Raw genomic sequence first — 288,358 nt, 5'->3', positions numbered from 1 at the left:
ACACATACGGATACGGTAATTCCGGCATCCTCTTGCCACCCATGGCAACATAAACTAGCAGCGTTTCACTGTTATATAAATAGATTACTATCTATTCCATTATCACAAGAAAATTATAGATCTGAATTAAATACCATATATTATATTGCGGTTGCCAATGGGTATAGTAGGGGGATGGTGGATAATCTTATCCGTAAGAAGCGAAGTTTGATGGTGCGTGATCAATTGTATGCGGTACCAAGGGATGTGGTTCCTCCTAAGTATAGATCCAGTTTGACTTATCTCGGTCCTATTTCAGAGCGTATTGCTAAAACACTTCGCCGTCATAACATCAGCGTTGCCTTCAGAACAAACAATAATATTAAATCCATCTGTAACTGTAAAGAAAAAAGAGGTAGACATGAACAATCAGGCGTCTACAAAATTGTTTGTTCTGATTGCAATGGCGTTTACGTCGGTCAAACTGGGAGAAATTTTAATATTCGTTATCGCGAACATCTAGCCGCGTATACAAGTGGTCACGCAGACAAGTCAAATTTCGCTAAACATCTATTAGACGCGGGCCATAATGTGCCAAGTAACCATACGTATGAAATTTTACACACGGGTGAAAAGGGCTGTAGACTTAATATATTAGAACAACGGGAGATTATTAAGCATAATAACAACAGTAGGATTACACTGCTGAATGAACAAATTAATGTGTCCAGCTCTCCTTTACTTCATATTTTTACCAACAATCAGTAAACAGATGATTATTCGCAGATTTAATGCGAATAATTAATCTATAACCTTATTATCACACAACTGTCATCAGTTGTTTACATTTCATTGTGGAGGGGAGGGTTGGATATCATTATAAAAGGCATGCATTAGGTTGACAGCGTCACTTAGCGATTAACCGTCGTAGAGTCAACTTACCCTGATGATGCTCCGTTTTGGAGCGAAACACGTGTTGGTGGTGGTATGTATGGTGGTGTATATTTTTAATTTTTGCATCTGCATGCATCCTTTGAGGGAGGGAGGGTGGTACATACTGCATGGTTTAAAATATATACCATCATACATATTTGTAGCGGATTGTTGCGAAGTAGTTTTAATCTTAACTTAATAGCATGGATTTCCGCAAAGTAACGCCTGATACAATTAACTATCTAACATCAGCGAGCACGGCTGTACAGGCTAGACTTTACATTAGAATAACAAAATTGCATCGTATTGCTGTTCAAAATGTGTGGTTCAATCAGCAGTGTAAACATTATAATGTTATTCCTAACTATATTAATATCCGGTGTGGTACACGTAGTAGAGCGGCTAACATCGCCATTACTAAAGCTAAAAGTATTTGGTTAAACGAGGAGTCACGTCATTGGTTCACTGTTAGAGATAACCTCAAATTACATCTCAAATATCTCCATATGGAATTATCCTTTAAATTACATAACATAGAATTTGATCTATTGGATCATAAAGCTAGAGAGTTAGCCTCTCTAGAAGCTCATAATAGATACATAATCCAAAATAGAAAGTTACAGAAATTGAGGGAAAATCATGCTAACAGTGAGCCAATTGACGTTGAAAATAACCAGGCACCGCCCTCTTTTCATCCACGGGTCAAGAATTTGAGTAATGTCACGTTTCCAAATAGTGAAATAAATATTTTGAATAAGGGTTTGAAATATAACCTTTATCCACAATTATCTTCTAAATCATTAGAAAACTTGGCCGTGGATGCAGAGATGGCTGTTGTCATTAACAAAGGCGATAACATGACCAAATACTTGATTGCAGAGCAGATTAAGTCTGCGGTGCAGCCGAATCGGTCCATTGCCAATAATGAGGTTACTTTATTAAGATCAATAAAACATCGTATAGAAGAGAACAACTTAGTTCTTACAAAGGCCGACAAAGGTAACACCATTGTGGTAATGGATCGAGCTTCATACGTCGACAAGGTTAATAACATTATACAGGGCGAGGATTTCATCGGGTTAAATAGCGATCCAACCAATAAATACACAGCTCAGTTGAAGCGTGCTCTCAAAAGCACATCTTATATTTTTCCTAGACCACCAGATTCACTAATCCCGATGAATCCTCGCGCCCCTATTCTATATGGTTTGCCGAAAATTCACAAAGACAATATTCCAATACGTCCAGTCGTCTCATACATTGGGGCTCCAGCATATAATTTAGCTCGTCGGCTTAATTCAATTATCAAAAACAAGACATCTTTTTCTCCCAGGTTTGGTTTAAAAAATAGTCTCCATTTAGTAAGTAAAATTAAAGATTTAACTTTACCATATAGATCCAAATTAATTTCTTTAGATGTCGAAAATCTATTTACCAATGTCCCCCATTCTGAGTCCATAAATATACTATCCGACCTATTCGATAAATCAAAATTACACCCGGGGGAAAAAGATGATCTTATTAAACTCACTACCTTATGTATGAATCAAAATTATTTCAGATTTAATAATCAATTTTATTCACAACGCGAAGGTTTAGCAATGGGTTCTCCTTTGAGCCCATTGATGGCAGATATTTTTATGGATAATTACGAAAATAAGAATATTTTAAACCATCAACATATTTTATACTATTACAGATATGTTGACGATATAATTATATGCTGGACGGGGACCGACAGACAACTGGATATATTTGTTAATAAGTTAAATAAAATTCACCCTAAAATTAAATTTAAACTAGAAGTTGAGCAAAATTATTCTTTAAATTTTTTAGATCTTACAATTAGTAGAATCAACAATAAACATGTCTTTGGAATTTTCCGCAAACCGACACATACGGATACGGTAATTCCGGCATCCTCTTGCCACCCATGGCAACATAAACTAGCAGCGTTTCACTGTTATATAAATAGATTACTATCTATTCCATTATCACAAGAAAATTATAGATCTGAATTAAATACCATATATTATATTGCGGTTGCCAATGGGTATAGTAGGGGGATGGTGGATAATCTTATCCGTAAGAAGCGAAGTTTGATGGTGCGTGATCAATTGTATGCGGTACCAAGGGATGTGGTTCCTCCTAAGTATAGATCCAGTTTGACTTATCTCGGTCCTATTTCAGAGCGTATTGCTAAAACACTTCGCCGTCATAACATCAGCGTTGCCTTCAGAACAAACAATAATATTAAATCCATCTGTAACTGTAAAGAAAAAAGAGGTAGACATGAACAATCAGGCGTCTACAAAATTGTTTGTTCTGATTGCAATGGCGTTTACGTCGGTCAAACTGGGAGAAATTTTAATATTCGTTATCGCGAACATCTAGCCGCGTATACAAGTGGTCACGCAGACAAGTCAAATTTCGCTAAACATCTATTAGACGCGGGCCATAATGTGCCAAGTAACCATACGTATGAAATTTTACACACGGGTGAAAAGGGCTGTAGACTTAATATATTAGAACAACGGGAGATTATTAAGCATAATAACAACAGTAGGATTACACTGCTGAATGAACAAATTAATGTGTCCAGCTCTCCTTTACTTCATATTTTTACCAACAATCAGTAAACAGATGATTATTCGCAGATTTAATGCGAATAATTAATCTATAACCTTATTATCACACAACTGTCATCAGTTGTTTACATTTCATTGTGGAGGGGAGGGTTGGATATCATTATAAAAGGCATGCATTAGGTTGACAGCGTCACTTAGCGATTAACCGTCGTAGAGTCAACTTACCCTGATGATGCTCCGTTTTGGAGCGAAACACGTGTTGGTGGTGGTATGTATGGTGGTGTATATTTTTAATTTTTGCATCTGCATGCATCCTTTGAGGGAGGGAGGGTGGTACATACTGCATGGTTTAAAATATATACCATCATACATATTTGTAGCGGATTGTTGCGAAGTAGTTTTAATCTTAACTTAATAGCATGGATTTCCGCAAAGTAACGCCTGATACAATTAACTATCTAACATCAGCGAGCACGGCTGTACAGGCTAGACTTTACATTAGAATAACAAAATTGCATCGTATTGCTGTTCAAAATGTGTGGTTCAATCAGCAGTGTAAACATTATAATGTTATTCCTAACTATATTAATATCCGGTGTGGTACACGTAGTAGAGCGGCTAACATCGCCATTACTAAAGCTAAAAGTATTTGGTTAAACGAGGAGTCACGTCATTGGTTCACTGTTAGAGATAACCTCAAATTACATCTCAAATATCTCCATATGGAATTATCCTTTAAATTACATAACATAGAATTTGATCTATTGGATCATAAAGCTAGAGAGTTAGCCTCTCTAGAAGCTCATAATAGATACATAATCCAAAATAGAAAGTTACAGAAATTGAGGGAAAATCATGCTAACAGTGAGCCAATTGACGTTGAAAATAACCAGGCACCGCCCTCTTTTCATCCACGGGTCAAGAATTTGAGTAATGTCACGTTTCCAAATAGTGAAATAAATATTTTGAATAAGGGTTTGAAATATAACCTTTATCCACAATTATCTTCTAAATCATTAGAAAACTTGGCCGTGGATGCAGAGATGGCTGTTGTCATTAACAAAGGCGATAACATGACCAAATACTTGATTGCAGAGCAGATTAAGTCTGCGGTGCAGCCGAATCGGTCCATTGCCAATAATGAGGTTACTTTATTAAGATCAATAAAACATCGTATAGAAGAGAACAACTTAGTTCTTACAAAGGCCGACAAAGGTAACACCATTGTGGTAATGGATCGAGCTTCATACGTCGACAAGGTTAATAACATTATACAGGGCGAGGATTTCATCGGGTTAAATAGCGATCCAACCAATAAATACACAGCTCAGTTGAAGCGTGCTCTCAAAAGCACATCTTATATTTTTCCTAGACCACCAGATTCACTAATCCCGATGAATCCTCGCGCCCCTATTCTATATGGTTTGCCGAAAATTCACAAAGACAATATTCCAATACGTCCAGTCGTCTCATACATTGGGGCTCCAGCATATAATTTAGCTCGTCGGCTTAATTCAATTATCAAAAACAAGACATCTTTTTCTCCCAGGTTTGGTTTAAAAAATAGTCTCCATTTAGTAAGTAAAATTAAAGATTTAACTTTACCATATAGATCCAAATTAATTTCTTTAGATGTCGAAAATCTATTTACCAATGTCCCCCATTCTGAGTCCATAAATATACTATCCGACCTATTCGATAAATCAAAATTACACCCGGGGGAAAAAGATGATCTTATTAAACTCACTACCTTATGTATGAATCAAAATTATTTCAGATTTAATAATCAATTTTATTCACAACGCGAAGGTTTAGCAATGGGTTCTCCTTTGAGCCCATTGATGGCAGATATTTTTATGGATAATTACGAAAATAAGAATATTTTAAACCATCAACATATTTTATACTATTACAGATATGTTGACGATATAATTATATGCTGGACGGGGACCGACAGACAACTGGATATATTTGTTAATAAGTTAAATAAAATTCACCCTAAAATTAAATTTAAACTAGAAGTTGAGCAAAATTATTCTTTAAATTTTTTAGATCTTACAATTAGTAGAATCAACAATAAACATGTCTTTGGAATTTTCCGCAAACCGACACATACGGATACGGTAATTCCGGCATCCTCTTGCCACCCATGGCAACATAAACTAGCAGCGTTTCACTGTTATATAAATAGATTACTATCTATTCCATTATCACAAGAAAATTATAGATCTGAATTAAATACCATATATTATATTGCGGTTGCCAATGGGTATAGTAGGGGGATGGTGGATAATCTTATCCGTAAGAAGCGAAGTTTGATGGTGCGTGATCAATTGTATGCGGTACCAAGGGATGTGGTTCCTCCTAAGTATAGATCCAGTTTGACTTATCTCGGTCCTATTTCAGAGCGTATTGCTAAAACACTTCGCCGTCATAACATCAGCGTTGCCTTCAGAACAAACAATAATATTAAATCCATCTGTAACTGTAAAGAAAAAAGAGGTAGACATGAACAATCAGGCGTCTACAAAATTGTTTGTTCTGATTGCAATGGCGTTTACGTCGGTCAAACTGGGAGAAATTTTAATATTCGTTATCGCGAACATCTAGCCGCGTATACAAGTGGTCACGCAGACAAGTCAAATTTCGCTAAACATCTATTAGACGCGGGCCATAATGTGCCAAGTAACCATACGTATGAAATTTTACACACGGGTGAAAAGGGCTGTAGACTTAATATATTAGAACAACGGGAGATTATTAAGCATAATAACAACAGTAGGATTACACTGCTGAATGAACAAATTAATGTGTCCAGCTCTCCTTTACTTCATATTTTTACCAACAATCAGTAAACAGATGATTATTCGCAGATTTAATGCGAATAATTAATCTATAACCTTATTATCACACAACTGTCATCAGTTGTTTACATTTCATTGTGGAGGGGAGGGTTGGATATCATTATAAAAGGCATGCATTAGGTTGACAGCGTCACTTAGCGATTAACCGTCGTAGAGTCAACTTACCCTGATGATGCTCCGTTTTGGAGCGAAACACGTGTTGGTGGTGGTATGTATGGTGGTGTATATTTTTAATTTTTGCATCTGCATGCATCCTTTGAGGGAGGGAGGGTGGTACATACTGCATGGTTTAAAATATATACCATCATACATATTTGTAGCGGATTGTTGCGAAGTAGTTTTAATCTTAACTTAATACAAATTAAATACAATCGCATGCCCAGTCTCTTTAGATTTTGACTATTCTATGCCCCATTGCGAAGAATTCCTGTCTCAATTAGATAACACGGCTGATATACTAAATTCAGAACGCGAACCTCATACAATATTTCACGTCAATGATAAATCCAAAAATTTCTATTTTCTATTCACTAAAGTTCATCATTATGAACAGACGCAATTGACAGATGTTTATAATTTATTAATGAAACTAAGAAATATTCTAATCAAAAATTCAGACATTACAGATCTTGCACTTCCCGATTTCTCTGACCCCTTTTCTAAATTAGCTTATAGTAAAATTTACAACATGATTTCATATATATTCCACAATACTAATATTAAGATTAATATCTATAAAAATCAATTAATCTATCCTACTCCTGTAGAAATCCCTAAAATTCTTAAGGAAAACCATGATTCCGCAATTGCCGGTCACCCCGGATCACAAAGGATGTATAAACGGATTAAATCAAGCTACTACTGGAAAGGTATGCGCTCCGACATTGAAAACTATGTTAAAAAATGTAGGTTGTGTCAAATTAATAAACCGCTAAGAAAATCTAATAAAGCTCCAATGGAGATAACTTCTACCTCTACTAAACCGTTTGAACGCCTAGCGCTTGACGTCGTAGGTCCATTACCCGAAGCAGGTTTTCAAAATTTTAAATTTATTCTAACTCTACAAGATGACTTAACAAAATTCACTAATGCTTATCCAATGATTACAGCCACTAGCGAAGAAATAGCACGAAATCTGGTTCATTTCATGTCTCTATTCGGTTTCCCAAAAAATATTCTAACAGATCTAGGTACTTGCTTTACATCAGATTTATTTAAACAACTAACTGATATATTAAAAGTAAAAGCAAAATTTACTACCCCGTATCATCCCCAAACTAATGGTGCCCTTGAGCGCTCACATGCAACCTTGAAAGAATATCTAAAATCGTTTGTAAATGAAAACCAAAACGATTGGCACTGTTATCTATTTACAGCGATACTCGCTTATAATACTACTCCGCATTGTACAACCAATTATACCCCTCACGAACTATTATTCGGTTATAAACCCAGTATCCCTAGCTCCTTATATGAATCAGTAAGTAATACAACTTATCACGAATATATCCGTGCATTACAATATAGAATGCGTTTCAGTCGCGAAAAAGCTATTCAAAATATTATCAACAGTAAAGAAAAATCTAAACAATATTATGACATTAGTTCTCGTGAAACAACATATAAAGTAGGAGATATGGTATATCTAAAGCATCACCATAGACTTCGTAAAGCATTATCACCCATCTGGAAGGGTCCATATAAAATAATTAAAGTCCATAACAAACATAACGTGACCTTACAAATAGGCCGGAAAAAAATTAAATATCACACAAATGAAATTAAACCCGCTATATCTTAATTCAATCTAAAATAATATTATTAAATATTTTTATATTTAATTTAAAATAAAGATATATTATTTCATTATTTTTTTTATATTACTTTAATCATTATAATGTTTTGTTGTATTTATTATTGTAACACATCTTGAAAATAAAAACTTACAACATTTCTATTGCCATAAAAATTCAATCTGCCAACAATAAATTAACGTCTTTATTGCATATCATAAACGAAAAATCTATTAAAACATTCGCATTAATTCAACCTTCTAACTCATTTATTTCTCTAAGTGACGACAGGATGCATTATGCTTTGTCGGACACGTTAGATAAATGCAAAATTATTGATAGCAACCTTTCTATTTATGAACTAACTACAATTTATTCTTGTTTAATTAATTCAAACTGCGAGTCCAAAATTCTTACTGAGGTCTTCTTCGTCTTACGTCTTACTTTCGTTATCCTCTGAATGTAATTCTAAAATTTTATATGGCCAAATAGATATTTAGCAAAAATTTAAAAAATAATAAATGGATTTTCGTGCAGTCTATGCCAAATAAGCTTACCATTCGTTGTAATAATGATATTGTCAACCATTCTATTGTCGGCAAATCCTTCCAATTCCTATGTTCCTGTTATAAAATCTCCTTTAGATAAATTTTGATATAACAGCAGATGACTGTTGTAAAAGGGACTTATTTAATGAAAGTTTACCACATTTATCTCATCTCCTTAAGTAGAATAAATTTATATTCTTTAAAACATAATAATCGTCAGCTAAATAATTTAGAACAAGAATTAAATAATATAGAAAAGGAATCTCATTTTGTTAAATATGGCCCTTATTATTCTACATTCACCTGTATACTAATTGTATTCTTATTTTTGTACTTAGCCTATAAGATTTATAAATGTTTCAAAAACTAAAATAATAATTCCGGATGCTATATTCCAATTTTTAATCAATGCTATAACAAAGAGGCTCATAAAACTAAATCGAAGATATCAAACTCTGTTGAGATAAAAGAAATTACCAATTCCTCGGAGCCTGAAAACCTCTATACTTCAAATAACCTCTATACTTGAGTAACAACAAATATTTAATACATTTGTATTTAGTATTTAAAATTTAAATAATATTACTGAATTTTCTTATATACTGAAATGTTCTCTTGCTATTTACACTTATAACTACTTTTCATATTTTTTTCAATTATTTTCAACTACCTATCGAACTATTGTTAAAATGCTTTATTTAAATATGTATGTAATAAATTAAATACATATAAATGTCTCAAAATTATCGAATTAAGATTTAAATAATAATAAGTTAATGTGACTATTACTTAATTGTTTACTTATAATTAATGCAACGATAAATTAAACCTTTTCTTTATATTTTATAAGGATGAATCTCGATGTAAACCTCATTTTTCTTTTCCTTTAACTCCGCTTCAACCTTAAAAAGGATAAAGCTTCATTTAAGGGGGGAGATGTTATATTCAATATTCCTTAGCAATATACTGCCGACCTCATCATTCTTAATTACTATATAACGCCTTGCAACCATGTGGCCGGCAGTTGCACGTAATCCGCGTCCGCGAAACATTTAAGTTCAATAATATAAAAGAAAAGTGAGGGGATAATTTCTCTGTAGTTTTTAAAGACATTAAACCAGTAGTGACAGCAGACTGTGTTTTTTTTTAAAGACAATCAGGGGCTGCCGCGTAACAGAATGAAGGGCATTCACGGGGCATGCTAACTTAGTCTCAATATTTCAGAGATCTCTTACCCTTAGGAGGACTTTGAGCTTACTATTTTCTTAATTAGAACCAGTAAATAAAATATTTAGGAAGGTAAATATGAAGCTATTATTTGTAACGCTATCTGAAATTGTTCAGTAACATCTTAATAACAGGACCGTCCTAAGAAACCGTGAAGGTTGTGGCGGCTTTACTCAAAACGATAAGAAAATATGAATATGTCGTGTCCCAGTCACAGGTGTGACGTAACAGGTGGGTTCGTATATAACACCCGGCGTGTGTGATAGCCCGCCATTTTAGTTCAGCCTCCTTCAGAGCTAGTTTCGTAACGTTTACTTACTCTTTAACTTAATTATCGTCCAATTAGTGTTAGGAGCGATCTGTAATATTCCAAAAATATTCTCGATTTTTTTCGTAAGCAGAGTTTAAGAACACATAATGATTTATTTAAATTAGTGTCGTAACTGACTAGTGCGTTGTCAAATTTGAGCGGGAATTTTTTATCGGAAAAAATGTAGATTGAGCTAGATTTATGCATTATTATTGGACGATATATTTATCTACCCATTGATGTAATTTACTTTTCTCGACGTGTGATTGGTCACATGACGGTGGAACAAGGCTTCCATCATAACGAAGTAGCGAGATAAACATGTGATTCAAAATGGCCGCACATTTTCCAAAGGAAATTTTCTAGAGGAAGTTGTCTCTGGTGAATGCGGTAAGAATTTTTTTCTTTCTTATTTCATTAATTCTTATTTAAAACGGTACAAATTATGATAAATCACAGGAAGTTGTTTATTATTGAAATTTTTACGAGATAAATAATTATTATGGTAATTTTGACCTTAAATTGTAAAGTACAATGGCACGTTTTTATGTTTTATAACTTTCATTAAATTTCTTTGTTATTTCTAATTACAGAATAATGAATATTTATCTATATTTAGGATTATTACAAATTATATGAAATTGTAGTATGAATATAAGTAATTATAAAGAGTACACTATTATAATGACGCTTTAATTATTTTTGTGTACACGATTTTCATATTAAAATTGAGATAAAATGTAGGCAAGTAGATACACCTAGATAGAATTCGTACTTTTCTATGATAAAAAATCCTAAATCATTCCTTTACAGTGTTAAAAAGAGCAATTGCCACCTATTTTTATCTAAAATATGCTTTTAGGGCCATAACTATAATTTTGAAAATAATTATATGCATGGTAATTCCAAATGGCTTCCTTAATAAGCTTTCCTGACAATAACTTGAAGTATGTTAAATTTAATGCATCTCACGTTAATTATTTGGTATTTCAAAATTTATTCCAGAAACGCTTAATTTTTCATACAAAGCAAACTCTATTGTTATATATAGAATTCTCGTGGCACAATGTTAGTTACCGTACTCCTCCGAAACGGCTTTACCGATTTTCACTAAATTTAATATACATATTCAGTAGGTCTCAGAATCGGCTAATATCTATTTTTCATACCCATAAGTGATTGTTAACCCTTAACATTTTTTTATTTATATGGCAACGTTTGCTGGGTCAGGTAGTAAAATATAGATCTCAAACTTCTTGTATAAATGTTTATCATAAAGTTTATTTATACGTAATTAAGTACTTAAAATGAATTTGTAATCTTGTAAATTCATATGTATCTTCCTTCTCTATTGAACACCATTATTTTATTTATTTATTTATTTATTGCACCTCTATAAAAATAAAAAGATACAATAGGGCAAACTTAATGCCTGATGGCATTCTCTGCCAGTCAACCCTGGGTGGAAGGAGAGAATGGCGGCAGGTGTTAATTATATATACATAAAATAAAAATTTAAATAAAATAAAATATTTTAAAATATTTTATTACGGTTTTTGAGAATATAAGTGTGTCTTCAAAAAGTTAATATATTAATCGAGTAGTAATGAAGCAATTCTGCCCTTTTAAATATTTTCTAAGATAGTATATTTAATGTATCGTAAAATAGGAAACCTATACGTACCTAATATTTAAAGTTTTAACAGCGAGATAGATAATGAAGATAATTTTCTAGCTTAGATAAAATTACCATAACTTCTGTATGAATGAAGATACTGCGTGTATTTTTTAAATAAAAAAAATATTCTAGTCTATGGTTATCTTCTGCTCTAAGTTTTAAAAAGAAATAAATGGATTAATAATGTTACGGTTCAAAACTTTCCACTCATCATTTAAAAATGGAAAAATGTCGCATATACCTACCATACACAAAACCCCAATTAAAATAATCCGAACATAATTACGGCCGTCTAACCCTTCATCAAACATTTGCTCAAGAGTGCCTAACAGGTCACATTGGTACAAAGCAAATAAAAACCGTATCTAAGATTACCGCTTGCTGATAACGCTATCATAAATGGGACACTATTTAGTTAGTATAAGTTAGTTGACTTACTACACGGTTATTACATTTCGTTACGTTATTTACATTTAGAACGATATAAATGCTTTTAATAAGGGCCGATATGGTCCTTTAGCATCCAGCATTAGTTACTTTTCCGAAGCTAGATGCAGCGATCAAATACTACACTCTGCATCTTTGTTCTTTTTATATAACACAGGAGTAGGATGAGCATGGAGTCCACCTGATGATAAGTGGCTACTGCCGCCCATGGACATCTGTAATCAACCCCAGATAGAATTAGATTCCTACCTGAATTCGGCCACAGATGCGCCGCTATCCCTGACGACTAAGCTGCACGCCTCGGAAAAGTATGTCTCCCTTACCACACCCTTCAAACTGGAACATAGCAGCGCCTAACACTAGTGTTATTAGGTAGAAATAGGTGTGGTGGTCTCAGCTACTTTTGGACGCTTGATGCAGTAACTAAATGCGAAAAACGCAATGCAACATTAATTTAGTCGCTAATACGCATATTTTCAATACCAGAACGCAGCAGGTCGCCAAAACGTGATGCAGCATCGATTCAATCGCCAAAATACGAAGTGCCGATGCTAATAGCTAGGCTAGCTAGTCGGTTAGTGCTAATTCATCTCCGGTTGCGTTCCGTTGGAGATCCCGGAGTCCTCTACGTAGCGCCGAGGACGGCCACCGGGGGGGTTTTAGTGCGGTAAAAGTCCCACATAACCCCGTGTCGCTCCCACAGCACCGGGTACCTTTTGAAGGTTTCCCCCTCGTTAACAAAAAAAAAAAAATAGTGTTAATTCATAGTAACTCATAGTGAACAAAAAAACTGTGATGTCATAAAGAGTAGAATATTGACATATTCAGTCAGTTTTAACATCCCCACTAAACTTTCAGGCAACTTAAAAGCAAAGTAAGTGACGAATTACGAATGAGTTGCACCCGTATTCGAGAAAATATACGCTTATTTTTTGTTGCTCCAAATATGAGGTCAATAGCCTTGTTGCTTCTAAGGGCTAAGGAACGCCTCGCTCCATAAGTAGGATAACAGAAATAGTACAACTTAATACACAAGGTGTCCGTTTAGTGTGGGCAAAGTAGGAGTCTTACAAACAGAAAATACCTCTTGGTGATAACTAAATAAGTAAAACGACTTTTGAAACATTACTGAAACTGAAATGTTTCAATAAATGACTGAAAAGAACGGAGGAAAACAAAATTTTGAAAAAAACAAATCGAGCACCACATTATTTTTCTTTTTAACTTTTCTTAAAAATCAAGGTAATTTTTTTATGATTATAGATATGTATTAGGCTATACCTAGGTACGAAGGTGTAGGTGAAATTGTATAATGTCTCTAACTTACATAAGTTAAAATTATAGCAGTTGGAATATGGCTCACAAATGTGCACTTATTCCGGTAGTAAGTAGGGGAAAAGAAAATGAAGAATCATCCATCTAAAATGACAGTGGAAGAAAAATAACTAATATCCGTGAATTGTCGATAAAATTAAGCGTACTTTACACTAATAGATACTTCAAAAATACTAATTGTACACCTTGTATACAGTCAGAAACTCGTGTGCCGTAACCCTAATAATTTCGCAACCCATCTATAATATACACTAAAATATATGACCTAAGTTAACCATAAATCTATATTTGTCCTCGGTTGCGCAATCCAAAATGTGTCGAGGTACATTTTGTATAACAATACAATATTTTGTAACAATAAGCAGTGGTTTGAGCTCGCATAGTAATTGGTTTTGCACACCGTACTTCGTTTGACAATCGATTGGCTTAAATAAGGTTAACGAATGGCCGTGAGTAGAACAGAATTTCGCGTAAACAAACTTTAAGTAATTTGCGAGACTTGGCTACAATTTTTAAGAATCTCCACCAATTTTATAAGCATTTATGTAAGCTTTGTTCGTGTCTTTATGAGGCAAATCTTGCAATTGTATTTTAACCTATTTTACCTTTACTGATTAAGCTGAAAATTTGCATTGGTTTAGATGACAAGTTTTCTAAATAAGGTAAAGTCACCTAATGCCGAGGGGTTCTGAAATTGGCACCATATTCCGTGGTATTTACAAAAACGGCTTTTATAAACTATTTACCAACTCATTTTTAATAAAAGGTATGTTATTCAATAGATAATTTATCACTCTACTGTCATATGGCTATCGTAATAGTATTATGTGTATGTTTTTTTAAATAATCGCATAGTTTTGCATTTAAGCCTCCATCAAACGTGTGCTTCATACATTTTGGGCCTTTTGCACGTGAATGTCACGATTTCTCAAATAGTGATTTTTTCAATAAATTTGCATGTGTGTGATAGTGTTTCGATGAAAACATTATATTGATTATATATAGAATCGATAACATTTAAATATTGTGCTTATTTCTTAACAGATAAGAGTAAAAATAAGTTTAAAAATACAGCGGCATTAGGTGCCAAATATTTCGGGCTGTCCCTTAAACCGAGGTATACCACGGAATAGCAATTTCATAGACTTGTTTTTAATTTCAATTTTTGTAGTTGTTTTTATGAATAAGCACGTCTTGCTTCGAATTTGACAAATTTAATACTCAATTAATATCAAAATCATTTTCCGTGGTACTGCATTATACTGCATTACCTAATTATATAATGTCAAAGATGACCTATCTATGTACTTTCCTAATTTCTTCTATGGGACAACTAAGGAGAGAAAATGAAGTTCATCCAGATATGAATGTAATATTGAACAAGTATTGTATATTATTATGTACATATTTTAATAAAGCATCTTTCTGCCTATAAATTGTGTAAAAGTCTGTTATTATTTAATAATCGGAATTTGGAAACGTGATTTTTAGTTATGAAACGCTATTCCGATGTATATAAGTCGGAATTAGGTTATATGGGCACATTAATCCGCGGCATAACCATAAAATACTATACAGGGTGTTTAAAGTTTTCATCGGTTTTTAAGAAAATTTCTATTGTTTGTATCAGTAATTCGTTTAATCGTAATTAATGAAGAATTAACATTGTTATACGATTTTAATGGATATTTAAATAAGAACTAAAACATTTTACGACGTTTTCATTTGATTAAATTATTCAAAATGAAATAATTCTATAAACCTCAGGACGGTATTCCATCCAATTATTATTATTTATGATGTACGATAATAAACCTTAGTCAAGTACACAAAGAAGAATGTCCAAAATTGTATTGCAGATACACGAACTGACTGCAGTTTAAAAAAAAATACATGATATACATTAGTAAAATTAACCAATTAAGGAAAGATACTATACAATAGAAAAGAAAGATATATACTATAAAAAAGTTTTATTTCGGCAGCTTCCCTTTAATCATAGCTAAGAACACTTTTGATAAAGCTACTCTTTAACTAATAAAAAAAAATTCAATCGAAATTGAAACTAAATTCAATAAATAACATTTATTTTTATACACCATGTAGCAGTCGTTCTATCTCTTTCACTCCCTTATTTTGTATACTCGGAATTAGGAACCAAATACATCGGAATAAGGATTTTTACATCGGAATTAGGGTTTTCTGACTTGGTTAATATTTATTTTAAATACACATTTAAATCAATATTTAATCGTAAAATGTCGAGTCTATTTCAAGAGTACAGATACTAAAGCTTCTGATAAAATTATCTAATTCATTATTAAGCCGTAGCAAATGCTTAATATCTGACGCTCTTTCTAGTTTTGGTGAAAATACCGCGGAAATAGGTGACTTTACCTTAGTTTATTTATTAATAAATATTTAGTATAGTATATTTGAAGGTGGTAGAACCCTTTGTGGTCCAACTCCGGCGGTACCAACACCACACCTATGTCTGCCTGATAACAGCAGTGTTAAGCACTGCTGTGTCCTGGTATGAAGGGTGTGGTAAGGGAGACATACATTTTTGAGGCGTTCCAGCGTAGTCCTCAGGGGTAGCAGCGCATCTGTGGGCGACTTCAGGTAGGAATATCTAATCCTATCTGGGTTGCCTACAGAGGTCCAAGGGCGGCAGTAGCCACTTACCATCAGGTGGACTGCATCGTCTGCTACTCCTATATTATAAAAAAAGAACTGCCTTTATTTTCAAAGTTACAAGGCACCCTAGTTCAGTAACCTTTATCATTAATTTCTTACACCATATCAGTGTAACTATACTTCAAATGATCCGTTTGACTCTTTAGTCAAAATGTTTGATACCAAAGATATAACTACGATTAGATAGTGATGTGATAGACTTCACGATAACTATCGCACAAACTTCGATAGTAAATAAAAATGCGCATAGATTTGAAAGGTATAGTCCGCGCAAAACTGCTAGTCCGCTCTGATGTTGTTGCGAAGATTTTTCAAAGTTATGCGCGTTTTATAAACTAATTGTCACTTGCTTAAACGGTGAAGGAAAACATCGCGAGGAAACCTGAGATATCCTAAAAAAAAAGTTTTTAATGATATGTGAAATCTACCAATATGCACTTGGCTAGCGCAGTGGACTATGGCCTAATCCTTCTCATTCTGAGAGGAGACCCGTGCCCTGCAGTGGGACAGTAATGGGTTGATGATTATGATTAAATCTTGGAGACGTTATGAAGAGTTTACGACGACGCAGCTTATCTTGCACAGGCGTAGAAGCTGGAGCTTTGTAAATGGTTTAAGATCTCTCCACCAACAATGGCATAGTGGAGGTTAGCGAAAATAAAAGATCAACTAGTATCTAAAAAAAATCAACGGGTTGCATTCTGGGAGTGCCGGTAGAAGTGAAAACTTAACCTAACCTAAATAATAAAGTATAATAAATAAAAAATGAAACTGACACCCAGTGACATATTTTTTTTATGCTGACACCGGTTGACATCTTGACTTTTGCAGTTTGCGTTGCCGTCTTACGAATTTTCGATCAGGACACGTGATCCTGACGCGAGTTTAACATTTTTACCCATTACAGTGGACAACGCCTCTAAAGTAGTTTTCGCTTCAAAAAATCCACTTTACGCTAATTTTCCGGAATAATTCCTATACCTATTTATTTCGTGTGTCCAATAGTAATCCTTATGATTAACTACCGCTATTGTGATTTCAGATGCATATGAGAGTCATATTTCTTAAAATACTTGAATCATCATGTTAATATTTTACTGTACCGGTAGGCTTTTCTGCCATATGTAGCCTAGCCTAGTTCTTTAAACTCTAATACCATTTTGGCTCATCATCGTCAGCAACCATTACTGTCCCACTGCTGAGCATAGGTCTTCTGTCAGAATGAGAAGGATTAGGCCATAGTCCACCGCGCTGGACAAGTATACATTGGAAGACTTAACATACTTTTGATAACTTTTTTAAAGATCTCTCAGCAGGTTTTATATCGATGTTTTTGTTATTAATTTGTAACTTACATAACTTTTGAAAATCAGAGGTGCGTCTGGGAATCAAACCTAGGCTCCCCGTTTGAAAGACGGCGAATCAACCACTAAACTATTACTACAGTTTTTGACGGATTACCATAATACTTGGCATATCGAAATCTTTTTTTTATGAAAAAATGTTTTTACGCAATTCATTTTTAATCTATCTTACTTTAACCCATACGACCAGATACTAACCTAAGTCCTTATGAACGAAGCCGCGAACGTATACTAGTAAAGTTTATTTAAGTGAATCACCCATTCAAATCAGGTGTACAGGCTTTTTAAATATAAACCAAGTGCCTTAAGTTTCTTTTCATAGAGGTCATAACGTTATCAGCTGAATAAATAGTAAGCACGGTAGTTGGTACACAAGGAGAGACCATTTTGGATATTTAAATTCATGTTTTTCATATTTAAATTTATGTCTGCCCATATGTATAATTATTGAAGTTGAATATTTTTCATTTTTAATCCATTACTGGGAAAATAGACCTAAAAGTTTTTCGTTATGCTATTCTATATTTACATTTTTTAAAAGGTACTTATTCTAAGAGAAGACACGTGCCACGGCATTATTTTTATAATATAGGAATAGCATACGAGCAGTCTACTTGATGGTAAGTGGCTACTCCCGCCCATGGACATTTGTAATCAACCCCAGATAAGATTAAATTCCTACCTGAGGTCGGCTACAAATGCGCCGCTACCCCTGAGGACTGAGATAGAACGCCTCGGTAAAATATGTTCCGTACCCCGGACACACCCTTTAAACCGGAACACAGCAACACTTAACCACAGTATAAGGATCTATAAAGATACTGATAAAAAAAATACTGTAAAAATAACAAAATTGAAATGTCGAGAGAAGAGCACAACCTCAACGCTTCGCTTATGAGGCGTGAAAATACTGTATAGATATTTGTACCGTGGCTTAACACTGCTATTATTAGGCAGAAATAGGTGTGGCGGTGGTGCCCCCGGTGTCAAGCTTCTAAGTATATTTAGTACGAGGGTATAATCTAACTTTTCAAGTAGTTATCTACAAGTAAAACCGTCGTAATACTTAATGGTAGCACGACTTAACTACAATGTTTCAATTTTTTACCTTTGGTTAAATTTAACTGTCGTTTTGTCACGCACAGAGATAGATAACTTTGTAAGGGATAATAAAAATAATCTCTAGGAAATTGTGTATGGAATAAGTAAATGTAGAACTCTTGAGGTTAATATATATATATATTTTTGGTTGGTCATTACCGCCTATGATTGTCTGTAACTAACTCGATATCAGTTCTTATTGAAACCTTCTTATTGAACTCCTGACTAAGTCCTGTACCCTTACCATGAGTTTTTACGTTTTGACAAGTATGACTGTTTTGGTATTTGTTTACGTATTGGCAAATACTATTTCCAAGTTCTGACACAATCCGCTAGGGGCGCTGGATTGGAAATTATATGGGCAAATACGTAAACAAATACCAAAACAGTCATATTTTTCAAAACGTAAAAACTCATGGTTGGCCTGAAAATTAAGTCAGCCAGCATTCACTCCCTTCCACCGACTCTATACCATATAAATACATTGCTTGGAACAATCAATTAAGTTATGTTTTAAAAGGCTTAAAAATTAAATTACTAGTATTTTATCTTGAAATGGTATTTTTGTCTGATATAGGTATTTTACAATATAATTTTAAATTGGTGGCATGCAAAATGTAACATAGTAAATATGTTTTTTATTGTGGCTTCAGTAGATATTAGTAAAACAGTATTTATGCAAGCTTAGAAAACCTCAATACCGCGAATCAGGTTCGCAACGCCATCTGTTGTTCACTTAAAACCTTGTTCACCATTATTAAATCATAACTGTGTCGCACGAAGATTTAATAGAATGCACAAGAAACGAAGTTTCTTTCAAACGCAAATGTAGTAAGCGTTTGTCGTTTGAACAAATTGTTCTTCGGCGCCATTTGCATGTTCTTTGTTCCTATTGTTCCTAGCTGTTTGTTCTTAAGTACTTGTGATGCAAGTCGACCTATATTAATGTGGTATGCAGGCGTGACTACTTGGCTTCGTAAGTTTGAATTAGGTATTTTTGTGTTATTTTTAGCGGTATTCATTTATGTTACAGATAATAAACAACTAACAGATTATAAAAGTTGAGTAGAATAGATTGATAATAAATAATTTTACTTACGGGAACGTCGTACACTAAACAAGTATTGAAATGTTTTAAATTATTAAAATGATTCATTAACGTGACTGACTCGTAGGAAATGACAGCTAAAAGTTATGAGTTAATTTAAATACACAAATTACACAATTCATTGTGCAAACTACATTTTTTACTTCTTTCCTAAGACATATCAATATTATCAAGTATATATTAATTTATGTAGAGAAAATATACCTTCGAATTTTAAAGTCGTAGATCATTTATTTAAAAATGTCGTCCTTTTTGTAAGCTAGCAGTTTATAAAAAATATTTTTAAATATAGATGGTATGTACATATTATTTTGTACACGGAAAAGTGGGAACTCCTAAACCAAATTTATTTATTATAAAAATATAGGACATCTTGACTTCCTCTACAAAAAAATTAAGTTATAAAAAAAATCTAAATATGACATTAAATGTGACACCGATGTCAAAAGGTAACGGACAAGTTGATCAACAATTCGTCCAACAAGTTGACCAACGACCAATATGTTGTCAGTCAATATTGCGTACTGTAAGGTGAACTCTCCAATTATCGGGTAGAGTCTAATCGTGAGAACTGGGCGCTCACGCTCTCCTAATTTGATTGTCGGTGGCTCCAAGGCGAACGAAACCGTTATGTAGAGTATGTAGAGTTTGGCAGAGGGCAAAAGGAAACATTATCTCGCTGAGTAACGTCTCTACAGGTTAACAGCCTTGTAGCAAAGAATCCAGTACCCTTAGTATGAGTTTTTAAGTTTTTATATTCGTTTACGTATTTCCCATACATTTTCATTTAATGATCTGATACAGCCCGATAGGAGCGCTGATTGGAAATGTATGAGCAAATACGTAAACAAATACAAAAAACAGTCATTTTTATAAAAAAGTAAAAACTCATACGAAACTCATAAGAACTCAACATACAGATGTAAGTAAGAAAGTTTAAGGACCATCAAAAATATAAATACTATGCACAAAAGGGTATAAAATTTGTATTTGTAATATAAAATTTGTGTGGTCTGAAGTAGCTCCAGCTTCACATGCTTATTAGTTTAATTTGTTTTTTTTTTTAATGTTTATGAAAAGATGTTTGTATGAGGTTTCTTTCGCCGCTTCTTTTCCACCTTATGAAGTGGTGGTCGGTTAATGTATTGTCTAGCTGAGTTAATTTTGAATGGCAGGTTAAGGAAGAGACGGGCAGCGCTCGTCTAATTTGATTTGATTTGATAACAGAAGTGATAACCGCTGCTGTGTTCTGCTCTACGTACGGCACAGCAAGTACGTTCGGCAATTATACATTAACTTATTACTTAGGAACATCAACTCATCTGTGGCCGATCTTAGATAGGTCTTAAAACGTGTTTGGGATTAATAAGTGTCTATGGGCGGTAGTTGCCACTACAGTGCATTGCATTCTCGTTTTTGGCAAGTAAGTAATAAAATTAATTTATAAAAACTGCAACCATATAAACACGTTTAGATTTCTACTTGAGCTCGGGCGCAAAATTTAATCCTTACAACTAAGTAGGATCAATTCGTGTGCTCCCTCTTATAGCCTCTTTAGCTTCATACCTACTTCCCCTTATAGTCAGAATACAGTAGCGCTACACTGCATATAAAACACAAATAGGTGTGGCGGTGAGATCTTTACAGACAAATACAAATGGAACTTCCTTCCGAGGTATTCCCGGAGCGCTATGACATGGGGCTCTTCAAAAAAGGTGCAAAAAGAGCTCTCCTCCAAAGCCGGCGATGCATTGGCGACTCCACTGGTGTTGTAATTGTCTATAGGCGACGTTAACTACTTTCCATCAGGTAGCACGTCTGCTTTATCTACAGGTTCAAATATAAAAAAGACAAACCACGAAGGTTTCTACTTACATTATATCCAATACCTTTTTGCAAAACTAAATAATTTAAGTGATAATAGATACAATATCTATAGATATACGTAGATATATATAGATAATACAATGTCTTGTCATAGTGTAAATGACTAAAACATCTGTTTAACTGAATGATTTATTTTCAATTGTCTTTAAAACTATAGCCTCTTTGTGTTAATATTGTAAATGATGGAATGTTTAAGAATAAGATGATTTACGGACGTGGAAAATAAAATCTATTTACCTACTAGCTAGCTTGTGCTAGCGAGGTACGCGCAAATTATAGCATATATTACAAATTTAAGACCCTCCTTTTTTACGTGGTAGTAGAAAAGTATAACTCTTATCACACCCTGTAACCCAGAATACAGCAACGCTTAACACTGCTGTTATTAGGTAGAAATAGGTGTGGCGGTGGTTCGTCGGAGTCGAACCACAAAGGACCACCTTCATAAATACCATTGAATTTCTAATTGTTAGATACTTCTACGACTAATAAAAAAAAATGTGAGCCGTCACGGGACGCCTGGCAGATGTGAAACATCGACATTATTTTGTAAAAGTAATATGCAGAAAAGAACATATTGTGATAGGAACTAAATATGTCATAATGATAAAATAAAATATTACGATTTTTGATGTGAAACATCTATAGCCGCACGTAAAACCGATTTCTGGCGTGGCGACGCATGCCGTGCACGCATACGATGGTATATATATACAGTCTATATGCAGTAGTGTGTACGGTGTGACGACGCGTCGCCATGCGCAATCGACTGTGCGATTCTCTTCCACTCGATCTGGCTGAATAATAGTCATCGTTCTCTGGAAAAAAATCGTAATATTTTATTTTATCATGATGACATATTTAGTTCCTACCACAATATGTTCTTTTCTGCATATTACTTTTACAAAATAATGTCGATGTTTCACATCTGCCAGGCGTCCCGTGACGGCTCACATTTTTTTTTCCAGATTTTTTCATGACTATTTATTGAATTCGATTGCGCATGGCGACGCGTCGCCACACCGTACACACTACTGCATATAGACTGTAAATATATACGGCATGCGTCGCCACGCCAGAAATCGGTTTTACGTGCGGCTATAGATGTTTCACATCAAAAACATGAATTACATGTATGATGTACTAAGGTACATGAATTATAAAAGGGATATGAAAGTCGTGTTGCAATAACCTCAAATCAATTGGGAGCATAACATAACATGACATTAAAATACCTACCTTCTTTAAAACATACCTATGTTTTGTGAAAATGACAGTGTTATTTTCTTTTATAGTTAAACTTTGTAATAAGTTAATACCTAAAAAGTACGTACGAGTAGAATTATGTAACGAAAGTAATATTATTATCAGCAATAAGAAAGAAAAGCATTTTAGACGGCACGAGACGTGGACGAAATGCTGAAAGAAAAGTATTTAGACGGCACGAGTCGTGGACGACACGGGTTTGTGGCGACAAATCTTATAGTAAAAACTATAAGATTTGTATTTTATTTTGAGGTAGTTATAATAACGTATATTTAAATTATGTATAAATGAGTATTAGTTTATGATTTGCCTAGTTAAATACTATAAAATAGGTTCTATAAACAAATATAACACAATAGAGTTTTAAACTTAATAATATTATTTTATTTTTAAATGTTGCGTAAGTTTATTAAAGTCTATTTGACAGACTTTAATAATAGAATTTCGAAACTATAATCTTATATATAAAATTCTTGTGTCACAATGTTAGTTACCGTACTCCAAATTTTAGATGCATATTCAGTAGGTCTGAGAATAGGCTACTATCTATTTTTCATACCCCTAAGTGATAAGGGTTGTTCATCCTTAACATTTTTTTATTTATATGGCAACACAACGTTTGTCGGCTTAGCTAGTAATCTATAATATTTAATCTTTTAAACGAAAAAAACATTACTTCCATGCCAAGTTATTTTTCAATTATGTAAAAATGCCCTCATGCCACGATTTTTAAATCGTACGATGTAAATAAGCTTCGAAACGGTAATAGCATACGATTGTTATACAAATAGTGAGGGAAACCAATTGACACGTCTGAATGGGGACAGATGCTTTTGTTAATTAGAAATACTTAACTCTACATATGTAGAGTTGTCGTGGAACTGCATAAAAATATCTCTACATAACAACTAATGAGGTATAGTCCGCGTAAAACTGCTAGTCCGCTTTGAATACAGAAATGAATCGCGTCGCCATAGCAAATTGTATGACTACGCCTGCTCGCAACAAATTCAGAGCGGACTAGCAGATTGGTGCGGACTATAACTTGACAAAACCCAACTGACTGGACTTGACATCCTACTACTCTTTTAGCCAACAGCGGAGAGTAATGTTTTTTGAGCACGAAACAAATATAACCATTTTCAAACGTATGTATGTATGTACGTCTCGTTCTTTGTCACGCTCTACAGTCCAAACTGCTTGACGGATTTTAACATATGAGGTGTCGTTGGATTCGTCTAAATTGTTCGAGTAACAGAAGCTATTTAAAATCATTATTTTCTTTTTCAGTTAATTACATTTTTACCTATTTACACCTATTTCTACCTAATAACAGCAGTGTTAAGCGCTGCTGTGTTCCGTTTTGAAGGGTGTGGTAAGGGAGACAGACTTTTCCGAGGCGTTCTAGCTTTCTCCTTGGGGGTAGCGGCGCATCTGTGGCCGACCTCAGGTAGGAATATCTATTTATATCTGGGGTTGATTACAGATGTCCATGGGCGGCAATAACCACTTACCATCAGGTGAACTGCATGCTCGACTGCTACCCCGATATTATAAAAAAAAAACATTTTTATATGTAAACTAGCTGACCCGGTAAACATTGTGTTGCCATATAAATAATAAAAAAATGTTAAGGGTGAACAACCCTTATCACTTAGGGGTATGAAAAATAGATAGTAGCCGACTCTCAGACCTACTGAATATGCATATAAAATTTGGTGAAAATCGGTGACGCCTTTTCGGAGGAGTACGGTAACTAACATTGTGACACGAGAATTTTATATATAAGATAGTAGTGTAATAATTAAGTATGCAGTCCACTTGATATTAAGTGGCCACTGTCGCCTATGGATCATAATCTACAATGTAAAATGATTGAAATCCTATCTGAAATTGGATACAGAGCGGTGCTACTTTTGAGGACTAAGTTGGAATGCCTCCTGTACCTAAATGTGCCTACGTTATCACACCTTCCACCCTATAAAATGATATTAATTTATTTACTATTTACTTATATATAAATGTCTATAAAACTTTAAATTTAACATTAATCAAATTAGCATAACACAGTAATTCTGCTTAATAATGTTATTTTAAGGTAGAAATAAGGGTGACTGTGGTGCTTTTGGCGACTCCAAATCTTAGGAATCTACTTTCTCTGTTCAGGGTCTGGGTATTTGTGAAGTTGTGTGTGTGTCTATGACAATTAGACTCAATGAATGATGTGAGTGGACGAGGATAGAAAATATTAAATTTATATACATTATTTCAATTGGTATCTGGAGGTTTTTTTTAATCGTGTAGTTTGTATGTATATTTCTCTGTTTCTGCAAACTTACTAAAGGTCTATTTCTGTATTTTTCAGAGTAAAATGAAGCGCCTATAATCTGTTAATGAAGAGAGCTATCCGTCGACAGTATTGATAGTAAACACTGTCATGGAGTTGCTCTCTTTATGAACGGATGCTGGCTCTACGAAAGAAGAAACAAGAAATACATCAGACACATGACGAGAAACAAGGCACAAAGCACAACAAACAAGGCTCAAGAAACACGGCACATGGCACATGACAAAGCAAAGATGACTTAGAAAACAAGATTTAACGTGAGAAAGAAGAAGAAATAGTATTCGCAGTCAAATCGTAAGAAACACATGGTAGAAAATGAAACAAACGGGACTCAGGAAACGAAATACGAGAAATGAGAAACAACAAGAAACAATGCTCGCAGTGCTTCGTGTATTTCTGAAACAATAAGAAATAGCATTCGCGTATGTATGATTGTCTGAAATAAGCAGAAATAGAGATCGCAGCTGTCACTTGCTTTGAAGGATTTGGTAAGGTCATAATTTACTCGTATGAAACGTGTCGAAAAGTACTTAACAAGGTATACCTAATTAATTTTTAACAAGACAAGTATACAACTTATTTACCTACTGGTATTTCACTTTTTATATAGATAAAATTTTCAATTTTTATTCCTAACCATTCCAACTGCCTAGGCATTAAACCTAGGCAGTCCTAGACTTACGTCGTTTCAAGTTACGTCGAACAATGTTTTGGCACTATTCCTTAAGCATACGTCAATTGTTTCGATTTCCGGCATAGGGGAATAATAATGCCATCAAAAACGCCTGCCTGTCTAAAATTATGTCATAATTAGCTAACCTAACAACATCCTATGAAACCATATCAATATTAAAAACTTTTTATGATTTAAATAAGTACATTGACTTTTTTTTTTTTATAATATAAGAGTAGCAGACGGGCATGCAGTCCACCTGATGGTAAGTGGCTACTGCCGCCCATGGACATCTGTAATCAACCCCAGATTGATTGGATTAGGTATTCCTACCTAAGGTCGGCCACAGATGCGCCGCCACCCCTGAGGACTAAGCTGGAACGCCTCGGAAAAGCCTGTCTCCCCCCACACCCTTCAAACCGGAACACAGCAGCGCCCAACACCGCCGTTATTAGGCAGAAATAGGTGTGGGTGTGGCGGTGGTGCCGCCGGAGTCGAACCACAAAGGGTTCTACCACCTTCTACCCATAATTCACTTGTCGCGAGGTCAATATAATTATTTTAACTTAAGTACTTTTGATAATAAAGTATGTATATCCTTAGTTATAAATACAGTTGCTTTTTTCGAGGACTGCTTGTATTTTAAACGCGAAAATGAGTTAGTCCGTGTGTTTGCTACGGTTTCACGCCGATATATACGATTCCGGCGACATTTTTTTAGCTAATAACACTGTGTTTGGAGGTCCCTCAGGATAGGGGCCCCGGGGCTGACCGTCCCTTCCCCCCTCCCCGCACTTCGTCCACTACAGGTATTAATTACTCTAGAAAAATTCTTTGGTAGGTACTTTACCTAACATCTCACGAGATGATTCAGATAAGCAAAGCATGTCATAAAGATAATAATTAGCTAGATTGACGTTATCACGTCAAAGCAAACAGCGAACAAACGCACAAACATTTTAATATGTATTTGTATAATATATTATTTGCTTATACATGCGGTATTTCAGGTCTAGAATAATCCTATATATAAAATTCTCGTGTCACAATGTTAGTTACCGTTTCCTCCGAAACGGCTTTACCGATTTTCACCAAATATTATATGCATATTCAGTAGGTCTGAGAATTGGCTACTATCTTTTTTCATACCCATTTTTTTTTTTGAACGCGGAGAAATCCTCATGGATCCTCTGCCCGGGGGAGCAAAAGGGGTATGTCGGACTCTTACCGACTAAAACTCCGCGGCGTTCCTCTGGACGCTCGGTGCCGGGTCACGAGGAGCGTGAGCATTACATTCGCGGCCCGGCAACGTCGGCTGGCGCTGGTGTTCAAAAATCAAAATCAAAAACAAAAACATCTTTATTTGCCAAATAAGGTACAAAACTCTGGTTAAATCTGTCCTAAGATACAAAAATCCTCTTATTTTACCATTTCGGCGTGCAAATATGGTTATAAACTTAATTTTATGTTAACTTACTTTGTTTTGATCGTACAACACAATTAGTCACATTGGCGTGATTACACAATAATATCACATGTCAGTAAAAAATCAAAATAATAAAATAACGTTAACCGCCATGTTAACGCCAGCCACGTCCCGAGAGGGAGGGGCCCCTCTCATTGGTGTCCCTCATAAGATGAGCGTGCAGAACGCACACACGACATATCGAGCCCTTGACGCTGGAGTTGGATACCCCCGAATCCACCTCCGTAGGCTCATGGGACGGGGAAAGGGTGGCCTTCAGAAAAGCCGCTCTTTTTTTCATACCCCTAAGTGAAGGGTTGTTCACCCTTAACATTTTTTTATTTATATGGCAACACAACGTTTGCCGGGTCAGCTAGTAGATAGATATGTGACGCGTGGAACTACTTGGAAATTTGTAACTGACAGTACCCTTACTGAGTTTTTACGTTTTTACAAAAATGCCTGTTTTTATATTTGCTTACGTATTTCCCATACATGTCCTATCAGGAATCAGTTCTGATACAGTCCGCTAGGGGCGCTGATGGGAAATGTAATGCAAATACGTAAAAAAGTTGGATACCCCCGAATCCACCTCCGTAGGCTCATGGGACGGGGAAAGGGTGGCCTTCAGAAAAGCCGCTCTTTTTTTCATACCCCTAAGTGAAGGGTTGTTCACCCTTAACATTTTTTTATTTATATGGCAACACAACGTTTGCCGGGTCAGCTAGTAGATAGATATGTGACGCGTGGAACTACTTGGAAATTTGTAACTGACAGTACCCTTACTGAGTTTTTACGTTTTTACAAAAATGCCTGTTTTTATATTTGCTTACGTATTTCCCATACATGTCCTATCAGGAATCAGTTCTGATACAGTCCGCTAGGGGCGCTGATGGGAAATGTAATGCAAATACGTAAAAAAGTTGGATACCCCCGAATCCACCTCCGTAGGCTCATGGGACGGGGAAAGGGTGGCCTTCAGAAAAGCCGCTCTTTTTTTCATACCCCTAAGTGAAGGGTTGTTCACCCTTAACATTTTTTTATTTATATGGCAACACAACGTTTGCCGGGTCAGCTAGTAGATAGATATGTGACGCGTGGAACTACTTGGAAATTTGTAACTGACAGTACCCTTACTGAGTTTTTACGTTTTTACAAAAATGCCTGTTTTTATATTTGCTTACGTATTTCCCATACATGTCCTATCAGGAATCAGTTCTGATACAGTCCGCTAGGGGCGCTGATGGGAAATGTAATGCAAATACGTAAAAACGTATAAACTCATACTGTGGGTATAGTTAATAAAATGGATTCAATATTTCAACCAGCTTTTCGACGCGTGCACTCGTGGTCAATGACAATAGTAGTTTTATGTATGCCTCGGAAACAATACTATCCTTAGGATAAAACCTGTGTCCATTTCTGGACCCCTGACAACGTGTGTACCACACAAACAAACTCACATTCCCATTTATAATATTAGCTAGGATGCGAAGTAGTGATAACCTAGTAATTTGGAACTGGGCGTCTCACACTAAGAGGGCTGAGGTTAGAATACCAGGCACACGTCTGATTACTCTGATTTTAAGTGCGGATCTGTAATGCATTCTGTCCATTTAAGTTATTAAGTTAAAATTAAAACTACTTCGCAACAATCCACTACAAATATGTATGATGGTATTTATTTTAAACCATGCAGTATGTACCACCCTCCCTCCCGTGCAGATGCAAAATATTAAAAATATATACCACCATACATACTACCACCTACAATAATTATAAGTGGCTGCTGGTGCCCATGGACATCTGTAATCAACCTCAATTATAAATAAAATTTGATTCCTACCGGAGGACGAATGAAATGTCCCGACAAACTTTGACAACCACCCTTGAAAGCAGAACAGCAGCGCTTAACACTGCTGTTATTAGGCAGAAATAGGTGTGGCGGTGGAGCCTCTACCTTCAAAGTATTAGGTTATCTTCTCTATAGTGTCACTTTAAGATTTTGTTATCGAATAAATTCCCGCAGTGTAATGATCTAATTATGTGTTATCAAAATTATCTTTTTGTGTGAACAGTAAGAGCACACATTGCTTAACAAATATCTTAGCTGTGTACGCTCCTTATCACGCGATAAGAAGATCTTGTAGCTTTTGATATGCTGATAAGAAATAGGAACGTGTGAGAATTAAGCGGTGTGGTGCCGAAATGGAAATTGTTCTGGAATTATTATATTGATGCATAAACTTGAATCTTTCTTTACAGCAAAAAAAACTACATCAGCGTTTCTTAAACTGGGTGATATACCTAAATTTTATCTCTGATTTAATGAGCTCCACTCCTTGATTTTCTGGGTCCTTTCTGGTCCTCTTTCTTTGTTATTGATATTTATTTATTTTCTTTATTATTCGTGCACCTCCCGTTTATTTTCACAGCTTTGCTCAATATAGAATAGATAAAATAAATAAATAATGCCCCCTTAGGGGTAACTTACAAGGGCCAGTTAAGAATCTAAAGGACATATTATGTGGGGTTGTAAAGCGATTTAGACGCTATGAAGGCCGTTAGTCGGTGTACTAGCAGTATGTGCGCTATGACATGGGCTCTTTAAAAAATGGGCTCTGGTGTTGCAAATGTCCATAGGTGACGGTGACTGCTTTCCATCAGATAGCACGTCTACTTTATCGTTAGGTTCATCTATAAAAAAAATATATGAAGGTCGGCGATTTGTGAGGCCTTTTTCTCTAGCAGAAAAAAGACCTCCTTTTGCCTACTTAATCACTTAACCATAACAATACTTACAGGATTGTTTACCTCTCTGACCTGTGGGGGAGGTATAAAATAATTGATTCTAAAAGATGGCGATCTACGAAACAATTTTGACAACCTGCAGATCTACACTGGCAAGTGTTTTTTTACATTGAAGTAGCAGCTTGCAGTCTATCTTTTTTTTGTTATTTTTTTAATAATATAAGAGTAGCAGACGAGCATGCAGTCCACCTGATGGTAAATGACTACTGCCGCCCATGGACATCTGTAATCAACCCCAGATAGGCTTAGATATTCCTACCTGAGGTCGGCCACAGATGCGCCGCTACCCCTGAGGACTAAGCTGGAACGCCTCGGAAAAGTCTGTCTCCCTTACCTTAAACCGGAACACAGCAGCGCCTAACACTGCTTTTATTAGGCAGAAATAGGTGTGGCGGTGGTGCCGCTGGAGTCGAACCACAAAGGGTTCTACCACCTTCAAATCTGATGGTGAATGATTATTGCGACCCATGGACATCTGTGACCGACCGCGTATAGAACAGGTTTATCTAAAGCTGATCACAAACGTGTTGCTACTCCTGAGGACTAAGCTTCTCATATGTATCTAAGTCAGTAATCATTTACCCCATTCCATTGAATTGCAAGGACTGCTTCACTTATTTCCGACGTACTTTGGAACGGTGCGAATCAATTTATGAACACTTCCCATTTTTTACAAAACCAAAAAAATAAATGTTCAATGTATCAACAAGTTTCTTGTTTTATTTCCCATCTCTTCAAAACAATCATTACTTGCTGTACCTTCATAAAAGTCAATTATTCGTTTCTTACAATTTTAACAAAAAATACATGTTAATAATAAGACTACTGCAATATTCAACAATCTTAAAAAACGCAAGTTATATGTTATTAATAATCGGAATACTTTAGTTTAGTACTATTCAGCAATAGATGGCGCCATACGAGTCAGTTATCATCGTTATCATGTCAATACAAAGTTAAATGAAGTCGAATCAATGTTTGCATTTCAGAAATATCGAGTTATCTGTTCAAATATTAATTGCTAAGAAAATGGCTGCAACAAAATTATATAATTCAGATATTCCACAATAAGAACTTACAATAAAGTTACAGCAATATATTCGACGTATGTTGAATTTTTTGGAGGATGTCTTCGTTACAAAAATCATATTAACAAAATAAATTTAAAAATAGGACATGTTTTGTATATGAGTATTAATTGATGACGAATACCAAGTGACGAATTAATAAATGTTGATAGTAGGAACATAGATAATAGATATAGATTAGAATTTCCTTTAAACGCCGAGGGCCCTATTCTAAAAGTAAACGATAATTTCCATCATTTCCAAATATGTGGAAATCCTTATATAAATACAGGAGAGTTTAAGAATCTTAATCTAAGGATCTGAGAATAACTACAACCTCTAGAAAATGATAATACGCCACTTTCCACATCATAAAAATTACTGTAAATCAGAATATGCATAACGTGAAAACTAATATAATGAATTTGGATTCATCAGTGCTTCGTCGATGTAGATATTTTTACCTAGCTTTCCATTATTTATTATTGTGGCTTCTTCCGTTATACTTAAAACAAGTTAGAGTAAACCAGCGATTTAATAAACATTTTAAGGATTCTAATTTACAATTTACTGAAAATCCTTGGAGTAATTGGAGGATTTCAGGTTTAACAATAACTGTGTGGCTAAACTAGCAATTATCATTAAAATAAACTCTGACTGCTTAAAAATATAGCCTAAGCTTACCCCCAAGTTATGGGAGCTGGGCGTCGAGGAAATAATCGAAATAGTCTTTTGCGAACGAATTAATATGTTTATTTTAATTTTACACAACTTGTAACAAAAAATATATGATGTGATAGGTAGAGTCACTTTCCGCGATGGAGGTAAACTGTACCCATGGCGGACGGCTAACTGCACAAGCGTCGCGCCTCGTCAGCATTGGCCGTTCCGCGAAGACACGACGCAGCGTGAGCACGGTGTAGGGCTGTGCGATGCAGCCTTAACGTGTAGGGCTGCCCCTTACACGTAACTCCCACAATTAAGACGAATACTGACACCTCATTATGTGAAAATTCGTTGTCAAGCTGTGTGAGCTGTAAGGCACGCTAAAGGCATGCGATATTCACTCACTTGAAAAATATCCAATGACCACTTAATAAACGTCAATATTATCAAAGTGATAATTTCTATCAACCGATAACAGCCTATTATATTCAAATCAGTGCAAATGTCGCTACAAAATGGCTGAAAAGTTATTATTGTTTATTTGTTTTATTTCGTGTGTTTTGTCCGTTAAATGCAGTATATTGTGTGATGCAGGATTTTGTAGAGTGAGTTGTTTTGGTTACAGTATTAAATACTTTATCTAAGTTGTTTTCTTATCATAGGTAATTAGAGTAATAATCACATTTTATTAAACATCGTTGTCGTGTAAGTATTGTGTTATTGTTTCTGTAAAAAATTGGAAGTAGGAAGCATGCAGTCCTGATGTTAAGTGGGAGTGTATCTGCAATGGAAATCTGTTATGAACCCTAGTTAGGATTAAAGATCAATCTGAGGTCGGTTGTAGATGTGTTGCTATCTTTATAGACTAACGTGTTCTTACCACACCATTCATACCTGAACATAGTGAATATCTTAAAAATATTTTAATTAAAAAAATAAGACTGTGAAAATTCTTTTATTTTTTCATGGAACTTATTTGCAAATAAAATTTGACTTGATGTTATTCGATAGTGGACACACACAAATACTACCAAGTATACAAACCTCCAAAAGCTCAAAGAAAACTAAAAATATATATGTATTACTTGGATGTCAGTCTAGACGGGGATGGAATCCCGAACACTGCATATGCGTCACTTTACCCGCTAATATCACGATTATAATAAATTTATTTATGTGACGAGAACCACAACCACAACCAATGAAGGTGGTAGAACCCTTTGTGGTTCGACTCCGGCGGCACCACCGCCACACCTATTTCTACCTAATAACAGCAGTGTTAAGCGCTGCTGTGTTCCGGTTTGAAGGGTGTGGTAAGGGAGACAGACTATTACGAGGCGTTCCAGCTTAGTCCTCAGGGGTAGCGGCGCATCTGTGGCCGACCTCAGGTAGGGATATCTAATCCTATCTGGGGTTGATTACAGATGTCCATGGGCGGCAGCAGCCACTTACCATCACGTGGACTGCATGCTCGTCTGCTACCCTTATATTATATAAAAAGAAAAACAACCACGACGCCACCAAAACATAATTCCTTTTCCCCTCAGGAGTTCAGCTTCAAGCCAGGTTGCACATCACCGGCTGGGGAGTGCACCATCAACAATGCCACCCACACTGGGATGTGGCTACCATCGCCGACCATCTGCAACTGCTGTCCGTTCTGTTTGCCGTTTTTTGGTTCGTATTTACAGTTTTTACTGACTTAAATATATCGTCGTTGTAAACCTAGTTTTCTTTTTAGAGTTCCTTACCCAAATAGTAATAATTAACCAAATAATAACCAAATAATAAAATTAAAATAACTGTATTAAAATATGTTTTATGGTTCTTATTTGTATTTATTATAATATCAGTTATAGTAGTAAACGGATTGTAAAAATTTCAGTCAAATTTCTCCCTTACCTCATCAGGATCGTCAGGAATCAGGATTAACGATTTTCCTTGTGCGATTTTAGCGCTTATTTAGTTTTTAGTTTTTAAACTATAATTATTACTTATATATAAATAGGATTTGTAAATAAAATTCCATATAAGTATATTAAACTCTTAAATTACTAATATCCAATTAAACATCATTATTTTATGTTTACAGTAAGTGGAGCCCACTGCAGTGCAGGCGGCCCAGGCTTGGGTACTACAGTGGGCAGGTGTGGCCACGGATTGACTTGTGAAAGGGAAACACTACGATGCATCAGAAGTAAGTATCTTTTGCTGGCTGACCTTTGTTCCCTTTCTGGCCATAGATCTCGTCCCATCGCCGGGGAGGCGTGGTCCAATGTGGATTTGGAGAATGGTACTGGCTTTATTAGTTTCTTCATTAGAATCCCACAAACCCAATTTTACATGAGGAAACACTGCATATGTTCTCAGCCGCGAACGCGTTCTCAGGGCAGTGGAGAGGATATGCCGGACTCCCATTGACTAAAACGCTCGATTTTTCTTCAGTAATTTCTGATTAAAATTTGTCCTTATACGTTTCCTTGTACCTTTACCTATGATAGAGGGAGGCTTTTTGCTAATACAAGTAGATTGTAGATCTAGTAAGTACGACTTTTAACTGATATTCATAATTTCATAATAACACTTATTGATTATTTTAAATACGTCCTTTTAAAGTGTAACGACTTTTTGTTCCAGTAAACCTTCTAAGTTTAAACGACTTTTAGTTTTTTGAACTGAAAACTTTTTAGCGTCGTTGTGAACTTTTTGTTATGGTAAAAATGTTAAACTCGCGTCAGGACACGTGGCCTGATCGAAAATTCGTAAAACGGCAAAGCAAACTGCAAAAGTCAAGATGTAATGCGGTGTCAGCATAGAAAAAATATGTCAATGGGCGTCAGTTTCATTTTTTATTTATTATATTTTATTCTTCAGGTTAGGTTTACAAAGTTTGCACTTCTGGCACTCTCGGAGTGCAACCCGTTGATTTTTTTTATTTAAAACTTCTAAGTTTAAAAGACGTTTCGTTCCAGTGACCTCAAAGTGTCATTCAGCCCAGGACGACTATGATCGAAGACATAATAATGGGGAAGTCGGAGCCTTGGAACAGAGACCTTATTGTGATGGCAAGGGGAGATATGCAGCCTTCGACTGTGTGCCAGCACAATCGTAAGTATTACCCACAGTGGTATTACCATTTTATAATTATACCCCTATGGGACTACAGGGACAAAGTATAACCTACTTTGTCCCTGTAGTTCTGGGATCAGAATAGGACTACGGTATCCTCAGCCTGTCGTAGGAGGCGACTACGGTTGCGGGTGGCAAGAGTGGGAGCTCTAACCGCCCGGCTAGCGACCCCGGGAAGAATGATGGTATGTGTGACCTCATACCGTCGTGCGCTCCACAAGGAGTGGCGAGCTTCATAATCATCTGGGCGGAGCCCGACGGGGCAACGCGCTAAGAGGACTTCGGTTGCGTTCCTTTGGAGATCCCGGAGTCCTCTTTGCAGTGCGGTGAGTCCCACATAACCTGTCGACGCTCCTACGGCGTCGTTTGAAGGTTTCCCCCTCGTCAATAAAAAAAAAAACAAAAAAGATGTATAACCTACTTGTCATTGATTATACCTAATAACAAACTAACATATAATCCATGTAATGGTATAATAATCCTGTAATCCAGATAGTGGCAGTGGTGCCGCGTCAGTCGAAGCACGAAATGTTCTACCACCTTCCATCTTTTCTACCAGTTATTACGCATTGTTTAAGTATGCCTTACTATACCTACCATTAAAACCGGTATACACATAGAAAACTTAATAAAAAATTAAGTATAAATAGGTCGCTTAAGTTGATAACTTTTTCAGGTGGATTACAGAAAAATGTGAGTTTATAGCAATAAGATTTTAAAATTAATTCTTTCAGATGCTTTTGTCAGTCGGAAGAAGGTGAAAGAATATTTGGGGAAGTCGTCTTTGCCAGCTCAACGCAGAATATGCCTTGTGGTAAGACATTACATTTTTATCACGCTTTTATTAACTTGTCCTGTATTTATGTATGTATGTAAGTATGTATGTATGCAACGAAATCTTGCAACTGTATAACTTAAATATAATCTATTATCTATAATTATCTCTAATTACTTTCTTTAAGGTTGTTCCCGTTTCCACGATAACATACGAAAGTCGCTATCACCGGGGGTACCATTCCCTGTAGTAGGTCCACGGTGTACCATAGAGGGGAATTTCAACCCCGTGCAATGTGTCAATAGGACCTGTCATTGTGTGAACAGAATCACCGGTGTTGCCAGACCTGGCGGCATCAGGATTGATTTGGACAAAAAACCGATAACCGATCTCCCATGTTGTGAGTATTAAGGCTTGTTCGCACTACGTTTTAATAATATTAATGTAGAGATATATTTTTTTCAATTTTGGTTTAAAATAATTTGTAATTGGTGCTTCTTACTTGTTATTTACAAGTCGTGTATTGTTTTCACGAGTTACAGCTTAATTAATCATGAATGGAATGGAAATTTCAGAAAAAATAAGTTGTAATATTAAACCGTTTTTTTTTTTCAAAAAGAATATTAGTGTAATTTTTTAACCAATATTCTAATTTTTCTAATCTAGATGATCCCACAGTAGACCTTTTTCCCGAACAAAGTAGAGGTAAACCTCCTTACAATTACACTACCCCATGTCTTGAAGCTATGAGGGAGAAAATAGAGTTCATACAACAGAGTGAAAGAGAGGGTTTTATCATGGATTTCTTCAATGAAGTGGAGGAGTGCTGGCCTGATGGCACTTATGGTAGAGTCATGGAGACAAGAAACGATACGTATGTATTTTAAAACTTACTTTACTTATTATATTATATGCATACAGGGTAATTTATGTTTAAGATTTGTTTATACGTATACAACGAATAACACATACATAAGGCAGTGCAGGCTTTTAATAGTTGTTGTGCGTCATGGTTAGAATTGGGGCATTTTCAACACCTGTTTTTACCTAATTTTATATATAAAATTCTAGTGTAACAATGTTAGTTACCGTACTCCTCTGAAACGCATTACCGATTTTCACCAAATTTTATATGCATATTCAGTAAGACTGAGAATCGGCTACTATCTATTTTTCATACCCCTAAGTGATAAGGGTTGTTCACCCTTAACATTTTTTTTATTTATATGGCAGCACAACGTTTGCCGGGTCAGATAGTAACAATATAACATAGTAGTTTTAAGTGCTATTGTGTTGTAATATGGAAAATAACTCTTCTGTGAGGTATTCCAACCATGTAACAATAACTTTCCAACCGAGTCCTTATGTAGACCTCAAGCTTATATACTACTTATAATTTATAAAAAAAAACATTTAAGCCAATTACGACATTAAATACATACTAACTTTTCAATTGGAATAATATATGGATCTTGCCTTCGACCTTTTCATATTGAAAAAATTGTATTGATCCATGTATGTATTATTGAGGTTAAATTTAAATACCATTGATATTCGCCTACGATCTTTCATTTATTTTAAATTTCATAAATTATTTATTTTCAGGAAAGTTTGCATCGATCAAAGACGAACCCGGATAGGGGATTATGTAGCTGTAAGAAATACTCCAGAATATGACACGATGGATTGTAGTAAGATTTAAAATTATTTATCAATATAATATTTTAATAGTGTGGTTGGTTTTTGTTTGAAACAATCTCTAAAGGTGGGTACAGACTGGTGTAACGTAACAAGCAATGTAAAATGAAAGGAGCATTTCGTAAGTGTGGATGAAGCGAGCGATTGGAGCATGTATCCATTCGCATCTGTTTCTCTGTTCGCGCGCGTAGTGTGCATGGTTTGTGCGCAAAAGGCATCTGCACTATGTGAATTCTGTTACATTATGACACATTCTGTTACATTACAGCAGTCTGTACCCACCTTAATATCGATTTTAGATTTATGAATATGTTAGGAATATGCTTTTAATGAACACATAATAATAGTGTCTGTGATTTCAAAATGACAGGTTTTACTCAATGTATATGAAAGTATATACTTTACCTACTTATAACAAAAATCAATTATTATTTTTGTCGGTCTGGTTCAGCTAATTTTCATAACTGGCAGTTAGCTGTTACACTATAAAGACAAATTTTAGAAAAATAATTCGGATTCTGGTTAGTAAAAATTAGGATCATGAATCTTCCGAGTATGTATAGTCAGCGCCAAATTACAAGTCCGCTCTAAAGTTGTTGCGAACAGGTGTAGTCATACAATTTGCTATGGCGCGATTCATTTCTATATTCAGTGCGGACTAGCAGTTTTACGCGGATTATATATTATTATATACATTTTTAAACACAGTCAAAGAGGCGGATACCCGGTGAAGTTAATTATTTTCTCTTATGCTATTTATTATAATTCTAGAATGTGCTGTCACATCACAAATGCTGGGAGTATCACACGAAAAGCCAGTTTGCTGTAGGAATGGAAACTTCAGAAAAATACAATGCCGACGCGGCCAGTGTAGGTGTGTTGACTCCAACGGTAAACAGGTGGGAAGAGAGTCTGAAGATGTGACGAAACTGGCCTGTCATAGTGACGATTGGCAAGATTGTTGATTTTACAATTATAAGTTACAAAATCAAAACTGTATTTATTAAGCATTATGTATTATTAAATATCTTTGAATTACAAAATAGCGTTATGTTTTATTTTAAATTAAAACTAAGAGAAAATTAAAGGTATAGGATGGCAATTGATTATTAAATTATTTAGGTAATAATTATTAGGTAGGTATCAATTCATAAGATATACCTAACAGATTAAATAATATTATATATCATAAACGCACAGTAATATTTCTTTTATTAATTTGTTTGTACATATTTACAAGCAGCTGAGAAGATGCTAAGAAGCATTTTATACCAAAATTTAAGCGTATTTTAATTACTTTAATATTACAAAAATATAGTGACTAAAGTTTCAGGAAGCGTATATCGATACCTTAATTCGCAAATCAGTCAACTCCACTTTTTGTCAAAATATTTTTTTTATTTATTTTAATAGTAAATGGCGTTGAACGAAATATAAATAAATAAAAAAAACATTTTGACAAAAAGTGGAGTCGGCTGATTTGCAAATTAAGGATTCGACATAGCGTATAAGCGTATATAAGAGCCTTAACACTAAATAATAAAAAAAGCGATAATAATTCCATAGTCCTCAGACATCAGTTTCTCTGTCTGTCTGTTGTAAAACGCATTTTACTGAAAATTTAGATACAAAAAGATAAACCCCAATCCCCTCAAACCAAGGTGTTCTGTGCCTCCATCGCTCCATAGACGGGGACATACTGTTTTAACAGTAGATTTGGTGTTTTTTCTATGCTATTCCTGTTTTCCTAATTTATAATTCCCGGTTTCGTCCTCTATTTGACATACAAAAATTAGTTAGTTTTTCATTAATCATATACATGAGCAGTGTTGAAACTCCCGCTTAGGACAAAATTTTAAATAGGATGGCCTTTTATTTTTTTCTTGGACAAATAGTTTCATGCACACATTGATAGACATTTTTTGATATTGTTTAATTTTTTTGGCGTCTAAATATAATAAACTTTTAATAAAAATATATTTTTTTTAAGATGTACTTTAATCTTTTTAAAAAAAAAATATGTTCGGAAGGGCTGGCAACACCGACCGAATTTGACATCTGTCGGACTAACTAAAGCTGAACAAACGGATGGATTGTCAAGTTCAGTCGCGTCTTATTTGTTTCGGATTTTTATATCGATATTTTATATGAGATACTATACGTTATGAATATACCTGAGAATATGTGATTTACTGTGCTTAAGTGTTGACTATTTCGTAAAAATAATACCACGTTAAGTGCTTCCATAAAGACAACAGGTTATATGCCGATTCGTCATCAATTTGCATTGGCGGCTTGTAATGCGAAAGTTATTTTTGGATTTTAAAATCGGAACACCGGGCGCGATAACTGTTACAAGTTTATAATTAATTTGGGATTATTAATTAACTGTGTAACCGACTAACCAACGGAAACATGGGCTTGATCGTGTCAAGATTTCGCGTAAGTATAGAACAAATTTAGGTAGTACACATAAGTGAACCTTAGTCCTCAATTCATTAAAAAAAATAATGCTGTGTTTATTGTCTGAAAAAAATCGCGGCAAATTCAATTTATTATCTGTATATCTTCGCATCGTATTAAAAATAATGGCGCTGAAATTGCGTAGAAGTGGGTACTTGCAATTATTTCACATAATTTTCACGCCGGTCTAATTATTCCATATTTACTATAATTCCAAAGTTCTGACATAATTTTTAATACACCACACAAATTTAACAATGTGAATCGGTTTCAAGTAGTATTGAAGTACTGAGACATATGTTTTGTAACACAGCCAAAACTATTTCGAAATTCGTCAGTGAAATATATTTTTGGCGCCAATTCAAATGCAGTCTCTTGACCTATGATATCTAATGTAACACTTGTTCATAATTTATTACCTATCACAGTCAGTTTTGTCAGTAATATAGGTCACGATGGTATGACTTTTCAGTTATTTTTTCATATTATGCATGTCTAATATCATTAACTCTACACCTGAAATGTTTATTGTCTATCAGGCTATTGTTTTTATAAAAAAATAATAGAAATTAATTTATTATTAAAATCACTTTAAAGACTGTTGTGTAATATAATAAAATATTTGAGTGTGAACTTCACATGCTTTTAACATTTTAACTATTCACACATAGATTAGTAAAGATTACTTACTCCTAACAAGAAAATGTACCCAGTTTTGAGAATTGAAATAGTTGCGAAAATAAGTTTTGCCACGTCTCCATGCTCAAATGTCCCTAAAATATTTGAAATAATTATTTATTTATTATGTAAATTATGCAGTTTTAGCCATTTATTCGTAAATTTTCTCTAAAAATGTTTTTATTACTCAAGAATTCAAAAAAGAACTTACTAATAAGCCATTTGTGGCTTCATTCAATTTCAAGCCGGCGAAGTATCTTTACTAATCTATGTATTCACATAACAATAAACTAAACCTCAATAAAATAAAAATCCTGACTATACATAGGATATAAAGTAGTTATGAGTGAATTTGATTTAATAAGACATTATTGTGTCTACCTAAGTAACATTGGTAATATGAGAATAATCATTAATACATAAAAAAAAAATATAGTATCAGTGAACCACAGCTGTTTCTTGGTTAAAATAGTGTTGTAAATTTGGATGTACTAACAGTGACATGTAGCTTCCAACTTCATCATAGGTGGCAACAAATTATTTGTTTATTGGTGACTTGTATGTCGGTTTGTTAATATCTATTTAACAAAATGTAGATTTATTGGAGTATAAAAGGTAGTGAAGGATTATATTGTCTGGGTTAACATTTATTTTATGGCAGCACCAATGTTTTCTACTTCCTAGAAATAGTCTGTTGCACATTAAAAAATAAAGAACTCATTTTCTAACCTTATGTTACGAAACTTTCTTAAAAGATAATGCACATGCTTTTGTGCATGTTTAAGTTTTCCTTCATTCTTCAATTATATGTGTGGAACACTATTTTAATGCCACTATTTTAAGTGCCAACACTATTTTAATATTGATACACACCTATTTTTGAACAAAATTATATTTTTCCTTTTTTTGCATTTTAGCTTTGCACAGAAAAATTATAAATATGAAATAATGCCTTCAACTGTTACTTACATATCATGTATAATTCACTTTACTTTTCCCACAAATTAATACTCAAGACATTCAAATTTCAACTGTTACAGTATGTCCTTTCAGTTACCTTGATTTAATTTTATTACAAATTTTATGGTCAATTATTATATATTTTAAATAAAATGCTCAGCGGACCTAAATTATATGTAGCACAAGCTTATCATATAATTAGTAATCCTTTTTTAAAATGTGTTTATATTTCAAACAAGTGATAATTATGTACGTAAATATATCTGGTACCGCACTGAATATATTCAACTCAAAACTAACTATATTGATACTAATATAAAGCAGTTCTGTGATCAATCTTATTTGGTAACTGTCTGTGGGCAGTAGTGACTTTCAAAATAAGTGGGCTTCATGCATGTTTACTTCTCTCGTTATATAAAAAACTACATGTTGTCGCTTTTAGCCTTTGGTAGCAGCCTTTTACAGCATAGTTTTAAGGTTGATTGCAATGAAAACCTAATAAGAAAGAATTGGGTGAAACACAATACTGTACAGTCTCAAATAACTTCGTCCAATAACAATACTACAGCATTTATATTTTCAACTTTTGATTTAAAGTTTGAGTGAAAGACTTATTTTTATTGTGTAATAGTAGATTTTTTCCTAAAGATTTGTTTATCTATGATATGACGTGTCAAATAGAAAGATAACACAACACTTCAATCGTCTTCGAGAACATTCATATAGTCATTTATGTTTTTAACTGACTTCAAATAACTATAGTTTAAAAATTAAAAACCACACTAGAATTGCACAATAAAAATCGTTAATCCTGATTCCTGATGAGGAGAATGGGATAAAATTATTAAAATCGTGTATTGTCATCGGTTCTTCATAATTGAGTAATTTATATTTGATTATGATGATTTATTTTTTATTCAAAAGCTGGTGCTGATCTTTTAGTCTCATTTCAATTTGAGCGAGATCTAATGAGTAGTTTTTGAGTTATCACTTTACATTAAATCTTTTTGTTTATAAAATAATTACATATATACTAGTAGATTTTAGGTGCTAGATATTCAATCTCCTAATACGTTAACTATAGCTGTTATAGTACACAAGACAGAAAGAAATATAGAGATAAATTTGTTTATCCATTGCCAGCAAATAAATTTATGGAAGCACTGTTAAACGGTAAAAACTATATGCATTCAAGTAACCAAAGACAGACCATGTTGAAATCGTAAAATCGTGGTAAAGTTTACACATTCAAGAATTTCTAAAATACAGCTAATATAATAAATACTTACAAAATGTTAATTGCTATCATGCTGCATTTAGCTAACGTACAGTAACTTGCGTAAGCGCAGGGTAGTGCTTGTGCAAGTTACTGTGTGTACACGTACTTGATAACGCGGTGCTTCACGCCAGTTTAGTAAGTTCAGTGTCAAGTATCAAGTTTAGTACAAAAGTAATACTTCTATGTTCAAAATGAACATTAAGCCATCTACTATATTCACGAAATAACTGAGCTCCGCGCATCTGCAACTGTTATAATGGAGATGGTAAGGGAGCTCCCCTTCGTGTTTGCCGAAAAACCCCCTAGTGGAGCTCGCACTGTTGCACGCTCCAGGAGAGCGAACATTGGATACTATGTGGAGCAATTGCAGGAGCGTCTAGCGTAGAGGTTCGCGGACGTAGTGGATACCCGGCTTTAACTTTTAGAGTTGCATTGCTGGCCATATGCTCTTCTCAACTGGCGTTGCATTACCGATATTGCGCCTTCAAAATCAAAGGGTTTTCTGTTGTTTTAAGGTGACCAGTCAATTTGGCTGTGGGTGACCTGGCTTTTACGGTCTTCAAGGCAACGCTCAGAGGTCTCACTAGCGCAGTCCTTGCATGCAGTTTGTAGCTCCAAACACTAAAAAAAAAAACTATCTAACGTCATGAAAATACATTTTAATTCACGTATTCTAACTTGAGCAAGTTACTGGATATTTACATATTACAGACGTCATTGTCTGTGCAAAATAAATTAATTTCTATTGAATGTGACTTTCTAATTATGTGTAAATTTGTACGGCGAGAAATATATCGTTGGCACCGTTTATAAAAAATATAATGTATTGTAATTGTAAGCATATTTAAAAGGAAATCCATGATTAGATTTGTATTTTAACTTTTTTTTTTTGTTAACGAGGGGGAAACCTTCAAATGGTACCCGACGACGTGGGAGCGACGCCGATGCCGACTCCGACGCCGACGCGGACTTTTACCGCACTAAAACCCCCCCGGTAGCCGTCCTCAGCGCTTAGCGGAGAACTCCGGGATCTCCGATGGAACACAACCGGAGTCCTCCGAGCGCGATGCCCCTATTGGGCTCTGCCCTTGGGGGAGCAATTTACGCTCCTCCCGCACACCTGGTGTTTACGACGGCATGCGGCTACACACACCGCCGTCCTTCCCGGGGTTGCTTGTTGGACGGTTTGAGCTCCCACTCTTGCCGCCCGCAATCCCGGAAGCCCCCTTTTAGTCGCCTTTTACGACAGGCAGGGGATACCGTAGCCCTATTGTAGTCCCGGAACTACAGGGAAAAGATCTGTATTTTACCTACCTCAAATATTTAATGACAACGGGAGTATGTCGGTAGTCATAACAATGTGTCGGTAGTCATAACTATCTTCAATACATAAATTAAAACATAATTTATTTTAATACACCCATAACGGCATAATGTGCTAAGTTGTTAAATCATGCATATAGCTTAGAACACTTCGTCGACGATGCTGAAAATTAAAAAATTATAATCTACAATTTTTAAAGTTAATTTGAACGCGGAAGGGGTTTGAAAACTATTTTTTTTTAATCATATAGGGTTGCTACTGCATTATGCAAATCGGATCGCCTATAAAAACAGATTAATTCAATGCAGTTGTTGTTGAAAGGTACTTTTTTATTTTATTGGGTTTCGTTAATTTAACCTTGGCTACAGTAATATGTAAATCAGTATTCATAAAGTATTTCCATATTCTAGGTATTATTAAATGTTATTGCGACGTTTAATTGGCTTTTTTTCAGTAAGTGTGAATGTCTAATTAGATTGACATTAATAGTCATATTATTAAAATATCTGATTACGGTCTGTTCAGTCAATCTAGTCGGTTTATACTAGGGTTGTTGAATATGTACGCATATTATTTTGTACCATTTTTATTGGGTTTATTATAATATCAATTTTGTTCATATTTTAATGGGTTTTAAAAACTGTAAATAGTTCGAAAAATCGAATACTAATTAACTAATTACTTTTGATTTTGTGTGTTTAATATTGCACGGCTGAATTAATTTCGACGTGCTTACAACTCGAAAAATAATTGAATTTCATAGCGGTTTTATTATAGCGACTGTTGCCCAAAGTCATGCATTTTAATTTTTTTATTGATTAACACTAAAGTTCATCAATAGTTACCGATAAAAAATAACATGGCAATAAATGGGTATAGTCCGCGTAAAACTGCTAGTCCGTCCTGAATATAGAAATAAATCGCAACGCCATAGCAAATTGTATGACTACAACGCAACAACTTCAGAGCGGACTAGCAGTTTGGCGCAGACTAAACGTTGTCTTTACGTATTCGTAACTGCTAAATAGATTGTTAAATGTATGTATATATTTTTGCACAATATATTCTTGCTTACAAATTGGTAATCAAACATGGTTCAATCACAATCTTATGCTTATCTGTCTATCCTATATGGTTCAATCATGTGTTAACTGATGCGTCACCACACCTGCATGAAACAATGTCGATACATCTATAAGCACCTTGCGTCATAATTCTGGAACGCTCCACTGGTCACCGTATTGTTAATGTATGTATTATGTAATACATGTACGTTAAACCCGTGGTTCCGTTCGGGAATTATGAATATTCCTGTATTTTAATGGACTGTTTCTTTAGAATTAACTGGCTATGTCATGAGTTGAAAACTTTTTCTCACTGTCCAGTATACATACTTCCGCTCCCCTCTGCATTATTGTCAAGTACAAAACCATTTTCATTGATCCCCACGTGTAAAACAGCCTACAACTATGTACAGGTTAAGTTTAGTTGGAATCCGGATTACCGATTTCTATAAACTGTGTCTTAAAACTTTCCTCAATAATCTACCAAATACAAACTGAACTTTTCGATTTTCAGTGAATATTCCAAAGATTATAATATTAGAGATTATGTTCTAGCAAAAACATTTCTTTAAAATATTAGTAGGTTTAAATGTCGTTTGCCTGTCTGTGTTACATAGACTGAAACTTAAAACTGACAGTTGACAAGGAAAATATAATCACGTGTGTAAGTGATATAAATTATTGTAGTAACAATATACCAAAACCTAGCGTATACCAGGTAGTGCTAAGAATTATCCATGAAATCATCCATATAATATATATCCGGGAAAAAACATGAAATATCACAAGGGTCTATTAATTTTTCTTTAACCTACACGACACTTAAATGCTTTACGCTTAAACGTTTTCTACACTCACAGCCCCACAATAGGATTCCCTGTATCGTGGGTGCCATGGACACACACAAAGACAAATACACAAACACCCAGACCCAGAAACAGAAATCTAAATTCATCATTTAAAAATCTCTCCGGGATCGAACCCGGGACCATCAGCGCGTCAGAACGGCATGGTGACCGCTCCGCCACGCGGGTTATTAGAAATAGGTTTTTTTTAATAAACTTACGCAAGATTAGGGGGACAGAGGGTCGAGACAAATATTACTACTTTTCCCTAAGGAATGAAAAGGGAGACCCCCTTTTCATTCCAATATTACTATAATTTACTATTCATAGTTCAGAGACGCTGCAGATAAATTGTAAATAAACTTGATTATTTTCATTGGAATCAACATACCTAGCCATATATCGTTTATTGTACGCATTTACTTGTGGTATATAGATCGGATTAGTGCATTGTTTCTATTGTGTGGGCATTCAATAGGAATTGTTGTTCGTGAACTATTGTATATACCGTATTGTTATATTAATACTAGTGGGCCCAAACAGACGTTCTTGCCACAGAAAATTAGATCTCGACAGCTCCACTTATCTGGTTCAAATCCTCCTATCTTTCAACCCCAGATAGGATTAGTCCTACCAGAGGTCGGCGGTAGATGCGTTGTTCTTGAGGACTAAGCTGTCACACCTCGGAAACCTCCCTTACCACATCCGTTCATACTGAGACAGCACCGTTAAACAATGTTATTAGGCAGAAATAGGTATGGCGGTGGTGCTTCCGGAGACTAACTCCAGAGGGTTCGACCACATTGATGTTACTACCATTTGACTTTTAATTTAAATATGTATTTAAAGTTTAGAATCTGCACAAAATAAGATTTTACAAAAAAACTATGAAAACTAACTTAAAATTACTTGTATTATGTAAAGGTTACTATTAAATAGTAAATTAAAAAGGTGTATTCAAATTAAGAAATGTATGGTTTATGTTTCCGCCACTTGATGGCTCTTCTGTATTTTTCCGTGTGTCAATGTCTGTCGTGAAAATTTCTTTGTAACTTAATGTCGTACTATATTTAATAAAAACGTTTATAAAATGGAAGTCTTACTCAAATCATTTATCGTATATTAGAAAACGAATAGGTTATGTACCCAGGACGCTTTGAATAACGATTGGATGTGCGATATTGAGTAAAGAGCAATATATAAAGAAAAATACGTAAAAAAGTGGTGTAAGCATAATTGCAAAATGGAGGTCACAAATTCCATGAAAATCGAAAAGTTCGATGGTAGAAACTTTAAGCAATGGAAATTCCAGATTAATTGTGCTTTGCGGGCAAAAGGTTTGAATATAAATACTCCAAAACCATCAGAAGCTGCCGCACTAGTACAATGGAACAAAGACGACGGGATGGCTATGTTCATTTTGACATCGTCAATGGATCTGAATCAGATTTCTTTGATTGAGAATTGTGAGACAGCTAAAAGTGTGATGAATAAATTGGAAGCTGTTTATGAACATAAATCTGAATTCAACAAGATGATGGTCCATGAAAAATTTTACCAATATACTTATTGTTCAAGTGATACAATGGCACAACATGTCTCAAAGGTAGAAAGCTTAGCTAAAGATCTCAGAGAATGCGGTGAGAAGTTGAGTGATACGGCCGTTATGACTAAAATATTGAGCACATTACCGCCCACATATCGTTCATTGCGGCAAGCGTGGCTCTCGCTCGATTCAGATTGTCAAACTATCCAAAATTTGACATCGCGATTAATCGATGAAGAAGCGAGTCTAGTTACTGATACCAACAATGAGACAGCCTTAGTGACAACTAAGAAAAATCCAAGGCAAGTTAAACAATATGCGAAGCCAAAATATAGCACTCCAGATGATGCAAATAAACAAAGTCATAGATTTGTGTGTTACAACTGTAATAAAAGAGGACACTTTGCAAGAGACTGCAGAGCACCCAAGAAATCTGTTCATAAGAACCAAGAGCAAAATAATATGTTAGCATTTAGTGCGGAAAATGTTTCATATGTGAATGATAATGACATATGGATATTAGACAGCGGGGCATCAATGCATATGACATATAGACGTGAATTCTTTTGTGAATTAAATGAATATCTCAGTCATGATAAAAATAAAATAGTGAAGCTAGGAAACAAACAGAATATGAAAGTTTGTGGTGAAGGAACAATTTTAATTAAAAGAAAGGTAAAAGGACAATGGGAAGAAAGTATATTAGAAAATGTACTTTATGTGCCGGAGTTAAGGAAAAACTTATTCTCTGAAGGAGCAACGACCAGAAAAGGTTATGTAATATTGAAAAATAATAACAATGCTCTAATAATGAAGGATAATGTAGTGGTCATGTGTGCTTATCTGAAACAAAACAATCTTTATGAGTTGCAAGTGAAGACAGTTATTCAAGAAAGTTGTAATACGGTACAGTCAGATATCAAAATATGGCATGAGCGTTTAGGGCATTTGAACATTAATGAACTTCAGAAAATGAGCAAGTCTGGAGCAATTCCTATACCATTGACTGGAGACAATAACTTTATTTGTGGAGCGTGTCAGTATGGTAAACAAGCAAGGTTGCCGTTTCAGAAATCCAAAAGAGCCCAAGCCGAGGCAGGTGATATAGTATACAGTGATGTCTGTGGTCCCATAGAGGAGGCGTCAGTATCAGGAATGCGCTATTTTGTTTTATTTAAGGATGGAGCCACGAGTTATCGCCAAGTTTATTTTCTGAAGCACAAAACTGAAGTACTAGAATGTTTTATAAAATACAATGCCATAGTAAATAATAGATTTAAACACGATGTGCGCATCCTACATACAGATAATGGTCGTGAGTATGTAAACCATGATTTTAAGCATTTCTTAGAAAGAAAAGGGATAGAGCATGAATGTACTGCTCCTTATACACCACAGCAAAATGGTAGGGCTGAAAGAGAATTACGTACAATAATGGAAAGTGCAAGGTCTATGTTATACGCAAAAGATGTCCCTATGAATTTATGGGCTGAAGCTGTCAATTGTGCTGTCTACTTATTAAACAGAAGTTCATCTAGTCAAACAATTGATGTATCGCCATATGAACTGTGGTATAATGAAAAACCAAGTTTGAATCATGTAAGAATATTTGGTTCTATAGGATATGTCCATGTTCCTAAAGAAAAGAGAAAGAAATTAGATAAGAAAAGTTCTAAAATGATACTAGTAGGATATGATGAAGAAAATTACAGAATGTTTGATGAGAGTACAAAAAAGATAGCTGTATCAAGAGATGTAAAGTTTGATGAGCACAGTACCCTAAAGGAACCCAATAAAAATTATGTTAAGATACATGTTAATGGATGTGATATAGATAAACAGGTTCCGTTGTCTCCTCGAGAAAATTTAACAGATGAACCTGATAAAAATCAAATTTCATCAGACGAAAATATGGAGAGTGCTGATGATGAATATGATGTTACATATAATCCACCTCGGGATATTACTATAGAAGAATTTAGTAACATAAATCTAAGACCTCGTAGAAATAAAAATATGGAAGTAAATCTCACTGAAGTAGACATACCAGATACTTATGATGAGGCTGTTAATGGAAATAACAGAGAAAATTGGAGGAAAGCAATAGAAGAGGAGTTAAGATCGCACGAGGAAAACAATACTTGGACAATAACAGACAGAACAGAAAAGAAACCAATAACAAGCAAATGGGTATTCTGTCTTAAGAAAAATAAGAAAGGAGAAATAGAAAGGTACAAAGCTCGTCTGTGCGCCCGCGGTTTTACACAAGTGAAGGACATAGATTATAAAGAAACATTTTCGCCTACTACTAGGTATGACTCTATCAGATTGGTATTGAGTATAGCAGCAAGAGACAATTTAAATATAGAAAAGTTCGACGTTAAAACTGCTTTTCTGTATGGGGACCTGATGGAAGAAATTTATATGGAGATTCCACAAGGCATTAAGGTTGAGTCATCGAAAGTATGTAAGTTGAACAAATCTTTATACGGTCTTAAACAGTCTTCTCGATGTTGGAACAAAAAATTTACTCACTTTTTAACAACTTACGGTTTCAAATCATGCTATTCCGATAATTGTGTTTTTGTAGGATATTTTAATAACATTAAAGTTCTGTTGATTATATTTGTTGATGATGGATTATTATTGTCAAGTAATAAAGAAATTCTATCTGTAATATTAAAAGATTTAAGAAAGAATTTTGAAATAAAAGTATTGAGCTTTAGTAGTTTTGTTGGCATGGAAATAGAGAAAACACAAAACTGTATAACAATAAATCAAAAATGTTATATAGAAAGTATAATAAATAGGTTCAATATGTCTGAAGCTAAAAGTTGCACTACACCAGTAGATGTGAATGTACAGTTATCTAAAAATAATAATGAAGCTGTTATTAATTTTCCATATAGGGAAGCAGTGGGAGCACTGTTATTTTTGACTTCAGTGTCTAGGCCAGATATAGCTTATGCAGTAAATCTTGTAAGTAGATATGTGAGTAATCCAGGAGCTATACATGTAAATGCTGTAAAACGTATTATACGTTATTTAATTGGTACAATAAATATGTCTATTGTATATGGTACCAATACCGAGTTAGTTGGATACTCAGATTCTGACTTTGCAGGTGATTTAGACTCTAGAAGATCCACTACTGGATACATATTTTTAATGAATGGTGGTCCTGTCACTTGGAATAGCCGAAAGCAAAATACAGTAGCACTGTCAACGACAGAATCTGAGTACATGGCTGCTAGTGATGCTGCAAAAGAAATATTATGGCTAAAACAATTTTTAATTGATATAGGTGAACTGGAATGTCCTGTAACATTGTATGTAGATAATCAAAGTGCAATTAAATTAATACATAATCCAGTTTTTCATAAGAGAAGTAAGCACATTGATGTGAGATACAATTTTATTAGAGAAAAGGTTGAAAATAGGATAATTAATGTAAACTATGTTGAAAGTTCACATCAACTAGCAGATTTTCTTACAAAGGCCTTAACTGTTAACAAGTTTAAATGTATTAGAGATAGAGTATTAAGTACACCTTCTTAATTTAAGTGGGAGTATTAAATAGTAAATTAAAAAGGTGTATTCAAATTAAGAAATGTATGGTTTATGTTTCCGCCACTTGATGGCTCTTCTGTATTTTTCCGTGTGTCAATGTCTGTCGTGAAAATTTCTTTGTAACTTAATGTCGTACTATATTTAATAAAAACGTTTATAAAATGGAAGTCTTACTCAAATCATTTATCGTATATTAGAAAACGAATAGTTACATAATTAAAACCGCAACAAAACATTGACCGCTTCAATAATAATGAATATTTATTTCTGTAAGGTTAATAAGTAGGTAAGCCGTCTGTAGGTACTGCCGCACACAGAAAGTAACATCAATATAGGAAGATATGAAAATTTAAAACGTTGAAAAATTAGGTCGTTTCAGCAAACATAAAAATCTTCAGACGAGACGCAAGACCTATGTTAGCGCATACATATCTCAGCTTATATAGAATGCAGTATAGTTACTCGTAGAAAGAGGTTTTCAAACGTCTTTGAAAGTGCACGCCGCCCGTTGCAATCTAAACGGTACCTTATTACGTGCTAACAGATTATATTTTGGATGGATTATATCCAACAAAAGCGTACTGGACGAGTCACGCTCTAAATAGTCTATGTGGACTTTCTTATTTAATAAAAAATAACGGCGCGGCTCGAATTTTGACGGCTGTTTTAAAAATCATTATCATATTTCGCGGTTCGTTTTTATATGTAGCCTGTATGTAGATACGCGTCAATGCGTCAATCGTTGATGTAGTAACCAGATAGACTCTGAAAATAATATTTTTCTACTTAGATAAGAAAATAATATTTATTAAGCCCATAACTGGCTCCAACAAGCGCATTAATTAATATACCACAAAATAGTAGTAATTTTAATGTAGTTGATCTGTCACCACGTTTCTCTATAAGTATTTGCTGTGACAAGCGCTTTATATAGTGACATCAATGATAATCGTTGCAAGTACTTCCTTTTTCTATAATTGAGGACTAAGGATCAAAGTAGGTACTCATTTGACAATATACTTCTAACGAAAATTTGCTAGGCTTGCTGGAAATTTTATTAAAAAAAAATCACCTAAATTTTGGCATTAATATAATCGACACATGTACATCATATTTCAAAACAGCGCAAGAAAACCACATCGGAGATCCTCGAAGGCCTAGAAGGCAAGATAAAGGCGATCGAACAAGATGACCAATATAAAGAACAAACGCACAAACGCGTCCTCGGCTACGTGATGGCGTACTCTGTTGGATTGTACGTGCTGTTCGCGGTTCTCTACTACTACATGTACGTTGCGAGGGGGCAGCACTGGCTTCACTCGCTGCTGTATGCAACTCCACTGCTCGTGCTGCCTATTCTGTAAGTTACATTTGGTTTATCATGTCTTGTCTGTGATGTACAGTAATTTTATCAGTAAGCTCTTACTGCTCTTACAGGCGGCGACACAAGCGACACTCAGCAACGTTAGAGGTGCTTGTATATTATCCAAACATAAAAAGCATGTATGTACGCACGAAAGAAGGTATACTTCTTCCGTGTATACAATAAAAATATTAAAACTTTATGTCGCAAATCGAAAATGATGTCGCATGTCGAAAATGATGTCGCAACCCTTGCAGGGTTGCGACATCATTTTCATAAAATAAACCAAAATAAGTGTAACTTCGTAAATATTATATATTACATAATTTCGGAAATATTCCATCTGTTCTCTTCACCGGTCCGTACTCGCATATTAATATAAAAATATCTCTTTTTCCAGAGTATTATTCCTTCGGTCACTAATAACCTGGTATTACAATTGGAGGTTAAGCAAAAACAGGTTAAAATTGAGTAAAATGAGAGAAGAGAAGAAGAAAATACTAGAGGAAGTTATGAACACGGAAACTTATAAGGTAAGAATGAAGTTAAAGGGTGGTAGAACTAGTATAGTTCGATTAAGAGGTATGAGTTTTTTTTTATAATATAGGAGTAGCAGACGAGCATGCAGTCCACCTGATGGTAAGTGGCTACTGCCGCCCATGGGCATCTGTGGCCGACCTCAGGTAGGATTAGATATTCCTACCTGAGGTCGGCCACAGATGCGCCGCTACCCCTGAGGACTAAGCGGGAACGCCACGGAAAAGTCTGTCTCGGAAAAGAGGTATGAGTCTTATTCTATCTTAGTCTTGACTTATACATAGTCCTTAGGGGAGGTAACGCATCTGTGTTCGGCTTTCAATCCCAGATAAGATTAGAATCCTACTTGAGGTCCGTCACCCATGTGTTGCTACTGAGATAAAAGCTTGAAGGCCCCTCCTTACCGTACCCTTCAAATCAGAACACAGCAGCATTTCACACTGCTTTTATTAGGCAGAAATTGATGTGGTGGCGGTACCTCAGGCGTCGAACTACAAGTGTTCCTATTATCTTCATAATAAGTTTAATATCAATTTCAGGTCGCTAAGGAAATCTTGGACAAGTACGGCAGCCCAGAAGAACAATCGAAGGCCCTCAAGCCGTTCGTACCGACGCGGAACGTGCCCGGTAATGCGCCTAGCACGCCCGCCCCAGGTAGATAGTTCCCCGTGTCTAACATTACCCCACTGCCGGGCTACTAGGTAACGCAGGTCTACTCTTTAGTTATGTCCTCCGGTGTGTGTTTCCTCCGTTTACCGCTACTTTATTGGGGAGTGTCTTTTTTACCCTTTTAATATTTTGATAGTGTGTTTTTGATCACTCTTTCCACATATTTAAGCCCCCAACCCGGTTTGTAATTTTATCCCCCATTAAAATGTTTTGTTTCCCCGTTACATATTTTACCCTAAAAGTTTACCACTTATTTTTGGCAGTGCTTCCTTGTTCCCCTATTTAATTCTGATTTACTTATCACTGATGAATTTTATTTACCAGGTCTCTTCCCCTGTATTGCTTATTGCGTTTACCTCTTTTCTGCTAAAGTGAAATTCTCAATCTTATTTTACCCCATAATAATATAAAATGTTATATCACATTTCAGAAAATATTCTATTTAGTCTTCTGGAATTCTGGAAAAAATATTTTTTCTAAAAGGACTTAAATTTAGTTCACCAAACCTTTTTTTCGTCGATTCTGATTACGCCGCACGTATGAAAAAAGAGGCCTCCATTTTTAAACATTCCTTAATAAAGCTGTAGCTAACACACCCAAATCAGAATTGCACATCATTACAATGGTAGATTATATGAACGTCCCTTGCTGTAACCATCTTCGTGTATGACATTTTTGGAATAAATTTCATTTTAATTTCATTTATTTCAATTTCAATTTCGTGTAGCGACTTCCCGCTACTCGTCAAGAGATTGCACTGCTGAATCACGCTATCGAAGTTTTCTAAACATCTTGCAAATATACAAGCTCCGAACTGAGACTGTCGGAGTACGGCCGCTCCCCGGGCATGATCACCTAGCCAGACGGTAGATCTCGCTTTGCCAAAGTGTTGATCACGTCGGGGTGTCGCTATATTCATTTCGTTTCAATTTCACTTCAATTCCATTGCAATTTAAAATTAAATTAAATTAAATTTCAATCTCATTTCAATTTTATTTCATTTAATTACAGCAGTGCTAGCTATACTTCCTTCAAACGACTCATGTCTACCATAAAACTACCCTATCTTCTTATATTAACTGTTTCTTTTTCCAGCTACTCCAGGACAACTCCGTCAGAGACAGCTAGCGTTCCAGACCTCAACACCGATTGCCAACAACATGATGGTACCAGTCAACCCACCGAGTGCGGTCTACATTGGACCTAGGCTTAGAGTAAGTAGACTAGATTTATGTCTGCCTAATAACAGCTGTGTTAAGCGCTGCTGTGTTCTGGTTTGAAGGGTGTGGTAAGGGAGACATAGGAGTTGCAAACTAGCAAGCTGTCCACCTGATGGTGGCTACTGCTGTTATGGACATTTGTAATCAACCCCAGATACGATTAGATTCCTGGGATCGGCCAAAAGATGCGCCGCCATCCCTGACTAAGTTGAAATGCCTTGGATAAGTATGTATCAGTGGCACTCCCTTTAAACCAGGACACAGCATCGTTTAACACTGCTGTTATGAGGCAGAAATAAGTGTGACGGTGGTGCCGCCGGAGTTGATTACAAATGTCCATGTATGACAGTGACCACTTACTACCATGCTCGTTCATTTACCATCAGTTTGAAGGTGGAAAGAACCGTTTGTGGTTCGACTCCGGCGTCACCACTGCCACACCTATTTCTGCCTCATGACAGAAGTGTTGAGCGCTGCTGTGCTCTTGTTTCAAGGGTGTAGTTATCATACTTTTCCGAGGCATTTCAGCTTAGTCCTCAGGGGTAGCGGCGCATCTGTGGCCGAACTTAGGTAGGACTATTTAATCCCATCTGGGGTTGATTACAGATGTCCATGGGCGGTAGTAGCCACTTACCATCAGGTGGACTGCATCGTCTGCTACTCGTATATTATAAAAGAAAATCATCTCTTGTTCTAGTCAGACCAACTGCCCCGGCCACTGCCTGAGAGGAACCGTTCAGCGCTTGACAAGGTTGTGGACTACCTACTGAGAGATGGACCCAGCTTTCGTATGGCGCTGATATGCTCGGAGTGCTTCTCGCATAATGGTAAGAATTTTTATCATATTTAGGGTTCCGTGCCCTCTTGCACGTGTACACATTGATACACGCTCTCTTTTTTTATTAAATACGTCAAAGAATAACTTCTTATTGCGTTCTTAAGTACATAAATGCTTGTTTTATTTGTTTTGCACTTGATGTATTTTTTATGAATAAGCCTAGCAAGTGTTGCGTTGATAAGCAATCTGATTTTGCTTTTGCGATATTATTAAATGGTTTTTTCTAACATTTCTTTAAAATTTAGAGTTAGATTTAATCCTTATAGATGTAGTTACAAAAGGTTAATTTTGATTTACATTATTAACACGCTTTTATTAGCTTTGGTTGTATGTATATATGTATGTATGTACGTAACAGAGTAACGGAATCTTTGAACCCGATTTCTATCCACTTTGAACGTTCAGTTTAATTCAAAATTTTGAAAAAATATCAAAAACCGATGATAATACACGATTTTAATAATTTTGTACCATTGTCCATAAGTACAATGGTACAAAATTAGAATGGTAGAATATAATTTTCAATCTAGGAATCAATTGAGGAACAGTAAATAGTATAATTGTGGAAAAAGTGTGGGGTGCTTTTCGAAAACTGATTCCTAGATTGAAAATTATTTTCTACATTTTAGTTGATTTTATCATAAAAGCGTGTTTGTTAGTTTTTTGAACTATATTTATTTTATAAGTCAAATAATATGTCTTCTTGTAAAATTTAGTGATTTTTATGCGCCTCTGCTTTTACTTATTAACATTAACTTACGCGGTTTTTAATCGAAATGATATATTTACACTATAATAATTTAATTATAGTTTATTTTAATTTATTTATTTATAATTTATTTATTTATTTATCTATTTTATTTTATTTTTTTAATAGTTACGATACTCGGGACCCTTATCTTTCTAAATGCCCATGGTTAACTTTGCTCAGCTTTGAGTACTGTTTATATTGTACATATTTCTACCATATTTCCTTACTATCTTACTTAAAGTATGACTATTGCTTCATTATAGGTATACCTTTGTACACCCCTACCCTGAATCTCTTATTTTATATTTCTTGTGCAACAAGTAAATTGTTGCCTGGAAGAGATCGCTATTTTAGTGATAAGGCCGCCGATTGTACATTAGTTTATTTTTAAAATTTTATCCATCCTATACTTATCCATATGTCCCCAGGTATGGCGATAGCGGAGGAGTACGAGTACGTGTCATACGTTTGTGCGTACTGCGGCCGTATGAACCACGCTAAGAAACAGAAGCCCGCTGCACCGCCGCTGCAACCGAGAGCCCTTATGCCGGCCGCCACAGGTGAGGCCCTTAGCCTCTTTAGGGGTCATAAAGGTCTTTGAATTTTTTCTTATGTTCTTCTTTTTGTGTAATTTTTGAATTATTTTCTTTCTTTGAAAAGTTGTCTTATTGAGCCCTTACAGGTATTCGAAACCCTTATCGAGTCCAAGGAGGTCATTGAAAGCTTATCAAACATTTAGGAGTCTTTGAGTCGCTTATCGAACCCTTAAAAGTCTTTTAGTTGCTTATCGAGCCCTTAAAGGTCTTTCAAGTATTTGCCGAGGTCATTAGTACGAAGTTTATGTAGGTCATTTAGAACCTTATCGAGGTCTACGAGCTCTGAGATGCTTACCTAAATCTTACGAGTCTTCAAGATCCTTATAAGCCCTTGAAGAATTTCTAAGATCGTTATCGAATCCTCAGATATCGTTAAAACTTTTATCCTTGCATTTGGAACTTTTATCCAATCTTTAACACCTTTGAAGAACTTTTAACAACATCTTTGAAGGTGGTAGAACCGTTTGTGGTTCGACTCCGGTGGCACCACCGCCGCACCTATTTCTGCCTGATAACAGCAGTGTTGGGCGCTGCTGTGTTTCGGTTTGTATGGTGTGGTAAGGGAGACAGACTTTTCCGAGGCGTTCCAGCTTAGTCCTCAGGGGTAGCAGCGCATCTGTGGCCGACCTCAGGTAGGAATATCTATCCTATCTGAGGTTGATTACAGATGTCCATGGGCGGCAGGAGCCACTTACCATCAGGTGAACTGCATGCTCGTCTGCTACTCCTATATTATAAAAAAAAAAACCCTTACTGAGCCCTTTTTCTCATTACACACGTATACCTCCTAGAAAGGAGTAAGATGGATGACGGCATTTACCCGCAATCAATTGCAATTTCAAACTAATCAGATTTTTTTATTTATACATATTATATTGTTTTCAGGCAGCGGAGACGACTCATCCATTGCTAGTTCGGCTAGCGATAGCGAAGATGAGAAGAAAAGTGATCGACACGCATCCAAATCAGGCGGTAAGTGTAACTTATTTAGATACATAGATAGATTATTTATTTCAGGAACTTAAGCAACAACAACAAATTATAACACATAATAAACAGTGAAATCCAAAAATACACATATGGAAACACAAACTTAATTATGAACTTATTGACTAAATTTTCTTAGGAAATAAAATTATACAAAATATGAAAAAAAAACTGAAAATAATAAAGTAAATTAAAAATGTATATTATACTTATTTGGATCATTTGGGAAAAAAATAAAAATGGTTGGCTGAGATCGTCCAATTAACGTGTGCTACAAAGCTCAGAAGCACGCATGAAATTTAGCCACTAGCAGTCATCTATATAATAGAAGGTGGTAGGACCCTTTGTGTTTCGACTTTCGACTCCGGCGGCACCACCGTCACACCTATTTCTGGCTCATAACAGCAGTGATAAGCGCTGCATTGAAGGTGTGGTAAGGGAGACATATTATTTGCATATGTGGCCAACCTTAGGTAGGAATCTAATCTCATCTGGGGTTAATTACAGATTACCAAGGGTGGCGATAGCTACTTACCATCAGATAGACTGCATCTGTAGTAACTATCTAACGAACGGATATATCGAAATCTCAAAGATAAAAATAAATATCTATCTATAGTCCGATTCATAATTAGGTGTCCAAAATGAAAACAAAGGTGTTGTCCTATCAATGTAACCTATGTATTCATTCAATCACCCATTCATTCAATCATGACGTCACAGGTTCCGACGGAGAGCCCGATCGGCCCCCCTCTCCCGCAGAGGGATCCCCGAAGTCCGCCACAGATAAGAAAGAAGACTGAAACCACTGATAGCCGTCCTTAGCCTTACCCACTACGACACTAGATGGCGCTGGAGTTTACGCTGTACGTTACTAGATGGCGTTGTAAGTCTTGTTACGGTATTGAAGAACTTTTTTTTAAGTAAATTGTGTTTATAGATGGCGCTGCACTGCTGTGTCGATTTACGACGGTTGTTAATAATCAATCTATCGAATGTTTTTGTTAGCAAAGATCGATTTGATAATTTCTTCATAACTTGATTTGATAATTTTTTCATAACTTCATAACATTGTCAAATTTCAATATTTGATACATAAAAATTATAAAGTTTAATTAATAAGAACAGAGGATAGTAGACATTATTGAATTTCAATCTCTTGTAGGTAAAAATTGGATAGATTGAATATTAATAACAGATGTTAAATATGAGGCGATCTTAGTCCTCAGGCGTGGCAACGAATCTGTGATCGGCTTCAGGTAGAACCTGTTCTATAGGGAGTTGATTACTGATGACTCCAGTGACCACTTATAGTCCGCGCCAAACTGCTAGTCCGCTCTGAAGTTGTGAGCAGGTGTAGTCAAACAATTTGCTATGGCGACGCGATTCATTTCTATATTCAGAGCGGACTAGCAGTTTTACGCGGAGTATACCATCACACCTGCATGTTCATTTGATACTACAATAGAAAACAAAAAAATATAAAAAGCGCCATTTTTCATTACAATCTTTATTGAATCAAGATATGTATTTGAGATATACAAACTCCGACGTTACCTATCTTAGATAACTGATTTATTTGATGTCGATTGAAAATTTTCGAAAAATTCATAACGATATTTCCAAAAACGATTTAATTGGGTTCAAATATTAATTATTAAATGTATAGAACGGTCATAGAAATATTAAAAAAAAACGATAAAATAGGAGTTATGATTTGTTCACACATAAAACAAATATAAAAGTTATATGGAAGGGTCATAGTTAAAAGTCCCTTTTCCCAAAGGCATAAGGACGTTTATTTTATTCGATTTGTGGTCTAATACTGACCGCATAAAGTCAACTAATGTACGCTAAGAGTTTTCAAACGCTTTTGTTAAACTTGTATTTTTAAATAAAAAAAATATATTTACGACAATTTAAATGAATTGTCGTAAATATATCGAAGCTAAGTAGCTAAACGTCGTTCAATTGATAGCCTAGCCACTTTACTGAACGGTGTCGTTAAGTAACTTCCTGAATGATATTTAGCTATTCAACAAAACATTTGTGCGAATAACTTGGATAATTTAACTACTTGCCTAGTCAAATCATTTGAATTTAATTCCAATTTCTGCCACCTGGCGCATGCCACATCCACATTCACTGCCACATTCTGACGTATAGATAATAAATTATCTGGAATTCTTAATATGGCACCGGCAAGTAAGAATATAAAGCAAGTAAAAAGAAGAGTTGAAGGTGGTAGAACACTTTGTGGTTCGACTCCGGCGGCAACACCGCCACACCTATTTCTGCCTAGTAACAGCAGTGTTAGGCGCTACTGTGTTCCGGTTTGAAGGAGGTGGTAAGGGAGACAGACTTTTCCGAGGCGTTCCAGCTTAGTCCTCAGAGGCCGACCTCAGGTAGGAATATCTAATCCTATCTGGGGTTGATTACAGATGTCCATGGGCGGCAGTAGCCACTTACCATCAGGTGGGCTGCATGCTCGTCTACTACTTCTATATTATATAAAAAAAAGTAGTGATAATCTACTGGATAGAAACTCGGCGTCGCAGTCGTGAGGTCCGAGGTTCGAATTCTAGGCAGGTATCTCTGATTTTTTCAAGTAATCTTGCTTAAACGGCGAAGGAAAATACTAGTGACGAGATCTGTACGCTTGAAAGTCTTAAATAAGTTCTCATGTGTATGTAAAGTCTACCAATACGCACTTGGCTAGCGCGGTGGACTATGACCTAATCCTTTTCATTATGAGAGGAGACCCGTGCCCAGCAGTGAGACGGTAATGGGTTGACGACGAAGCAACAATATTGTTGATATTTGTCAGTTTGATTGCGTTTTATAAACTGGCTAGGCTCTTAATTGAACGGCTAAATAGTTACCTGCGAAATATATTTTGAATAAAAGATCTTCTTCAAACTGAGTTACGGACAATATATTATTTATTATTATGATTTTTGGCATATATAATAACCATCGGATTTCGACAAACCGTGAAATTTGGATACATATTACATTTTATATATTTTCTTTTTAAATTACTTGCGAAATATATTATTATTTATTTTATTTTACTAAATATTATAATAGTCATTCAATTTTAGTAAATTTAAGGTTTCAATAAGAATTGGGACATTAAATTTTCTTCAATATATAATCGTAAAATTAAATAGATAAATAGTTAAATTAAAATTGGGGAATTCAATTGAATTATAATTATATAAGTAAAAAATAATTAGTAAATTCTAAATTAAAATATGTATACTAGTTAGGGAATAATTAGGACATTGATAAATTAATTGGATAATTTGAATTAATATTGTTTTTGGAATGTAAAATAAAATTAGGTGATGCGAAATTTAAAATATTCGGTGAAATGTAAGTAGTTTTGGAAAAATAGTTCAAATTACAATTAGTGTTCAAATGACAAGTAGATCTGGTATATAATATATATTTACGTTATAATATTGATTTCAAAGTCATTGGAATAATAATAATGATTGAAGCAGTTTAAGTAATAATAATAATATGTGCCTTGGTAATTATTAATATATTATTAGCGTTAGGGACTTGTTTCACTGCGTACGAGTAGCGATTTAGCTTCAATTTTAATATTTATTTATGTAGTTGAACCTAACGATAAGACAGCTGGGCTACCTGATGGAAAGCAGTCACCGTCGTAGGGACATTTGCAACACCAGAGGAGTAGCCAATGCATCGCCGGCTTTGTATGAGAGCTCTTTTTGCACCTTTTTGAAGAGCCTCATGTCATAGCGCTCCGGGAATACCTCAATAGGAAGTTCATTCTACATCTTGCACGTTCGTGGCAAGAATGTAAAGTAATAGAGATGTTCTTTCCTACTTGTTTTAAGGTAGCAACGCATCTGTAGCCGATCTCGGGTATGATTATCTGAGTATCTACCCGTAATTGGGGATATCTAATATTATCTAGGTTTGATTATGGGTGTCCAAGGGGCGAAAGTAGCCACTTAACATCAGGCAGCTAGTCGTTTGCTTACTTTATTTAAAATATATATTTTGAGCTTCTTACTGTAAAACGTATATCTTCCCCATATATTTTCACATAATATCTCTTATTAAAAAGTAATATTTATTTTTTTTGTAATAATTACAAATGTTTGATTTTCTTTTTCCCAAAGCGACTAAATATTTTATCGTTCATCGTTTCTCGCGCGCAGTCGAACAAGTAACAAGCAATATTTGAACGTAGCATAACACAAAATATATTATAATAATTATGCATTATTTATAATGTAAATTAAATTATAACATAATTATATAATTATGCTATTTACTTTCACGCTTGCACGCGCGTATTTTGAAGTCTCGATCGCACATAAATATAAATAATTTAATATAAATTCATTTATTTTTATTTTATATTTTTGTTAAGATCACTTTAAGACCAGTTTTTGTATTCATATTAAATATTAATTAACATTTTAGATTGTAAATACAGTAAAATTTAAAATTGATTTTTTTAATTACTTTGAGGTCATATGCAAACACTTCGACGTCATATATTCGTATATAAAAATAATTAAAGAATATAATCATTCACTCATAAAAAACTGGTCTTAAAGTGATAACCTCTGAATCTTCAATAGTTTAAGTTTTAGGATTAACTATTACTTATAGTTTAATGTACACTGGCCCGCTACTTAATAACTTAAGTGAGTTTTTAATGGAAACACTGTTAATGTACTGAATACTGGACGTAAAGAGTTGGCAATACATACCAATATTTAAATATTTTTGACATACCTTCGATATCATATATGGAATTATTCCTAAGTAAATAATTATTATATTAAATGATGTGGTGGTAGAATCTTTCGTGGTTCAACATCACCATTACTTCTTTTAATAGCAGTCCTAAACGCTGCTGTGTTCTGTTTTGGAAAGGGTGTAAGGGAGATATACTTTTGCGTTTCAAATTAGTTGTCAGGAGTAAGAACGCTGATCTCAGGTAGGACACAAGTTTTATCTGGGGTTGATTGCTGATGTCCACGGGAGGCAGTTGTTATAATCAGACGGACTACATGTTCTTTTGCTTCATCTATTAATTTAGACATTTTAAGATGAAAAAATATATAATTTGGTTTATTTTGAACAAGGTTTGTATTGTCAACCCCTTAGGGTTCATTTATATCTATTGATTTTGTGTCTCAGAGCTGTGCCGTAACAGACAAAAAGTATTCTCCTTATAATGTGTATTGACTCATTTACACGTATATCTACTGTAACACACAAAGGTGGTAGAACTCTTTGTGGTTCGACTCCCCGCCACACCTATGTCTGCCTCATAACAGCAGTGTTAAGACACCGCTGCTGTGTTCTGGTTTGAAGATTGTTGTAACGCAGACATGCTTTTTCGAGGCATCCCCCCATAGACCTCAAGGATACCGCATCTGTGGTCGACCTCGGGTAGGACTCCGATCTTATCTGGGGTTGATTACAGATGTCCATGGGCGGCAGTAGCCACTTACGACCAGGTGGACATGCTCGTCTGCTACTCTAATATTATAAAAGAAAAAACATGACATCGGCCGTACCTGTTAAAATATTATATACTAGCTGACCCGGCAAACTTTGGACCGCCTCAAAATCTATTTATCAAATTTATTTCATATCATATAAAATATAGCCTATGTTACTCGTGGATAATGTAGCTTTCGAATGGTGAAAGATTTTTTAAAATCGGTCCAGTAGTTTTTGAGCCTATTCATTACAACCAAACAAACAAACAAAGTTTTCCTCTTTATAATATTAGTATAGACAAAAATATATTTTGTCTGATGACACGTTCAATGTCTTTAGATATAAATGAAGCCTTTATGTCCTATTTTTTAATAAAACTCATTTCATACATAGTTATAATTTGTTTTACGCGGCTATTAACTATTTAACTTAAGTTTAATAATAACATGTTCTAATTTATTTTAATTATTAAAACTTAATTTAATAGTGTTTTTTAAGCAATCGATTTTGTTCCTAACTCCTGTAATATGAATTTGAATATAATGAGTGTGGAAAGTATATTTTATTAAAATTCAGGTTGCAGGTTCTAGTCCCAGGCAGGTTCTGATTTTTCGAATTCTTTCGAGTTTCTTAAAAACGCAGATTCAGTAAGAAAGTATTTTTGAGAAATCGACCCCTAAGGGGAAAGTTTCTATGAGTATTTTTAATTAGTATATATACTTCCATACTCATTATTTTTTATGATTAGGGGTTATTTAATTATGACGTAAGCAGACTTTTAGTAACTATTATAAAAACAAAAAACCTGACTGCTTAAAAATATAGCCTATGTCACTCCCGCAATTTAGACGAATCCAACGACACCTCATATGTTGAAATCCGTCAACCGCTTGGGCTGCACCGCGTGCCAAAGTATGAGACATACATACGTACACACACACACACACACACACACACACACACACACATACATACTCTCGAAGAACATTACCCTCCGCTGTCGGGTGAATATTTTAAACACCCTCATCCCCTTTTAGAGCTTACGTAATATTTAAATTACCCCTAAGTATACATTATATATTTACACTTTGCTTAAAATATGATTCGCTGTATATTTTGTTTGTAACGATGTGCCAATTATTCGAAAAATATGTAATTATTGAATATCGATCGATACATATGTATTTATTTCGGTTATATATTAAATATTCTATGAATAATGTTTCGGTTGTAAATTTATATTATTGTGAACATAGATTTATGTCGAATGTTTATATGACATGAGAAAATGCGCGTACGCAAGTTAAAATTAATAACAGACCATGTTTGGATAACGCAGTCGTATTTTCTCAATATCGGAGTGTTAAAATAAAATGGTTTGAATTTAAGCATGTTTATTTATAAAACTTCAATTACTATTGAAAAGGTGGAAACTAATTATTTTTATATTGTGTTGAAAATATTCTAATTATATACAGAGTGGATTTACAATGGAGCGTGAATGGTCAAAATGTTCAGAAAATGCATTTCTAAATATCAAAATCAACCCCGGGAAGACTGAATATTTTCCATATATCTCATACTTTCCGATTTGTCCTTCCACGCTCAGTTGCAAAATTTACCTGTCTATGATTGGTACTAACTACTAAGGCAATATTTATCTCATAATTATCTATTTTAAATTCATGGTTATATTCTTAAACACAAAAAAACTAAAACAAACTAAAAAGACGTTATACTCAAAAGCTTTATCTAGTCAATTAATTTGTTAAAAACAAATGCATTTCTATCAATGTGTCTCATTAATACGACCACATCGAAATCGGTTAAGCCGCACAGACTAACAAATACTAACAAAAGTTGTTAATTTTGAATATTTGTGTTTTTTTACTCTATGGGCAGAATTGACAATTCAATCTGGTGTTGCCAGTGCGTGTTGGGAAAATAAGGAATTAACAAATATGGCAACGCAACCATTTATGCTGAATTTATTTAAAATAAAAAAAATTGGGTTTTAAAAATATTCTCATGAAGGATACGGCAACACTTGAATTGTAAATTTTGCTTTTAAATTTAAAACTAGTTTTCTTCTATTCCCTAGACATTCCTTCGAATTATTGTTTTCAAAACAACGAAAAACTGCACAAAATAGCCCATTACGTTTTAAATATTACAAAACTTTACTAGCAATGTGAGGGTTATACATATATTTATACGTTTCCACGTCATACACAGGCTCGACTTTAGAAAAGTTTGTTTCATGAATAGATACATCCTTTATTTTATTATTTTTCTCTTCTAAGACTTAACTCAATCACTTGAGAATATAGTTATAATTTCATCATTTTCAAGTTGTTACAAAAATTAGTAAAATTAAATTTTTAGTAGGTATAGTCCGCACCAAACCGCTAGTCCGCTCTGAAGTTGTTGCGAGCAGGTGTAGTCATACAATTTGCTATGGCGACGCGATTCATTTCTATATTCAGAGCGGACTAGCAGTTTTACGCGGACTATACATAAAATTAGTTTTTTCACGCGATCAATTATACTAGCTAGCTTCTTCCATTAATGACTGATAATAATTATGATTAATAATTGTAATTATACATAAACAACTTGAAATTGATGACAAGCATTTGGTTAGCGTTAGGTTATAAGGCGATTGTCGCATCGCTGAAGAGTGACGAAGAAAGAGTGAGAATAAATATGCGTCTGTCACGCGAGTCACAGGGACGGGGCGAGACTTGGTTGTGTATACAACGAATTTATTAACTACATTTATAAGGGACGTATTTTTTGAGAAATGACATCATCACTTGGCTTATCGAATCATGAATAAAATCCGTATTAATAATTATTTAAGCTGAAATGGAATAAAATTAACTTTAGATTGTAAAAAAACTACTGTTCAATTAATAATTTGACATTAGATTTTTTTTATAAAATTTTCATCCAATGTTTTTTAATATACGATTACAATTACAATACAATTTATGGCTTACTATTCAATGCTTAATTATAAATACTAATGTTGTTTTTATAAATGGCGATAAGTAAGTGATGAGTCTTATAGCATTTGTTTTGTGTAGCAAAATTTTGTAAAATATTCGGCGAAAGTTTTCGACCGTCGCTCGCTCGCGTTGGGACAATTGCCTAACTTTTCTTATATATTGTGTGGAAATTGAAATGGGTTAGTTCGAGAATAGTTTTAATGGTATTTAGTATACTTACGAAGAATCCTCAAAGTTGTAAATAATGTGAGGTGAAGAGAAAAGTGTTGTTGAATTTGTTATTTATTGCTTGTATCGTTTATTAGCTGTTTTATACTGGAACTAATAAACAATTACCCAGTTTGTGTTTTTATTATTTCTCCTTCTTTTTATATTTTTCAGTTTCGCCCTTTACTACGTAGATCATTTATTATACTGTGATCAGTCGTTGGATTGAGTAGACTTTAGCAAGGGCATCGCTGGCACGCCAGTAAGCCAAAGGCAAAATAATAGGAGAAAAATAATCGTAAAAATATATTACGACTTAATACGAACGTCGAAGACTTTTTTGAATCTTTAGAGACAGGGCCGGATTTAAGGGAGGGCAACCGGGGCAGCAGCCCCGGGGCCTCCACAAAAGAGGGGCCCCCACAATAGAGACGTCGGTTTTTTTTTAATTCCGACTAGTAAACACTAGTAAAAAAAATATATCTTTTCCTTTGATATTTTTTTTCGCTGTTTTACCTTTATCTACAGTACTTTGTACAAACATGAATACTAGAAGAATCTACCTGCGTTTCACAATAAAATATTTATTGAAAAATTCAACTGAAAAAAATGTTAATTTTATTCGGAAAATAATTTGGGGCCAGGGGGCCTCCACTCCTTTGTTGCCCCAAGGCCTCTAGACCTCTAAATCCGGCCTTATTTAGGGAGGCTGCAGCTTTTGTCTCTCCCCTTTGAGACGACTATCAATAATTAGCTGCAGCTTCTACTATGCTACATGAAGGATTGACACTTTTGCTGTGGATTCAAAATGGGAAAAGAACACAGACCTGTATTTGTTTTGTCTGTGAAAAGGAAACGTACATTTTAAACTGTAATTAAACGATGGAGTTAAATCGCATAAGTGTTAGTATAATCGTTTTTCGAAAAAAATAATCATAACTTTTTAACTTTGCGTGATTCTAAAGTAGACATTAAGTGACTCGTTTTAAATAAAATCGTTAAAATTGTTTAAGGCATAAATTTACAGTTATATTTTGTCATGTTATTTTGTTTTAAAACGCGGGCGAAGATGTGGGCACTGCTAGTTATCTTAATAATTTGATAATTCTTATTTTGGAAGTAATTTACTATCCTTCAACCGCTGATTTACGAGGTGATAAAATATTACGTAACTTATATGCTATTTATGATGGGCCTAATTTATTCTACTAGTGATAACGTTCTACTAAATAGTAGTATTTCAGAATTTACTTCATTTTTATCCTTACTAATATTATAAATCCGAAAGTAACTCTGTCTGTCTGTCTGGTTGTCTCTTCTTCACGCCTAAACCACTGAACCGATTTTAATGAAATTTTGTACAAAGATAGTCTGAGACCCGAGAAGGGACATAGGACAGTTTTTATCCCGGAAATCCCACGGGAACTAGGGATGGAGATCTAAGATCGATCGATTTTGGACGAAAAAAATCGATTATTTTAATCGATATTAGTAAGGATTATCGTATCGTATCGTAAACTATGCATTTGATCAAGTGATGTAATAACATTATCACATTATCTTTAGCAAAGTTATTGTCCATGAGCCCACGAAGGTTCCAGGGTTGGTTTTTTTTTTTTTAATAATATAAGAGTAGCAGACTAGCATGCAGTCCACCTGATGGTAAGTGGCTACTGTTGCCCATGGACATCTGTAATCAACCCCAGATAGGATTAGATATTCCTACCTGAGGTCGGCCACAGATGCGGCGCTACCCCTGAGGACTAAGCTGGAACGCCTCGGAAAAGTCTGTCTCCCTTACCACACCCTTCAAACCGGAACACAGCAGCGCTTAACACTGCTGTTATTAGGTAGAAATAGGTGTGGCGGTGGTGCCGCCGGAGTCGAACCACAAAGGGTTCTACCACCTGGTACGACCAATTTTCGCCAGATGGCGCCACTGTCGTTCCAATCAAGGTACGAATTTTCAGTTTTATGTATGTTAGTATGTCATATTATTTTCTTTTAAACGCGGGCGAAGCCGCGGGCAAAAACTAGTAATTATATAACTAGGTATTTTTTGCTGATAAAATTTTGAGCCACCACAAAAATATACACCTTCAAGAGTTATTTGAAAATGCACGAAGTTTCTAGACGAAACAGTTATGCCAATTTATCGCAATCTGTGCGAAAAAATGACATTGACAACAGGCATGTTCAAATTTCAAGATTTTCAAGACATTCCTAGCACGGTGTCTGATTTCGATTCGTTGGTTCATAATAATATTTAAACGAGAAGAATTATTGCGAATTAACGAAAGATAGTTTATCTCTCTCATGATCAATTAAAGCTAAATTACATCGATTAAGCTGCCACGCCTGCTAGTAATTGGAATTTATGAAGTTATTTAGTTAGTGTGTGCCGGGCATCGGTGGCTATTGGGTGTGTGGTGATAAGAATTTTTGTGATAATTGATAACAAATTACGTGTTTATTATGTCAGTGTTGAACAACTTCACCGTTTCGGTCGTGCAAGGATTGAAGCGTAAGTAATTATGTCTAATTGTTTAATAATTAAAGTTTTATGTTTACGTAAACGACAGCTAAAGTACCGTTAATTAATTCGAACTTTTTTCCACGTATTTGAATACGTAAATAAATAAAATGGTGAGTACAAATTAATTGGAAAAATAATCTTATTAATTTGTTTAATGAATGCTTTGTGATATGAAAGTAACCGGTTTTACAAACTGGTTTTATTGCATTGATAACTTTCAAGTATTTTGTGACTTGTTTACAATGACATTTTATACTAGACACGTTATACGCCCGCTAACTTAAGAGAAAACTTGAGCGAAACTGCTTTGATAGCACACATGCACGTTTTTTATTTTACTTACCTTTACTACATAGACAAATGTTCTATAAGGGACAGAGCTATTAGAACAATGTGATAAAAAAAGACAACTAGTGTTTGACCTTGCGTTTCAAGTCTACGCAAACGTAAATATTGACCATGGAATATAGTGACCAATGATTACTTCAGTCAAAACGGGACATCGATTTTTTTAAGTCAAATACTTTTTACTTGAAAAAATATAGTTAAATACTTAAAAACACGCTTTTATGATAAAATTAACTAAAAAGTAGAAAATAATTTTCAATCTATGAATCATTTAAGGAACAGTAAATAGTATAATTGTGGAAAAAATGTGGGGCGCTTTTTACAAAACTGGTAAATGGAGCACCCCATGTTTTTTTTCATAATTATACTATATACTGTTACTTAATTGACAATGGCAACGGTTCATTTCGGAGACAACGGCACGAAGCATCGGAAAAAGGGACTGTCCCGTTAAAAACGGGATGTATGGTGGCTATCCCATTGATTTGCATGCTTGTCAAAGACAATGAAATAATGGAACAGAAGGTAAAAAATGTCCAAAACTGTCGATAATAGTTTTAGTACGTCGTTTACGTAGAAATGTTATAGTACAGTTTAACTAAATAAATAATTATTAAATAAAAATATAATTTGAAAGAATGTATCTATACAGATGTATCGACTGGTTTAAAATATATGATTTAAAAATAGTTTATATTTATTATCATAGATTAGTAAATATTACTCATTCCTAACAAGAAATGTACCCAGTTTTGAGAATTGAAATAGTTCTGTAAAAAAGTTTTGCCACGTCTCCGTGCTAAAATGTCTCTAAAATATTTGAAATAATTATTTATTTATTATGTAAATTACGCAGTATTAGTTATTTATTCGTATATCTTCTCTAAAAATGTTTTTATTTGTCAAGAATTCAAAAAAAGAACTTACTATTAAGCCGTTTGTGGCTTATTTCAATTTCAAGGCGGCGAAGTATCTTTACTAATCTATGTTTATTATTATCAGTTTTATTTTACACACGACCATTAATTGCAAAGTTGTGTAAATTTTATAAATGTACTAGCTGACCCAGCAAACATTGTGTTGCCATATAAATAAAAAAAATGTTAAGGGTGAACAACCCTTATCACTTAAGAGATATGAAAAATAGATAGTAGCTAATTCTCAGACTTACTGAATATGCATATAAATTTTGGTGAAAATCAGTAAAGCCGTTTCGCAGGAGTAGGTACAGTAACTAACATTGTGACATGAGAATTTTATATATAAGATTCTAATTTTACCGTGGTCTTTTTGAGGATTAATTTCTGGCTATACAAAGATTATTTATTAAATTATGTTTAGGTTAAGGAAGAAATACGACCTTAATGATTGAAATATTTATTCAATTAAAGAAATTTTAAAATACCGTATACTATCCTATATAAATTTTATGGTAATATTTTTTATTATTTACCACAGGTATCGAAGGAAATTTAAAGATTAGGATACAGAATTTCCCATATATCGATTTTATTTTATTAAAATAAACCATAAAATGTTATATTTTGACTAAAAACACACTAATATAAAAATTAAGCAGTGGGATCTTAAACTATAACATACGACATATGAACATCGTCAGATTCAATAAAATGTCACTTCTGTTCTGTTGATCTATGACCATGCATTTTGCGTCTTTATCACTTTCATTGACAAAAACATACTTTGTCTCTTTCTGGTTACTCACGTAATCATGTCATCATCGAACACGAAAAATAAACGAAATTTAATAATTTCTCTTCATTTACGTGTGATAGGTGATTCCATGAAGTTTGTTTCTTTTTCGAGCATAATTTTTGCATTTACGCATTGCACAAGAAGGCATTTTGAGGCTTTAAATTCAAAATAATGACGTTCAACGTGTTCCGTGACATTCGTGTGTATTACTACGCCGCGCGAGAGCGACTGGACTTGGCTGAAGTCGTTTTACACCACTTGCCGTATTTTGTATGTTTCAAGTTTTGCCCGCTTGTGGCGGATCTTTATATTTATAGATCAATGCTTGTTTACCAACGTTTTGATTTGGTTTAGTGTGGACTTCGAGTTTTTTGTTTTGGTGCTTGTCATGTAAAAGTTAAAGGACAATAATTTATACTTTAGTAAGTACTGATGATAAACTAGCTTTACCCGCGGCTTCCCCCGCGGTCACACCTTTTTCATCCCTCAGGAACCATACTGTTTTGAGATACCTACCATATATCCTTTTCTGAATCCCTGACAATGTGTGTAGAAAAGTTCATGAAAGTTGGTTATGTACTTAAGGTGTGAAAGTGTTACAAACAAACAAACACACATTCACATGTATAATATTAGTTAGGATTAATAATCGAGTCTACATGTATACATCCATTATAAATAAATATATAATCGATCTATACAAAGGTTTCCTTTCGAAAGATCGACATTAAATAGTATAGAAATAGCCAATTTTCAAGTTTTGGTTGGCTAAATTAAGATAGATTGAATATTAGAAATGACACTACATGTTTTTACATACTTGCTCTGTAATCTATATTATTTCAAGTATAATGGTTTGTTTGTTTTTAATTTGGTCATGACTTTCCTCAAGAATATTTATTTAGAACCACAGATAATGTTATAAAAATAGCTGAGATAATGTTCCACTTTTTATCCAATCTTGAGAAAAAAGGCTTTGAACCTTGAAGTAAATGAATAGATTTAATTTTGGATTGGTTCGTTATAAAGAATAAATTGAGACTACTTTGATTTTAGAAAAAGATAGGGTTCTGTGTAAAAAATCTAAAACATGACCCACAAAATCTCTTGGATATTGACACTTTTAATGCAGGTGAAACCGCAGAGCACATTGTTCATTCATTGTTCATTCATAAGGCAATCTAATAGCTTGTCCATTAAGATTTTTATACTTGCTTTTGTAATACAAATCCATGACATTTTTTATATAATAAAGAAGTACCAATGAGCATGTACTCCACCTGATGGAAAGTGGCTACTGTTACTCATGGGCATGTGTTATCAACTTCAATTAATATAGAGTCTTACCTAAAGTTAGCCACAGATGCATTGGTAACCCTAAGAATACAGTAGCACTGAACACTGCTGTTATTAGACAGGCAAATATGTGACAATGGTGCCACAGGAGTAGATTCAAAAAGGGTTCTTTAAACTTTGAACTTAAAATATGATAGCAATAATAAGATTCTTATTTTAAGTAAAAGTAAAAGTTTTCATATACATATGTTATTGTATACATAACTTTAAAAGTTTAATAACATTTTGCAAACACCTATATAAACAATAATGTTCAAAACATATTATCCGACGTTTATTATTGTAAGAACACGTGTATGTACCAGAACATTCTTATTTACGATATAAATTGTATTGCATTTAAAATTACATGGTCATCCAAAAAGGAAAAATTACTTAAACTTTTCTATCATCTTTTATTATTATTTCTTTGCTGGGTACCGGTTGAATCTCAAAAAATACAGTATTAGGACTTAGTCCAACTCATTAGTTAAATATTTTTTGGTACATTTTACAGTTCTCTGAGAAGATTATCTATAGATAAGTTTTAAGCACCAAGCTATGACTAAAATTGGTGCTTAATACTTGGTCTTTCAATCTCAGGAGTATCGAAGTAAAAATCCCAGGCACTCACATCTAATTTATAAAAGTTATAAGTGTATTAGAAATAAATTAAATCTTATTTAAATTGTAAAGGAAATAGGGGGACATTATGGGGAAACTTATGAAACCAGGAGTTGTTAAAAATAAATTTTCAAGGGTATATGAAGTCTATCAATGTACACTTGTCCAGCACGATGGACTAAAGCCTAAATCCCTCACTTTAAGAGGACACCGTACCCGAAAAGTGTGACGGTAATGGGTTGATATTGATGTAGAACTAAGAAATTATGATAGCATATATTTTTATTTTTGACATTTACACACTTATTAGAAATTATTGTTCTTTTTTGTCGTTTTTTTCTTTTGTTTTATGTTTTTTTTTTGTCTTTTTCTATTATAATATTTCATTTGTGTTGCAATTATCCGAATAAATGTTTCTTTCTTTCTTTATTTCAAATTTTTTCCCAGTGTTTTTGAAGTTTTACTTCTCTTAGCAAAATCTTTCAACTTTACCAATCAAGTCTATATCTGGCTGTTTTATTTTATATTGTACAATAAACCTGACAGTTAATATCAATAATAATTAATTTAAGCACTAAAGACTAAAAAACTAAGCTGTTAACCTTGAGTACTAAGCACCCTACAATTAAGTGGATTTTAATATTACTGGGTTATCGCTGCTCTAATTACATTTTAATTACATTAATCTTTTAAATAATAGTGGCATTGTCAATGTAATTTTTTAAAGTTATAATTTTTTTGCACAGTAGAGAAAATAAAACACATGTATATACATATTTAGTGGGGGAAAATTGCAAGACGATGTAACACATAATTTATTTGCTTTTGATTATATCCAACGCCATCTAGTTTAAAATTAAATTATTCATATATCAAAACCCTTATTAATATATGAATATTTTTGATGTGTGTTCAAAGGTAGTAATGTGACACTTTTGAATGTAAATAAAAAAAATAAAATAACTGGTGTATATTAAAAAGTTAATTGGTATTGAAGTAAATATCTTGTGTATTTCTTATCGTATAGTGGTCATTTCTTTAGGTAAAATATGTTTGAATGCACAAAAATATATATATAATCACACCACAGAAGTACTTTTTACGTGCAAGTACACACATACTTCTAATTTTATTTTATCTATAAGCAGAAAAAAGATAAAATAGAGTCATAATCTTGCAAAAACTATTACTATTAAATTAATAAATTTATCTTATCAGTGTCATTTGCGAAATATTCTTCCGATATTGATAAGAATTGCTATTTGATAATAAAATAACTCATACCTTTGTTATTCGCAAATATCAAGGTCTCACGTTGTTTGTTTTGAGCAAATGTTTGTGCAAAAACAATGGTTGGATAATGTCTGCTTTCGACGCTCAAGTGTTGTAAAGTGTATGTGAAGGTTAGGTAAAGATAGAAAACACTTATCTTGAACATATGTTTCGTGTGCATTTTTTCCTTATTTCAATTTAATATATATAGCTTAATCTTTTAGTGCATGGAAAGTGTACGTATGGGCGCATCGTTATACGAAAACGATAGAATAAAGCTCGTTTGTTAACAGAACTTTTTTATTTTCTTTTCATTTGCTATGTTTCGATTTTCATTTTACGCTGTTTGTCCACCAACCACCGACACCGAGCCGATACCGATAATTAATGACGGCGCCGAAGTAGCGTACATACATTTATTATAGTCGCTTGTCCACCGAATGTCCGTCACCCGAGCACCGTCATCCCGGCCGCCGATATTCCGAATAAATCGGCGTGACCGCTAGGTCGGCACAGAGTTTTTAACGGGCCGATGGGTAATGTAAAACACATTGGAACTTGTCCATACACTGCCGTCACACGAGTGACAGCTGGAACAAAATAAACCGCCGATATTTGTCGCAGTGGACAAACTATTACCGTCACGACATAACTAATTAAAATCGGCCCGAATTAATCTTGTTCTCGGTATCGGCTCGGTGACAGTGCAGTGGACAAACGACCTTAGGGTAACAATAAGACCCTATAACTAAGTCCCCGCTGTCTGTCCGGTTGTCACAGGACTCTATCTCTTGAACCGTAATAGATAGACCCTTTAATGAAAATTTGATTTATACCGAACCTTCAGTGTTGGAGTTCAACACGCACATAACTTAAAAATAAAAGGCACGAGCGGTTCATACTTGTGTGGTAAGGGAGACATACTTTTCCGAGACATTCCAGCTTAGTCCTCTATGGTAGCGGCGCATCTGTGGTCGACCTCAGGTAGGAATATATTCTTAACTGGGCGGTTACTACCATCTCTTAAAACAGTATTATTTTAATCATACATTGAAATTTCGTACCACGACCTCGTTAAAGTTTGTTTTTATAATATTACAATCAGCAGTTTTCTATTATATCGATCCTTAATATTCATTCTTTTTAAGCAAAATATGACAACTTCAGTTGGTTTTATACAATGGAAAAGCTAAAAATGAATAAGGGTTTAAGTTTGTTCATCTTTGTATGACGGAACACAATGAAGACCGTGGTGCGAATGTGGTTTCGATGTCTCGTTTCGTCTCGGATAAGGAACAGACAAATTACTTATTCTTTTACATCACTCGGTAGGAATAAAACAAAACTGTTTTAAGCAGGTCGTGGTACGAAACAAAATAATGTTGATGCAATATTGAAATAAAACTTTCCTGAACTATGATGGTTTTTAAAAGATGGTGGTAGGCCCCCTGATGTTGATTAAAGATGTCCATGGGCGCCAGTAGCCACTTACTATCAGATAAACTGCATAGTCGTCTGCTACCCTTATAATAATATATAAAAATACTTAATAGTTCCTAGTAATGCTAGATTTAGTAAATAATATCACTAAACACTGTCTATATATGCTCTATTTTCTTATTTCATTACACTAGACATTACATTTATTTATAGTATATCCTTGGATCATTGCACACAATCATAACAATAATATGTAAACAGTATATTATTTACAAATAGTGCATACATGGAACTGAAGTGATCATGTCTGCTAATACTCGTATATGATAATTATATATTTCCTGTTTATTGGTTATGTAATAATTTTATTATTTTATATCATAGATAAGTATAGATATCTCACCGCCTTGTAATTGAAGGAAGCCATTAAATGGCTTAAACGGCTGATAATTCTGTCAGCCATTTAATGGCTGTCATGGTGTAATTTACGCGGAATAATGCCGACATACGCAGATAAGTGGTGCAAAAACACGAAATCGAAGAAAAAGTGCGGAGAAATATCGTTTCATACGTAAATGATTTAAAAACTATATTTATTAATATTTTTAAAACACGAAAATAGATGACAGTGACAATTTCAAGTGTCAAAATTTGGTTGCATTTTCTTGTTAGGAGTGAGTAATCTTTACTAATCTATGTTTTATATGTAAAAGCTGCATTTCGACCCCTCCTACGTATAATATCGTAACTGCAAAATTACATCTTTACAGGAGAGCGTTTCAAAGTTTCGAATAGGGTAAAATGCGAATAAATCTGCATTTTTTTCAGGTATGTCTATGAAATTTGGTATGTATATTTTATTTTATACGCTTTATAACGTTACTTATGTCGATAAAACACATTAAAATAAAGCAATTTATCCAATATAAACGAAAAGGTACTTTTGTGGGTTGCGATATTATATGTAGGAGGGGTAGATTTGACGATAAATGGGGCAGTGGGCATTTTTAACACGCTTTTATTAGCTTGGGTTGTATGTATGTATGTAGGTATGTATGGAAGTAACAAGTAATTTCAGCATTAAGTGCATTATTTAGGGTGCCGTGCCCAAAGGGTTAAAACGGAACCCTATTACTAAGACTTTGCTGGTTGTCCGTCTGTCACAGGGCTCTATCTCTCGAACCGTAATAAATAGACACTTTAGTTATCTTAACTATTATAAAGAGGAAAACTTAGTTTGTTTGTTTGATTCTAGTGAATAAGCTCAAAAATTACTGGACCGATTTTAAAATCGATCACCATTCGAAAGCTACATTATCCACGAGTAACATAGGCTATATTTTATATTATATGAAATATATTTGATAAATAGATTTTGAGGCGGTACAAAGTTTGCCGGTGAGCTAGTTTGAAATATAGAAGTATCAAACGAGCATGCAGTCCATGTGATGGTAAGCGGCTAATGACGTCCATCAGGTGGACTGCACTGACGACAAAATAGGAATGCCTTCAATATATCTCTCTTAACAAACCCTTCAAACCAACGCATAAGCGAAGGTGGTAGAACCCTTTGAGGTTCGACTCCGGCGGCACCACCGCCACACCCATTTCTGCCTCATAACAGCAGTGTTAGGCGCTGCTGTGTTCCGGTTTGAAGGGTGTGGTAAGGGAGACAGACTTTTACGAGGCGTTCCAGCTTAGTCCTCAGGGGTAGCGGCGCATCTGTGGTCGACCTCAGGTAGGAATATCTAATCCTATCTGGGGTTGATTACAGATGTCCATAGGCGGCAGTAGCCACTTACCATCAGGTGGACTGTATGTTAGTCTGCTACTTCTATATTATAAAAAAAATAAGCGCTTCACACTGTTGTCATCAGGGAAAAATAGGTGCGACCTATATACCCCGCTAGTCGCACATATAAGGGTCCTTTTTCTTGTATTCGATTTAAAAGCGGATTATTCTCTCGATCTTTACATAACAAAATCAACTTCCACAACATAAACAAAAAGTTTCCGATCGTAAACAATCGTTAACATTCCCAGATAACAAAGGATGCCGCTCCACAATTCATTTGTTTATCAACATGACACAATTTTACTGGTTACTGGCAGTTTCTACCGGGGTAATTATGAAAATAGTTTATCATTCCAACTGTGTTTTAATGATTCCAATGCATGAATAAGCTGCAATGTAATACTGCTTTGTTGGTGACCTCTTACTATTATACATATTGGTATATATTGGAATAACAGCAGTGTTAAACGCTCCCCTGTGTCCCCCTCCCATGTTTTCCCCTGAACGGTGTGGTAAGGGAGAAATATTTGTCCCAGGATTTCCAACTTAATCCTCGGGAGTAACAACTCTTCTATGGCCAACTTCAGGTAGGACAATAATCATATTTGGAGTTGATTACAGATGTTCATGGACGGTAGTGGCTGTGTACCGTCAAGTGTTTGAAGGTGGTAGAATCCTTTGTGGTTCGACTCCGGCGGCACCACCGCCACACCTATTTCTACCTAATAACAGCAGTGTTAGGCGCTGCTGTGTTCCGTTTTGAAGGTTGTGGTAACGGAGAGACTTTTCCGAGGCGTTCCAGCTTAGTCCTCAGGGGTAGCGGCGCACCTGTGGCCGACCTCAGGTAGGAATATCTAATCCTAGCTGGGGTTGATTACAGATGTCCATGGGCGGCAGTAGCCACTTACCATCAGGTGGACTGCATGCTCGTCTGCTACTCCTATCATATAAAAAAAAAACCTTGAACAAAATAAAGAACCACACCAAATTCTGCCGAATTGTGTTGTGTGGCAGCCTAAAACACTTTAAACAAAAAATTAGTCGTACTTTTTAAAAATTCTTCCAGTGGGATCCAAAATCAAACCGAATTTAAAAAACAATGCTTATTTACGTTTATAAAGTTACAGAATATAATAAGTTACAGAATAAATAAAATAATTAGTTAATTAAGGGCCGATTTGACCAACGTCGCTAACCATGGAACAAAGTTAACCATGGAATAAATCGACAGAGTAAAGTTATACAGGGATAGCAACTCTACTTTAAATTAAATGTGGGTGAAATCGACTCTAAGTTAATTAGTAGGTATGCATAAGGAAGGTATTTAATTGGGGTTTTATTTGGCTGGGAATTAAATAATTACGTAAATTCTCCGATCAACGAAATATTTATCTATTTCAAAACACCTCGTTGTTTACTTAACCCTTTGAACCCTTCGTAATACGATAATTAAAATGTTATTAACGGAGAACTTGGGTAATAGGTTTCATCACGTTCTCCTACGCCGTTATGAAAGTGATGTAAATATTTTGAAAAGTATTGGCTACAATCATTGTCACACGCTTTTTCTAGGCACGGGTTTTCCCTGAAACTGGGATTGGATTTTGCGCCTCTTGTAAGATTATCGGCCACAGATGTGCCGCTACCCCTGAGGACTAAGCTGGAACGCATCGGAAATTATGTCTCCCTTACCATTTTAAACAGCAGCGCTTAACATTGCTATTATTAGGCACAAAAAGATGTGGCAGTGGTATCGCCGGAGTCGAACCACAAAGGGTTCTATTAAACCTTCAATTTAAAGTTTGCGCCCCCTAAGACTTTTCAGTATTCTGTACCCAAAGGGAAAAACGGAACCTAATTACCAAGCTTCCGTCCGTCACATGGCTCTCTCTTGAATCCTAATAGATAGACAGTTCACATTTTCATAATGCATTTACTTCTATGGCTGCTGTGATAACAATTACTAAAATTAAAAACTTAAATACAATTTAGTAACTCTCCGTGTGCAAGATCGACTCGTGGTCATTTATTATATATTTTTCCCATTTTTCCTCGACTTATAAATATTTAATTAGTTTAATAAGTACCTAATAAGTATTTACTTAGTTTCTTTGCATTTCTTCCTCGACTCATTATAAAATTGACATAGTTCATGTTTTCTATGTAGGTCAGCAAAATGCGCTCTCTTGATGGTTGCAAATATTTTAACGAATCAAATCTGACGGCCTAATGGGCCCTCCGAAACATAAAAGCGCATGTAGCTTATATACTAATGTTCACCCATCCAACTATCGACCACGCCCAACGTTACTTAAATTTGTACATTGGTTGCCTTACGTAGTTTAAAATGCAAATATCTTCTAGAACATTCGAAAATCCCGCACCATCATTAGAAGGAAAACCAAACTTCAGGTCACTATGGTGCCTTCGGATAATAAATTCGAGATGTTCTTTTTATTCTTCAGCTTTTACCCAATTTTTCCACGAGTTGCATACATTTCCACTGTTATCGAGATACACTCTGCCCCAGTCTCGGGCACCGAAACCGCTCCGTTCCGGACTGTGACTATATTTAGAATTCCTTATCAGTGGAAAAATACGGCAACAGACGACACTTCTCGAAATTGTTGAGAAGGAAAAATAAATAATTGGTATATTTTTAATGCATCGACAAGTAACAAAATAAGTAATGTTCATAAAATTATTATGCTACTAGCTGACTCGGCAAACTTTGTATCGCTTCAAAAAGTTACTCGTGGATAATGTAGCTTTCGAATGGTGAAAGAATTTTTAAAATCGGTCCAGTAGTTTTTGAGCCTATTCATTGCAAACAAACAAACAAACAAACAAAGTTTTCCTCTTTATAATATTAGTAATAGATATGTTAATATTATGTATAAGGTGGTAGAGGTCTGTGGTTCGACTCCTGAGGCACCACCGCCTCAAATATTTCTGCCTAATACTAATAATAGCAGTGTTCAGCGTTGCTGTGTTCTGAAGGGTGTGGTAAGGAAGACTTACTTTTCCGACGTCTAACTTAGTCCTCAATGGTAACTATAGCAACGCATCTGCGGACATTCTCAGGTAGGAATCCTATTTGGGGTTGATTACAGATGTCCGTGGCTGACAGTAGCCACTTATCATCAAGTGGACTGCATGCTTGTCTGCTACTCTAATGCTAGGAGCATTTTTGTATTATAAAATCCGCTTATTTGTAGGCCTGAATTGACTTATAAAAACATATCAAAGTATGTATTATTTTAATAAAACAATAACAAAGTGCCTTCTGTTTAGTTAAAAGGGTAGATTGTGCAAATTTTATTTTTATCAACTTACGCAGTAGGTATTGCGCGTTTTTGTTATCGATTCACAAACAGCATAAGAATGTCTTATCTCATATTATTGTCCTAATGGCCTAGAAAATCGCTTATGCGCTGTAAGAGATGACACGCGTGCAATTTGTAAGAAGCTTTTGCGCGCTTTTCTTGTCGCGCGTGTATACACGTGCGGTCTGATCACATGCACGGATTAACTCGCTGAAGTCTTTTTGTGACATTTATCTGAGTGCATGAAACCATACAATGCAAGCGGCACGCGTGTGAGAAACTTAAGGACTCACGACAGGTAAATCGCCCTTTATTCAATCGAATTTCGCACGCAAGGATTATTCTACTTTTAAATTGCATCTACGAATAAGAGATTTTTCTTTTCACGCGTTTCTACGCCTGCTCGTGTCACACCCGCGCATGATTTTATTCGATGCAGTCTCTTCGTGACCCATGTATATACACAACATACGAAACGATAAGATGCAAGTGGCACGCATGCGACTAGGACGCACAAGCGAGAGTAAATACGCGCGACAGGAAAAGCTCCTATTAATCGAATTCCGCATGGAAAACAAGGGAATTTAAGTATAAAAACCTTTTCCTGTCGCACAGGTCTACGCCTAAATGTGCGTCTCACTCGCAAGCGTGAATTAATTCTGCATTTTATATGTATTTTCGCGACCGGCGTTTATGTGACACGCGTGACTCGAAATGCCACCCACTTAACAGTGGGGTTGGTCTATTTTGATACTTGTTCATTATATTATAATGTTTTAAATAACATTATATTATCATGAATAAATATTATAAATCCAGGGGACATTCGACCACCTGAGAATCTGCCCGGGCAAAGAGGGTATCCTCGAGACCCGAATTTCCTGCCCACCGCCCTTATGTTGACATTGCTGAAATATATGTGCGCCCGGAGGGTCCCAGTTAGCTAGACTCGAAATGCATCTATGAAATAATATAATACAAATGGTACAGATTACATTCGCACGTCTCAATTCACTTTTCAATAAAACAATGTCATTTTTTTGTATACTTTTTACTCCGAATTTCGCACATAAATATTAGCCTGAGCTGTTGATAATATAACTAAATCTGTAAATCTAAGCTAATGAACTTTAAAGGCACTTCCGAGCCGACCTCCTTAAGTGCGAATATTTGATAACAGTGCACTGATAACCATATATGATACTGGAATATCTGAACCTAAAAATATATCGGTTTACATCATCTGTTCCCAGAATAAGTGGCCTTGTCTTGAAGTTATTTAAATATTGACGTGCGTGTTTTTTTTGCGTTGCAGAAGTTGGGAATGGATGTGTAATTTATGTACTCGTATCATCCATTACACTAAAAACAAACTCGAATCGACTCGAAATTCTAGGTATGGAGAATTGAAAATGGTTGAATATTTTGTAGGTCGACTACAAAGGCACTACTGCCACACCTGTCTGCCTAATAAGCACTGTTAAGCACTGATGAGTTCTGGTTTGAAGGGTGTGATAAGGATAAGCTTGTAGTTAAGCAAAATGCTTAGAAAACTTCGATAGCGTGATGCAGCCTCTTGTGACGTCATCTATTGCAGACTTGCTTCAATTATTATATTATAATGCACTACCCTGTGTCTTAAGTTCTCAAGAAAATGAAATGTAATTAAACGGTACAGTCCCATAATTTATCTACCCGAGGAATTTAGTGAGGAGATTCAATATTACGTCGAGGAGAGGGGAAAAGTTACTAAACGATGGCTAAAGCCAACATAGTAATGTTTATTGCGGTTATGTAAATATTTTTTTTGATTGTTTATCTGTCGCCGGTAGAGTGATCTCACGTACATGACATAACACAAAGGATGGACAAGGGATGTTGAAAAATTGCCGAAATCAACCCACGTAATTAAAGGATTTTCCTTAAGTAATAGATATACACCTATTTATATGTTTAGCTATACCTATACCCCCGAGTAAAACTCTAGAACGAAAAAATGTGAGCCGTCACGGGACGCCTGGCAGATGTGAAACATCGACATTATTTTGTAAAAGTAATATGCAGAAAAGAACATATTGTGATAGGAACTAAATATGTCATAATGATAAAATAAAATATTACGATTGCGCATGGCGACGCGTCGCCACACCGTACACACTACTGCATATAGACTGTATATATATACCATCGTATAGCGTGGCGACGCAACGGCATGCGTCGCCACGCCAGAAATCGGTTTTACGTGCGGCTATAGTTTCACATCAAAAGGAACAACTTTCCAGCAATGAAACAGTAATGGAGTCGATGGTAACACATTTGTTTTCGTCAAATGGAATAATAAATTATCTCCATTCGTCTAGGATTTGTTAATTTATCTAAATTTCCGCATAGTTACTCTAAAGTCTATGTTATATCTTATTTAACGTCACACTTACGATAACTATTTCATAACTGTTAGGTAATCGGTCGATAAACTTCACACAAGGTTTTTTTAACCTATTAAACTACTAGCTATTGTGAATTTTTATCTATGATTTTATCATACGCATATTTTTTATTGATGTATGTTTTTTATTATTTTATGTTATATCAGCTTTAGATAGATAGAAGGTGGTAGAAACCTTTGTGGCTTAATTATTGGTTTATTTCTGCCTAATAGCAGCAGTGTTAGCGGTGTTTTCTGCTGTGTTCTGGTTTGAAGGGTATGGAGATATACTTTTCTGATAGAGTCTAGCTTAGTCCTCAGGATTAGTGGCGGGGATTATACCTAAGATTCGAAACAACCAACCTCAGGTATAGACTCCGTCAAACTGCTGGTCCGCTCTGAAGTTGCGAGCAGGTATAGTCATACAATTTGCTATGGCGACGCGATTCATTGATATATTCAGAGCGGAGTAGGACTTTCAGTTTTACGCGGACTATAGGAATCTAATCCTATCTGGGATGATAACAGATGTTCTTGGGCGGCAGTAGCTACCATCAGGTGGTGGTATATTATACAAAAAATGTTGTTTCCGCGGCAGTTTAAGTTATTTTCAGATGGACTCATCGCTCGATTAGTTATAAAACGAAAATAGGAGCTGATAGTATCATGTGGGCAGAATGATTTGGTAGATATCTTAATTGGTTGATATGACGTATACTATACATGCATCGTTACGATATGTGTGTGTTGCGTGTCTCTCAATAATTTGCGAGCTCAATATCTCTACAAGGTCGCACGTTTGTTGAACTTATCTATACTTATAATAAATCTGTAGAGAGGTCAATTCTGTACATGAAATATATTTCCAAAATAACTATCAGGGGGTGATTAGGGATCGATACTGCTGCCAAAAATGCAATCAGTAAAATTTTTGTTTGTCTGTCTGTCTGTCCGTCTGTCTGTCTGTCTGTATGTATAACCGCTATAGAAACAAAAACTACTCGACGGATTTTAACGAAACTTGGTACAATTATTTTTCATACTCCTGAGCTGGTTATAGTATACTTTTAATCACGCTACAATCAGTAGGAGCAGAGCAGTGAAGGGAAATGTTGGGAAAACGGGAGAAGTTACTCCATTTTTTAAGCTTCCGTCGCGTGTGCAACCTAAATAGTTAAAGCTACACAGAAATCATGTATGACGGAAATGTTCTCCTTAAAATTATATAAAACTTATTCCACGACAGCATATGTCTATCTTTTATGGTTGACTCACAATAACACGTGTAACTCCAGATAGCTTAGCAGTTCAAAGCTTTCTGATTATATTTGTCTACTTCTACGTTTATAACACTCTCAGTGATAAGGGTTGTTCACCCTTAACATGTTTTTATTTATATGGCAAAACACCGTTTGCCGGGTCAGGTAGTAAATAATAAATTTCTTTACGTTGAAAACTTACGGAGCGTTTTTATTAGCTGTTTTATTTTATAAAATAGTTTTTGTGTTTTGTGTGGTTGCGTATTCGCCACGGTTGCGGACGCGCCCGCAAACTCTGCGGAATACGGTAAGTCGGACGGAAAGATCGATCGCATGCCAAACCGTCACAAATTCGAACGTGTGGATGGAGCGTTTGACTTGTTCTGTGTAGGTTTAGAAGCTTGTAGCAAAGCTCCCAGCTTAGAGCTTTGGAGTTTGCGGTAAACGCCAAGCGTGCGGACGTGGTATTACAGCGGAAACAGCAGACAATCGCGTACGCAGCGGAAATTAATCGCGTCGTCATAACCGCAACTGTCACCGGTTTCACGTCCGCGGTGGCGGCGGAAGAAACACGCTCTGTAGTTCGTTACTGGAGAGTTATTATATAACAAGATTAAAGCATAAATATATAGCCTATATCATTGCAACAATTTAGACGAATCCAACGACACCCCTTATGTTAAAATCCGTCAAGCCGTTTAGGTTTCACGGCGCGCCAAAGAATTAAACATACATACATGCATACATACATAAATACGCTTGATATTATCCTCCCCAGTCAGGTAAAAAGGTGCTTCAGGAAAAATTGATTCCTCTAAAATGTGCCGCCCAAGACGTAGAGTCTTACTCAGCTTATTAGTAGATTTTATAGTAGTTAATCCGCCTTAAAATATAAAGAACCTTTGAAAAAGACAGACGCAATTCTATAACATGTCCTGTGAAACGAATAATAAATACTATATTAATTAGGTATTTTTTTATAATATAGGAGTAGCAGACGAGCATGCAGTCCACCTGGTGGTAAATGGCTATTGCCGCCCAAGGACATCTGTAATCAACCCCAGATAGGATTAGATATTCTTACCTGAGGTCGGCCACAGATGCGCTACCTCTGAAGACTAAGCTGGAACGCCTCGGAAAAGTATGTCTCCCTTACCACACCACTCAAACCGGAACACAGCCTAACACTGCTGTTATTAGGCAGAAATAGGTGTGGCGGTGGAGCCGCTGGAATCGAACCGCAAAGGGTTCTACTACCTTCAAGTCTATTAATAGTATATAGTAGTATATAAAAGACAGCACGTTTCTATAATATGTCCTGTGTAGCTCATAATACTATAATTAGGTATCAAAGATTACGCCAAATTGCTTAGTATGTAATTTCGTGATGTTCACGCCTTTTACTCATTAAAATGTGGCGTGATAAGGCTAATTACTTTATCGTAATTGAGCCCATAGTTCGGCGTTTACATGATATTATTGATTCTGATAGTTATGTTGACTTGTGACGTCATTTATTGGTTTGTCTAAGTCTAGGGTGATTTGCTGTTTTTTATCTGTCACAACAATAAGTGGTTGTAGTTTGGAATTTGGCCTTTAATTCTGGTAGTTCGAGGTTCGAGGTTCGAGTCTCAAGCATGAACAACGTAACTCTGATTTTTCAGTTATATACGTTATTAGAAATTTATTTTTAATTGCTATAACGGTGAAAGAAAACATGGTGAAGAAACCTGCATATTTGACATCTTTAAAAAAAAGTTTTCAAAGGTATGTGAAGTCTACCAATATAATATGCTTAACCTGACAAGGATCATCATTTGATTTGCCCTGCCTACTTTAAATTTTCAAATTTTGATCTTTGGTATATTTATTAGATTACAACGATTAATACTTTTTTGGTTGATTTACTATAAAATCGTGGCTTAGTTAAGCTAAGTTTTTTAATAATAATTTCGGCAAAGGGAGATCTCCTGCCGGTCTTGGTGATCATGCCCGAGTAGCGGCCTTGCTCCGACAGTCTCAGTTCGGAGCTTGTATATATACAAGATGTTGAGAAAACTTCGATAGTGTGATTCAGAATACTCGTAGCGCCATCTCTTGACGAGTAGTCGGAAGGCGCCACAATAATTTTAATTATTCGTTCCAGGGCTGCGCCAAAGTAAGGAGCTGTATGAGCGTCTACAGCAGGCCACGTCATCCAGGAAGCAACATGCCTCCAATGAACATCGACTTCAGATGGAGAAATGCCTCATCGTCTCCAAAGTCACCAGATATGAGTATGAGAAGTAAGTTTATGAAATTTAATGAAAGTATAACAAAAGAAAATGTATCTACAAAGAGTTGGTGAAAACCTTGTTGGTTCTATTGTGTATCTTAGCTCTATGTTTTTTTTATAATATAGGAGTAGCAGACTATAAATGCAGTCCACCTAATGATAAGTGGCTACTGCCGCCCCTGGACATCTGTAATCAACCTCAGATAGGATTAGCTATTCCTACCTGAGGTTGGCCACAGATGCGCCGCTATCCTTGAGGACTATGCTGGAACGCTTCGGAAAAGTACATACTTTTACTATTCTGGTTTGAAGGGTGTGGTAAGGGAGATGTCTCCTAGCAGCAACCCAGCAGCGTATAATATTGCTGTTGTGAGGCAGAAATAGGTGGGGTGGTGGTACCGCCGGAGTTAACTACAAAGTATAAACTACAAATAAATTTCTTTTTCATAAAAGTTTTACTTCTCTGTTTTCTATCTTTTCTTTTATTATCATTTCCTATAATTTATATTATTATGTAAATAATTCTAATAGCTTATTTTATGCGCAAATAATTAATAAATTAATATCTACCACTATGATATCTAAAACTGCGTTTTAAACATATGATCTGGAAAAACCGTTTCGTAAATCTAGTTATTCCCGATTTAAGTTCAAAAGGTTTAATAATAATCGGTTTAAAGTAATTTAGGTAGGTAATATATTTGTGTAATGTTACTTTAATAGCCTCAATTAATATCTAATTATACCTATACGTGATGTTCACATTAATTAAACTGTCGTTTATATTATTAATGGTATTTCCAAATGATTTATAAACATAACATATAGGTACCCATTTTGTTTTTATCTTGTTAGGTAAGCTTAAGGATCCCAATATATTTACGGTTAAAACTAGGTATAGTTATGCAATGTTCCGTATCACTAATTTTCATTTGTATTTATTTTTACTATTTGCTATTACCAATGGACACATATCTAGTAAACATTTGAACTGTCTTATCGAATCGTTCAATAGATAAAGTGAAAAATACCGAAAAACGGTCCTTGTAGGCGACCTGCATTTATTTTCAAGTTTTTTGTTAATGTTTAGTAGATAATCCTTCTTTATTTATTATTTAGCCTAACGATTAAGCAGATGGGCAATCTATTGGTCAGTTGTCGCAGCCTATGAACAATTGCAACACTAGAGGTGTCGGTAATGCAAACTTCTTGCTTAGCTGTCATCGTTATAAATTATTTTAAAAAATGTCAAGTGTCTATCTAATACAATTTAAGAGATAGAGCCCTGTTACAGACGGACAGCCAGCGGAAGCTTAGTAATAGGGTACCTTTTTGACCCACAGAATCTTATAACATTTGAGACACATTGCCGTGTGTTATTAAAATTACGAAAATTAAATTATTTGTCTTTTTTTTACGAGCATGTAGTTCACTTGATGGTAAGTGGCTACTAACGCCCATTGACGTCTGCAATCAACCCCAGATAGGATTAGATATTCCTACCTGAGGTCGGCCACAGATGCGCCGCTCCTCCTAAGGACTAAGCTGGAACGCCTCGCATATGTTATGAGTATGTCTCTCTTACCACACCCTTCAAACCATAACACAGCAGCGCTTAACACTGCTGTTATGAGGCAGAAATAGGTGTGGCGGTGGTGCCACTGGAATCGAACCAAGAATTATATGTATTTTTTTATTTTTCCAGACACAGCCACGACAACATCTCAGATGGGGAGTTGGAGACCATACTGCGCAAGCGAGGATCTGATTATGACTCCATGCTGCAGAACCATAAGGAACAGAAGGCCTTCGAGGAGAACGTCGCTAAGACCTTGAAGGAAATGGGGTTGAAGGTGGAGATGGCTAGTAGGTGAGGAAAGTCCTTATTTTATTGGATTCAAGTAAGAAACGCAACTGATAACAAGCTGTGCTTAGTTGTTAAGAAACTCGGCCTCTCGATCGAGGGGTCCGAGGTTCAAATCCCAGGTACGTACCTCTGATTTTTCAAAATTATGTGCGTATTAGAAATTAATTATCACTTGCTAAACGGTGAAGGAAAACATCGTGAGGAAACCTGCATACCTGAGAGATTTATAAAAAAAATCTCAAAGGTATGTGAAGTCTACCAATACGCACTTGGCCAGCGCGGTGGACTATGGCCTAATCCTTCTCATTATGCGAGGAGACCCGTGCCCAGCAGTGGGACAGTAATGGGTTCATGATGAAGAGTAAAGTTCTACTGGCTCTCAGACTAAGTTGGAACGTCTCTTCTAATTCACACTCACGTTTACTACAAGTTTGTTATACATTTATTCAGTTTAATAATAAATATGAAAATGAAATGAAATCAGTACACTCTACGTGGAAAGTTTTTTAAGTGTATTTTTATTTGACAACTTAAGATAAGATAAATGTGTGTAAACACATGATTACCACACATGTGGTTCATTAGCTGTTAATGCAACACATACATACATACCTGTAAATACATACATACTCTTTTTTTATATAATATAGGAGCAGCAGACGAGCATGCAGTCCACCTGATGGTAAGTTGTTACTGCCGCTCATGGACATCTGTGATCAACCCCAGATAAGTTTAGTCCTTCCTGCGGTCGGCCACAGATGCGCTGCTACCCTTGAGGACTAAGCTGGAACGCTTCGGAAAAGTATGTCTCCCTTACCACACCCTTCGACACGGAATACAGCAGTGCCTATGACTGCTGTTATTAGGCAGAAATGGGTGTGGCAGTAGTGCCACCGGAGTCGAACCACAAAGGGTTCTACCACTACTCCTGTGGCGACTCCCCGCTACTCGTCAAGAGATGGTGCCACGAGTATTCTGAATCACGCTATGGAAGTTTTCTAAATATTTGGCATTTATACAAGCTTCGAACTGAGACTGTCGGAGCACGGCCGCTCCACGGGCATGATCACCTAGCCCGCAAAGAGATCTTTTGCCAAACTTCTTACAGCGTTTTTCATTATTACTTGTAGTTTCTGCATTCAGGTCAACTTGAAGGTGGTAGAACTATTTGTGGTTCGACTCAGGCGGCACCACCGCCACACCTATTTCTGCCTCGAAACAGTGTCAAACGCTGCTGTGTTCTAGTTTGAAGGGTGTGGTAAGGGAGACATACTTTTCCGAGGCGTTCCAGCTTAGTCCTCAGGGGTAGCGGCGCATCTGTGTCCGACCTCAGGTCGAAATCTAATCCTATCTGGTTGATTACATATGCCTATGGGCGGCAGTAGCCACTTACTATCAGGTGGACTGCTCGTCTGCTTCTCCTATGTTATAAAAAAATCCAACGTTAGAATATATGTTTTTATCTTTCTTTCTTGTTACGATGGTTCTTTCTTTCTTTTTTTCTTTTCGCAATATAAAAGCGGATGTTCACATACAGTGGGCGTGTCCGACATAAGTATCATAAATGATAAGGCCCAGTAGAAAAATATGACTCGATTCATTGACCTTTCAATAATCTAATGTGTTTGACGGTCAAACATTAATATGATAAGATTAAGAAACGTGCAAATATTTCCTACTAAAATAATATTTTTATTAATTATTATGATTGGTCTTATTCGTTGATTTGTAGCAAATTTCGAAATGGGCAAGTTTACGAAAAAAAATGTTCGTTTAAAATTTTTTTTCAAAAATGTTGAAGTATGATGCATGCATAGATTAGTAAAGATTACTTACTCCTAACAAGAAAATGTACCCAGTTTTGAGAATTGAAATAGTTGCGTAAAAAAGTTTTGCCACGTCTCCGTGCTAAAATGTCACTAAAATATTTTAAATAATTAATTATTTATTTATTACGTAAATTACATAATTATTACGTAAATTAGTTATTTATTCGTAAATTTTCTCTAAAAATGTTTTTATTTGTCAAGAATTCAAAAAAAGAACTTACTAAAATAAGCCGTTTATGGCTTCATTCAATTTCAAGGCGGCGAAGTATCTTTAATAATCTATGGATGCATGTTAGAATATTTTACACGTTGTTATTCCGTGTTATTTTTTCTTATGTTAAGAAAAGCATTGGCTAATTTAAAAGATCCCCTTATTTTAAAAAAATAATTAATTAACTACATAAAAATATAGCATTTGTCACTTCTATAATTATAATGAATCCAACGACACCTCATATGTTAAAATACGTCAAGCCGTTTGGGCTGTAGAGCGTGACAAAGAATGAGACATACATACATACATACATACATACATACATACACACACATACATACGCCTGAAAAACAATTCTCCGCAGACGGGTAATTAATTAATTAAAATCGAGATTTTCAACAGACTTCAAAAAAGGAGCTTCTGTATTCGACCGCTATGTATATATATATGAATGAAAATTTGTATGGCCGCGATTTTCTCAAAAACTACTGATCCTATATGGATGGGGTTTTTGTTATTTGAAATCATATTTTACCGGACAGGTTTAGTATATAATACATAAGTATTTTTTACAGTTTTCGTGGAATACCAGAAAATCGCGATTTCATATAATCATGAATAAGTCTTAAGTTTCTATATCAATTTCAATTTTCTTTATTATTAATTTTATAAATTATTATTTAAAAACCACAGACAGAAACGTCAATTCCATTCATATATTATATACGTAAAGATATAATAACGACACGTCACACATATTATTCGTTCATTAGTTACAAGGTCATATAAAAGTAGGTATCTTGTACTTAATGAGAATAATAATATAATTGTTTTGATGTTTTCGCACGAGTTACGATAAGTACTTTATAAGTATACTAGCTGAACCGGCAAAACTTAGGGGTATGAAAGATACATAGTAGCCGATTCTCAGACCTACTGAATATGTATATAAAATTTGGTGAAAATCGGTAAAGCCGTTTCGCAGGAGTACGGTAACTAACATTGTGACACGAGAATTTTATATATTTTGGATTTTGAAAATCAGCTTACGGGTCTAGAGTTCGAATTCCAGACACGCATTTCTGATATTTCTATGTTATGTGTATATTAAAAATGAGCTATATCTTATCTGGGGTTGATTACAGATGTCCACGGGCGGCAGTAGCCACTTACCATCAGTTGGACTGCACGCTCGTCTGCTACTCTTACATTATAAAAAAATACTGTCCGCGTGGTTACACCCGTGTTTGAAAAATCAAAATCGGACCAGCCGTTTCAGAGCGGGAGCAAATAGACAGACAGACAAAGAAACGAATATTTTAATAAATGTTTACCGTGTGTACTTTCGTCCGCAATTAAAAAAATATAATTATACCTCTGTTTCTCTTTTTCAGGTTGACATACAACGATGAGCTCATAAATTGGTGCGATGTGGTGGTACCTTGTGGTGGAGACGGCACCTTCCTTCTAGCTGCTTCTAGAGTGAGGGACGCTAAGTAAGTTTATCATTTTATTTTAACTCCAAACTTTAACTCCTTGCAAGGAGTGATGTCACAACTAATTAAAATATGTTGTAAAAATATTAATTAGGATTTGTATTGAATTTTTTAATTACACTTGAATTACCTTACTGAAAAATTAATGTATTTAATTAATTAATTCTTGCCGGGTTCAGATTCTTGGCGAGGATCCACGAATAGACGCGAGTATGAGTGTCTAAATAACTAACTCGGGTATATTCAGCAATACTCGTCGTTCTTAACTCGGTGGTGAGTTTTTGGCGCGCACATAAGAATTATGTATAAAGTTAAATGAGTATATGGATGGGTCTCTTCGTGTTAATATTCATGTACGAAACATTCGGCGAATTCCTCGGCGAATTGTTGGCCGATAATCTAAATGAGGCAATATTTATATTTTATTATTATATATATTTATGTCATCTTAGCGCTGTGTAAATAAGTTGTAACTTGTTTCAGTAAGCCAGTGATAGGGTTCAACAGTGCCCCTCACAAATCGGTGGGTAGACTCTGCCTACCCACATGGTGTTCGAATGATGTCAAGGGTGCGTTTCAGGCTCTGAAGGAGGTATGTACTAACTAGTTACCATACTAATCTAATTATAGACGGCGGGGTCTCGGACAAAATTTAGGAAAAATGCCGTAAGAAAATATTTGTCACAACATGTTGTTATGTAGCAATGTATATCTCGTAGGCATCTTAATTAGAATAGTCATAAAATGGATTGGAAACCTATCATCATACTAGTGTATGATGATAGGTTTCATAAATATAGTTATTTGCAGTTACTTAATATTCTAAACATATTTATAAAGATTTTTAACACTTTTGTAGTGTATTTTTAGTAGTATTCTATTACATAAGATTGCCTTGCAGACGTGTGTACTGTAGCTCGGCTTAATCACAACTGGCGATATTGTAGTACATTTTCCATTTTGTAGCACTTTTGGTTGGGACGTTTTTGTAGTCAATTAGCTACTAGGTTGATGTAAACTTACATTTAAATCCCTACTTATGCTAACTAGTGTGTAATTGTAGCACTTTTTTATTTTGTAGCTCATTTAGTTCTGACGTTTTTGAATATGTAACTTTAATATCCATTTATCACGGTAACTGACGTGTAATCGTAGCTCTTTTTTAAATTTTAGCACTCTTATATGTTTTATATTTTTATCCTATTGCAGGGTAGGTTCACATGGATGCGTCGATCTAGGATACGAACGACGATCACCTGCGAGCCTAAACTCCTTGACACAATCACCCCAGTAGATCTTCATACTTTGCACTATTGCAGGTAAGTTATAGTTACCTTACTTAACTGTGGTAACTAGCAGTGATAGCCTAGTGGTTAAGAAACGCGGCCTCTCGATCGAGGGGTCCGAGGTTCAAATCCCAGGCACGCACCTGTGATTTTCAAATTTATGTGCGTATTAGAAATTAATTATCACTTGCTTAAACGGTGAAGGAAAACATTGTGAGGAAACCTGCATACCTGAGAGATGTATAAAAACAAATTTTAAAGGTATGTGAACTCTACCAATCCGCACTTGGCCAGCGCGGTGGACTATGGCCTAATCCTTTTCATTCTGAAAGGAGACCCGTGCCCAGCAGTGGGACAGTAATGGGTTGATGATGAACTGTGGTAACTATTATATTCGGTTATTGTTAACCGATAAACAATTCTGAAATAACAGAATAAGGATACATAGGTTTGCCTATGGTTCGAAATACGATACTAATTATTATAGATTGAAGGATGTTTTTATTGATAGCACTAAAGTTGATCAATGCGCTATTGATCAACAAATCAAAACAAAGAACCCTTAGAATGTAGAACCCTTTGTGGTTCGATTCTAGAGGCACCACCGCCACATCTATTTCAGCCTAATAATATAATTATTAGGCTGAAATAGATGTGGCGGTATAAATATAATTGTGGTAATAACTTTGATTTGCATACAGCTATGTAATATTTTATAATTATATTTTATTTCTTTTCAAAGGTATCCACCAGTATCAAATCCACATGACAGTCATGAATCAAATCCATCCAATAAATCCACTAATTTCAACCCAGAAGACACAAATTTGAAGTTGTCTAAGAAAGTTCTACCATTTTTAGCACTTAATGAGGTAAGTTAATTTTGATTATTGTTGTAGATATTTGTTGTGTATAGTTGTAGGTATGTTAATTATAAATGTATGTATTTATTATTTACTGTTTTCCGGGAAAATCTTTTATTCAATATTACTGGTACAATAAATAAATTTTATGAATTATAGTTTAAAAAACTAAAAACCACGAAGAAATCTCACAAGGAAATCTTTAACGTTGATGATTTTGATGAAGAGTATGGGACAAAATTATTGAAATCGTGTATTTTCAACGATTTTTGATAATTGTTCAAGATTTTAAATAAATCTGACTGTTCAAAGCGTGTCAAAATTGACAGAGATTGCTTTACATACCCAGATACATACATATAACTCAAGCTAATATAATCTACTTTAAAACACTCCTAATCTATTGGATTCGCCATAACGAACTATGTGAGTCCAAACTCGGTTTACTAGTAGCCACTGAAGAGTTCCCTATGCAACTTCTGGCTTCATCATCAGACCAACTCCAAGATCCTAAATTAAATTATTGTTATTCAAACAACATATATCTACAAAGATCATTTCAATACCAAAATTTGAAGCATGTAGGTTATAATTGACTTGCGAAATTTGATTTTATTGTACTTACAAGTAAAGCTAATAGAAACATATTTTTGGTAAATACAATGTTTAAATTTTGGTAGTGATTTTTTTTAAATTACTTTGTTTCTTTTCATAACGCACACATATTTATTGTATTCGTGCAACAGGAAATCAACAAAATCGATATTAATATAGAATTCGTGTAAACTTGATTGAATGAAATGCGCTTACTGAACGAATGAAATTATGAGTCTATTAAAGTGTTATTTCGTAATTTCATCGGAATTTATATTTTGTTCGTGCACGCTTGAACCAAAGAAATACCTGTCAATTTTAGGTGTTAATACTCGTAAATATACGGATATTTGAATTTTAATTGTATGTTGAACGAATGATATGAGTGAATGAATAATGGCAATCCACAGGTATTTATAGGTGAAAGTGTAACATCAAGGGTATCCCTGCTTCGACTACAAGTTGATAATGGTAAATGGACGCATACGAAGAGCTCTGGACTCTGCGTCACGACTGGCACTGGGAGTACGTCGTGGCACTTCAGGTATGTTTGCTATCTCTCTTTATCTTGTGTGATTAGAGCGAGACGACACAGTTTCGGCTACAAGTGGATAATAGGAAATGAACGCATACGAAGAGCTCCGGGCTGTACGTCACCACTAGCACTGGGAGTACGTCGTGGCACTTCAGGTATGTTTGCTATCTCTCTTCATTTTGTGTGGTTAGAGCGAGACGGCATAGCTTTGACTATGAGTGGACAATGGTAAATGGACGCATACAAAGATCTCTGGATTCTGTGTCACCACTGGCACTGGGAGTACGCCGTGGCACTTCAGGTATGTTGCTATCTCTCTTCATCTCGTGTGGTTAGAGCGAGACGACACAACTTTGATTACAAGTGGATAATGGGAAATGGGCGCACACGAAGAACTAGGGGCTGTGCGTCACTACTGGCACTGGGAGTACGTCGTGGCACTTCAGGTTTGTTGTTCTCACTCTCTCCCATAGGTTAGAGCGAGACGGTATTAATGTTGACTGTACTTTCGTGGTATAGGGTTCGTACACAAAACTGCGATGCGACGTCGCATCGCAAAAATCTGCGAGCTCCCTCGACGCATCGCAAGAACTTGCGAATTGATTCGCATCGCACAGTGGTTGTTGTTGTTGGTCACCCTGAGAGACGTTACGCCGCACGATATCGCATCGCAGCAATTCGCATCGCAATTTTCTGCGTTGCGAATTCGCATCGCGTCGCATCGCAGTTTTGTGTTCGAGCCCTTAATGGCAAATGGGACTAGTGCTGGGACTTTAGGTATCTTAATTGTTCCTCTTATTTTACGCCGAGCAAGTTGGCACTTATGTTCACACTTGCATAATAATATTAATAGCATTGGCACTGCCACCTGGTATGTTTGAACGTCGTATTCTTATTCATAATTTAAAATTAATTAACTTGAAGGAAGATGAAACTAATGCTGGTAATTTTACCATTCATACTTCTATAAATATATAACTAGGAATAATTAGCATGATCATCTCTTCACAACTATTAATTTTCATTATACAATGTAATTATTGTTGGTAATTTTGATAATATGGCATTTCTGTTAATGAGCCTTTAGGCACCACTAGCATTATCTATTATTATTGAATTTTGACAATATGACACTTTTGTTATCATAACATTTGGCACTACTAGCACTAACGTATAACATTAAATATTTTTTCAGTATAAACTGCCTGCGAACACATTCAGTATTGGAGTTGATGAAGATATTAGGTGAAGATTTCGACGTAAAAATGGATATCAGTCTAGAAAAGGCCAGAGAAGTCGCCGAGAGATATAATCAGAAGCTCATGTTTGCACCGGGTGAGAATATAATTACTATAATATTAAGCGAATATTGTAGTGTCCTCTACACTGGTAGTAATACTATTTAGCTACCTTACGCATTACTATAATATTTAATTGATAGTGTTTATTTGTCCCCTACCTGGTAGTAATACTATTTGAGTCGCTATTGCACCAGCACGTCCGCTCGGGCCGACGGTCGCACATAGACTGAGTCAGCCGGCACCTTATGACGGTAGCGACATGTGCGCTCGAGACAATATCCACCTACCCTCATATACTAAAATATTATTATTGTAACTTAATTGTCCAGCTTAGCCGTTTGATTATAAAAATTGTTTCATTGATACTTTTTCGCTTTTATAGCGCGCCTAAAAAAATTAAGTTCGTTAATTGAGCATTGTGTGAACGCCCAAATATAATATGAAAGGCGATATAATCGGTTCCGTTTTTAGGTTTCGGTCTAGGGATGGATCACTGGCGCACTTTCTAGCGTGAAGGAGTTCTTTCGTTTCAATGGAAAAGGTGAATGTCGTTGACATATAACGGAATGTTTTGGTCTTCAGGTTCTTTAATCGGCACGGTGAAATCTTTGTTTGTGAAGTTGCTCACATAAATGTTCGTTGGTGCCTATAGCTATTTATCAGCAGTGGTCTGCTCGTTTGCTATTATCTTATATATAAAATTCTTGTGTCACAATGTTAGTTACCGTATTCCTCCGAAACGGCTTTACCCTTTTCACCTAATTTTATATGCATATTCAGTAGGTCTGAGAATCGGCTACTATCTATTTTTCATACCCCTAAGTGATAAGGGTTGTTCACCCTTAACATTTCTTTATTTATATGGCAACAACGTTTGCCGGGTCAGCTAGTTGTCTTATAAAATGTAATATTGATTGTCGGCAGATTGCGACCAGCTGGCGTATTCGGTGCGCGAGTACATAACGTTCGAGGAGTGGCCCGCGCCGCGCGGCCTGCGCGCCCGCGACCGCGCCGCCGCCGTCAGCGTGCGCTCGCACTGCACCGACGCCGGTATTACATTCATTATTCTATAATGTTTTTAACTAAATTATATTATCCTTACTAATATTATAAATCCGAATGTAACTCTGTTTGTCTGTTTGTCTGTCTGTCTGTCTGTCTGTCTGTCTGTCCGTCTGTCTGTCTGTCTGTCTGTTTTTTTTTATAATATAGGAATAGAAGACGAGCATGCAGTCCACCTGATGGTAAGTGGCTACTGCCGCCCATGGACATCTGTAATCAACCCCAGATAGGATTAGATATTCCTACCTGAGGTCGGCCACAGATGCGCCGCTAACCCCTGAGGACTAAGCTGGAACGCCTCGGAAAAGTCTGTCTCCCTTACCACACCCTTCAAACCGGAACACAGCAGCGCCTAACACTGCTGTTATTAGGCAGTGCCGTGCACCGTGCGCTCGCACTGCACCGACGCCGGTATTTCATTAATTATTCCATAGATTAGTAAAGATACTTCGCCGCCTTGAAATTGAATGAAGCCACAAACGGCTTATTTTAGTGTGTTCTTTTTTTGAATTCTTGACAAATAAAAACATTTTAATGGAAAATTCACAAATTAATAACTAATACTGCGTAATTGACGTTATAAATAAATACTTATTTCAAATATTTTAGGGACATTTTAGCACTGAGACGTGGCTAAACATTTTTACGCAACTATTTCAATTCTCAAAACTGAGTGAGTAATCTTTACTAATCTATGAATTATTCTATAATGTTTTTAACAAACTTATATTATCCTTACTAATATTATAAATCCGAAAGTAACTCTGTCTGTCTGTCTGTCTGTCTGTCTGGTTGTCTCTTCTTCACGCCTAAACCACTGAACCGATTTTAATAAAGTTTTATACAAAGATAGTCTGAGACCCTAGAAAGGACATAGGATAGTTTTTATCCCGGAAATCCCACGGGAACTAGAGATGGCGATCTAAGATCGATTAATCGGAGAATCGATCTATTGGACCCAAAACATCGATTATTTTAATCGATATTAGTAAGGATTGAATCGTAAACTATAAATTTGATCAAGTGATGGTCTTAAGCAAAGTTGTGCAAAATTTCAGTTTTATGTATGTTAGTATGTTATATTATTTTATTTTAAACGCGGGCGAAGCCGCGGGCAAAAACTAGTTATGAATAAATATCAAAAATCCGGGGGGTATTTACCACCTGAGAATTTGCCCGGGCGAAGAGGGTATCTTCGAGACCCGAAAATCCTTGCCCACCGCTCTTATGATGCATTACCTCAGGCGCGATACCTATTAACGCGACACCACACCGCACGACACACGACACGACACGGCACACGACGCGCGGGGAGCGGCCCACGATGCTGGACATACGACACGACCGAACGACACGGTGACACCCCACGACACAAAGAAACAACAATATAGACCGCGTAAAACTGTTAGTCCGCTCTGCATATATCAAATTGTATGACTACACCTGCTCGGAACAACTTCAGAGCGGACTAGCAGTTTGGCGATAACTATACCACACTACAGGATCATGCGATATCATGATTTGATTGCATTATGCCACAACACGACACGAGTACACGACATAATGTCACGATACGATCATACGATATAACGACGACACATGACCAAGACACGGCATCATCGCACACCACCAGAACGCCTAAAATGAAATAAAATAAATTTATTTTTGTATAGGCACTTTTCCTATTAGAAGCACACTATATCACACAACATAATGATACAACTTATACAATCATATGAGAAGCGACAATACGACCCGATATATATACTTTTCTTTAACTCTCTAATGTGTTATAAATAAAATAGTTATAACCCTTAAGCTATGCCAAATTCTAACTTACATAACCGTTATCCGTTTCAGGTTTGGTAGTGGACGGCAGCGTGTCTTTCCCCTTCAACGACGGTACAGAAGCCCTGCTAGAAATACATCCAGAAGACTCCCTTATGACGGTGCAAATGGATGACACTCTCCCTTATTGATTAAAAAACCCTTTTATCTGGTTTTCTTATTAACGTGTAACAAGAGATATGACAACGTGTATTGCCGTATTAACGACAGTTATTGATCAATCTGTACAATATTTTGTCTACTAGATTGTGATTGGCAAAAATAGTTGTCTGAAATTGTCAAATGTTGTCAAATGATGCAGTTCGCTCAAACATTAAATAAATACATTATTTTCTAATAACGGGCGTCATTAATTAGGAAAATTTTAATTTGAGGTCTCTATAAAAAAGGAAAGTGTAATATTACTACTACAACTAGTAATACTAGTTGTTATACGTTGCTCTGTTTTTTTTAATATGTCGCCAGTAGCGCCACCTTGCGGATTCAGAAGTGAACTATCTTTCAATTTAAAACCGACATTACAAGCTTACAAAATTTCATTGAAGAGATGAGTATTTAACACGCTTTTTTATATAAATGACATAAATATTGTATTAATCCTAAAAAATATAATCGCGAAAGTGAATTTGTTTGTTTGTTTGTTACGCTTTCACGGCTTAACTACGAAAGTGTTATGTACACACGTTGTCAAGGGTCCAGGAAAGGACATAGGGTAACTTTTATCGAAAAAGTACTGTTACCGAGGGATAGAAATATCAACTATTAGCATCACGCCTTAACTTCGAAATTGTCATGACATAGTGTACACACGTTGTCAGGGGTCCATGAAAGGATATAGGGTAACTTTTATCGAAAAAAGTACTTTTCCCGAGGGATAGAAAAAATAATTATTGCCAACCTCTGACCGCGAATAGAGCCGCGGGTAAAGCTAGTGTGTAATATGACAGCAGCTATCAAGGTAAATTAATTGTGAATATAATTATTTTATGTTTATAGATATTTAAAACAATGAAGAGCTTGAAATATAATCCATTGTTATTGTTAGGTTAGAAAATAAACTGAATGAAATTACTTTTGAAACCGCATAATATTGAAGTGACGAAGTAATATAGTAAGACTGAGAATTAGACCAGAAATGTATGGTAAATGGTGCTTCTAAATAATCCTTCATCGTATCACATATGTGTCGACTCTATTTTACATACTTACATTTTAATCGACATACATTTATACATATTTATTTACATTTACATTTATGGACACATACATTATATCCTCTATATTGTGTATGTGTCTATAAATGTTACATAGTTTTAAACACATACTTTAAGTTTACAAATACAAGCAGTCCTCGTACTTACGGCATGTTAGGTTTTCGAAATACGCGACGTAAATCGAAACTATGTAAGTCGATACATATTTTTTCATGTTTAAATACGGGTTAACTCAAGGGTTAGGATCCACACGGACTCAATTTAAAAAAAACTGTTTTTATAATAAAGGAAATACATATTTAATTATCAAATTAAGTAAAAATAATTATATTGACCTCACGACAAGTGAATTCTCCTATGCCGTAAATCGAAACTATTGACATATGCTTGAGGAATAGTGTCAAAACATTGCTTGACGTAACTTGAAACGACGTAAATCGAGGACTGCCGCTACATTTAAAGACACATCACAACTTTAATTATGGTATTCCTACATTTATAGGCACATTAATATATTATTTAGACACGTATATTTGTGGATATTTAAACTATTCGCTCGTTAAAAATTAGAAGCATCACGGAGAGTAAATAAATATAATAGGACGTGTTTGTCAGTATAAATAATCTCCTTAATATCTATTAATTTACATATGATATAATCTATTAGTAAAATATTCGAAAATTGCCATTTTTATTCATAATTATCGTTCATTCACAAATGTCATTCATTCATTTATTCATTCGCGTCGTATATTACTTCATATATTATATTTAGTTCATTCATTAAGTTCATATTTATGTTATATTTAGGCAATTATATCAAAAGTATTATAATTTAAGATGAGCTAAGTCGAACGTAAAGGTGCAAATATATTTGGAAGACAGACATCGGTAAAATAAAGGAATTTATTATTATTAGACTATCTTTTTGGGGTGAAATTGGAAAATTTCTTATGATTTTTGTAACTTAAATAATTCTGTTTTGCCTCTAAACCTTCTTCTACCTCTAGAAAATTTCAACTTTCGAGACCAATTGAAATGGTTTGGTAATTGTAAAATATGTATAAACCAACAATCTCTTTACTATTTCTCAACGTAGTCTTAGCACACACTACGATTAAACGCACCAGTGACTTTTAACTAAGTTAACTAAGTAACTAGTTAACCTAAAATTAAGTCGAAAGCCAACCGCTGTGCGTGTTTGTATGCGTTTTTGCGTTTTTAACTAATAGCAATAGCTAAAAACGCAAAATTATTTTTATGTCTGTACCATCATGGATTACTATTAATATAGAACACAAAAAATCGCGCTTAAACAAGCTGCCAACGAAATGTAACATTTTGATTTTTTTTTAAATCAATCACTGAAAAAAGTGACTAATGCGGGCACTTGTATAGAAAACAATAACAATGCGTTACATTTTTTTGCGGTTACAGACGTGCGTTTAAACGCGTGCGTTTAATCGTAGTGCGTGCTTAGCTTTATACCGGTGTTTGTTTGTAAATTTTTAATCTATTTAGTCCAGTGATTTTATTTATAAGCATAAGGCTTGGAAGCCACTTAAAGCTTTCCTTGAGAGATTTGAAATAGATTGATTACAATGTTTTTTTTTTAAATAATCACAATTTTCCTTTTAATTTATACATTTAAAAGACGTTGTGTATTTACTAGTTAATTAAATATTTAAAATTATATTTAGATTAAGCTTGAAAAATAACCTTGAGGGCAATTAATGCATAATAGGATTTATTATTGTATGTTTTATTGTATTATAGTCCGCGCCAAACTACTAGTCCGCTCTGAAGTTGTTGCGGGCAGGTGTACTCATACAATTTGTCGATGTCGATGCGTATCATTTTTATATTCAGAGCGGGCAAGTAGTTTACGCGGACTATACCAACTTAAAAATGGAATTATCAGATATAATGATTAATAAAGCTTCCTATTCAGTTATAATCATTACATATTACAACTGTCATGACATATAAACTCGTTTGTGACATATTAAAGTTATTTATTATTTATTGTCTTAAAATATAATATTGATATCCCACTCTGTTATATTGGTGTATTATTATATTATATCCGCTTAAATGTATCTGATATATAATATATAATGTTATGTTTCATATGTAAGACAAATGTTAATCTTTGTGACAATATTGATGTAAGGTAAGTTGATGTTATACGGGATAAAATAGGCTGCAAAGATTTCAGTACTCTTAGAATGAGTTTTTACGTTTTTACAAATTGACTGTTTTTGTATTTGTTTACGTATTTCCCATACGTTCACAATCAGTTCTGATACTCCACTAGGGGCGCTGATTGGAAATGTATGGGCAAATACGTAAACAAATACAAAAACAGACATTTTTGTAAAAACGTAAAAACTCATACTAAGGGTACAGGTTGATTTAAACTTTTTTATTAGGCAACATTAAACACGATGTCTTAAAGATTATGTCCGTATATAATGTTGCCAATATAAAAAGTTGCCCAAATAAATTGCAATAATTCTATTTGTCATAAAAGTAGATTCTTTATTTAAAATCAGATTTAATATGTATCACTGTTAGTTAAAGTGAAATATGTAAAGAATGTTGCCTTATTTGCTTGTAATATAAGATTAAGCTATTTATTTATAAACAATAACTGTTACTTAAGATCATACTGTGACGTGCAATGTTTGTAGGATATTTTGTAATTTTATAAGTTTGAGATTTACTAAGCAAATATATGCGCTGTTTATTATTTTGGTGTTTTTTCTTATCTCGGTAATATATATTTATTTAAAATAAGAGTTACAGGTATTAAAAATCTATTTACTGACTTTTTATGTGAATCAGACAGATTTTAGTAATATTCTATCAAATAGTAAAGTCGTGCCTAGTTAAACGTAAAATATGAGTTGTTCACTTGTTTACGTTAGCGCCATAAATTATTTCACAATTTCTCTAAAAATATTTGTCTATAAGAAAGTTTATGAATATAAGCATATGTAGGGGATGAGGACACTTAAAGCACAAAGATGAGGTCTACAAATACCTACATTTATTGACATTGATTACCTGCATATTTCGCGCAAAACTGCTAGTCCGCTCTGAATAGTAGAAATGAATCGCGTGAAGCAAATTGCATGACTACACCTGCTTGCAACTTCAGTGCGGACTAAGTTTGGCGCGAACTATAACAATATGGTACATACCTCCATACTATATATGTGGTATTTTTACATTTATTAACATATAAATACCTTAATTATATTACACCAAGACCCAGAGTAGGACACTAAAAGTAGGTTGTGTAAATAAAACAAACATATTTTCACTAAGTCAGTATATTTGTTAAAAAAAAGTACACACATTATGTCGATATGGTTCCAGAACCCCATTGTAATTAAAAAAAACTAGTAAAAGTTAAAATCGAACTAAAAAATCAATGGGGTAGTTATGAAACACACATCAATCTTCGTTGTTACAATATTATAGGAAAAAGCAAAGCAACTTAAAAGATAAGCCCGAAATAGCACCGATATGGACGGATCAATATACTACGGGAAATCACTTAAAATAATAATAAAAATATAAAATTAAATATGGCAACCATGGTATAAAATATAGATTAAAAACTTCAAGACAATTGGAGGGAAACTGAGTTGTTTCTTTTTTTATCGTAAAAAACTGAATAGATACTGCTAAAGAATTCATTTCCCGCCACCGAAAATCAAAGGCCTGATCAAACTATTGAAATTAATAGAAGTTACATTTTTAATCTGTGTCAGAAAGATGTGTTATGTACAATGAGTTCTGACAGGCCTTTAACATCACTAAATTAAAAAGAAAAAGTAAAACAAAAATAAAAATAAATTGCGTAAATGATCGGCAAATACAAATTATATTTATTACGTAATTCAAGGCTACCTTTCAATATCTTAAAAATAACTAATAATTATTGAATTAGGACGGATACATTGCAGATATTATCACAAAATGAATATAAATATAAAAATAAATTTCATGGTATCAGGCCTTAACTTATGTTGGTACTAACCTACCTAATTTGACTGAATCGTTGTGAATTGAACACAACAGTTATTTTGATATTGCCACACTTAAAAATAAAACAATATTACTTAATTACTCATATTGCAAAGATCTAAAATAGTTGAAGCGTGAGATTCATAAATTAGTTTGACAAATATTTTATATGCGCAAACGATATTCTATTTAGAAATACCACATTTCACCAAAATATTGAATGCCAATTTTAAACAAAATTAATCAGAATTTAGAAATTAATATTTCATACTCGTAATGAGAGAGCTATAATAATAAAGGCTCTGTTTACATTTACAGACACCTTAGACATGAACATTTAGACACAAAATACATAAGTGTCAAAAAATGTTTCGTGTCTCCATATAAACGTGCCCATGTCTTGGACTGTAAATGTAATCATCACTTATACGAACCTGCTTGACTTGTAAAATAGGCAATCATACTAACTAAACTTGCTACAATTTTTATCTTTTTAGTTAATTCTTAATCCTGACAATTTCCTGTTGACACATTATTACTTCGTTGTCTAAACTATCTATCACCAATTAAATTAGCTACTAACTTCGATTGTAGAGTGACTCTAGTGTACATGGCAGTAACTTACCTGACCAATATGACTTAAAACTAAAACTAAAGAAGTTGCCATCACATTCATATTATTTAAACCCTTAATAGTTGATATTAATTTGTATTGGAATTACTCTATTTTTACTTTGGCGACTGTCTGTTTCAAATATACATGTCACATTTCGGATTAATTTAGTTATTTGTCCGTAAACTGCCTAAATTTTAGTTGTGTATTTAAATTTGTCTGTTTTATAACTCAATAAGACAAGTTCTCATTTATTTTGTGTATTTAATGAAATTCTGTCTTCTTTATTTTACAACTAATCCAGATTATACAAAACAGGTAACACCTGTCAAAACTGACAGTTGCGTCTACTTTGTCACCTGTATAGACCACTATGTCGCATGTATATGACTTTACCTGTATAATTAACTTGTATGGGAGTACCCGGTATTAGTGTATGGACCGCTGTATAAAGAGCTGCCCGTTCGTGAATAAGTTTTAGGGTTGCGTCGTCTCGCTAATATGAATGCAATGGCCGCGATCACACATATCATTAGGATCACACCAGCGATGCATATCCCGATGGCGAAGTTACGTTGAGATATGCAGATCTCGTCTTCCTTCTGAAAAAATTGAAATATGATTATTTTTGGAACCTTTGGGATATTATGGGATTAAATGCTATAGACGAAAATGTAGTACGGATAGTTCAAACATGTTTAATATTTTTTTACAATTTTTTTTAAACATGTATGTAATCACGAAATTTTTTTCACCGTTAAAATATGTCATAATTAGACACAGTTTCTAAGGGACCCAAAGCAACTCAGAGATGTGTTCTTGTAAGATCTAATTTTCAACCACCTATTATTACAAGTAGTAATTATAATATTGTTCCGACTTCCTTCGTCAAGAGATGACGAGTATTCTGAATCACGCCATCAAAGTTTTCTAAACATCTTGTACATATACAAGTTCCGAACTGAGACTGTCGGAGCACGGCCGCCCCCGGGCATGTTACCTAGCCCGGCGGGAGATCTCCCTTTGCCAAAATATATTTGAAATAATTTTTATTATGACAATGGAATGTGTGTTTTCTTAATACTTCTATACTGTATTTAAAGATCCCTTGTCACCTTGTTTACTAATATTTTTACTGTGTTTCTAAAACCTACCTTTTCGCTAGTGACCTCATCATTGTCAGGCGAGTCTGCCTCATTGACGTAGAGACCAGAGAACACCTCCACAATGGCTGGGGACTCCATGTTCGCTTGGCGACGCACGCGGTTCTTCTTGTGCGAACAGGGCTCCTGAAAACATTATTTATGATTCCAGAATTATCTTCTATACGACCGTAAGGAGCTAAGATTATTGTAAGGCTGAATAACTCTAGTAAGTCGCAAAAACTCTTATATATAAGGCAGTAGCACATTTACTAGAATTATCGTTTATAATACTGCAAGACGCTAGGATTTTTGTAAGAAACAGCTCTTGTAAGGCGAAAGGACTTTTTTAAGGAGTTAGAACTTTTGTGGCGCCGTACAACCTTTATAAGGGTTAGAACTTTGTTTAGGCGCTAGTAGGTAATTATAATGACATCACATAAACTTCTACCGCCTACTTGGATAAATGATGTCATGTGATCATTATCACATCACGTCATTTATCCATAACCTTCTCTGCTGCCGTTCGAATTTTTTAATGTACTTAATTAGAAGTAGCGAATACTAAATGTTATGTTGCGCAGCAAAAAATATAAGGTTTCCACATTTCCTTACTAATAATTTATACTTATCACTTCCGTACTTAGTTACCTACTTACTCCTTTACTTGACAAATATTATTTTCTCTTGCGGATACCTTTTTTCTTTGACCTGTTTCAGCAGACAGCACATTACCTTGCGCGCCGAGCGATTAAAACACACACTATTACTATATATTACTCCACTTACACAGTCAGTAGGATGGTTGAGGTCACACAGCTTCACCTCGCAGGTGTAGTACACACTGGCAGTGTATGGGAACTTGTGCGCTGGGAACGACACTTGTGCTTGTTGCTTGTCGCTCTTGTACTGAAAGAGGCCCATTATCTCGCCGTCTAGCGGGCAGCTGGAATCATAGCATTTAGAAGTGAACGACTAAGTAAAAATATTTCTTTGTTTAAAAAATACCAAATATTCGAGAGTGGGTTAGGTGAGAAAGAAAGAAGAATAAAGAAAATACTTTATTCAGGAATATTGCAACACACAGTACAATTACAAATAGACAAAATAAATAAACAAACTGCACGGTTATAAAACTAGTTAATAAATAAGACAATCAATTTAGAATAGAATCCGTAATGGTGGGGTGGGCTTTTTAAAATATCGGAGTCGCAGACGAGCATGCAGTCCACCTGATGTTAAATGGCTACTGCTGCCCATGGACATTTGTAATCTACCCCAGATAAGATTAGATATTCCTACCTGAGGTCGACTACAGATGCGCCGCTACCCCTAAGGATTAAGCTGGAATGCCTCGTAAAAGTATGTTTCCCTTACCACACCCTTCAAATCAGAACACGGCAAAGTTTAACACTGCTGTCATGAGGCAGAAATAGATTTGCGGTGGTGCCGCCGGAGTGGAACCACAAAGGGTTCTACCACCTTCAAAGGGACTGGTGCTACGGGAGTCGAACCACAAACGGTTCTCACACCTTCAACTAGACTTGACCCTCAACTATCATCACTCAACAACCTACCCATCATCAGCGATGAGGCTCTGCTCCGCCCAACCGAGCCCGTCCCGCACCGCGCACTCAGACACCAGCAGTCCAAACTGGCGCTGCTTCTCCAACGACACCACGAGGGTCAGGGTGTCACCGATACGCACGTTTGACGCCACCTGGAAACAGTTTGCATGTTTTTGCGTTACTTTAAAAATACTCTTTTTTATACTAACAGCTAGCACTAGGAATACCTACTTATAGTAGTTGCCATGAGGACACAAAGACGAATACACAAATATTCCGATCCAACAAATATATTTAAATTCGTCATTTAGGTATCTGTTTGACTGGAGATCGAACCCGGAATCCTCTGCACATTATTTCGGTATGGTGACCGCTTCGCCACGCGGGTCGTTGTATAATCTTAGTAAAATATAAAAAAGGGTTCTTAAGGGCTGTTAGCAAGAGGTAGAGGGGTGGGGTGGGGGTTTAAAAACTATTAAGGAACCAAGGGCGTGGGAGTCTTAGATAATCTTATTTTTAAAGACAGAGGGTTGGGTGGCTCTGGACTATGCAATATTATTCCTGTTATCGCAAAATTTTGGTAGGTTAACCGTTTACAAGTAGGTGAGGAGGAAAAAGTTTTGGTTAATTTGGTCGATAAGGGAGAAGGAGAGGGGGGAGGGGTCATTCGAAATATTTGAATTTATACTGAAGCTTAAATCTCTACTTTTTAAATTTACAGATATAACATCTACCAGTTATAACACGACACAATGTTTAAGAAATAATATGCCAATCTCATGACTCAATTATCCTCTTGAAATTTGTCTCCAAATGTGAGTCAAGTGAATGTTAAGGTCACAGATTACACTGATACTATATAAGGTAAGATCATTGATAAAACGTACATTTCTACTGAATAGTCGATACCTGTTTATCCTGGGGGTCGCCCTTGTATATCTTCATGGTAACCGATGGCAGCAATCCTGAATCCTCGTCGTATTCGTCACTGGAAAATGCAACTTTTATTAGCAAATTCGGTCGGCACACGGTCGGTATTGTTTATATTGATTTTTACACATTTATAGTATTGTTATCGGGGAGTATTATGCACTATTCATATTAATTAAGACTTAGTGATTCGGTCGGCAGACAGGCAGTATTATTTACTCTAGACATTTACCATCAATGGTTTGCTTAACCATTATTATGATACGAACTTGATTATTCAAGCTGCCATGTCATCGCCATATTTTTAACAAATAAGTCAGCCGGCTGTCATGAAACATTTACTTAGACGATATTATTATTGTCTAGCAACCTAGTGATTTTTCGGCACGCGGGCGGTACTACACTAACTCATCACAGTCGCTCGGCATGCGGTCGGTGTAAACGACCGCAATGGCAACGATATCGCAAGTTAGTAACAATCAATCTTAAACAATTGTTGCTTATCACAGTTCGAAAATTGACAATTCGAGTAGGTAAGTATTATCAATTTTAAAACATTAATAGAAAAAAATGATAAATAGATAATTATGCGTGGTGTTCAATATCGTTATCTTGTAAGCTAGTTATTCGGTCGGCACGCAGGCGGTATTACACTTAACTCATTATCGCTGTGTTGCAAGCTAGTCAAGCGGTCGGTGCATGCGGTTCGGGCAAAACAGCGTGAGGTCGCGACGGCGGTACCGGCAGTGCACGTTATTAATAATAACACTGGTGAACAGTGGTTTTGTTGCCCTTGAAGTCAGAGTGGTTTCGAATACTTTTATGTTATTAATTTAAGAAACTAAAAACAGTTTTTGAATATTGGCTCTAGTTTTTTTTTTAATTCATCAATATTATATTATACAAAAAAGGCAGTCATTATAAGAACAAAAACAAGTATATAAGTAAAAATATTGTTTTATTAAAAATTCTTATAAATTATCAAGTTTATTATTCAATTAAGGTAAAAACAAGTGACAAATAACAAAAAAAAAATGTATATTTATGTTAAATCTCTGAAAAATATCTTTTATATGCTTGTCTTTTATGACCTTTTTCAGGACAATCTTTTTTTAAAGACCAGCAGTAATCTGCCATCATATGGCTATTCCATCTTCACTTATACCTTTCTTCCATAACTTTAAGGTCTTGGTGGAAGTGCTCTCCCTTTTCTTCACTATAATCTCCCAGATTCTCAGGAAATCTATCTCTCAATGACTGTGGAGATAACAATTTTATACTCGTGTGTGCTCCTAAATTCTTAAAGCTCCTCAACATTTTCTGTACTATTTCTTCGTAGTTTGTTGCTTTATTACGACCTAAACAACCTTTAACATCCGCTACGCAATAGTAACAATCATCAAAATGATTTTTCGGCTTCATCCAGATCATTGGAATACCAAATTCTAGTCCGCGGCGTTCTCCTTTTTTCCGCAAACGTAACGACTCAACATAAGACTTACAAACTTTATGAGGAACCCACGACTTATCTTGTTTTTCAATATGTAAACCAAAATATTCTGTATGTACCTCTTTGATATAGTCTGTAATATTTCGCGTCTGTTTTATTGTTATATAAACACCACAAATGTAACAAAAAACGTCTGGGCTATATTTGCATTTTTTTCGCGTAGTATTCATATTTCTAAAACAAAATAAACATTAATATTTTATCAACCATAATAAAAAAGTACTTTACTACACGGAAACATAAACAAACTATACAAAAACACAATATGGAAATGTTTAATAAATGAAGTATTAGCAACTTACCCAAAAGCGCGTTGTGCGTCTTTTAACCTTAAGAAAACACTGATTTCGAAGGTATTTACACGAAATGAGGGGAGGGGGAGTCACGTGACGTTTATGTAGCAACCTCTGTACTGCATAAGAATAACTATTAACATTTATGAAAACATAACTTTTATGATATTATAATTTGGATGACCTGGAATATCGATTTCAGAGGAAAAATAATTAAAAAACAAAAAATGCCAAATTAAAAAAAAACAAGAGCCACTTCAGCAATTTTATAAATATATTCGAATTTTGTAAGTTTGAAAGTAAATAAATCCTAAGAGATATCCAGGGCAACAAACAAAAAGATATTTTTTGTTGACCTGTGTAATCAATGTTAACCAATCTTTGTCTATCACAGTTCGAAATTTGAAAATTAAAGGAGGCAAAAATTTGATAGATTAACAAAATTGTAGGCGTTCTTGAATATAGTTCTCTTGTAAGATAGTTATTCGGTCGGCACGCAGGCGGTGTTACACTTACTCATTGTCGCTGTGTTGCAAGCTAGTCAGTCGGTCGGCATGCGGTCGATGCACGCGGTTCGGGCGGTACAGCGTGAGGTCGCGGCGGCGGTACCGACAGCGCACGTGGTACCCGCGGCCCTGTCCCGTCACTAGTCGTAAATGGGGCTGCACTATTATGTTGTTGTAGTATTCTACTGTGCCGTCCTCCTGGAAAAGGAAAAATGTATATAAGTATTTACTTGCTGGACATATTTTTGTTGAAAATTATTTTTTAACGTATCTATAATGTATTCTTAACCAAAATAAATGGAATTTTCTCTCCCACTAGGAAAGTACTTAATGCTCCAAGCCTCTTGGAGCATTAAGTACTTTGCTTCAATGTTGATTGAGGGGCAAAGGTAGGTTATCAACCCAGGATGGTAGATTTTATTTTGATTGCTGATTTCATTGAGATGGCTATTAGCTGAGTGTGAAGAATTTATGATTAAATAAGTATATGTCGTGACTATATAAGTATTTATTTCTGAATATTAAACAAGTTTATTTTTTATTTAATAAAAGCCCAGAGTGAGGTAAAACAGTCAAAGTACTAGTCACTATTTTTTTATCACAAAGAAACTGTTTTGAATTGTATAAGAAAAAAATGTGTCGTTACACTTGAGAGTAGTATAAAATTAGTCCTCCATTTGTTAAGCTATATTTATTTTTATTTCAAACTTTTAAAATACTACCAAGTTGATTTTTGAATATTTTAAAAGCTTAATTAAATCTGACTATAAACAACTTATGTTTTCAGTTTAAATAATTCAAAATCCAATAAACGCATAATAAACTGTCAGTACAAATTCAAACATCTTGTCCCTAATTCCGCAAAGCGTCCCGGTCACACTTGGACTAACAATAAGGTGACGTCACTTCCGGTAGGACCCCGCTCGGGAGGAAATGGGACCTTGCATCCATAATTATTGTCGTTTGTTTTAAAAGAAATAACGTCATGTTAGCTAGGTATGCTAAAACATTTTTTTAACATATAGAAGTAGCGAATGCGCATGCAGTCCACCTGATGGTACGTGGCTACTGCCGCCCATGGACATCTATAATAATCCTCGAATAAGATTAGTGTCCTACCTGAGATGTTTGAAGGAGGTAGAGCACTTTGTACTCCGACTCCGGCGGCACCACATATTACTGCCTCATAACAGCAGTGTTCATCCCTGCTGTGTTCTGGTTTGAAGGGTGTGGTAAGATGTGGTAAGGGAAACATACTTTTCCGAGGCGTTCCAGCTTAGTCCTTAGTAGCGGCGCATCTGTGACCGACCTCAGGTAATACCTAATCCTATCTGGGGTTGATTACGTTAGGAGGCAGTAGCCACTTACAATCAGGTCGGCATACTCGTCTGCTAGTCCTATATTATAAAAAAGATAATTTCGCTTCTGCGAATATACAAGACTATACTTTAATTATAAAATATCATTGTATACACAAGTAACCATTACCACTAGCCCACGCCCAAAGCAAGGCCAGAATGAAAGGTCACTTGCCGTCCCACGAATATTAAACAGTTTTGACCACCTCTACAATATTTTCAATGTTTTAAGACTTTATTTTAAACTGGTTTGAAAAGATTTTATGCTTTTAAGACGGGTTTTAGTTCTTTTTTCTTAATTGGAAAGGTTTGCTTTGTTTACGTTCGGTATTAATAAGCGATCTAGGCAATGTTTTCCTTACCGACAAAGTTCTACAAAGATCGACTTTTGAAAATAATAGATAATAATAGAATATAAATATAGATAGAAAATAATAGAATTAACTTTACTGCACACTTACAGTAATTATACAAATGTTAATTTCTTTATACTATACCATGTGATTTCGATCTTTGGAAATTGGAATACATAAATGGATAGATTGATTATTAATAACGGACGGTGACATTCAAGATTTTACAAAACCTTTCGTCCCGTTCCATGCACTATCCCAGATTGATTGATGGTTGGCATATAATTTGGAACAACTTAGTTATTAATAGAGTAAGTTGTAGATGACACTTTCTTGCCTATGTCAGTAGCACTACCATGAGTTTACAAAAGTATTACTCTATTACTATAAAGTATTAAAATAAATGTATGAAAAATTGTACAGCGCCTCTGGTGGTTACTCGTAGAACTAAAATCCGTAGTGGCGTAACTCGATACGTAAAAAACCTATCGAAATCAAATCGCTAGCGAATGTCATTATGATCTATTGCCATACAAATTCGGTCTCATGAGTCATTAATTTGACAGACGTTGTCAAGAAATACCGTAACGATAGTAGTTATGTTATTCACTAGCAAAATGACAATAGTTTTCTATTTACAATTTCTATAGTGGCGTTTCTATGCCAACTCATGGTAGTGCTACTGATCTATATTACTATTACTACTATAAAATATTGTTAAATTTCTATGGTAATGTGGTAAAACTTTTATATTATTGAAGTAGGAAAAGAGCATACAGTCCACCAGATGGTAATATATTTAAGTAGCATCATCCGCCCATGGACATCCATAATCAACTCTAGGAGTCCTATCTGAGGTCGACTACAGATCCCTTGCAACCCCATAGAGCTGTTAGAACATCGTCAAATCCTATATAGATTCGTGAAAGACATATATACAAAGATTAAATATATTTACAAAAAAATATAAAACAGTATTCTATGTGACTTTAGAGTGTTGTAATAAGTATAAAAAATATAATATCTGGTTATAAACGTGAAATATAATATTTATCACTAGCATATTTAGCCTCCGGACAAACGAAAGATTATGACCTCCTTTCGTATTTATGTAACTCATAAATTACATAGTTATGTATTAGATTGTTTGCGAAAATATGTTAATAATTGTCGAAGCATTCTAGCCTTTTTTTGTTTACGAGGAGGAAACCTTCAAAAGGTACCCGACGACGTGGGAGCGACGCCGGGTTATGTGGGATTTTTACCGCACTTAAACCCCCTCCGGTGGCCATCCTCAACGCTTGAACTCCGGGATCTCCGACGGAACACAACCGGAGTAAGCATGCTAGCCTAGTAGTATAATCTCTTTAATTACAAAGTGTTACAACGTGGCCGTTGAAATTTAAAAACTGACCAACCATGGGACAAACAAATGTTCACAATTTTCATTTTGATATAATTATCATCATTATCCACATGATCCAAAATTTAATGAGAATCGGCTATGTAGTTACGGCGTGAAAGACAAAACAAATAAACTTAAGAAACTCGGCCTCTCCAACGAGGTGTCCGAGGTTCGAATCCCAGGCATGCCTCTGATTTTTCAAAGTTTAGTGTGTATTAGAAACTAATTATCACTTGCTTAAAAACAGTGAAGGAAAACATCGCGAGGAAACCTGTATACCTGAGAGATATATATAAAAAAAATGATCTCAAAGGTATGTGAAGTCTGCACTTGGCCAGCGCGGTGGACTAATGGCCTAATCCTTCTCATTCTGAGGAGAGACCCGTACCCAGCAGTGGGACAATAATGGGTTGATAACGGTTGTCTAGCTAGAACAACAGACTAAGTAAACAATATTAGTAAATTAAGTACTTTTGTTTTTAAATTGTAACAACTTTTGATAAAGTAGGTTTAATGAAATAAGGACTAAATGTCACCTCAAGCAATTACGAGTAACTATGCATAATAGCAAACCCTTTAAATCTTCAAATACTTTCAAATTCAAGCGACAACAAGAAGCTTAGCAACTGTCGTAGTCAATGGGTGGTCAGCCTAAAGCAACTGATAAATAAAACACAATGTTTTACAGACATTTACCGGAAAGGTATCGTGAGGATGCTAATTAATATACAAAGAGTAACTCCAAGATATAAATCAATCGTGGGGTCCTTTGTAAAGATGGTTAGAATGGAAAAGATAAGGCAGGAAGCTGCTTAGACTCGAACAATTGATTTTAGTTTAGATACGTGAAGTGGTTTGAAGGTAGAACTTACATATTGAAGATTTGGGTTCAAACTCAAGAATTAAGATGCAGGTAAAAAGTTTCGATCAATTTACTCAGACCTAAATCCAAGTTAGATATGTACATTAAACCATTTTCCTGCTTGCCTCATCGGGGAACGAACTATATATGATTGAAGTATGACAAAGGCTCGTATAATTTTGAGAATATTCTATAGAAGAAGAGAGAATACTCAAGCATATAGTTAGGTTTATATTTTTCTTCATTGTTTAAGCAGATAATTAAATTATTATTAGCTATTCACATAATGAAATCTTCAAAAATGATATTTATTCATCGTACATTAAAAATATGTGTTACATGTACGCACGAAATTTTGTCCCACGCTAAAAAAATTGCATTACAATGTAATGCAATTTTAATTGTAATGATTACATTATCGTACGCAACTTCGTTCTACGCTAAAAAATATTGTTTTTTTTTTTACCAAGAACGCTACAAGATGTATAAGTTAAAAAAATGTTTTAATTGGGATTCAAACCCCAGACCTCATAGCCCCAAATTTACTTACATAATCTACTCTTTTAGTTAACCTTTAAAGTAAATGATTGCTTTCGCTCAAAGGTATGATTACTCGTACGTTCTTTAACAAGTTTCCATATACAGGCATACTTAACCTTATTTTTAAGTCTTCTTGGGCGAAAATTACATCAGTTATGAAGAAGAAGGTTACGACATACTTATCGTGGGATTTTAATGTGAAAACGTCATTAAAGACGAAATTATGGAATACTTTTAAGCAATCAATAAATTTATGATGTCACACCGTATTATACGATTTTTATTTAAAGTACCTGCATCACAGAGACACATTTATAGTAGAATTTTGACGTGAAAACATCATCCAAGGCGTAATTACTGAAAACTTATTGTAAGCAATCAATAAATCCTTTATGACATGTCATCTCTACTGTATCATTTCTATTTGAGGTATATCACACATTCATTGCTATCTCGTAAGTCTAACTTTGTCGAAGTCTAATTAGCATAAGGGTTTTTGAAGCTTTCTGTAAGATCAAAAACCAGATTATAGTAGCGCTTAAAACAGTTATTGTAAGCCAAAAAAAATGTAGAGATGATGATGCGGCAGTGAAACCACGTTTGAATGATTTCGATGATTAAAACTTATGGTTTATTCACCTAACGGCCATCCAATCCGGCTGATAGCACTCGTAGATAGCAACTGCCACTTATGGATATCTATAATCAGCTTTAAATAATAATATACTTGCTTAATATAACTACTTGATCCGGGCCACAGATTTGTTATTAATAACTAAATCCTCAAGACTAAGTGGGAAGGCCTCGGATGCCTTTATTTTTCTTACTACCCTTCAACCCAGAATACAACAGCGTTTAACACTACTATTATTAGGAGTTTCTTGCGCCGCTTCTTCTCCATAGCGAAATACCTTCCGAAGCGGTGGCAGTTTGTTGGCTTTCAAAAAGTATTCTATATGAATCAATTTTGAATAAATGAGATTTGAACTTGAATTTGAACTAAGTGTGGTGTTGCCACCGGAATCGAACCAGAAATAGTTGTTACCTTTGAAAATATACACATTCAAAATCACGTGTATCATTACATAAACAGCACAATATACTTTGTTTTGGGTATACAGTAGGCGTAGAATGATTAACACACGTGGGTAGGTTGGTATTTGCATAACATATGCCATATTGTGAACGGCATTTTTTGCAAACTGACTCACGTAATAGGAAGTGTAATGTCCTTGAATTTTTTAACACTTATTTTAAGCAAGTTGTCACCCACTGTTTGGCAGTGATATTTCTGCCTAATAACAGTGTTTGGTGCTGTTGGGTTCCGGTTTGTAGGGGGTGGTAAGACATACTCATCTGAGGCCTTCCAAATTAGTTTTCAGGGGTAGCGGGGCATCTGTGGTTAACCTCAGTTAGGAATCCAATCTTATCTGGGGTTGATTACAGATATCTATTATAGATAGGAGCCATTTACCATCAGGTGGAATGCATGCTCGCCTGCTAGTTTTATATTATACAAGTGTCATCCATGAATTATTACCAATTGGTAATGAGTTGTTGTGAAATATTTGTAAACAAATCAATCAATCAATCGTCAATCAATCCGAGACGAGTCAGTGTAAAACATAATATTATTTTTGTATTAAAATCTGTAATGTCTTATAGACTATGTAGTTATATTTTGGTAGAGCTCTTTTTAGCTTCATAGTGTCTCTACCGTGACTCCTATTTCTGCATTTAAGCAGTAAAATTAAGAATTGTAATTGAATTTAAAAAGAAAAAGAGGAACCAAGCAAGAAATGTTGGTAGAATCTGTATAGTTCGATCGGGGACCTCCCTGAGTGGTATATACCATTTCTATATATATATTTTTTATAATACAGGAGTAGCAGACGAGCATGCAGTCCACCTGATGGTAAGTGGCTCCTGCCGCCCATGGACATCTGTAATCAACCCAGGATAGGATTAGATATTCCTACCTGAGGTTGGCCACAGATGCGCCGCTACCCCTGAGGACTAAGCTAGAACGCCTCGGAAAAATCTGTCTCCCTTACCACACCCTTCAAAACGGAACACAGTAGCGCTTAACACTGCTGTTATTAGGTAGAAAGGTAGGTTCTATATCTGTTTCTAGCATGAAGCAGTGTTTACGTTTCGGTGGAAGGGTGTAAATTCCGGTCGAGGATCAAATCTAGGACTTCGGTTCGACAGTTTTGGATAAATAATCCAAAAATTACCCGCAAATAATACATCAATAAGAAGACAATATTGGACTTTTAACAAGAATTACTATAAAATCGTCCTCTTAAAAGTCTATTTATCAAATATATTTCATATAAAATATAGCCTATGTTACTCGTGGATAATGTAGCTTTCGAATGGTGAAAGATTTTTTAAAATCGGTCCAGTAGTTTTTGAGCCTATTTATTACAATCAAACAAACAAACAAAGTTTTGCTCTTTATAATATTAGTATAGATTGTGTGTTTTATAACACATTTCGATTCTATTTAGTTGTATAAACATACTTAAAAAGGTATATTTGTATAAACATAATCTATCTCTTTCCTTTGTATTAAATTTAAAAGAGACAAACGTAGTGACAGGCGATAAGAATAGAATATGAATACCCTTATTTACAAAGGACTATTGAATTAAAATATTTGTTTTATAAACAGAATAAGGATGTTTACTTCTTGTATTTATATAAAAGATAATGGGATTTTCGGTTTGTTTATCATGAGTAAACTGTGTATTTTATTAAAACTAGTTACATTCCCGACAGAAACTTTCGTATTTAGCTCCTTTTTATGTCAGTTCCGACTTTTTTTGAAAAAACTACAGCTTTAGTAAAGATATACAAAATAGCCCAAGATGTTTTGTACTAAGTGTATATTCATTTTCCATTCAATTCAATAGAGTGATTGTTTTTTTTTCGAAAGCATTTTGAATATTTCAGTTTCAAAAATCATTCATTTTGGAAAATCATCATTTATATAAAAAATACATATATTTTTAGTAATGCTTCTTTTAACGCCTTTGACTAAAGTTATAATTTTAGTACGATCAATATTGTTTTAGTTCGGGACGAAGTTGCGCGCACCAATGCACATCATCATCAACCCATTATTGTCCCACTGCTGGGCACGGGTCTCCAATCAGAACCAACAGTCCACCGCGCTGGCCAAGTGCGTATTGGTAGACTTCACATACCTTTGAGATTTTATTTTTATACATCTCTCAGGTGTGCAGGTTTCCTCACGATGTTTGCCTTCACCGTTTAAGTAAGTGATAATAAATTTCTAATACGCACATAACTTTGATTAATCAGAGGTGCATTACTCGGATTTGAACCTCGGACCCCTCGATTGAGAGGCCTAGTTTCTTAACCATTGGGCTATCACTACTTATGTAACACATATCACATAGGAAATCTGGAAGCCTGTGGTAAGAGAGATAAAGGGGTTATTTAGCTGCAGCGTCCAGGCTTGTCAACATCTATGACTGTACACTTCCGTATTATAAAATAAGGAAAAATATCTTTTTATTATTTACTTCTTAAATCCGTAAGCATTTAATCTTATGTAAATGAGAACCTATAGCATGCTTTTAACATGCTTCATTTAGAGATGCATGCAGAGATTTGAACCCTATATCATTCACTTTTCTTGGAAATTCTACCACAACGAACACAATATGACTAGAAGTAGTTAATGTCTAATAATAAACGCAAAGAATCGCTAGGTCGTTACGTCACGCGGTCGCGTCGTGACAATTAGTCGTGAGGTATCAATCATGCTGTTATGACTATTCATTTGCCACGTTTCAACGCTAACGTCGTGGCTTATAAAAATGTTGGATAAAAATGGTTTAATAGAAGTTTTCTTTGTAAAATACGAACAGTACCCTTAGTATGTTTGTAGGTTTTTACAAAATGACTATTTTTGTATTTGTTTACTTATTTGCCCATACATTTCTAATCAACGCCCTCAGCGGACTGTATCAGAACTAATTGGAAATTTATGGTAAATACGTAAACAAATACAAAAACAGTCATTTTCGTAAAAACGTAATAACTCGTACTAAGTATAGAGAGGTGGACCTCAAGTATTTTTTTATTTAATAGAAGTAGCAAACGAGCATGCAGGTGGTAGAAAGACTAAGGTTCTGGGAGGAGGTACCGTCAGTGGTTTGACTCCGGCGGCACCACCGTCACACCTATTTCTGCCTAATAACAGCAAGCGTTGCTATTTTCCGGTTAAAGGGAGACATACTTTTTACAGGGTTTTTTGATAATTATTATTCACATCGTTGGAGGTTCAGGATTCGAATCCCAGGCACGTATGCTAGGCTTTTCAGCTATGCGGGTATTTATTTTCTTTGTAAACTACGTACTAGGTAAACTAGAATACTAGAAACTGAGTATTCATTATATATTATTAGACGCATTACACCATGTAAGACAATACCCTCATATCATAATTCTAAATAATTGTAGCAGTCTTATCTACATATCTATCTACAAATTTGACGACCCGCGTGGCAGAGCGGCCACCATACCGGTCTGACGCGCAAAGGGTTCCGGGTTCGATCCCCGGCCTGACAGATATTTAAATGATAAATTTAGATTTCTGTTTCTGGGTCTGGGTGTTTGTGTATTTGTCTATGTGTGTGTCTATGGCACCCACGACACAGGGAATCCTAGAGTGGGGCTGTGAGTGTAGAAAGCGTTTACATATCGTTGCTTAAGTTCTAACATCGCGGATCTCATAACTACGAACTTTTCAGAAGAAAAATATACCGTCTCATTTAGTTATTTTTCATTCTCGTGCTCGTCACCTCTTTAAGTATAAAACAACGCTGACTTATCTATGTTTATACCGGTTATTTGGTCGAGCCAATATATGATGTGTCTTTTAATTATCTATTCATTGATATGCGTATCTCAAAATGTAAAGTCGGAAATTCTATCTCTCGATTAAGGGGTCCGAGGTGCAAATGCCAGGCACGTACCTTTGATTTTCAAAGTTATGTGCGTATTAGAAATTAATTATCACTTGCTTAAAACGGTGAAGTAAAAGATCGCGAGGAAACCTGCCTACCTGAGAGATTTATAAAAAAATCTCAAAGGTATGTGAAGTCTACCAATACGTACTTTGCCAGCACGGTGGACTATGGCCTAATCCTTCTCATTCTGACCTGTGCCCAGCAGTGGGACAGTAATGGGATGACCATGACGAACTCAAAATGGTATTTTTGAGTTTCGCGGTGTTAGAACTTAAGCGACGATATACGGTTGTATACCAGATGCGCTATCGATTTTCATCGCGCGTTTCCTATTACAGATTATTACAGATGTCCATGGGCGGCAGAGGCATGCCGCCGGGGTCGAACCACAGAAGGTTCTACCATCTTTAAACTTACTAGACGTCACTATGTAAGACAATTCTATCATACAATAATTCTTAATACATGATAATTGTAGTAATCTCATCTGGTATACCGTTGTATACCAAATGCGCTATCCATTCGTATCCCATAATAATTCGTAAATACATAACAATTGTAGTCTTATCTACATATACAGTTGTATACCGAATGCGCTATCGATTCGTATCACATAATAATTCTTAAATACATGATAATACTAATCTTATATATATACCGTTGTATACCAGATGCGCTATTGATTCTCATCACGCGTTTCCTATTGCGTGCGCTTGCGCAACCTTGCGCCGAGGTTAAGAACAGCGCATCATGAGGTAATGTGGCTTTTTGTGGATGACTGTTGATTTAACAGGAAATGATCTTTACGTTTTTTTTCTAGAATTTACCTTGTGGTGTATTGACTAATTTGTTGATTGTATTATTAGTATAATTTGTAATTATAATTGTAATGATTTTAATATACAATTGTTTTATCTTTTCAAATAATACACAATGTTCACGCCCCTACTCTACTTTTGAAGGTGGTAGAATCCTTGGTGGTTCGATTCCGGCAGCACGATGGCCATACCTATTTCTGCCTAATAACAGCAGTGTTAAGCGCCTTTGTGTTCTGGTTTGAATGGAGACATACGTTTACGAGACGCTCTAACATCTCCGGAATCTTTGAACTCGATTTTTAACCCACTTTCCGTTCGATTCGATTAATTTAAACAATTATAAGAACCGATGACAATAAACGATTTTAATAATTATCCCATTCTCCTTATCAGGATTAATGATTTTCCTTGTGCGATTTTAGCGTGATTTTTAGTAAACTATAATTATTCATGTTTTTTTGCTGTAGGTAAAACCGCGCGGCAAAACAAGTTTGTAGCTTAGTATGCGTTGAGTATTACGTTGTCGCCGCAAGCACAACCGTGTCCAGTCATCAGTACCCTTACCATGAGTTTTCAAAACATCCCACAATTTTACGTTACGTTTACTCAATCCATTATTCTGTTCTGTTTGCTTCAGTAAACTGAGTAAACGTAACGATAAGTAAGTGCTCAAGTCTGTTTGTCTGCCTCACATGTTCGCAAAAAAGAGAGACAAAACGTAAAGCGCCATTTTGTCAATTTAGACATTTAATGTTACGTTACTGACACTATAGTTCTGAAACAATCAGCTAGGGGCGCTGATTGGAATTTGTATGGGCAAATACGTAAACAAATACCAAAACAGTCATATTTGTCAAAACGTAAAAACTCATGGTAAGGGTACAGTACAATACTCTGTAACTGTAGATCGGAATGTCTGTGGACCTATGTATATAACAATACATCTACATAATATCTGCGTTGGTGTAGGTAAATAGAATAAAGTGATTTTATACCACTACCATATTCTTAAGAATTTAAACAAAACCTTGTAAAAATCGGCCAAGTACGAGTCGACCTCACACACAGAGGGTTCCGTACCACTGCCAAATCTTATATTTCTTAATGTTTAGTATTTGTTATCATAGCAGCTATAAAAGTAAAAAATAAATCAAGTTTTCATTTAATTAAAAAAAAATCCTACAATAGTAATCGATTCAATAGATAAACCAAACGCCGATAAATACTGGTTACTTATAAGACTCCTCATTGATTGTACTGTTTTATTTTTAGTATTTGTTGTCATAAAACTTCAAAATCTCAATTTGATAATAAATGTAAATGGGCGGCAGTAGCTACTTACCTACTTGTAACCGCATGCACTGTATGTTAGTCTGCTACTTCTATATCGCTAATTATATATCTACACTAATATTATAAAGAGGAAAACTTTGTTTGTTTGTTTGATTGTAATGAATAGGCTCAAAAACTACTGGACCGATTTTAAAAATTCTTTCACCATTCGAAAGCTAGATTATCTACGAGTAACATAGGCTATATTTTATATAATATTTGCTAAATAGATTTTGAGGCGTTACAAAGTTTGCCGGGTCAGCTAGTATTCTATAAACAAAAATCACTAAAAGCCGTAGTTTTATGTCACATTACGAGGTCTTGTTACCATAGTGAGATTAAGTACCACAGCCACAGACACTGTCATTAAATTATTTTATATTTCTCGATCAAACAAACAAACAACAACTTTATACTCTTAACTATATATTTATAGATTATTATCTCTGAATTGCAGACAGTACCTATTGATAAAATTGTCTTTCTTTTTTAATCCGGCACCTTTAGCAACTTCCTTTCATTAATTTAAGTTTTTACGCACCCAAAAATTTACGTAAGCTATCGAAAGTTAAATAAACCTTTTGATTGGGTTCGGTAATGTTTGGTTGAAAGTAGAATGCCAATATAATTTTATGGTCATTATTGTTGTAACCTTGTCAGTAAACTGACTTACTTACTTAGTTGCTTAAGTTATAGTTTCTATGTGATTTGTAACAATTACTTTATAATGGTCATTTAAGTGATATTGTTAAATGTAAGGTAATGTATTTGAAGGTGGTAGAACTCTGTGGTTCGACTTCGGCGGCACCACCGCCACACCTATTTCTACCTAATAACAGCAGTGTTAGGCGCTGCTGTGTTCCGGTTTGATGGGTGTGGTAAGGGAGACACTTTTCCGAGGCGTTCCAGCTTAGTCATCAATGGTAGCGGCGCATCTGTGGCCGACCTCAAGTAGGAATATGTAATCCTACCTGGAGTTGATTACAGATGTGGACTGCACGCTCGTCTGCTACGTCTATACGAAAAACTTGGCCAGCGCGGTGGACTATGTCCTAATTCGTTCTGGGAGCAGACCCGTGCCAAAGAGTTGTAATTTTCCTATACAGGGTATGTACTCACATTATCAGTAGACATGGTGTTGCAGCCCTTAAGCGGGAGAGTGTACTGTAGATCTCCACTCGCTGACACGTATTCGCGGAGACACGTGGAGTTACTGCCCAGCCCCGCGGGGTACACTATGCCGTTGAACGTGTCGTATAAGCTGGAAAGATAAATTCATTAATAGTTAAGTTACTGGTCAAGAGATGGCTCTACACGTATTCTAAGTTATATGAACACATCGCATGTATACAAGCTCCGAACTGATACTATCGAAGCACGGCCGCTGTCAGGGAGATCTCTCTGTGGGCTAGGTGATCGTGCCCACGTCCCTGTAGTTCCGGGAGTAGAATAGGACTACGGTAGCTCCTGCCTGTCGTAAGAGGCGACTAAAATGGAGCTTCCGGGGTTGCGGGTGGCAAGAGTGGGTGTTCGAACCACCCGTCAGCGACCCCGGGAAGGACGGCTGTATGTGTGGTCGTATACCGTTGTACACACCAGACGGTGTGGCGAGCGACAAGCTCACCAGGGCGGAGCCCGACGGGGCTATGCAATAAGAGGACTCCGGTTGCGTTCCTTTGGAGATCCCGGAGTCCTCTACGTAGCGCCGAGGACGGCCACCGGGAGGTTTTAGTGCGGTAAAAGTCCCACATAACCCGGCGTCACTCCCATGACGTCGGGTACCTTTTGAAGGTGATCGTGCCCAGTGTCAAAGTGGTGACCCCAGACAATGAACGACCCTTCTGAACCTTCTCGAAGGTAGCTACCTCACTCCCTAAATGGACTGCAACTTCATTCAGTAACTCCTTGTCCAGTTTGTCCTGAGGCTAAATATGCTACTGATAAATATTATATTCTACGTTTATAACCAGACATTATATTTTATACGAGCTTTTGCCCGCGGCTTCGCTCGCGTTACGAAGTAATATTTTCATCCCCTATTTTATCCCCTTGGGGGTAGAGTTGATCAAAATCCTTTCTTAGCGGATGCCTACGTCATAACATCTACCTGTCTGCCAAATTTGAGCCCGATCCGTCCAGTCGTTTGGGCTCTGTGTTGATAGATCACTATGTCAGTCAGTCACCTTTGAGTTATATATATTTAGATTGTTTTCTTTAATAAAGTTGATGTGGTAAGCAGTAAGAAGTAAGGCGGTGTTTTAAATCATTCATGCCTACTGAAACAACTTTAAAATGTATACAGGGTGCGTTGCTGAGGAGTAAGTTGGAACGCATCTCTAGAACTAGAAACTAGAAACAAAAATAAAATAGTATACATAACTAAATTAAAATAAAGTATTAAACGTAATGTTGTGATATTTTTGGTCCTTGGCGAGCTAAAGTCAATTAAATAAATAAATAAATTAAAGTCAAGTAAATCTATAACATTAAATGTTCATTTATTACCTTTTTCTAGTTTTTTTTACAGAAATGGCATTGGAGCATTTTGACAGAGGGGTTTTTAAGGAATAATTTGGACATAAATCATTAATAAAATATACATTTTGATATGACACACAATTTAACTTATTTGCTTGTACAGGAAGTCCACCCGAATTGAAAGCGTCTTGCGGTAAACCTCAAGAGTAAACCATGATGATGATTGTTGTAAATTAAAGTATTTGAAATAAATTGCTTCTGACTTTATTTCTGATTCTTTTTAATATTTCGAATATAATAGAAGAGAATAGAATAAATTTTATTAAGGTTAAAACAGTATGCAATAGGGGGCCTTATCGCTAAGCAGCGATCTCTTCCAAACAACCTATGCACGGGAAAAAGAAAAGGACAAATAAGGAAAGTTGGATAGAGTGTGCGAAGTTAGAGGTGAAGCAGACTACAAGGAATAGAATTACAGTAAACAATAATAATATAAGATGTAGGGATCCGATAACAAATGAAAGACAAGAAAACAAAAAAAGGGACAAGAACACATCAGATAAAATAGCAATAATAATAGACAGAATAAATGATACAATAATAATAATAATTTAAAAAAAACTAAAATGTCAAAATGACGAGAAGAAAGGATTTACCTACTAAAATAAGTAACCCTAAAATAGGAATGGCGATCTGAGATCGATTAATCGAAGAATCTATTTATTGACATGAATACTATTATTTTAATCGATCTCTAGTAATGGATCGATTTAGGAATCGATATTTCATCCTGAGAAAATCAAAATTCGATTTTTTCGAAGTTAGTTGAATATTAACAAATGCGTTATCGACATTTCTTGCTGACGGATACGTATTTCAGTGATTGTTTTGTCAATGACATTTTTTCGCTAGCTTCGCCCTGAATAGATCTAAGATCGATTTTTAAATCAATTCTTTAGGACTCGATTTTTATGTTAATGTATTTACCTCACTTCGATTCGAATCGATTCAAGAATCGATCTTGTTTTCGGAAAGAATCGCCATCCCTACCTTAAAAGCAATCAGATTTTTTTGTTTTTATAATACAAAGTTATCTAGTTAACCTTTGTTAGTTTTAAAATTATAATTGTTTACCTGTTAACATGTGTGTGTGCAAGCGAGATGGTGACATGCATATTCTCTCGCTCGCACGCCACTGTCAGGGAGTCTAGCGGCGCGAGCGGCCCCTGCCATACGTCTGTTTCATCTGGCCCTGGGGTTGTGGCTAGGTCTGAAACAAAAAAAAAAAAACAATTAACGGATTGAGGACGCTAATGTTTTTCGAGAGTATTTACATTTTGTATGTATGTATGCCAACGTGGTGACCCCGATCCGGCTCGAAGGACCATCACTTTCATAAAGGGAAATCACCCTGACGGCGCGGTGATCTAGCGGCCGTGCTCCAACAGTCTCAGTTCGGAGCTTGTATATATGCATGATGTTGAGAAAACTTCCATAGCGTGATTTAGAACACTCGTGGTGCCATCTCTTGACGAGTAGCGAGAAGGCACAACACATTGCGGTGAGACCACTGGAATCGAACCAAGAAGATTTTTACCAAAAGTGTCGACATCTATCAATTTCATAAACCCAATATTTGATATCAAAAGATAGATAGATGTTGGTGGACATTTCCCTTCAAGAGAAACCTCTGTATATTTTTAGTCTAAGATAGCAATGATATAACTTCTTCAGTTTCCGTAACAGTGTATCCGTAATGCTTTCTACGTAATGAAACTTCAGTATCAGTTACATCCACTTGCCATTTTCTAAGTGGCTAGGGTTGCCAACTTGTAAAATATTATATTATAAATACTCGTAGTTGATAAGATTAATGTTACGTGTATTAGCAACTGTTAAATAAGTAAACAATGAATTGAAACTTTATATATTGCCTATTAGTACACTGCACTTATTTTACTTGTTTGAAAAATGTGTTGGTATGCAGTTTTTTTTTTATAATATAGGAGTAGCAGACGAGCATGCAGTCGACCTGATGGTAAGTGGCTACTGCCGCCTATGGACATCTGTAATCAACCCCAGATAGGATTAGATATTCCTACCTGCGGTCGGCCATAGATGCGCCGCTACCCCTAAGGACTAAGCTGGAACGCCTCGGAAAAGTCTGTCTCCTTACCTTACCACACCCTTCAAACCGGAACACAGCAGCGCCTTACACTGCTGTTATTAGGTAGAAATAGGTGTGGCGGTGGTGCCGGCGGAGTCGAACCACAAAGGGTTCTACCACCTTTAAAACTTTTTTTCAATAATGTTTACTTATTTTCTATTTACACAAAATTTACAAACATATGTACTAGTATTCTTAAGCAGATGAAGTCGTTTGTTACTTTAGGTGACTTTTATGTTAATTCTAAGCAACTTTTAGATTTTTTATCTAGACAATTATTTACTTTATGAAATTTTGATGTACATATGTATTTAATAATAACCTGATATTTAAAGACTTTCTAACTCTGATATATTGTAATAGCATAAAACTTAAAGCTGAACTAAGGTTCAATACTTCTTTGTCACACTCACACATACAAACTGTGTAATACTTTAAATATTTGTATCCAACGTTTTTCTATGTACAATGTTAGAAGAGCGGGGCTCACCTAACACAAGTAAGTAATATTGCTTATCAAGCTCCAATCACTTTATAGACAAGGAAAAACATTGTGGAGACATAAATATTTTTTTTGAGTTTTTTGATATATTTTGTTAATTCATTAATGTTTACTTAAAAACATTATTTATAAATCTAAATTGCATTATATTTTGACAGCCCTACCAAAATACATCTGTAAAAAAATCGTGCGTTACATTTTAAAATTAACCATTTTGGTTATCGTGGTTATGTAAAAACAGTTTCTGTTACTACTTTGCAAATAGACAGATGTAAGTTATTTGTGTAAGAGATTGCGTGGTGAGTCATTTTTTATGCCATTCTCTTTATTTACAATGTTTTGTAATTTCCTGTTTATTTATTATGTGGAATTATAATGCTTATTGATATATTTTAACATATAGGAATAGCAGACGAGCATGCAGTTTAAATGATGGTAAGTAGTCACTGCAATTCATGGAAGTCTGTGATCAACTAGATAAGATCAGATCTCTACCTGAGGCCCGCCACAGATGCGCCGCTACTCCTGGGGACTATGCTGGAATGCCTCGGATAAGTAGTTCTCTCTTACCATTTCAAACCAGAACACAGCAGCTCAATACTGCTGTTATTAGGTAAAAATAGGTCACAGAGGGTTAAAAAAATATTGATTTATTTCTATTTTTTTAGGTTGTTCTAAAAATTAATGTGAAATTTACATATTGTACAACTTAAGTTTAAAATATATATTTTAAGTATGAAATTGAAGTGGCAGATGATCATGCAAGCCGCCTATAGATCACTGATACTTATAGACCTTTATAATCTTAAGTAGGAATGGAGTTCAATCTGAGGTCGCACACAGATGCGTTGCTCCGTTTAAAGATTTACTTGTGAAATTTTGAAGTTTGAAAGTGTTTCTATCTTACAAGATATTGTAAACCAGAATACAACAGCGCTTAACATTGCTGTTATTAGTTATTAGAAATAATGTGCTCTAGCGGCTCAAGGGGGGTGGGGGGTGGAAGGGGTGGTCCGCCCCGGGCCTCCGATCTTGGGGGGGGGCTCCTAACACAGTTGCTAAATCTATGAAATATGTATCCGTCAGCGAATTAAAAGGTCACCGAATCACGGGCGAACTTTTTACACTGGCGGCCTCCATTCAACTTTCAGCTCCGAGCCTCCATCAAGCTTTGTCCGTCACTGATAATGTCCTTCTTGTGCTATGGTGCCTCCAGAATCGAATCACAGAACGTCCTAACAACTTGAAATAAATGCGGTCAGGTCTCATGTCTATTTCATATACCTATATATTTATTTGGTACGCTTTTTTATACATTAAATTTTTATCTTCATATTAAAAGTGTAATAGATCTAAGTCAGATCAAACTGTAATTTCTGTAAAAGTAAATAAAAAACTGTCCAAAATAATTTTCTGATATATCTTATACTTTCAGTCGAATGAAACTTTTAAGGCGCTTTTCGAAAACAGATAAATGGAGCACCCCACCCTTTTTCACAATTATACTATTTACTGTTCGTTATTTGATTCCTAGATTATATTATATTTTTTAGTTGATTTTATAAAAAAGCGTGTTTTTTTTAACTATTATTATTGTTTTTAGATAGTGTCACTTCTTGCTCATATATTGATTGATCGAATCCTATATCGTTTGTGGTGAAACAAGAGCCTCATAAGCGGAGGCGTTGATTCCGAAGATGTGCTGATTGCTACACCCATTAGTGCTAGAAAGGTGTACAGTACGGTTACGTTACGTTCACAAGCTTATGAAGACTGCGAAATGAGACTAATTACTGATACAGTGGTACGTTTGACCTATGTGCGAATCTAAATGGGAATCTTTTTTTTTTTTTTTTATAATATAAGAGTAGCAGACGAGCATGCAGTCCACCTGATGCTAAGTGGCTACTGCCGCCCATGGACATCTGTAATCAACCCCAGATAGGATTAGATATTCCTACCTGAGGTCGACCACAGATGCGCCGCTACCCCTGAGGACTAAGCTGGAACGCCTCGGAAAAGTCTGTCTCCCTTACCACAAACCCTTCAAACCGGAACACAGCAGCGCCTAACTCTGCTGTTATTAGGTAGAAATAGGTGTGGCGGTGGTGCCGCCGGAGTCGAACCACAAAGGGTTCTACCACCTTTAAATCTTTAATCTGACCTTTAATCTGACTTCATCATCATCATATATAAGAGTGTAGTGGCTTTGGTCTGTTTTTTTATATAATATAGAAGTGGGAAATGAGTGTGCAGTCCACCTGAAAGTGTGTTAAAAGGTGGAAGAATCCTCTGTGGTTCGACTCCGGCGGCACCACCGCCGCACCTATTTCTGCCTCATAACAGCAGTGTTAAGCGCTGCTGTGTTCTGGTTTAAAGGGTGTGATAGCCAAGACATATTTTTGCGAGGCGTTCCAGCGTAGTCCTAAGGGAAGCGGTGTATCTATGGCCAACCTCAGGTTGGAATCTGGTCATGTCTGGGGTTGATTGCAGATGTCCATGGGTGGCAGAAGCTTAACATCAGGTGGACTGCATGCTCGTCTGCTACCTGATTCCTACCTGAAGCTGTTCACATATGTGTTGGTAACAGTTTTGTCAGGTTTAAAGGGAGAGGTAAGGTTACGTAAAAGAGGGGTTAGAATTTAGTCCTCAAAGTTAGCAATGTACACGCCAAACTGCAAGTCCGCTCTGAAGTTGTTGCGAGCAGGTGTAGTCATACAATTTACTATGGCGACGCGATTCATTTCTATATTCAGAGCGGACTAGCAGTTTTACGCGGACTATACAAACCTGTGACCAACTTCGATAAGACTCAATTTCCACCTATTCTATACAATGTATATTTGAATTTATGAATGTCTCTTTATTTATTTAGCACCGTCTGTGTCCTAAACGGCTTAATGGATTTCAACCAAAACAGGTTTCGTTACATTTGTTTTAAAAGCACGAGTGACACCGGCTTAATTAATAATTCCAAAAAATAAAATGGCGTTTTCAATTTGCTTTTTTCGGCGTGATTTATGTGTTTTTCAATCAACTCACATTCCAATCAGCGCCCCTAGCGGATTGTGTCAGAACTAGGAAATCGTATGGGCAATACGTAAATAAATACCAAAATAGTCATATTTGTCGAAACGTAAAAGCTCTTGGTAAGGGTACAGGTAGACTGCTTATTTCCTACATCAATTACAAGCAAAATAACCTCAACTCATGAACCTACTTTGCACACAATAACTAAACACTTGTACTCCTGTAAAACAATTTGTAGTATTTTTAGTACGCTATAAATATTCTCATTACGTCCATTTATAGTCAAAGTAAGGAGGAGAGGCGTCAACGACCGCGGTCATTCCCCTCGCGACCTAACTGTTGCTATAGACCCGAATTACTTATACTGATACTGATAATGGTACATACTGATATATGCTAGTATCGATATCAGTAAAAAGATAAATAATATAATAATTAATTGTATCAGGCGTTACTTTGCGGAAATCCATACTATGTTGGCATTAAAAAAAGAGAATAATTATTATTAAAAAAAAAAGACAAACCCGCTGAGTTTCTTACCGGATCTTCTCAGTAGAGGTCGCGTTCCGATCCGGTAGTAGTTTAAGAAAAATTAAGTTAAGATTAAAACTACTTCGCAACAATCCGCTATAAATGTGTATGATGGTATTTTAAAACATGAAGTATGTAAATATTATAAAGTTAGAAATATATGGTGCGTAGTCACTGTCCCACTGCTGGACAAAGTGGAGTGAGTATTATAAAATTAGAAAAATAAGTCGTCAACCCATTACTGTCCCACAATTGGGCATAGGTTTCCTCTTAGACCAAGAGGTATTTATGCCATAGTGCTACGCTAGCCAAATGCGAATTAGTAGGCTTTATACGCTTTTAAAAACATCTTTTTAAGAACCTTTAAGACATTTTTAAAAAACTCTTAGTAGGGTGCCTCACGAGCCTTGATCATTTATTTTTAAGGCACATAATTTTAAGACATAACGCCTGGGATTCGACCCTCGGACCCCTCGATTGTGAGGTCGAGTTTTAACCACTGTTTTATCTATTTACTTAGTATATTGTAAAAATAGTTGTAATATACTTAGTAGTATATTGTAAAAAATCGTTTAATCATTTATTAATTTTTGATTTTGATGACCATTTCTGATTTGCGTGCCCGTCGAACAAAAGACATCAACGCGCGCAACATTTATTAATTCTAGTAATTCTACCGACTTGTATATGAATTGTATCTATAAAAGTACACAGTAAAATGTCGATGGCTTTATACAATGTTAATTCGAATGAGTCATAGTGTTGACATAAATATAACTAAGAAAAAATATCTTATATTACATTGTGTGTTACTTTTGCAAGTAAAGTTGGATTTTTTTATATATTGAAGTAGGAAACGAATATTCAGCCGAGTATGTTAATGGTAAGTGGTCACCAGTGTCGTTACAAGAATGACCGGGGCCCCTGGGCACCCAAGACCTGGGGGCCCCATTGGAATATAATAATTTAAGAAAACAAAAACTCGACCACATTATTGATATTTACTAACTAAAGTATTAATAATTTATACAAAAGATTGTCTCCTTAGGGGCCCCTTGACGTCAGCCCTAGGTACGGGCCCCTTGTAACGTTAGAGTAAAGATGGAATAGGTAGTCACTGTTGCCTACGGATATCTGTAACCAACTTCATGTATAATGGAGGTAGTACCTGAAGTCGTTCACAGATGCGTTGCACTCCTAACGTCTAAGATAGCCTTATCTGCAATTGAAGGTGGTAGAACCCTTTGTGGTTCGACTCCGGCGACACCACCGCCACACCTATTTCTGCCTAATAACAGCAGTGTTAGGCGCTGCTGTGTTTTGTTTTGAAGGGTGTGGTAAGACAGACTTTACCGAGGCGTTCCAGCTTAGTCCTCAGGGGTAACGGCGCATCTGTGGCTGACCTCAGGTAGGAATATCATCCTATCTGGGGTTGATTACAGATGTCCATGGGCAGTAGCCACTTACCATCAGGTGGACTGCATGCTCGTCTGCTACTCCTATATTATAAAAAAGTGTGTAGTTATTTGGCATATAATTTAATGGGTAACAGACCACTTAAGTGCAATTAGCACAAGTCCCCACTCAAAGCATAAGTGCAAAAAATACAATCTTTCAAGGCAATTAAATAGTTTAATGGTAAATACAGTCATTATGGCAGATAACAATAGGATAATTACCCTTGATGAGGCTTGGGAACCATCTTTAACTGTTTGTTAAAGTAATTTAAAAAATATGTACTTAAACATTTTAAAAGTTAAATTTTAAAACTTCATTTTTATAAAAAATCCATTATAAAAAAGTATTATAGTACAGAAGTACCAAAGGATAGGCAGTCCATCTGATGGTAATAGGCTACTGCCGCCCATGGAAATATGGTTCCAACCACAAATCCTTACTAATATTATAAATCCGAAAGTAACTCTGTCTGTCTGTCTGTCTGTAGAGACAGACAGACATACAGAGTTCAGCGGTTTAGGCGTGAAGAAGAGAGTCTTCACGCCTAAACCACTGAACCGATTTTAATGAAATCTTGTGGAAAGATAGTCTGAGAACCAAGAAAGGACATATGATAGTTTTTATTCCGGATATCCCACGGGAACTACGGATGGCGATCTAAGATCGATTAATCGGAGAATCGATCTTTTGGACCATAAAGTCGATTATTTTAATCGATATTAGTAAGGATTGAATCGTAAACTATGCATTTGATCAAGTGATGATTTTTAATAAAGTTGTTGTCCATGAGCCCATGAAGGTTTCAGAGTTGGTACGACCAATTTTCGCCAGAGGGCGCCACTGCCATTCCAATGAAGGTACGAATTTTCAGTGTTATGTATGTGAGTTATTTTCTTTTAAACGCGGGCTAAGTCGCGGGCAAAAACTAGTAGTACTATAATCCTATTTGTTCTATCTAAGTGCGATCATACATGCATTGGTATCCGGACTAAGTTGGAATGTCTCATGTGTTTCTTCCTTACCACACTTCAAACCAGAACACAGCAGCGTTATACTGCAGTTGTAAACAGGAGTCGGTGTGGCGCTGGTACCTTCCCGCTACACGTGAAAAGATGGCACTGCACGTTTCTGAATCACGCTATCGAAGTTTTCTCAACATCTTGTACATATACAAGCTCCGAACTGTATCCTTACCATGAGTTTTCAAAACATCCCACAATTTTACGTTACGTTTACTCAATCCATTATTCTGTTCTGTTTGCTTCAGTAGACTGAGTAAACGTAACAATAAGTAAGGGCTCAAGTCTTTTTGTCTGCCTTACATGTATGCATAAAAGAGAGACAAAACATAAAGCGCCATTTTGTCAATTTAGACATTTAATGTAACGTTACTGACACGATAGTTCTGATACAGTCCGCTAGGGGCGCTGATTGGAAATTGTATGGGCAATACGTAAACAAATACCAAAACAGTCATTTTTGTCGAAACGTAAAAACTCATGATAAGGGTACAGAACTGAGACTGTTAGAGCATAGCCGCTGTCCGAACATGATCACCCTGCCTGCCGGAGATCTCCCTTTGCCAAACCTTCAAATAATTTTTATTTTGGAATCAAGCAGATCTTTCAGTTATCTTAAATTTATTTTGAAGTATACCACTAATAAAATAGTAAAATAAATTTAATTTACCAGTGCTAGGAGGTAGTTGCTTGGAACGCGCGGTGCAGAATAACGCCGCCACTAGTATAAGGCTCCACATCGTTCAGTCTGTAACAATTACATGAAGATGTTACCATGTGTATATATAGTTTTCTATATATATATAAATTAATATTTGTGTGTATGTCTTTTTCATCATATGACGATCTTTAGCAAAGTTGATGTGCATGAGCCCACGAAGGCTGAGTTGTACATATACTGGGTCATTTTTTCAAATAGGCCGGGATTCAGAGCCAAATCCGAAACTATAAGGATTAGCGAAAAATGCTGAAAGGAGTTACGAGGCCGATTTTGATAAAAACTAAAACTGTATCATTAGTTTTTTTTAATATTTTTTCCCTGACCGGGAATCGAACGAGTTCATTTTGAAAAAAAAAATACACGAAATACGAGTTCATTTTGATAAAAAAAATATTATTCCTCTATCTGATAGTGTTGCTTATAAGGATCAAATTCTGGGAAGTAATGCTAAATGAACACACTACATACATATATACACACACACACATTTATGACATGAGTCTCGGCAAATAGCGCTATAGTAGTAGTTTAAATTATTCTTTCTTGGTTCTTTCCCTTTAATTTATTTATATTGTTAATATAAATTATAATTTTGTGATTTTAACTTATATTTAAATGAATTGAATTTAATTATTTATAATTAATTTGACATTTAATTGTGAATAGATTGAAATTAAGTTAGTTAAAACTATTATATTTATTAACTTAACATAAAATTTAAAATAAATAGAAATTCTAATGCAAATTATGTGGAAACTGTATTTGAAAAGGCGGCTGGCCACTTATTCCCGCTTAACATCTGAGGGACAAGGATGTGGCTGAAAAACAGCGCTGCACGGAACCCTGACTGTGTGTCAGCAAACGCTGAGCCACCTCCTTTTGCGTCTACAATTTTACGTTTGTTTCTTTTTTTGTAAATCTTTCCTTTTTCTCTTAAATTGAGGGTATAAAGTATTACATTATTATTATTAAAAAATACATTTAACATGCGCACATAAGTCCAAATTCCACATATGTTAATACGACAAATTATTGCACCACTATTTATATAAGTTTCATTTCTATGTCACTGTGGTCATTCCACCTGTCTACCATGTGTGCCATATGTGTACAGGTGTTGTGCAATGCGGTTAGTACCATATTCAGTAGTAGCTAATGTGGTTAGGTAAATAGTATTAATTTCGGTTCAAGCCTATCGACTCTGAGCATGAAATGTGGAGCAGTACCCTTAGTATGAGTTTTTACGTTTTTACAAAAATGACTGTTTTTGTATTTGCTCATACCTTTCCAATCAGCGCCCCTAGCGGACTGTATCAGACCTGATTGGAAATGTAAACAAATACAAAGACAGTTATTTTTGTAAAAACGTAAAAAACTCATATTAAGGGTACTGTTTTGATTGTTTTATAAGCATATTGCCTCATAATAGCAATATCGTATTGTATTTTAGTCTGATGCACATTTTAACTATACAATAATAAGGCAGAAACACTCGAAACATTAAAAAAAAATGTCAGCCGTCACGGGACGCCTGGCAGATGTGAAACATCGACATTATTTTGTAAAAGTAATATGCAGAAAAGAACATATTGTGATAGGAACTAAATATGTCATAATGATAAAATAAAATATTACGATTTTTTTCCAGATAACGATGACTATTTATTGAATAAACATTTATTTTCATTAAATACAAAAATTTACGAATTTATTTCAAATCGTGACTACTTAATTCGTTTAATCAGTGACTTCGGTAATAGTTATTGCGCATGGCGACGCGTCGCCACACCGTACACACTACTGCATATAGACTGTATATATATACCATCGTATAGCGTGGCGACACGGCAAGCGTCGCCACGCCAGAAATCGGTTTTACGTGCGGCTATAGAAGTTTCACATCAAAAATCTAATAGCTAATTAAATAGCCACTGTTGCTCATGTACCATCTGTATTAAACTCCTGGTAAAATAACTCTACCTAAAATCGGCCCCATGTGCCTTGCTATTCCTATGGACGTCGGAACGTGGGGAATGTCTTCCTTATTCACCCTTAAATTTAGAACATCGCTGAACTATGAACACTTTTTATTAAGCAGAAAAAAGTGTGGCGGTGGTATCTCCGGAATCGAATCACAAAAGATTCTACCTTCGAACGTATTTTCCTAAGTTGGAAACTAATTTTAAGGTTGGTAAGGTTTCTTAGGTACAAAAACCATTCGATTTTATTACTTGATTATGAATTGAGTGCACTAAATATAGATTGAAATATAGAATTACTCATGCAATATGACATTGATAGTTGCAAATACCTGAGGGAAATATTATCTCTGGAGGATATTGCGAAATTAATTCTGCATAGTGAGTAGTGACAGTATCACTTCGCACGAACGCAAATATATCCTTGATTTGTATTTTAACAATAATCTACGCTTTCTACACTCACAGCCCCACACTAGGATTCCCTGTGTTGTGGGTACCATGGACACACACATACACAAACACCCAGACCCAGAAACGGAAATCTAAATATATAATGTTAGATATCTGTCTGGCCGGGGATGAACCCAGAACCCTCTACGCGTCAGATCGGTATGGTGACCGCTCCGCCACGCGGGTCATCAAACTCGCGTAATAAATGCATGAGGGTGAAATTGATTTACGGAAAAAAACACAGCTTTTACGTAATAGTCTTCTGGTATGAATTTCGGCTTTCTTTTGAGGTCCAGGGTTCAAAGCCCAGGCAAACATAATGTTTTCAAATGATTAATAATCAAGGAAAATGTCATGAGAAACTTAAACCTAAGAGTTCTTTAAAACATTATTCAAAGTTGTGTGAAGAATATCAATCTGAGAACAGATCCGTGCCCAGCTTTGGGAAAGTAATGGCTAATGGTTGTCAAGTGTATGTGTCTCATTTTTGATACGCCCTTCAGTACCCTTACCATGAGTTTATACGTTTTGACAAATATGACTGTTTTGGTATTTGTTTACGTATATCGAATATATTCGAATAAGGGGGCTTCCGGGGTTGTAATAATAATAAGCCCATACAAATCAGCGCCACTAGCGGATTGTATCAGGACTATAGTGTCAGTAACGTCACAGTAAATGTCTAAATTGACAATATGGCGCTTTATGTTTTGCCTATCTCTTTTGCGAACATGTGAGGCAGACAAAAAGACTTGAGCACTTACATATTGTTACGTTAACTCAGTCTACTACGCAAACAACAGAATAATGGATTGAGTAAACGTAACGTAAAATTGTGGGATGTTTTGAAAACTCATGGTAAGGGTACAGTTCAAATGCTTAACGGATTTTAACATATATATGTGTCATTGGATTCATAATTTAACATATTATGTGTCATCGGATTCGTCTAAATTGTGGGAGTGACGTAGGCTATATTTTTAAGTAGTCGGATATTTTGTTTTTAGGGTTCCGTGCCCAAACGGATAAAACAGAACCCTATTACTAAACTTCCGCTGTCAGTATGCTGTCCGTCTGTCACAGGACACTATCTCCTGAACTTTATTAGATGGACACTTGATTTTTTATAATAATGATACCAAAAGTAATTTTCTTTGCACTTCCGTATCACATTTGACAATAATATCGTAACTATTCGTGAGATGTCGCTAGTTAACTTAAAAACCGTTTCCTCATCAATATAGTTTTATCATGAACGAATAGTTTCCGCTAGCATTGAAAGCCTCGTAAAATTATTGTATTCGTGACAATCTGTAGGCAAATATCCGCTTATATGACCTTTTGTTTAAAAACGTATCATATAGATGTGTTGATTGATTTCCGTATAAGTTTTTAGGTCTGTCAAAATCTTAACATATTTTTTACATAATAAATTTCCTCTGCATAGAAGAAAATTTAGATTGCTTAGAGAGAGAGAGAGAGATAATAAATAAGTAAGGAGTGATAGCCTAGTTGTTTAGAAACTCGGCCTCTTGATCAAGGATTCCGAGGTTCAAATCCCAAGCACGCATCTGTGATTTTTTAAAGTTATGTGCGTATTAGAAATTAATTATCATTTGCTTAAACGAAAACATCGTGAGAAAACCTGCATCCCTGAATGTGATGAGAAGGCTACCAATTCGCACTTGTCCAGCGCGGTGGACTATGACCTAGTCCTTCTCATTTTGAGAGGAGACCCGTTCCCAACAGTGGGACAGTAATGGGTTGATGATGATGATGATGAATAATAAATAGATGTGGCAGTATTGCCGCCGAAGTCGAGTCACTCTGGATTCTAGCATCTTCAAGATATGTCTATTGTAGATATTTGCTCATTACAAAGTAAATTGATTTCCTTAAACAAGTATAATTTGCATTTAAAATAAAATTATTATAATTTCAAGCTTGCTTTACGAAGAGCGCAAAGCGATAAGCTGGTAGTATTTCGAGTTTCCGATATACTTGAAAATAAATCGTTTAAGGTATGTCTGTCTGTCACAATCTTCTAGATTTTTAGATTTCGACAAAAAGTTTATATTTGGTACTTATTCAGAGGTAGTAACTAATTTTGATTAGCTTTTTATTTCGCTTAGCTCTAAAACTTCTTAGTTTAATCTTTTGAAAATAATATTATCATAGCGGTAAAAAGTATGCAAGAAAAGTTAGGTTATTATATATATGCGAGCCCGATTCAAGCTTAACCAATTTAATTAAATAGAAACATACGTCTTCATTATTATTATCATCATCATCATCATCGTCATCAACCCATTAATGTCCCACTGCTGGGCACGGGTCTCCTCTCAGAATGACAAGGATTAGGCCATAGTCCACCGCGCTGGCCAAGTGCGTATTGGCAGACTTCACATACCTTTAAGAATTTTTTCAAGGTCTTTTAAGTATACCAATTTCCTTTAGATGTTTTCCATCATCGTTGTAGGAATAATTAGTTTCTAACACGCACTAAATTTTTATTAATCTGAGGTGTGTGTCTGGGATTCGAACCTCGGACCCCTCAATTAAGAGACGGCGTTTCAACCTTTAGTCTATAGCTGTTTACTGGAACTACATAAGGATATCAGAAACATGTGAATCTAGAACTTAAAATATAATCTTATATCGCCTATCGCTCCCTATTGTTAGTGCAACACGCGACTATATTACCATACATAGTAATATTTATATTTAATGAGTGGTGATCACATAACCACACATAACTAAGCATGAAATATGCATACGGATATTATTTTGCTTATTTTCCTCATGTCTTCCTTGACAAGAACTGTAAGCTTATAAATAGTATTAAATCATATGTGTCCTTCTGCAGAAGATCTTCATTTAAATATTTAAATGTTAAATGCAGATTCATATATATGAACAACGATATATACAGAATACTGTTATGTATTTTTTGTCTTCGACATTACCTGTTATTGATCGATTCTTGAAGCGATTAGAATCCAAGTGTTATAAATCGATTCACAAAAATTTTGAGGCCTAAAGAATCGATTCTTTAAAAATCGACATTCGATCTAAATGGGAGTGAAGCTAGCAACAAAAAGGTCGTCAGGTCCAAAAAATTACTGAAAATTTATAAAAAATATAAAAAAATATATATAAAACATTTTCAAATATTCAGTCACCTTCAAAAATATCGAATTATGTATTTTCTATGATGAAATATCGATTCACTAAATCAATCTATTACTGGAGATCGGTTAAAATAGTCGATTCTTCGATTAATCGATTAATCGATCTCAGATCGCCGCAGCGGTTACCATGATATTCTTAAATATCCGCATTAAAATCATGTCCAATCACCTCAGCATGCAAATACGCAAAAAGTTGATCACACATCACCTAGACTTTCCCACAGTAATCTTCATACACTTCCTGTATTGGAAAATTGAGTTGCAATGGAGAAAGCTAGGTACTTTGATGGTTTGTTCATAAAAACATAATGTTGTAAAGACGCAGTCTTGTCATGTACATGATTAACAACAAGAATAGAAATAGTAAACATAGAAAGTAGCAAAAATAGAACTAACAAATGAGCACCTAATTTCCAAATTTAATTTTTTTTATAATATTGGAGTAGCAGACGAGCATGCAGTCCACTTGATGGTAAGTGGCTACTGCCGTACATGGTCTTCTGTAATCAACCCCAGATAGAATTAGATTAGGCTCGGCTACAGATGCAACGCTACCTCTGAGGATTAAGCTGGAACGCCTCGGAAAAGTATGTCTCTCATATCAAGCCCAAACGGTTTGACGGATTTTATCATGTATCTTTAGATTCATCTAAATTGTTTATTGTGGGAGAAACCATATATTTTAATCAGACTGGTTTTCGTTTTTATAATAATTACTAGTAAAATATGGACGTAGCAAAGGATGATGCAGTCCATCTATTAGTATGAGGCGACTGCAGCCCATGGACATCTCTATTCAACCCAAGATAAGATTAGAGTCGTTCTTGAGGTTGGCTAGAGATGCATTGCTATCCCTGATGACTAAGTTGGAACGCCTCGGATAACTGTCTCCTTTACCACACCCTTCAAATCTGGATACGTCAGTACTTTTTAATTAATTATGTATATGTACTCGAAGTATGTAGGTAGATGTATTGACATTCAAAAATAACTCTGTAATAACTCGATTGATCGACGTCTCTGCGCACCCGAGAGCTGGCATGCATTTTGCTCAAAGAATTGGTATAGCAATTTAGATAGGAAATGCTGCCAGCGTCTTGGGAACCTTGCCCAAAGACAGTGATGGTGACAATTTTTTATGGAAGTGTTTTTGTTTTTATGTCTTTGTTTTTCATTTTTGTATATATGTAAATTTTGTAAATAATTTGATAAATTGTTGTATATAATGAAGTGCTAAATATTTTATTGTCACTCACTCTGTAAAGAACCTATTTTGAATTAAAAAAACGATTTGATATGGTCTGGGATATGAACCTCGGACCTTCAATCGAATTTCAACCATTACACTTACACTGCTTACGGGTAATTAATAAATTTCTATAAATAGCACAAAAAACTGATATAAAAATGTATTCAAGTACGAGCCGTGTAGATTTAGTCGATTACTTAGTAATGGATTCCCTAGCTATTAGGATTAACCCGTGCCCTATCTGAGGAAGCCATTAGGCGGGCGACGACCTTGCAGACCTTAGTCAAGTCTAGAAATGTATGTAAATTCTTAGAAGTGCGGTGAACTAACTGTTTTGTGAATTACGAGATAAAGACGGTACTTAAATGTTACTTATTGTAAGTGTAACATACATACATACATAAAACTTATAATTCTAATTAGAAAGTTAAAAATATTTTATTCGAAGTATTTAAAAGATTATTTACAAAACTCTTTTTGAATATGAATATTTCTACCGCTTCTTCGCAGTGTTTCATTACGGAGAAGAAGCGGCGAAAGAAACTCCATAAGACACCATTTATTAATAATAATGTTATCTACAATGACAAATTGAACGTGTGGAGATGGAGCTACTTCAGATCACACCGTTTTATCTGTCAAATAATAAGTTTCTTATTGTCAGTTTTTTAACTTGATCGTGTTACTTCGAAGGTGGTACAATCCTTTGCGGTTCGACTCCGGAGGCATCACCACCTATATTTCTGCCTAATAACAGCAGTGTTAATCGCTGCTGTGTTCTGCTTTGTAGGGTAAATGAAATTTACTGAAAATTGTTCCAACTTTGTCCTCAGGAGTAGGACACTGCTGTTACGAGTCAGAAATAGGTGGGGCGGTGGTGGTGGTCGAACCACAGCAGATTCTATAACTTTTTAATAGGTAAAGTATGTTATTTATCTCTTAATGTCAGGTAAGCTGCTAACTTTTGCCTCCATAACCGACGATACCAAACGTAATTTGGGGTTATTAGGGTAATTTCATTTAATTTTATTAAATAACATTTAAACAAAGTTATGCACTAAATATAACATGTGAATAAATAACATTTATGCAACGGGGTCACATGAACAATATTTGTGTTGCGTGCTCCACATCTGTATTATTACGAAATTTTCAAAACGTGTTAGGTAAATATTGCGTGGGTTACGTATTATCAGGTGTCCGGTTAAGATTTGGCTGTGGGACATCTAATGAGGTGCGACCGGATGTTGCCGTGGCGACGCTTCACCACGCACATACTCGTATGTTTATTATTCTATATACATATACGTCTTTGTCTGATGAAGGGGCTTTATATGTATAAAGCCCTTTCATCAGACAACGCCATGTGGCGTTCTAAGACAGTTCTGAAGGTGGTAGAGAACCGTTTGTGGTTCGACTCCGGCGGCACCACCGCCACACCTATTTCTACCTAATAACAGCAGTGTTAGGCGCTGCTGTGTTCTGTATTAAAGGGTGTGTTAAGGGAGACATTTTCCGAGGCGTTCCAGCTTAGTCCTCAGGGGTAGCGTCGCATCTGTGGCCGATCTCAGGTAGGATACATACTAATCTTATCCGGGGTTAATTACAGACATTCATGGGCGGCAGTAGAAACCTATGATCAGGTGAACTGCATGCAAGTGAAGCTTCAAGGAACGTAAGGGAAAAATATTTAAACGAGGCGTTCTAAGTTAGTCAGTGCTGCTATTCATTGTTTTATAACGCCCGTTCATAATCGATCTTAGGTAATGATTACTTATCAAAGTCTTATCAAAGTCAAATTTGACTATTATCGCGTAGAAAAAAACCTAATTGTAACTTTAGTAGGCAAAAATTGTTTAAGATGTATTACTGACAGGCAAAAGTGTTCTGTATATTCAGATATAAGTGTGACGGGAGTACCACAAACCAATAACGGTATCTTTAAAACGTGGTATGGTGACATTTGTGGCCGCATAGCAGTAACAGGTATGAGAGAAAAGTTATCAGTGGGCAGATTATGTAACATTCACTACAGCCTAGACAAAGCCTAGGCACTGACAACGTTACTTGAAAGTAAACTAGGTATTAGTTTTGTCATCTAATAATACTGTACTTTTCCGTAGAAGTTACTTAAAAGGTGTTTATATATCCAGTTGATTCCTTGGATGTAAGTTACTCAAGTTAAACAAAAAATATGTGTGGTTTTTGTCTCAAATGTTACTTTTTTATTAAATAAATTACTAAAATATACAAAAAAGTAAATTTATTGTGTAATTAAATTTACTAAATAAAACTTTTCAGTGTTTATTAAATTAATAACGAACGAAAAAAAGCTGTTTTAGTCAAAAATACTAAGTAATGACCGAATTGGACATTTTTTAAAATATAAAATTAAAATGGCAAATAAGCAGTTTCAGTCCACCTGATGGTTAGAAGTCACTGCTGCTCAGGCACATATAGTATAACCAACTTCATATAAAATAGGCTCTATCTGAAACCGGTCACAGATGCGTTGTCACTCCTGACTAAGATAATCTCCGCATATGTAAGTCAGTCCTAATTCACACCTGAAACGCAAGAATTGCTTCACTGCTGGTTGAACTTCATTAATTCTACCACTTAAATACCATTTGATTCAAAAATATTAACTTGTGGTCACGATCGAGAAAATGCCATTTAGTTCAAAAATATTAACTTGTAATCAATTACGACAAACGAAGATTTATTAAAAATGCTTGTGATTGAACTGGACAAAATATCGTTTCTAAAAATATCAGTGACTAACTGCGACAAAATACTGTTTCAATCAGAATTAGCAACATATGACTAATCTTGACAAAATACCATTTGAGTAATAAATATACGTTTATAATAATATTAGTGACCGACTCCGACAAAATATTTTTTCCATCAAACATACCTTGTGATCGACCTCGACACAACAAAATATACTTTAAATAAAAAATATGATATTTCTTTGGGACATTGATAAAATGATTGATTTTGGGACATTGATTTCCATAAAATCTGCATGTCTAAAAATATCAGTGACCGACTTCGACAAAATATTTTTTCCATCGAACATAACTTGTGATCAACCACGACAAAACATAATATAATTTAAATAAAAAATATGTTATTTCTTTGGGGTATTGTGATGGAGCTCGATATAATTTGCGTTTCTAAAAATATCAGTGACCAAGTCCGACAAAATGTTGCCATCGAACATAACTTGTGATCAACCTCGACAAAACAAAATATCATTTGAATAAAAAAACGTAGTATTTTCGTTGAGACAAAATTTGACTACAATCCTTTGTTTCGTTTTAATCTCGTTTGAATTCGGTCAAAACAAACTAAATACTGCAATCATAACAGTTATATTGACTAATAGACTAATTACGTGTAGTGAGAGGCGAGAGAATGGTCTGCGTACCATTCTTTTATAAGTGGAGTGATGAAATCATTTTAGTTGGGTATACGGTAAATATGGTGTACTGGTTAGGAAAATAGTTAAGTTACTGATAATACGAGTATGTAATATAAGTAGCATACGAGTAAAACTTTTTTTTGTTTACGAGGGGGAAACCTTCAAAAGGTACTCGACGACGTGGGAGCGACGCCGGGTTATGTAAGATTTTTACGGCACTAAAAACCCCCCCGGGCGCCGTCATCAATGCTTGTTGGAGAACTCCGGGATCTCCGACGGAACACAACCAGAGTCCTCCAAGCGCGATGCCCCGATCGGGCTTTGCCCTGGGGGAGCAGTTCTGGCTTCGCCCACACTATCTGGTGTTTACGACAGTATGCGACCACACATACCGCCGTCCTTCCCGGAGTCGCTTGCTGGACGGATCGAGCTCCCACTCTTGCCGCCCGCAACTCCGGAATTCCCCTTTTAGTCGCCTCTTACGACAGGCAGGGGATACCGTAGCCCTATTCTAGTCCCGGAACTACAGGGACAACAGTCCACTTGATGGTAATAAGTCACTGCCGCCCATGAACATATGTAATCGTCAGTCATGCATTAATACCGGAATATGTTTATTTATTATACATATTTATTTATTGCACACTGCACACATGACTTACAGGAAAATATAAGCAATATGTGATGCCCTGAGCGGGCGTCGTAAAATAATAAAGGTTTTTACATTACATTACATTTACATTAGGCTAAAACACATCATCACTTAAAAGCTGTAGCACTTAATTAGGCAGAAATAGCTGTGAAGTTAGTAGTTTCAGACCTGAAACAACGTTCCACCACCACAACCACCTTTAATGTCTGTCAGGCTCTATATGTGTAGAAAGCGTTTATTTTTCACAGCATATAAACAAACATTAAAAGAACCGTTTTCACATAAGATGCACAGTAGGGATGGCTATTCTTTCCGAAAAAGATTCTTGAATCGATTCGAATCGAAGTGTGATAAATCAATTCACAAAACTCGAGGCCTAAATAATCGATTCTCAAAAATCGATCTTCGTTCTTCAGGGGCGAAACTAGAAAAAAAAGATCATAATAACCAAACAATCATTGAAATCATGTGTTGCAGACAAAAAATGTCTACAGCACATTTGGTAATGTTCAATCAACTTCGAAAATCGAATATCGATTTTATAAGATGAAATATCGATTCACTGAATCCATTACTTTGACGACCCTCGTGGTGGAGTGTTCACCATACCGGTCTGACGTGCAAAAGGTTCCGGTTTCGATCCCTGGTCATACAAATATCTGAATGATGAATTTAGATATCTGTTCTGAGTCTAGGTGTTTGTGTATTCGTCTCTGTGTGTGTCCATGGCAGCCACGATACACGGAATCCTAGTGTGGGGCTGTGAGTGTAGAAAGCGTTTATTACTGGTGGTCGATTAAAATAATGTTATTTTTGGTGCAAAAATACGATTCGATTAATCGATCTCAGATCGCCATCCCTAGCACAGATAAACAGATAGTCTGGAGGCTCTACACTATCATTAGAGTCATCTGCAATTACCACCGGTCATCTTGAATGTCATGCTCGGCTGACCTTGACGAGTTCCGGGTTTAAAATGTATGTGTGGATTTTTGAATGGAATCAGTGTATTTGACTAAAAGGTAATGTTACAAAAATACTTTGTATATTTATGTATTACTAGCTGACCCGGCAAACGTTGTGTTGCCATATTAATAAAAAAATGTTAAGGGTGAACAACCCTTATCACTTAGGGGTATGAAAAATTGATAGTAGCCGATTCTCATACCTACTGAATATGCATGTAGAATTTGGTGAAAATCGGTAAAGCCGTTTCGGAGGAGTACGGTAACTAACATTGTGACACGAGAATGTTAATTTATAAGACCAAAGCAGTGATAACCTAGTGGTTAAGAAGCAAGGCCTCTAGATCGAGGTTCAAATCCCAGGCACCTCTGATTTTTAAAAGTTACTGCCACTCATAGACATCTGTAATCAATCACAGATAAGATTATAAACCTATCTGAGGTCAGCCACAGATCACCGTTATTCTTAAGACATTAGCTAAATTCGTCGGAAAATTATGTATCCCTTACAGTCATATTTGACAAAACATAGAAACTCATGGTAAGGGTACAGGTGTAGTCATACAATTTACTATAGCGACGCGATTCATCTCTATATTCAGAGCAGACTAGTAGTTTTACGTGGACTATACATCTTAACATTCAATCATATATTTGGAGATGCAAACCACAGTACAATGTGGGAAAGTGGGTCGTTAGCGTTACATAACAAAGGACGAACAAAGTGTGTCAATGTACCGGTTCATATGCTATTGCTGTGTTATTAAAAATAGGACTAAATTAGTCTAACACGCTCTTAAAATGTTAAATAGAATATTATTCTTGCAGCTTTCTTGTGGGGTCTAAAAGCTGTGACAGCAAAAAACTAGATCAGCTAATTTCTCAAATTATTTCTTAACAAGCTCTTAAAATATTAAATAAAATATTATTCTTGCAGCTTTCTTGTGGGGTCTAAAAGCTGTGGCAGCGAGAGAAACAAAAAAGTAGGTCGGCTAACTTCTCAAATTATTTCTGACCCTATTTTAAGAGGGAGAGGTCTGAAAAAAGAAGTATCTGTTTTTTTGTTATATACAAAAAAGATTATCCTGCTTAAATATTCTTTCTCCTTTCTTCCTAAGGGCGACTCCTCTCCAAACCCGCTTAATCTAATCCCTCTCCTTTACACAATATACGCCCAATTATTATACTACAGTTTCAAATAGTTGTCCCCTATTTCTGTCTAATAACAGCAGTGTTAAGCGCTACTGAGTTCTCATTTGAAGGGAGGTAAGAGAGACATATCTTAAACGTATGTATATCTTAACTTATCAGAAGTGTTCCAACTTAGTTTAGATTAGAGTTCAGTACCCTTAGTATGAGTGTTTACGTTTTTACAAAAATGACTGTTTTTGTATTTGCTTACGTATTGGCCCATAAATTTCCAATCAGCGCCCCTAGCGGACTGTATCAGAACTAATTGGAGTTGTCCACTAGAACAAGTAAGCTTACTATCAGATTAGATGCTCATTTGCTAACTCTAAAGTCTCTATGGAAACATTGTGTACTCTACGTAGAGCGGTGTTGTAATATTTAAGGAAAGAGTGGGTAAGAGCAACGCAATGTTATTAGAACGTGGCTACTAAAAGAAACAGCTGATACAAAACGGAAAGGCTTGTGATATTGGGTATAATGGTGTAAAAAAGCTTATTTGAATATTGAATTTAATCTTTGAGCCTCTGCAATGGAGTAACGTATTGAGGTGTAATTTAATAAGGCTGTATTGTATAATAGATGGATATTTTTTCCTGAAATGTACTTACTTAGATATATTGTTTTAATTTAAGTAGAGAAACATATTTAATTACATGTCTTTTTTATTTATTTCATATCATTACTATTAGAATAATACGAGATGTTCAAAAATTTTATTTCATCATCATCATCATCAACCCATTAACGTTCCACTGCTGGTCACGGGTCTCCTCTCATAATGAGAAGGATAAGGCCATAGTCCACCGCGCTGGCCAAGTGCGTATTGGTAGACTTCACATACCTTTGAGATTTTTTTTAAATATCTCAGGTATGCAGGTTTCCTCACGATGTTTTCCTTCACCGTTTAGCAAGTGACAAATTAATTTCTAATACGCACATAACTTTAAAAAATCAGAGGTGCGTGCCTAGGATTTGAACCTCGGACCCCTCGATCGAGAGGCCGAGTTTCTTAACCACTAGGCTATAACTGCTTTAATTAAAAAAATTATTTATAAAATGAAAATGTACAACTTATATTCAATTTATATTAGATGCGACTTATATTCAATTTATATTACACTATAATTTATATTAGTTTTTTTTTTAATTATTGCAATTAAGTAAGTAACATGTAACCAACAACTTATATTCAATATATATTAGATGCGACTTATATTCAATTTATATTACACTATAATTTATATTAGTTTTTTTTTTAATTATTGCAATTAAGTAAGTAACATGTAACCAACAACTTATATTCAATTTATATTAGATGCGACTTATATTCAATTTATATTACACTATAATTTATATTAGATTTATTTTTTTTAATTATTGCAATTAAGTAAGTAACTTGTCAACGCGAGTGTACCGGTCGCCAATTGCACAAGGTTGCTATATTACGTACGCGACCACTCTACATCTATCTGACTCTTGAATTAACTTTTGTATCTGTATTTAGATCACTAGTTTAATTTAAATTGGGTCACATCATAAAATAATGATTTCAGCCCTTATTCAGGCAGGTTCGTAAAGTAAGGAAGGTGGTAGAATTCCTTATGGCTTGACACTGGCGGCATCACCGCCACACCTATTTCTGTCTATTAACAGTAGTGTTAGGCGATGCTGTCTTCTGATTTGGATGTGGTAAAGGAGAAATACTTATCACAGGCGTTCCAGCTTAATCCTCGGTGGTAGCAATGCATTTATAGCCGACGTAAAGTAAGGACGTAACGTAACGTAACGTAACGTAACGTGATTTTGGAAACTTTCTTTTTTTTAAGTTTTCTCAGGTATAGAGGTTTCCTCAAGATGTTTTCCGTCGCCGTTTAAGCAAGGGATAATTAATTTCTAATACGCACATTAAATAAATCTAGAGGTGCCTGAGATTTGAATCTCGAATGACAATTGCTCTCACCAATTGTGGCCGCGACTGTACCGGTCCGTTGCACAAGGTTGCCATATTACGTCACGAGCCACGACCACTCTACATCCATTGGGTTCCGTTAGATCTGTATTGGTTTGGACACGTTGCTAGGTTTGCTACACGGGTCTTATGGTTGTGTGGTCTTAAATTGTTAGTGTGGTCTTAAAATTTGTATTAAAGTATGCAATTTTTTTTTATAAAAATAATTGGCGTTTTGTGCCATTTTGATAGGAGGAGGTAACGTTTTTTGTGCGTATGTATATATGTATGTCGTATTCCCTAGCCCCAAACGGCTTGACGGATTTTGACACATATATCAGAAACATACATGTATATTTCCAAGATGGCGACCGAGGGACAAGAGTTCCCAAAAAATTTTATTTAACACTAGGAAGGGTTCCCCTTGACATTCAAAAAATAAAATTGCGTCCTCTGACAATTACATCCTAAATGAAAAATTTCAATGATGAATAAACTATTTTGTGAGATAGGTAGCTAATTCACAAGTGTAAATAAATTTGGGTAAAAATTAACATAACGAGAAGTTTTTTAAATAAAATAATTTATATATTTTTCGTTATTTATCTCAAGTTTATTTATGCTAATATTGTGTTTGTGTGGCATTGGCGCAAGCTGTAATCTCGCCAACTGTGTAAATGAATAAGTAAATAAGTTACAGGATATCTTATATTTTTATGGGAGAGTATACACATAGAGGAATCTTAACGAGATTATCTAGTTATGTATCATTTAGGTGTTATTTACGCATATGAAGTCATAAAACGGAGAAAAGTTAACAAATTAACCGTTATAGCGATTATGCATGACTTTAAAGCACAAACATATTAGTTACGGTCAGAACCAGTTTATTTATACTTGGAACTAGCTAACAGGCTTACATGTGTGACGTAATTGGTTACTTACTAATGCCGGTTATTTAAAATCAATCTAAGTATGTAATTTTACGTAAAAGAGATCGAGATTTGAGATTTTTACGAGGTAGATATTGTCAAATTGCATTATTTGGTAAAACATTGGAGGGATTATTAGTTATTAATAATGTGCATAAATGAGTTTTTGAAATGTATTGTCTAATTTTCCAATAAGCTTTTCAAAGGTGTGTGTACTTACGTCATATCTTACCAATTTTTTTTATAAACAGATCTGGTTCTAACTCTGACGACTGCTTTATACATTTTGTTTAATAAAAACTTTTTCTAGCAATTACATAACTAAAGGTGAATTAGAAAATGAGTGAGCAGATCATCTGTTAGTAAGTGATCATTGCTTCCTATAAATGTTCATATTAAAAATATAACTCGGATAATATTGAAGTTCTAACGTTCTCTTTAACAGTTTAAAATACACACAGATTCTCCACACACACAAATCTCTGAGGATTCATTTGGAATGTCATGTGAGTTTCTTTATAACCACATCCTCCAAACCAGAACACAGCAGCGCTTAACACTGCTGTTATTGGGCAGAAATAGGAGTGGCGGTGGTGCCGCTGTCGAAACGTGAACAATTCTACCACATTTCAAGCGAAATTATATAAAAAAATATTAAAAATACAGGTTCAAATATTGGTTAAATTATGTAAATGTACCTAAGTCTCTCATAATGTAGTTCGAAGGTTAATAACCACACGGTTCGTTGGTCACGCTACTGTTCAATTGAATACATTTCTTAAGTATTATATGAGTCTAGCTTGTAATTATGACTTCTGTCCTCAATATTGTATGCAGTAGTCTTGTGTAGTTCGCGAATGAACTAGTTCGAAAGAGCGCTCCCACAGATGAGCTACGCGAACTAGATCCCCGATTTCGGGCTCCATAGTTCGTAAGCTCCTAACTGAACCAGTGAAAAAATGGCGGTAAACGAACTAATATAGTCATATTGTATGAATATTTTATATGAGGCTTATCCCGTCTTTAGAGCTCAAACCTTTTAATTCATGCATTCCTTAATTTTATCGTATAACCTACTAAATGCAAATATACAAATTGATACAAAAAAGGCAGATCATGCGGTCTTTTAGTTCATCTGTTAAGTTCTCACTGCTCGGCAAGCAGCTGGGAGCAGACGAACTAAGAGGGCGAACTTATTCGTTTAGGAGCCGCGAACTAATTTGAACGATCGCAGCTTCGAACTATTACGCCCAAGACTACTTAGTATGGAGATAATATATGAGGTTAGCTTGTAATCATGTTTTATGAATTGAGAATTACGCTAAAAATATTATGAAGGTGGTAGATCCCCTTGTGGTTCGACTCCGGCGGCACCATTGCCACACCTATTTCTGCCAAACATCAGTGTTAAACGCTGCCGTGTTATGGTTTGAAGGTTGTGGTACGAGACATACTTATTCGAGGCGTTCCAGGTTAGTCCTTAGGGGTAATGGCGCATCTGTGACCTTGGGTAAGAATCTAATCTTATCTGGGGTTAATGGTAAGTGGCTCCTGCCGCTCATGGACATCTTAAATCAACCCTAATTAGATAAGATTCCCACTTTAGGTCAGTCACAGTCACAGAACCGCCGCCACCCCTGAGGACTAAGCTGGAATTCCTGAAAAATATGTCTCCCTTATTACACCCTTCAAACCAGAACACAACAACCAGTTTGCCCAGCAATAGGACTATAAAGAGTTGCAACCAAAGTTACCAGTGTTTATCGTCATTGTATTCTAACTCTACAGCTCTACATAGAGTTCGCAATACACGTCCACCATTGTCTTATGGGAAAATGTTGTAAGTGCGATTTTGTAAGAACAGGTGCATAATGTAATTTATCATTACAATTGTGTTAATTATGTAAGTGACGACAAGCCCTTCCTGTATCAGGGAAACACATTATTTTGTAGCAGTGATAGCCTAGTGGTTAAGAAACTCTAGACTCTTGTTCGAGGGGTCCGAAGTTCAAAATCCAGGCAAGCACGTCTCAGTTTTCAAATTTATGTGCGTATTAGAATCGGGTTAACAATAAATCGCACTAAGACCAAAATTATGATTATAGATCGTACTACCAATAACTCCCCGCAAGTAACACAAATTGCGAACTGTTCTGTAGTAAACACGTATGTATATCTTGGAGCATTAATTTCTAATAATGGCGGCTGCATAGATGAGATCAAACGTCGGATGACAATAACAAGGACTGCAATGGACAAACTTAAGAAGATATGGCGTAATAGAAATATCACCAAAGCCACTAAAACCCGGCTGATATATACTTTGGTGTTTCCCATATTTTTATACGCCTCAGAGACATGGACATTACGAGAAGTGGAAAAGAAAAAGATAGACACCCTAGAAATGTGGTGTTGGCGAAGAATGCTTGGAGTTTCATGGACAGAGTTTCGAACAAATATCTCCATCCTCCAAGAACTCGGCATCAAACAGCGTCTATCTGTAGTAGTACAATCTCGTATTCTCAAGTTCTTTGGGCATGTCACAAGACGGAATAATGACTCCATTGAACGGCTTGTTGTGCAGGGTAGAGTGGAGGGAACCAGACCTCGCGGACGGTCACCCACGCGATGGACAGATCAAGTAAAATCAGCTGTAGGTGGCCCTGTACACGAGTGCTCTAGATTGGCCACCAATAGAGAGAAATGGCGAAATGTCGTGAGGCGAGTCACATCAGCCCCCACACACAACACATGATGACCACGACCGCTCTGACAAGAGTGAAACGACTAAGAAGATTAGAATTTAGTTAGCAGTTGCTTAAACGGTGAAGGGAAAACATTGTGAGGAAACCTGTATACCTGGGAAATTTAAAAAAAGTTTTCAAAGGTATGTGAAGTCTACCGATACGCACTTGGCCAGCGCGGTGGACTATGACCTAATCCTACTCTTTCTGAGAGAAGACCCGTGCCCATTTTTATAATTAGGAATAATTTTAATAGAAAATAAGCGAAGTAGGTTCATTTGAGGTCTTAAACTCTATAACGTGACAATAGTATCTAGATTACCAATGTTTATCACACTTTCCACCTTTCACATAATTATTTTAATTCTATCTTTTCTACAATTAAGAAAATGATGCTACAAATTACAACAGATAATCTAAAAGATATACATGCATTAAAAACGTCGTCATCAACCCATTACTGTCCCACTTCTGGGCACAGGTCTCTTAGAATGATAAGGATTAGACCATACTCCACCGCACTGTCCAAGTCCGTTGGTAGAGTTCACTAATTTTTCGGGCGTTTCCATGTATTTTTTGGCACGCCCTAGGCAACAGCCCAAACATTATCATGTATTTTTACATATTATGAGGAGTCGTTCGATTCGCCTAAATTGTGGCAATATAGCCTATATTATTAAAAAGTATTTTTTTGTCTTTATAATAATTCTGTAGTTTATTTATTGTTTTGTAGCAAACCTACAGTCCGCTTGGTGATAAGAAATCTTCTCGAATAGCCAAATTACAACCATACTTCGCGTCCAAATAGTATGTACATAATAATCAGATAGTGCATTGGCTCTACTGTCACGTTCGTGTTACGCAAGGGTACCACATCTGAGCTCGGCCTTGCGAACTAAAATGTAACAGTTTCATATCTACGTGCATAATGTAAGTTACCAGCTTGTATTATTGTTTTGCGTATCTATTTATGGCTGTTTGGTTTATTTAACGAAATTATGGTGAGGACTTGAATTTTGTTTATTAATCCTTACTTCCTTACTTATATATCCTTATTAATATTATAAATCCGAAAGTAACTCTGTCTGTCTGTCTGTTTGTTCTTCACGCCTTAACCACTGAACTGATTTTAATAAAATTTTGTACAAAGATAGTATGAGACCCGAGAAAGGACATAGGATAGTTTTTATCCCGGAAATCCCACGGGAACTAGGGATGGCGATCTAAGATCAATTAATCGGAGAATCGATCTTTTGGACCAAAAAGTCGATTATTTTAATCGATATGACTTAGTAAGGATTGAATCGTAAACTAAGCATTTGATCAAGTGATGATCTTTAGCAAAGGTGTTGTCCATGAGCCCACGAAGGTTCCAGAATTGGTACGTCCTTTTTTCGCCAGATGGCGCCACTGTCATTCCAATGACCGTACGAATTTTCAGTTTTCTGTTGTTAGTATGTCATATTATTTTCTTTTAAACGCTGGCGAAGCCGCAGGCAAAAACTAGTATTCATATATCTACATAATCAGATGATTATGAAGGTCATGAAGGTGGCAATTTATTTTATTATAATTATTGTATTAATAAAATCGATTGAATATAGGTACTCTGTTAATAACCAATGTTATGTTTGTATGTAGGACTGAGGACTAAGCTGGAACGCCTCGGAAAAGTCTGTCTCCCTTACCATCCCCTTCAAACCAGAACACAACAACGTTTATACTGCTGTTATGAGGTAGAAATAGGTGTGGCGGTAGTGTCGATGGAGTCGAACCACAATGGATTCTACCACCTTTAGCTAAGAGTTTCTTTCTATACGGAATCCTTAAAACATTTTCCATGACCCATGAAGTAAACGGTGTGAATTTTCACAGCATATCTCAATAGCACGAAGAAACTATTCAATAGCACGTAATAATCGACTATTTACTAAGAGGAAGACAACTGCCACAAGGTCCGTAAATATTATGTCTTTAAGACCAGTATAGTGAGACCTCTGCGAAATTATGTAAATGTTTGATCTTAGCAAACTTCTATACTTGGTATTTATACTCGGATTTTCAGGGTTAATTGAGTTAAAAAACACGGTATGGCGTTATGTTCGATCAAGAAAAACAATTCATATTATTAATATGTTAAAAATCATAGATTTTTTTACAGTGTGTAACTATAGTTATTTAAAATATTATTTAACAAAATATTTTTTTTACAATTTCTAAGTACAGTGATTTAACAAATCATTTATTATTTAACGGATTGTTTGATAGTTAATTCATTTAACATTTTTTATAATTATATCTAAACGATGAGGCAGACGGGCTACCTGATGGAAAGTAGTCACCGTCGCCTATGGACATTTGCAACACCAGAGGAGTCGCCAATGCATCGCTGGCTTTGGAGGAGAGCTCTGTTTGGACTATTTTGTTATTTTTTTGCGTAATATTTTATTTAATTAAGATTTTAATTAAAATAACACAGTTCTGCTATTGAAATGCAAATCCAGCCAAATTATTATGTCTATTATATCAGCTGTAATTGAGGTCACAAAAAGCTAAATTTTGTTATTTACTTTACCTTGCTTCATAGTATGTACTCGTACCTACGTATAATACTTTATATAATTAACATAATAGCATATCTGTCTGACAAATTTGCTAGATGATGGTAATAAATAGTAATTGTTGTTAACAATTATTTTTAAAATATGAATATTAATGTACGTGCATATCTTGATAAATAAATACGCATTAATTATGCTTATTCTTTCAAACAATTCATATTTTTATTTCTTATTTATTTAAATATTTACTTAAAATTGCATATGTCAGTCCATAGTATTTTAAATGGTAAACGAACATTGTTTTTTCTAATTAGTGTAAAACTCATATGGTATCTTATAAATACTGTTAATTGTTGTATGTAATAGAATAAATATTTTTTTTGATTGAATTACTCCAATTACACCAAACTTGATGACAAACCTGGATTAAATACAGTAGTGCATAACACTGCTGTTATAAGATAGAAATAGGTATGGCGTCGGTGCCTCCGAAGTCGAACCACATAAGCTTCTATCATGTTCAAAATTACATTTATTGTACAATCTATAAGGATTTTTTAATAACAATTATATACATTATTATCACAAGAATTACAAATGTTTTGAAAGTTAATAGAATTATTATTATGTATTAATGCAAAATGAAACTGTACCCTTAGTATGAGTTTTTCTTTTTTACAAAAATGATTGTTTTTGTATGTTTACTTATTTCCCGTACATTCAGTTCTGATACAATCCGCTAAGGGCGCTGATTGGAAATGTATGGGCAAATACGTAACAAAAACAAAAACAGTATTTTTTGTAAAAACTCATACTAAGGGTACAGGCCATGTGTCCTGTGAGTGTAACATTTCTTACCCATCACAAATCGTGCACAATGCCGCTAAAGAAGTTTTCACTTAAAACAAAAACACATATGTGTATATTCTCTTGTCAATATAATCAGTGACCATGGATCAAGTTATACTGGTCGTGTGCCTCGCCTTGGTGTGCGACCTTTGGCGTGTGTCAATTGTCCAAAAGGCAACTTATGTAATGTTTAACGAATGTACTCGAAGTATTACATATTTTTTATTTTTAGTGCAGAATGACATAATTCTATTAGCTAGTTCAGTTTTGTCAAATTATAGGACAGATTGTGCTAATTTTACTTGATATTGACATTTGTGCAAGTATTACTTTGGTTTTATTTTTTAAAAATATCCATATTTAATAAAATATAAATGAATTATTGAATAAAAAGGTGAAAAACTTTCATGCTTTGACTCCGGAAGCATCACAATCACACCTATTTCTAACTAATAGTAGTGTTAAGCGCTTCTGTGGTCTGTATTGAAGGGTGTGGTAACGGAGACATACTTTTACATAAGATGCATTTCAGCTTAGCCCTTAGGGGTAGCGGCGCATCTGTAGCCAACTTTAGAGAGGACTCCAATCCTATCTGGGGTTGATTACAGATGTCCATAGGCGACAGTGACCTTTAGTATCTGGTAGACTGCATGTTCTTTCGCTGTTTCAATTTAAAATCTATCTAATAATCATTATTATAAAAACGATCCGACTGATTAAAAATAGCGAATGTCACTCCCATAATTTAGACGAATCCAATGACACCTCATATGTTAAAATCCCTCAAGACCTTTGGGCTGTAGAGCGTGACAAAGAATATGATACATACATATCCACAAACATGCATACTTACATTACTAACATTTCGTTTTACATTTCTGGATAGTACTTAGCGGTGATTCCACGGGGAGCAACGAAAGTAGACGAGATCGGTTTTTTAGTCGGTACAGATCCCTACCAGGCCAAGTCTGACATACGGGGTCCAAAACATCAAGACCCTATGATACGTAATTGTATTTTCTCCTCAGAAAAAAAACATACATACATAGGTACGTTCGAAAAGTATTCGGTAAAAAATCTTTAACCTTAAAATTACATCACTTATTACAAAGATTATTGTAATGTAGGCATACAGAAAATGTTTGAGGGAAAACCACTCACCTACAGATCGATTGTTCAAATCCGTAGTTACGTATCTGACGTCATACTGGGTGACATCATGTGTTAAGGTGTGTACACATGTGCCGTGGACTTGTTATACTTGTTTGTTAGTAGTTATGAATATTTAAAGTCTATCTAACAGCTCTTAGAAGCTAGGTTGTAGGAAATAAGGATTTGCCGTTTTTAAGATAGAAATATTTGCTGCCTTGCGTTTTATCTATTTCTATTTTCTATGTTGAGCTTTAAGTTGTGCACCGTGGTATGTCAGAAATACTTAAGTACATGAATTAATCCAACTTAATTTTCAGGAGAAAAAAATACTTTTTTAAATTGCTTTACTCACAGCTTACTTATGTATTTTGAAGGTTTTGTAATGCAACCACCAAAGTCATTTCTGTCTAAAAACAACAATTTTAAACTCTGCACAGGTAAGAATTAATCATATCTGCGTTGATTACTGTTATTCATAGGCGGCAATAGCTACTTAACATCGGGTGGACTGCACTTGCGATACAAAAAAAAACAACCCACTCAGAACTGGAACACCATGATGAAGTATACCCCAATACAATCATATCTATCTAGATAATAAAATCCTTATCCTTACTAATATTATAAATCCGAAAGTAACTCTGTCTGTCTGTCTGGCTGTCTCTTTTTCACGCCTAATCCACTGAACCGATTATAATGAAATTTTGTACACAGATAGTCTGAGACCCGAGAAAGGACACAGGTTAGTTTTTATCCCGGAAATCCCACGGGAACTACGGATGTCGATCTAAGATCGATTAATCGGAGAATCGATCCTTTGGACCAAAAAAATCGATTATTTTAATCGATATTAGTAAGGATTTAATCGTATACCATGCATTTGATCAAGTGATGATCTTTAGCAAAGTTGTTGTCCATGATCCCACGAAGGTTCCAGAGCTGGTACGACCAATTTTCACCAGATGGCGCCACTGTCATTACAATGAAGGTACGAATTTTCAGTTTTATGTATGTTAATATGTCATTATTTTCTTTAAACGCGGGCGAAGCCGCGGGCAAAAACTAGTACGATATAAATATATCGTTAGATATTTTATAATAAAAGCAGTAGAATATCTAGTTTTATTGCGCTTCCTGATAATTACAGAGATACCTACGATCACTAGATAAAGTGTTATTATAATTTAATTGAAAAGCTGACTTCATTTTTATTATGCGGATGATATCATCGAGTGAGGGTTATGATTTGCATTTGATATTTATAATAATTCTAATCTTATTTCAAGGGAAATAGATTTTTAAAGGTTAATAAGAATTCTAGTTTCAAGGGGAATAAACATGCATGGGTAATAAGAATTCTAATAACAGGAAAATAGAATTTTATAGAAGGAAAGTATCGTGAGGAAACCTACTTGAGAGATTTTTTTAAATAAGTTCTAAAAGGTATGTGAAGTCTACCAATACGCACTTGGCCAGCGCGGTGGACTATGACCTAATCGTTCTCCTTATGAGAGGAGACCCGTGCCCAGCAGTGGAACAGTAATGGGTTGATGAAGATAACTTATATAATTTTATAGATATATCCACCTTAAGTGGTCATTGCCACCCATGGACATCTGCAATCAACCCCAGATAAGATTAGTTTCCTACCTGAGGTCGGCCACAGATCCGCCGCTACCCCTGAGGACTAGAATGCCTCGAAAAAGTATGTCTCCCTTACCACACACTTCAAACCAGAACACAGTAGCGCTCTGCTGTTATTAGGCAGAAATACGTGTGGCGGTGGTGCCACCGGAGTCGATCCACAGAGGGTTCTACCACCTTCAAAAGACGATGCTAAAAGTATGTCTGTGTGGGGCTCTTAAATGAGTTACGTAATTATACTGGTGCAATTTGATAGTCAAATAAAAATTAAAAGTCATCTTCTAAACGCATGTCTACTAAAGATTTAAAATTAGTTATTACGTTACTGTAAATTTTTATATTAGCTAGATAAAAATAAATGACCATATTCGTTAAGTTACAAATATAAATGGACATCGCATAAAAAGTTATGATTTTTAACATTCACGTAATTTATCATAGCTCTTACTCACACACATGCAATTTGTGTATCAATATAATGTTCCGTGTGTGTGGTGTTATCCTTCTTTTTAGGGTTTCGTACCCTAAAGTTAATAAGAACTTGAGAAATATTATTGGTTTATAAGATTTAGAGGTGGTAGTACCCTCTGCGGTTCGACTCCAGCGGTACCACCGCCATACCTATTTCTGCCTAATAACAGCAGTGTTAGGTAAGTGCTGTGTTCTGGTTTCAAGGGAGAAGGGAGGCAAAATTTTCCAAGGCATTCCAGCTTAGTCCTCAGGGGTAGCGGCGCATGTGGCGGCCCTCCGGTAGGAATTTAATATTATCTGGGTTTAATTACAGGTGTCCATGAGCGGTACTAGCCACTTAGAATTGAGAAGTAATTTTCAAACGTAACTAACTATATTATATGCATGTATTAAGGTGTAATCTCATTAACTATATTCGTCAAGTGTGTCATACTCTTTATAGAGAAGCCACAGGTGATTACATGAGGCCTTGGGCCGAGGACACCACCCACACACATATTTTACACTTTATCACCTTGTAATAAAGGATAATTTCCTTTGACAAATGTATTTTAAAACACGCATTGCCAACTTTGATCGTGTTTCACTGTTTTGGATCTTGTGCAACGAAAAATAAGGTTTATTTTTCAAAAGCAATGTCTGTTTATATGTTAGTCGTATTACGTAAACGGTATAGGAATGTATCTTTTATTTATTAGTGATAAAGGTTATTTTGCTATGAATGGTTATATTTTAGTTTTTTTTTTAGTTTAGGTATGTTTAGCCAAAATAGATGCTTAGTGATGTTGGGTATTTGATAATTACTTAATATTCTGTGAATTGTGAACAATTTCGGAAAATAATCTCGAAATTGGACAGGAAATGGGTATTTTATTTAATAGAAGCGGAAAATAAACGTAGCTTTGAATAATATAGAAGTAGCAGACGAGCATGGCTTTATCTGGGGTTGGTTACAGATGTCATTAGCGGCATTTACCACTTACCATCAGTACCCTTAGTATGAGTTATTCCGTTTTTACAATAATTCCTGTTTTTGTATTTGTTTACGTATTTCCCATACATTTCCTATCAGTTCTGATACAGTCCGCTTGGGGTGCTGATTGGAAATGTATGAACAAATACGTAAACAAATACAAAAACAATATTTTTTGTAAAAACGTAAAAAATAATACAAAGGGTACAGATATCATTAGTGGCAGGTGCCATATACCATCAGGTGGTCATTAAGCTCTTTAATCGTAAAAAAAATATTACATCACTCTTCTATGCTCATATTACACTTACGAAAACTTTCAATAACCTTTTACAAAACATCAGTTCATAACTCTTTCAAAATATTTCAAAATCGTAAAGCAATTTGGAAATGGTAGCCATTTTCGGGTATTAAGACATATTTGTATGCTAATTACAGTGAATCATCTGTTGGGATATTTTGTGATGACGTATGTGTGGGTGGTATTTAGTTAAGAGTATAAGTCTAACTGGAAGGTTAAGTGTACACTTTGTATGTGTTCGACTGGAATTTGGTGGACGCACTTCAGTCAGTTGAAGCGCGCATAGCCCCGCTAGCTGTGTTGATTGAAAACAATCAATAAAGTTAAGCAGCGTCGGGCGCGGTCGGGAGTTGGATGGGTGACCGCTAGTGGCAAAAATTTCATGCGCGTTTCCGTGCTTCGGAGGGCACGTTAAGCCGTCGGTCCCGGTTGTTGTCGATAGATGGCAGTCGTTAAACCTTATCGGAGGCCTTTCAGGCGGTTTGAAAACATCCGACAAACGGGTTGGCCACTAACCTGTCTCCACCAATCCGCATTGGAGCAGCGTGGTGGAGTATGCTCCAGGCTTTCTCCACTTGTGAGGAGAGACCCGTGCTCAGTAGTGGGCCATAAATGGGTTGCAGGCACTTCAGTCAGTTCTGTACCGTAAGTATGAGTTTTTACGATTTTTTATAACAACTTTTTGTATTTGTTAATACGTCACTCCATTGCAGAGGCTTAACAAGGCTCAAAGATTATAAAATTCAATATTCAAATCAGCATTTCTCTCACGATTATACCCAATATCACAAGCGCCTTTCCGTTTTGTATCAGCTGTTTCTTTTAGTAGCCAAGTTCTAATAACATTGCGTTGCTCTTACCCACTTTTTACTTAAATATTACTACACCGCTCTACGTAGAGTACACAATGTTTCCATAGAGACTTTACAATTGAATTAGCAAATGAGCATCTAGTATGCCTGTACCCTTAGTATGAGTTTTTAAGTTTTTACAAAGATGACTGTTTTTGTTTTTGTTTACGTATTTCCCATACACTTCCAATCAGTTCTGATACAGTCCGCTAAGGGCGCTGATTGGAAATGTATGGGCAAATATGTAAACAAATACAAAAACAGTCATTTCTGTAAAAACCTAAAAACTCATACTAAGGGTACTTTTTGCGGTGGCTTCGATTGAAGACGATGATGCGCCGTACGGTGTCACACGAAATTGATCTCTGATCTAGCGCCGGTCGCCTGCACAGTTTCAAAAAACTGCACAGGTCTATTCCCACACATAGTCCGGTCTCTCCGCACAGGGCGGTCGGTCGGTCACAGGGGGTCGGTATAAAGTTATATCCTAACTAGTTTTACCCCGCGGCTTCGCCCGCGTTTACAAGAAAATAATATAATATACTAACATACATAAAACTGAAAATTCGTACCTTCAACTTTGCTGAAGATGATCGTTTGATAAAATGCATAGTTTACGATTCAATCCTTACTAATATCGATTAAAATAATGGATGTTTTGGGTCCAAAAGATCGATTCTTCGATTAATCGATCTTAAGTCGCCATCCCTAGTTCCAGTGGGATATCCGGGATAAAAACTATCCTATTTCCTTTCTCGGGTCTCAGACTATCTTTGTACAAAATTTAATTAATATCGGTTCAGCGGTTTAGGCGTGAAGAAGAGACAACCAGACAGACAGACAGATAGACAGGCAGAAAAAGTTACTTTCGGATTTATAATATTAGTAAGGATTGGTGGGGTCGCAACCCTTTGTGCCTCGGCCGCCCCCGAAGAAGAGGTTTTTTAAAGGTTTTAAGTATCCAGGTTTCTTTCCTTCCTTCGCCGTTTTTCCTTCACCGTTAAAGCAAGTGATAATTAATTTGTAATACGAACATAACAAAAAATCAGACGTGCCTGGGATTCGAACCTCGAACCTCTCGATCGAAACACCGAGCTTCAACCACTAAGCCTGTTAGACTACGAAATATTCTTTACTTCTCACGTCTGATTTCATAATAGTAATTACAAGAAGACGTTTTAGGAACAACCTCAACCGGTATGGGCAACAAGGGCAGACGAAGGCGTTACTGATTCGCCAATACGGCCTTCTTGCCTACGCTAAGACAGATTACTTTGACATACAAAAGTTTTTTGAAAATAACTTATGTTGTCATTCCGGTCTGGTGGTGGTAGGTTCTATTCCTGTCGGCAGGCTTCTATTTTCTCAAAGTACTAGTAGTAAAGTAGTTCTATTTTTTAAAGTAGTAGTAGTTGGCGTAACAAATAACAGTTCAACTGATGGTAAGTGTTCACTGTCTCTCAAGGACGTTTGTGACTAACTTCTCATAAACAGGTTTATATGAAGCCGATTATAGATGCGTTACTGAGGACTAAGGCGGCCGTCTCATATGTATATATCGGAACACACCTTTCCACCGAAACGTAATAACGCTAGAAACAGGTGTGATAGTAGTGGAGGTACCACTGTCACCCATCGAACTCTAATAGAGAAGTATAATATAATAGAGATATTAATAGAGCCTTTAAATGCAAATGATGAATTTTGTTTTTCGTTCTGGTTATTTTGTACTAGTCTGTGTATGTGTGTATAGTAACCACGACGCAGGGAATAGTTTGAGGTTTAGGTATAGTCTGATTCAAAATTAGGTGTCCAAAATGTAAACAAAGAAATGTCAGTGTCAAAATACGATTACAGGTATTATAAACCTTAACAAAATAACAAGAAAAAAAAAGTTCACAAACTCAACAAAAAACTTAAACGAAACTTAAAAATGGAGGCCCAAAAAATGTTTTGGATCCCGACTGTGTTACCATTATCACATTTAAATCTTCTACCATAAGCCTTGTTTTTATTATTATTACTATATGGAAAGAAATTGAGGCATATAAATATTGGAAAATCTAAATTGATCTTAATTTATTTAGATTATTATTTAATTACTTTAATATCGTCAAAAATAAGAAACTACCATTTGAAACATATTTTCTTGATAGGTCCCGACGTTGTTTATGTTTTGGACACCTAATTATGAATCAGACTATAGGTATGTTTTTTTATTATATTAAAAAAAAATCAAAGGTATGTGAAGACTACCAATACGGACTTGACCAGCGCGGTGAACTAAAGCCTAATCCTTCTCATTCTGAGATACCCGTGCCCAGCAGTGGGACATGAATGATGATGATGATTATCAGAACTACATACTCATATTTTACTTCAGTTTTGTAAAAAAAAGTAATATCTAGACCTACGATTACAGATTGCAATGGAAATATTTACGTCATTTTATTAAAATGCGTAATACGTTGCAACGTTCTCATAGTTTTGATGTGTAATCATCGCTATAAAACAATTACGATGAAATTTCTCATACACCTTCATATAAGTCAAAGTTACACACGGCGACTTTTTGCAGCTATTAAACGCGTTTACTTTTAGGGTCAGCAATCGACGATTTATTCCCGTAATGAAGCTATGCAATTTTTGTCTACAGCATTCTTGGGACTCTACCGGGAGGCAGTGATTTGGACTCATTGTTTTATATTTAATTTTATATTTCCTTAAGTTTTAATTTTTCTTTTTTTGTTTAAATTATATTTTTGTATATATTGTATATAGATTTTTAGTTTGTAAATAGATAGCTAGATTATATATTAATATGTTACTTAAAATTACTAAAGAACGACTTTTGACAATTTCTAGTAGTCAGAAATTTGTTAAATGTTGATTTTTGGTGCGTAAAATTGGATATATTGATAAATGCGTAACTACCCCTGAAGACTAAGTTGGAACGACTCATATATGTGTCTCACTTTACCATACTTCGCGCCAGTACACTTACCATGAGTTTTTACGTTTTGACCAATATGACTGTTTTACAATAGAATACAATTTCCAATCAGCGCCCCTAGCGGATTGTATCAAAACTATAGTAAAGTAACAATAAATGTCTAAATTGACAAAATGGCTTTATGTTTTGTCTCTCTTTTTTGCGAACATGTGAGGCAGACAGAAAGACTTGAGCACTTACTTATTGTTACGTTTACTCAGTCTACTGAAGCAAACGGAACAGAATATTGAATTGAGTAAACGTAACGTAAAATTGTGGGATGTTTTGAGAACTCATGGTAAGGGAACAGTACACAGTGTTTACACGTAGTACTATACTGTTGTTATAAGTCAGAAATAAGCATATAGCGGTGGTGTCTCCTGAACTGTCGAAAAAAACTGAAGACTTCATCGTGGTTCAACTGAAGAGATTAGTAACTTTAAACTTTTATTTCCCTCTCTTTCTCTATAATGTATAAGCGAGAATCCGATACAAAAATGGTGATTTTGATTACAACCTTTATTGACTCGATTAAAAGCATAAATATAAAAATAACAGTTTTGAATATACAGTTTTGAATTCATACGTTTCTAACAATTTATCACATACCAAATACAGTATTGAAACGAACTTCTCAGTAAAAAAATTAACATTATTAATCTAGCTACCTATTAGGATGGAATAGCAGTACCTCTGCCATATTTGTAAGCACGGCTGCAATTATGCAAATTGCTACCTACATATTTTGACAAGAATGATTTATGTGTTAATATTTATATATGTCTACATTTTTAGCACTTTTTAGGGTTCTGTACTCAAACGGTAAAAACGGAACCCTATTACTAAGTTACTACATTCTAGTAGAAGACATACTTTTTCGAGATCAACTAGACCTCAGAGGTACCAACTTATCTGTTGCTAAACTCGGTTAGGAATGTAATCTTATTGGGGATTAATTATAGTGTCTTCCATACCAAACTCTTAAACAGAACAGAACAGTGTTTAACACTGCTGTTATTAGCAAAAATGTGGTGCTGCCACCGTCGAACCACAGAGGGTTCTACCTCCAATTATATAAAGTCATGTATGATTTTAGACTAAAATTAGCGTGAAATTCAGACATTTTAATTTATAACGGGTACCTACTCACGATTAGCAACTTTTAATTTATTTTTTGAGGTATTTTTTTTTTATAATATAGGGGTTGCAGAAGAGCATGTATTCCACCTGATAGTAAATGTCTACTGCCGCCCATAACCATCAATCCCAGATAGGATTAGATATTCCTACCTGTATCGGCCATAGATGCGCCACTACCCCTGAGGACTGTATTGGAACGCCTTGGAAAAGTATGTCTCCCTTACCACACCCTTCAAACCAGAACACAGCGGCGCTTAACCAGTGTTAACAGCAGTGCTATTATTAGGTAGAAATAGATGTGGCGATGGTGCCACCGTTGCACCACAAATGGTTCTACCTTCTATTATATAAAGTCACATTATATACAATACAAGCAAAGTCACATTATACACAAGCCAAGCGACACCGAATCTGCTACGAGTCAAGGTTATCGCCCACAGCGCCCACACTTGACGTCATTCCAGCCGGAACTCGTGAGTACCTAACAAGTTGCGAAACTGTCCCTTTACAAGGTATAGTACCCTTAGTATGGCTTTTTACGTTTTTATAAAAATGACTGGTTTTGTATTTGTTTACGTATTTCCAATACATTTCCAATTAGTTGTGATACAGTCCGCTAGGGGCGCTGATTGGAAATGTATGGGAAAATACGTAAACAAATACAAAAAGAGTCATTTTTGTAAAAACGTAAAAACTCATACTAAGTGTACAGTACCTGGTACTTTGAGTGCGGTAATTTGATTCAATGTTAACTCATTTTTATTTAATATTGCAAATCTGCCTGATCAAATATTTTTTTATAATATAGGAGTAGCACATGAGCATGCAGTTTACCCGATGGTAAGTGGCTCATTGATATCTGTAATCAATCCGAAGTAGGATTAGATTCCTATCTGAGATCGCCCACTGATGCAACGCTACCCCCGAGAACTAAGTTGGAATGCCTCGGAAAAGTATGTGAAGAGAGAAAAACAGAGACTTCTACTAACCTTAATACATTATATATACAGTATTTTTATCAGTATAAATATTGTCCAACCCATTACTGCCCCCCTGCTGGGAATGGATCCTCTCGAAGGAAGAATATTTCCAAAAGTAGATGACAATGTTAAGTTTCCAAAAATACCTATACAGCCAAGCGTTCATAAGTAACTGAACACAAGTTTGTTTTTTGTTTGTATAAAGTACCAAGTGAGTAATAGGTACATTATATTAATTACGATCTAGCCTAATTTAAGACTAATGAGTGCTATGCTAACTTAAATTGCTAAATAATGATATAATGAAGGCGGCGTCCTCTGACACTGAACTTCTTTGTTTTAACACATAAGGGAGTAGACACATTGTTCTTGTGTTCTATAATGTTCACTTATCACTATTTCACTAACACTACACTGTGTCATGGCACAAGCTCAAAGGGTTTAGTCCGTTTGAGTCTTCTCACTAGGTCCGTTGTATCGCGGAGCTGGATCGCCTCGATATTGACGTGATAACAGTGACATATTATATAAGTGACGTTAGCTACTATCAGTGTGCAGTTACTTTTGACGCGTTAGTGTTCATCTACTTTTGACACTTTACAATGTTCATCTTATGGTGCTAAGAGTGTTCAGATATTTATAGGTGTATAGGTACTTTTGAAATCCTCATCTGCTCATCTAATTTAGACTGTACCTACTCGTACATGTCCTAATATATTTTGAAAATGTACCCTTATGAGTTTGAAGGGTGTTATAAGTGTGACACTTTAATATAAGCCATACAAATTTAAATTCCTAAAAAATACCAAAGTAATATTGTATAATCATATAACTTCAAACATTCAAAAAGTTTAATAACAAACATGTAAGAAGATCAGTGTTTCAAGGTGGTTGCGTGCTTACAATGAATGTTATACCAGTTTGCAATTCGTCATGCAATTGCTTTTCTCGTGATCGGTAATCGTTACAAAATAATGGAGATTCTTCTATAAATATTATATATTTTACGTAAATTTATATACAAATAAGTAATAAAGGGCTCTGTAAGGTTTTGAAGGTGGTAGAATCCTTTTTGACTCCGGCGGCACCATAATCTTATATATAAAATTCTCGTGTCACACTGTACCGTACTTCTCCGAAACGGCTTTAACGATTTTCACCAAATTTTATATGCATATTCAGTAGGTCTGAGAATCGGCTACTATCTATTTTTCATACCCCTAAGTGATAAGGGTTGTTCACCCTTAACATTTTTTTTATTTATATCGCAACACAACGTTTGCCGGGTCAGCTAGTATTTTTATAATACATTGTTAAGGGCTGCTGTGTTTAAGTTTAAAGGGTGTACGTAGTTTGTAGTTTAACTTGGGCGGTACTATCGCCACGCCTATTTCCATCGCCCTTTGAAAGGAGATAAAGGAGACTTTTCCATTCTAACTTAGTCCTCAGGGGTAACCTCCACACATCTTTTTAAAAAAATACCTCATCACACACTTCAAAGTACAGTCTTAACGAGCTCTAATGTAAATAGAAAAATATATCACCCTTATGACAATTCCTAATAGGGTTACTAACTGCATGTCTAAATAAATATCAAACTAAATAAAAAAACAATTAAAATTAAAATTACCATCTCTACATAGTGTAGTCAAATAAATAAGGTATTTGACAAAAAACTCTATCACTCAATTACGGTTGAATCAACGCGACCTTTCCGAGTCAGTAGAGTCAGTTTTTGTGAAACAGTTGGTAGAGTCAATCAATGAACTATTACGGCTAAAAAACACGTTGTTACAAGCCTTTGTCTGCGTTATTTAATAAAGATCTTTATCGCTTTTGACAACAAAAAAGTAAATATGTTGTATTAAAACGTCTCTATATTTAAAAGTAGCTCTATCTTATGTAGTTATGTAGTAAAAAAGTTATTGTAAAAAAACATGTGTGTAATAATATGCTTGATCTGTAAAGATGACTTTCTTTTCAACCATCCTAATAGACTATAGTGTAATAGACTCGTCGATGTATAGTGTAAATAGACTATAGTCTAATAGACTTCTCAATATATAGTCTAAATATAATAGTTTAATAGAATGAGGAGTACTGAAGAGACCAATATACATTAATAGAAACATTTTATGATTGGAAAGATTGAAAATTATTTAATAAGACAGTAAATATACTCTTAAAAGTATATAAATTGTAAATATATAATTTATAACATTGAAAGACTTCAAATATTACTGGGTAGCTCTAAATGTTATTTTTATATACATATTATTACTATTACATATGTACATACATGCATACTAAAACATAGTACTATTTTTTGTTGACAGGAGGAACCTTCGTACCTACCGTGGGAGCGATACTCGCTTATAGGGGATTTTAACCACTAAAACTTCCAGGGGCCGTTCTTGGCGCTACGTGGAGGACTCCGGGATCTCCAACGGAACTTATATCTATAGTTACCTTTAATATATTTAAGGCTGGAGGCTTTAAAGGTGACGAAATGGAGGTTATGAAAGGCCTATTAGATTGAGAGATGGTAGAATGATGTTTTGGTTACAACCTTCCACCTTTGGAGGACTACGATTGATATAACAAATAATTTATTTTATAATAAGGCTATGGGATTATGGTATTCCATTAATTTGTAGCTAATATCTAAATATATATAACTCAAAGGTGACTGACTGACATAGTGATCTATCAACGCACAGCACAAACCACTGGACGGATCGGGCTGAAATTTGGCATGCATGCAGATGTTATGACGTAGGCATCCGCTAAGAAGGGTTTTGGTCAATTCTACCCGCAAGGGGATTAAATAGGGGATGAAATATTACTTCGTAACGCGAGCGAAGCCGCGGGCAAAAGCTCGTTCCTAATAACATCAGTTTTTTTTTTCAAAACAAAGTTGATTATAAATTAATAAGAAGGTGATTACGTAAGGTAGGATGAGTCTTACATATAAATATGTATGTATGTACATTTAAATTATATATTATGTACATAATAATTAAGTTAGTTTGATGTGTAAATTATAAAGTGAAACTTAAATATTGTAGAAGATAGAATTATATTAAAATTGAGGTAAATAGATATAAATGTAAAGTTATATAGATACTTGTAATCTAAAAACTATGTTTTAAATGTAATGTTGGGAATAAAACTAAACTTAGTAAAAAATACTATTTTACTAAGTTTAGTTTTATTTTAATAGTTACATAGTCGAAATGAAACTTAATCTAAATTTTACCAAGTTAATAAAAAAAAATAACAAAATGTGGTAATAATAATAGTCATAAAAAACTATCCTGTCTTTGACTATTTATATAATTATATATAAATTTTAAATAATATATTATTAATGAAATGTTCAAAAATATTTAATTACAAACTTAAAGATAAAGTTTTATATCCACTTTTTGGTACACATAATTACACTTAAAACTAAAAAAAATGAAAGACAAAGCCTCACCTTTTGTAACTTATTTTAATCACAGCGACTCCGCGAAGAACACCTTCGTAAAACACATTCACCACACAACACTGGTCTTTTGGCGTACGCACATTAAAACCACATTCCTTTGAGCTCACTTCGAAAAAAGTAAAAAATTACATCCTTGGAACAGACCATATGCTTTTGAACTTTACGCTTAAAAAAAACTTCGCGCGTTTTCGACAACTTTTTAAAAAGATAAATAGATAAATGGCCCTTTAGGGGGTTAATTTTGGCGTAAAAGTGGTTCGTTTTCGTTAATAAATATCGTTTTGTCTCGCATCGCGACCGCGCGTTCGTTTCCCTCACGGATCACTGTCAGACTGGTTGCGCGGGCGCATACAACCAGTTTAGCCGCAAAAGGCTCTATAGCTCTATCGAAAATAAACCTTAAAGCCGCGATGATGTCAGAAAAGGATATTTAAAACTTGGTAGACCATAACGGGGATATTTTATGCGATATAAGAAATAATATGATATTAATATGGAGTTTGTCGATTGTAGGTGGAGGTTTTAGAACATTCTAATTTGAAGCTTTTTAAGTCCTTGGATATATCAAAAAAGTTATACCCAATTTTTACGACTGCATTTGAAAATCATAATTATATTTTTACCCGACAGTGGAGGGTAATGTTATTCCAGCGCATGTATATCTCATTTTTGACACACCCTGCGGCCTAAAAGGTTTGACAGATTTTAAGCTATACTTCTCTTATAAGTTAATTATTTTTTCCTGTTCTAATATGTGTTTAATTATTACAATTTTTATTATATAAATAGTGAAAGGATGGCCATGTGGTGGTATGTGGCTACTGCTCTTGGACATCTGTAATCAACCCCAGATAGGATTAAAGTCCTACTTGAGATCGGCCACAAATACGTTGCTACCTTTCAGAACTAAGCTGGAACGCCTCGGACAAGTTCGCCTCTCTTACCACACCCTTCAAACTAGAACACAGCAGCGCTAACACTGTTGTTTGCACACAAACAAAGCCTTTATTAATAGAGTAGATACACATGCAAGAAGACGATATAATATATTTGCAAGTATTTAATTCCCACGCACACAAACATATATGGCTGCAAACACATAAAACACACTACCTTCTCTCTCGTGCATTCATATTTAATGCACCTACGTAACTATATATATTTCTACATTTTTTTGTATTGTCTGTGCATAATTTTAACAAATCCATGAATAAAAGATGACGATGGTTGATTGAAACAGTTGTCGAAGATGGTAAAGCCTCTGTGGTTTGACTCCGGTGGCACCACCGCCACACCTATTTCTGTTATAACAGCAGTGTTAAGAGCTGCTGTGTTCTGGTTTGAAGGCTGTAGTAATGGAGACATACTTTTCCGAGGTATTACAGCTTAATCCTCAGGGGTAGCGGCGTATTTGTGGGCGACGTCAGGTAGGAATCTAATTTTATCTGGGGTTGACTACAGATGTCCATGAGCGGCAGCCACTTACCATCAGGTGGACTGCATGCTCGTCTGCTACTCTCATAAAAAAACACCCTTTATTCTCATGTTAACTTATACGTATACATACTATACATATACAGTACCCATAGTATGAGTTTCTACGTTTTGACAAAAATGACTGTTTTTGTTTTTGTTTGCGTATTTACCATATATTTCCAATCACTTCTGATACAATCCGCTAGGGCCGCTAATTGGAAATGTAGGGACAAATACGTAAACAAATACCAAAACAGTTATATTTGTCAAAACGTAAAAACTCATACTAAGGGTATACAGGTCGTTCTTTCAATATCAACTTGCAACAAAACCTTAAAAACGCAGCCTCCAAACTCGTTTTAAGAGCCATTTCAATTCAGTTTAAACGCCGACAGCGTAATGGCCGCAAATATTCCTTGGAAGCCTTTTTGCAATGCAAATTTATTTTTTGCAACTCGCCTTCAGTAAATCAAGTTTTATTTTCGCTAATTTCAAATTGTTATAACAACCGATTTTGCCAAATTAAACTGGTCTTTATATTTATGAAATATGGTTCAAATTTGGGGTAGGTTGGTCAGCTTAAGGCTTTTTATAGTTGAGTATACTAAAAGGACCAATAAAAGCAGTATGGGATGCGTCGGCTCCAGAAATAACTTTTTCCATTTTAATAAAATGCATTAAGTTGTAGTTTTTTACCGTCGATGGTAGTCACGTTTGTTTTATTATCCTATTTGAATAAACTTTAACGGGATGAGACATGGCTTTTTACCACGCTTTTATTAGCTTGACCTGTACGTATGTAACGCAATCTTTGAACTCGATTTTTACCTACTTTGAACGGTCCGATTAATTTAAAATTTTGAACAATTATCAAGAACCGATGACAATACACGATTTAAATATTTTTATCCCAGTCTCCTCATTAGGATCGTCAGGAATCAGGATTAACGATTTGCCTTGTGCGATTTTAGCGTGGTTTTTCCTTTTTTAACTCTAATTATTTATAATATAGAAGTAGCAGACGAGCATGCAGTCTACCTGATGGTAAGTGCCTACTCCCGCCCATGGACATCTGTAACCCCAGATACGATTAGAATGCTATCTGAGATGAGCCACATCCACAAATGCATTGCAACCTCTGACGATTAAGTAGGAATGTCTCGAATAAGTATGTCTCCCGTACCACTCACTTTAAACCAGTACACAGCAGCGCTCAACACTGCTGTTACTAGGCAGATACTCTTTTCATGAAGAAAGTTCTATCTTTCTATGAAAGTACCATTGAAATCTGTTATTTAATTTAAGTTTAAGAATTAGACCGTTCAGAGAAAAATACATACATAATAACAGAAGTTTATTTTTAAGTTAATTTTAAAATGAGTTAGCTATATAGTATAATAGCAGTTATCTCAATGTTTTAAATTTAAAATAATCAAATTGTATATCTATAGAGATGCTTGAATACAATTTTAAGAATATTTGAATGTAGTTTAGTAAATACGAGTAAGTAGGCATGAGTATGCAGACCATCTCACTACATTTCCGGACATCTGTCACCAACCTCAAATAAATGGGGTGCTACCTCAGGTGGAACAGATGTGCTACCCTTGTGTATTATGCCTACAAAATTAATTATTGTTAACGACAATTTTATACAAAGTCCATCTAGTTTTTAATGAAATATATTATTTTAATAGTCAGAGAAAAACTTTAATTTCCTTTTAAGCCTCTTAGGGCCACAATTTTATTTTTAAAATGATTTTTTATCGCCTTTTATGTACCTAAAGATATTTTTTTTTCAAAAATTCATGCATCTAGATAAGCATATCATGAGCTGTGCGTTGTTTATCAATCAGTGTTAAAACTTTTTATCTGGATATATTATAGGATAAAACCATATTAGACTATAAAAACAAATAAAGACAATATATTTATGTATCAAAAGTTTCATACTAGCTCAAGTAATTACAAATGTCGTAAAAACAATATTTCCATATAAAAGACATCAACGCACACTAAAATCAAGGTGACCAAAAACTTTAATAAAAACCAAATTAATGTAGAGTTTAACAAAAAAATCCTGATGTACCTACGAAGATTTGAATTAATAGTTATAATATTAAAACATATAAATAGGTTTTGTTAAAATTATAATTTACTTGGACAATTTACCTAATAAGTATTACAAATAACATTTAATAATGAACAAGAGTATAAAATATTATGGAACTGATATTTTTACTGATACTGGTATTAAGTATTAATAATAATACCATATACATAATAATTAATAAATAATTAAAGTAGATTTTTTCTCTCTATTTACATTTAATAGGGTTTAAAAGTATTAAAAAATCATTTTAAGAACTTACTATAATATTTAATTATAAATGACAACTTCTAAAAGTATTTTTCTGTACCTTATCAATAATGTAGAGTCGATGAACCACCTATTAGTTACAACGCCATCTATCGGCAGGCTTATATTCATTCAATTGTTACATCGAGGTTGTGAAGTACTATGTTATTGCCCGAGCTAAGCTTGCCTGGTTGATGTAGTAAGTCGGAAATCTATTAATAGGTGGCGTTGTTTTGGGAAATTGTATTTGTAAAATGTTGCATGATTTAATAGATATTATGTATCGATATATTATATATGGACGTCGCGCTTCACATATTTCTGCAGCACTTATAACAGCAGTAATAATCTCTGCGATTTTCTGGATTGAAGGGTTTTATCACACCCTTCAACTTTGTACGATCCAGTTCGAAGGCCAGAAAATAATGTGCGGTCCAGCTCGAAAACTAGACCGAAGTTATAAGTATGGTGTGAACTGTATAGTGTATGATTGTAAGAGGTATGACCCAATCCTCGTCCCATCGGATAGGTAGATAAAACCCTTAAGTGTCTCGTCTAAAGCCCGCTCAAATGAAAATGTAGCAATATATTTGTGTCTCTTATAAGAGTCTCTTCTTTTTCTGTAACATCTACAAACCTACAAAAATATAATTTAAATACTATTTTAAATGCTGTTTTATTTGTAATAATATATTTAAAGGAAATTTAATAAGACTCAATAGTAACTATTTCAATATATTTATTCTATAAACTATATAAAAGTAAAAATATTTAAATACAATTATTCTAAAATAAATTATTTTATTTAACAATTAACATCTAAATTAAAACATGGACTCTTTAATACAATAACAATAAAATATGAACAAAACAACAAAAACTTAATATTTCAATGTAATGTAAACATTACACTGTATTTGTAACATTACATTTGGCTGATAAAGTTAAACAATGTAAATATGTCGGATGAAAAAATAATTTGTTCTAGGATTAAAAACAGTTGGATTAATATAAAATTTACTGAAATTATTACTGAAACAGTAAGGTCCAGTTTGGATGATTCCTTTTCACTAGAAAACTTAAACACATTTAAAGATTACAACTACACTTTACACATTATTTACATAAATGTTTCAGAGATCTTTTTATTAACAATATTGTATAAATGATGAAACATCTCTTGTTAATTTATTATCAATTATTATAAAATTATTTCATATTATTTATTAATTATTTTTATAATGCACATTTTTAACTTACAATTTTAGCAAATTATTAATGGTAAACAAATTTTACCAAATTATTTGTTGACAATTTTATTTTTTATTTATATTTAAATAAAAAATACGAAAAAAGAAAACCAAATTTTTACGAAATACTTATGAATTCAATGACAAAATTTTAATTTTAATTAAAATTGTGTAGCTATTTAGTTGATGACAATGTCATGGGTTAACGGTATTACCTATTTCTCTTATTTTAATATCTAAAACTTAATCTATTTAAATTTTATTAATTTATTCCTATCACAGTAAATATCATTTTTACACTTGAATTGACTTTACAGTTAAAATCATTAATCATTATTATTTATGTCCATTCCACTAACAATATTTAAAATACTGTTTTAAATGTAGTACTTTCTTCACACATACGGGCGCAGTGGTCATCTGATATATACGGGAATTCAATTCCAGGAATTCAATTCCCAATCTAAACATCTAAATGATGAATTTAGATATCATTTCTGGGTTTGGGCATTTGAGTACTCATCTACTCGTATGTGTGCCTCCATAACACCCACGATATTACATGGGGCTATGTAGACTGTGAAAGACGTAATTATTTTTATAGTCTAATAATTTTGCCTAAAAAGCATTGTCATGCTCTTTAATTACTCATCTTGATGATGATTATTATGATAAGATAATTTAACTTCCTCTTTTAGAAATTGGTGGTTTTCTCAAAGGTGAATGTTAGCAATCAGACCGATTTTTTAACAATCACACAACACATTTTAATCAATTTTATCTTGATAAAAACAATCATCATTTTCACGAAAATTACAGTCAATTCGGAGATCACCCTTAACTCTTAAAATGAGATATTTATTTCTCCATATTACAGATTTTAATGTAATCTATGTAGTTATTTAGGGGTTAACCAATTTATCAATCCAGGGTACGAATTTCTGTATGTTTGTGTATACACCTGGAAGGTGTTCCCGACCACAGCCGATCCCCCAGGACACCAGCCCTATAAGGGTGCTCCGCCCTTCCAGCTTCATTGTTAAGGGACCCCCGGAGTCGCCCTGACAGGAGTCCCGACCACCCTGGAAATGAAGTAATCAAATTAATTATTTATATTAATTTTCGTAAAACATAAAACAGTGAACCATGATGTAATAATATAAATATTAAAATATTAATAAAACTAAAAAAATACTAGATCAAATTATAGTGTCAAAATTGATTCCGCCTTTTTATTAAAGGCTGTAGTGAAATTATAAACCGTTTTACATTTTTGTGGTTTATAAGTGTTTTAAAATAATTTATTTTGTGGAGACTTTCCGCTACTCGTCAAGAGATGGCGCCACGAGTATACTGAATCACGCTATCAAAGTTTTCTAAACCCCTGTACATATATAAGTTCCGAACTGAGACTGACTGAAGAGAGCACGGCCGCTTCCCGATTTATTAATCATAATAATATTTTTGGAAAAAGTTATTTGAATATTATTCCTTTGGATAGAAATGGATTATTACAAACCTCTTTATATCCAGCACACAGGAAGACATCGTGGATGGTTTCCCGTCTCCCCGCCGCCCTGAACCACCTCTGGCAACGCTCGTTCGGTATTACTTCTACGTCCACTTCCTGGAAGATACAAATTGATTTATTAATGGTGAAAAAACCCTTCGTAGTAGTTCATTTGGTCATCTTCAGCACCATTGTCACATCCATTTTAGTATTAATAGTATTAGTTTTGATTTATATCGACAGTCATTAAACATATTGCATCCATAGATAAGTATAGATATCTCACCGCCTTGTAATTGAAGGAAGCCATTAAATGGCTTAAACGGCTGACAATTCTGTCAGCCATTTAATCGCTGTCATGGTGTAATTTATGCGGAACAATGCCGACATGCGCAGTAAAGTGGTGCAAAAACACGAAATCCAAGAAAAAGTGCGAAGAAATATCGTTTCTTTCGTAAATGATCTACACATTTTGAATATTTTTCAAAAACGAAAATAAATTACAGTGACAATTTCAATTGTCAAAACTGGTTACATGTTCTTGCTAGGAGTGAGTAATCTTTACTAAACTATGATTGCAACTTACAAAATTAAAATACTCGGGCAGGTTTACAATCAGAAACTTGTAATTTTTAAGGGTATATTACAAATTGTTTAATCATTTGCTAAAACAATTAAGGAGAGATTGTGAGGAAATCTACACGCTTAACGTTTGTTTAAAAAATCTCAAAGGTGTGTGAAGTCCACCAATCCTCATTTGGTCAACACGGTGGACTATGCTCTAAACCCATCCCACTGTGAGAGAAAACCCATGCCCAGCAGTGGGACAGTAATGAGTTAACGACGAAGAAATATATTAGAACTCCAATTCTATGGAGTTCATTTATGTGTCCATAAAAGGCAATCAAAATTGACCAACAAGTGGATTGCATATTGCTTTGATGTTCTTTTATGTATATTGAATCCATACTAATATTATAAATCCGAAAGTAACTCTGTCTGTCTGTCTGTCTGGTTGTCTCTTCTTCACGCCTAAACCACTGAACCTATTTTAATGAATTTTTTTTACAAAGATAGTCTGAGACCCGAGAAAGGACATAGGATAGTTTTTATCCCGGAAATCCCACGGGAACTAGGGATGGAGATCTAAGATCGATTAATCGGAGAATCGATCTTTTGGACCCAAAACATCGATTATTTTAATCGATATTAGTAAGAATTGAATCGTAAACTATGCATTTGATCAAGTGATGATCTTTAGCAAAGTTGAAGGTACGAATTTTCAGTTTTATGTATGTTAGTATCTTATATTTATTAACGCGAGCGAAGCCGCGGGCAAAAACTAGTAATTTCATGAAGTCTTTCAGTTAATCAAATTTAATTGACTGATCTATAATGTAGTAATTGGTTATAAATATTTTCAAAAACTATATACCTGTAGGACTGAAGGGACCGTGCTCTGCCCGTGTCGGGTTCGTCCCCAGCCTGCCACAGTCGCCATTTTTCCAGCTAGCTTCATTTGCTTTTGTGGTAGACACACCTGAAACAAATTGACCAGGATATCAAGATTTTTTCATAACAGCCCCTATGAACACTGTAAGGAAAATGTGAAAAAAAAAACATAAATAAACATTTATTCTTATAACAGAAGTGTAGCGCTGCTTTTTTCGGGTTTGGTAAGTAAATGTGGTTTATTTATTTACGCTTTATTGACCATATTAAAACAATGTGGTGCAAAAGGTGGTCTCTACTTTATAAGTGCTCATATGAGACACTGCATCTTAGTCCGCAGGTATCTATGACTGACTTCAGGTAGGAATCTAATCTTATCTGAAGTGGATTACAGATGTTCATGGGCGGTGGTTGCCACATACCACAAGTGGACTGCATACAAATAATTACTTCTATAAGAAAAAAGATAATACTCACAGGCAATATATGTTGTTTGAACACAACACCTCTATCCAACTGGACCAGCGCAACGTCATTCCTGAAGTCAGCTGGCTCGTACGAGGGATGAACCTCTTTTCTTTGGACAGCAAACTCTTCGTGCGAGAACCTCTCACCGGCGTCTCGAACATCCCACTCTCCAAGCCGCACCCGAAGCTGGGAGTTTGGTGTGCTGTAATAGAAATATTTCCTTCTGTGTCCTTTAACTGTGCTTAATAATGTTCTTCGACTGTCCTTTATAATGTTCTTAAACTGTCCTTAAAAATATCCTTCAAATGTTTTTAAAATATACGAGTACATCCTTATTTATTATTTAAATTTGATTCGATTCTCCGAGCTCTCAATTTTCAAAGTTATAAGCTAATTAGAAATTAATTAGGTATCTATCGTTTAAAACGGTGAAGTTGAACATCGTGAGCAAACTTATACGCCTAGGATTTCTCTAAATAAATCTCAAAAAATTGCGAATCTATCAATCCGTAACTAACGCTTTATACTTTTCAGGAAACCCGTGCCCAAGGACTAGTATATTTATCTAATTCTTCTTTGTATTCCAAATTTGGACATAAGAATGTATATTCACACCGGGACGAATTGTAAGGCATTTTTAATTTATTAAGCGTTATTGAAAATAAAAATATCTTTGTAAGAAATGGTTTCAGTATGTGCCACGCATGTTTTTGTAAATTCTAAATAAAGGAAGAAATATTTATATTTTGACCTAAACTCCTCAAAACATAAAAGCAGGTTAGTATGTCGTCAAGTTTGCTAATTTATAAAACAAATGCAGATAATGATTCTTGCTCAATAGAAATACTTTTGTCTAATACTACAAAGGTTTTTAATGAGGTCTTTTGTTTTTCATTTCTTTCCACAGTTCTATTATAATGTCTTTGTTTCCAACTTTAAGTTAAAAACTCATGGTCATTTTATTTGAATTCTCAGCTATAGCCAATGGCAGATATACTTTTGCCACCTTACCACGAGCTTTTACTTTTTGACAAATATGACTGTTTTGGTATTTGTTTACGTATTTGCCCATACAATTTCCAATCAGCGCCCCTAGCGGATTGTATCAGATCTTGGAAATTGTATGGTTCAATACGTAAACAAATACCAAACTCTCCTACTGACCTCTACAATTCGTTACTCAAATTCTGGGCCATCCAGGATATATATGATCGTGGATATATATACCTTGATAGATTGGAGGTCCTTAAAATTACTACCTTTAATTAAATAATTCTTTAAAATAAGCCAGCATAAAAAAATGCTGAAGAAAGGATTCTCCAAGATAAATTAAAATCTGCTACCATAAACTCAAGTCTACGTAGCTTGTTAGGAAATCCATTTTTAGACCCATCACTAGAGACTTTATTAGGACTTAATTCTATTCAAAAAATATCAAAGATTCCGGACATTGTAGTACTTAAATAGTTCAAAGATCTACTTACGTAGCAACACAATGCGCAGCGGTGATAACCCATCTATCAGAGATAAGGGCGCCGCCACACGCGAGCTTCTTGCTCAAAAATCCCGACTTTATCAACGCAGCCTGCCACGGATGGGACCCGAAGCCGGTTGAGTGGCCACCGACGATGCGGTTCGACCGCGTGTAGTGTTCACCGCAACCTGAAACGTGATGATGATGATGATAAAATCATTATAGGAATTGTTGATGATAAGTTTGATGATAACTTTGGAATCAGAGGTGATGTGTAAAATGTATGTTGTGTTATCATGTGTTTACAAAGAAGAGGACATATTTTTAATAAAAACGAAGGGAACAATTAGGAAAAACAAATTATATAGTTATTTGTTCACTTAAAATTCAGGAGATAATTTTCGATAAGAGTAGATTGAAGCTTTTTACATAGTATTGTGATTAAAAATGTGTTTAAAGAAATAAGGCTACATGTTGTATGTTGTATAATACAAATAAACTAGAATAATATAACTCAAATACAACTACAACTAAATTAATTCTTGTACAAGAATTAAAACACAGAAAGCAATATGTATAGCAAAAAATATAAGAAACTTTAGTTAAAATTACACATGCAGTTGTAATCAACGTTAATACAATAATTCTATTTTTACAATCACATCCCTAACAAAATAAAAGAAAAGATTAAAATCTAAAAAGTAATTTAATATTTTCAATTTATTCAATACAGAATTTATTATCAGATTTAATACCTCCCAATTATTTTCATTATCTTTAATCAATTTGGAATGCAATTTACCAATTATGGCTTAACATAAATGAAAAAAGGAAAAAATGTTACTTACGAATATTTTACTACTTTACTATGACTAAGGATAAGTAAAAGATAGTTGATGAAAATAACGTACAAAAGTAATAATTCATTAATAAAATCTTGATGATAAAAATCAATCTCGATGATATTATAGTTATTGAATATAAATTTGATTATAATAATGATGAGTGTGATAATAAAGTCGATCGTAATGAGAAATATAATACGATAAACATTTGTGCTGTACAAAACAAAAAGGTGCATGATGATTATGAAAACGCAGTGCTGAATTATTTAAGCGAGAAAGGGATAGAAGGATTTGATGATGAAGTTTAAGCACAAAACGAATTTCAATTTGATAAACAATCATATCTCATTTCTGATAATAGTTCTTACTCATGATGAAAATGATAAATCGTATATTTTTAAGTAAGAAACAGAGCATATAGAATTCATAGTAATGTTTTTTTGTGACTATAACTTCCAATATTTCATATAACTCTATTTCTGTTGTTAACTTAGGTATTGTTTACTTGAAATTGAGTTTTAAAAATATATACAAGTGTTGCTTAAGCTCCATCATCAAAATCACTAAAAGAAACTACTCTTCAATCGTTCACAATATCTCACCAGGAAAGCTAGGCCTCATTGGCTTATGACTGTTGGTGTGTACTGGTACATAATCATCAGAACCTTCAGGTTTGTGTACTCCGTAATACGGATCATCTTGTGTTGGTGTGGTACTCTCATGATACGACGGTTTCACATGAAAATAGTGGTTTTGATTGAAGTCTTGCACGTTCCAATCCGGTTTGGGCCGGTTCTGTCCGGTCATGTCCAGTTCAGGCTTGGAAACCGGTTTTGGGCGGTTGTAATGTGGTTTCGAATGGCTAACGTCCGTGTAGATGATTATTGGGTCCTCGAATTGATTCGTGTTTGTTTGGTAATCGTAGTTGTCGTGTGGGAATGTACCGATTAGTTCGATAAGATCACCTGTTGTAAAATTGTTATGTGTTAATTATAAATTGTTATTGTTTAGTCAAGATTTGTTAATATCAGTTGTATGGTAATGAATAAGTAAGTTTTTATTGTCAGTATTTTTGTAGTCAGTGTTTTATTTCAATTTAAGTTTTTTTGCCAGTTGCTGAGAAAATTAAATGTACCTTGCTAGCCAATTAACGTCAATTTTATAAGGTTTTAATTAAAAACGAAAATACTTGTTTTTTCCGACATCATAATTATATGTGACATTTTAAATAAATTATCTTCGTATATCTTACTAGCAATCAAGCCTAAAAATTTTATAATACAGGTGGTCAAAAATGGACCGAATTGCTTTGAGAAAAGAATGGTACGGCCGTGCCGCTTTATTTGGCTCGACTTGGCGGAGGCACCGCCGTGCCTTCAGATTAAATGTTCTTATAAAAAACCCATTGTGGTCTTTTAAAGATACAATTTTATTTAAATATTTCATATTACTTATCTAACTTGCAAAAATTTTTCTTTTCGTTCTTATGCTTCTTATTTTTTTCAAGTATAAGTTGGAAGTCATCTCTACTAAGCGATAAGACTTCCTATTGTTACTACTGACCTTTATTGTACTAGCTGCGCCCCGCGGTTTCACCCGCGTTAAAAAGTAATTCTAACGCGGGTAAAACCGTGGCGCACAGCTAGTTCTAAAATATAAGTAGCCTAAGTTACTCCTTATTACATCAGCTACCTGCCAATAAACGTCCCGTCAAAATCGGTTCAGCCATTTCAGAGATTAGCCAGAACAAACAGACAGACAGACAAAAGTTTTAATAAATCTTATTTTGATGTATGTACCGTATATATATATTCATATGCATGTAGTAAAAAGCGGTTATTTCAATATTAAAAACAGACACTCCAATTTTATTTATTTGTATATATTATTTTTAAGCTTGACTGTATGTCATAAAAATATTATATCTAAATTCCTCAATTTATATAATGCATTAATTATTTTTAAAGAAACGAAAAAGTCTCAGCGAAATAATTGCAACAGGAAAAAAAATGAATACACCGGAAGTCATATCTAGACTGAGTGTAATGTAATTCAATTTGAATTATTCTCTAATGGACATTCGCTAGATTGAAGTTTAATATAGAATAATGGTCTAGCACTCTAGCCTTACTTTCATTTCTACTTATGTAATCTGTAGGTTTACAATTATAGTTCATTTGTCAATTATTGTAAGTGTGGAAAGCTTCAGAGGAGTTGAGTGACTAAAAATGTAGGTATATACATACAGCCGAATGTAAAATTGCCTCCTTTTTCGAAGTCGGTAAAAATAGAGTGGATTTAGAACTATTCGCCAGTTTTTTCTTTAGCTATATGTAAGTGGTGTGAAACGCAATGCTAATGGAACTTGTATATACGTTACATTATGTACGTTAATGGAAGTATTACTGTAGAAAAGTATAAAAATCTAATATTATCCGTCGAGTATAGGATGAAGGTTACAAAGAATCTAAGATGATTCGATTAATGCAATTTTGAAATTTGCCACTTTTAAATTTAATTTCGTTACTTTTTGAGCATGTGTAACTAGTCAAGATAAAAAAGCAAACATATTTTAAAAAACGTTAACGTTTTGAAGGTGGTAGAACTCTTTGTGGTTCGACTCCGGCGGCATCACCGCCACACCTATTTCTACCTAATAACAGCAGTGTTAGGCGCTGCTGTGTTACGGTTTGAAGAGTGTGGTAAGGGAGACTTTTCCGAGGCGTTCCAGCTTAGTCCTCAGGGGTAGCGACACATCTGTGGCCGATCTCAGGTGGGAATATCTAATCCTATCTGGGGTTGATTACAGATGTCCATGGACGGCAGTAGCCACTTAACATCAGGTGGACTGTATACTAGTCTGCTACTCCAATATTATAAAAAAAATGAAGTGTTCACCATCATCAACCATTACTGTCCTACTGCTGGGCAACGGTCTAAGAATGGAAAGATTAGGCTATAGTCTAACTTTGAAAAATCAAAGGAGCCTTGGATTTGAACCTCGGACCTCGATTGACTATTCAACCACTTAGCTATCACTGCTTTTAAGGGAAGTGTTAGTGTTCATTTACTTGGTTGGTTTATTGGTGTATCCAGTGTTTATATAATCAAACACAATACGAAAACGAAAGTGAACCCTTCAGTTGTTAGAATGACCACGCCTGGCCAAAGACCCTACAATCTTGCTACATTTAAGAGAAATTTAAGTGAAAGTCGTAATTGTATCTCCATTCGACCGTTCACACAATACAATGTAATAATGCTTAAAGATATACATAAGATACGTGAAATAGATGATAATTGAGCATCCATATCCGGTAATTCTATGTTTTGTTTTCTTTGATTTGTTCTTACCAAGTCATATCCGGTAATTCTATGTTCTGTGTTTCCTTTGCTTTGTTCTTATCAATATCATTATATGTATCATGCTTTTGATGGCATTTTGTAGAATGGAATGTAAGGGATACTTTTCCAGGGTTTTCAAACTTAGTCTTCAGGAATCGCAACGCATTTACAGCCGACCTCAGTTAAGAATCTAACCTTATCTGGGATTGATTACACATGTCCAATGACAAAAGTCACTTAAAATCAGATGGTCTGCATGCCCCTTTTCACGTTCTATATAAAAAAAAAAAACTAATTTTATTTGCAGCCTACAACCCTTTTACGTCCCACTGCTGGGAAATGATGGAAGAAAAAGAAAAAGCCTTCTTCCAAACAAATGGAGGCTCGCGCGCACTCAATCATGATGCCGAATTGGAGGTTTCATTCGTGAATTACGCAATGGAATAAAACCACGCAAAATTTATAACTTGCTCGAGAAAGTGTGAACATAATGTATTACGAAATCGGATGAGAACTTGGATAGAAATAACCGTATAACAATTATTGTAAGCGAACAGGCCGGAAACTTGATGGATTGGGACAAGGCATAAGAGTAGAGCGATTTATAGTAGTTGCTGTTTAGGGCGATAAGAGAAGAGCTATTTAAAAGTATATACTACAGAGCCTGTGATTCAATGTTTGATGGAAAATAAATAGTCCAATATTTTATTCGGTTGAGAAGTGAACTTGGTTAAATAATCGAACAATAATTATTGTAACAAGATTGGAAACACCACGAAACTTTGGGTCAAGGCGTAAGAACATAGCGATTTAAAAGAGTTGATTTATATGGGCTTTGATTTAAATTTAGGTAAATAAAATAGTTAAATATGTTTTTTTAAAATTGCGTTTTTTTAAAATTGCATCTTTTAAATCCAGCTTCTAAACTTTACCAAACTGTATTAAAACTTTGTCTTAAAAATTGGAAAGAAGTTAGGAGCGTCAAGAAATGAGCTGACATAAAAATGTATTTTATTTATATTCATAATTTTTAATTCTTATCAACATATTTAGAAATTCTGCTGTAGTCTTACTGTGTAAAATAGGCATATAAAAAGAGTAAAATTTTAGAGAGACTTTTAATAGACCCAATCTAGGTTATAATCCCAATATTAGGTTCTTATGAACGACACATACACTAGGTATTCCCAAGTTAACAGTCTGAGGTAGCAACGTCAGGGGATGGTATTGTGTCCAATATCACGTACAATTTAATTTTACTCAGAGTTAATGAATGTCCATAAGGTGACAGAGATTCGTCAACAAATAGACCGTAAGTTCATTTTCTTTTTAGTTTTATAAAAAAGAGCGTTGTGGTTTCGCCGCCCTCAGCTTATCCCTTAAACCGCCAAATTAGAGAGTCTACGTACGAATAAGTTTCGTAAGTCAATGTCGCCTGCATACAAAGCAGTAACCTTCTGCATGTGTATATAGGACCGTTACGAAACAGTTTTCATATCCTATCTTGGTGGTTCTTGAAAAGGAGAGTTGTGACTCAATCTTGCTGGCTTTTATGTAATGGGACATATATGCTGTGGTATTAGTGGTTGACACTCCAAGGTCCGAGGTTCAAATCTTTGGCATTAACCTATTTACCCAAGCTTATATGGGTATTATAAATTATCACTTGCCATAACATAAAAGAGAAACTTCACAAAGGAACCTATAGGACTGAGAGTTATATAAAAAAAATCTTAAATTAAATGAAATGTGTTAAAATATGTATGTTCTGAATGATATAAAGTCTACTAATCCGCACTTGGCGAGCATGGCTTGGACTATGGCCTAAGTCCCTCTCACTCTGAGAGGAGACGCATGCCCAATAGTGGGATAGTAACGTCATAACGACGGGTGTAACAGGTATACAGTAAACTAAAGGTGCAGTCACTATTGTCAACCAAATTTTAGCTTACAGCAGCATAATGTAGGATTGCTATTTGTCACATTGCTGTACAGTATAATGCTCTACAAGGCAGAATAGAGTCTTGCTGTTATATGCAAGACATATCGCTTTCTACACTTACATCCCCACACTAGGTATCGTGGGTGCCATGGACACATGCATAGACAAATACACAATCGCGCAGACATGGAACAGAAATCTAAGTTTATTATTTAGATATCTGTCAGGCCGGGGATCGAACCCGGGACCCACTGTGTCAGACCGGTATGGGGACCGCTCCACCACGCTGGTCGTCATGGTGTCTAACTAAGAAGTTTTACCACTACGATAATATTTACAAACAAAATCTAAATATAATTCATTTTTAAAGGTGGTTGATATATTTGTAATAATTGATTATAAATTAACTTGTCATTGATTAAAAAATCTACATTAAAACAGTGCTGTCTTAGTCACAAGTATTAATAACATTTGTCTAAATATTAGTCACAGATTTATACGTTAGTCACGGTTCATTTAGTTGTGTTATTAGTCGTAACTGACGACGATTTCTGGACGATAAATCAAAAAAGTCATATAGAATGTATGCACAAGTTTACATATTAACGTGATTTTATTATGCAATAGAAATATGTCTTATATTTTTTACGATCAATACTTACTAATTCAAATTAAGAATCGTTAAGAATATAATTGATAAATAATAATATTGATACTGAAAATAAGTAATAAATTAGAGAGTAAACAATAATTAAGCATTAAGATTCGTTAATTAGATTTGACATTATGGATTCTATTAAAAAAATGATTACATATTGACTAATGTCCAGAAACCGTCAAAAATATACGTTAGTCACTCATTAATTAGTCAAGACTGACTCACTGGCATTGTGTACGACGGGAGCGATCTCGCTGGGTCTTTCTGTAGTGTCCTTGTCTACACAGCAGGCCCAGATCAGGCCTCCTGAGCACAGGTCTAGAGGCTTCCCGCCGTTCATCACGCAGGATATACTCAGGCCACAAGAGAAACGTGCGCCTCTAAAGCGACAGCTTTGGGGTATCACTGGAACAAAGAAAATATGTGTTACATTTTCATATAATATAAGAGTAGCAGACGATTATGCAGTCCACCTGAGGTAAGTGGCTACTGCCGCAAATGGACAGCTGTAATCAAACCCAGATAAGATCAAATTCCTACCTGTTGTCGGACATAAATGAGCCGCTACCCCTGAGGATTAAGCTGGAATCCCTTGCAACCAAAACAAAGCAGAACTTAAAACTGCTGTTATTAGGCAAATTCTTATTTCTTAGTTGATCCAAGCAGATCTTCTACTACGGAAAAAATTCTCAAGAAAGCGATATTACTTTAGCTTTCAAGTTGCTACGAATAAAATATTTGCACAAAATTTCATTTAAATCGCTTAAGATTAAGTCGCTTCCTTTTTAGGGTTCCGTAGCTCAAGGTTTAAAACGGGACCCTATTACTAAGCCTCCGATGTCTGCCCGTATGTCCGTTTGTCACAGGGCTCTATTTCTTAAAAGGTATTAAATTAAATAGTAAATTTTTCGTTTTTTTTCTATTCATCGATTGAACCATAAAAGGTACATAATTAAAATAATCACATTGTATGTACTCCCACAGCTGCAAGGAGAACAAATGTTAAAAAAAAATGAAAATTTGGTGGTAGCAAATCCTCTGTATGCGACTCACTATGGCCGATTTTTATTACAGTCATAAATTGATTACACAAGCAGTCATATTACACAAATTCTTCCATAATTATCAAAAGAAAACAAACCAATAAAAGCAAAATCATACCGCGATCGTAAATAAATAAACGCAACACGCGATCTATGATCCATAGATAAATAGATCGATGATCTATCTATAGATCAAAATGGCGGTGAATGGCCGTGCGTCGGTCAATTTCACTAAACTTTTACTCTCCGTGATCTAGTTGGGATGCACACGCGATTATCTTAAGTAACGGTGGTATGTATCTATATTCAATTTTATTCCCGCGTGGTGGAGCGGTCACCATACCTGTCTAACGCGCAAAGGGTCCCGGGCTCGATCTCCGGTCAGACAGATATCTAAATCATGAATTTTTAATCAACCCCTGATTAGATTAGAGTCCTACCAGAGGTGGCTACATATGCATTGGTGCCCCTGAGGCCGTAAATAAAAGTATGTCTCCCTTACCACACCCTTCAAATTAGAACTCTTAACAATGCTCCAATAACTTATAAGGCAGGAAAAGTATGTTTACTTTCGCTTATGTAATTAAAAAGCCTTACATTGTTCTCTATCAACGTATTACCGTTTTAATACAAAATTGATTTTGAACAATTATAAAAACAAAAAACCGATTGCTTCAAAATGAGTCCACAGAACTCTCACAATTTAGACGTCGTTAGAATCTAACGACACCTCTTAATTATTTAAAATCCGTCAAGCCGATTCGGCTACAGGGCGTTATAAAGGCTTGAAAAACATTACCTTCCGCAGTCGGGTAAAAAAAATATTACACTATACAAGTCATCACCATTATCATCAACCCCTTACAGTCCCACAGCTGGGCACGAATCCCTTTCAGAATGAGAAGGATAAGGCCATAGTCCATCGCGCTGGCTAAGTGCGAATTGGTAGACTTCACATACCTTCAAAAACTTTTTTTAAGATTTCCTCACGATGTTTTCCTTCTATTAATCTGAGGTGCCTGGGATTTGAACCTTGTGCCTGGGATTTGAACCTCGGTCCCCTCGATCAAGTTTCTTAACCACTAGACTATCACTGCTTTTTTGCAACTATTAATAGATTGTCTACATAATAAGGAAGTCATTTAGCTTAGTTAGCGAGGTACTAAATACCTTTAATGGAAAGTCTGATAGGAAATTGCCTTCCCCTTTTCTAATATCACGACTCTAAGGTATTTGTCTTATTTACTGCTAGCGACAGAATTGACGATAAATCTATATTCATAGATTTCATTACAAATTACAACCCAAGGGTGGTAGAACCCTTTGTGGTTCGACTCCGGGGGCACCATTACCATACCTATTCTGTCTTTTTTTTTTTTTTTTTTTTTTTTTTTTATAATATGAGAGTAGCAGACGAGCATGCAGTCCACCTGATGGTAAGTGGCTACTGCCGCCCATGGACATCTGTAATCAACCCCAGATAGGATTAGATATTCCTACCTGAGGTCGGCCACAGATGCGCCGCTACCCCTGAGGACTAAGCTGGAACGCCTCGGAAAAGTCTATCTCCCTTACCACACCCTTCAAACCGGAACACAGCAGCGCCTAACACTGCTGTTATTAGGTAGAAATAGGTGTGGCGGTGGTGCCGGAGTCGAACCACAAAGGGTTCTACCACCTTCAAAATGTCTAGTCTAGTCTGTCTAGTAACAGCAGTGTTAAGCGCTGCTGTGTTCTGGTTTGAAGGGTGTGCTATCCATGTCCAAATTGTGAGAATTACCGATAATTTTATATTTGTATATATTATTGCTGCTGCCCTTTGCGGTTCGACCTCAGAGGCACCACCGCCACACTTATTTCTACCTAATACCAGCAGCGTTAAGCACTGCTGTGTTCTGGCTTGGGGTGTGGTATAATCATCATGAGGGTCATCTCAGAATGATAAGGATTAGGCCATAGTCCACCGCGCTGCCCAAGTGCGAATTGGTAGACTTTACATACCTTTGAAAACTTTTTTTTAAGATTTCTCATTTTTAAGTTAACTTTTTTTTCATTTTTAAGTTATGCATGTCTCACGATGTTTTCCTTCACTATTTAAGCAAGTGATAGTTATTTCTAATACGCACATAAATTATAAATCGGAGTGCCTAGGATTTGAACCTTGAACCCTTCTATCAAGAGGCCGAGTTTCTTAACCAGTAGACTATCCCTGCTTATTGAGATGTGGTAGAGCAGATATATTTATGCCAGATTTTCTAACTCTACGATAGCAACACATCTGTTTCCGACCTCGGGTAAGAATCTAATCTTATCTGGGGTCGATTACAGATGCCCATGGCGGAAGCCATGCCATCAAGTGGACTGACTCGTCTGCTTCTCAAATATTATATAACAAATCAAAATAATACCATTTGAAGATTAATTAAATATTACATCGCTTAATCGCTCTTAATAGGGCACACGTCTAATTCAAGATTGTAAATGCCAATGCCATGTAACAGAGCTAACAACGCACGTTCAAATCGCTAAATTATGTATATTAGTGTGGAAACCTTCAATACTTGCTACTTTCTCAAGATTTATTGACTATTTTATTAATATGCCTATGGGTTAGTATAGGAAACTCTCTTCCCGTGATTCTGACGTATAAGGGATTGTGTTAAGGCGATAAACAGCATTTCTGAGAAATTCTACTGCCGTCCGTAACACATCCAAGTGATGACTATAGCAAAACTTAGTGACTAAGTTTACCAGGGCTATGTCCAGGAATGAAATTGTAAACGTTTTTTTTAAATATTTTTCAATCAAAATGGAGTAACAAAGGAGCATAAATCGTCTGAAACAGGAGAGCAAAAATAGTGTGACAATTCGCCATTTTAAACTTTGCCAGCTGATTAATAGAGATTATATACAGTTATTATATATTGTGGACATACAATAATCTATGATTCAAAACGTATTTTTTGCAAATACGTTCTCATAGGTCTAACAATTAACATGATAATTAAAACTAATTTAATGGTACTCATAATACGTTATTCTGGTTCAGTTGAAAGTGGATCTTATGTTATTTCGTTTTTTTGTGAAATATTGAATATAGCATTACGTCGTTTTGCCATTTCATAAAGGACTACATTGTGAACCTCATCTGACTCTTACACCGCGAAATGCTAGATACTTGTAAGCGATCGTACAGTTCATCTGGCGATGGTAAGAAGCTACTGCCACCCATGGAAATCTGTATTCAACTCCAGATAGGGCTAGAGCCCTACATGTTGTCGGTCATTCATACGTTGTTACCCCTGAGGACTAAGCTAGAAAGCCTCGCATAAGGCTCCCTCACCATAGCCTTCAAACCAGAACGCAGCAGCGCTTAACACTATTGTTATAAGACAGAAATATATGCCGTGCGATAAGTAGAAATTTTAGACAAAAATCAGTGAATGAATCAGATTTAAAACTTTATTTCCGATTAGATAACAAAAATAAATAAGTAGCACAAATAAATATAATAAAAACGAAATTTCTTTTTATTATGAAACTTATATAATAGTTAATTCACGGTACGGTGATATTATTATGTAAATTTGCGTTCCACTTTCGAAGTACGTTTTTGCGCGTCATTTTCTGGCGTATTTACGCAAAGAAATTCTCAAGAAGCAGATTTTTGAATTCGAAAGTATTTTTTGAACTATATTTATTTGAAACTAGATTAATCTTTTACTGTTACTAGTTTTGATATTCCCGTGAGAATCTTGGGATAAAAAGCAGCCAAAAAAGTCTCGATTGAAATTCAATGTTGCGTAAGTTTTATATTAACCCATTTTTCCCACTGCTGAGCATGAGTCTCTTCTTATCTAGGATGAGAGGCTTAGGCAACAGTACACTGTGTTGACGAAGTGGACTTAACACAACTTAATAAATAACTAATAAACATGCAGCCTATACGATGACAACTGATAACTTCGCCTATTTGTAATGGCCCTAAATATGGTCGAAATCACAGACAAATACTGCTCTTTGAGAACAATTTCAAACATTATTTTATTAAATTCAAATAAAAAACTTTAAAGAGTGAGTGACCGATGTTTTCCGAATTTAATTAATTATTTTATAATAAGAGCTTCATTTGAAAGAAATCTATTTTTTAAGATTTAGGTGATGTTTTGTTGGTGTCAATATAGAATAGGTGGAATCTGTAAGCGTTGAATATAGGTATTCATGACAAACCCTTTCAAATTAGATTATAATGTACAGGTCAAAAAGCAGTGGCGTCGTAGTCAAACTACAAAAATAACATTTTAATAACAATTTTAATAATGCCCAGATAAAACATAGTTCAAGACGTATCACGATATACCTGATATCACGTAGGTTCCAACACATCATCAGTTGAACAATGAATGAACTAATCTATGCGAATATCTTACATAATTACTTTACTGGGTTACTGGAGTTGCATTGTCCATGAATATTTAAAACAGGTATGTATAACCAGTTATACAATAGACATTGTAACCATTTCTTAAAATTAATTTAAAAAAGTGCTTAACATTAATAAAAAATCTGGATAAAATAAAAATAAATATAAAAATTAAAATGAAAATAAATAAATTTTGAAAAATGTTTAAAATAAATTTAAAAAATGTTTCAATATAAATTTAAAAAAATGTCGCTGATGATTTTTAAGGACACTTTATTTGGCAGAATGTGTATAAGGTAGACTAGTTATAATCAAACTTAACAAACTTTTGCCTAAAGTTAAATAAAATGACAATTATTGCCTAAAAGTATCAAATTTTGAGCCTTTGCAGGCAACATTTGGTTAAGATCAATTATATTATTACTAATCGCCGATTATTTCGATCGAACAATCTGGAACAGCTTTTTTTATTAACCCCCAAGGAGTCCTTTTTATAATTAAAGATGTAAAACTAATACTTCAACTAAAAGTTATTAATATTATTCCAATAATAACCCTGTTTCATTTGATTTAACCCTTTATCCAAATACGTTTACGAATACACAGTTCAAAATAAAATAAAAAAAGTTTAATTTTTCGTATTTATGACATAGGAATGATACGGATTAGAAAATGACGGTTATTTTTAAATCACAAATTTAAGTAGAGTCGAAGATTTAAAATACTTACTCTTCCCCAGTAAGTCCATGATAGACTCATCCTCTTGCGACGAACTGTACCCACTGTGGTAGGACCCTTTCCGACGGCCCAAAGCATCCAGCATAAGTATATCCTTCTCTTGTCCATTACTAGGCCTCCGTCGATCCGAAGGTTCCTCTTTCAAATCCAAATCCGCTTGTAACGTCAAAACATCATTTTCGTTATCTGAAGATAGCACCCCTTGGGAGGCGAAAATTAAAAAACAAAAAGTCCAAGACAACTTTCCCATACTGCCAAATCTTCTTCGGATTTTAAAGTTCTTTTTGCCACCATTTGTGTAAGTCTGTGCGCACATTTCACTTAGTTTAACTTGCACATTGTTTTAAAATTTTTGACACTTTTTTTTCGTTTTTAACTGGTAAGTTAACTTTATTAAGTCATTCTTTTACTTTATCTGTTTTGTTAATACTCTTCGTATTTATTATTCTTCTTCGTTATAGACGCCTTTTTATTTTATTGCCATGTCAGTCTTCAATTACATCTTCAATTAATTACAAATAAAATAACAGTACACTGAAAATATATTATTTTGTAATTTTTGACGCAAATATATTTTTTTATATTATATTTGTTAATGTTATTGTAATTTGATGTACTATTCCACTGTATTAAATGCAATTATTCCTTTAAAAGATAATAATTATTTTTATGTATTATTTTGTTCCAATTATAATTTGATTAATTGTTTTTTATATTTTTTAGAATGATTATTTTTAATCTGAATTTAGATTTTCTATTATCTGTGCGTTTACAGTCTGTGGTCACAACGTCCGAACGCGGGAAGCAAGACATCGGAAGTAGAATGACTCGCGCGTTCCCTCTCTTTTCACTTTCGGTTACAATTTCTTTACAAGACGCGTCATACAATCAATTTTCGCCCTTAAGCCTTCAACATGAGAGTTCTTAGAGGTACCGTAGTGAGATGCTCGTGGTTGAGTCTTCAACCATTTTCTCCTACGTAACGCCATCTTATGCAACTGTTACAAGTACTAAATTATAAAACGTAAAATAGATCGAGTTTAAACATTTTTTGTTGATTACGGATGCGATAGACGTGATTAGGGTTACCATTCGCCTGAGATTTCCCGGATATATTTTCCGACATTCAAAAATCGAAAAATATTTGATTTATGTCTCTTTTTATATTTTTACTATACTCTTCATAACTTATGGAGCGACCTGCGCCTATCTGTGATATACCTAAGGATCTCACATTCTTTCTCTGAAATTCTGAACTCTACTTACGACTACTAAGAGCCAATAGATAAACGTCAAATTTTGTTGTCTCCATTAAAGTGCTGTAAAGATATATAGCGCGTTATATAAATTCGATTATTAAGTTTTATTAAAGTATATTTTTTATATAATATCTTAATGCTACATCTAAACAGAGCATATTATCACAGCAAAAAGAGTCATAATATCATTAAATTCTATCCGAATTAAATATTATTATTTTTTATTGAAAAAAAGACATTATTACTTTTTTCCATAGATTAGTAAAGATTACTCAGTCCTAACTAGAAAATGTACCCAATTATGAGAATTGAAATAGTTGCGTAAAAAAGTTTTGCCACGTCTCCGTGCTAAAATGTCCCTAAAATATTTTAAATAATTATTTATTTATTATGTAAATTACGCAGTATAAGTTATTTATACGTAAATTTTCTCTAAAAATGTTTTTATTTGTCAAGAATTTAAAAAAAGAACTTACTAATAATAATAATACTAATTTGTGGCTTCATTCAATTTCAAGGCGGCGAAGTATCATTACTAATCTATGTTTTTTCAGTAATATAAACATTATCACTAATAATGGCAACCTTATTTCATTGGTAATGATTGTATTACATCCTGTTACTTCCGTCCGTTAAGAAAATTGTAATCATACCTTACGCATAATTCTGTTACGTTTCGATTTGAAATTTAATTTTGTTACGAACAGATAATTGTTTCACTTTAGTTATGTGTTAGGTTCTTTTTATAACTGACATAAAAGAGAAAACTATGGAAATTACATTTAATTACTATTTTCCATGCAAAAAATATACTTATTGTAATTTACCGAATAAAATTTTACTAAATTATCACCTATAAATTGTTGAAGGCGGCGAAGTATCTTTACTAATCTATGGGGAAATACGTAAACAAATACAAAAGCAGTAATTTTTGTAAAAACGTAAAAACTCACATTAAGGGTACAGTTATCTATAATCTAGGATACAGAATACTGGAAGTAAGACACATAACTTTTTATGTATCTCAAGAATTTCTCAATTGACAACTCTATCATCAAATTATCATATTTGACACTAGCCTCATACAATAACAGTACAATTATACATATGGATAAAGAGTCTTGACACTAGTTAAACTTGTTTGAAAATACATATTTATGTTGCATACATTTTATGTATGTATGACAGGACATGTTTTCTCTTCTTGATATATGTATAAACAATAACTAACAGGAATAAAGTACCAGTAAATCAATTTAATTCTGAATTTATGATATATTGAATAGGTTTGTATTGTAAGCTGATTAGTTCCCATATTTCCATATTACTTACATTAAATAATATAGTAAATTAATAATACGCAAGTTTTCGTTTTACATTCAATAATACGCCAATTCAATAATTATGCATGATTTCATTTTACAATCAATAATTGTATTACAGATAGCCAAAAATTAAAAGCAAGAGCAAGATGGGGCGTCATAGCCACCGGTCTCTCATATGCCGCGTCTGCGTTTGCAATATCACCCCCATATTGCAAATGGTAGGGATATTCGGGTCTCGAGGGTACCCTCTTTGCCCGGGCAAATTCTCAAGGGGTTAATACCCCCCGGATTTTTTAATATTCTTTCATAATAATATAATATTATTCATAATATTATAATATAATGAGACAACATTAAATTAAAAGGCATCTCACTATTTCTATCTTAAAAATAATCATAATAACCTATTAAATTTTAAAAAACCTACTAAATTTTTTTTAACAAAATAAAACATTTAATCGGCAAAGTTAATAAATATAATTTATATTACAAATTTCATCATTAAACATTTCGCTTTCAGAACCACATATAGAGTCATAAATTTCAAAATGGCCGCCATCAAATTGACATCTGTCAACGTCAAAAAGAACGCTTAAAATTACAGATCTTGAAGAAAACCGGATATACGATAGTTAAAACCTAAGAAAGTATATCGCAACCACTTATTCTTAGCCCATTTCCGTCCTTAACAGGTTCAATATATACCTTATTATTATAATAAAGTATTAAGACTAAGCCAGCGCAGTAGGAACTTTCGCTGGCTTTCCAAAACGAGTAATCGAAAAACGACATAACTACTGACTTATTTTAAGTAAACTGAATTCTATGGCATTGTAAAAGTAACCAAATTTGATTGTAAGTTACAATCAATTATTTACACTTCACGGTTGAAATGACTTTTAAACCGAATGTAACTTAAAGGGTTATCGAATAAGGTTTAAATTTTATTGGTAGTAGCTGCTTTCTTTTGAAATTGGTTTTAATTTGACGTTTTCTGGTAATTTGTCACTGATACGATTTTGATAGGGCTAATTATGGACTAGTTTGGTTATATGTACTAGTTGGTATAATAATTGGCCAAGTGTGAGCCGCGCTCGTACACGGAGGGTTCCGTACTACCAAGGTTTCATTATTTTTAATTTTAGTATTTGTAATGTTTCATAGCCGCCAAAAAGCGTTGTGAAAATTGAAACTTGGATTAAATTTGAACCTATCTTCTTACCTTCAATACATAAAGCGAAAAACGCTGAACAATGGTTATTTCTTGCATGGCAACCTCAATTTATTTTCAATGATTAGTATTTGGTGTTATAGCGACCACCATTATACATATTCTGTAAAATTTCAATCATCTATCTATTACGGTTCAAGGGATAAAGCCCTGTGACAGCAGATTCTTAGTGGTAGGTTTCAATACATCAGTAGCTGATCTCGGATAGTTCTCCTATCGTATCTGGGGTTGATTATTAATGTCCATCATCGGCAATGGCCTAACTGCTTGCTCCTAAACTACTTCTACATCATAAAAAGCTGTACTTAGTAGACCATAGTTCAAATATTAACTAGCTACCATACGTTTCACTTTTACTATAAACAAGATAAAATCAAATTTGTGGACATAAATCTTTGAAAGATAGGGAAAATCGTTACTCTGGTACCTACTTAGTTATGTTTGATAGTATCTTGTCACACTCTAGTCGTGTTTGATATAGTTGTAGATATATAAAACGTGACTATATCAACGAAGAAAGTAACACGTGAGAAACAAAAGCATCGATTCTATTTTTTTTTTTATATAGGAGTAGCAGACGATCATGCTCCACCTGATGATAAGTGGTTACTGCAGCCCATGGACATCTGTAATCAACCCCAGATAGAATTACATATTTCTGCCTGAGGTCGGCCACAGATGCGCCGCTACCCCTGAGGCATAAGCTGGAACGCCTCAAAAAAGTATTATCCCTTACGACACTTTTTCTTTATAATATAGGTGTAGCAGACGAGCATGCATTCCACCTGATGGTAAGTGGCTACTGCAGCCCATGGACATCTGTAATCAACCCCAGATAGAATTAGATACTCGTATTTCTGCCGGAGGTTAGCCACAGATGCGTCGCTATACCTGAGGACTAAGCTGGAACGCCTCGGAAAAGTATATCTCCCTTAGTACACCCATTAAACCTTACATATATACAGAACATAGCAGTGCTTAACACTGCTGTTAATAAGCAGCAATATGTGTGGCAATTGTGCCTATTGGACTCAAAACGAAGTTGTGTTCCCCCAAAATCACAACAGAAACTGGTGTTCTGTGGTCTGGTTTTTAAGTGAAATAGAGATCAACTAACAAGGGGCATTTTAACTTAGTCGTAACGGGTAGCAACCCATGATATGACACATGTGGTCGACCACATGGTGGAAGGTGGTGGAATCCTTTGTGGTTCGACTCCGGCGGCACCACCGCCACACGTATTTCTACCTAATAACAGCAGTGTTAGGCGCTGCTGTGTTCCGTTTTGAAGGGTGTGCTAAGGGAGACAGACTTTTTCGAGGCATTCCAGCTTAGTTCTCATGGGTAGCGGCGCATCTGTGGCCGACCTCACGTCGGAATATCTAATCCTATCTGGGGTTGATTACAGATGTCCATGGGCGGCAGTAGCCACTTACTATCAGGTGGACTGCATGTTCGTCTGCTACTCTTATATTATAAAAAAATGGTCTCCAATCCTATCGTCATTTGATCACAGACGTCTGTTAGCGGTAAGTCCCCTTACCAGGTGGACTGCATGCTCGTTACAATAAGTGTTTAAGATGGAAAGTGGTCACGTGTACACTTCACTTTCAATCCACTTGAGGCGAGCCGTGAAATAGAAGCGCTTACGTTACTGCCGCCATGATGATATTCTATCCGGGACAGATAGGTTATTGACATGCAACATGACATCAGTGGTGGATAGACTATCCAAGCAATATTAAGCAACTGCTATATTGCTTGGATAGTCTATCAATATATGCAATATCTCTATATGCAATATAATATGCTTTATATGCAATATATGTTAGCACATGAAAGATAAGGGTATTTAAAAATCCGTGCGTTAATACATTTTTACAGGTGCCTACAGGCGTGGATTGCTTAGGGTTATGTATAACCGGCACTGTATAACCAAAAAACGTGAAAGTAGTAGAACCCTTTGTGGTTCGACTCCGGCGGCTACACCTATTTCTGGATGATAACACCCTATCTGGGGCCGATTACAGATGTCCAAGGGCGGCAATATCCACTAACCATCAATTGGATTGCATGATCGCCTGCTACTCCGATATTATAAAAAAGTGCTACAAAGTGGAAAAACGCCTACAATGGCAGACAAATATGCAAGAACTGCTTGACATTAGGAATAGGTGTGACGGTGGTACCTACTCAGTCGAAACATATTCACCTGTCAATAGAAATATCAAATGAAACCGTCACTTTTAATTATTTTCTTTTATATTGTTTTAAAATATGCTTATTTGCTTACATTTTATGCTATATTTTTTCTTTGTGTTATGTCCATTATTCTTAACTTAACTTCAGGAATAATTCAAGACGTTCTATTCAACTAATGTCATATTTAAATATGACATTAGTTGAATAGAACTACTTAATTAATAAGTAGTTATATTATTACGATATAAGTAATTATATATTTTGTAGTCACTGCAAATTTAATGTCCTAATTTAACCAAAGTTGTGGTTATACTTTTCATTGTCATTATATCACAAATAATTAAAATATTCGAAACTGCGTTTAATTTTGGTTAGCTACAAAATTATTACAATTGCGTAATTTTTAATTTTAGATGATAATACGCAAAAGTAAAAATTGCATTGTCTATAATTAGTTTATTGCAGTATTAAAATTAGAATTATAAGTAAATAACACATGAATGTATTGAAAATTCTTGTGAATTAAATTTCAATTAAATTGTTTTATATTTTAAAACAATAAAAATAAAATACTTATCATAAGGTGAATTTGCTTTCAACTTGTGACTACATTCATTATATCATAACTAAGTTCTAATTATATATTTTTATAATATAGAAATAAAAAAATAACGTGCAGTCCACCTAACATTAAGTGGCCGCTGTCGCCCATGGACATATGAAATCTACCCTAGAAATGGTTGAACTCCTATCCGAGGTCGGCAACAAATGTTATGCTACCTTGTGGACTAAGTTGGATCGCCTCATGTAATTTTCTCTCGCTTACCACACCCACCAAAGCAAAAAAACAGTGTCGCTGTTGTTACTGTTGTTATAAAGCAAAAACAAAAGTGGTCGTGATTCCTGAACGAATCATCATCCATACCAATACAATAATTACCATCTTTCAAGATTAATTAACATTTTAAGTTAGCCTAGTGGCGGATTTATCATATCAATAGGCTGAGTAGGCTGGACCCAATGGTGACAGATTTACTTGGGCAAAATTAACTTGGGCTATTTTTCTGTTCGCAAACAAACAGAGACTATTTTCTTCACATTTTTTGCAATTAATTATTTGTATAAGCTCGTCATCGTATCTGAAATTAAAAGCTTTGAACTAGAGTGTCAAGTTATAGAATTCGGCGGCGGCAAAAGGGGCGGCAAAAAAATTAATGGGCCTATTGGCGGCAAATGTATAAATGTGCCACCGAGCTAGCTAATTCTAAAAGATATGCCAGTAAGCCTACATACAGATTTCACCGCACACCGTAACATGTTACAAATCTCCATATCCCATTGTTTCCTACATCCGGTGCGCAGAATGCCATTTTTCGCAATTTCTTACGAAAGAACGGTATGAATGATAATGTCACGTTCTGTTTCTCGTGTCGTGACACGTGTGACACGATATGGGACACGGTTAAGAAAGTTTGAATACTTTAATACGCGTCCCTAATTTTTGTTCCACGAATGTTCTTAATTTTTTGGTTTAGTTTTATTTTCTGAATACACATGCACCGCTACTTACTCGTAAAAACAGTTTAATTTATTTGTTTTTTTTTTTTATAATATAGAGGTAATAAACGAGTATGTAGTTCAACTGATGGTAAGTAGCTACTGCCGCGCAGATCAGTAGTCAACCCCAGATAAGATTACAAGTACTATCTGAGGATAACCACAGATGCGTTGCTACCCCTGAGAATTAAGTTGGAAAACCTCGGATATGTATGTCTTACAACACCCTTTAATCTAGAATGCAGCAGCGTTTAACACTGCTATTGGGCAGAAATAGGTGTTGATGATACCTTTTAAGCCACACAAAGAGCTCTACCACAATCAAAGTATTTTATAATACTCGAACAAATTTAAAAAATACTGTTTTTTCTGTTCTGTTCTATGTATCTACCAGCTAATAATAAGACCATCTTAAATTATTTATCAAAGTTAAAATAATGTAAACAAACACGGGCAAGAAAAAAATGTATCATAAAGTATAAGCAAATAAATCGGCAGAATTAAAAACTTCCTTCTTTTTTAACGTCGACTAAAAATAACTGACCAATAAACATTAACACAAGTAGTGTCACAGTACAATATAGATTTGTACTGTGGTCGTGTGGTAGATAACTTTAGATAAGACAAATTCTTTACACAAAGTATGTGACTCATTATCTACTTATTTTTGAACCCAATCAAAAAACAATACTTGAAATAAAGCTACTTATTTAGGGATCGGTACCCAAATGGTAAAAACGGAACCCTACTACTAAGTTTTTTTTATAATATAGTAGTAGCAGACGAGCATGCAGTTCACCTGATGGTAAGTGGCTACTGCCGCCCATGGACATCTGTAATCAACTCCAGATAGGAATAGATATTCCTACCTGAGGTCGGTCACAGATGCGCCGCTGCACCTGAGGACTAAGCTGGAACGCCTCGGAAAAGTCTGTCTCCATTACCACACACTTCAAAACGGAACACATAGGTGTGGCGGAGTCGAACCACAGGGTTCTACCACCTTTAATTAAGTCTCTGTCTGTCCGTCTGTCACAGGGCTCTATCTCTTGAACCGTAATAGATAGACACTTGACAATTTTCCAGAGTATGTATAACGGTAGCCGCTATAACAACAACAGATACTAAAAGTAAAAATTATTGAAAATAAATGGTGGTCGCCATACAAGAAACCGCTATTTTTCATCATTTTTCGCCTTTTCTATTGAATATATTGATTGTTATAGGTAGACATTTCAAAGTTTTTTAATGCCTTTACTTCTATGACTGTAATAACAAATACTAAAAATATATATGAAAATTAGATGTTACGGAAACCTCCATACTCGAGTTGGAATCGCATTTGGCCAATTATTTGAATAACACTTAGGCTAACCACCAATTTCAAACTAAATCGTCATATGGTACGTCATATGGTATATGAAGCACGTAGGCTACGTTGTCTTCTAAGCGACTAAGCAGTTGCTTAATACACTAAATTATGAGTACTAAGTAAATTTTGCCCTCTCAAATTTTGTGTGTCCAACAACAACCTTCAATCTCAAATTGTCGTAGTGATGCAAAGGAAAAAAATAATAAATCAACAAAGTAACTCTAACTTAACTGTAACTTATTAGACACAAACAAGAATTTTAACAATTAAAAAAATAATAACACAAGAGAAAAAATATTGTCGCGCGGTATTTTTTTTGCACAGATTTAATATTTATATTTTTTTTTATTGTATAATGTAAAATTTGATTTGCAGTGTTTATTTTTTGCAGTATTTGTTTATTTATCATTATTGCTATTATTATTATTTTTTTATACTATAATAATTTAGATGTTTTAATATTACGCATATTTTAACAATTTATCATGATGTTTCTATTAAAAATCTTAATGATATATTTGTTTCAATTATTTTTATTGTATATTTGTGTACACTATTGTTTTAAACTTACACTTCTTAATATTATTTAATTTTTAATACAACACTTACCACAAAAGAAAAACAAACAAAAAAAAAACAAAAACAAAAAACGATCGAACTTACTAAAAAACACAACTTAAAAACCGATTAATAAAACTTGAACACGTTTGAAATAGTTATAAATATTTTCATCTTTGCCATTTTGGGCATTTTTTTTTAAATTGTTTTTTATTGTTTTTATATAGTATTGTTTGTCTACAAAACGTGCGTCTGTTTTTATGAATAACACGGCACTGTTAAGTCTCATATGACAAGACGATCACCGAGAAGTGAGAGGTACGCAACATTTTACTTTCAATGAAAATGTTTCATATATTTGGCACGGACGATACATATGTGCATTTTACTTTGCTATTGTGTAATGGATTGGAGTGATATATAAGTATATTTTAAAGGTATATTTTATAAGTATCATCCATACTGATAAATGAATATAGAATTAAAATTAATTCAAAATCTTTATTCATGTATTTGAGTCCCTAGAGAGATCAAAATGTCAGAAATAAAAGGACTTTTTAACTGACTTTTGACTTACTTCAGAAACTGCTGTACTTATATTTCTCCTAATAAGTCAATTAAATAAGGAAATCTGAAATACTCGGGTTGATTATTTAATGGACCAGTCTTGATTGAAGTAGAATACATATACTTTTAAAAATATTAAACAGACTCTGACTACTTCACTGTCCCTTAACACCGTCGTTTAAAGCTAATGAAAAATAATATTTAGTACGCTTAACTATTACTTAAAAAATATGAGATGGGTAGGATTTTCTAAAATGTTTTTAAAACCATAATAAAATTTATTTAATTGTACACTTCAGCTTTGTGCAAACATAAACTTCTACTAACCTACCGGTTTAGAGCCATGAGTTCAAAAGAAGTAAATTGCGAAATTTAAGAAGCAATAAAATAAATTAAATATTACGAACTTAAAACTGAAATGTTTTGAACCCCTGCTAATAGACGTCAGAGAGCGGTGCAGCGAAAGCGACTAGAATGATATTTACTTCCTGTTTTATTATTTTCAATGTATTGCGTTTTTATTATTATTTTATACGTTATGTTTTTAAAACTTTTTTTGCATCTTAAACTATATTTATTTAGCTTAAACTATATTATTTATAAAGAGTAATAAGTCAAGTGTGAGCCGAACTTGTACATGTAGAGTTCTATACTGATATCAAAATATATATTATTACACCATAGTATTTTTAGTATTTTTGTCATATCAGCTGATTGAAAACCTCCTTATTTTTGGAAGTCGGATCAACACATTGTTTTTTATATCTCATATTTTAGTTCCTATTACAATAAAAAATATATTAAAAAAAACTGATAAAAAATCTATATTGATTGCGAAACCTATAGACCAATAAAAGGAAGCACTTTCGAAACATTAATAATTCTAATAGACTCTATCATTAGTAGAAAAGACAAGAAATCAAATTCTAAATCTACATAAACAGTTCGCACTTCCCAAATATTAATGATTCTAAAAGACTCTATCATTAGTAAAAATAAATAAATAATAAAATAAATTTCGAACTCTAGATAAACAGTTGCGAAAACCTGTCAATCGGCGCCAGAGAGAGGCGCGAGAGCGGCTGGAAAGCTGTCTCTAGTTTTACTTTTTAATTTTTAAATTTAGAACGCGATTCTCGATCTAGGTTTTAAGATTAGTCTGATCTGAATTTGCATATTTCTTCGTAATCGATTTACTTTAGTTTTCAACGGTAATCTTATCGTGGTTTTTAAAATGTAGAGTCGACTCTACATAAATAAATAGTTACGTACGTGGCTCTATCTAGAGTTTATTTATAAGTCGTACATTTCTGTGCACGGATCGTTTCATGCCTGTTATTAATAATCAATCTATCCAATGTTTTACGTAACAAAAAGATCGACATTTGATAATTATTTCATACAAGAATTTGTCAAATTTCTTCCCACAAGTAAACCCGAAACCAAACATTTTACTTGGTATTTAGGCACCAAAATGAAGTAATTTTGATAAAACCATTAACCTGTTTTAGTATTTCAAAACGGCATGTAATTCAATATAGCAAATCTTAAGTTTTCATGTCATAGTATCATTTAAATAAGCAATTATAATGAAACTGCTATGGTTTCGAAATTACGGAAATATATATTTAATTTTATTTATCCATATACCATTATTAAAATAGAAAAGTAGAACCAACCTGTATTTACCTAATAGAACCCTTTGTGGTTCGACTCCACCACCGCCACACCTATTCCTGCCTAATAAGAAAAGTGGTAAGCGCTGCTGTGTTCTGGTTTGAACTGTGTGGTAAGGGAGATATACTTTTCCGAGTTTCCGGCGCATCTATGGCCGACCTCAGGTAGGAATCTAATCTTATCCGGAGTTGATTACAGATGTCCATACGACAGTAGCCACTTACGATCAGGTGGAATGCATGCTCGTTTGCTACTCCTATATTATTAAAAATTTTGAGAGACGCGTTATGAGGCAGGCAAAAAATCTAATATGGCGGAAGCCCCATGATAAAGTTATGGAAAATATAAGATTTTTTAAAGGATATGAAATATACTTATTTGTGTTTTTGTAGATTTCCTAAGTTGTGGGTGCCATGGACACATACACAGCCAAATACACAAACATCCAGACCCAGAAACAGACAACTAAATTCATCATAGATATCTGTCTGACTGGGGATCGAACCCGGAACCCTCTCCGCGTCAGATTGGTATGAAGATCGCTCCGCCACGCGGGTCGTAAAAAGAGAAAAAAATATGTATTACAACCCATTTTGTAGACTGCAATAAATATTTTTTGATCTTTTTAATTTTGAGTTTTGGTATAGGCCTGCGTAGGTACAAATTGTCAGTTACAATATTTTCTTATTACTACCGGATCAGAATCGTGGTCATAATGGAATATCGACCGGTCATAAATTCGTGTTACATAAAGGTCATAAATTATTACTTATTAATGTCCTTTCTAAAGAACCTTCATTAACCGAGATCAAACTATTACCTAACAGAGTAACCGGATGCCACTTTCACCACGTCGGATTACAAAACGGATTATGGTTACAGGTTATGAGATATTATCGTGATGAAATATAATTATCGTTGATTGAGATGGCTTGATGTTAGCAAGGTCTCGGGTTCGAATGTCAGGGTTTTTTATGATGTAGGAGTGGCAAACGAGCATGCAGTCCACCGGTTAGTGAGTATTACCGCCCATGTATATTTATAATCAACCCCAGATAAGATTAGTATCTTGCTTGATGTCGGGCAGGGTTTTAGGATGTAGGAGTAGCAAACGATCATACATTCCATCTTCTTTCTTTCTTTCTTTCTACTGGCGACCATGGACATTTATAATCAACCCCAGATAAGGTTAGTGTCGTTCTTGAAGTAGATCACAGATGCATTGCTACAATGCTACCCCTATGTTATGCTATGTTGGATTACGTCAGAAAAGTATGTCTTTCTTAGGTTCTTCGTTAGGTTTTCTAAGGCAGAAATAACTATGGCTATATGGCGAAAAGACGCTATCACCTACAATGTTTGTGATTTAGTTGAAATTGAAGGTGTATTTTAGATGTAAGAAAAGCGCATTTGATAGCAATCAACAAAGATAACACCCTGGTCTGCTGTTGGATGGGTGACCGCTGGTGCTTTAACGCACTTCGGAGTACCACACAAGGACATAAACCTATTGATCTTATTAGTTACATATAAATAGATACTTACACCCATCCAGTTCGTCGAAGAATTTCGATTTCTGCGTATTAGTCTCCACTTTATACCCATCTCCTTCTAACACACTCTGTCCCACTCCACTGTTAGTGTCACTCACTTTAGTTAAACCATTTTTCACTTGTTGTAACTTTACTGGGATGTACGCAGATTTGTACTTTAAGTTCTTTAGTTCACCATTTTCATCCAAAATAGTTATGTCTTCATAATTATTTACCGCGTCTGATTCTAACCCTATGTGTTTGACTATGTCTTTGTCAAATTTACTTTCTTTTATTAGTCTCAAAAGACCTGAATTTCCATTTTCATGTATTATATTTTTAGAATCATACAAATTTTCGTTTATAGATTCATTGTCGTCGAAGTAATCACATTTTGTTATTTTTATTTCTTGAAGCAAACATACTACAATTACTACCTTCAAGTAGAAGATTATTCTAGTATTCATTATTCAATTTTTCATTGAATAAATGCTTTCTTATATAAATTTAAAAACCACTTGTAGTTTTCTTAAAAATTTTCGGTAAATACTATTTAAATTGCTTAGTATGCATTGAAAATATAAAAACCTCGATGTAATTATAAATTAGCCACTTTAGAATATGAGTCAAATTTTGTTTTATTCTTCACTAAAGTTCTATTAAGACCTTTTATCTTAAAATTATTGAGATCAGATTTTTGGTAGTTACACTGTTTAAAATTTAGATTTAAAATTTAAATCACTTGAGAAAGCTAATTTACGATTTTAGTAAGTTCATTTTAGAGTTTATGAAAAGTTAGTTAGTTTCACTTAAACTTTATAATCACTTTTTATTTTTATTTATAACAGAGTTTTAATTTCACTTAATTTCAAATTAAGAAAATATAAGTTTAGTCAGGAGAATTTTATTTATTTATTTTTGACCGAATTTATTCCTTAAACCGGAATTTAATTGTACTCAATAATTATTTTTTGACACAAAATTTCACTTAAGTTTAGTGTAGACTAACCGAAAAGTCACTAAATAACATTTAACAATCTTTAGAAATGTTGAGTTTTTCACTTAAGTTTATTTTAGACTAATCGAAAAGTCACTAAAAACACTTAGCAGTCTTTAGAAGTTTTGAGTTTTCACTTAAGTTTATTTTAGACTAACCGAAAATTCACTAAAACACTCAGCTATACAGTCTTTACAAATTTTGAGTATGCAAAAGGGAAAGCCGCTTAGCCTGAGAGGCGGCGCGCAAGTGACGAAAATTGTATAAGACAAGTTTGGAGAAATGTTTACATAACGGCTTCGAACATAGTCATTTTGTAATTGATACAGAAATTGATCTTGGCGACTACGGCCTCGGCGTGTTAAAAAAAATAGATTTAATAATAATATGTTTCCTAATTAATTGGATTGATGACAACTAATTCACCGAATAAATAAATAAATTTCTTTAATTAATATTAATTGCCCAATGCCAAGAAAAAATACAAAAAATATTTGAAGTCTACTTATAAATATAGTCTATCACTTCCATAATTAAGATGAATTCAAGGAAACCTCACATGTTACATACTAGAAAATTATTATAAAAACCAAAAAAAAAATGCTTAATATTTCACTCCTTTGAGACCTCTCATATGTTAAAATCACATAATAAAGAAAACATCACCTCGTGTCTCATATCTTGAAATCCGTTAAGCCGTGTTGGCTGTAGTCGCCAATAAAAATAAAAATGATGGCATTTAAAAAAAAGAGCAAAAGAGAGTAATTATTATTAAAAAAAGACAAACCCACTGAGTTTCTTACCGCATATTCTCAGTAGAGGTCGCGTTCGGTCGTAATTTAAGAAAAATATTGTAACTGACAATTTGTAAGTGCCGCCGTTGGCCTATACAAAATAAATATATTTCATTTCAATGAGATTTACATTAATACGCTTGAAATACATTACCTTCCACAGTCAAGTAAGACAGGATTGCCACCATTTCAAGCTAATTCGTAAGAAATAAGTAAAACGAGAAGAAAACAATTGAAAACACAATTTTATTCAAAACAATTTAATATAAAACCATCACAGTCCAATACTTGCACGTAAATTTAAAATATAATTTATTTATTATTAGCAGCATTTTTGATCCAAAACACTGGCAACATTGCTATTGAGAGATTATAAGCGGGCAATTTTCGTGGCAATTCTTAGTTATATTGAGCCATCTTGCAGAGTTATACTGTACCCTTAGTATGTTTTTACGTTTTGACAAAAATGACTGTCTTTGTTTACGTATTTCCCATACTCTTCCAATCAGTTCTCATACAATCCGCTAGGGGCGCTGATTGGAAATGTATGGGCAAAAACGTAAACAAATACCAAAAACAGTCATTTTTGTAAAAACGTAAAAACTCATACTAAGAGTACTGTCAACTTTAATATACATACTTACGCTTGTTATTAAAATCAGTCTATACAATTTCTGCCTCTAACAAAGATCAGAATCAGGTAGACAGAAATGATTAATCGTCGATCTTTGGTAAGTAAGCAAAATATTGGATATATTGATTATTAATAAGGAGTATTAGATCAAATCAAATAAGTTGCAGTGTTAGACTATAACACAGTAATATTTCCGCAAGATTCTACAAGATTGCTAAGCCAATCTCCAGTTCCATTTCAAACTATTTATATAGCCTGTTTACAACCCCCACAAACAACTTAACTAATTTAAATATTTTAAAGTTTGCTTCGTCCACCCTTTACAAGTTTTCGAAGATCCTTCCTCAGTATTTTTCCTGATGGATTCTTTGGTATTTCGTCAATAAACCTCACTCCCCCACGAAGGTGTTTAGGATTTGACAACTGAAATAAAGCATTATATTATTGGTAAGATAGAACCAGTAGGGTTTGACAGGGAAGCTACCCGCTTCTTTTTCTAACGTGATGTTCTATTTCTGTGGATGGTTATGGATGCTGGTTGACATAAAAATGAGGCGAGTATACTCGTACGTTCAATTAACTTATGCAATTTTTGCGTCGGAAGATCGAAACATGACTATTTTTAGTATGCAAAAATTGTTTAATTTCGATATTTTGTAGGTTACATTCACACATTGTAGGTATTTACATATTTATATATTATTATTATAATTTAGATTGGCTGTGCATGTATTTGCAAAGTATTATAATGTTTATGTATTTTAACAGCTGCCGCAATTTTTCTGCATTCCTCAGGCATTACGTTTCCCCTTTTGTACCTTATTTTTCTGTTAGTGTTACAATAAATTATATATAAGATGGAATGATAATGAATAACGAGAGTTAGTCCTCAAAATCGGCTTCAACTAAAACTGGCAACAAATGTCCATAATCGGCATTGACGTTTACGATCAGAGGGATTGCATGCTCGTTAGCTACTCCAATCTTATAAGAAACCCTCTCTTCCTTTTTTCCTTGCACCAAATGAACAATTTCCAAATATATATCAAACGAGCTTTTTACCCGCGGTTTCGCTCCCGTTACGAAGTAATATTTTCATTCGCTATTTTATCCCCTTGGGAGTAGAATTGATCAAAATCCTTTCTTAGCGGATGCCTACGTCATAACATCTACCTGCACGCCAAATTTCAGCCCGATCCGTCCAGTGGTTTGGGCTGTGCGTTGATAGATCACTATGTCAGTCAGTCACCTTTGAGTTATATATATTTAGATCAACGTACCCTCGCCGCTACGAAATCCTTGATCTCATTCTCTGTCAATTTCACGCCTGGTTGTGGTACCACGAAGGCGAGAGGCACCTCCCCAGCTTCAAGATGATCCAGCCCCACCACCCCAGCATCCCTCACACCTTCGTGTTTTAGGAGTAACGCTTCGATTTCTGCTGGTGCTACCTGGAAAACATTGTTTTAAAGTAGAAATCCAAAATTAAAGATCGAATTTGACAATTTCTGCTTACGAGAAATTGTTAAATTTCGATATTTAATTAAACTTGGATACTTATATTAATAACGGAAGTTAAGAACTAAAGTTAAAATTAAAGTCATGGTTAACTTATAAATTAACATTATTATTCTTATGACAGATAATAATACTTACTACCAAAAACAATTATCTTACCTGGTTCCCTTTATATTTAATCAGCTCTTTAAGCCTATCAACAATATAGAAGTATTGGTCCTCATCATAGTATCCAATATCACCAGTTCTGAAGAACCCTTCCTCATCAAAGTCGTCCTTCTTGTCCTTCCCTATATAGCCCTTCATTATCATGACTCCCTTTACGCAAATCTCTCCTTCTTGATTAGGTCCTAGTACTTCTCTGGTTTCGGGATTGACTATCTGGAATAATTAAAGGGATTACATTTTCAAGGATGTGATAAGTTAAAGGCCTTTTGGTATCAAAGACATTATCATATATAACAAAGAATTAGACATATATAACGAAGAATTAATCGAAAAGTTTTTTTCAAGCAATTAGCAAACAGCCTACCTGATCGTAAGTGTCACATAGAAATCGTAAAATCGTAAGTGTCAGCCACCAACTCCATATAGAACATCTCAAGTTCTACCTGAAGCCGTTCTCAGATGCTTTGCCTTTCTTGAGGGCTAAGATTGTCGCCTTATATATCATATGTGAATTAGCTGGCATCCACACCCTTTCATTGAAACGCAAGAACCGTTTGTTCAACGCTAGAAATATGTGTAGCAGTGATACCTCACTGGTCTACCACCTTTTATTTTTCCAATAAAGTCTCAGTCAGTTTCGTTAAATTTATTTATTTATTTAAAAGCCTATTGTGTGATGATTTTGAATGAATTCATGAAATTGGTACAAACGGACTTAATGCTAGAAACATTCTCTACCACACACGTTCGTCCAGGTTGGTGAATAACTAAGCAAAACAAAAGATGATTTGATGGCGATAGACTAAAAAAATACCTTTATAACGGTGTTGGAAGTGACAGTCCCAACGCTGCCAATTTTATCTGGATTGAAACATAAAGTGACTGCTAACGTACATTCAGTCAATCCGTATCCTTGCAACACTATATGCACGTTTGGGAACCTGGAATCAGAAAATAACAAGTTTTTAGAAGTTTCCAGGTTCGAATCCTGGCAGGGTCGCCATGATGTCCCTGTAGTTCCGGAACTAGAATAGGGCTACAGTCGTAAGAGCCCCTGCCTGTCGTAAGAGGCGACTAAAGGGGGCTTCCGGAGTTGCGGGCGGCAAGAGTGGAGTGGTGAAACACCAGATTTGGGGGTATGAGCGTATATTATTTATTTATTTACGCTTTATTGACCATGTTAAAAACAGTGTGGTACAAAAGGCGGACTTAATGCTAAATAGCATTTTCTCCCAGTCAACCTTAGGGATGTGCAGAAAAATTGAAGGCGGTACAACTATACAAAATAATAATAATAATAATAAGAAATACGAAATAATATAAAATGGAAAAAAATGCTTCCAAGAGCAGAACCCAATAGAGGCATCGCGCTTGGAGGCGTCCAGTTGTGTCCATTCAGAAATTTTATGCCTCGTGGCATATCGCGAGACATATTAGAATCAAAGCTAAATTCTGATATTCCTGCTCGATCCACTTGTACGACTATTAGTTCAATAACTACATAAAGGTATCCTTACCGTTTCATAACAGCTTCAACAGTGTCTCGATACAGAGGCGCGGCACCAGAATATATCAGCTCCACAGAACTCACGTCATAATTATGCTGGGACTTGCATAAAGCCACGAGAACAGGTGGTACCACCACTAGTTGGCTTACCTGAGAAGGAAATACTAGAATTTTAGACGAACTTTGTACTGAAACTTTTAAATCTCTAGTTGAATGTGTGAGTAATAGAAGTTTGAAGGTGGTAGTGACCTGTGGTTCAACTCCTACGACACCACCGTCACACCTGTTTCTGCCTAATAACAGCAGTGTTAAGCGCTGCTTGTTCTGGTTTGAAGGATGTGGTACGGGAGTCATATTTATCTGAGGTGTAGCCCTCCTCAGGGATAGTAACGTACTGCGGTTAATCTCAGTTATGAATCTAATCCTATCTGGGCTTGATTACAGATTATCTTCTATCGTCGTGAGATGTTTTATCTATCTTATCCGGAACTGTTAACTTTGTTCGGGATAAATGGTACCCTATGTTCTACTCTGAGGAGATAGAATTTTCGTTTATCCCGGGCTTTTATCCTAAACGGAACCCTCAGGGGTTTTATATGTACAAATTTTCATAACGATCTGTTTTCTAGTTAAGGCGTAAAAGTATAACAAACAAATTCAAATTCGCATTAATTATATTAGTTACGAATTGCCTCCTCAGGAATTTTGTTATAAACCAAAACACAATAGGCAAGTCTGTCCACAATACATTAAACTTTTAGATAGAGACTATATTCTGCTTACAAAAAAGGCATACCTGATACTTCTCAATAGTCTTCAAATACAATTCAACTTCAAATTTCGGTAGGAAGACAGCTGTAACTCCTCTTGCGAAGCTGGCCAGCGTGCTGATGAGGCCCAGGGTGTGGAACCAGGGGGTGATGGTCAAGGGTTTCAGGATCATTGCTGGTATGTTTGGCCTAGAAATCAAAATCAGGAACTTAATCAGACATGAAAGTAAAGGTAGTGTTAGTGATGGTACTGCAACTACATTATAATAAACTTTGAAGGTGGTACGACCCTTTATGGTTCGACTCCGACCATCTCACTCATCCGACTCCACCACCGTCACACATATTTCTTCCTAATAACAGCTGTGTTAAGCGCAGTTTTTTGGCTTGAAGTTCTTATTAGTGATCGAAGCTTGTAGGGTATGGTAAGAGAGACATACTTTTACGAGCCCTTCCAGCTTAGTTCTCAAGGGTAGCGGCGCATCTGTGGCCGACCTCAGGTAGGAATATCTAATCTTATCTGGGGTTGATTACAGAATATAGATGTCCATGGGCGGCAGTAGCCACTTACCATCAGGTGGACTGCATGCTCGTCTGCTACTCCTCTGTTATAAAAAAAAAGACTTACGTATTTCAGTGATAGTTTGATTCCGGCGACCGGAGATTTTGTCATAGCCGGAGTCGAACCACAAAGAGTTCTACCACATTCAATCATGTGAATGTGAACACAAGTATTTAATGAAAACTTACGTGCAAGCCGTCAAAACGCTCAACTGAGACAACATCACTCCCTTCGGTAGACCAGTCGTCCCCGACGAGTATAGAACCAACAGTGTATCATCTCCAGCCACATCAACTGGTTGAAACTGCTCAAACTGCACGTTTTCCGTTATTTTCCCTTCCCTATCTTTAATTTGATTTGATGCAATCGCTATATCATTATATAGGAGTGTATTACGGTGCTTCTCGTCGCCGTACAGAATGATTTGCTTCAAGTAGTCAAAAGAGTGAAGTGTTTTCGAGTGTGCTTGGAAGGCGAGTGGTGAGCAGAAGATGTATTTCGGTTTCGCTATGCTCATCACGTGTTTTAGTTCGTCTGTAAATAAATATTAATAATTACTAAAAACCGAAATACAGCACTGCTTAAAAATATTAACGAAAAAGTAATGGCAGCATATATATAGCATATGGAGCTCGAACCGCCCAGCCAGCGGCCCCGGGAAGGACGGCGGTATGTGTGGTCTCATACCGTCGTACGTATCAGACGGTGTGGTGAGCGCCAAGCTCACCTGGGCGGAGCCCGACGGGGCAACGCGCTAAGAGGGCTCCGGTTTCGTTCCTTTAGAGATCCCGGAGCCCTCTACGCAGCCCCGACGACCGCCACCGGGAGGGTTTTAGTGCGGTTAGAATCTCACATAACCCTGCGTCGCTCCCACGACCCCTGGTACCTTTTGAAGGTTTCCCCCAATCAAAAAAAATCCCTGAAAACTAAGTTCGAACACCTCAAAATAACACTCCCAGACCTTTCAAAGCGGAACACAGCAGCGCTTAACACTGCTGTTATTAGGTAGAAATAGGTGTGGCGGTGGTGCCGCCGGAGTCGAACCACTTACGGTTCTACCACCTTCTATTGACTGTTGCAAAGAAGTTTTCTTTATAATAAAACGTACTTAACTTATAATTGTATTAGGTACTTATCTTACGACGCATCACATTACACAATTCGTGGTTAACAACTGATTAGGACAGTAAATCAACATATCTTTATACTCCCAGCCTCGTATCAGACATATATATTGTACAAAGATAATATTTGCAATAATACGTTGAATAGTACAATGGTAGAGATTATTTTCTTTGTAGTATTTGCTTTAATAAACGGAGTAATACAAAATGGCGTCATTTGTTTTTGAAATTAAACTTGTTATGATTGATCAATGTGTATTTTTAACTGACTTCAAATAAATATAGTTCAAAAAACTAAAAAACACGTTTATATTGTTATTTTTTTATTAATTTTGTTATTATTTTTTTATAATAAAATCAACTAAAAAGTAGAAAATAAATTTCAATCTAGGAATAAATTAATTAAGAAACAGTAAATAGTATAATTGTGAAAAAAGCGTGGGGTGCTCCATTTATCAGTTTTCGAAAAGCGCCCCACACTCTTTCCACAATTATACTATTTACACACTTATTTTGAAGGTGGTAGACCTTCAAAGAGATGAAGCTATTGTAACATGACAGTAGCAAATAATCATGCAGTATACCTAATGGTAAGAGACTTGTACCGCTCCTGGAAATCTATAATCAACTCTAGATAGGACCAGCGTCCTTTATGTTTTTATTTTTTTTTCTTCTCGTGGGGGAAACCTTCAAAAGGTACCCGACGACGTAGGAGCGACGCCGGGTTATGTGGGATTTTGACCGCACTAAAACCCCCCGGTGGTCGTCCTCAGCGCTTGTTGGAGAACTCCGGGATCTCCGACGGAACACAACCGGAGCCCTCCAAGCGCGATGCCCAACGGGCTCTACCCTGGGGGAGCAGTTTTCGCTTCTCCCACTAGCGTCCTACAGATGCGTTGCTACACCTGAAGTCTAATAGAACGCCTCATATAAGTGTTCTACCACCATTTAAACTACAATAAACGTGTCATGTCATGCCCAACAGCATTTCCTCAGTATTTTTCCTTCAATGAAACAAGTCATAATTAATTTAATTTTTACATTACTTCAACAGTCATCGTTGATGTCATATTTGTCCCACTGCTGAGGGTGGTGTTAGGCCATAGTCCACTATAATGGCCAAGTGCGAATTGATGCGATAGATCTCGCACACCTTTCTTTTTAGAAAGTTCGTAAGCATATGGGTTTCATATTTTTAATATAGATTGAGCAAACGAGCATGCAGTCCACCTGATGTAAGTGGCTATCGCCCAAGGACATCTGTAATTAACCCTAGATAAGGCTAGATGCCTATCTGAGGTTGGATGCATTGCTATTCCTGAAGACTAAGTTAGAACGCCTCGGAAAATGGTCGCCCTTACCACACCCTTCAAACCATAACACAGCGCTTAACACTGCTGTTATTATGCAGAAATAGGTGTAGCGGTGGTGCCGCCGGAGTCGAACCACGAAGGGTTCTACCACCTTTTTAAGATTAAGGGTTTTACCAACCTATATAAAGTCTTACCTCTAGTATACCCTAAATTGATAGTAGTTACAACTGCGCCAGCGCATGCAATCCCAATAACAGTACTCCAAAACTCTCGTCTGTTCTCCGAACATATTGCCACTGGGTCTCCCTTTCTAACACCCATACGAACGAGCGAGACGGCTAGATTCATCGCCTCCTGCCCTATATCCGCGTAAGTGAGCTCTTCCTCCGTCGCTCCATTTATCTAAACAACAAAATGTATAAATAAAACATAAGTCTGTATGTGAGTTTATTGTAATAAATACTATATTTTTAACTTATGGTAAGTTTAGTACAGTATGTTAGTATTAGTATTGAAGGTAGTAGAACCCTGTGGTTCAACTCCGGCGGCACCACCGATACACCTATTTCTGCATAATAACAGCAGTGTTAAGCGCTGCTGTGTTCTGGTTTAAACGGTGGTAAGAATGACATACTTATCCGAGGGATTCCAGCTTAGAGGCATTTGTGGGAGATCTCAGATAGTAAGCTAATCTTATCTGGGGTTAATTACAGATCTCCATGGGCAGCAGTAGCATCATTTGGACTGAAAATAACGTTTTTTTTTCCAAATGTCACATAGTTTTTCCACAACAAACAGTTAAATTACGAAATAATTAAGTTAAATTAAATAACATATGTTTCTGCTCACATAGTGCTTACACTTAATAGTAATTTTGAATTATCTCACTTGAAAATGGGGGAAAGAGGGAGTGAAGTTTAATCTCACATTTTAAAAAGGGGTCAAAAATTTCCAAAATCATCTCACGTAATTGACGTACATTAAGACTTAATATTATAAATTGGTGTTTTTGTATTAGTTTATTATATTATCTAGCAAAAAATGTGTAAATGTGTATAATGTACGTTTGAATAAACAACATACGCTAACATGGTTCGAGGTAAACTTGTTTCCTTAAGGAAATTGAAATAGAAACATGTATCCTTCGTATAGCGTTAGATATTTGATGTAATATTCTCTTTGTGTTTAATAATGGGGTAGTAAATATAAGAGAGGATCCGGACCCCCTAACCAAATTACCTCAGCATAGGCGAAGGACGAAAAAAATTTGAAACAGGGGTACCGGGGGTACCTGTATCTTTCAACAGACTAATTTGAGAGACCAGCTGACCGTTTTTCGCCAACTGCGACTATGCGAGTGCTTTTGGAAAAACAAAATTCCTGTGACCTTGAGAATTTTGATGAGTTTTTTTTAATAAGTATTTTTCAAAACTTTAACTTGTGGTTAGTTTATTATTAGCCATTACTATCCCACTACTGGGCTCCAATATTCTCTTAGAATTGAGTTTTAGGTCATACACGCCACAGTAATAAAAAACAATGTGAGCCGTCACGGGACGCCTGGCAGATGTGAAACATCGACATTATTTTGTAAAAGTAATATGCAGAAAAGAACATATTGTGATAGGAACTAAATATGTCATAATGATAAAATAAAATATTACGATTTTTGCGCATGGCGACGCGTCGCCACATCGTACACACTACTGCATATAGACTGTATATATATACCATCGTATAGCGTGGCGACGCGTCGCCACGGCATGCGTCGCCACGCCAGAAATCGGTTTTACGTGCGGCTATAGATGTTTCACATCAAAAAAATCAAAATATTTTATTACGGACAAGTAAGTAGTATATACTCGTAGGTATTCTCACGATGTTTTTCTTCGTTAAAATAAGTGATAATTAATTTTTTAATTCGAAGGGGATTCGAACCTTGAACCCTCACGTGGAGGTCAAAATTCTAGTATTCGTTATCGTGATATTCGTGATGGACTTTGTAGCGGTTCATTGACCTTCAAAATTAATTTGACAACATTATAAATATATCGACTTTGATTTGAGATTTTAATGATTCCAAGATTGTTTTCAAAGTTATCTTACACTCGTTATTAATAACTAATCCATCCAATTATTGCTTACCAAAGATCGAAAGATAATTTCTAGTGGTCAGAAAGTCTAAACTTAGATTAATTAATTATTATAGTCGACAATCATTTATTTTTAAATAAATTTTATTTATAAGTATTTTTATCCTCTAAATATTTATAACAATTGTAAAAAAACTACACCCGTTCGAATTTTAATGTATTATAATTACAACCCAAACCCTACATATAAATTATTAATCCAATATCCGTTTTAAATGAACTTTGAGCCAGTACAAACTTCAAAATAACAGTGTAATTTATCCGCACAAAGTACAATATAAAATTATAACTTGCTTTACTTACCAAGGCAACCTTTTCCTTATGTTCCCATATACAATTTAATAGAAACTCGCCTACATTTAATTTAGCTGACACAATTTTGTCATTCGGCCCGTAAATATATTTAGGTTTTTTCAACATGATGCGAACGTGTTTACCGCGCAAACATCTAAAATTACTGGTCGTTGAAGTTAATTCTTGCTTGCGAAGTTGCGAATATGTTGTCCTTTTCCTTTAGTTGTCTCGCTCTTATTAGTGTTGCCAGTGATGGGTATTTCTCCCGTAATTATGGGAATATTTAATGGTAAGACGTGGTAGGATTTTGATGAGAAACGCTAAAACATAGTAAAATAAGTTTACCATATTAAATGTATATTACATTCAAGTTAAATTTGAAATTATGTGCATATTAGAAACTATTAATAAATGCTAGATTTTTCAATAAATTGTAAGTTAAGAGTTTGAATCCAAGTTTAGATTGAACTTATGTGCATTTGAGAGACTGGTTGGAATCATTTGTTTTATTATTAAGTAAAAAATAGTTTAATTTGTGAAAATTTGTGTGACTATATTGAGATGTTTAGATGTATAGAAGCCTGCTGACCTGACCTGACTGAGTGGTAGAACCCATAAGTGATTCAACTCCGACGGCACCACCGCCACACCTATTTCTGCCTAATAACAGCAACGTTAAGCACTGCTGTGTTCTGGTTTGAAGGTTGTGGTAAGAGAGACATACTTTTCCGAAGCATTCCATCTTAATCCCCAGGAGAAGCAAAGCATCTGTGGCCATCCTCACGTAGGAATTTAATCTTATCTGGAGTTGATTACTCATGTCCATGGGCAGCACTAGCCACTTACCATATTGAATGCTAGTCTGCTACTCCTATATTATTAAAACACTAAAAGACCTTTTCAACTTTATTATTATAAAAAATATCGATAAGTTAGGAGATAAAACGTAATAAATAAATACAGTATTAATCCACAATATAGCCGCCATTCAAGATTAACTAATTTTAATACTTTATTGATATGGAATATATTGGAATATATTGACTTTGTTATAACAGATTATAAAAAATATTTTTGTATTTACTTAAAGGTACTGCAGCCCATGATCACACAAAGCCGTGCGGGTGCAACTTGGCTTCTCAATCGAAGAGTCCGAGGTTTGAATCCCAGACGTGCTAAATTAGTTATTTCAAGTATCGATAGGTATGTAGTTTAACATTTAAAATGATGGCCATTGACGATTTAAATCATAAACATGATGATGTCATACTTCAGTATTATCTCCAAATATGTTATCAATACAATAAATGTAAATATTTTAATAAAAATAACTACTACTTTACATTAACATTGAACAAGTGTGAGTAAATAACTGTGCGCTATGAATTGAATAACTAGTATTACGAATCATCATCAACCCATTACTGTCCCACTGCTGGGCACGGGTCTCCTCTCAGAATGAGAAGGATTAGGCCATAGTCCACCGCGCTGGCCAAGTGCGTATTGGTAGACGTCACATACCTTCGAGATTTTTTTTTAATCTCTCAGGTATGCAGGTTTTTCTCACGATGTTTTCCTTCACTGTTTAGCAAGTGATAATTAATTTTTAATACGCACATAACTTTGAAACTTCAGAGGTTTCAAAGTTATGTGCGTATTTATAGGTTCTTATGTTGTTTGTGTGTTCTTATGTTACGATATTTTGTTGCGCCCGGGATTCGAATTCCATTAAAAAATAATTATCGCATTGTTTCGTCCATCGGTATTTTAACAGTAAAGAAAATATCGTAAGAGATTTTTATAAAAATTCCCAACGGCATATCAAATCAACCACACACAAAACACAAAATAAAACAATTATTTTTGTTTTTGTTGTACTTGACAATTTATTTTTAGTTTCGTTTCGTTTTTCGCTTTATTTAATGAATCCATAGATTAGTAAAGATTACTCGCTCCTAACAAGAAAATGTAATCTTTTGACAATTGTCATTGTCAATTATTTTCGTGTTTGAAAAATATTAAAAAAATGTAGTTTTTAGATCGTGTACGAATGAAACGTTATTACTTCGCACTTTTTCTTCGATTTCGTGTCTTAAGGGCGCATGTCGGCATTATTCCGCGTAATTACACCATGACAGCCATTAAACGGCTGACGGAATTGTCATCTGTTTAAGTCCTTCAATTACAAGGCGGTGAGATATCTATACTTATCTATGATTGAATCGTAATAGGTAAATAGTTCAAATTTCAGAATGCATTTTTTTATGAAATATAAATAATATATGAACAATTTGATGGTCCTGCTACGGAATCATCCACGAGCGAATGCAACTCGTACTTGCCAATTTTTTTTTATTCAATGTGTTTTTGGAAAGTAACATATATGCTACTAGCTAACCCGGCAAACGTTGTGGTGTCATATAAATAAAAAAATGTTAAGGGTGAACAACCCTTATCACTTAGGGGTATGAAAAATAGATTGTAGCCGATTCTCAGACCTACGAATGTGCATATAAAATTTGGTGAAAATCGGTAAAGCCGTTTCGGAGGAGTACGGTAAGTAACATTGTGACACGAGACTTTTATATATAAGACGAGCTTTTGCCCGCGGCTTCGCTCGCGTTACGAAGTAATATTTTCATCCCCTATTTTATCCCCTTGGGGGTAGAATTAATCAAAATCCTTTCTTAGCGGATGCCTACGTCATAACATCTACTTGCATGCCAAATTTCAGTCTAATCCGTCCAGTGGTGTAGGCTGTGCCTTGATAGATCACTATGTCAGTCAGTGACCTTAGAGATATATATATTTAGATAATTAAAAATCTTTGGTATCGTTTGGAGATTATCAGCTATTTCTACTTAGAGTCGAGGAATGTCATTTTTTTAATAAAAAATCCTATGTTTGTAAAGTTTTATTTATCACAGTTTACTCTTGCTCGCCTTTAACATATCCTTAAGACGATTGCGTAGAATCTTTCCACTTGGGTTTTTGGGGATTTCCGAAACGAACCGCACACCACCGCGAAGTCGCTTAGGATTTGATAGCTGTAAAATACAAAAAATACACATTTAATTATTGAATATATTCCAAAAATTAACATTGACAAAACAGGGACAGCACACACCAGTGTTTAAAAGCAAAATACCACAACGTTACAAAGAAGTTAATAAAAAACTTCAAGTGTCTATCTATTACCACAGTATAAGGAGCTATATTGGACTGTGCTATTACGGTTCATGAGATAGAGCCCTGTGACAGACGGACGGACATCGGATTATTGATAGGGTTCCGTTCTCACATTTTGGGTACGGAAAACGAAAACGTTTATAGAAAATATTGATAGCTTTTTTTTGTGATTGACTTTTATCGTATTACAGATCCTTGAGTAGCACTTATTACCATCTGTTGGACTATATATTGTCTACTATTTCTTTTTCAAAAACGAAGATGGACTGTTTTCCCTTTAGTCTTTATAGGTAGTATTAGTAACGCATCTATTAATCTCATGTAGCACTCCAGTTCTGTCAGGGGTCCATTACCGATGCCCTTATCAGCACTGATTACCATCAGATAGACTGCATGCTGTTAGCTACTTCTATTTCAAAAGGAAGATGGACTGCTACCCGCTTTACTTCAAGCTTATAACATATAACAGACAGACAGACTGTACCTTCTCAGACACAAATCTCTTTACGTCATCCTCATTAAGATTGGCTCCAGGCTGCAGAACCACAAACGCCAGCGGAACTTCACCAGCATCATCATCTGGTATACCGATAACACCTGCGTCCCGTAAACCTTCATGTTGGAGTAGCACAGCTTCGATTTCTGCTGGGGCCACCTGGGTTAACAGATGTGGAATGGAAAACGGAAAAATTGAGGTGGTAGAGTCCGCGCCAAACTTCTAGTCCGCTCTGAAGTTGTTGCGCGCAGGTGTAGTCAGAGAGCCAATGCGTTCGAACACAACTACAAGCATATACTTCGTAGCAACGTAAGGTCACACTACTGCGCGATGTACCCGCGGGCGAGAGCGGCTGGGGGTGCCGGGGGGCCGTAGTGCCACTGATATCTACAAGTTGTTGTTGCGACGCGACTCATTTCTGTATTCAGAGCGGACCAGAAATTTGACGCGGACATTTGTCACAGTTATTTCGTGGCAGTCTATCGTGCTCTTGTTTGAAGAATGCAAAGATAATAAAATTACAATACAATTTGTGGAATGGAACAACTTATACCTACGATTTAAAATGGGTACTACTGTCACACTTATTTTGGTTATTTAGTGGCAGTAACTCAGTTGGTTGGTAATTTGAAGTTTGGGATAAAGTACATGCGTACTAAAATGTAAATAAACATAAATAATAAATAAAATGTGTATAAAATGGGTATTCGAATTTAGTCTGTATCGGTAGCAATGCGTTTTATGTAACTAACTAGGAGTAGCTAAAGTAGACAACATAAGGTTCTCTAGTTTAGTCCAAGATTAGCAAAATACCTTGGCTTTTGATTTATTCGGAGTCTAAGCCCTTTTTCTAAAATAATCCTACGTTAATTACACTAAGCCCTTACCTGAATCCCTTTATACTTGATAAGTTCCTTCAAGCGCCCAACAATGAACACATAGCCCTCCTCATCATAATACCCGATGTCTCCAGTCCTGAAGAAGCCCTCATCATCAAAATCTTCCTTCCTGTCCTTCCCTATATATCCCTTCATGATCAAAGGGCCCTTCGCACATAGCTCGCCTTCTTGTAATTTGCCTAAGGGCTTTCGTGTTTCTATGTCGACTATCTGAAATTTGAAGAAAGATGTAGTACGTATGTCTCTATTTTATTTTGGTATATATCCTGTTAAAGTTACAGAATTTTCAGGAATAAAAAAATAAGTTTTTTAAGTTTTGCGATTATTAATTATTTTTTGTGTGAAGTTGACGTTACTTCACTCTTCGCAGCTCGTTGGGTTCTATTTTTAAAACGCTTTTATTAGCTTGGGTTGTACGTTTGTATGTATGTATGTACGTAACAGTAACGGAATCTTTGAGCCCGATTTCTATCCACTTTGAACGTTCAGTTTAATTCAAAATTTTGAAGAATTATCAAAAACCGATGACAATACACGATTTTAATAATTTTGTACCATTGTCCTTATCAACGTCCTCAGGATTAACGATTTTCGAGGCGAGATTTTTCAAGCACCTTCAGCAAAGTTCATCGTAAGTTTAGATTGCAAATAATTATTGCTTTTTAGTTTCAATAGGCGTAACTGTTATAGCGTGATTTTTAGTTTAGAAAATAATAATTTTATCACCTTTTGGGTAGGAAACCTAAAAAAATATGCACTTTTACGTAAATTATTTAGAAAACTTCTTCAGTAAAAGAGGTACAATGTCGAATGAATAGGTGGTGGTATCTGTTATAAATTAGCGAAACATAACAGTTACACAAAAGCAGTGATAGCCTAGTGGTTAAGAAACTCGGCCTCTTGATCGAGGGGTCCGAGGTTCACATCCCAGGCCTCTGATTATTCAAAGTTATGTGCGTATTACAAGTTAATTATCACTTGCTTAAACGGTGAAGGAAAACATCCTGAGGAACCCTACATACCTGAGAAATCTAAAAAAAAGTTTTCAACGGTATTTTAAGTCTACCAATTCGCACTTGGCCAGCGCGGTGGACTATGACCTTCTCATTCTGAGAGGAGACCCGTGCCCAGCAGCGGGACAGTGATGGGTTAATGATGATGATGATGAAACAAAATCATACTAAACCTTAAGAGTAGTGGTCTTAACAATCTTCCCAACGCTACCGACTTTGGGTTTGTCGACTACGAGTGACTTGCAGATAGCCAACGTACTTTCCGTCATGCCGTACCCTTGGCGCACCGTGTCTGCACTGGGGAACCTGGGGACATGAGGCATTCCGACTTAGATCATCACCTAAAGCCAGCCAAAATTAAGAAGCTACGTGGTCAGCAAATAGATGAGGTCCCTAAGGACTCTCTGCTAAAGGTGGTAGAACCCTTTGTGGTTCGACTCCGGCGGCACCACCGCCACACCTATTTCTGCCTAATAGATTTTAAGCGCTGCTGTGTTCTGGCATGAAGGATGTAGTAAGAAACATACTAATCTAAGGCGTTCCAGCTTAGTCCTCAGGGGTAGCAATGCATCTGTGGCGAACTTTAGATAGTAATTTAGTCTTATCTAGGTTTGCCTGGGACTACAGTCGAAGCACAGGAGCACACATAAAATTATGACACTACAGGTAACCCATCCTAATTCCAACAGCGCCCGACATTGCTTAATTTCGCTGAGCGATTGAGATGTACTTAAGCCTCCACTACAGGTAACCCATCCTAATTCCGACAGCGCCCGACATTGCTTAATTTCGCTGAGCGATTGAGATGTACTTAAGCCTCCACTACAGGTAACCCATCCTAATTCCGACAGCGCCCGACTTTGCTTAATTTCCCTGAGCGATTGAGATCTACTTAAGCCTCCACTACAGGTAACCCATCCTAATTCCGACAGCGCCCGACATTGCTTTATTTTTCAGAGCGATTGAGATCTTCTTAAGCCTCGGGTACTATTTCTAAATATATTTTTTTTTAAATCTATCAAATTTGAGAATAGAAAATTGCAAATTTCGATCTTTAGAGAAACAATAGATAGACAGATTATTAACTATGGAAGTACTAGTACATCACTTACTTTTTGCACACTTCATTAATAGTTTCAGTCTTCAAGGGCGCAGCACCACAGTATATGAGTTTAACCGAACTTAGATCATGATTGGAGGGGTACTTCGACAGAGTGATGAGTATCGGTGGTACTGATGTGATCTGGGAGACCTGGAAACATACAACGAAAAATAGACTGTAGAATAGACCTTTTTCTATCTAGAATATTTATTTTGTTTTAAAAAATAACACCATAATTCGATTATATGTTTGTCTATTTAAGACGAATATGTTTATGAATATACATAATATTATTATTATTGTTAAAATAAAATAATAGAATTAAACTGTAGAATGCGGGCGAAGCCGCGGGTACCACTAGTAATCATATAATTTCGGCAAATAGTTTTCTGAACGAGTTCCGGTCGCACTGAAAACCAGTGGTTGCGGCTCGCCGTGACATATGCTGAGTGCGCCCTATTTCAATACAATTATATAAGCTTTTTTATTTTATTATATTTATTTTTATTTTATCATATTGAAATTGTTTGAATTGTAATTTTTGCATGCTATCAAATTAATATGATACTAATGTATATATTGTATGACCTGTAATGACTGTAATATTCATGGCAAATAAATGATTAAATGATTATTTATTAGTTTAAGACTACTTTATGTTATACACATATATTAATTATATGTGCATATGCTAATTTTCGTAGTGTCACTTTGAAATAAATGTTTCTTTCTTTCTTTCTTTATTTCAATTTTATAAATAAAAAATACAGAAATTGGAAATCACCTGATATTTCTCAATAGTCTTCAAATACAGGCCAGGTTCGAACCTGGGCATGAAGATGACACTCCTGCCAGCAGTGAGGTAAGAGAAGCAACCCACTAAACCCAAGGCGTGATGCCACGGCGTTACCACCAAGACTTTCGCGTCCTTAGAGTTGTCTTCTGGTCTTTAGAAATAAAAATATACACTTACTATTAATCGAAACGTACCAAAAATGAAAAAATATGAATCCATTTTTGACTATTACTTTAATATTAAGTATTAGATAACATCAATGACATTTTATACTAGTAGTATATCGATGGATAACATCAATAAATTAAACTGTGGATTTAGTAAATAAATAAATAAACCCAAATTGGATCTTTTGGTTTTGAGAAAATCGCGGACAGACAAACTTACATACACATAAATAGCAGTCGACTACAAAACCTCCTAAGTTTGAAGTTGGTTAATAGGTAAATTTTAAATCTATATGATTTATGCACATGTATTTTAAGCACATGTTTGTTTGCATGACGTCAGAAATTATTTTCTAAATCCATGCTAATTCGCATGACATTAGAAATAATTTTCTAAGATCATGCATATACATTATTTAGTCTGAGGTACGTATTCATAAATCCTTACAATCTTCTTAAAGCAATGCATAATGCATATGTTATGCATAGATATAAAATACTCACTGTAAACTCATAGTTAACATATTTAAATGTGTCAGCATAACTCCTTTAGGCAACCCCGTGGTACCAGACGAGTATAAAATAAACACCAAATCATTTGCACCAAGCACGTCCACCGTTTCAAATTCATCATAATCCACATACTTCTTCCCACCACTTTGTGCATATGCTAAGTAATTATACAGTATGACGTCATTCGGTGCATGGTCTCCGTAAATTATTATTTTCTTTATGTGTGTTAGGGATGAAAATGTTTTTCCGTGATTTTCATATGCTTGGGGTGAGCAGAATATAAAACGTGGTTTCGATATGTTCATTACGTGCTTAAGTTCGTCTGAAATTATTAATTGCTTTGTTATTATTATCATTAACCCATTGTTCCATTGCTGGGACGCTTGCATACGTAGAGTAAAAGCCAGTGGCGTAAATAGAAGGTGGTAGAACTGTTTGTGGTTCGACTCCGGCGGCACCACCGCCACACCTATTTCTGTTTAAACAGCAGTGTTCAGCGCTGCTGTGTTCTGGTTTTAAGGATGTGATTAGGGAGACAAAGTTTTTCGAGGCGTTCCAGCTTAGTCCTCAGGGGTGGTGGCGCATCTCTGGCAGACCTCGGGTAGGAATCTAATCTTATCTGGTTGATTACAGATGGGCGGCAGTAGTCACTTACTATCAGGTGGACTGCATGCTCGCCTGCGACTATTATAAAAAACACATTTCCTGCAAGTGGGCTATTCAATTTGGACCCTATTGAAATAAGTTACCGGAAAAGGTCATCAGGATTCAAAGAGTTTCAAAATTTGTTGTTGTTTTGCCATTTTGGGGCGTCAGCCATATTGAATTTAAAACGAATTATAAGCTTAACATGCATTGTCATTGAAAATTTTCAACTCAATGAGACAGCTTAAACGATTTTAAAGTTGAGATACAAGATTTGACCACATAATGACGACCAGCGAGTTGGAGCGGTCATGTTGGTCTGATGCACAAAGGGTCTCGGGTTCAATCCCCGTCCAGACTGATATCTGAATGCTGAATTTGGATACCAGTTCTGGGTCTGGGTGTTTGTGTGTGTCCATGGAACCACGTCACAGGGAAACCTAGTGTGGGGCTGTGATTGTAGAAAGTTTCTTTAAAAAAAAAGGTATACGAACTGAGAAGGTAAGTTATTTACAAACTTTGAAAAATATTACCTTTACTATATCCCATATTAATAGGGGTTAAAACAGCCCCAGAGCATATAATAGCGATCGCAGTACCCCAAAACTCTCGTCGATTTTCCGTACAAACCGCCACTACGTCTCCCTTTCTAACCCCCATACGAACGAGCGAGACGGCAACATTCATTGCTTCTTCCGCCATTTCCTTGTATGTTTGGGATTCGTGGGTTTCGCCATTTATCTGAAAAAAGTGCGGTTTGTTATAATATAGGAGTAGCAGACGAGTACTGACAGTCCATCTGGTAGTAAGTGGCTACTGATGCCTAATCTGTAATCAACTTAGTAATTTGAAATTCAGCCTCTCAATCTGTGGTATTGAGGTTCGAATTCTTTTCGAAGTTATGAGCCTATTAGAAATTATCACTTCTAAGCAGTGGGACAGTAATAGGCGATGAAGATGCTCTCCGAAAATTCTGCAAAAATACTAGAGAGCCAAAGTTTTATTAACTGTTATTAACGTTTCTTATTGTTTTTCGTCATTTGCTGATGCATAATTTATTTTCTTCCTGGGTAAGTTAGTTTCTCAAATAAATAATAGATGGCATTGCATACAGTCAAGATACCTTAATTAATAATTCATCTTTAATCAATAACAATTAATATAATTACTGTAAGTAATATAATTATAATAATTACACGAATTTGTTAATTTATATGGTAATAGGTTGTATATCTTTTTTGTATTAAATCGAAGTATCACACAAGCATGGAGTCCACCTGATGATAAGTGCCTACTGCCACCCATGGACATCTGTAATCAACTATAAATATTATTGGAATCCTACCTGAAGATGGTCCCAGACATATTTATCCGAGGCGTTCCATCTTAGTCCTCAGGGGTACCAACGCATCGATTGCCAATCTCAGATACAAATCTGATGTTATCCGGGGTCGATTATAGAGGTAGATAGGCGGTAACTAGGTGGACTATATACTCGTTTGTTTCTTTAATATTATGTAAAATATGCGTTGCGAAACTGTATCTAAACAATACAGGTCTGTGGTTGCTATCCCTGAAGAAGTTACAATGCCTCGTGTACTTGCTTTATCACACTTCAAACCACACAGCAGCGCTTCACTGCTTGTAAGACAGAAATAGGTGTTGTGGTAATCAAGAAGCAGTTATGCTACAAAGCGTTCTAGCACCTTTAAATTACTTACCAATATAATTAAATATGATATAGATTTATTGCTTACTACAAAACAGAATACAGCAGCGCTTAACACTGCTGTTATGAGACAGAAATAGGGGAGGCGGTTATGCCGCCAGAGTCGAACCACAGAGGGTTCTACCACCTTTAAAATATTTATAATATAATTTAAATATTAAATATAATAAAGATTTGTTAATACTTGCCATAGCAAATCTCTCTTTGTTTTCCCATAATTTTGACAAAATAAATTCCCCAAAATGTAATTTCGCTGGAACAGTTATTTCAGAACTGCCGTACAAGTAGTTTGGATTTTTCAGCATTTTAACTATTTTCTAAAACCTGTAATGTATAAACAAGTTATTTTAATTTTTTACGTTATTACTAGCTGACCCGGCAAACCTTGTGTTGCCACATAAATAAAAAAAATGTTAAGGGTGAACAACCCTTATCACTTAGGGTTATGAAAACTAGATAGAAGCCGATTCTTAGACCAATTGAATATGCATATAAAATTTGGTGGAAATCGGCAAAGCCGTTTTGGAGGAGTACGGTAACTAACATTGTGACACGAGAATTTTATATACTCGTATAAGATTAATTTTAAATTCCAGCCTATGTTTTTGATGTGTGATATCAGAGTTTTTTTTATAACAGCAGTAGCAGACGGGCATGTCGGCCTGATGGTAAGTGGCTATTGTCGCCCATGGACATGGCGGTGGTGCCGCCGGAGTCGAAACACAACCTTTAAATGTAGGTAAGTCATATGTAAGTCAGCCAGCATCTACACCTTTCCACCGGAACGCAGAGCTGCTTTACACTAGAAATAGGTGCTTCAGTGGTACCTACCCAGTCGTACTACCTCGTATATTATACCTTTCAATATTGAACACAAATACCAAAGATGACCCGCATGGCGGAGCGGTCACCATACCGGTCTGACGCGCAAAGGGTTGCGGGTTCGATCCCCTGCCAGACAGATCTAAATGATGAATTTATATTTCTATTTCTGGGTCTGTGTGTGTTTGTGTATTTGTCTATGTGTGTGTCCATGGTACCCACGACACAGGGAATCCTAGCGTGGGGCTGTGAGTATAGGTAAATAGTAAGACACAAAGTTTATTATTAAGTTATTTTCAAATAATAACAATACTTACATAAAACCCGAGATGTCTTGTCCCGCCAAAGCGTAAATTGTTACTGATAATTAAAATATTTTTATCGTGTTATCTATACGCATAATAATGATATGAGTAGTGATGTGCTCCAATGTTGTGTTTACGAAGATCTCCCAAATTGTATCTCTTGAAAATGGAATATTTTAGAAATAAATGTAATGGATACCCCAATCAATTTAATCTTATATGCCTTAGTGTTCCATTTTGTAAAATTTTCTCTACGTTAAAACTTCACTTTGAAATTAATCTTTTTGATATTTTATTCCCTTACTTAGGTAACAAATAAGCATGCATTCTATAGTAAGTGGCTACTGCCGCTCATGGACATCTGTAATCAACCCCAGATAAAAGCATCCTACCTGAGATTGGCCTCAGATGCGTTGCTAACTTTTTTTTCTTTTTGTTATCGAGGGGGAAACCTTCGAAAGGTACCCGGTGCCGTGGGAGCGACACGGGGTTATGTAGGATTTTTACCGCACTAAAACTCCCCCGGTGGTCGTCCTCGGCGTTGCTAAAAAGACTCCGGGATCTCCAACGGAACGTCCTCTGAACGCGTTGCCCCTTCGGGCTCCGCTCAGGTGAGTTTAGGGCTCACCACACCGTCTGGTGTCCACAACGCTATGCGACCACACATACCGCCGTCTTTCCCGGGGTCGCTTGCTAGACGGTTTGATCTCCCACTCTCACTGCCCGCAACCCCGGAGCCCTCATTTAGTCACCTTTTACGACAGGCAGGGGATACCGTAGCTCTATTCTGGTCCCGGAGCTACAGGGACAAGATGCGTTGCTACCTGAAGACTTAAGTTGGAATGCCTCGGGTAAGAATACTAAAATTTACCATCTACTATTATACTAAAATTTACCATACCACCCATTGGAGTTTTATCATTTAAACATTCAAATATAATAAAATTGATATAACTCTTTATCTAATATATTAGGGTGAATGATTAAACGTTTTTATTATAGCATATCTTTCATTAATATTACGTAAAAGACTTATCCAATAATAATATTTGTTTTAGCGTACCTGCCGAAAGATAACATGAAATAACAAAGTAATCTTCAATGCGTAGATTCCACGTGTTATATTTTTTATCATATTGTATACTTTTATACAACTGTTATTGTCCCACTGGTGGGCATAAATTGATGCATTGTTATTTTTTAGGTCGTTCACCACACTAAGGGTGTTTTTTATCTAGATTTGTGTGAGGTAGCTAAATTATGTATATGTGTGTCGAATTCACGAATAAGATAGCTTCATTTTCGTTTGTTTAACTTTTTTTTATATAAAGTAGGAGTACTAGACGAGCATGCAGTCCATGATGGCTACTGCTGCCCATGGACATGTAATCAACCCTATTAGATAAGATTAGATTATAATCTGAGGGCGGCCACAGATGCGCCGCTACCCCTGAGGACTATAGAATGCCTCGACAAGTATGTCTCCCTTACCACACCCTTGAAACAGAACACAGCAGCGGTAACACGGCTGTTAATTGGCAGAATACACATTCCATATTAGCTAATTTGATAAGGTATCATAATACTTCTATTATGGGTTCATATATTTAAAACTACTGATAATAATGCTTTCTCATTACGTCAAATTGCTAGTGTTATGATATGTATACACGCTAATCCCAAAATGTGCTTGTATTGAGCGTTTGAGTTTGAAAGATAGGCACTTTTGGGATCCGATTTGTGTTGTGTTTTATTGTGATAGGACCTCTGCCATGCCCGCTAGTATCTTATACTTAATGTAAACCTATTTATACATATACTTTAAAATCAAATATTTGGTTTTGGTTAAAATTTATAAATTGGATATATATATTGGATTTTGTTACGTTACTAATATGCTACCAAATAGTAAGACTTAAATATCCTTTACCTACTTCGATCACTAATAAGAATTTTACCTATTATATTTTTCGTAACAAACTTTCATATAGAAACTACTATATAGAATCTTACTTGCCAATCAACTCTTATATCTAAATTCCTAAGTCTAATCGAATCGAATCTTATCTTTATTACGCATTATTATCGAAACAATAACATTATTACGATAAAATTCGGCTAGTAACGGATATATAATCTGTGCATAAAGCACAAATGTAAGTTTTAGGTGTCTGTACATCGAATATATTTACAAAAAAGTAACCACAACTGAGAGTAAGTAATAATAGCATTTTCTATAATTTTTAGAAGTTATGTCTGCTTGTTTGCCTGTGCTTGAAGGCATTTTAAACCAAAGCAACTAAAATGTATTCCAGGTATTGGTAACATATCCATAATCCGTACTTGCCTTACCATTTAGTATTTATTTCATTCAAATCGATCTACTCTATCAACAGTTATTACTAATTATAATTAAAGTCAGAAGTTTTTCTATCATTGCATTATGTGTGCAAAGCGGAGAATTTCAGCTTACCGTTGCCCCGTGAGCTTGATAGATGGCGTTGTATAATTGACATTATTTTTTATAATATAGGAGTTGCAGACTAGTATGCAATCAACCTAATGGGAAATGGCCTTTGCCAATAGACATCTCAACCCCAGATAAGATTGTATTCAGTTTTGCGGTCACAGCACCGCTACAACTTCCAATTCCAATTCTTTTTAGTGCGAGAAGAGTCCCACATAACCTTGTGTCGCTACCACGGCACCGGGTACCTTTTGAAGGTTTCCCCCTCGATAACAAAAAAAGGGGTCACAGGGTCATGACCCAAAAAAACGTCCGACTCGTACTTATGGGGGTAATGGAGAGGATATGCCAGACTTTACAATAAACACATTTAAAACGCGTTAGAAAAAAAGTCGTTTAATTTAACCAAATTTCCCCTGTGACCCCACCCAAAATTTAATGCAGCAATCGCGCCCGCGATGCTGTTACCACACCCTTCAAACCAGAACACATCAACTTAACACTGCTGTTATAACAGAAATAGGTGTGTCGGTGATGGCAGTCGATTAAAAGGGTTCTACCACGAAGTCACAACACAGGGAGATAAATAAAACAATATTGGTAGATAATAGTGTTATATTTGTCGGGCGTTACATAGTAATCACGCTAAATAGCTATACGTGTCCTTCTCTCCCTCTGTGCGTTCCAAATACTCCTTCTCGATTAGAATGTCGATACATTTCTGAAAACAAAATAAAATCATATTACATAAAGCTGTAGAAAATATTTCACAGATCTCAATATATTAACTTTAACGTCCATGTACATTATAGAAATATGCAACTTTGTAAAAAAACATAATAATCTATTTGTCTGCTCCAATGAAACAAAAAAATATAGTTCACGAAATCCGAACAAACTCGCAATACCACAATCTAGACTAGCAATGTATGGCTCCGGACCCTATTCTATGTGCGTCAAAATATATAATAAAATTCCGAAAGAAATCCAAGATGAAGACTCGATTACATTTAAAAACAAACTGCGGAAACTATTAATAAGTAAATGCTACTATTCACAACAAGAATTTTTTGAATGACTATACCTACAATCTACATCAATAAAAATCTCACCCTTAACCTAAATAATGATAATGTTGACATTCCTGTACTTAATTAAATACAATTTATATACACTAATATTAATTTTATATAATTGATTAATTTGACTTTGTATAAATATTGACTTTTTATTGATATGAACTTATTAAAATGTAATAATAATGTATTTTCCATTTTATATAAACAATGACGATTCTAAGTTAAGATAAATATAAGCTAATGTGAATGTATTTCATTGCAATGCCCTAGCAGGGTACATGCATGTTCGAATACCCTACTTGTAACACCATAATTATGTACTGTATGCATGAGCAATAAAAATTTGAATTTGAATTTGAATTTGAATTATTACGTATCAAGGTACATAACATGTAGTAATGATACATACATATTTATAAAAGGCAAACTAAAAATGACGATTTATATTTATTAAAAATAAAACAATACACTTTTTTAATTACTATTTTTATTCAGTCCTTCAAATATCTAAAATACTTTTATTAATGTCGATGTGACGTCACTTCGATAGTTATCAAAATGGTAGATTCCAAGTCGTTTTAGGACATTTTATGATATTAAAAAAGTTGATATATAAAAATTGTAGTAGTCCATGAAAACTTTAAAAAATATTGCTTAAAAGCTAAAAACCACGTTAAAATCGTTATCCTGACGATCCTGATGAGGAGAATGGGACAAAATTACTAAAATCATGTATTGTCATCGGTTCTTGATAAGTGTTAAAAAAATTAATTAATCGGACCGTTCGAGGTGGGTAAAAATCGAGTTAAAGATTCCGTTACATACATACAGGTCAAGCTAATAACAGCGTGGTAAAAATAAATTGAAACACATTTCACAACAAGCTCTGACTGTCTTTCTCTTTCACTATTTCTACTACTACTTAGTAGTATGAGAGAGAGAGAGAGTAGTAGTACTCTTGCGCTCTCTGTCCCTCTTGTCTGGCTATCTTTCTCTTTCCTATTACTACTACAACTACGACTTAGTAGTATGAGACAGTAAGAGAGAGGGGAGTAGTAGTCTACTCACTACTATACTACTCTCTACATTACTACTCTCACACACATAGATAAACACTATTCTCTATCTCCTATACTCGACTCTACTCTTGTAATTTCACTCTATCTCCTACTCTACTCGTACATCAATTCTCATTCTCCCACCCACTCTACACAACTCCACCTCTACAACTCTACCTTAATAACAGGCACACGCGGCTTGAACCGGCTGGAGAGCTGGTTCAGCACCTCCACCACCAAGTGCTGATGCTTCAAGGTCTTCCTGGTCTTCATTATCCTCACGATAGCAGCCTAGAAAACGTCACAATTAGAATAGGCATGATGACAAATTTTGAATAACCATTTTTTTATGTTATGTACAATGTTATGTACCAAATATTATATACAATGTAATGGTAATTACATTTTGCTTTTTTTTTTTTTATTTGCGCCAAATCGCTTAAGTGTCATGACGTCGCTTGTGACGTCACGCTCGACCAGTTCGATGTAAACATTGTACGAAAAAACACATGAAACAAAATGAGCTGGTCATTGATTTTTAGTCGAACGTGACGTCATTCGCTCTTATTGGCGTTCAACATAACACGGCGGATTGTCGTATTTTGTACTTTTATTTTATCAAATTAATAAATAATCTCATTCATAATCTATACTAATATTATGAAGAGGAAAACTTTGTTTGTTTGATTGTAATGAATAGGCTCAAAAACTACTGGACCGATTTTAAAAATTCATTCATCATTCGAAAGCTACATTATCCACGAGTAACTTAGGCTATATTTTATATGAAATATATTTGATAAATAGATTTTGAGGCGGTACAAAGTTTGCCGGGTCAGCTAGTTATAAAATAAATACGTTGGGATTTCGGAATCCCGAAGGTATAATATCGGGACTGTATTCGACAAATCCTGGGATTTATGGGAATGGTTTCGAATTTGGCCCTGAAAGCCCATTTGAAAAATTCACCCTGTATACCATACCTGTATAAGCATCTTCCTGTCCTCCTCGATGTGCTTGTGTGTGGCCTCCTGTTCAACCTTCAGCTCCGTCTTCAACGGTATGTTTATGTTCACGCGTAGCTTTTTGCTGTAAACACACATAGACGTTAGTTGTAACACCCAGACCCGGAACACATTCTCATAATAGATCTGTTTTTTAATAGAAACTTGGAACAATCTATTGTAGACAAAAAGAAACCTGATTTCTATTTCATGTGAGACCCCTTGTATTGCAAATATTGATTTTATTTTATAATATTTCCATACCCAAAGGGTAAAAACGGAACCCTGTTACTACTAAACCTTCGCTGTTTGTATGTCTGGCACAGGGCTGTCCTGAACTGTAAAAGAGACTTTTTACAGTATACGTATATCAGTAGCGGTTTTTTATCACTTTCTATTAGGACATTTCTGAGAGTAGACCATCAACGTCCGTTCTTAATAATCTATCCATCTATTTTTTCCTAACACCATCATAAGACCACCATAATTTCTGCCTAATATAATACATAAAATCAAAATGTGACTAGACATTTTATAACTTGATATTTCGTAGACTTACGTTAGATAGATTGATTATCAATAAGCAACATGAATCTATTATCATTAATTAATTATTTGAAGTTTTATAATTCGAAGTCATCGATTATATTTCTCACCTTTCTCTTTCTATTTTTAATCTTATTTTATCTTACAATAAGAAAAAGTTCAACTCACTTCTTATAGCCTACATAGAGATCCACTACAGACGACTCGGAGAGCTCGGACTCGTCATCTTGACATACCAGCAGCTTCGCCTTCAACAATATTTGCAACACCTGCAAACAACAATATTATAAATATACAACAACAACAATCACTTACTTTCTTTATAATATAGGAGTAGCAGACGAGCATGCAGTCCACGTGATGGTAGGCTACTGCCGCCCATGGACATTTGTAATCAACCCCAGATTTGATTAGATTCTCACCTGAAGTCGGCCACAGCGCCGCTAAGCCCCTAAGGACTAAGCTGAAACACCTCGGAAAAGTATGTTTCCCTTACCACACCCTTCAAACCAGAACACAGCGGCGCTTAACACTGCTGTTATAATAGAAATAGGTGTGGCGGTGGTGCCGCCGGAGTCGAACCACACATGATTCTACCACCTTCAACCTCTTCAATTATCGTTGAAAAATTTTGCAACTGCTGTACATGGACAAATATACTAACTATGAAAGTTGTAGTACCCTTAGTAGATCGACTTCAGAGGAACCTACTTATTTCCGCCTAATAACAATGTTAAGCGATGCTGTATTCTGGTTTTTGTTCTCAACAGAAGACAGTAGGTCTTCTTTTCTCAACACTGCTGGGCATAGATCTCTCAGAACGAAAAGTACAGATATCCTCACACCAGTGATGTCCAAGTACAAATTGGTAAACATTGGTGGAGATGGTGTTGTCGCCCACTAGTGGGCCACAATGGGTGGCCACCCACCTGCACGAGGAAGTCGCCCTTGATGCCGGTGTGCTGCTCCAGCTGGCGCACCGTCCACGACGTGTTCTCGTTGTACTGCAGCAACACCGCCATTTGGAATGTGCTCGCTTGGAGGGTGTATCTGTTGATACATGGTGAACATTTTTATATAATCGGCCATCAAGCTAAGCGTCCACAAGTCTGTATCGAACGCATCGGACAGATCTCATTCAACGGATCGTTGTATTCTTTGTATATAAAGTCACACAAGTGTCTGATGTTCTGACATTATTATTATTATTGACTTTGATTATTATTGTATTAATTATTATAAAACTACACTAACGAATTAGGCTTTAAATAAATAAATAAAATTCCTTTATTTCAGGCAACTAAAGACCCATATAATGTGTGTTAGTAACAAATTACTTATATGCTATGTTAGTACCTATTATAATTCACAATTTATTACCATTTATTACATTATGTTATATTATCTAATATATAAAATTCTCGTGTCACAGTTTTCGTTGCCATACTCCTCCGAAACGGCTTGACCGATTTTGATGAAATTTTTTGTGCTTATCCGGTATCTATGAGAATCGGCCAACATCTATTTTTCATCCCCCTAAGTAATAAGGGTTGTTCACCCTTAACATTTTTTTATTTATATGGTAACACAACGTTTGCCGGGTCAGCTAGTTTTATATTTAATTAACTAGTTCCCATGTCATTAGAATTATTAAGAATTTATTAAGAATTACAATTATTTGCAATTAAGATTAAAACGTCATGTTAGATGTAAGAATTATAAAAAATAATAAATTAATTAATAAATAAATAAAAGTGCATCCACTGATCCGCATTGTACAGTCCGCGTAAAACTGCTAATCCGTTCTGAATATAGAAATGAATCGCGTCGCCATAGCAAATTGTATGATTACACCTGCTCGAAACCACTTCAGAGCGGACTAGCAGTTTGGCGCGGATTATACCTATAATTTGAACCCCAGACTCCCGAATGAGACTCCCCTTACCCTTCACCCCGTGGTAGTAATAAATTACCTGTTCTTGAAGCAGTTGGTGACCAGCTCGCCCTTGCTCATGTTGTAGAGCCAGTTGAGCTTGCGACCAGAGTGCTGGGACGAATAGAACGTGGTGAATCTGTGTACCGAGCGCTCCAACTGGAAACAATTACATTATGTATTAAATATATGATTATATATTAAGTGACATTTTTATAATAACTTATATATAACGGCGCGGGCTATTATTTTCAATTAATTTTAGTTAATTTTGAGTTGAAGCTATTTAATCTTATTTTATGATTTCCATTCAAATTACTTCATTAACAATTATTTTAGTAGACTGTATTTTTGGAGCGGGTAACTCCGGATGGGGTTGCAAGTGTCGCCTTTTTGTTATAAGAACTATGATTATTGTTTCGTTTTTGAGAGTGAGTTGACAATTGACGTTGATGGCGTGTGGACTTGTAAATCCATCGGCTCCGAATTTATTATTTTCTTGTGTGCTTCTTTGTTGGAACCGAAAGCAGTTGGTGCACTATGAAGGAACGCCATCTGGAATTTCTATATCGGTCAGACGCGAGGCTCGGCGATCTGACATCAGAAGCGGGACGCCCAGGAGCTCCACAGCGTAGTGAGAGTGACAGTTGGAAAATTTTATTTGAAATGCAGAAAAAGCAAATGAAGGAATTCGTTCGTGTAATTAGAGAACCAAGCTCTTATAATTCTAAGGTCACATTTGGTGCACGGAAGCGACGCACGCGTCTGGTGTTATATAGTGGATTTAATCTTTGCAAGAGAAGCCATTATCAGGTATTCATGTTATTATTACAATGAGTAAAGCCCTCAAAGGATCTACGATCTCATGGTTAGCACAAAATAGCTTTACTGAAATAACTTGGCCTCAGTTGGGAGACCTATTTTTGGCAGGTTTTGTTAAAACTCCGGCAGCCTTTGTGTAGATTGTGTATTGAGACCCCTACGGAAGGAGAATGCATGTCCTTGTATGCCACTCGTTTTCTTAGTACACTAATTAGTCAGTGGCGATCTTTAGCGGTGGAACAAATTGCCATTGCTATTACTATAGCACATGCTTCCAAATTGACACAACTAACTTGCTTAGTGATGCGAAGAAACCACGAATGTATCACGCTAGAAGATGATATAGTTGTGGCAAGATGGGCCACGTTTCTGCTGAAATTTCTGCGTTTTTAACAAAAGCAAAAGAGATGTACTCGTAATAACTAATCCCCGTTCTGAGTTTTTAGGTAATCGTACGCCACAACAAACTATGGAAGCAGTAGCCACTAAGAGACTTATCTGCTATTTCTGCGGTGAAAAGGGTCACATGGTGACACACTGCCCGAGGAAGGTCGATTCCGGTGCTGAATGATCCTTACTTAAAGGAAGTGTAGCTAACATATTCTCAGGTAAACGACACAATACCAGAGTTATTCGGAGTGGTATTTAAGGACCCGCGTGGCGGGGCGGTCACCATACCGGTCTGAGGCGCGGAGGGCCCCGGGTTCGATCCCCGGCCAGACGGATGTCTAAGTGATAAATTTAGGTTTCTGGTCTGGGTGAATCTATGTTTGTCACTGTGTGTGTCCATGGCACCCGCGAAACAGGTAGTAAGCTGATGTGGGGTTGTGAGTGTAGAAGGCGTTTTATTTTTTTCATTTATTTATTCAAATGTTAACTGTAACTTGCAATTATTAACGACAGTAGTGTTACAGGGCATTGCGTTTATCTAGTTGTTTCACGTTGTACCTAACCTGTGTATTTCACATGATATTATGATAGGTAGAGATTTACTCTCATTGGGGTTTTCCTTTGAATTATGTCAACTTATTCTGAAGATACGACGACTATACCGACTTAGCCCTGAAGAGCGGCAAATGGCCCTAAATAAAATTAACGAACTGTTGGACTCCGGTATTTTACGAGAAATCTGAAGAATGGTTCTCGAGTCCTATTCTATTAGTTAGGAATAACTTATAATTTAAAAATAAAACTAAAAAAATACACTTATAGTTAAACTAACAGGTAATGATTTTTGCAATCTAGTTACGAACTTTTATCTCAATAATAATTAACGCCATCTAGCGATTCGGTGGTGAACTTTGTGGATCGATTACAGCATCACTTGGTTAATTCGTTGTGATTTAGTCCGCACCGCGTTGCTGCGGCGCCACTTACCTCGAACACTGCTACGAAAATAATGTATTATCATAGGACCTTGATAGTTGTTCAAAATTTTGAATTGAACTTACCGTTAGAAATGGGTGGGTATCGGGTTCTGAGATTCCGTTACATGCATTCATACCTAGATACATGCAGGTAAAGCTGATAAAAGCGTAGTAAAAAGGGTGAGTGTTCATTATTTCATGTCCCTGAATATGGCGAGCGAGTACCACCAGATTCTCGTTCATAAAGACTCTATTGAGCGTATTGCTTTCGTTATACCTGATGGATAGTTCGAATATCTCTCCATGCCTTCTGGTTTACGTAAGGCTCCTTAATAGAGCCATTCGCTGTAATTTACATTGATTGTGTTATTGTCCCGGCTTGTACTGTAGAAGAAGCTTCTGACAGGCTTCAGTAAGTTTTAAAAGCTCTAACAGAAAATAGTTTATCATTGAATTCAAAACAAAAATGCTGGTTTATGAATCTAGGGTTGAATTTTTAGGATACGCTTCATATTTGAGATTGTACCCAGTTTCTTTCAAAAGACAGGCCATTTATACAGGTGAACAGGAAAAGGCAAATGTAATTGGACACCCAACGTTGAAAACAATAGGAAAGAAATAGCAGTGATAGCCTAGTGGTTGATAAACTCGGCCTCTTGATCGAGAGGTCCGAGGTTTGAATCCCGGGCACGCACCTCTGATTTTTCGAAGTTATGTGCGTATTGGAAGTTGATTATCACTTGCTTAAGCGATGGGAAATATTGTGAGGAAACCTGCATACCTGAGAAATCTTTCCAAGTGTAAACTTGATAAGCGCGGTGCATTGTGACCTGGTCCTTCTCGTTCTGAGAGGAGACTCGTGCAGTGGGACAGTGATGGGTTAATGATGATGATGGTGAGAAAAAATTAAAATATTAACAGACAAACCGGTCGTATCGATTTTATTTTTTTGATGTCGATAAATCAATCGAACTGCACACAGATGTGAGTGCCGATGGGTACGGAGCCGTTGTTCTCAGTCACCAGACAAAACAACAATCTAGCAATTGGTTACAAGCAAAACAGAACAAGATTCTTAAAATAAAATCAATAATAATCAAGTTAGAGGTAAATGCCAGATTTTCATGTTCCAACAGAATTAGATATTGGCCTGGAATTATCTACTGACAGAGAATCAGGATGCACCGATAACGGCGATGGTATGTTATAGAATATTGCCTCCTATTTAGGCAAGACCCGTATCTGAATTAATCGTATGATGTTACTTACATTCTGTGTACTTCTTGCTGTGTGGTATTTTTAGCGAACGAAACTTTAATGAGAAGTGTAACTTAAGTGGGGTGGTGCGGGAAGCCTGTGTGGCGTAGAAGCCTGTGTGGCATAAAAGCCTGTGTGGCGTAGATGCCTGTGTGGCGTAGAAGCCTGTGTGGCATAGTAGCCTGTGTGGCATAGTAGCCTGTGTGGCATAGTAGCCTTTGTGGCAGAGTAGCCTGTGTGGCATAGCAGCTTGTGTAGCGTAGTAGCCTGTGTGGCATAATAGCCTGTGTGGCAGAGTAGCCTGTGTGGCATAGCAGCTTGTGTAGCGTAGTAGCCTGTGTGGCATAGTAGTCTATGTGGCAAAGTAGAATGAGTGGTATAGTGACCTGTTTGGTATAGTGGCCTGTGTGGTATAGTAGCTTGTGTGGCACAGTAGCCTGTGTGGCACAGTAGCCTGTGTGGCACAGTAGCCTGTGTGTCATAGTAGCCTATGTGGCAAAGGAGTATGTATGACACAGTGGTTCTGAATATATATCGGGTGAGTATGAGTTGTAATCGTAACGACTTAGTGTTTTGTGAATTTGTACAGTTCATAGTAAGGGGTAAGACTCTTGTCACGTAAGTTTATATGAGATTAATACCCAGTATGTACTTTGTTTATAATTTGCTCTCTGCGTTAATTTAGTAAAGGGTCAGTATGGCCGAGTATATCGAGGTACGCAGTGTGGTATTGTTTGTTTTCAAAAGGCATCGAAGAAGCACACACGAGGACGTGTGATGATGCAGGACGGCCGTAACGGCGCGGGCTATTATTTTCAATTAATTTTAGTTAATTTTGAGTTGAAGCTATTTAATCTTATTTTATGATTTCCATTCAAATTACTTCATTAACAATTATTTTAGTAGACTGTATTTTTGGAGCGGGTAACTCCGGATGGGGTTGCAAGTGTCGCCTTTTTGTTATAAGAACTATGATTATTGTTTCGTTTTTGAGAGTGAGTTGACAATTGACGTTGATGGCGTGTGGACTTGTAAATCCATCGGCTCCGAATTTATTATTTTCTTGTGTGCTTCTTTGTTGGAACCGAAAGCAGTTGGTGCACTATGAAGGAACGCCATCTGGCATTTCTATATCGGTCAGACGCGAGGCTCGGCGATCTGACATATAAATATCACTTAATTTACATACAGGGCTAGGTGATCATGTCCGAGCAGCGGCCGTGCTACGGACAGTCTCAGTTCGGAGCTCGTACATATACGAGATAATGTGAAAACATCGATAGCGTGATTCAGAATACTTGTGGCGGCCTCTCTTGACGAGTAGCGGGAAGTGGTAGACTATTATGCAGTCCACCTGATGGTAAATGGCTACTGCCGCTCATAGACATCTGTATTCAATCTCTGATAACATTAGTTTCCTACCTGAGGTAATAGATGCATTGTCACCAAACTTGTCACAAACATCCCTTATCACACCCTTCAAACCAGAACACAGTAGCGCTTAATACTGCTGTTATTAGTCAGTAATAGCCGAAGTCGAACCACAGAGGTTTCTACCACCTTGAAAACATACTTTCCTACGCTGGCAGCTGGAAGGAAAACTGCTGGAACAACTGTGCAGAGGCAGACATATGAAGAGGCTGCTCGCAGCTGTTGGACATGTTCCTAGGCCCTAAGCGTACGGTCACGGGTACCTCTGTGGGCAGCTGGAAGGAGGACGACTGCTGGAACGGCCAGGAGCCGGACGACAGCACCTGGATGCTGAAGTCGATGTGGAGAGGCTGCTGCAGCTGTTGGACATGTTCCTAGGCCCTAAGCGTATGGTCATGGGTACCTCTGTGGGCAGCTGGAAGGAGGACGACTGCTGGAACGGCCAGGAGCCGGACGACAGCACCTGGATGCTGAAGTCGATGTGGAGAGGCTGCTGCAGCTGTTGGACATGTTCCTAGGCCCTAAGCGTATGGTCATGGGTACCTCTGTGGGCAGCTGGAAGGAGGACGACTGCTGGAACGGCCAGGAGCCGGACGACAGCACCTGGATGCTGAAGTCGATGTGGAGAGGCTGCTCGCAGCTGTTCGACATGTGCTTGCGGAAGTTCTCGTTCAGATCCTTCGAGACGCCTATGTCCTGGAAACATTAGAGGTTTTTAGGCTCTACTTGTTAAAAAAAACACACACAAAATTATTATGAAAAGTAAAAAAATAGACTTCTTAAAAATATGACATATGTCACTGTCAATATTAAGAGATTCTTAGGATAAATTGAAACAATAATAGGAAAAAGTACATAATTAGTATAAAAAAATTACACCGCTACAAAATATAGTACTGCGGAGGGTAATGTTTAGGCCTATATATTCCACACTTCCGTTTACGGTGTTGACCTATCAAGAAAATAAGTTAGAAATGGTAGTTTCTTATTTTTGTCGATATTAAAGTAAGACAACAAGAACAAGTTTCTTGCGCCGCTTCTTCTCCATAGCGAAATACCTTCCGAAGCGGTGGTAGTTTGTTGACTTTCAAAAAGTATTCTATATGAATCAATTTTGAATAAATGAGATTTGAATTTGAATTGAATTTGACAACAACAATAAAATAATAATCTAAATAAATTAAGATTAATTCATATTTTCTAATATTTATATCACCTCAATTTCGATCCATACAGTAATAATAATAAAAAACAAAGTTTATGGTAGAAAATAAAAATGTGATAATGGTAACACAACCGAAATCCAAGACATTTCTTGTGCTGTCATTTTTAAGTTTCGTAACTGATATTATTAATTTTCGTGATTGTGATCGAACTCGAATGTTTTCTCGTTTACATAACGCGTTTGCTAAATTGTGTATATTTGTTAAATTTTCGTTTTTTTTGTTGAGTTTGTTAAAGTTTTTGTTTCTTGTCAATTTTGACAGTGACATTTCTTTGTTTACATTTTGGACACCTAATTATGAATCAGACTATAGTTCAGAATTAGTTTATCTACAACTACTAAACTTTACGCAATTCGATTTCACTTACTTGGAACATCCTCTGTAATTTGCTAGTATATTCGAAACCGCACGCCTGTTTCAGTTTTGAGATCATTGAAGCCTGTAGATAAAAAAAAAGTATTTCAATTTGATATGCAGTAATAGCCTAGTGGTTAAAATAGGCCGAGGAGTATAAGGTTCAAATCCCAACCACCTATGATTTTTCCAAATTATGTCGGTATTAGAAATTAATTATTACTTGTGAAAAGAAACAATCGGAATGATATTTGAACCCGGGTTTCCTGCGTTTTAAGGTACAGATGTCCTTTAAAGTTGCGTTTATATTTTATATGCGTTTATATGCGTTTTAAGGTGCATGCTCGTCGGCTACTCCTATATTATATAGCATATCTTACTTCAGCGTCATCGCTCGCGGACATGTGTTGTACGAGCCGCTTGGCGAGCATCTTGCTGTAGAACTTCTGGAACACATCCTTGTCCTCTATGTACTTGAATACCACCATCTGGAAATAAAAAAATAGTTTTACACTTTATTCATTGTTCTTTTTTATTAAAATCTAATTTATTTAAAATTGATTCATATATAAACCGTTTTGAAGACCTTTAAAATCCTTTCGCAAACTCCGGATTCTACTTTAGAATTCCTTCAATTCAGAAAAGATTCTAAATTAACCTTTCTGAAAGAAAAATAAATGACCTTCCATGCAAAACAAACCATCACATGATATTTTATGACCTCACAAAACTGCGGATGACGTCATACTATCATGACGTCATCAACCATTCATATCAACCATTGTAGGTTGCTCCAACTCTATACGGCACAATACGGCGATGACGTCACAACGCGCGGGATGACGTCACGGCAACTTCTTCAGCAGGATGTCACAGTACTTGGCGAGCAGCTCGGGACCCTTGTGACGTCACCGCCCGGCGGATGACGTCACCGTACCAACTCACCACTTGGTTGAGGGTGTCCTCCAGCTCGGCCTCCTCCGGGTTCTTGCTGGACTTCTTCAGCAGAATGTCACAGTACTTGGCGAGCAGCTCGGGACTCTTCGACGAAGAGTTGGCCACTTTTGTCACTGCGTTGCCTGCGGGTTATAGAAATGCTGAGTGTACAAGTTTATCATAATTCAGGTTTTATTACGTTGTTTTAATACATCATCATCAACCCATTACTGTCCCACTGCTGGGCACGAGTCTCCTCTCAAAATGAGAAGGGTTAGGCTGTGACACACGGACAGATAGACATAGACACAGCGGAGACTTAGTAATAGGGTTCTATTTTTATCCCTTGGGTACGAAACCATAAAAATAACTTGAAAATGTCAAAACGTGGGATTCTTATCGCACTAAACCACCTAAAGGAACGCAACCGGAGTCCTCTAAGCATCTTGCCCTATCGAGCTCTATCCTGGTGAGCATAAAGCTTGCCAAAGTCATCAAGTGTGTACGATGGTATGCGACCACACATACCGTCCTTCCCGGGGTAGCATACTGGACGGTTCGAGCTCCCACTCTTGCCGCCCGCAACCCCGGAAGCCCCTTTTAGTCGCCTCCTACGACAGGCAGGGGATACCGTAGCCCTATTCTGATCCCGGAACTACTAGCCTTTTATTATGTGACTTACTGTTGATAAACCGTCCGCAAGCCTTATCCAGTGCGGCCACGAAGCCTGAGTCGTTGTGGAAAGCCACAAGCACTAGAGCATTGTACTTCTTGTGCACCTCCAGTATAGTCGACACGTACACCTTCGGATCCTGGGGAGAAATTGACAAAATTATTGACATTTCTTTTAAGTCAACTGTATTTTGTACGAATAAGTAGTCTAGTATAAATATTTATTTAAAAGATGTGGTTTAAAGCAAGAAGGCGGTATATATTTGAGGTATTAAGAAACCAGTTGGTAATTTTTGTTGAAATATAAATCTTTAGTAAATTAGCAGATACTTAAGGTCTGGCTGCTGAGTGAATGCATTTCTGAAGGCAGAATCAGAGTGTCAGTTGAACATGACTAGAGATGGGTATAGACTTTCAAAATTGTTGTTGAAATATATTGAGAAACTCAGGTACATATCTCGAACTATAGTACCGGGCACTAGAGTAGTATGGAACACTTTTTTTTACTAAAACTCAGGTGAAATACCTCAACATGGTCCAGCATGGCCCACGATAACCCAGCGCTATACATACCATGAGCGCCTCAACACGCTTTTCATACCTCAATCTACAGTACTGGGCAATTGACCAGCATGGCCCACGATGGCCCAGCGCTATAGATACTAATCACACTAGTCACACCTCAATCTCTAGTACTGTACCCTTACCATGAGTTTTCAAAATATCCCACAATTTTACGTTACGTTTACTCAATCCATTATTCTGTTCCGTTTGCTTCAGTAGACTGAGTCAACGTAACAATAAGCGAGTGCTCAAGTGACGATAAACTTTTTGTCTGCCTCATATGTTCGCAAAAAAAGAGAGACAAAACATAAAGCGCCATTTTGTCAATTTAGACATTTAATGTTACGTTACTGACACTATAGTTCTGATACAATCCGCTAGGGGCGCTGATTGGAAATTATATGGGCAAATACGTAAACATTCATATATTTTTGAAGGTGGTAGAACCCTTTGTGGTTCGACTCCGGCGGCACCACCGCCACACCTATTTCTACCTAATAACAGCAGTGTTAGGCGCTGCTGTGTTCCGTTTTGAAGGGTGTGGTAACGGAGACAGACTTTTCTGAGGCGTTCCAGCTTAGTCCTCAGGGGTAGCAGCGCATCTGTGGCCGACCTCGGGTAGGAATATCTAATCCTATCTGGGGTTGATTACAGATGTCCATTGGCGGCAGTAGCCACTTACCGTCAGGTGGACTGTATGCTCGTCTGCTACTCCTATATTTAAAAAAAAAATGTAAAAATTTCAACCATCTTCTTAGAACGGTTTAAGAGTGGGAACCCCCTTTAATATTCAACTTTGTTTTATTTTTAGTATTTGTTGTTATAGCTGCCACCGTTATGCATTCTCTGTAAAAATTTCATGTATCTATCAATTACGGTTCCGGAGATAGAGCCCTGTGACAGACAGACAGACAGCGAAGTCTTAGTAATTTATTTATTTATTTATTGTTAATTAGAACGATACATTAATCACTTACACTAATTAACATGTCAAATTCAATGTCATAATACAGGAGACTTCATTATTAAATAATAGGGTTCCGTTTTTACCCTTTGGGTATGGAACACTAAAAATCGACAATAATAAAAAATTGGAATCGATTTGTCCAGGAGTAATCGATCAATCGTACAGGTACGTACTGTATGCGCACACTCTCCGCACTTGTCGATCGCCTGGAGCCCTTGCGCGTGGATGTGGTGCTCCAGCAAGCGCCTCAGCTCGCACAGACCGTCGGGGATGCGAGCCACCAGGCCGTACATCCTACCCAGGTCCTGGTTCTTGTCACCGTCGAGGAGTTTCTGGTGATATTCAAATCACATTCGAAATTAAAAATAGAAACTAAATTAAGCCGCTGGGATGGAAGACCAAACTTAAAAGACGAAAATAGATTTCAATAAACTTTAATTTTAACTTTAAGAATAGGGTAAATGCAAAAAACAGACGCTAGTATAGAATACCGCCTATTTTAGCGTCGCGCTAGGCGTGAGCGCTTAAAGAAACTCCTGACGCCTCTCTATCTAACGCCAAATTTAATTTTTAATTTTATAATTTAATATATTAAATTCTTTGCCATTAAAAATTATTTTCTAGTTTTTAGTTCGATTATCAATAGAAGGCTGTTTTTTAAACTATAATTTATTTTTATTTTTTTAGTCTTTTTTTTTTTTTTTTTTTTTTATAATGTAGGAGTAGCAGACGAGCATGCAGTCCACCTGATGGTAAGTGGCTACTGCCGCCCATGGACATCTGTAATCAACCCCAGATAGGATTAGATATTCCTATCTGAGGTCGGCCACAGATGCGCTGCTACTCCTGAAGACTAAGCTGGAACGCCTCGGAAAAGTATGTCTCCCTTACCACACCCTTCAAACCGGAACACAGCAGCGCCTAACACTACTGTTATTAGGTAGAAATAGGTGTGGCGGTGGTGCCGCCGGAGTCGAACCACAAAGTGTTCTACCACCTTCAAAGTCTAGTCTGTGACAACCTCATAAATTGAGGAATTAATTAATCTAATAAGAATAATGGGAAACTGATATAAAATTATTGCATTGTCATCGGTCCTTGATACGTGTGCAAAGTTTCAAATTAATCAGAGTTGTGGAAATTGGTGAAAATTGAGCTCAAATATTCCGTTACAAACATAGATACAACCCAAGCTAATAAAATCGTATTAAAAATAATTAAAATAAATATTGTTTTATTACATATTTCTGAAGTCGGCGCTCATTTTGAACACGCTGTTATCCAACGAAATATATTGAGCGCCGACTTCAGAACTATGTACTAAACCAACATTTATTTCAATTATTTTTTACTTTGTAGTGACATAGAAGTCGGTTGTATTTTTTGTTAAAATATTTTTTAGCGTAGCAAAAAATCTAAGTCTATGAATAATTCATTGTGTACACACCTGGAACTCAGCGTGGAAGATCTCGAGGTGTTTCTCGATGAGCACCCGGTCGCAGGTCTTGGCGAGCCGCTCCATCGTGGTCTCGTGGAGGTACACCTGCACCCGCCGCTGCTCCTCCTGCAAGCGCTGCTCCGCCTGGAAGCGAATGTTCTCACGTCACTTGTCTATTCTAATATTATAAAGAGGAAAACTTTGTTTGTTTGATTGTAATGAATAGGCTCAAAAACTACCGGACAGATTTTAAAAATTCTTTCACCATTCGAAAGCTACAATATCCACGAGTAACATAGGCTATATTTTATATGAAATATATTTGATAAATAGATTTTGAGGCGGTACAAAGTTTGCCGGGTCAGCTAGTAACTTATCTTTCACACTAGCTGTGCCCCGCGGTTTCACCCGCGTTATAAAGAAACAGGGGCACAGCTAGTTCTAAAATATAAGTAGCCTAAGTTACTCCTTATTACATCATCTACCTTCCAATAAAAGTCCCGTCAAAATCGGTCCAGCCATTTCAGAGATTAGCCAGAACAAACAAACAGACAGACAAAAATTGTATTTGAATTGAATGAGAACTAAATGTAAACCGTTCATAGTAGTTCTTACCTGGTTCACGAAATTCAACCATACTGTAGACACTTTGAATTTTATATGATTGAAAATTGAAAAAAAGATTGGTAAACAAAAAAAGGAAAGAAATCGAATAAAAAAAAAGATTCCAAAAGCAAGCTTTTTTTTTGACATCGTTTGTTTTCCGTATTCTTCGCTTACCCATTCATTTATTACCCATATATTGGGGTTGTATAAGGAATAATTGATCCACCATCTTTAGGCAACAGCAATACAAAATATTTCTTTACATTTGAAATGATTTTATTATATTGATACACTACTTATGCATTGTCATCCTAAAAACTGGTTAATCTTAATAATCCTAATAATCCTAATAAATAATAGGGTTAACTGGTTAAAATTCTATTACAATATTTTATTATCACATACTCGTACATACCATCTAACGATGTACGAGTAAGTTAAATAAAACCTTACTCATATACTTATAGTCACTTCAAAGATGGGCTTATAAACTACAGCCAGTACATTAATCACCTTAATCATATACTCGGTGACGGGGTTGTTCCTGAGGAAGTCGGTGCTTTCTCTCGTGTAGAACCGCTCGGTGTCCTCTAGGAAGACCACATGCAGACCGGTATTTGACTGATGCCCGTTATTAATAATCAATCTAGCCAATTTTAACTTATGAAAGATTGAAGTGTGACATTCTCTAGTATGAAGAAATTGTCAATTGTCAATCTTTGGTAGACAAAACATTGGATAGATTGATTATTAATAAGGCTACAGATAGTACATTACACACCTTAATCATATACTCGGTGACGGGGTTGTTCCTGAGGAAGTCGGTGCTCTCTCTCGTGTAGAAGCGCTCGGTGTCCTCCAGGAAGACAGCTTCGAAGGTGTCCTTGTAGACCGCCAGGTTCTGGCCGCGGGCTGAAGGCTCCTCCTCGTTCAGACCCAGAGCCACGTAGCAGTTGATCACCTGGGTAAAATAACAATTTATAATTAAGTCGAACGTACAGTCGAAAAAACCATATTACTCGTATGATTTTTACCACGCTTTTATTAACTTGGGTTGTATCTATGTATGTATGTAACGGAATCTTTGAACTCGATTTACCCACTTTGAACGATTTGAAAATTTTGAACAATTAAAAAAAACCGATGACAATACACAATTTTAATAATTTTATCCCATTCTCCTCATCAGGGTCGTCAGGAATCAGAATTAACGATTTTAGTTTTTAAACTATAATTAATTATTTAAGTTAGGGGTAATTAATTTGTAATATGCCTTGTATTACTTATTTGTATTTGTAATATGACTTGAACAATCAGAGGTTTGGGGAAATGGTCTGGGTTTCGAACCTCTAACCCCACGATTGATAGGCCTCGGTGTAGGCTAACACTTCAATGAAAAAACGTTTCCTACACTCACAGCCCCACACTAGGACTCCCTATAGCGTGGGTGCCATGGACACGCATAGACAAATACACAAACACCCAGACCCAGAAGTAGAAACTTAAATTCATTATTCAGATATATGTGGCCGGGGTTCGAACCCGGGACCCTCTACGTGTCAGACCGATATGGCGACCGCTCCGCCACGGGGGTCGTCAAACATAGTATACAACACAGTACTTCGATACAGTATTGGTCACTTGTTTGTTCAAACATTTGATCAAATCCTGAACTAAATATATCCTAAACCCTTTTCTCCAACAGTATGCCTACGCGTGGGTACACTCACCCCGGACACGTGTTACGTGTTGATCGTCTCTCCGTTCCCTCTTGATGAGCTTCAACACAAATTGGTCACTTGTTGATCAAACATTTGATCAAATCCTGAACTATTATAACCTAACTCTTTCTCTAACAGTATGCCCACGTGGGTCCACTCACCCCAGACACGAGCCGCGTGTTGATGGTCTCCCCGTTCCGTTCCCTCTCGATGAGCTTCAACACAGCATTGGTCACTTGTTTGTTCAAACATTTGAACAAATTGTCGCGCCATGTCACCAACGCCAGCTGGTAGATCTCGTAGATACCCTGTGATTGTGAGAGTAATTAGATTATGTTAGTTAATTAGTTTGGTAGATTTCATTTTTTTTTAATAATATAGAAGTAGCAGATAAGCGTACTTTCCACCTGATGGTAAGTTGCTACTGTCGCCCATGGACATGTGTAATAAACCCCAGATAAGATTAGATTCCTACCTGAGGTCGGCCACAGATGCCGTTTGAAACTCCACGAATAAGTATGCTCGCTGCCTCGCTTAACACTGCTGTTATTACGTAGAAATACGGGTGGCGGTGGTACCACCAGAGTCGAACCACAAAGTGTTCTACCACCTTCAATGTATAAGGTTTCTACTTAAAGCCGTTGCAACTCCAGAGGACTAAGGACTCGCCTCATGTACGTCAGTACATCCACACCCTTCCACCGAAACGCAGAACTGATTCACGCTAGAAATAGGTGCGTCGATAAAACCAAAACGGGTCCGCCTTTCAAAGAAATCTTATTTAAGTTAGGTTAGGTTAGGTTAGTTTATGCAAATGAGAAATTAGTATTGAAATTAATTACGATAGCTTGCTTGTTCCTTAAGAAATCCCAAGTGATTCTTGCTCAGTCAAGTCTTGAGTGCTTCGAGAAAGGACCTCCACTCAATGCGAGGGGGCATGGCAAGGGATTTTTAGCCGACTAATAGAATGGGCGCGGTTACAGATTTAGAAATTCTCTTCTTTAATGTCTATTTTTTCCAAAAATCGTATAATTTCGTGAGTAAATTAAGTTTTATCGCAAATCATAGTAACTTTAGTTCCTATTTTGAATTAAGCGCGAAAACGCTTGCATGATGGCGTCCGCTGACGTCACACATCAACATTTCATAGGAAGGTTAGTGATGCGTGTGAGGCATGACGTCATTCGCATCGATTAGCGTTTCAGACAATATGGCGGACTGCAGTATTTTATACTTTATTTTTTATTGAAAATAAAATAAATCTTTAAGTATACATTAGTTAAGGCTTAATATGATCATGTATGAAATTAAAATGCATTTTTAAAAAATGAGCCTTTTCCTTACGTTTGTCGAGTAAAGTTAATTCCCAGAATTTGTTCCTTTTGTCACTATCCGATGCTTAAATAATACAGGGTGTCTTTTTTTTAAAATGAACTCGTTCGATTCCCAGTTAAGGAAATAAATAAAAAAAAATAATGATTAAGATTTAGTTTTTATCAAAATGAACCTTGTAACTGCTATCAGCATTTTTCGCTATTTCTTATAGTTCCATATTTGACCTTGAAGAACGCCCATTTGAAAAATTCACCTTATTTACTAAAACTGTATATTTTCCCTTCCCTGCATAACAATTCCCGTGTCGTCCCAAGTGATTACCTGCCCTAAACCTTATGAAGAGTTAATCAAAGCGTTGTATGGAGTTAGAAGATATGACCAAAAACTATACTATACCACCTTCCTGCCCTCCTCACACTCCCGCTTCACCCAGTGCCTGTTCAGGTAGGAACAGACTCCGTTGAGGACCCGAGAGGAGAACTGATACTCCTCCCACTGCTTCGTGTAGAACGCTAGCACGTCCTCGCCCATAAGATCCGCTCCATTCTGTTAAGGATAATCATCATCATCATCAACCCGTTACTGTCTCACTGCTGGGCACGGGTCTCCTCTCAGAGTGAGAAGGATCAGGCCATAGTCCACCGCGCTGGTCAAGTGCATATTGGTAGACTTCACATACCTCTGACATTTCTTTTTTTTATATAAATCTCAGGTATGCTGGTTTCCTCACGATATTTTCCTTCACCGTTTAGCAAATGATGATTAATTTATAATACGCACATAACTTTGAAAAATCAGAGTATATTTTTAAAGTTAGTATACTCTAAATTAAAACTCTAAATTTTTTGACAATTTTTACTTAAGCTATTATGTCACAGTGAAAACTAGGCGTACTTTTATAAAAATCGTAGTGCACGTTAAAGCATGATATTTCTAGTTTCAAGATTTTTATTTAAACAAAACCCTTTGAACAATCATCAGACCAATATTGAAAAAAATCTCATTTTTTTTCTTTTCTTTTTAACGAATTGCTCGGACGGACTTCGATATAATATATATATATTTTGATCAATTAATTACAGATCTTTTTTTTAAACATCAGAGAAGTGTTAAATCATCTTTAATATCTGTTGCTTGGTATGATGAATTTATACCAGGATATCTTTCTAGAATCCCACAGATGAAGATTATCTGACAAAGTACCTCTTCGCCAAAACAAATTGTCAATTTTAAAAATAAAGTAACAGTTTAATCAACTTCTCATATGACTAAAAATTCATGTGCAAATTAAATACATTACCTTAAGTAAATTGATAAGATACACTCTTAAGAATTCGCGGAGTCTCTTATACAGTTCGAGACCGACCAGCTGAGCGCCACCCGTCACTTGTCCGGTCTGAAAACAGAGATCATTTACATTGACAAAGTGTCCAAAAGAAAAGAGCTACAAAACGCACAAAGAGTGAGAATGACACGTCAGTTGTCATCCAGCCGTGCTGGAGATCGGACGTCAATAATTGTGTCCTTTATTCATTAAAAAAATCCATTCTTTTAAAAAATGGAAAAAATATTAATATTGCAATCTGTAAATAAAATTAGCCAGGTGCGAGTCGGACGTGCACACATATGGGTTTTTGTATTTGCAAATTAATTTACACCGATGGCACCACCGCCACACATATTTATACCCAATAACAGTAGTGCTCAGCGCTGCTATGTTCTGGTTTGTAAGGTGTGGTAAAGAAGTCACATTTTTCCGATGCATTCCAGCTTCAGTCGTCAGGGGTAGCGGCGCATCTGTGGCCGACCTAATGTAGTCCTAATCTAATCCTATCTGGAGTTGATTACAGACGTCCATGGGCGGCAGTAGCCACTTACCATCAGGTGGTAGAACCCTTTGCGGTTCGACTCCGGCGGCCCCACCGCCATACCTATTTCTACCTAATAACAGCAGTGTTAGACGCTGCTGTGTTCCGGTTTGAAGGGTGTGGTAAGGGAGACAGACTTTTCGGAGGCATTCCAACTTAGTCCTCAGGGGTAGCGGCGCATCTGTGGTCGACCTCAGGTAGGAATATCTAATTCCTATCTGTGGTTGATTACAAATGTCCATGGGCGGCAGTAGCCGCTTACCATCAGGTGGACTGCATGCTCGTCTGCTACTCCTATATTATAAAAAAAAGGTGAATTGCATGTTCGTCTGCTACTCCTATATTATAAAAAAAATCCACGACATTCCAGTTTATTCTTCAGGGGAAGCGATGCATTTGTGGTCGATCTCAGGTAGGAATCTTATTTTAGCTGGGATTGATTACAAATGTCGGCGGCAGTAGCCACATACAGGTGGACTGCATACTCAGTTACTCCTACATAATAAAAATGCCTGTTAACTCCATAGATTAGTAAAGATACTTCGCCGCCTTGAAAAAGAATGAAGCCAAAAACGGCTTATTTTAGTAAGTTCTTTTTTGAATTCTTGACAAATAAAAACATTTATAGAGAAAATTTACGAATAAATAACTAATACTGCGTAATTTACGTAATAAATAAATAATAATTTCAAATATTTTAGGGACATTTTAGCACGGAGACGTGGCAAAACTTTTTTACACAACTATTTCAATTCTCAAAACTGGGTACATTTTCTTGTTAGGAGTGAGTAATCTTTACTAATCTATGGTTAACACCTAAAAATACATAGTTTCCTTACCTGTTTTTTCCCGGTAAAGACGGTATGTCTGTTCGCATTCGCGGGGATCCCGGAACGGCCTGACGGACTCTGGTGATGTACCGACGTACAGTAATTATACACATGACTGTGTAATATAGGAAATATATCGAAATAAAAATATAAAAGGTAATCGGTGAATGACATAAATCCGACTATGCAATATAGATAAGGAATTCGAAATTTACTTTATATTCTTTAAAAAATAAAATTATAGCACTAATATCATAGTTAAATGGCATAGATCGAAACTCGTGGGCAACAGTTGCGGTTGTTTCAGTATTACCATGCTCAGTCAGCATTATAATGGTTGCGTATGGTTCGATTTGTTCCATACAAATTAAAAATATAAACTAATATATAAACGTGGTTCATGCCTATAATTGGCACTCATAAGAGCCTTATTATTATGAATACTTCTATAGTGTACTACTAAGTAATATATAATGTATTGTGTATGTTCCTGTTGGCATGTAAATAAATAAATAGACAGTATAAACCACGTCATTGAAAGGGTTAGAACAAGTCTGAATGAAGGTCGGTTTTGTCCGAATTCGTACTCGATTAATCGATTGTAGAAGGTTTACAAACCCAAAAAAACAAGATTAAGATTCGCTAAGAGTGACTAATATAATGATTAAAAAAAAACAAGTAGCTAAACTCTCGCTGTCTCATAAACTTTGGTTAGTTGTTATTATTATTATTTTTATATTTGAATCTAAACGATGAAGCAGAAGCTACCTGATGGACAGCAGTCACCGTCGCCTATGGACATTTGCAACACCAGAGGAGTCGCCAATGCATTGCCGGTTTTGAAAGAGAGCTCTTTTTGCACCCTTTCTGATGAGCCCTATATCAAAGCGCTCCGGGAATACCTCAGAAGGAAGTTCATTCCACATCTCGCACGTTCGTAAATGCAGTTTTCAAAATTGAAAATGTATACAAAATGAAATATTTGTTCAAAGATGAGGAACTACACATCTTAATTCTAACAAAATGGTTTTGGTGGAAATAACGTGTATATAAAAGGATACGTATATAAATGTATGTATCTGTTTTTCTGCATATACTCTCTCATGTATACTTGTTCGATTCCTTCTCGCAGATCTCCCCATATCTGAAAAAGGACAAAGATTTTTTAAAATTAAATGTTGTTAAATTTATGTTTTTGTTTATCGTAACTTATACTATAAACAGCCCAACCAATTGCTGCTTTTAAGTTAAGATTAAAACTACTTCGCAACAATCCGCTACAAATATGTATGATGGTTTATATTTTTTAAACCACGCAGTATATAAAGGATGCGTGCAGATGCAAAAATTAAAAATATACACAAACATACACACCACCACCAACACGTGTTTCGCTCCAAAACGGAGCATCATCAGGATAAGTTCACTCTACGACGGTTAATCGTCAAGTGATCTTAATACCATGGATGGATTTCCGCAAAGTAACGCCTGATACAATTAACTATTTCTGCTTCATAAATACATTTGAAGCGCATGAGGGGATCTACTTAAGGGTAGCAAAGAACTTGTTGCCGACCTAAGGTACGAGACAAATTATCTTTTATTACATCTTTGATTACTGATGTACAGATGCGGAAGAGGCCAGTTTTTTTTTAAATTATTAATATAGGAGTAGCAGACGAGCATGCAGTCCACCTGATGGTAAGTGGCTACTGCCGCCCATGGACATCTGTAATCAACCCCAGATAGGATTAGATATTCCTACTTGAGGTCGACCACAGATGCGCCGCTACCCCTGAGGACTAAGGTGGAACGCCTCGGAAAAGTATGTCTTCAAACAAGACACAGCGGTGCTTAACACTGCTGTTATGAGGCAGAAATAGGTTTGGCGGAGGTGCTGCCGGAGTCGAACCACAAAGGGTTCTACCACCTTCAACCGGGTGTAACGCGTCCATACATAACGTGAATCTCGATGCGCGCGAATTGCAAGTTATTTTTTATATGCTCGCTGGACACCGGCGAATATAACCAAACATTTTACGATGCCGGGTAAGAGTCCGCCCCAAACTGCTAGTCCTTTCTGAATATAGAAATGAGTCGCGTTGCAACATCAAATTGTAGATATCAGCGGAACGAAGACAGCGCGGGACACACCCCGGCACCCGTCCGCTGCCCGCTCTCGCCCGCGGGTACATAGCTGCGTTAGTGTGCCCTTACGTTGCTACGGAGTATATGCTTGTAGTTGTGTTCGACCGCATTGGCTCTCTGACTACACCTTGAAGGTGGTAGAACCCTTTGTGGTTCAACTTCGGCGGCACCACCGCCACACCTACTTCTACCTAATACCAGCAGTGTTAGGCGCCGCTGTGTTCTGGTTTGAAGGGTGTGGTAAGGGAGACAGACTTTTCTGAGGCGTTCCAGCTTAGTCCTCAGGGGTAGCGGCGCATGTGTGACCGACCTCAGGTAGGAATATCTAATCTTATCTGGGGTTGATTTCAAATGTCCATGGGCGGCAGTAGCCACTTACCATCAGGTGGACTGCATGCTCTGCTACTCCTATATTATAAAAAAAACCTGCACGCAGCAACTTCAGAGCGGTCTTGAAGTTTGGCGCGGACTATACCTTTTGAAAGTTTCTCACTCGAGAAACGGATACAAGAGACGCGTCCATACATAAGCACGCGGTACAGGAAACGCTAAAAGAAAGTGAATCTCGATGCGCGCGGATTGCAAGTTATATTTTTAATACACCAGCTGGAAACTGGCCAACATAACCAAACACTTTATGATAAAAAGTTACATATCGTGAGATCTGTATTATTTTTAGACTGACGAAACTACTTTTTCTCTGTACCATTGAACTGTTCGATCAATAATGTAACGTTATACATCACTAACTAATAGTTTTATAGTAATTTTCATAATTTTAAACAGGCTCGAATAGAATATAATATCATCAACCCATTACTGTCCCACTGCTGGGCACGGGTCTCCTCTCAGAATGAGAAGGATTAGGCCATATTCCACCGCGGTGGCCAAGTGCGTTGACAGACTTCGCATACCCTTAAGTTTCTCAGATATACCTCTGTTTGTCCCACTACTGGACAAAGCTCTCCTCATAACCTGGAGAGACTAGCAGTACCTTGCTTCATAATTCATAATCTTTATTTAGTAAATTTTTGGGTTACAATATATAGGATGTACACATAGTCAAAAAAGCACCAAAAATTTAATATGCCGTTCTAATTAAGGCGTTCTAAATGTATGGCTGTCACATAAGTATTACAAAGTACTTATTTTTTTTAATAATATAGGAGCAATAGGTAGGTATATTAAATTCCTTCCTTCATCAAATTATATAGATGAAGGTAGGTATTGAAGGTCAATGACCAATCCGTGTCAATGTTTTCGAAACGCCCACAAGAGTGTACCTCCGACGAAGTTCAATGGCTGTTGTTCAATGATAATAAAAAAGCTGTGACAGGCTAGTGGTTTGAAACTTGGCCTCTCAATCTCCAAGGTTCGATTCCAAGACATCTCTGATTTTTTAAAAAATAACACGTGTTCTAACGATGAAGGAAGACATGAAGAAACATATGCCTGAGAGTTTAAAAACATGTTCTCAAAGGTGTGTGAACTTTAAAATCTGCATTTGGCCAGCGCGGTGGACTATGGCCCAGAATCCTTTCACTCTGAAGGAAACTCGTGCCCAACAGTGGGATATTAATTGGATTATAAGTGAAATCAGTGATAGCCTAGTGGTTAAGAAACTCCGCCTCTCGATCGAGGTTCAAATCCCAGGCACACACCACTGATTTTTCAAAATTATGTGTGTATTAGAAATTAATTATCACTTGATTAAACGACGAAGGAAAACATCGTGAGGAAATCTGTATACCTGAGAGATTTATAAAAAAGAAATCTCAAAGGTATGTGAAGTCTACCAATACGCACTTAGCCAGCGCGGTGGACTATGGCCTAATCCTTTTCATTATGAGAGAAGACCGGTGGGACGATAATGGGTTGTTGATTATGATGATGATGATGATAATAATGAAATGCAATCTTTCTACAAATCAGGTCAAACACATGTCGCAAGACGGGGTGCCATACACTCTATACAAACCAAAAAAATTCACCCGCCGGAATTGAACCCGAGACTCATCACTATCTTTAAACAAACAAAACCAGCATGCACTTGCAACATAATTATGCAATGAGGTCGCATAATGACTCCGCTCGTCCTCAATTAGAAAAACTGCATATGCTAGCATATGCTACTCCCACATTACCGTCCTTACTGATCGCGATATTACGTCAACTACCTATTACAACTACCTACAATAATCATTAGTTTCGTAACTAGAATATTGTTTGAGTTAAAATACTCTAAAATAGTATTATTCCTGTACCTATTTTTAGGGTTCCGGAAGCAAAGGGTAAAAAGGGACTCTATTATTAAGCCTCCGCTGTCTGTCCGTCTGTCAGAGGGCTCTATCGTAATAGACAGACACTTGAATATTTTACAGAGTATGTATAAAGGTGACCGCTATAACAACTGTGAGGTGGTAGAACCCTTTGTGGTTCGACTCCGGCGCCACCACCGCCACACTTAGTTCTACCTAATAACAGCAGTGTTAGGCGCTGCTGTGTTAGGTTTTGAAGGGTGTGGTAAGGGAGACAGACTTTTCCGAGGCGTTCCAGCTTACTCTTCAGGGGTAGCGGCGCATCTGTGGCCGATCTCAGATCCTACCTGGAGTTGATTACAGATGTCCATGGGCGGCAGTAGCTACTTACCATCAGGTGGACCGCTTGCTTATCTGAGGTCGGACTTAGATGCGTTGCTACCTCTGAAGACTAAATTGAAACGCCTCGGATAAGTATGTCTCTCTTACCCCACCTCTCAAATCAAAACACAGCACTAAAGTGCTATTATTAAAAGGGTAGCGGTGGTGCCTTAGTCTCAAACCACAAAGGATTCAACCATCTTCAACACTCCCGACCCATAATAAACAGTCAATTGAGTCAATCAAATATCATTTTAAATTAAGTTATCATATTTAATCACACGAAACACATGCAACATTACGTTGCAACGTGATGTTGCATGTATTTCGTGCCTCGTGTATCATCGCCCTAATTCCGTATTTGGGAGTGATGTATTTATGGATAAGGAGGATAATTGGAACAACCAATGAATCATTTGTTATTACTTTAGGTTTCGTCACGATATTTTCCTTTACCGTTTAAGCAAGTGATAATTAATTTCTAATACGCACATCATAATTTTGGAAATCGGAGCCTGGGATTTAAACCTCGGACCCCTCGATCGAGAGGCCGCGTTTCTTAACCACTAGGCTATCACTGCCTCATTCAACTACGCATATTATTATAATTGTTATCCTATCAGTACGGAGCTATGGTTATTATGATTATGCAACAATGGCGTTATAACGCAATTATAGTCATAACGCAAATCATTACGTAACCGGATACGCTGTTAACGTAATTGATACACGTCACTATTTTCTAATAGAATATTACTAATGAATATAGAAACGAATCGCGTCGAATATCAAATTGTAGATAATAGCGGGACGAAGACTGCGCGAGACCCCTCCAGGCACTCGTCCGCTGTCCACTCTCGCCCACGTACATAGCTGCGTTAGTATACGCGTCCTTACGTTGCTACGGAATATATATTTGTACTTGTGCGCAACAACTTCAGAGCGGACTAGCAGTTTGGCGCTGACTATAAACATCTGTTACCAACCCCCAGATAGGATTAAAGTCCTACCTGAAATCGTCCACAAATGCGCCGCTACCCTTGAGGACTAAGCTGGAGCGCCTTGAAAAGTATATCTCTCATACCACACCTTTCAAACTAGAACACAGCAGCGCTTGACACTACTGTTAATAGGCAGAAATAGGTTTGGCTGTGGTGCCGCCGAAATCGAACCTTCATGCTACCTTACGTTGCGACTTGCTACCCCTGAATAAGTTGGAACGGCTCGTATAAGTAGCCCTTCCAAAGCAAATCAAAACCCAGCAAGGCTTAGGTCATTTGTCCACCGCAACGTCACTTAGCCGATGCCGATAACGAGATTATTTGGGGGCCGATTTTAATATGTCGTGACAGCGATAGTTTGTCCACCGCGACCGATAAGGGCGGTTTATTTTGTTCCTGCTGTCACGCTTGTGACGGCAGTGTATGGACAAGTTCCAATGTGTTTTATATTGCCGGCACATCGGTCCGTCAAAATCTCGGTGTCTATCTAGCGGTCACGCCGATCTACTCGAAATATCGGCGGCCAGGATGACGGTGCTCGGGTGACGGACGTGCGGTGGACAAGCTGCTATAGTAAATGTATGTACGCTACTTCGGCGCCGTTATTAATTATTATCGGTATAGGCTCGGTGACGGTGGCGGTGGACAAACAGCGTTACTGTCGTATCTTTGAATCATACCCTAGTCTCAAGATAGACATAACGATTTTATTTATAACTATTGATTATCTGTCATTCTGACGTCAAAGCGTCAAGTTATGGTGGGCGGTGGATTTCTATTCATGAATAGTTTATAACTTGACTCAATGAAGGCGAAATTCAAAACAGCTACTTTTATATAAGTTTCTCGCTCACACATTATAGGGGATGAGCGAGAGAAAAATATTAATATGACTTTAAATGACGATGTTCATTGAATCATGGTAACATATCGTCATAAATTGTGGTTCGATGAGATATTTACATGATGCGTTCTAACTTAGTTTTCAGGAGTATCAACACATATGTAACGAACCTTCGGTACGATTCTAGTCACAGTTAAAGATGTCATCATCACTTATCACTAGGACTGTACGCTCGTCCCTGTAGTTCCGGAACCAGAATAGGGCTACGGTATTCCCTGCTTGTCGTAAGAGGCGACTAAAAGGGGGCTTCCGGGGTTGCGGACGGCAAGAGTGGGAGCTCAAACCGCCTGGCCAGCAACCCCGGGAAGGACGGCGGTATGTGTGGTCGCATACCGTCGTGTACAACACGGTGAACATACGGTGTGGCGAGCGGCATGCTCACCTGGACGGAGCCCGACGGGGCAACGCGCTAAGAGGACTCCGGTTACGTTCCCCGGGGCCACCGGGGGGTTTTAGTGCGGTAAGAATCCCACATAACTCTGTGTCGCTCCCTACGGCACCGGGTACCTTTCGAAGGTTTCCCCCTCGAAAACAAAAAAAAGGCCCCCAGGGAATCGAACTCCGAACCCCGTGACGCTGAAGTTAAACATGTGTTTAACTCAACTTTGTGTACGGCAAATTGAATCCAACGCACACTTTTACCGTCGGCGTCAATAGCTGAAAGCCGGTCAAAAATAGGGATGTGCTTTTTAAAAAAACATTTTTGATTTCATACATTTTTAGAGTTCCGTGCCCAAAGGGTAAAAACGGAACCCTATTACTAAGCAGCTGTCTGACCGTCTGTCAGTCTGTCACAGGACTAGAACCGATAGACACTGGACACTTGATTTAATAGGACAGGGTTCTCCAGATGCGCTTGGCCAATTATTTCTTCTTTATAAAAATAAAGTAGCGAAGGCGTATGCAGTCCACCTGATGGTAACACACGTGGGCCCACTATAAATGGACAGACATCACTGCTATACCACACTTTAATTAGCTTGACCTGTATGTACGCAATTGGGTATATAACGGAATCTTTGAACTCGATTTTTACCCACTTGAACATTATCAAGAACCGATGACAATACACGATTTTAATAATTTTTCCCATTCTCTCCATCAGGTCAGGATTAACGATTTTCTTTGCGTGATTTTCGGGTGGTTTTTAGTTTTTTAAATTATAATATTATTTTTAGAAACGAATCGAACCCGGCTCCATTGGCGTAGCATACCGATTATTTAACCACTGCGCTACACGCATCATAAAACATTCTCTAAAACCATTGTCCAACCCTAAAGCCGTGTTTTTTAGAAACGAATTGAACCCGGATCCCCTTGGTATTTAACCATTTAACCACCAAGCCACACGCCTCAAACACAGTTTCTCTTAAGCATTGCCAACCCTAGAGCCGTGCAAACCGCTGTTACGTGAGACAAAGAAAACAGTTATAGCGATTAACTGTGCCGGCTGACGAAATCTGAACGCAACACTGTACTGCAATCAGACACGTAGGTATTTAGTGAAGACCTAACGCCGATATATAGTTTCATAGATCTCATGAAAGAGCGCTGAAATTTAAATAGAAATAAGGAATTAGGGGAGAAAGAAAAAATAGGTCTGGTAGACCTATTTTTCCTCCCACAATAGACAAAAAAATAATTGGAACCCTCCAAGTGCGAGTTTGACTCGTACTTGGAGGGTTGCTCCGTACCACCAACATTTTCATATTTTTTTTATTTTTAGTATTTGTCGTTATAGCGGCCGTCATTATGCATCCTCTGTAAAAAAATTATGCCTAAAAGTGTCTACCTTTTACGGTTCCAGACAAAGAGCCCATTAACAGACGTACAGACAGCGAAGTCTTAGTAATAGGGTTCCGTTTTTACCCTTTGGGTACGGACTCCTAAAAACAAGACGTATGACTAAATCTGAACGCAACACTGTACTGCAATCAGTCACGTAGGTATTAAGTAAAAACCTACGGTAAAATATAGGAAGAAAAAATAGGAGGCCGGAACCCCCTCCTACCATAGGCGAAAAAAAACAAATATCACGTATGATCTATATAATCATGGATCTTATGAAAGAGCGCTGAAATTAAAAAAAAATAAGGGATTAGGGGAGTGGAGTATTTTTCCTTCAGCATAGACGATAAAATATAGAAAGAAAGAATAGGTCTGGAAGCCCCCGAAGGTAAAAAAACAAATATGACGTATGACGAAATCTGAACGCAACACTGTACTGCAATCAGTCACGTAGGTTTTAAGTAAATACCTAATGACGATCTATGTAGTTTTATAGATTTTACAAAGAAGCGCTGAAAATTTTCAAGGAATAATATTGGATGGAGTTTTGGGGTATTTGGGAGTTCGGGAAGGCCCTTCCTTAAGTATCGGCGAAAAAATACGAAATCCGAAAAATAGGAAACTAAATTATAGAGGGGAAGAGATCTGGACGCTCGTTCTAGCATATGCGATAAAACTAAATTGTAGAGGGGGAGGAGGTCTGGATGCTCGTTCTAGCATAGGCGATAGAAAAAATCAAGATATAATTTTTTTGCCATCTTATAGAAATTACTTATTCCGAAGCGATTCAGATTTTAATTTTTGAATGATACAAATGATAAACCTTAAGAGATATTACATTGCTTTATCCTGATGTAATGGCCTGGACTTTAAAAAATTTTTGACCTGCAGAAGGTTTTAGAATATAATTTATAAAAAAATCCAACTTGACATGTCCGTAGTAAGCGCTATAATGCACAGGGAGGTCAATAAAAATTGTTATAGAGTATCTACGAAGATATCAACCCATTATTCCCAGATTGAAAAGCTTCAACCAATAGGCAATCACAGCCTGTTATAATCCGCGCCAAACTACTAGTCCGCTCTGAAGTTGTTGCGAGCAGGTGTAGTCATACAATTTGCTATGGCGACGCGATTCATTTCTATACTCAGAGCGGACTAACAGTTTTACGCGAACTATACCTTTATTTTTTCTTTTCGAGGGGGAGACCTTCAAAAGGTACCCGACGACGTGGGAACGACGCCGGGTTATGTGAGATTTTTACCGCACTAAAACCCCCCCGGTGGCCGTCCTCAGCGCTTGTTGGAGAACTCCGGGATCTCCGACGGAACACAACCGGAGTCCTCCAAGCGCGATGCACGGATCGGGCTCTGCCCTGGGGGAGCGTTCGCTCCTCCCACAACAGCTAGTGATTACGACGGTATGCGACCACACATACACGCGGACTATACCTAGTAAAACAATGCAAAATCTCACCTGATCCAAGTCAATCTGCCGTAGCGGCAGCTGCTGTAGTCTCTGATTCGTCGAACCGAGCGAACTCATTCTTCATACATATGATATACACACGGTAATGAATTGCACTAAACTGGAACACGATACATACGAGTGTAACAAATTATCTATATATTACAAGCTACCTCGAGATCACAGTAGTGTTATTTACAATAACATAATTTTTATATATTTTTTATTTTAAATTTTTATTTAGTTTCGAACGGCACTAGCTGGCGATTCTTGTCTATGCTTGGTCAACCTGAAAAAGAAAAAAACAATATTTATAGTCATCTGCACAAAAAAAATATGATTGTGCCAATTTTAGAATTGAAGAAATTATTCTATAACGGAGTTGACTAGAAAATAGACGTAGACAGAACTGGTAGATCCAAAAATAGAAAAGACAGACGTACAATTGGAACGTTTTAATTCATGACGTCACTCATTCATAGTAGCAATCCCTCGCACTCTACGTCATCTTGTCTCGTTGTCTATATAGTATTCTACAAGCTTTTTCTCCTATAATGAGAATTGTGACGTCACAAATTCTATGACACATTCGCGCTTGCACGAAACTGACTAATTTCTAAAAAATCTTGTTTTTTTTTACAACTTTTTTTATCAAAATGAAGTAACAGACAAGCATACAGTTCAGTTCATTAATGGTATATAATAAAGAAGATAAGAAGAGAAGAAGAAGAAGAAGAAGAACGTATATAAAAGAAGTCCTATTAAAATCGATCACAGATAAGTTATTGCTTCTTAGGTTTATAATATATAATCTTCTTAGGTTATATTAATTCATAAAATGTTTGAACCTACTTCTTTAAGTGATATCAAAAAATGTGTAAATGATTCATGGATGACTCATAACTGAAATCCCAATACCAATTTGTACATGATATGACAATTCAATTATAATATGACAAACTTTTCTGTGGGTATTTTCGGAAACAGTTATATTCTATTATTATTATGATTCTATTCTAATGTCTATGGATATTTGTGGTCAGATTCAGTGATTGAGTGATTTTTCAATTTCCCAAATAGAGACATTTTCGCCCTATTCTAATCCCGGGACTACAAGGTTGATACAACCTTCTTTTTTTTGTTTACGAGGGGAAAACCTTCAAAAGGTACCCGACGACGTGGGAGCGACGCCGGGTTATGTGGGATTTTACCGCACTAAAACCCCCCCGGTGGCCATCCTCAGCGTTTGTTGGAGAACTCCGGGATCTCCGAGGGAACACAACCGGAGTCCTCCAAGCACGATGCCCCGATCGGGCTCTGCCCTGGGGGGAGCACTTTTGGCTCCTCCCACACCATCTGGTGTTTACGACGGTATGCGACCACACATAATACCGTCGTCCTTCCCGGGGTCGCTGGCCGAGTGGTTCGAGCTCCACTCTTGCCGCCCGCAACCCCGGAAGCCCTCTTTTAGTCGCCTCTTACGACAGACAGGGGATACCGTAGCCCTATTCTAGTCCCGGAACTACAGGAACAAGGTTGTTACTACCTAACAACATTATGATCATCACTGGCGCCTCTGCCACACACAAACAAGTTTGTCTGATTATAATTAAAAATAAAATATAATCCAAAGACCTCTAACACATAACTGTTGTCTAATCAAGCATCGATATAGTAACTTCCGGCCTCCCGGATATACATAGTACCTCCCGTGGCGGAAGTCGAAATCACTACGAAGGCAAACCTCAGAATTTTCAAAGTCATGTTCTCATTACAAACACTAATATTTCACACAAAAACAATGAATAACTTGTTTTAATAAAAATATCATTGAAAAATGGTGCTAAGGAAAAGCGAAGCATAAAATAATAAACACGCCGACTTCTTACAAACCATATTTTTTATAACGCAATTATCTATATTAATATATAAAGATATATTCTTTATTTAACGTATAGAGTAAAAAATTGTGGCAAATATTTTTAAAAGTACACATTGCGTGTACGCAGTAGAGAGAGAGATTTTTCATCGACTCTAATATTATAAAGAGGAAAACTTTGTTTGTTTGTTAGGTTGTAATTATTAGGCTAAAAAACTACTGGACCAATTTTAAAAATTCTTTCACTATTCGAAAGCTACATTATCCACGAGTAACATAGGCTATATCGCGGTGTAAGAGTCAGATGAACGTATCTACATTTTGTCAATTTTACAGGGGAGCAAAAATAGTTTGAAAATTCGCCACTTCAAACTTTACCAGATCATTAATAGAGATAATATACAGTAGTTGAAATAAAAATATTGAATATAGCGTTACGCCATTTCATAAAAGACTACATTGTGGACTGTTTTGTAAAAAAGGAAACCAATTTTTGTTTTTTTGTACATACATTCATCTGACTCTTACACCGCGATATTTTATATGAAATAATTTGATAAATAGATTTTGAGACGGTACAAAGTTTGCCAGGTCAGCTAGTAATAAATAAAAAAATACATTTTTTTAAAGCTCCCCTATTGTTTGAAGACCATAACAAGTATAATTGAATATCATCAGAGGAAATCAACTACTATACAACTAAAGTACAACCTAATTCACACGACACTGTTTACAGACATTTACAACCATGTTACGAAGAAATAAATATAGATATAACGGACAAAATACGTCAAATATATTGAAAAACAAATGGTGACAAGGTCACTATGTTCTTACACACAAAGAAACAAGATAAGCTCTTGCTAAATGGAAGCGGGTTATGCATATTATTTTTCTATTGGTGTCATAGTTCAGAAAGAAGTATTGTTCTCAAATCAAATTCGTTTATTGTGGAATGTAGGAAAGCTAGGTATATGTATAGTCATCATTCTGAGGATAATAAAGGTAGAAGATACTATATATTTATTTAATTAATAACTGAGGTTTTAGAGCCTTCCGTTGTTCGACTCTGGAGACACTACCAACACATATTTCTGCCTTATAACAGAAATGTTAAGTAAGATGGTAGAAGATATTGCCCATTTAAATAATTTATGACGAAGGAGGTAGAGCCTTTAGTCGTTTAACTCTGGAGGCACCACCGTCACACCTATATCTGTATTGCTGCCGTGTAATGGTTTGAATGGTGTAAGGAACTAAGAGAGGGACATTCAATCTGTGCCAATGTTTGGTCCTAAAATTTATAGTTTTATAATTATTGCCTAGAAAGACTATCAAATTTAGAACTTTAGTAGGCAAAAATTGCTTAAAATCGGTAATGATTGATGAATGCAGTTAATGATCAGGGTTCAGATAGGACTCCTTTGTTTTAAATAAAGGAGTTGCAGATGAGCATTCAGTCAATCCCATGGTAAGTGCCTACTGCCAGCCATGGACATCTGCAATCACTAAGATTAGATTCCTACTTTAGGTGGCCCACAGATGTGCCGCTAGCCCTGAGGACTAAGCTAGTATGTCCCAGACAAGTAATTCTTACCACACCCTTTAGACCATAACACAGTCTAATACTATGTGGGGTAAATTAATGCCTATGGGTGGCAATTAATTTACCATCAGGTGGACTACATGCTTCTTTGCCACTTATATAAAAGACTGAACAATCTTATAACCATATTTGAGTTTCTGCATCCTAATTGCAGTTAAGCATATATATTTCCTTATGGATTTTCCCTTTAACATTAAACTAAATGATAATATTGATTCCAACAAACAGCATGACGAGCATGCAGTCCAACTGATGGTAAGTGGCTACTGCCGCCCATGGACATCTGTAATCAACCCCAGGTAGGATTAGATATTCCTACCTGAGGTCGGCCACAGATGCGCCGCTACCCCTGAGGACTAAGCTGGAACGCCTCAGAAAAGTCTGTCTCCCTTACTACACCCTTCAAACCGGAACACAGCAGCGCCTAACACTGCTGTTATTAGGTAGAAATAGGTGTGGCGGTGGTGCCGCCGGAGTCGAACCACAAAGGGTCCTACCACCTTCAAATCTATCCATTGTTTTGCCTACTATTGACATGTGACAGTTAGTTCATAGTAGACAATGTCAAATTGTGATCTATGGTAGATAAAATGGATAGATAAAATAAGAATAACAGACATGACAGTAAGACTTCTAAGTCTTACTTTGAGACCTCTAATATGTACCTATAAACAACAATATGAATTAGGTAATGAAGTAGAGTATTTTTAACAATATAAACCTTATGTTATGGAATCATTTTTAGGACAATCAATTTATAATGAAATATCATGCTTTACTATCAAGGATTGCAAGTAGATCACATAAGGATGAGAGTGGTATAGTAGCCACCAATATGATAATCAAAGAGACCCAGGTTCAATACCTGGCAAGATAAAATTATTAATTACAAACAAACAATACAGATCATACCGGGTCTGTGTAGTAGTTGCCTTTGTGTGTGTGCATGCATAGCACAGAGTAGTGTGGGAGGGTAATGTTCAAGGAACAAATGCCATATTTGCTACCTAGATATAGCCTTCTTGTGCTTCTATGGCATAGATTATTGCACAAAGAAAACCATATGAAGGTCTCACTTACATATCGCTGCTTAGCTAGAATAATGGCACAACTCAAAATTATTTTTTCTGTTAAAGATACAATTTAATCCTGAATATTTCCTATTTTAATGTGTCCTAACAGTACTGTAGTTATATACATAACTGCTTATAATAGTATTTATCATTATTTTAATTTTCATTTAAATAAAAGATTTCGATACAAAAACATTGTTTAATTTTAAACTGGCTCTCCTGGAAAGTTACCTTTTTTACACGCTTTATATTAGCTTCATTTGTATGTTTGTCAGTGAGTAACTCCGTTTTTCAGTAGAAAGAGATCAACATACATCCTTATCTTACCCTGCATGTATGATAGAATGAAATAGAATACTTTTCTACTTTTTAGTTGATTTTATCATAAAAGCATGTTTTTTAGTTTTTTGAACTATATTTATTTTTTACTTGTGCCATTCTTGCAAAGCAGCAATATGTGACCTTAGTACTCAGGAAGGGCAATTTCTGTGATAGGTCTTAGGAAGAAGCCCTGTTCTATATGGAGCTGGTTAGAGATGTTGGGTGGCAGAGACCACTTAGCATCATCAACTGTATGATTCTTTGCCACTTTATGCCTATAAAAAACTCATAGCAGAGAATTACAGTGTAGTATCTCGTGGTTTATTGTGAAAATAAAAATTGCAATATATTATTTATTTATAAATTTTCTTTTACAAATGTACTCAGTTATTGTGTTGCAACAATGTTAGATAAGTAATTACCTTGTGATTTTCCTGTATACAAATTAACAAAACAACAAGTATAACCGATGTAACTGGCTTCAAACAATAACTTACCGAGTTAAGTGGAGCATAACTGTATTCCTAATACACAAACAAACTAAAAAACACCACGTTTTTAAAACGCTCCTTGAAAGACGCAATTTACCGCGAGACGATCATTTCATGAACAAAGTTGTTAAAAAAGTAAAAGTATAGTCTGACAAAGGAATCGAGATTTTGCAATCAGACAAGGGCGCAAGAAAACATGTTTTTTTTACTTCCCTATACCATCTGTGACATACCTTCCTTTTTTCTTCAACGAAATCTATACCAACGTCGTGACACTCACTTCAATATTACAAACACGTAATAATATAAACGAGTCAAACGAAAAAAACTACTTTTACGTTAAAATTTCATAAAGTAGGTAGTATTGAACACCACAGCAATCATGATCACCAGTCACCTGAACTAAATTTACCTGTCATTTGACAGCTCTAATACAACAAAATAAAGACGACAAAAAAGCATTCTATTCAAAAGCGAACAACTCTATATCTAATTCGGTTACATTATACTTACGTAGCGAGCACCCGTTTTACACTGTCATCTACCACATTTCACTTTGAGATCGAACACAACACGATTAGAAATAACTAATTTAATAACTTTTTATTACACCGTAATAAATATTAACAAAGAATAAAGGTTCATTACTATGAAAACGAGTTTTAGTAGGCCCTATTTCGATAATCCATTTCACGCACTCAATTCGTCAAATGAAAAGAAATATTTAAGAAAGAGCAAGAACTCTGCTTGTATGAGCGAGAAGATACTATTGATTACATATTATTGACGCCAGGTGACGCTCAAACGTAGATATAAATGCGTTCACGATTTATTTTCATTTTTATTCATTTATAAAACTAAATAAAAATGTTTTATTCAACAATAATATCGTTGTATTTTAAAAATAATTATGACTAAGTATAATGTTTTAAATCATCGCCGATAATTTTATTTTAATAGTCAGTTTTGTGGTAAGTGAGACACGGCTTGTAATACATCGTTAACAATGTAAGCATCCTTATTGAAATCCATAAAATATATAAAAACATGTAAACAGAATATCTTATTATATTTAAAATCGAACATTTATTTGAGAAATTATTTGCTATGGGTAAAGTAAAGTTAAGTACGAAAGGTATATTATATTTAAAGGGAAACCCCAAAGAGTATAGTACCCTATATATGAAGGAAACCCTTTAACATAACAGTCTCGAAGCAATACAATTTTATTTTTATATTAAAATTAGTATTTGAATATTTTCATTAATTTCCTAATAATCACTATAAGTTTGTAATTAATTTAATTTGTATTATGATTTAAATATACATTTAGACAAGTTTGTATGTAAACTGTGATTATCTCAGTAATAATTTCCAAAAAAAAATACTGTCAATAACATGACAGTGACATCAATCAAACTGACGTTATTAAAAAGAATGATTTGTTGAATCGAACGCTATTCGTACTGTTTATAATTTTAAATACGATATTATTTTTATTTATCACTGAAATATACTGCGCTGAATCCAAAATGTGCTACGTAATTATAACAGGACGAAGTTTAGCATGGCTTCTGTTAAGTCTAGTGGCGTTTATGTTTATTTTAACCGGTATTATGACGCCCAAGTGGTTATTGGGGCAGCCTATTGTGATAAATGATAATAATATTACGAGATTCTTTGTCCCTAGTGTTGGGATTTATAATCGGTGAGTGTTTTAAATGTTCCATTTATATTTAAGATTTGTTTGGTGTATATAGTTAAGGCGGTAGATTTTTTTGGTGGTACGATTCCGGAAGCACCACTGCTTTACCTGTTTCTGTCTATAAACAGCAGTGTTAAGCGCTACTGTGTTCTGGTGAAGGGTGTGGTAAGGGAGACTTACTTATCCAAGGCATTACAACTTAGTCCTCAGGGATAGCGGTGCATCTGTGTCTGAGTTCAGGTCTCTTGTCTAGGGTTGATTGCATATGTCCATGGGTGGCAGTAGCTTAACATCAATGGACTATATGCTCATCTGCTTCTTCTATATTAAGTTCATATATATATAAAACAAACAATGTTAAACAATACTGTGTTCTAGTTTAAAGGATATAAGATAGTCTCTGTTAGCTTTACACTTTTGTATTCAGAGGTAGCAATATCTGTGATAAAAACAATTATAAGTTCTGAAACCCACATCACACACATTTTTAACAAGATAATGTGTTAATATTATTGTGTGTATAAATTCCAGATGCATGCGTATGGTCCAAGACCCTAACAACTGTGCCTCCTTCTCCTTCTACGGGCTGGCCACAGACTCTTCAGTGTACCCTGGACCTTGGAAGGCAGCTATGTTCTTCTTATCTTTATGTAAGAGTCTTATACCTCTACTTCTTTTAAATGATTATATTAGTTTTATTGTAGTTTTTATTTTTTTTTTCAAATGTACAATTTATATTTAATTATGAACAATATTATAAGAACATAACTTAATAAAAAAAACAACAATATTTACAGTATTCTAAAAATAGCCTCAAAATGTTTGTTACATATTACCAATGATTTAATAAGAGTCCATTCTGGTCGATTTATTATTCTTATCCACTTTTCACATATCTCACTTGATCAACTTGGTATCCTTGAAAAGATATAGGTGATACAAATATTATTTGAGTTTAAATAAATAATTTAATTCTCATATATATTTTGGTAATTTTTCATCTCTCTATGAAATATATGTATTTATAGCAATATAAATGAAAATAAAATTGTAACAACTATGTATGAAACCAATTAATATGAAATTTTACCAAATATTGCTTAAAACCCTCTGATAGAAAAATCGTGTTCATTTGTGAAATGTATACTTCCATGGATTATTTTTCCTTGTAACAGTACACTTGACAGTAAAGCAAGACACCATTGTAACAAAACCTCAGCAATATATTAATACTAGTATTCATTTTAAAACGCACCATAGTTGGGGGAGCTTAAGGCCGCTTATTCGAAGATAAATTGACATGCCATGACTTTTCTTGGCATATCCTTCTCTCTAATAGAATGTCTATATGGGTTGACATATGTCTTTAGCGTAACGAACAAATTCTAAGTCTATGCTGTAACCACATACCGTCAGGCGGACTCCATGCTTCTCTGCTAATTTTATAGAACAAAAAAAAGCCACAACAGAGTTTAACCATCTGTTTTATCATTCTAGGTGCAGCGATCCAATTCGCGACAGTGTTAGCAGGTGTGTTGGCGTGTTGTGTCCAATCTGTGTTCAAGAAGAGTGTGATCTCCCTTGCTGGTGCTACTCAAGCTCTTGGAGGTATTTTGAAGTACAAATAACCTTTGTAATAGAAATTAAACCCTGCATCCCTTAACCTTTGGAGGTTCCTCTTTTTAAAGGGTAACAAAACAGTATTGATGATCAATTTGGTAATCCAATTTTGGAAGTGAGGTCATATTACTATAATAAAATTTATTTATTTATGTGGTATACAATATGTGCCAATCATTTTAAAATATTTTCTTTATTGTAATAATTTTGCTTCTTGCCCATGCCCATGTAAACATTGATAAACACACTTTTCTAGTAGCTACGGCAAAGAAATATAACTTCCATGTAGGTAGGTTCTTAAGTTGTCCCTGTAGTTCCAGGACCAGAATAGGACTACGGTATCCCCTGCCTGTCGTAAGAGGCAACTAAAAGGGGGATTCCGGGGTTGCGGGCGGTAAGAGTGGGAGCTCGAACCATCCAGTATGCGACTCCGGGAAGGACGGCGGTGTACATACATACATATTTGTAGCGGATTGTTGTGAAGTAGTTTTAATCTTAACTTAATATACAATTTCTTAGACCGGAAGCCTCATTCAACTTTCCGTCTTCGACGACCTCAGTTGACTTATGTATTGTTATAAGAAAAAGTTGTGTCTACTAATCTGTTAATTTAAAAATTTCAAGGTCTGTTTGGTGTGCTGGGTGTGTTGCTGTACCCGTGGGGCTGGGGCGCCCATCGCGTGAAGCAACTCTGCGGGGAATACTCCGAGCCTTACATACCTGGGGAATGTTCCATTGGTGAGTCTTTAGTTAAGGATTTTTTCGAAGATTTTCCATTTTTAGGGTTCTGTAACCAAAGGGCAAAAACTCGAAACTCGGAAACGGAAACGGAACTCTATTACTAAGACTTCGCTGTCTGTCCGTCTGTCACAGGGCTCTATGTTTGCAACCGTAATAGATATATACTTGTAATTATACAGAGGATGCATAACGGTGGCCGCTATAACAACAAATACTAAAAATTTGAATAAAGTAATACAACAAACCTGTATTTTTTGGCATTTTTTAATCTAACTGTTAAATCGTACGAGGAAGACAGTTGATTTTTTTACAATCCTTTTACTATTATAACTGCTATTATAATAAATACCAATAAGAACAGTAAAACATATTTTAATATGGTTATTTTATAAAGATAAGTAAAATATAATTAACATTTGGTGTTTACGGTTGGTGGTACGTACTTGGCGAATTATTGTATTTTCTATCTTCTGGGATCTACCTAGCATTTTTTGGATTGTCTATCAATCAATCCACCTGATAGTAACAGACTACTGTCAGCCTGGGACATCCAATAATGCTGAAGGAAAACATCATCATGAGGAAATTAATACCATTGAAAATTCTTTAAAAAAAAATCTCAGAAGTGTGTGAAATATACTATTTTGTACTTGGCCAGCAATGGTGGAATTCGGCCTAAATCCTTTTTGCTTTGAGAGGAGACCTGTGCCCAGCAGTGGGAGTGGAATGTCGTTGTCAATGTAATAAATTGACAACGACATTCCTGCATTATTTTTTGCATATTGCCTTAATAACGTAAAAAATAATAATCGTAGTTCAAAGCAATAATAATATAATTCAATGCAATTCTAAGGTAAATGAAGTATTTTATTGTTTTGATATTATCATGATACTATTTTGTTCCTTTAAGCCCTATCCAAAAACCGTCCATTAAATCATACTAGTGGTCGCCCGGGGGTTGAAATTCGACCAAGAAAATATTGATTACATAGTTTGTGAATTGTATGTGTTTGTGTCAAATGCGTGATGGTGTGTGTAATGTGTTTTTTATTGTAATGTATTTTATATGCATTATTTAAAATAATATTAGCATTCTACACTTCGGTATATAAACTATAACTGTGGCAAATTACATACTCGTCCGTCCGCGTAATTTTCGTAAAAACACGTACAAAGTGTTTGCTTCACGTATTGATATACGGGGTGAATCTCCATAATGTGCACATATTGAAACAGGTAAAATTAAACCACATTTTGTCGTTTTTTTCCTGGGAAGATGATGTTTTTTTGTTTTCTTTTTTTCATGGATCAGTACGGCCTATTATTGGCAATCATTGTAATTTTTGTTTGAACATGATAACTCTTTTAGTTCAAAAGTTATAGCGATTTATTTACTTTAGGTGCACAATTCCCAAAAAAAAAACTTCAAAAGGTCGTAAAACCCAAAAAAAAAAATTTATTACTTTTTTTTATTTTTTTTTGTCGACAAAATGCGGTTTAATTTTACCTCTTTCAATATGTGCACATTATGGAGATACACCCTGTATAACATAAGTGTTAATTTTTGACAGGTTGGGCGCTCTTCGTAACAGCAACTGGGGTAGCTCAGATATTCCTGGCCAGTGCCTTATCTAAAACCGCGGATAAGGCGGCCAATTCAGATAAGGTCCAGTTTCAGATGGACGAGGGGAAGCAGCTCATCTGCATTGCTTGATGGTGCCATAATATTATATTTTTGTCTATATAGATGTAGGACGAAAATAGTGGTACATTTAAGAAATGTATAATGTGTTATTGTAAGAAATTTACCGCCAATTATTTACCGTTATATAATTATAATTATTATTTGTAATGTTCATGTTTTAAAATTAATAATTGTGTTGGGTTAAATTTATTGCCAGTAATTTAATGACAAAAAAAATTAACTTTACCGCGAAGAAATGGAAGAAATATAGATAACGCGTGGAGGAAATATAAGAGATATAGATTACGTGTGGGAGAAATGTAAGAAATATAGATTACGCGTGGAGGAAATGCAAGAAATATAGATTACGTGTGCAGAAAATGCAAGAAATATAGATTACGAGTGGGGGAAATGCAAGAAATTTAGATTGCGTGTGGAGGAAATGCAAGAAATATAGATTGCGTGTGGAGAAAATGCAAGAAATATAGATTGCGTGTGGAGAAAATGCAAGAAATATAGATTGCGTGTGGAGGAAATGCAAGAAATATAGATTGCGTGTGGAGAAAATGCAAGAAATATAGATTGCGTGTGGAGAAAATGCAAGAAAACAGATTACGTGTGGGGAAAATGCAAGAAATATAGATTGTGTGCGGAGGAAATGTGAGGTATATATATTACGTGTGGAGAATAATTCTGGCGGCATTTTACTGGTGATAAGTTTAGTTCATAGAATTAACTGACAGGACTTAACCCAGATATAGTAATTCGACTAACTAATAGCTGCAATTTGTAGCTTATAAATGGTATATGACATTTATAAAGGTGATAATTCATTATTTCATACTAAGTCAATCGCTAGAATTTTAAAGATTTAATTTTAAACATTACGTTTTAAAGATAGCTCACCGTCTTGTAATTGAAGGAAGCCATGAAATGGCTTAAATGGCTGACATGTGTCAAATGGCTGACATGTGGCAGCCATTTAAGGGCTGTCATGGTGTAATTTACGCGGAACAATGCCGACATGTGCAGTAAAGTGGTGCAAAACCACGAAATCGAAGAAACATTGCGGAGAAATATCGTTTTATTCGGAAATGCTATAAAAACTATATTTTATTAATATTTTTTTTAAACACGAAAATAGATGACAGTGACAATTTCAATTGTCAAAACTGGTTATATTTTCTTGTTAGGAGTGAATAATCTGTACTAATCTATGGTTATAAGAGACATAGAAGCGTATTTAAAACCTTAAAAAATAATTGCATTTCTTTATTTATTTTGACAGTAGTAATTGGCGGTAATTTTCTGGCGGGAAATTTGTTTATGGCCATAAATAAATAATCTATTTGTTTCGTAAATTTTACAACGAAACTATACATTCTGTTATAAGACTACATAATAATATTTTTATATAAAAGTTATAGACTGAAAATTTTGACTTCCATTTATAACTGCCAGTTCTAATTCGTCCATAATATTTCATTTTTTTTTATTTTGTAAGGGTGCGTTTATAGATATACCGTTTTTGTTTATGACTAAATAAGAATGCTCAGTGTTGTAATGCTAGGTTAGAATCTATTACGTACGTGCAAAATGTGGAATGAACTTCCTCCTGAGGTATTCCCTCAGGACTATGACATGGGGCTCTTCAAGAGGGGTGTAAAAAGAACTCTCCTTCAAAGCCGGAGGAGTCGCCAATGCATACTCCTCTGGTGTTGCAAATGTCCGTAGGCGACGGTGACTGCTTTCCATCAGGTAGCCCGTCTGCCTTATCGTTAGGTTAAATATGAAAAGAAAAAAAAATATATTTATAAACAGATGGTGGAACCCACGTGGTTAGACTCCGGCGGCACCACCGCTGCGTCTATTTCTGTAATAACAGCAGTGTTAGGTGCTGCTGTGTTCTGGTTTGAAAGGTTTAGTAAGAGAGATATGATTATTCGAGGCATTCTAACTTAGTTCTCAGGGGTAGCGACACATCTGTATTATCTGGGGGCCTACCACCATTTTATAAAAACCATTATAGTTCAGGAAAGTTTTATTTCCTCCTTAAAACAGTAAAATATTCCGTCATACACAGTTGAACAAACCTAAGCCTTATTTATTTTATTTATTTTTTATACGAATTAAATATTTCGCTTATCCATTGTATAAAACCAACTGAAATTGTCATATTTTGCATAAAAAGTTAAATTTCCTGCAAGAAAAGTAAAAGTATGATTAAAATAATATTGTTTTTAGAGATGGTAGTAATCCCCCTGGTGTAGATTACAGATGTCAGATACTAGATGAAGTCAATATAAGGGGTTAGAATTATTAAGTTTTTCCTCCTTTGTCAAATTAACTACTACCCCGGTGGCACCACCGCCACACTTATTTCTACCTAATAACAGCAGTGTTAGGCGCTGCTGTGTTCTGGTTTGAAGGGTGTGCTAAGGGAGACAGACTTTTCCGAGGCGTTCCAGCTTAGTCCTCAGGGGTAGCGGCGCATCTGTGGCCGACCTCAGGTAGGAATATCTAATCCTATCTGGGATTGATTACAGATGTCCATGGGCGGCAGTAGCTACTTACCATCAGGTGGACTGCATGCTCGTCTGTTACGCCTATATTAAAAAAAAAAACCCGCAGGATGATTATCATTACATTATATATTTTGATAATAAATTGATTTTTTATCAAATTATATTTACCTTTTTGGTTTCTCTCTTGCAATAAAAAGCTTCCTCATGTGCTAAACGTATTTAAGACCAACAGAATCTCAATAAAAATCTTAAGTAAGTATATAAACGCACTCTGTAGTCAGAGATATATCAAAGAATTGTATTTTTTTAATACTCATTTTATATTTTTATTAGATTTAAGTATTATTACGGTTTTTGCATTTTTATAACATTTAAATATATTTTTATTTTAAAGTATAAACTATAAGACGGTAACTATTACTATAAAATATACATTTTTAATAATATCTTAAATAATATTTTAGTAATATTATTAAAATTTTAATTTTTCCATTTGAATACGATAATGTACGTTAAAGGTTAAAATGACATTTATACAAGTTTTATAATTAAAACATAGTTACTCTTCAATTGTTTTTTAAACATAATTTATAAAATAAATATGCATTTTGAAAATAGAATATGGTGCCATAAAAATTATTACGCAAAAGTATTGGAAAATCAGTATTATTTTGATTCAAAATTTTAATTTATGATAATTTTAAAATTTAATCTCGATTATTTTATTTGGTTGTGTTCATTTTGGTACTTTTTGAGCGAAATTGTAAGACTTGACCAGTTTTTACTCGACTGCGGAAGGTAATGTTGTTCGAGCTTATGTATATGTAGAGTCCGCGCGAAACTAGTCCGCTCTGAAGTTGTTGCGAGCAGGTGTAGTCATACAATTTACTATAGCGACGCGATTCATTTCTATATTTAGAGCGGTCTAGCAGTTTTGCACGGAGTATATAGTCCGCATCAAAATGCTAGTCCGCTCCGAATATTTCAAGGTGGTAGAACCCTTTGTGGTTCGACTCCGGCGGCACCACCGCCATACCTATTTCTGCCTTATAACAGCAGTGTTAGGCGTTGCTGTGTTCCGTTTTGAAGCGAGATATACTTTTCCGAGGCGTTCCAGCTTAGCCCTCTGGGGTAGCGGCGCATCTGTGGCCGACCACAGGTAGGAATATCTAATTCTATCTGGGGTTGTTTACAGATGTCCATGGGCGGCAGTAGTCACTTACCATCAGGTGGACTGCATGCTCGTCTGCTACTCCTATATTATAAAAAAATATATATAGAAATGAGTCGTCGCAATAGCAAATTGTAGATATTAGCGGGAAGAAGACAGCGCGGTCTCCCGGCACCCTCCGCTGCCCGCTCGCGCCGGCGGGTACATAGCTGCGTTAGTATGCCCTTACGTTGCTACGGAATATATGCTTGTAGTTGTATTAGAACGCATTGGCTCTCTGACTACACCCGTACCCTTACCATGAGTTTCTACGTTTTGACAAATATGACTTGGTATTTGTTTACGTATTTGCCCATACAATTTCTAATCAGCGCCCCTAGCGGATTGTATCAGAAGTATAGTGTCAGTAACGTAACATTGAATGTCTAAATTGACAAAATGGCGCCTTATGTTTTGTCTCTCTTTTTTGCGAACATGTGAGGCAGACAAAAAGACTTGAGCACTTACATATTGTTACGTTTCCTCAGTCTACTGAAGCAAACATAACAGAATAATGGATTGAGTAAACGTGACGTACAATTGTGGAATGTTTTGAAAACTCATGGTAAGGGTACTGCACGCATTAACTTCAGAGCGGACTTGAATTTGGCGCGGACTACTTCTTTGTCACGCCCTGCAGCCCAAACGGCTTGACGGATTTAACATATGAGGTGTCGTTGGATTCGTCTAAATTGTGGGAGAGACATAGGCTATATTTTTAAGCAGTCGGTTTTTTAATAATTAATTTTATTTATTTGTTAGTTGTTTGTGTAAGCATGAACGCACACTACGACAGGATATTTTGAGTTATAATCTTATTACGAGTATCAATACCAGTTATGTAGTTATTTTTTTTAGTTTTTTTTGCAAAGGTTTTTGAAGTTTTTAGGATTTTTCGACCGATTGTCGATTGAACCCATTGATGTTTTTTTACGAACTTTTTATGGACAAAGTTTAGATCTGACTATCTGGTTCCTATATGTATATTAACTGTTGTATTTGTAATAATAACTACATGTTTATACCTATCAAAAATTAATATACCTTGTTATACGCAAAAGAAAAATATTTGTAATAAAAATAATTAAATATTTTATTCTTTATACATAACTGTATAAGCATTAGTTTAGTATTAGATTTAAGAATATATTTTTACATAATGTATTTTAATGGTTCGACTGTATTTTATATAATGGTCTGTATTTTTACAAATCTATTGAAATATACAATATTTGACTGAATTTGTCATATTATTTTCCTGTGAATATACTGTTAGGACATTAGAAAAGACGCTTTCTACACACAGCTTTACACTAGGTTTCCTTGTAACCTGGGTGTCACAAACACCCAGTCCAAAAACAGATATCTAAAATATTAATTCACCCATAGATAAGTATACATATCTCACCGCCTTGTAATTGAAGGAAGCCATTAAATGGCTTAAATGCCAGCCAGACTGTCAGCCATTTAATGGCTGTCATGGTGTAATTTACGCGGAACAATGCCGACATGTGCAGTTATGTGGTGCAAAAAACACGAAATCGAAGAAAAAGTGCGGAGAAACATCGTTTTATTCGTAAATGCTCTAAGAACTAAATTTTTTTAATATTTTTCAAACACAAAAATAGTGTCAATTTCAATTGTCAAAACTGGTTACATTGTCTTTAGGATTGAGTAATTTTTACTAATCTATAATCCACCATTCAAATATCTGTCTGGCCGGGGGTCGCACCCGGTACCCTTTACGCATCAGGCCGGTATTTAGACCCTTACCATGAGTTTCTACGTTTTGACAAATATGACTTGGTATTTGTTTACGTATTTGCCCATACAATTTCTAATCAGCGCCCCTAGCGGATTGTATCAGAAGTATAGTGTCAGTAACGTAACATTGAATGTCTAAATTGACAAAATGGCGCCTTATGTTTTGTCTCTCTTTTTTGCGAACATGTGAGGCAGACAAAAAGACTTGAGCACTTACATATTGTTACGTTTCCTCAGTCTACTGAAGCAAACATAACAGAATAATGGATTGAGTAAACGTGACGTACAATTGTGGAATGTTTTGAAAACTCATGGTAAGGGTACTGCACGCATTAACTTCAGAGCGGACTTGAATTTGGCGCGGACTACTTCTTTGTCACGCCCTGCAGCCCAAACGGCTTGACGGATTTAACATATGAGGTGTCGTTGGATTCGTCTAAATTGTGGGAGAGACATAGGCAATATTTTTAAGCAGTCGGTTTTTTAATAATTAATTTTATTTATTTGTTAGTTGTTTGTGTAAGCATGAACGCACACTACGACAGGATATTTTGAGTTATAATCTTATTACGAGTATCAATACCAGTTATGTAGTTATTTTTTTTAGTTTTTTTTGCAAAGGTTTTTGAAGTCTTTAGGATTTTTCGACCGATTGTCGATTGAACCCATTGATGTTTTTTTACGAACTTTTTATGGACAAAGTTTAGATCTGACTATCTGGTTCCTATATGTATATTAACTGTTGTATTTGTAATAATAACTACATGTTTATACCTATCAAAAATTAATATACCTTGTTATACGCAAAAGAAAAATATTTGTAATAAAAATAATTAAATATTTTATTCTTTATACATAACTGTATAAGCATTAGTTTAGTATTAGATTTAAGAATATATTTTTACATAATGTATTTTAATGGTTCGACTGTATTTTATATAATGGTCTGTATTTTTACAAATCTATTGAAATATACAATATTTGACTGAATTTGTCATATTATTTTCCTGTGAATATACTGTTAGGACATTAGAAAAGACGCTTTCTACACACAGCTTTACACTAGGTTTCCTTGTAACCTGGGTGTCACAAACACCCAGTCCAAAAACAGATATCTAAAATATTAATTCACCCATAGATAAGTATACATATCTCACCGCCTTGTAATTGAAGGAAGCCATTAAATGGCTTAAATGCCAGCCAGACTGTCAGCCATTTAATGGCTGTCATGGTGTAATTTACGCGGAACAATGCCGACATGTGCAGTTATGTGGTGCAAAAAACACGAAATCGAAGAAAAAGTGCGGAGAAACATCGTTTTATTCGTAAATGCTCTAAGAACTAAATTTTTTTAATATTTTTCAAACACAAAAATAGTGTCAATTTCAATTGTCAAAACTGGTTACATTGTCTTTAGGATTGAGTAATTTTTACTAATCTATAATCCACCATTCAAATATCTGTCTGGCCGGGGGTCGCACCCGGTACCCTTTACGCATCAGGCCGGTATTTAGACCGCCTCGCCACGCGGGTCGTGAACTGATTTCAATCACACAAAAGGGAATAAATACAAAAAATATTGTTAACATGTAGTTTTTTTTAATGAAATGACACTGTGAAAATAATTTTATTCGGTATTTTTTTAACAATAAATCGAGCTAAAAAATAAAAAATACATATAGTTAAAAAAAAAACTAAAAATCACTTTTATGTGTTCCTTATGGGTGCTCTATTTACCTGTTTTCGGAAAGCGCCCCACACTTTTTCCACAATTATACTATTTCCATCCATCCATCAGCCTCATCACTCCACTGTTGGACATAGGCCTTCCCTATACTATTTAGTGTTCCTTAATTATTTCTTAGTTTGAAAATTATTTTCTACTTTTTAGTTGATTTTATCATAAAAGCGTGTTTTTTTTAACTATATTTATTATATTTGTCTTTTATGTACCTTTCTTACACCCTTCAAACCAGAACGCAGCAACGCTTAACAATGCTGTTAGGTAGGTATTAGGTAGAAACAGGTATGGCGGGATATTATAAGGTATTTATGGACAGTGTCTACTTCAATAACTATGGTTTGAAAGGCAATAATATTTCATAGACAACTAGACTTCAAAGATATTACAGGTTGAATCAACTTTCGTATTGTAGGGTGACTATTTATTATTTTAGTGAAGGATAGTACTTACTATGCTAATGCAGTGATAGCCTACTGGTTAAGAAACTCGGCCTCTCGATCGAGGGGTCCGAGGTTCAAATCCCTGGCACGCACCTCAGATTTTTCAAAGTTATGTGCGTATTAGAAATTAATTATCACTTGCTAAACGGCGAAGGAAAAAAAAAAATATAATCTCAAAGGTATGTGAAATCTACCAATACACACTTGGCCAGCGCGGTGGACTATGGCCTAATCCTTCTCATTCTGAGAGGAGACCCGTGCCCAGGAGTGGGACAGTAATGGGTTGATGATGAAGTACTATGAAATACTTTCTGTCTAAAATTGAGAACTCACGGAGCGTTTTCCTACCTGTTTTCTAGTTGTTTTATTTAAAAAAGATGACTCGCAAGATACAATAGATACGTGGTAAGTGTGGTGAGACATGCTTTTCCGAGGCGTTCCAGCTTATGTTCTCAGGGGGTAGCGGCGCATCTGTGTTCGACATCAGGAAGGAATATTTAATCATATCCGGGCTTGCATATGTCCATGGACAGTAGTAACTTACCATCAGGTGGATTGCATGCTCGTCTGCTACTCCTATATTACAAACTAGCTGACCCGGCAAACTTTGTACCGCCTCACAATCTATTTATCAAATATATTTCATATAAAATATAGCCTATGTTACTCGTGGATAATGTAGCTTTCAAATGGTTAAAGAATTTTTAAAATCGGTACAGTAGTTTTTGAGCCTATTCATTACAACCAAACAAACAAACAAACAAACAAAGTTTTCCTCTTTATAATATTAGTGTAGATAAAAAAAAGCCACTTGAAGTAAATGGCTGTATTTTTTCCCGGTTTATAAGAACCATGGTCACCATACAGTATCTGAGACAGATATAATTCTAGGTACTCAAAGACTGACAAAGGCGTGTTCTGTCTAGGCTAACGGGGTTTTGACTGAGTAGGTTCAGACTCAGACCTAAAATTAGTAAAGACTTCACGTATCGATCAAGACATTGCAGAATACCTACTAATTTTTTCAGACTGTGGCGACTTCCCGCAACTCGCCAAGAGATGGCGCTACACGTTTCTGAATTTATTTATTTATTTTATTGTGTAAAGCATTTAGTACAATAGGTCAATAACGATACATAAGGTCCAATTAAATGCTACCTTTACAGGTGTTACTCGTGTCACAACTTAGTTAAAATGTTCGGTTAACAATAAAAGTATTAAAGGTAAGTTAATTACGCTATCTAGGTTTTTTAACTATCTTGTACCTATACAAGCTCCGAACTGAGACTGTCGGAGCACGGCCGCTGTCTGAGCATGATCACCTAGCCCACAGGGAGATCTCCCGTTGCCAAAAACACTATGCCAATTTCTATCGTCTATGAAATAAACTCTACTTTGTAAAAAAATCTAGATTTTTTTTAATAATTCTGTAAAAGACAGTATTATTTTTGTATAGTCTGCGTAAAACTGCATAGCAAATTGTATAATTCCACCTGCTCGCAACAACTTCAGAGCGGACTACCAGTTTGGCGGGAACTATACTTCCGTCAATAAATCACCACTTCGGTATGGTGACCCGTCATCACTGTTTTGTTATGAACAAGAATTATGAAGTGATGCAAAACTATTTCGTTATGGAGAATATCTGCGATATTTATGTGGTGAATTTCCGCAACTCGTCAACAGATGGCGCTTTGCACTCCTGAACCACGCTATCGATGTTTCCTAAGCATCATCCATATACTCTAACTCCGAACTAAGTTAGCACTTAGTCTTTTGCTAAAATAAGTCCAAAATAAGTTGAATATTTTGATTTCATATTGTTTATCTTATAAATTAAAGTAACAAATAAGCATGCAGTAGATAGAGTCCGCGCCAAACTGCTAGTCTGCTCTGAAGTTGTTGCGAGCAGGTGTAATCATAAAATTTGCTATTGCGATTCATTTCTATATTCAGAGCGGACTAGCAGTTTTTCGCGGTCTGCACATCAGATGGCAAGTAATCATTATCGTTCAAGGACATCTGTAACTAACTTCGTATAGAAAAAAGGTTCTATCTAAAGACGATGCGTGGTCAATCCTGAGGATTTCCACGAAATATAAGTACAACTGCTTCATGCAAGAAATAGCTGTAGGTAGTCGTGGTAACTCCCTTGTAAATCTACACTAATATTATAAAGAGGAAAACTTTGTTTGTTTGTTTGTTTAATACTGCTGTTATTAGATAGAAAAAGGTGTGGTGGTGGTGCCGCTGGAGTCGAACTACAGTGAGTTCTACCACCTTTTCCCCAGCTCGAACCACACTGGTTCCTATCAAAACAGTTTAAAAAGTACCTAATAATTCGCCAAGTACGAGTCGAACTCGCACATTGAGGCTTCCGTACCACCAAATGTTCATTGTTTTTTT

At 35.6% G+C, this 288,358-nt stretch overlaps 8 protein-coding genes across 15 annotated transcripts; 4 read left to right on the top strand and 4 right to left on the bottom strand.

The window, feature by feature from the left end:
- Nucleotides 1–33,704: 33,704 nt before the first annotated feature.
- Nucleotides 33,705–38,754, top strand: LOC140748772 (uncharacterized). Its single transcript, XM_073081640.1, has 8 exons — nucleotides 33,705–33,831; nucleotides 34,247–34,351; nucleotides 35,127–35,262; nucleotides 36,018–36,097; nucleotides 36,246–36,458; nucleotides 36,725–36,932; nucleotides 37,664–37,749; nucleotides 38,528–38,754. Exons 1-8 carry the CDS (start codon nucleotides 33,774–33,776, stop codon nucleotides 38,719–38,721), a joined length of 1,080 nt encoding a protein of 359 aa, XP_072937741.1. The 5' UTR covers nucleotides 33,705–33,773; the 3' UTR covers nucleotides 38,722–38,754.
- Nucleotides 38,755–39,831: 1,077 nt separating this feature from the next.
- On the top strand, nucleotides 39,832–59,433 carry Lnpk (zinc-ribbon metal-binding protein lunapark). Its single transcript, XM_073081457.1, has 9 exons — nucleotides 39,832–40,198; nucleotides 52,610–52,845; nucleotides 53,249–53,381; nucleotides 53,925–54,039; nucleotides 55,150–55,268; nucleotides 55,972–56,101; nucleotides 57,292–57,423; nucleotides 58,345–58,431; nucleotides 59,170–59,433. The coding sequence occupies exons 1-9, from the start codon at nucleotides 40,172–40,174 to the stop codon at nucleotides 59,247–59,249; spliced, it is 1,059 nt and encodes a 352-aa protein (XP_072937558.1). The 5' UTR covers nucleotides 39,832–40,171; the 3' UTR covers nucleotides 59,250–59,433.
- A 9,930-nt stretch (nucleotides 59,434–69,363) lies between these two features.
- Nadk2 (NAD kinase 2, mitochondrial) lies at nucleotides 69,364–100,982 on the top strand. Its single transcript, XM_073081415.1, has 11 exons — nucleotides 69,364–69,690; nucleotides 87,389–87,527; nucleotides 89,223–89,387; nucleotides 92,822–92,923; nucleotides 93,407–93,515; nucleotides 94,133–94,242; nucleotides 94,952–95,081; nucleotides 96,077–96,210; nucleotides 97,397–97,536; nucleotides 98,427–98,552; nucleotides 100,425–100,982. The coding sequence occupies exons 1-11, from the start codon at nucleotides 69,642–69,644 to the stop codon at nucleotides 100,541–100,543; spliced, it is 1,323 nt and encodes a 440-aa protein (XP_072937516.1). The 5' UTR covers nucleotides 69,364–69,641; the 3' UTR covers nucleotides 100,544–100,982.
- A 3,966-nt stretch (nucleotides 100,983–104,948) lies between these two features.
- Nucleotides 104,949–172,296, bottom strand: pio (zona pellucida domain-containing protein piopio). Of its 2 annotated transcripts, none has more exons than XM_073081725.1 (10): nucleotides 171,936–172,296; nucleotides 135,756–135,833; nucleotides 127,513–127,642; nucleotides 125,020–125,161; nucleotides 112,237–112,424; nucleotides 109,897–109,975; nucleotides 108,997–109,139; nucleotides 108,209–108,365; nucleotides 107,432–107,566; nucleotides 104,949–106,879 (listed from the first exon to the last, which is right to left on the bottom strand). In XM_073081725.1, the coding sequence occupies exons 2-10, from the start codon at nucleotides 135,823–135,825 to the stop codon at nucleotides 106,682–106,684; spliced, it is 1,242 nt and encodes a 413-aa protein (XP_072937826.1). In that variant the 5' UTR covers nucleotides 135,826–135,833; nucleotides 171,936–172,296; the 3' UTR covers nucleotides 104,949–106,681. The 2 variants fall into 2 exon arrangements, with proteins under 2 accessions (XP_072937826.1, XP_072937825.1); XM_073081724.1 differs by having other exon boundaries at nucleotides 127,513–127,648; nucleotides 171,936–172,295.
- Nucleotides 172,297–177,712: 5,416 nt separating this feature from the next.
- LOC140748562 (anionic trypsin) lies at nucleotides 177,713–220,214 on the bottom strand. Of its 4 annotated transcripts, XM_073081379.1 has the most exons (18): nucleotides 220,054–220,214; nucleotides 217,792–217,999; nucleotides 215,349–215,694; nucleotides 214,625–214,787; nucleotides 213,839–213,978; nucleotides 213,136–213,262; nucleotides 212,313–212,534; nucleotides 211,916–212,086; nucleotides 210,944–211,058; nucleotides 208,224–208,520; nucleotides 194,922–195,086; nucleotides 188,952–189,131; nucleotides 183,384–183,746; nucleotides 181,947–182,124; nucleotides 180,472–180,664; nucleotides 179,978–180,082; nucleotides 178,552–178,659; nucleotides 177,713–178,114 (listed from the first exon to the last, which is right to left on the bottom strand). In XM_073081379.1, exons 1-18 carry the CDS (start codon nucleotides 220,168–220,170, stop codon nucleotides 177,935–177,937), a joined length of 3,378 nt encoding a protein of 1,125 aa, XP_072937480.1. In that variant the 5' UTR covers nucleotides 220,171–220,214; the 3' UTR covers nucleotides 177,713–177,934. The 4 variants fall into 4 exon arrangements, with proteins under 4 accessions (XP_072937480.1, XP_072937477.1, XP_072937478.1 ...); XM_073081376.1 differs by lacking the exons at nucleotides 194,922–195,086; nucleotides 210,944–211,058; nucleotides 211,916–212,086; ... (5 more) ...; nucleotides 217,792–217,999; nucleotides 220,054–220,214 and having other exon boundaries at nucleotides 208,224–208,716; XM_073081377.1 differs by lacking the exons at nucleotides 183,384–183,746; nucleotides 194,922–195,086; nucleotides 210,944–211,058; ... (6 more) ...; nucleotides 217,792–217,999; nucleotides 220,054–220,214 and having other exon boundaries at nucleotides 208,224–208,716.
- Nucleotides 220,215–222,961: 2,747 nt separating this feature from the next.
- LOC140748563 (luciferin 4-monooxygenase) lies at nucleotides 222,962–228,537 on the bottom strand. The gene is made up of 7 exons (XM_073081380.1): nucleotides 228,211–228,537; nucleotides 227,528–227,690; nucleotides 226,754–226,893; nucleotides 225,815–225,947; nucleotides 224,617–224,838; nucleotides 223,718–223,888; nucleotides 222,962–223,091 (listed from the first exon to the last, which is right to left on the bottom strand). The coding sequence occupies exons 1-7, from the start codon at nucleotides 228,522–228,524 to the stop codon at nucleotides 222,966–222,968; spliced, it is 1,269 nt and encodes a 422-aa protein (XP_072937481.1). The 5' UTR covers nucleotides 228,525–228,537; the 3' UTR covers nucleotides 222,962–222,965.
- A 6,247-nt stretch (nucleotides 228,538–234,784) lies between these two features.
- On the bottom strand, nucleotides 234,785–273,283 carry Cul1 (cullin 1). 4 transcript variants are annotated; one of them, XM_073081416.1, is made up of 21 exons: nucleotides 273,033–273,283; nucleotides 267,159–267,438; nucleotides 258,263–258,345; nucleotides 257,211–257,316; nucleotides 255,804–255,899; nucleotides 254,900–255,049; nucleotides 253,330–253,476; nucleotides 252,229–252,408; nucleotides 250,851–250,985; nucleotides 249,577–249,735; nucleotides 247,883–248,012; nucleotides 247,210–247,343; nucleotides 246,645–246,752; nucleotides 246,278–246,349; nucleotides 245,228–245,380; nucleotides 239,848–239,966; nucleotides 238,804–238,924; nucleotides 238,043–238,143; nucleotides 237,308–237,413; nucleotides 236,502–236,615; nucleotides 234,785–234,908 (listed from the first exon to the last, which is right to left on the bottom strand). In XM_073081416.1, the coding sequence occupies exons 2-21, from the start codon at nucleotides 267,225–267,227 to the stop codon at nucleotides 234,828–234,830; spliced, it is 2,364 nt and encodes a 787-aa protein (XP_072937517.1). In that variant the 5' UTR covers nucleotides 267,228–267,438; nucleotides 273,033–273,283; the 3' UTR covers nucleotides 234,785–234,827. The 4 variants fall into 4 exon arrangements, with proteins under 4 accessions (XP_072937517.1, XP_072937521.1, XP_072937518.1 ...); XM_073081420.1 differs by having other exon boundaries at nucleotides 254,903–255,049; nucleotides 273,033–273,282; XM_073081417.1 differs by lacking the exon at nucleotides 273,033–273,283 and adding an exon at nucleotides 272,753–272,910.
- A 671-nt stretch (nucleotides 273,284–273,954) lies between these two features.
- LOC140748640 (LHFPL tetraspan subfamily member 2 protein) lies at nucleotides 273,955–279,206 on the top strand. Its single transcript, XM_073081483.1, has 5 exons — nucleotides 273,955–274,227; nucleotides 274,756–274,874; nucleotides 275,722–275,832; nucleotides 276,469–276,582; nucleotides 278,157–279,206. The coding sequence occupies exons 1-5, from the start codon at nucleotides 274,052–274,054 to the stop codon at nucleotides 278,297–278,299; spliced, it is 663 nt and encodes a 220-aa protein (XP_072937584.1). The 5' UTR covers nucleotides 273,955–274,051; the 3' UTR covers nucleotides 278,300–279,206.
- The last annotated feature ends 9,152 nt before the right edge of the window (nucleotides 279,207–288,358 follow it).

The sequence above is a fragment of the Epargyreus clarus genome, unplaced genomic scaffold (genome assembly GCF_041222505.1).
Source record: "Epargyreus clarus isolate Ecla_fem2 unplaced genomic scaffold, WU_Ecla_fem_2.2 ptg000016l, whole genome shotgun sequence".
Lineage (NCBI taxonomy): Eukaryota > Metazoa > Arthropoda > Insecta > Lepidoptera > Hesperiidae > Epargyreus > Epargyreus clarus.
Note: the sequence above shows the minus strand (reverse complement) of the source record. Positions and strands in the feature narration are given on the sequence as shown.

What these genes read in the sequence shown, in the direction of transcription:
- Nadk2 (XM_073081415.1), top strand. Translation starts at nt 69,642, where the DNA reads ATGTCAGTGTTGAACAACTTCACCGTTTCGGTCGTGCAAGGATTGAAG. An exon ending in ACCAGATATGAGTATGAGAA is followed by an intron (nt 87,528 to 89,222) that starts GTAAGTTTATGA and finishes TTATTTTTCCAG; the next exon opens with ACACAGCCACGACAACATCT. An exon ending in AGTACGTCGTGGCACTTCAG is followed by an intron (nt 96,211 to 97,396) that starts GTATGTTTGCTA and finishes ATATTTTTTCAG; the next exon opens with TATAAACTGCCTGCGAACAC.
- pio (XM_073081724.1), bottom strand. Translation starts at nt 135,825, where the DNA reads ATGTGGAGCCTTATACTAGTGGCGGCGTTATTCTGCACCGCGCGTTCC. An exon ending in AGCCTCATCGCTGATGATGG is followed by an intron (nt 108,366 to 108,996) that starts GTAGGTTGTTGA and finishes CTATGATTCCAG; the next exon opens with CTGCCCGCTAGACGGCGAGA. An exon ending in TCAACCATCCTACTGACTGT is followed by an intron (nt 107,567 to 108,208) that starts GTAAGTGGAGTA and finishes TAATGTTTTCAG; the next exon opens with GAGCCCTGTTCGCACAAGAA.
- LOC140748640 (XM_073081483.1), top strand. Translation starts at nt 274,052, where the DNA reads ATGTGCTACGTAATTATAACAGGACGAAGTTTAGCATGGCTTCTGTTA. An exon ending in AGTGTTGGGATTTATAATCG is followed by an intron (nt 274,228 to 274,755) that starts GTGAGTGTTTTA and finishes TATAAATTCCAG; the next exon opens with ATGCATGCGTATGGTCCAAG. An exon ending in ACCTGGGGAATGTTCCATTG is followed by an intron (nt 276,583 to 278,156) that starts GTGAGTCTTTAG and finishes AATTTTTGACAG; the next exon opens with GTTGGGCGCTCTTCGTAACA.
- LOC140748563 (XM_073081380.1), bottom strand. Translation starts at nt 228,524, where the DNA reads ATGAACATATCGAAACCACGTTTTATATTCTGCTCACCCCAAGCATAT. An exon ending in ATGTTAACTATGAGTTTACA is followed by an intron (nt 227,691 to 228,210) that starts GTGAGTATTTTA and finishes TTATTTCTAAAG; the next exon opens with ACCAGAAGACAACTCTAAGG. An exon ending in TCAAGTATAAAGGGATTCAG is followed by an intron (nt 223,889 to 224,616) that starts GTAAGGGCTTAG and finishes CTGTTAACCCAG; the next exon opens with GTGGCCCCAGCAGAAATCGA.
- Cul1 (XM_073081416.1), bottom strand. Translation starts at nt 267,227, where the DNA reads ATGAGTTCGCTCGGTTCGACGAATCAGAGACTACAGCAGCTGCCGCTA. An exon ending in GGCAGATTGACTTGGATCAG is followed by an intron (nt 258,346 to 267,158) that starts GTGAGATTTTGC and finishes GTCCTTTTTCAG; the next exon opens with ATATGGGGAGATCTGCGAGA. An exon ending in AGGGCGACTTCCTCGTGCAG is followed by an intron (nt 238,144 to 238,803) that starts GTGGGTGGCCAC and finishes TGTTGTTTGCAG; the next exon opens with GTGTTGCAAATATTGTTGAA.
- LOC140748772 (XM_073081640.1), top strand. Translation starts at nt 33,774, where the DNA reads ATGTGGCTACCATCGCCGACCATCTGCAACTGCTGTCCGTTCTGTTTG. An exon ending in GTTCTGTTTGCCGTTTTTTG is followed by an intron (nt 33,832 to 34,246) that starts GTTCGTATTTAC and finishes TTATGTTTACAG; the next exon opens with TAAGTGGAGCCCACTGCAGT. An exon ending in GATAACCGATCTCCCATGTT is followed by an intron (nt 36,459 to 36,724) that starts GTGAGTATTAAG and finishes TTTCTAATCTAG; the next exon opens with ATGATCCCACAGTAGACCTT.
- LOC140748562 (XM_073081379.1), bottom strand. Translation starts at nt 220,170, where the DNA reads ATGTTGAAAAAACCTAAATATATTTACGGGCCGAATGACAAAATTGTG. An exon ending in GTTGAAGCTGTTATGAAACG is followed by an intron (nt 213,263 to 213,838) that starts GTAAGGATACCT and finishes TTCTGATTCCAG; the next exon opens with GTTCCCAAACGTGCATATAG. An exon ending in CATGGACTTACTGGGGAAGA is followed by an intron (nt 189,132 to 194,921) that starts GTAAGTATTTTA and finishes TCTTTGTTCCAG; the next exon opens with TGATACCCCAAAGCTGTCGC.
- Lnpk (XM_073081457.1), top strand. Translation starts at nt 40,172, where the DNA reads ATGGGCTTGATCGTGTCAAGATTTCGC. An exon ending in CCTTATGCCGGCCGCCACAG is followed by an intron (nt 57,424 to 58,344) that starts GTGAGGCCCTTA and finishes TATTGTTTTCAG; the next exon opens with GCAGCGGAGACGACTCATCC. An exon ending in ACACGCATCCAAATCAGGCG is followed by an intron (nt 58,432 to 59,169) that starts GTAAGTGTAACT and finishes ATGACGTCACAG; the next exon opens with GTTCCGACGGAGAGCCCGAT.